We start from the raw sequence: 288,358 nt of genomic DNA, 5'->3' as shown, positions 1-288,358 counted from the left end.
AAGCTTACAACGCTTTAGAGAGATCGCGGCTGCGGTCTCTCTCCCTCAGTGGCGGACGCAGCCTTAACCAGGAGCTGCGGCTGCATTTTTCCTAGCCTGCTCAGCCGCCCTTTTCGTGCCCTGACGATCGGGAGCCTGCTGCTGCGGCTTCCTTTTGTCTTTGGCTTTTTTCAGGGGCGGCGCTTTCAATCTCCCCCGCCAGGAGCCTGCTATTACTGCTCTCTGCCTTCCCCTTTTAGCGGCTTCTGCTGGTTGGGCTGCCTTGCCTTCCCCGACTCGTCTGCGGCGTTTAATACCTTGCCAGGACGGTCTCTGCAGTCCGCGGCTGCGGCTTGCCTGTTTGCCGATCTTTCTCCCTGCTCGGGGAGTTCGCTGGCCGCTCTGCCTCCTTGACGGAGGCTTCCCTGCATACCTTATACAGCCGCGATTGCGTTCTATTGCAGCCTATTTTCGCGGCGTTTTTCCCTCAGAGCCTGCGACTGCGGCTCTCCATACTATCAATGTCCCTTTCTGGTTGGACTGCCTTGCCTCCCCCGGATCGTTTTGCGGCAATTTAAATCTCGCTGCGACGGTTGCTAGCAGGCTGCGGCTGTGGCTTGCTCCCAGTGTCCCTGGCTCTGCCCAATTACTAGGGGATTTTTTGCTCCATCTTGCCTCCATGGCAAACTTTCTTCCTGGCTTTTATAGCCGCGATCGCGCTTCTCAGCCCCGCGGCTCCAGAGCGCCTTTTTTATTTTTGGAAGCCGTTTGTTCAGCTCGCTAGTGCTCCCCGGGGACCGCCATTGCTTCTTCATCTCCACAAACCTTTCTGATTGGCCAATTTTTCCCGCTCTTTTCGCGGGCGCTATTTTGTTTGTCTCTATTCAGTACTGCAAAGGGGGGTCACTTTTACAAGGGCTGTGGATAGCAGAGCCCAGGCTCTCAGTCAGCTCCCACAGTGTGATCTACCTTTGTGTGTGTGTTGCAGATAGGATCCTATACTTCTTCACAGGCTCCTTTATTAAATCTGCTGCTGCTGCTGCTGGCTCTGGCAACTTCTAACCAGTACAGTCTCATCGGTGACTGTTTCATCAAGACTGTGGCTGTACACCAAGCTGTTTGACCTGTACACTCTGTCCCATTCGTGGCCATGTACTAAGACTGTGATACTGTACAAAACCTGTTGGAATGGTACATTCTGCCTCATCCGTCGCCGTGTACCAAGGCTGTTGATACTATACAAAAGCTGTTTGAACTGTACATTCTGCCCCATCCGTGGCCATGTGCCAAGGCTGTCGATGTTATACAAAAGCTGTTGGAACTGTACATTCTGCCCCATCCGTGGCCGTGTACCAAGGCTGTTGATACTATACAAAAGCTATTTGAACTGTACATTCTGCCCCAGCCGTGGCCATGTACCAAGACTCCCATCTGTGGCCGTGTACCAAGGCTGTTGATACTATATAAAAGCTATTTGACCTGTACATTCTGCCCCATCCGTGGCCGTGTACCAAGGCTGTTGATACTATATAAAAGCTATTTGACCTGTACATTCTGCCCCATCCGTGGCCGTGTAACAAGGCTGTTGATGCTGTACAAATGCTGCGTGAATTGTACATTCTGCCCATCCATGGCCGTGTACCTCGACTGTTGATACTATACAAAGGCCGTTTGAACTGTACATTCTACCCCATCCGTGGCCGTGTACCAAGGCTGTTGATACTATACAAAAGCTGTTTGAACTGTACATTCTGCCCCATCCGTGGCCGTGTACCAAGGCTGTTGATACTATTCAAAACGGTTTGAGTGTACCAAGACTGTTACTACTGTACTGGCTGTGTATCAACGCTACTAACATTGTACATTCTGCCCCATCGTGGCAGTGTACTTAGCCATCTGCCAGTGCATTCTGCCCCATTCGTGTGCCGTGTACTGAGCCTGTACGGGTCTGTACATTCTGCCCCATCATGGCAGTGTACTGATACCCATAGAAAATATAAGATGGCGGAACAGCCAGCGACGACTCAGACAGCCAAGCTGTAGCAATCTAAAGCGGCCAAGCATAAGCACACTAAAGCTGTTGCCAAAACTAAACATCTTTCCAGCCACAGCACAACTAAGCGCCCACGTTATGTCTCCGTTCCGGCTTCCGATGGCACAGCCCAGGAACAGTTAACGAATCTAACTCACTCTCCATTGCTTCCTCTGAGGAGGAGGACTTTGCTGGATTTCCTGAACAGCCAACTACCAACCTGCCCCCTCACATATTACCGCCCAGGGCTTATCCATCATCACAGCCCACTGAGCCGCCTCTACAAGTGCAACCATCTGTTTCACCGGGACTACAGCTGTCTCATGAGTCTTCTATCCCAACTACATGGCATGCTGTCGTTTTTCACTTAATCACATTCACCGCCACAAGTCTCCGCCATACCTCAACACAGTATGCACCACTATGTATGTCATGAGGCTATTTCATCTTACTCCCCACGTCCCTTTGACATTGCCAGAGGCAGATGCATTGATGACGTTTCATATGGGGAGGAGGCACCCTTTGCTGTACAAACCTATGGAGATGCATGGAGTGCTCATTCGGAACACAAGGAGAATTCTTTTTATCCCCTGTTCGATGCCTCAGATTATCTGCCTCTTGCTCGCAGAGTATTGAACACCCTTGGTCTCCAAGCTACACAACCAGCAGCTACCGCTTCCGCTATTAAAGGGGGCAGGGTCTTGAAATCCCCCGTGCCAGCAGAGCACTACCTTCCTCTTCCTAACAGTCTTTATTCTCTGGCTCCTGACTTCACCAGCAGACTGGCTCTTCCTGGCATAGTCGAGCCGATATCCAATCTAGTATATAGATTCCTTTTTGCCGAGGGAAGGAGATTCCCATCTACAAGGCGCCTCTGAGCGCAGGCTGGGCTTTGTTTTACGCAAGAATCATGAGGCCACCGCCTTCTCCATGTGAGCCGCTGCATCAACTAATATCCTTCCTAAGACATTGCTGATGTGGTTGGATGACCTTTAGAGGATCCTAATCCTGATCCTGTATCTTTGAGGAGGTCACTGATAAAATTGCGCAAGACAGCGGCTTTTGTAGCTGATGCCACTTTGGGTGCAATTCAACTGGGAGCACGAGGTATGGCAGCACAGGTAGTCGCTCAGCGGACCCTCTGGCTTCGTCACTGGCAAGCTGACTCCACAGCCAGAGTTATTATATCAAGGGCACCTTATTCCGGATCAGTACTCTTCGGTGAGGAGGTCCTAAAGGCAGTGCTTGTTGACCCCAAGGACGCTCAAAGGCCCATCTTGGCCACTGTCCGGAATGCAGATCGCAGGCTTTTCAGACGTTTCTCCTCATATCGCACGACCCAGCCCTTTCGAGGAACGCGACCCAGGTGACAAGACCACGATTTCCGAAACTATGATTTCCGGCCCTCCAGGGGATCCTGGAACAGAAGTTTCCCTGGCAGAGACAGCCTTCAAGAAGGAGACTTCCTGGTTTCTATCGACCTGAAGGAAGCGTATCTCCATGTGACTATTTGCAGAGCCCACAGAAAATTCCTTCAGTTTTCTTTCGGCCCCCAGCCTTTTCAATACCGAGCGATGCCGTTCGGCCTCTCATCTGCCCGAGAGTTTTTACCAAGGCCTATGACCGGCCACTCAATTTCGACAAGCCATCTCCAACCAACCCAACGCATACAACATCTAGGACCGATATTGCACACCCGACAGGTGACTTTGTTCCTGACTCCAGACCGTATAAATGCTATCACAGACGTCGCACGGTTTCTGATGTCCCACGTAACCGCAGACGTTATGCTTCTGTCCAGGGCTCTCAGGAGGTTAGTGTCCACCATCCATATTGTGCCATGGGCTCGAGCTCATACGCGCCTGCTCCAGTGGGCTTTGCTACCGTTTCAGCAGGATATTGCTATGTCAAATCATCGAGCAATTCCCTTGAGCCACACACTGCGTCTTTCATTCCACTGGTGGATGGGGGTCCGACATCTCACCCAGGGCACTCCGTTCAGAGAATCCCACAGAACTGTTATCACTACAGATGCAGTCCCCTTGGCTGGGGAGCCCACTGCAACTCTCAGTTCGTTCAGGGGGTTTGGAACACAGCAGAGCAGACTCAGAGTAGTATTGGCTAGAACTGAAGGCTGTCCACTTAACTCTGCCCCGTTTTCAGTCTCTGTTCCACTTGGACCATGCTCTCATTCGAACGGACAACACGTGTGCCAAATCTCATTTAAACAGACAAAAGGGGACCAGGTCCCGTCCTCTACACATCTGCGATCCCTACAGGCAGAAGATCTCAGAGGAATTTGGAATGTGACAGCAGACTGGCTCAACAGACAACTGGTTTGTCCGGGAGAATGGAAACTCCATCCGACCATTTTCCATCTACTCCAATGTCGGTTTGGTGTCTTCTCAGTTGATCTATTTGCCTCCAGCTGCAAGTGCCAGTAACCCAGGTACTTCGCTCGATACCTGGACATGATAGCAAAAGCGGTGGATGCCCTGTTGTACATCTTCCTTCCAATACCACTCTTAGCCAGAACCTTGAGAAAGGCGCGACGCGAGAGGGCCAAACTGGTTCTGATAGTCCCATACTGGCCCTGTCGACCGTGGTTCTCGGATCTCCTTGCCATGTCAGTGACGGATACTTGGACGCTCCGGGTCAGGCCAGATCTCTTATTCCAGGGTCCAATGTTGCATCAGGATCCCACTTGGCTCAAGCTAACAGCATGGCTTTTGAACAGGACATTTAAAGATCTTCTGGTCTGTCTGATGCTGTTCTTGACATTATCTTGGCCTCGAGACGACCATCCACCCCCCGTATAGATCAACATACTTGAGTGGCAGTCTCCAAGGGTGTCAGTCTCAGCACTTCGATCCTTTCCAGACCACAACACTACAGATACTGCAGTTCCTTCATAGGGGCCTCCTGATGGGACTTACACTTAACACTTTACGTAGACATGCGTCCACTCCGTCTTCCATTCTCTCAGTGTCCTACACTGGTGCTCCTATTGCCTCGCACCCGTTCATCACACGTTTTATGAGGGAAACCGCGTTACGCTCACCGGCTGTATTCCACCGTTTTCCCTCGTGGACTTTGTTGAAGGTCCTACAAGCTTTACAACGCCCTCCGTTTGAGCCCCTCAGGACTGTGCCTTTACGTCTGTTGTTGTTCAAGGTCTTGTTCCTAATCACGATCAACTCGGCGAGACGAGTTTCGGAACTGGGCGTATTGTCTTTTGCACGCCATCTCTGCGTTTCCACAAGGACTCTGTTGTACTGAAGACTGATCCATCCTTCCTCTCAAGGTTGATTCAGTTTTCCATTGCAACCAGGACATTGTTTTGCCCTCCTTTTGTCCGAATCCTACTCATCCTCTCGAGAAGGCTTGGCATTCATTGAAGGTCCGCAGGGCTCTCAAGACCTACCTGTCTAGGACTCAGGATATACGACTGACCGAGGCTTTGTTTGTATCCTTTCATCCAAGGTCTATGGGGCATAAAGTAGCCAATTCCACCTTATCCCGTTGGTTGCGGGCATGCATTACCTTAGCCTATGAGTCCAATTCTACCTAGCGTTACCGCTCATTCCACCAGGTCAGCGGCCACTACGGCTGCTTTTGCTACCAATGCTCCTGTTGCCGATATTTGCAGACCTGTTGTTTGGTCTTCCCCACATTCGTTTATAAGGCATTATAAAATAGACCGTTATGCCTCTGCTGATACCTCTTTTGGCAGACGAGTGTTGCAACAGGTTCTTAATGAGGATTAGGTTGTGGGTGGTCCCTCCCTGTTACGGGCTGCTTTGGTACATCCCGCTTGATGGCATACCTCCTATGGAAAATGGACCATTGGTCTCACCTGAAGGGTGATTTTCATAGGAGGTATGCCCCATCACTACCCTCCCAGTCGGAGGATACCTAGATATTTTTTAGGAATTTTATATATACCTGTTACGTTATTTTATTACATTTATTAGTGAAGTCAAGACTGCTATTACTGTTATCTCGCTATGTTAGAGTCATATTATTATGAATGTTGTTATTATGTTATGTTCTTGCTGGTAGGCCCGTTGGCCTTTTCTCCTGCATTTTTAGATGTCTCTCTTTGGACTCGCTGCAAATGAACTGGAGAGTGGGAGGGGCCTGACGCCCCTAGTCTTGACTTCAGAAACATTCTTGCCTTCGGACGATAGGTGGAGCTATTACCCGCTTGATGGCATACCTCCTATGAAAATCACCCTTCAGGTGAGACCAATGGTCCATTCTGTTTTAAAAGAACAAGAAATTAAATGCAGTTGTGAATAAAAGCCAATGTGATTTTCTGTCCTACTCATTCTTTTTTAACTAAATAAACCATTAAGCTAGACTGTTTCAAAGGAAGGAAACTCAGATTAGTCTTGTCATCCAAATAACATTTTCATTGTTTGTAAGCATTTGTTATAAAGTGACACACTGCACACCATACATATTGTATTGCTTAGGACAGCTTAGATTGCATCCTTCACTTCTAAGCTTGGATCCTCAGAAAATATTTCCTGTTTAAAGTCAGAATTGGTATATTATTCTAGTTTTAATTTCCTAACAAACCTATTCACTTGTCGTTTTTAGAGTTAAATGTCATAGAACATTGACCAGGGATTGCTGATGTAAGTCTCAACTATTACAGGTGCTAAGTTCAGTTTAGGTACAAATAGAGTAATTTTCTTAATAGTGTCCAAACAGTTATGACAACCTCCCCTCACCTCTTTTAAATTGAAACCTCCCAACACCTCTTTATGAAGCAGCCCTTGATGTCACATTTTTATAGCATTAGTGGCAGTCATTTCAAACACCTACAAACAGATCAGTCAGGAAACTAAGTGCCTTGAGTACTTTATTAGTGGGCAGCTAGATGATTTAGAAATGTTTAAAAATCAACAAAATGCATTATTATTATTACTTTAAAATAGGAGGAATAGTACAGACATCAACAGTGAATTTAAAAAATATATGAATTCCTACTATGAAAGTAATCCTGGGTTTATTTTTGCAAGGAATTTCTGTTGCCTTTTTACTCTGAACAGTTCTCAATTATTGCCCATCATCTTTGAAATCCCTGGGAAAGCACAACCAGCTGGTAGCTTTTCCTGTTTCTCTTGCTCCTTTGCCCCTAAGCATTGGTGCCAAGAAATTTCTCCTGCATCCATACCAAGTCAAGCCAGTTATATCCTGACATCCAAAGCTGCTGTCTTGCCTTGCTCTCTAGCAAGATGGCTTGAGCTTACATGCTGTTTTTCAGTTATAGTATCTACTATAATATCTATTGAGTCCATGCACAGTTGACTAGTATTTCATTGTCTGCCCCACTGAACTGTGGGGAAAGCCTTCCATGTTCTGTCAACTTCCAAGCCTAACTAGATGCTGTACATTTTGCTGACAATTAGGCAGTTTGCTAGAAAACACCAGGTTCGATTTATCTTTTAGACATCTAAGCATTAATTTTATTTAATTAGCAATGATATAATACATACTGCACAACAGCTTTCCATAAATACAAACATTATTAATAGTTGTCACACAGGAAACTATTGAGTCAACAAGTACATGCTTGTTACCAGCACTCTTAGCAGAATTATCAGATCAGTTACAAATCAAGATAGCGTTATGTGGAAAATACAGTTTAAATGTAAACTTTTTTTCTTTTTAAAGCTTCAGCATGATAAAAGTGTTTCTCTGGGACAACTGCTTATTATTATACCATTTGCTTTCTAGCTTATGCATTAATGTATTTAAAAAACCCTTCTCTTATAGATTAAAGCTTTCAGTAATGCTCATTTCCAAGGATCATGTATAGACATTACAACAAAGGTTGATGATTTTGTATCATTCACACCTTGTTCTTTTAAGGTTCTTCGGGGATGGTGAGTGGATCTATTCAGCACAATTTTTATAGCAGCTTGGAAAACCATTTTAATCCATTTTATTTACTGTCTTCACAGTTTAATTGTATTTGTTTTTAAACTGGCTTGAAAATTGTCCCCCCTTTAAGAATTTTGCTGAGTTTCCTGTAAGAATGTCACATAATTGCAAAAGCTTACAGTCACATTTGTGCCATGCATTTGAAATAGTGTCTCATTTATGGCCACTGGTATCAAAGTTAAGCTATATGCATCATATCTTTATTTTCTGTTAATATACCACCAAACTGTTTTGTGTTTTAACTATAAGTAATTAGAATGAAATCAGTGTTTGTTTACACATTTCTCTTCTATAAATATTTTATTTGAAATCTGGCAGCACCTTCATTGTACTCTTTTCAGCACCTGTTGAAAACATTTTTGTTTAGGTAAGCCTATTCAGACACACAGATGCTGATGTATTTTAATCTCTTTTTAGTCTACTGTTTTAATATTTTTAAAATATTTTAATTGTTTTTATTGATAATTTCAAAGTTTTTTGTAAACCGCTTAGAGGTTTCTCATAATTAAGCAGTATACACATTTTGTTAAATAAATTTGGAGAAAACCATAATCACCTATTGCAACAGTTAACCTTTTACTGGATTTATCCTTTTAGTTGGTTACTACATTATCAGGGGAAAACTGATGCTGATCAGTGTGTGCTGGAAGAGGACCTCTATACTGACCTTGCTTCCTGTGGTTGTCCACCAGCTGCAATCAAGTCCCTTAAGCCTCTTGAATATGTAAGAACTGTATTTAAAAGGTCTGTTTCATAGCCAGTTACATTGAGAAGTCTATTAAATCCCCTGAAATTGATACTCAGGGAAAACAGCATCTAGCAGAGAAACTGAAGAGTTGGGCCACGTATGTGCACAGATATTAGAAAGAACATGTCTAATTAAAACAACTTTTTTTATCATTACCTAATAAACAGTTCAATAAAGCATTTGCAAAACCTGGCACAATAAGAGGCCTTATAGAGCAATTTAAGGCCTGACGTGTGGCATTTGTCCTTGCTATGTTTATAAAATGAAGAAATGCCAAGTGGTGGAGGGACATGGGTAGATTCCTGTTCTACACTGAACTGGTATTAGATATGTGAACACTTTGTGAGAATTCCATGAATTTTAAACAGGCAGAAGTTTTAAAAAATCAAGTGTATTAAAAATATTGTGGAGCACAATATGTTCAACAGGAGCAGTTGTTGGCCTAGGCCTTACTCTTCCTGTGGATGGGGCAGGGGAGAGCCTATAGAGCTCTTCTGTAGTGTGGGAACAAAAATCCAACACATAATTATTCCCTCCCCCTCCTGTGGAGCACATCTGGAGTATTTAAAAATGCAATATTGGAACTTTGTATTCAGAGCCAGGTTTTCAGTTTTCAGGGAGTCCTGGGCAAATATCCTTGGTGAGGCCCCCAGATGGCCTTGTCCCTCATGGAGTTTCCTAGAGTTGGGGACATGACAAGCGGTAATGGTGGCACTGAAAGCCCCTGCAGCAACAGTTAGCAGGCATTTTAATCCCCCAAATATAGCTATGCTATATTGGAGAGATTAGGGAGGGATGCACCTCTCAGTGCCTGGCATCAAGGTGGGAAAATACTAAAGCTGCTTATACTGAACTCTGTAGGCCCCTTTATGATTTTCTCCTTTTCTCTTGCCACTGGGAGGAGTTCCAAGCAGCTACAGTGAACCCTGTGTTGGGAACTTTGAAGAGATCAAACTGATGAATGCCTTGCTTCATCTGCCTAGGGCTTCTAAAGGGGTCCACTTGGCCCAGTGCAGATGAGGCAGGCCCTCAAAGAATTTTTCCCCTCCTGCTTCTTGGTACTAAGAGGAAAAGCTGCAGCAAACCAAGGAACCCATTTCAATCTCTCCCTGATAAAGCATCACTCCTGAGTATTGCTATAATATGGACATTGTGGAGGGATTTCAGTGATGTCTCCCATGCTTCAGCTGTTTGGCACTTCTCACAGTGGCAACGGGGGATTTTTTAAAGGGCCCAGTCCAGTGTGTAGGAGAATTCTTTCCCCTTGGGATCTTTTGCTGGGGGTCCTTTAAGTAATCAATGACACAGGCTTAAAGCAAAAAGGTAGGCCTTTATTTCTACAAGCATATGCAGGGTCAGTCCCCCAGAAAGTCTGGAAGGGACTGCAAAGAGATGTAGTGTGCACATATCTTTTATAGAGTACAGTTACAGCATGTGACAATGATTTAACCAATACCCCAAGTTTCTTCCCCTTGTACATAAGTTTCTTCCCTCTTGAAATATTTCCAACCAACCAGATAACTTTACTAAAAAGAATTCACGGATATTCATAATCAAGTAGATACCTCCCATCCCCATTGTGATCATTGATGTCAATCTGTCCCCATGGCTGATATTACCACTATTCTACTGTCATATATTACTGATGATCTTGTACTGTTCTGAAACCAATATGTACCCAACATTCCATTCTTTTCATGGCTCCTGACCAGTCAAGCTGGTCAAGAATATATCTTAGGATGTTACAACATGTTATTTGAGTGATACCATGATTTCAGAGCCATATCTGGCTTTCCTTAGAGTGACTGGCAGTTTCTATGTGAAATTCTGCTTATAACTACTTTGCTATAGAAAAAGATTAATTTTAAATCACCATATTATAACCCAAAGCCACTTAATATAAAGAATATAATATAAAGAATTATTAGGGAACAGAGTAAAAGAAAAGGGGTAACTGGCACCCAGCCAGTCTCCATCAAACACAGAGGGAAGCAGAAAGGTGGCCCAAGCACTTACTACATTTTTGGAATAAAATTATACATATCATGCTATTATGAAAATTGAATATCAAACTAAAATTTTATCTTGTCTTCCACTTTGATTCCATTATGAAGATTTTCCTTAGCTGCTCTATAATATCAGAAACCTGATTTCCAAAATCACAAAGAAGAGGTATATTAATCAAGAGACTGTAGGCATTGGGTTAAACCAGCCTTTCCCAACTAGTGGGCCACCAGATGTTGTTGGACCACAACTCTCATCAGCCTCAGCCAGCATTGTCAATGGTCAGGAAAGATGGGAATTGTGGTCCAACAACATCTGGTGGCCCACTAGTTGGGAAATGCTGGGTTAAACAATACTAAATGGCTTTAGCCATTCTTGGCACAGAAAGATGCTAAGGAATTTGCAGCAAAGTGAGCTTAACCCTTTTTCTGCTTTTCCGTACACGCAGGCCTGCTTTTAATGCCTGCTGTTGTGACTAAGGGAAGGAAATCCATTTCTCCTTTATCAGTTTTCAAGGGCCCAAATTGCCTGGGGCCAGGACCCCTTAAGGGGTTGTCCATCAAGTGCACAGGCAGGCTTCAGTCATGTTAGGTCCTGCAAAGGCTTCTTGCATTTGTCCAGTCATGCCATGTGCCAATATAGATTCTTCCTCAGTTTTGTGCCTCTCTCAGAAGAAAGTGCTAATAGGGGTGATTGACAAGGGTTAACTGATCTCTTTAATTGCATTTATGGCATGCCCATCCCATGTTCAGATGGCTCCATTGTCCTCCTTCATTTTCAAGAGAAGTAGTAGTGCAGGTAGGAAGCAACCATCAAATGAAATATTTATCTGGATTTAAGAACATAAGAAGAGCCTGCTGGATCAGGCCAGTGGCCCATCTGGTCCAGCATCCTGTTCTCACAGTGGCCAACCAGGTGCCTGGGGGAGGACCCGAATGCAAGAACACTCTCCCCTCCTGAGGCTTCCGGCAACTGGTTTTCAGAAGCATGCTGCCTCTGACTAGGGTGGCAGAGCAAAGCCATCACGGCTAGTAGCCATTGATAGCCCTGTCCTCCATGAATTTGTCTAATCTCCTGTTAAAGCCATCCAAGCTGGTGGCCATTACTGCATCTTGTGGGATTTAAACAAATGACCCTCAAAATACAATTTGTGTTAACGCAATTTGTTTAAGACCTCCTTTATGTTGAAAGATTGCCAGTTTTTCTGATTTCTGTCAGAAAAAAATCTACTGGTTACAAAGTAAGAACAACTATAGATTGTGATATAGCAATAGATACAATTGTGTGGCATTGCAATGTCAACTTCTCATGACTTACCTTGTAATCCTAACTATATCTACTCATAAGTAGTGCTAAATTTAATGGGGCTTACTCCCAGGTAAGTGGGCTTAGGGTTGCAGTCTTGTTTCATGGAAAAATGATGTGCTCAGTGGTAGTTAATGCAAAGTGGGCAGCAGAACATATTATAGGCTTACTACTTCCCTGCCATAATAACAGGCAGTGATATGTGATAACTGACTAGAGCAGTTTCAGACCTGCAGGTTAACTGAAGTTTTGATATGTTAAATTGCCTTTAGTATATGCTGCAATTCAAGTATGCTAACTTTAGTACTAGGTGGGTTGCTAATCTTAACAGCTTTTTGTTGCACTAAGAACAAACTGGGAAACTGTTTCCTTGAGTTCAGCATTGTACCAGATTATTACTGTCCCCCGAGTGTTTAAAAATGTTTTGAAATAGTTCTATAGCTTTCACAGATGAATAGACTAATTCTTCTCACTTTATCGCCTGCCTATTCATGGTTGCCCATTCCCTTTGGGAGAACATGAGAGAATAGCAACTTTTAAAGAATCAGTCTCTCCCTTTGTGCATTCCTGCTGTGCTCCTGGAGTGCACATAATCCTTCCTGTTTCCTCTGAAAAGTAATGTTCTGTTTTGCTGTGTCTTTTGGCTCTCATTAAATTCACCCTGCAAGAAAATCTTGCTAATTTGAAATTTATTGAAACATTTAATAATTTTCAGGAAGACTGGCAATGTTAAAACAGTATGTAGTGTCCTCAGGGGACTTTATGGCAGGAAATAATGACCTCTGTACAAGGAGGAACTTGCCCTGATTTCATTTACAAATAATATTCAATTTATCAGTATGGAACAGTATACTTGCTGTTTTAGAAAGCTGTTTTTAGTAACCCTGTAAGATGTTGATCTAAACACTTAAGAATACAGTAATGGAAAACACTTGATTTACTTCTATGCACAATTGTTTTAAGCCTATGTTTATACAAACATTTGTAATGCTTATTTTTGAGGTAATTGTTGACATTGCTTTTTTGCATAGGTGTCTATGCCAATAATACTTAATTTTGAGCAAGAACAAAACTTGTTCTCAAGCAGCTCAGTCCATGATTGTTTAGCTGAAGTATTTGTTAGATACCATCAAATATAAATGGAATGAAAGTGGTTTACATTTTTATAGCATTGTTGGTCTGGAAGACATTTTAAAAGTAATGTTGCTAATCCCATAAATAGAGCCCAGCTGTATCAGTCCAAAGACCTCTCTAGTCCTGCATTCTGTTCTCACAGTGGCCATCCAGATGCCTATGGGAAGCCCACAGCCAGAACATGAGTACAATAGCACTCTTCCGCTCATGATCCCCAGCAACTAGTATTCAGAAGTGTACTTAGTCCATCTTAGACCATCTCTGATGGTTGTCGGTTAATCAATTTATAAGGAAAAGGATTAGTCAGATAAGGGCTGACTAATTATATTTATCAGGTCAATCAACTTTTACTTGATTTATATTGCCAGTGGAATCCAATTTCACTTCTTAAGGGGGGGTAGTTGGATTTTTATAAGGAATACATCTGGTTAGGACTGAAAATAAACACAAAATGATATAACAAATGTTAAATTAAGCATAAATATTCGTAATAATAATAATAATTTATTTATTTAATTTGTATCCCGCCCTTCCTCCCAGCAGGAGCCCAGGGCAGCAATTACTAGAAGCTGCCACAGAATAATTGATATAGCTCTGATGATTTATCAATCCTGACTATAATTATATTAGGAAAGCAGAAAAGGATGGACTGAGGTAAATTACTGTGTAAATAAGAGTTAAAAGAGTGTTATCCGTGGAAATGTCACCTGACTAGAAACAAAATGGCCACAGCTGCTCTTGTGCCTTTAACAGCAGCTTGACTAGCAGGCGATTTTCATGGCCTAGGAACATTTGAACCTGATAGTGTGCGCAAACCAATCAGCTGTTATGTTAAAAAGTGCAGAAACAATCATCATTTTAAAAACTGACAACCCTAGTTGTCTAACAATTCCATTCCACATTATCTTTGTCAACACTAGTAGTTCATATTAATAGTGGGATACATGTACTTACTAAATAACCGATTTCATAAGATGCTGTATGATTATACTCCTCCTAGAAACTTTATGTAAACATGCCCTCTTGCACATCAGGTTTTGCCTTTGATCTCAGAGTCCTCCCAGCAATCTGTATAACTATTGGCATTATAAAAAAAGGTTCTCCCAGGATTTTTTTTTAATGTGAGGAAGATGCCTTGTAATTCTTCAACGCTTCATTATTATTGAGACTGGAAAGATTTTAACACAGGAAGATGATGCGAGTATACAGTAGTTGTGCTCTTCCTAAATATCTTTCTGAAAGGAAACTACCATCAATAAGAGACCATGTAGTTTTTCTTGGTAATTGGTCCCTAAGGAGAATCAACATCTTCTTGTCTGTCTGTTTGCCTGCCTGTCTTCCGGACAGCACAACCCTTTGCATACTTAATCAATAGTAAGTTCTACTATGTTCAGTGGGACTTATTTCCAGGTAAGTGTGCATAGGATTGTATCCACGATTTTCATTGTAGCTCACAAGGGTAATTTTTTAAAAAAAATAATTGATACCAGTTCATGTATACTTAGCCAGAATTATGAAAGCTGTTCTGATCTTTTGAGCTGTGCCATTGTTTGCCTATCTTCATCTTTCAGGTTTTTCAAATCCTATTTCTCTAGCTGTAAAATGATCTAGTGCAGACAACTCTTAACCATGTTTAGCCTGGGCAGAGCAATCCAAACCTCTGATCATGCTGGAGGCAGTTTGGATATGGCCGAGATGTTTCTCTTCTGGGCTCTGCCACCCTGGAGCTCCTGACTGTGCCCACGTAAGCCATGGCTGGGTGGAAGCTACTGCTAGCAGTAGCTAGCAATGCTCCCAATATGAGTAGAGTTGGGCGAGCAAAAGAGGTGCTGGGTCCTAAGCCTGTCCAGCTAATGGCAAGAGGCCAAGTCTGGTTTCTCTACAGCACCAGCCTTGGAGCTAGGATAGCAAAAATGGATTCTCCTACCCACCTTCTGTACTGGGCAGCATGAGCTGTGGGGCTCCAGATGTGGCAGTTGCTTTGCCTCCATTAAGCACAGCTGCTGCCTGCTAGGAGTTTGGAATGTTTCCTATCTTTGGTTTGGTCAGAATCCAGATGTGCAGCGATATCTGTCGCAAGAGGGAGCTGTATAGGGGGCAATAGTGAGGCATAATTGTCACCTTGAAAACAAATGACTTGCTCTATGCAAATGTTACCAGCCTTTCTCATTTTTAGGTTTTTGCTGAGCCCTTCATCAGTCTTTTTGCTTTGGACAATTGTGAAGGGAGAGAGCTGCACTTGCAAGAAGCTGTCAGTTCAGTTCTGAATAAGGACCTTCATTTTCTTATCCAGTCTGTGTGGGTAAGAAGTGGACTGTAAGTATTCTGACTTCTACTTTGTAGAATAAAGTAACATGTCAATATTTCTTTATTATCCTTGGGACAGAGCAAGGTTTAGTTCTTTCTCCTTTGTTCTGCATCCTTTAGCCAGGACAAAGGGTAATTATCTCCCTCAAATAGTCCCAAATGACGGCAGTGGATAGTACTGGATTACGTTTTGAGTCATTCTAGTACTTGCAAATGGGAAATTGGGGAAAATCTTTCTACACTTTGTAAGAGAATTTAAGTCTGGTGTGTCTCATAATGCAACAGAAATTGTATGTGCATGAAGAAGCTAAAACACAGTGGGCAGTCTATACACATGGGATAACTATCTTTACAGTTATAAGAGAAGCTTGTATATGAGCTGTTTCCTATGAGGTGGAGCCTAATGGCCAGTAGTGGCCAGCGGGGAGGGCCCCCACCATGCTCCTGACCTTCCTGGCAACAGCATCACTACAGCTTACCTGGAGGGACAGGTTGAGGGGATATCAGCACTCTGCAGGCACACTGGCAAGAACACTAGATTGGCTCTGTTAGTACAGCTGCACAGCACTATCATCCTCGCCACCTCTCCCTCTTGGTAAGATGTAGCAGCGCTGCTGCCAGGAAAGCAGGTGTGTGGCTTGTGCACAGTATATGGAGGGGGTCATAGTTTACCAATTAGTAGCTGTGCCAAGAGTTACCTCTTTGGCTATTTTTAAGCAGTGACTGGATATAAGCAAGAATCTGCTGGTGTATATTTCTAACAAGAGAACAGATGATAACTAATTCAGAGTAGATCTAGGAAAAGCAAAGCAAAATGCTTCAAAAAAGTCTGAGACACTTTAGAGCAGTAGCTGTCAGTTGTCAGTAATACAAACTGGTAACAAAACTTGTAACATACCAAGTGCTAGAAGGCAAAGGAGATGTTGTTATAGGCTTTGCTTCATTTGCAAAATTCTCAGGCAAAAGGATGCTATTAATCCCTAATTTTAAACCCATTTATTTCACAAAAAGGTGCACCTGAAAGCTAGTTCCACTCTGGGGAGATCCTGGAGTGCAACTTCACATGCCTCAGTAACATATGAACTGGTTCAGAGTATGGTAAATAAGTATGACCATTGTAAATCATTTTGAGTTCAAAAAGCATTTTTGTCAGCTTTTAAGCTTGCTTCAATCTAGCACTTTTTTGTATTCCTTTTGCTGAGGTTTGTCACTCACCTGAGATTGCCCTAGTATGTGTACTCCACAGATTTATTTATTTAAGATTTATATTCCACTTTTCCCTCTACAAAGGAGTTGCTCAAAGTGGTTTACAAATAAAAAGCAAACATTAAGCCAATGATAATCCAACCATTAAAACACAAATCAACAAACAGCAAAAATACAAAAAGGCAGCACCAACCATCAGTACATTGAGCAGCAAGTTTCAAAAACTTCTTTGAAAATGAAAAAATTCTGGATTTGATCTAAATTGTAGTCTTCTACCTTGCTCTGAACAACTTGCAAATCCATATTCTCTTGCAATTACTATGCAAAATATCAATTCTAGATCAAGCTTTTCATTGTGGTGACTTGTTTTCTTCTACTTGGTTTACTCTAAAAGAAAAAAAGTGCCACCAAGCACTATTTAGACTTTAGCTCTGCTAAATGTGCACCAGTCTTGTATTATTTTCTTTTGGGAAAAGCAACACAATTTTAAAAAGTATAAATAACCTGAATTTATATGAGTAATTTTCGTCTCCGTATCAGGTGCCATGCCCATTTTAAAGCCTTCGATTACTATCATTACAGTAAACAATATCAAATATCATGTCAGCAGGTGTAACTGGACTTCTGCCTTGCCCCATCCACCATAGAGAGTCCCCCAATCATTTGGAGCCAATTTTAAGGGTATGGGGGACTGCAGAGGGAAGGAAAGGGAAATCTGGTTGTGCACAAAGAAGACATTGCGCAAAGAGGATGATACTGTTGAATGTTGCCTAATATTTTCATCGAAGGAACTCCATACTGTCATATTAATTGAAATGCTCTTATATCCATTTATTTTGAAATAACACAAGTGAAGATCAGTGGAATTACTTGCTAACATAGTGCAAGCAAGATAGAACAAGCAAAAAATCTAAGAATAAATTGTTGCCTTAGAAAAGCATCTGACTTGCAATACAAAAACTACACAGTCTTCTTTTAAGATAGGTTTAAAAGAAAAAGCCTGAAAAACGTTATTGAAACAACATGAGACAATACTGTGCGTTTAAAGTGCTCTTCGGGCAAAGCAATCCTACTCAGAGGAGGCTGGCAGAAGTGGAGCCGGCAGAAGTGGAGCCGGCAGAAGGGAACACAGCGGAAGGTTCCACCACATCCCATCTCCTATCAGGAGCCACTGGGAGAGGAATACATTGGCTGCACCAGCAGAGCTCACTGGAACAAAAAGAAATGCATCTTCCCTTCCACCACCCTTTCTCCCGACGTATCATCTGCTGGGACTTCGGATGCAGGACTGAGCCGAACATGCTCAGGATGCGGCGTAAGTCCCCCTCCCCTCAGTTCTGCCCCCAACACACACACCCAGAACACCCCTTTTTCAGGCCTTCTGCTGGCTCCACTTGCGCCAGTCTTGGCTTGGCCCTTGCTGGGCCCATGTGGTGGCAGATTTCCCTGGCTGCACCCTTCTGCCAGCTACACTTCTGCCAGCCCAGGTGGGAGACTTCAGTCGGTGCAGCCCAGTGTAAATGCCAGTTAGACTGTTCCCCAAGTTACAGCTAAAGGCTACAGTACAGAAAACCATATGCCCAGCTCCAGGAAGAGCACAAGAGATTTTTAACTGATGGAAAAGGGTGAAGAAAGGAAAGGCTACTATAACTATACAAGGCTGCAATATCTAAAGGAGCGTATCACTTAGAATTTCTGTAGGATTAAATTAGAATGTAGATCATGAAAAACTATGGAATGCTTTAAAAGAAATGGGGGTGCCACAGCATCTGATTGTCTTGATGTGCAACCTATACTCTACACAATACTGTAAGGACAGAATATGGAGAAACCGATTGGTTCCCCATCGGAAAGGGTGTGAGACAGGGGAGCATTTTATCACCCTATTTATTTAATCTATACGCAAAACATATCATACGGAAAGCAGGATTGGACTAAAATGAAGGTGTGAAAATTGGAGGGAGAAATATTAATAATTTAAGATATGCAGATGATACCATACTACTAGCACAAACCAGTAAAGATTTGAAACGAATGCTGATGAAAGTTAAAGAAGAAAGCACAAAAGTTAAAGAGGAAAGCACAAAAGCAGGACTACAGCTGAATGTCAAAAAGACTAAAGTAATGGCAACAGAAGATTTATGTAACTTTAAAGTTGACAATGAGGACATTGAACTTGTCAAGGATTATCCATACCTTGGCACAGTCATTAACGAAAATGGAGACAATAGTCAAGAAATCAGAAGAAGGCTAGGACTGGGGAGGGCAGCTGTGAGAGAACTAGAAAAGGTCCTCAAATGCAAAGATGTATCACTAAAGATGCATCACTAAAGTCAGGATCATTCAGAGCATGGTATTTCCTATCTCTATGTATGGATGTGAACGTTGGACAATGAAAAAGACGGATAAGAGAAAAATGAACTCATTTGAAATGTGGTGTTGGAGGAGAGCTTTGAGCATACCATGGACTGCGAAAAAGACAAATAAGAGGTACATAACAACAAATTAGAATGGAAAGAAATATTTCAAATTAAAGTTATTTGAATTTTTTAGCCGATTCCCTTTTCCCTTCCCCGTGTTAGGGATGTCTGTTGGCAAGACTTGTGGGAAAAGCCCAAATTGCTGCCCAGAGCTATTAAAATAACAAGAATTTTATGTGAATGGGAAGGGGATACCATGAATATCTGACATGGTACATTTTCATCTCTGTTTCATTATAACTGAGGTTGCTATTACTATTATTATTCCCGCCTTTCACCCTAGTGTCCCAAGAAGGGTCATAAAAGCTGCTGCCTTTCCTCACATAGGCTAATCCAATGTTTGGAATCTTATACTTCTGTCTGAGAGCAAGTTTCACTTAGATGTGTGCAGTATTACAGCCTCAGCATCTTACAACTCTAGTATACAGCTTGGGACCAGGATACTTCAAAGATCATTTTACTCCTTAGGTAGCCAGTCATCACTGCGCTGTGCAGGTGAGGGCCTCTTGCAGATACCATCTTATCAGGAGGTCCGTTCCACACAACATAGGAAGCAGACCTTTAGTGTTGTCGGCACCTACCCTTTGGAATTTTGTTTGTTGTTATGTGCCTCCAAGTCGACCACGACTTATGGCGACCCTATGAATCAGTGACCTCCAAGAGCGTCTGTCATGAACCACCCTGTTCAGATCTTGTAAGTTCAGGTCTGTGGCTTCCTTTATGGAATCAATCCATCTCTTCTTTGGCCGTCCTCTTTTTCTACTCCCTTCTGTTTTCCCCAGCATTATCTTTTCTAATGAATCATGTCTTCTCATCATGTGTCCAAAGCATGATACCCTCAGTTTCATCATTTTAGCTTCTAGAGATAGTTCTGGTTAAATTTGTTCTAGCACCCAATTATTTGACTTTTTCGCAGTCCATGTATCCACAAAGGATATTTGGAATTTACTCTCCTTAAATGTCAGACAGGCACCATCTCTGTTGTCTTTTTGGTGCCTACTGAAGACCTTCCTCTTTCAACAACCCTTCTAAGTAAAGCCCTTATCCCAGTCTGCATCAGTCTTGGAATTGTTTTTCAAGTTTAAGACTTTTTAAGATGTTTGGTTTTTAACGTTGTGTTAAGCTGTTTTACAGATTTTTTAGTGTTTTATCACCTGTTTGCCACCCTGGTCCCCTTTTGGAAGGGCGGGATATTTATTTAATAAATAAATAAATAGTATAATGCTATCATGGGAAGCATGACTATTTTCTCAGTTTAAACCATTTTCCTGGCTTTTTGTTTGTTTTTGGTCTTACTGAAATGACAGTATTAACATACTTATTTCATGTTGTTTTGAACCAGGTGGATTGCATACGAAGGATGTAATTTCTTAGGGAACCAACTTCTACTTGAACCCAGCAAGATTTCAAACTGGACTCAATATAGTGGCTGGAAAGTAATTGGCTCCCTTCGCCCTGTAAAGCAGGTACTGTAACTAAGTCTGTTTCTTCTCAGGTGATAAAATTGTTAGAAGGTTGAGTTATTTTCTGTAGTATGGATCCAAGGCCAAGTTCAATTCTAGTATACATTTATCATACCAAACTTCAGTTTTCTATTAGTTGTGGAAATACACTAACATTTTTATGGATGAGGTACACATAGAGTTCTTGTGTATTATATAAAAAAGGGTATTTGTGTGGATTTATAATAGAGATTTGCACTTCTCCATGAAGTATGAGCTGATTATTCTTTTCTGTTTCAGCCAGCAGTATACTTTAGAATAAAAAACAGATACCAAGATAAATACTTGACGGTTGCTGGAAATCTAATGGATGCAAGAGCTACATCAGTATGTCTTTCCCCATTAAATGGCAAGTCTACTCAGATCTGGCGCTACAGGTCTGGACTCATCAAGTCCAAGGTACTTTGCTAGCAGTAGAAACTCCAGTGTCATAATCCTCAACCTTGTCTCTTTAAAGCCGGCTGTGCAAATAGGGACCAGGTGGATGTGATTTGCAATGGATAAACTTCAGGTGGAAGGAAGTCACCTAACCCTTCCCCTGCCTGCTCTTTATCCCCACAAGCCCTCAGCTTGCTTCTCCCACAGCCCAGGTTCCAAACCCATGTTTCCACTGAATTCACAAATTAATATTTCCAACTTATGTAAATACTTTAAAACTGTAAACATTTCAGGGTGAAACTAGATAATTATTTTAAAAGCAAATAAAAGAGCACTTGGGTTGGGTTCTTTTTTATACATGTAACAGCCTTCATGGGAGAACAAATTATTTTCCTCATGTAGTCCGACATCATGTGGGATCTAGTGCCATCTAGCGTCCGAAGGCAAGAATGGATTGAAGTCAAGACCTGGGGCATCAAGCCCCTCCCACTCCAGTTCATCCTTGCCTTCATTCGAAGTGTTTGGACCTATTTTATGGCGTTAGCTAGGTTTGATGATTGAGTGTGTGGGATTGTGATTTTTCCTTCTGTTCCTTCCCTCCTTCACCCCTTTTGCACTCCCGGAACGTTTGTTGGGTGGATTTTCTTTTTGACTCCTTTTTGTTCTTCCCCACATTCAGTCCTTTGTAGGGGGCTCCGGCGGCTGCCGTTCCCCCTCTAGGCTTCAGCCTCTTGCGAGACGAGCCTTTGCTGAGAGCCGCAGCTGCGGCTCTCTCTTCAGCCCTTCCCTTGCCTTACCACCGCCTCCCTCTCAGGCGGCTGTTTTTATTGTTTTTGTCTCTCCGGGAGCCGCGGCTGCGACTCCTTTAACTACTGCTACAGCCAATTTTCGGCGGCGGCTGCTGTATGGCTGAAGCGAAGGCTGCTGTCTCCTTTGGCAAGTGGTGGTTGGAGCTCGCGTCTGCGGCTCCCTTAGCTCATTTTTACCGCCAGCTTCTTGAATTACAGGCTTGGGTGGCGCTTATAGGCATTGCTCACCGGGAGGCTGCGGCTCCCTCCTGCTTGCTTCGGCGGCTCCTTTTATTTTACTCTGTGCTTGGAACTCGCCCTTGTGCCTCCCCCCTACTGTTTGCTGGGCACTTTTCACGGCCATTACTGGCTTTTTTGGAGCTCACGGAACCCTCTGCCTGTCTGCCATTGCTCCTTCTTCTTCACGGCTACCATTTTGATTTCAATTTTCCCACCCTTTTTGCCGGCGCCATTTTAATTTGCCCCTTTCCCCCCACCTTTTCTATTCACCTTGTTTGACTGTACAGTTACTTAGGCTCTCCAAGCTTTAAACACAAGTCTACCAAGAAAAAGCCTGCAAGGCTAATTTCTACAATAGTGTCTCTATACTAAGCGGCATTTGGTGCTGTTCACCACCCCACCTGTGGGCGTGTACTAAGCTCTTTGCCCACACGACGTATTTACATTGGGACTTTGTGCAGCAGCTGCATATTGAAACTGTATATTGGGATTTATCTGCACAGCAGCTGCATATTGGAACTGTACACGCCTTTGGGCGTGTACTAAAATATCCTGCCACACTGCACCTCTCACCTCTGTGCGTGTGTTGGTGTTAGTCCCTCGCCAGACCGCACCCACCACCTCTGTGCGTGTGTTGGTGATTATATACCGTGTGTTGGCAGCAGTCCCTCGCCATACCGCACCCCCCCACCTCTGTGCATGTGTTGGTGATATAGATATATATACCGCATCTCTGGGCGCGTAGTATGGCGGATCAACACCCAGAGGCGCATGCGACTGGGGCGAAACAACCCTGCAAGACCTCGCATCACAAGTCTGCCAAGCAAAACTGCCCAGGCTTCACTCCAAGGCCATGGCTAAAACTAAACACCTGTCTAGCCACAGTGCCACCAAGTGAACATGTTACATCTCTGTTCCGCATTCTGAGGCTGCTAGCCAAGAACAATTGACAGCCCTCTTTCACTCTCCAGCAGAGTCGTCTGAGGATGACTTCGAGGGTTTTCCTGACCAACCCGTGGTCTGCCCCTCTCAACCCAGTTTGCCGCACCAGACCAGTGAGCCCCCTGCTGCTGTACCTCAACAAGGGCAACCGCCTGCTGTGCCGCTACCAGGGCAACCGCCTGCCTCTGTACTAGGACTGCAGTTATCTCCGGAATTCCTTTTGCAGCTAAAGGATATGCTGAGCTTCTTATCACAGGAGCAGTCGAGAGCCCAAACAGCTCCATTGCTCCAGCACAGGGAGCAGAGCCTTTCCTGTGTTCCAGCTCCGTGTGGCTATTCTGATGCGGTACCTCCTCCCTCACCCAACCCATTTGATGTTGTCAGCGGCAGGATTGGAGATGAGATTCCTGGTTTGGAGGACCCAGAGTATTCTCATCAGGCCGAGGGAGATGAGTGGAGTGACGAGGCTGAATTGGAGGAGGACACCTCATATCGCCTATTTGATGCGGCCGACTTTCTTCCCCTCGCTCGTAGAGCTCTGGGCATATTAGGTCTTCAGCCTATACAGCCTAAATCTACCACTCCTCCTATGAAAGGGGCTAAAGTCCTCAAGTCTCCAAAATCAATGGATCACTACCTTCCTGTGTCAGACCCCATCAGCAAACTGGCCAGGGAAGAGTTGGATCACCCGCTGCAGACACGCCGCTTTTCTATTATGGCTGAAAGACTCTATGCACTGGACCCGTGTTCCAGGCATTGACAAGCCGGTCTCCAGTTTGGTTTCGCGATCTCTCCTACCAAAACAGGGGGACTCACAACTAAAGGACCCCTTTGAACATCGCATGGACTACGCTCTGCGTAAAAATCACGATGCTACCGCCTTCACTATTCAGGCGTCTGCTGCAGCTTCCATCTTTTCAAGAGCATCTATGATGTGGCTGGACGAGCTCCTGGATGACCCCGAACCAGACCCTGTCAAGCTCCAAAAGGGCCTGGTAAAATTACATTAGACTGCAGCTTTTGTGGCTAATGACACATTAGATGCCACCCGGCTGGGAGTGTGAGCCCTGGCCTCACAGGTGGTAGCTCGGCGTATCCTTTGGCTCAGGCACTGGGACGCAGACTCCACGGCCAAGGGCAACTTGCCAAGGGCACCTTTCTCTGGGTCCTTACTCTTCAGAGACGAAGCCCTCAAGGCAGTCTTGGTAGACCCTAAAGACAGCCGAAGACCAGTATTGGCCACTTCTAAGAGAGAGGATCGTAGAACGTTTCAACGTTTCACCCCATATTGCTCCTTTCAGCCCTTTCAAGGAGCGCGGCCTGCGGGACGGAGCCGCGACTTTCGATCTTCTGATTTCTGTTCCTCCAAGGGAGCCTGGAACAGACAACGCTTCCAGGGCAGAGTCCAGAACCGGGAAAGTCAAGGGGCCTCAACTTCAGCATATGGCAGGGGAGCTCGTCAGTGCAAACAATACTGATGCTTTCCCTGTAGGGGACAGACTAACATTTGCAAGTCACTGGTTGCGTCTGACACGGGTCGCCTGGGTCAGAGATTTCTTCCTTCATGGTTACAAACTGGAATTTTGGATGAACTCTCCAGACAGGTTCATTCCCTCCCTACTACCCAGAGTTCGACACAGGCGCCGGATCATCCGGGAAGCTATAACTCATCTTCTCGACATAGCTGTAATAGAAACTGTACCACTGGAGGAGAGAGCGCAAGGGGTTTACTCCCTCCTATTTGCAGTTCCCAAGCGAGATCTGTCATGGAGGGCAGTGTTAGACCTCAAATATGTCACCTTTTTTGTGAAATACCAATGGTTCAAGATGGAGTCCCTGGCGTCAATTATAGAGGCTCTACATGAAGGGGACTGTTTGGCTTCCATAGACCTGACAGAAGCATACCGTCATGCGCCCATCTGTCCAACCCACAGATGTTTCCTGCGATTTGCCTTCGGCCCCCATCACTTCCAATATTGGGCAATGCCTTTCAGACTCTCGTTGGCCCCGAGAGGCTTCACCAAAGTACTGCTACCTCCGCCTCCAGGGTGTTCACATTTACCCTTATTTGGATGATCTGTTGATTCGGGCGGGTTCCAGGGATCTGGCCCTCTCTCACGTTCGCTCTGCCCTCTCAGTTCTGCGCACCCATGGTTGGCTTGTCAACCACAACAAAAGTCAACTTCAACCAACTCAGAGATTGCAACATCTGGGCACAATTCTGGACACCACACAGGCCATGGTCTTTTTATCACCAGACCGGATTACGGCCATCAGAGAGATGGCTTTACACCTTGCATGTCGATCAAGGGCGGACATAATGCTTCTGGCAAGGGCTCTGGCGATGTTTGTCTCGACCATCCACATCGTGCCCTGGGCTCAGCACCACACTCGACCCTTACAGTGGGCCTTACTACCCTTCCAACAGGTCAATGCCACGTCCAACCACCGAACAGTCCACCTGCATCCATTCCTGCGGGCCTCCTTCCATTGGTTGCCGACAGTCAAAAATCTCAGACAGGGAACCCCATTCTGAGAACCAGACAGAACTGTAATAACGACAGTGCCAGTCTGTCCGGATGGGGCCCCCACTGCAATTCCCAGTATGTTCAGGGTGTTTGGTCCAGAGCAGAAGCAAGTCACAATATCAACTGGCTGGAACTGAGAGCAGTCCATCTGGCTCTTCGGCATTTTCAACCTCTGTTCCTTCTGGGCCACGTACTGATTCGCACGGACAATACCTGTGTGAAATCACATCTGAACAGACAAGGGGGCACCAGGCCACAGTGCCTACAGACGGAGGCTTCTCAACTCTTCGACTGGGCCGAAATACATCCGATTTCACTGAGAGCAGAACATCTCAGTGGTGTTTTAAACGTTACAGCCGACTGGCTCAGCAGACAACAGGTGATCCCAGGATAATGGAAGCTTCACCCCACGGTGTTCAGCCTTCTCCAACGATGGTTCGGCATCCTCTTGGTGGACCTGTGTGCCTCCAGTCACAACTACCAGCTACCTCGCTACTTCTCCAGGTATCTGGACACCAATGTGGAATCGGTAGATGCACTGTTGACTCAGTGGCCAGCAAGCCTCCTATATGCCTTTCCCCGAATACCGCTACTGAGCAGGACCCTGAGCAAGCTGCGACGCGAACGGGCCCATCTGGTCCTGATAGCCCCGTACTGGCCTCGTCGGCCGTGGTTCTCCGATCTGCTCTCCCTTTCAGTGACGGATTCTTGGAGGTTGCCGCTCAGACCAGATCTCCTCTCTCAGGGTCCGATTTGGTATCCAGATCCCGAATGGCTCAATCTGACAGCGTGGCATTTGAACGCGGACATTTGATTCGTTCAGGATTTTCTCAGGAAGTTATGGACACAATTCTCGCGTCTCGAAAACAGTCAACCTCTCGTATCTGCCAGAGCACTTGGTTTGCCTTCTCTAGCTGGTGTGACTCTCAAAACGTACAACTGTCTCAGGCTAATGTTCCACAGTTACTGCAATTTCTACATAGAGGCCTGAAAATGGGACTTAAACCTAACACCTTGTGTCGCCACGCTGCCACCATATCATCTATTATCTCTGTCACATCTCCTAGTATTCCTATGGGCTCACACCCTCTCTTCAAACATTTTTTGAAGGGCACCGCCCTACTGTCGCCAGCAGTTTGTCACTGCTTTCCTTCGTGGTGTTTATCGAAGGTCCTGCAAGCCCTACAGCGGCCTCCTTTTGAACCCCTTCAATCTGTGCCATTATGACTTTTGTCCTACAAAGTCCTGTTCCTCGTGGCAATCACCTCGGCGAGAAGGGTCTCAGAGTTGGGGGCACTGTGCTCGGCCCACCATCTCTGTATTTTGCATAAGGACTCAGTGGTGCTGTGTTTAGATCCTTCCGTCCCAAGATCGTTTCGGCATTCCACTGTAGCCAGGACGTTGTTCTGCCTTTGTTCTGTCTGGATCCTGTCCATCCACTGAAGGCCTGGCACTCGCTAGATGTCCGGAGGGCTACCTGTCTCAAACCCAGGACATACGATCAATGGATTCGCTGTTTGTATCCTTTCACCCTCGTACTCTGGGGAAAAAGGTGTCTAGTTCAACTTTATCTTGTTGGTTGTGTGCCTGTATTGCATTGGCCTATGAGTCCCTTCAGCTGCCAGTGACTCGTAACATTACGGCACATTCAACTAGGTCAGCAGCCACTACGGCTGCTTTCGCAACCAACGCCCCTTTGGCAGAGATTTGCAGAGCGGCTGTATGGTCTACCCCAAATTCTTTCATAAGACATTATAAGATAGACAGTTACGCTTCTGCTGATGCCTTCTTCAGGAGGCGCGTTTTGCAACAGGTTATTTATGACAAGTAGCCAGGGGGTGGTTCCTCCCTATTAGGGGCTGCTTTGGTACATCCCACATGATGTTGGACTACATGAGGAAAATGTACCATTGGTATCACCTGAAGGGTGATTTCTCATGTAGTCCGACATCATGGCCCACCCTGTTGGAGGCTGTTTGGGCTTTTGTTACGTTGCAAATTATCACTCCTCAGAGTTATACTGTTTAAACTATTTAGCCAAGTCAAGACCCTTTTGGAACTGTTAAAATGCTTGTTATCTTCAGGTTATTATTTGGGACGTTTCCTTGCTGGTAGGCCTGTCGTCCCTTTCTGTCTTTTCAGATATATCTCACTTCGGTCTCGTCACGAATGAACTGGAGTGGGAGGGGCTTGATGCCCCAGGTCTTGACTTCGATCCATTCTTGCCTTCAGACACTAGATGGCACTAGATCCCACGTGATGTCGGACTACCTAAGAAAATCACCCTTCAGGTGATACCAATGGTACATTTTGACTTCTGTGTTAAGTTCAAATGCATTAGCTCTGCATGTGATACATTCACTTACACGAAAGTCTGGTTGGGAGAAGAACCTCTCTAAAAAGTTGCTTCACTTTGTTTTGTATCACTAGAGTGTGCTAATTTGTAAGAGACTTCTTAGGCAATCTTTATTTTGCATCTGCAGAAAACAAAATAAAGCCCTGAGAACCCTGGGAATGTTTATGCTTCTGGAAGGCATCAACTGGGTTGGTTCTTAGATGGATGTGTGTATAGAGGACCTGTGCAAGAAGTAATAAGATGTTTCATAGTAAATGTGCCTTTAACTTTCCTACACTTGGGCAATACCAAAAATAGGTCCTTCTGTATGCGTTAGTTGAGAGGGCGGCACTTTCATTGGTATCCAAGGTGAGTTCAGTCCATTGTGTAATAAGCCCTTTTGCACACTGAAGTCAAGAATGCATTTAGTCTATGTAAACAGGAATATCAGATATTTTTGTCACTGATGTGGAAAGTCCAAAGGCCCCATTGTCACAATAACATTGGTTACCGGAATCAGGAAAACCATGCCTTCTAGAAAGTACCACAACTAGAAAGCAGCTGCTTCATTTTGCTTTATAGTTGGGCCAAACCTATTTAAATCTCTTCCTTTTAAAAAACGTTCCTTCTTGGCAGTTGTCCAGTTACATATATGCTGTAATTGATAGCACTGAGGTCACTGTTCCAATTGATTCCAACACTTACAACACGCACTAGGTCCTGGACACTACTTAAGATTAAGTCCAGCAGCCTTAATACAGCAGTCACACATAGGCCTGTGGCTGTAGAGCAGGGCTGGGGAACCTGCAGCCCTCCAGATATTGTTGGACTTCAACTCCTAACCAGCCCTAGCCAACGGTCAATGATCTGAGATGATCGGAGTTATGAGACCACCAACAATGGAGAGCTGCAGATTCCCCACCGTTATACCCAAGGCTAACCATGAATCTTGGACCTGTGATACACCAATGCTTATTTTCACTCTTCATTTAAAATGGTTTTTCAAACTGTGTAGTAATGACAGTGATAGCCTGTACTCAGTGAGTCAATTATTTATCACGGTAGCATAATGGATCCAGTCTTCTAATTGTTGGAAGCTACATTCTATTATTCTTTTCTGTAGACCTATCTCTGCTAGAAATATATGTTAAAACCCATCAAGGTAGTGAACATATTCTATCTTTTCCCCAATACATCTAGGTGAATGATGCTTGTCTTGATGTCATTGGAGGCAGAGATGTTCCTGGAGCTAAAGTAGCATTGTGGGTAGAGCATGGGAAGGCAAGACAGAAGTGGATGCTCAGCAAGGACGGGACCATCAACTCATACCTCAATGACCAACTTGTTCTTGATATCAAAGGTACTACTATTCAGGCCTCTAATTGATTTACAGTAGTTGATTTATATACCCTTTTAACTGGGTACAAAAAAACAAGTCTTCATATAGTCGTCTTTCTTCCCTTTTTAAGGCTCTTAAACTAGTTTTAGGTCATGTCAAACTTACTTTGAATAATTTTCATGCTTACCTGGAATAATTTAGAACATGCACATACATGTATAGTGAGACCTTTTGCATAATGAGGCTCAGAGTGCATTTAGTCTATCTAAACAGCAATATCCTTACATTTTTTAACTGATGTAACAATGGAGCATTTTGACTTTTTACCACACTGGAAACTGGAATCATGAAAATCATGCCTTTTAGGTAATAACTACCAGAAGCAATGGCTTCATTTTACTTTGTTTAGTAATTCTGAAAGCTTCTATGTCCACTTTCTGAATAGCCACTGTAATGTTGACTCCTATTAGTATGTTTGAGCATCCAAATGTTTATGATCCTTCAGAAAAAGGAAGAAAATGAGGAAAACAAGAAGCAATGTTTGGATGTTTTATATTGTACGTCGCCCAGAGTGGCTGGATAACCAGCCAGATGGGCGACCAATAAATTAAATAAATAAATAAAAACACAATACAGGAATACCCCGCATTAACGTACGCAGTGGGTCCACAGCAAGCACGTAAACTGAAAATGTACTTAAAGAGAAGCACTACCTTTTTTCACTTGCACCGCCACTGTGCCACCTCTCCTTCACACGGAGCCTCAAAGCCCCACGCTAAAGCCTCTGCTGCTGCGCTGCGCCGCCTCTGCTGCTGCGCCTCTCAGCTGATTCGTGTCTCTTTCCACCCCCCCACGCACCGAAAGAACAGGCCACAACCAAAGGTTAAGTGTCCGTTCTTGCGAAGCAAGCATACGTAAACAGGGGAATGGTGCTACTGTATGTATGTCCGTACTCATGAGTGTCCTTAAAGTGAATGTCCGTATAGCGGGGTATTCCTGTATTTGCCAAAAAAAAGTGAAAAAAGACAATAGGGTAAGCAAAAAAAAAAAGAATTTGAGGAGCACAGTGATAAAAACATTAAGCCTAACAATAAAAATGTATTTAAATACATTAAAAGCAAGAAACTTGGCTAAGGAGGTGGTGGGACCTTTGAATAAGAAGGGAGTCCAATTTGTGCTAAAAGAGATCACAAAGAAGCTCAATCAGCTCTTTGTATCTGCCTTCACAGCACTCTCCCCTCCTGTTGCTTCCAACAACTGGTACTGAGAAGCATATTACCTCTGCCCATGGAGGAAGAACATAGCCATTGTGGCTAGTAGCCATTGATAGCCTTATGCTCCTCTATGAATTTATCTTTTAAAGTCATCCAAGTTGGTGGCCATCACAGCCTCCTGCGGGAGTGAATCCTATAGTTTACCTGTATCCTGTGTGAAGTAGTACTTTCTTTTGTTTGACCTGAATCTTCCAACACTCAGCTTCATTGAACATCCACAAGTTCTAGTGTCATGAGAGGGGAAAAACTTTTCTCTGTCCATTTTCTCCATGCCATATATAATTTTATCATCTCTCCCCTTCATCACTTGTTTTCTAACTGAGAATGTAACCTTTTCTCATAGGGGAGTTTCTCCAGACGCTTGATCATTTTGGTTGCCCTTTTCTGAGCATTTTCCAACTCTGCAATATGTTAAGATGAGATGACCAGAACAGTATTCCAACTGCAGTTGTACCATAGATTTGTATAACAGCATTATGATATCAGTGGTTTTATTTTCAATTCCTTTCCTAATGATCTCTAGCATGGAATTTGCCTTTTTCCCAGCTGCTGCACAATGCATCAACATCTACATCAAGTTTGACAAACTGAGGCAATAGTGGTGACTGTAGTTGAAGTTATAAGTCTTATTGACAAATTAAAAATGAACAAATCTCCAGGTCCAGAAAGCATCTACCCAAGAGTTAACTACTTCAAAGAGCTAACTGACCTGCAATCTCCCAGGTCTCCCCCTCCCCCCATCACTTTTTGAAACTGGTGTTACATCAGCCACTTTTTAGGTATGGCAGCTGATCTTGGGGAAAATTTTGTTAGAAGAGCAGCAATTTTAAATTGTTCATAAATGATCTGGAGTTTCAGGTGAGCAGTAAGTTGGCCAAGTTTGCTGATGACCCCGAATTGTTCAAGATGTTAAGAACAAAAAGGTATTGCAGGAGCTCCAAAAGGATCTCTCCAAATTGGGTGGATGGACATTAAGGTATCAAAAGTAATTCAATGTAAGCAAGTGTAAAGGTATGCACATTAGAGCAAAACACCTTAATTTCACATCTGTGCTTATGAATCTGAACTGGTGGCGACTGCTGAAGAAAGAGATCATGTGGTTATGGTAAGTAGCTTGATGAAAATGTCCCAGTGTGCAGCAGCTGTGAAAAAGGCCAATTCCATATTTCCTATTCCCAATTCCAATAGGAAAGGGATTGAAAACAAAACTGCTAATATCATAATGCTATCATATAAATCTATGATGCAACTACCCTTGGAATCCTGGTTCAATTCTGGTTACCGCACCTCAGAAAAGGACATTGTACAGCTAGAAAAGGTCCTGAAAAGGGTAACCAAAATAATCAAGAGGCTGGAACCTCTCTATGAGGAAAAATTATAACATCTGGGGCTTCTTAGTTTATGAAAAAGGAGCTAGGGAGGACAGATGTGTATAAAATTGTGCATAATGTGGAGAAAGTGAATAGGGAGAAGTTTTTCTCCCTCTCTCATAATACCAGATCCAGGTTGATCCAATGAAGTGGAACGTTGGAAGATTCATGACAGGTAAGAGAAAGTACTTCATCAAAGAGTGCATCACTACTAGCCATGATAGCCGAGTACTGCTTCCAGTACTTCAGGAAGTATGTCTCTGAATAACAGTTGCTAGGGAGCACAAGTGGGAGCGAGAGTTGTTATGCTCATGTCCTACTCAAAGGCGAGCCATAGGTTAGTCACTATACGAGTAAGATGCTGGACCAGATGGGCCTTTGTTCTGATCCGGCAGCACTCTTATGTTCTTTTTTTTTGCCAATAGCATGGGAAGCTAAAATAATATTACTTTGTCATGCAAATAGCAGATGCAATTACCATATAGACATGCAGTGAAACTGAATGGAAGATTCATGTGTTTATACACAGTGATAATACACTCTTAATTTCAGCTGTTCCTGAAGCTTTAAGACAACCATTCATTCCCTAAACTATTAAAAAACCTGTATAGATCGCTCTTTGCATACTGGGAAGTTCTACTGTACAACCTAGAAAAGTGAGGAAAAAATGCAAGGCAAAGACAAAAAGGGACATTGAACCCATACATTTCTGCCCTGGACAACTGACCCCTTTTCTTACTACCGTCTTACTCCTGAAATACATTGTACAGGACTAATTAGTCTGGATCTCATGTATGTTTTGTCACTGTCTTGCTTTCAGTTTGATACTACAGTGTTTTTTTAAAAAAATCATTTTACAAGCACAACACATGTAGTGCATTTAACAAAAAAGACGCTTATAATAAGAAATCAACATTAACTATTGGTCTTTCTTCTCAAATATCTCTTATTTCAGGAGGGTATTATTATGACAGGAACTACATTGTTGTAAACCGGCTTGACACCAGTGAATGCACACAGAGATGGGACTATGAAATATTGTGAGTGTGTCTCACTCCACTATATTTAAAAATATGGACCAACGTGGGCTGAAAACACTATTGAACAAACTACTGAAGTCATACAGCACTGGGACATAGTATAGAATGTGTCAGACTTTGGTAGGCAGGGAATCTAAACTTGTCAAATGTTTTAAGTAGGCAATGGAAAGCTAATCTTATATTTTCTAGTTTACACCTATGGACAGATACGCTACACAGGAGCAATGGCATATTCAGCAGTGTCCTATTAAGGCTTAACAACCAATACTATAGGCTACAGTGGTGATTATACAAATGTTCTCTACTTAATCATTTTTTGTTTCTGTAAAAAAATCTAGTTTTTCAACCTCTTTTCCTCATGTAAGAGCTAAAAGACAACAAGTTAACATTTGAACTGAAATGCATCTCTTACAGTTTTAATTTGCAGGTGGAAGTTTTTTAATTATTGCAGTATTTTCCCCACTGGTGTATAGAACTGCATCCTAGGCCACAGCAAACAGAAAAAAGGGGGCGAGAGAAATTTAGATCAGGAAAACAGCATGCAGGGTGAGAAGGATTAAAGCACTGTTACTCCCATCCAGTTCAGGGGCCCCATGCCATTGCTTTTAAATAAAAAAATATATATATGGTGTAAGAGCAGTTCATCTATTGTCCATGTAAGGTGTATTTTGACCCGGAGTGATTCTTGTAGTGTTTTCCACCTGATAATTGTAGCTGAATGTATAAAACTGCTGTCATTAATGTTATCACAAGTAACAACAGGGAGGTAAAAGCTCTACCCAAAATAAGTCACAATCCAGCCATAGTTAAGCACTTTAATCTCACTAATTTTTAATTAGGGAGATTTAAGCATATGCTTAGTTATGTTAGTCATTAATTTTGGCTGGATTGTGCCCTGTTTTTTCTTCCATCTGTGATTATTCCTCAATAAATTAAATAATTAAAACTAGAACACCAAAAGCAGTCACATAAACTTATTTCCATTCTGTAGCAAAGTTCATCCACCAGATGATAGTGCTGAATGAATCATGTTCACATATCTGTATAGTTTTACTTATGCAAGTTCTAAAAAAAACTTTCAAGAAAAATCCAAAATTTGTTCATAGCTCCTAGTGTAAAGGGATATGAGAATTCCAGAAGATAAATTCAGACTTTGCATCCTGAGAGGTCATTTCTACCTTTCATTACTGCACCCGTGATAGGCATTGTTTTACACAACTCAAGATTTAAATTGTGGTTTAAAACTAGTTCACAATCTTAACACTGCAAGTGTTACTTGCAGTTGTCCACCCCAGTTCTAAGTAACACATGTGGAACAGTCAGGTCTGTATGCCTGAAGCCCTTTTATTCAAAATCTTTCTGAGTGGCTGCTTTGCCAGGGAAGGGGAAGGATTGGGGACTGAATTTAGCACAATTTTAACCATTTTAAAGGACTTTAGATATGCCACATCACCTGTTGTTGGAAAGGGAAACCACATACAGTATTCAGGGTCTGTTTGCACATATGGTTTTCCAGGCACCTGTGTTACGCACTTGGAAACTGAATCGGGGCACTTGTGGTCAGTACTGTTAAAAAAAAAGTGATTTCTTAAATATATTTTTGGAAACAAATGAAAATCAACATTGCTTAGCTAAAACCAAAAGGTGCAAAGATTTCCCTTCTTTTTACAGTTGCATAATTATGGTGTGAAGTCAAAGAAAAGAAAAAACGCAAGGCTGCAAATTTATCTCTAGAAAAAAATAAAATCTTAGAAAATCTCTATTTTTATATGAAGATATGGCATTCTTAATTTATTAAAATCTACCTAAGGACTTGATCCACAACTCAGCTGCATTGTGCCACTAACCACGACACACATGCAGTCTGGAGATACAGAGCCCCACAGGCCCTGCAGCATCTGTCATTGGTTTCAACAGCTGATATATTACAGGGCACCCTGGGCTTCTGGGCACAAACTGTTGCAGTAGAGCACATCAATAACAACAATCTCATTAGCTGTTGTAATCTTTGGATCCTAAAGGAAACCTAGTTTTGCTAGAGCTAAGGAAGCTATGCAAGCTGAAATGCTGAATGTGTGTTTGGATTGCATCCTAATAGCACTTTAGTTTGTAAAATAAATCATGTATTTACTTTTTGCCTCTTATATATATATATATAATTAGGATCTTTAGGTGTATTTTCATCTGAAGCACTTATTTAATAGACAGAATTTCTATGTTATACTATATAACAAACAATTCTTGGCTACATTAATATTATACCTTTTTTTAAAAAATGTGCTTTCAAGCCTATGTAAAATCCAGTCATACTCAATACGATCGTCTCATCTGGTATATCAGTGTTATGCAACTATGGCTACCATCGAAAACCCACTTATTAGAAAGTAAACCTAATTGGCCAGAGTAACCATGAATAGAACACAATTAAATGCAGCAGATTTTTAGAAAATGATCTACTCCTGCCACAGGCACAGCTCCCACAAGTAAAGGATTTCTAGATGATTCTCTGAAACACCAGTAATTTCGTTGGTCAAGGTGGTATTGGGGACCAACACAGAGCTCTGTTCAGCCTGTGGGAGTATTTCCATACAAAAGGCTTGTACCCACAAAAAGACTGAAACTTGGCCATAGAGTTTAGTGGAACATTGTGACTGGAATCTATGTACAAATATTTGTATTGTATAATATAGTGCTGAATGGAAGAGGGAAGGATTGCCTTTAGCCTGTTCATGGTGTATTTATCTCAAACTGCAATAAACTTTTTTAAAAATATGCAAGGGCAATTTTCTCCTAAAACTTAGAATGCCAGTTATCACATTTTGTCCAAAAGTGGCCTTCAATGTAGTGTATATAGATATTTCTCTGTGCTATTGGATTAAAACAATTTAAAATACTATCAATGTTTTTCTTTTCTTTATACAAGATGTTTTGTTTAACAAATATCAATTCAAACCTTTCATTTCAAAGGTATTTTAGGCTGCTGTGTAGCACAAAATCACAATGTTTAATACAAACACTGTCACCATAAATCATAAGAGACAGCAGTAGAAATAAACAATAGACTAGGCTTATTGTTTTATAATGGTGATCACACATTTGGAGGGGGACAGGAAAGTGGTGTGGCACAGGCATCCTGGGCGTTTTGTTCAAAACACTGGTACAGAATTGTAAGGATGGGAAGCATTCCATTTTAAATCACCTTTTTAAATGAAGAAGTAGTAAGAAAAAATATACTCACACCCACCCCGCATTCTGATCTATGGGAGGTGCTTCTGTCAAGCTAATACTTAATCAATGAAGCAACCTAATCGTGTGGTGGCTTCCCATTCAGTTGTTGCCTGGCTAGAAAGAAAGAAAGGCAACAATAGACTGTGAGAGAACCAGTTGTTTCATTCTCTTCCAGTTCCCATGGTGTAAATTCACGATAGGCAAAATGCTCCAATGCTGCTACTAGTGCCATTCGCTCAAGGCAGGGACATGAGTTTTTTTTGGTCCCCATTCTTATGGTAGCTCCTCCTCCGGTTTTGGCACTGTCTTTGCCAAGAGCATGTTGGCTCCTCTCCTTACCAATTTCTGCTTCAGCTCAGGTTTACTTCTAAAATTTGCTCTTACAACTCATTTAAAATCTTTAAAGAGGTTCATACATTTTTCCCCTTCTTCCATTTTCATCAGCAAACACATTTGTTCTCTCTCTCTCTCCCCCCCCCCCACTTTCTATATGGGGGGGGGACTGGGAATTATTTGTGTATAAAAACAGAAGGTGGTTAGTAAAATGTTAACCAAAAAGAAACAACCTTCCACTTTGTCCTCTTACTCCACCTTCCTTTGGACCAATGGATTCATTTACTGGGATGGCAACATTAAGGAAACGGATGCACACAAAACCTGTAGAGAAACTGAGGCATTAATTAGTAGTACTTCCACCCACTGTCAGCTTTGGCATTAAGTCAGAAAAAGCCTGTATGCTCCAGACAACCCATTGAAAACCCCACTAATCACAGCTGTAGTTAGGATTGGAGTGGAAAGGGAGCACTAAAGAACTCATTACATCAGATGAACAAGGGTACTCTCTCCCATGGAAAGTTTGCATGGAAGTTTGGTTCCCTCTAGTGCTCAAAGGCAGACAACACTGAACTTCTGGAGGGGCGTGGCCAGCAGAGCTGCGAAATGGCTGCATAACTTCGCTGCTCTGTTCCCTCCAGATGGAAAAGCCTCCCTAATATTAAATTGGGACATAGTCTTATTCATAAATAAAAGCTATTTCGAGGGGGGGAATGCTCCCCAGCATATTTAAAGGAAAAGAAGGCATTTTGGAGGACTATTTTAAATCACAAGACACAGAAGGCCCAAGCGCAGCAAAGAGACAACTACTAAACAAGATGGCTCCCGGATCTCAGAAAAGCTCTAAAACAGCACTTGCAGATGTGAATTTCACGGCTGCTTCATTGAAGGAAGAGGTAGCTAAGCAATTTCAGTCTTTTAAACTGGACATAGCAAGTACCTGGGATGCCTCTTTTCCGCACTTGGAGTTTAAACTGATGGACCTCACTGCACATTTGGATGATGTAGCGCGATCATCATCAGAAGCACTGAATCTGAGCCTAACCAATTCAAAGTAACTATTGTTACTCCAACATGAGAATAAAATTATAAAAAATAAGCTGGAAGACATCAAGAATCGGGTATGTAGATAGCATATTCGTTTTCATGAAGAACACTCTGCGTCAATGGCTGCCTTTTTGGCAGCATGGTTAAATTCTGTACTCCCAGGCATAGAAATATCAGTAAATGATTTTGAGCGAGCTCACTGGGCACTAGCTGCAAAACCCAATGATAAAGCACCCCCAGGGGATATTATTGCTTGCTTTACAAGGTTCACAAAGAAAGAAGATTTAATGCGAGCCCTGAGAAAGATTACAGATTTGCAGTTTGTTGGCAAGCCTGTTATGGCATTACAAGATTTATGCCCTGATACGCTGCAAAAGCGAAGAAATTTTAAACTGGTCACCACCCTCTTGCAGAAGGCGGGAATCAGGTACCACTGGGGATTCCCATTTCGACTGATTGTCCCTAAGAATGGAGGGCTGCTGACAGCGAGCACCAAGAAGGAGGCTCTATCCCTCCTGACAGCATGCAACATAGAACACGCTGAAGGGATCCAAAAAGAAGACCTAGAAGCTGACGAAAATGACACATGACAGCTATAACGAGTACTGGGAAAGCAGCAAGAAAAATCTTCACCCTCGCAAACACACCCCTACAGAATCAACAGCTAATATCCATGCAGAAGCTCAATCTCTCACACCAAGTCCTTCTAATGCAAAATGAAGAGACTGTGCATCAATACATACTACATACAAATTCTCCAGCATTTAAATCTCCAAAATGATGTTGAGAAATAGCATGCAAGTCCCCTCCTTCCTCATTCCTTCCCATGTGTCCCCAATACTTTTTTCTTCTTTTTAACTCATGTTCTTTCTGGGGGAGGGGGCAAAACAAAGGAGATGGCAGCTCTTTGCAGCGGTCTTCTCCTTTCCATATTCTTTTTTACCTTTTGGCTTTTTCTGCCAGAAAAGTTGTGTTTATCACAAGGGCCTAAGCCCTGGATCTATGCACTTTTGCATAGGCGTGGACTCTGTGTTTTCAACTGAGTCTGCAAAGTCAGGCCTCTAATGGCACCGCTCAGGGACTTTAAGTTTTTCCCTGTAAGGAAGGTGCTGGTATGTTGTCCAAGTTTAACATTTGTTTCATCAGTTAGACCCCGTTGGGTAAGGTTTGGGGTGGGAAGGGGCTCGTGGGGAAGGAAAGGTGGCTTATTTTGGTTGCTATTATTAAACCTTCGATTGATGTATTCCAAGTTAAAATTGGTGGTTGTACATGGTGGATGTTAAGGGAGCAGAGTGGGGAGGGGAGAAAGAAGGGGGGAAGAGGTCAGGGGAAAAACCCAAAGACATTATGACTAATGTAAAAGTTCAAACCCTCAATGTGAAGGGGCTAGGTGACAACATAAAGAGGCACAGAATAACCCATTATATAAAAGGTATGGCCCCTGATATTACCTTCTTACAAGAAATTCACTCACCCCGTACCTCTGAAACGCTCTTGAAGCATAGCTATTTTGACAAGCAATATTTAGCAGTTGGCTCTGCCAAGGCCCGTGGTACAGCAATTGTATTCAAGAGAAATTTCCCTTTTGAAGTACGAATTAAGACCCAGAAGGGCGCTTTATTTTTTTAGTGGGCCTATTAGAGAGTTCCCATCCAATAACAATAGGCACATTATATGCTCCAAATTCAGGGCAATTAAACTTCTTAACTACAGCATTTCAAAGACTAAAGAAAATTGGGAAAGGGGACTTTATTATTGGGGGAGACCTAAACCTAAATCTAAATCTAAAAGGGCTAGATCCAGAATTGCTTGTTAAATCCAAACTGCAAAAATCAATTATTAAAGGCAAACATAAAATATTAAAGAAAAAACTACAAATGCTGCATAAATTTGGGCTAAAAGAAGTTTGGGTGGAACTGTACCCAGGGGACCATAGTTTCACTTTTTCTTCGAAGACCCATCAAACTCAGACACGCCTGGATAGCATCCTAGTATCAGAGACATTACTGACACAGGTGGCAAGTGCCACCGTAGGGACTATTAGAATCACTGATCATGCCCCTGTCATAGCATCCTTTTCAAACGTGAGCACTCAACAAAACTCCCCAGTTTGGAGGTTTAACCCAATCTTTCTTACCACCCCAGGCAGCACAAATACTATAAAAGACACTTTAAAAAACTATTTCACAGAAAATGAAACTCCAGACCTCTATCACTACCCAATGGGAGGCAATAAAGGCGGTGGTGCGTGGCATCTGTATAAAAGAATTAATGAATATTAAAAAAATAAGCAGGTTACAGACAGATGCTATAATAAGAGAGCTGGAAATATTGACAGCGGAATATGGGAGAACAGGATCTAGAAAAATACTACGCTCCATGGAAATAAAAAGACAGGAATTGGATTTACTAGAGGTAAACAAAACAATGGTCAGTCTGCTATATGCAAAGCAACATTTTTATGAATATGGAAATAAAGGCTCAAGATTGGCGAATTGGATCAAGAAAAAACAAAACAAAAGGGTGGTACACAAACTACAAAAAAAGGATGGGGGCTAATATGGGAAACTAAGGCAATTAATAGAGAATTTACTCATTTTTATAGCGAACTACATAAGGATAGCGGTAGCTCAATGAGCGCAATCCAGGACTATTTATCGAATGTGCAATTGGCAGCTGACAGGGGAGGAGAGAGTGACACTGATAGCCCCTATTCAGTCTGAAGAAACTGATGAAATCATAAGCAACTTAAAGACCAATAAATCTCCAGGACCAGATGGGTACACTAATGAGTTTTATAAACACTGTAAGGAGCTTCTCACTCCAAGGTTGGTGCGTTTATTTAATGGAATATTAGCTGGTGATGCCTTTCCGGAAACCTGGAGATATTCCAAGATAGTGGTTTTACCAAAACCTTTTAAAAATCCTCTATACATGGAGTCATACATACCGATTTCAATATTGAACTCTGATTATAAAAATTTTACAGCTATTTTAACCAAACATATGAATTTATCACAAAATTAATCCATCCCGACCAATCAGGCTTCATTCCAATGAAACAAATTGCTGACCCTATTAGATACATTTTAAATTTGATCAAACATTGTAAAGATAATAAATTGCCCCTTGCTTTTTTATCTCTTGACATTTTTAAAGCTTTTGATTGCATAAACTGGACTTTTTAAAAGGAAACTGCAAGTAGAATGAATTTTGATCCTACAATGTTATCAATCATAGACAAAATATATAATACTTCCTTTGCATCTGTCAGAGTGAATGGATTGATTCAAATTTAATTTCTATTCGTAGGGGTACAAAACAAGGGCGTCCCCACTCTCCTCTTCTGTTTTTAATAGCCATAGAACCCCTGGCACAATGTCTCAGGAGCAACAATGCCATCTCTGGGATCTCCATAAGAGGTGACACTCATTTATTAAGTCTTTTACACTGATGACATGGCATTGCTGATTACCAATCTGGTAAAAGCGGCCATTCACATTAAAAAAGAATTTGATCAATTTGCTCAGGTATTGGGATTGACAGTTAATTTCCAAAAATCAGAGGCATTATGTTTTCATTTACCCCCTAGAGATCAAAATATGTTTGGAGAAATTTTAGGTATAAAACTCTGTCCAAAACAATTACATTATCTGGGAGTACAAATACATAAGAACTTTAACAAACTATTTCAAGCAAATTTCAGACCTACATGGATGTCGATTATGCCGAACATGAAAAGATGGAGCAAACTTAATCTCTCTTTAACAGCAAGAATAGCAGCGCTTAAAATGAATGCACTTCCCTGACTCACCTTCCTCTTTCACACACTTCCTATATGGATTTCAGACAAACAGTTTAAAATACGGCAAAAAGAGTGAGAATTCTTCGTATTTAAATCCAAGAGGCCCAGAATCAGGAAAAAATTAATATACCGAAAGGTAAAGGCAGAAGGATGGGGGACGCCCAACCTAAAGTTATATTATGAAAGGTTCCTTCTGACTGGTGCCTATGGGAGGCTACCTAAGCAGGGTTCCATTGCTTGCAACTGATGCTATTCTCTCTGAGGGAAGATGAACTTCATCCAACTACCTCCTATGAAAGTAGACAGGAAGAGGAACATTGCGCTGCCAAGGAGGGAGAGCCCCTTGTCATCTGCTGCTGCTGTGCTGCTTCCCCTGGCTGTTACCATCACCACCCTTCCTGCTGGACTGCTGCTATTAACAGCTGCCATGCCCTGCAGGACCAGGTCCCAGGTACTCAGCCAGCTGTGGCTAACCTTTTCCACCTGTCCCTCCTTGGAGGAATATATAGGCTGGCTGGCTGAGAGGCCTGGGAGACCTTCTGCCTGCAGGAAGAGGAACATTGCGCTGCCAAGGAGGGAGAGCCCCTTGTCATCTGCTGCTACTGTGCTGCTTCCCCTGGCTGTCACCATCACCACCCTTCCTGCTGGACTGCTGCTATTAACAGCTGCCATGCCCTGCAGGACCAGGTCCCAGGTACTCAGCCAGCTGTGGCTAACCTTTTCCACCTGTCCCTCCTTGGAGGGATATATAGGCTGGCTGGCTGGCTGAGAGGCCTGGGAGACCTTCTGCCTGCAGGAAGAGGAACATTGCGCTGCCAGGGAGGGAGAGCCCCTTGTCATCTGCTGCTGCTGTGCTGCTTCCCCTGGCGGTCACCACCACCACCCTTCCTGCTGGACTGCTGCTATTATATTTTATTGTATTTTAATGCTATTTAATTACTTGTTCTGTTGAGTTTGCTATTTATTTCTATGTTTTTGTATTTTATGCTGTTTTACTCTTATGTACACCGCCCAGAGAGCCTTTTGGCTTTGGGCGGTATAGAAATTAAATTAAATAAATAAATAAATAATAAAATAAATAAATTATGAAGCCAATCAACTCCACCATCTTATTTTCCTGATCCTGGACAGCACTAGAAAGCGTTGGGTCCAAATTGAGAATATTGGTGGATGGCCTATCTTTGAACACATTTTTCAGAAAAATTACTAAAACAACATTGCAACGCATAATGGGAAATTCTTTCACAGCCACATTGATTAAATGCTGGAAGAAGTGTGAAAAAACTCTGGTTGGTTTAAATTCTCCTTTGACTCCTCTCTTCTTCCATCCCGATTTTTATAATAAAAATAGATATATAGCCTGGCAGGAATGGAAGTTGAGGGGACTCTTCAGTATTCGAGACTTTTTCACTAACAACCAACTAATAACAGAGCAATCTTTTAGAGATACATTGGGTGACATGAATTTTTCTTGGATCCAATGGCGTCAGACACATGATTTTTTATCAAGGACACGAATCAAAGAACAGGCTTGTTGCCAATTAAACCCTTTTGAACAACTGATTGTAGCTGCACATAATGGTGAGAGAGGCATTGTTTCTCAAATATATTCAATGTTACTATCACTTGAGGGCTCTGACTTATCCAGTCTCAAGATGCAATGGGAGAATGACTGTAATATTTTCATAGATGAAGGGGTGTGGCATACTTATTGGCAAAAACCTATAATAAAATTAGCCTCCAGCCAACTACACGAACATATGCTAAAATTGGTGCATAGATGGTAGCAATGTCTGGACTTTGTTGGAGGGGCTGTGGGGAGCGGGGCATGTATATGCACATGTGGTGGTCTTGCCCTCAGGCCCAGTCATTTTGGAATCTGGTATTTGAAGAAATCCAATTGATTGTGCCTGGGCCCGTGGCCAGGACTCCGCAGGTGGCACTCCTTAATCTCCTCACTGATGTAAATGTGGATGAGATGGACAAACAATTAATTGGACATCTACTTATGGCGGTCCATCTAACAAGAGCAAAACATTGGAAAGACCCAAAAGGTGCAACGGTAAAATATTGGTATCACAAGATCTGGTTCATTGCCTTTATGGAAAAACTAACATACAAACTAAGGGCTGCCCGTGGTATTTCTAAAACTAACAAATTTACCTCAATATGGTTTTCTTTTATCCAATATGTTAACAATAAAGAGCACAATCAAAATCCACCATCTTATTATGCTAAAATTTGGAACGACTAACGTTAAACAAATTTAGGGGGGGGGAATTTCCTTACCTGCTTCACCCACCATTGTTTCATCCACATCCCGTTATTCCTTAAGTAATGACACCTGGTTGGGGGGAGGGGGGTTGTTTGAGGGGCTTGTAATTGGTTGTATTGAAATTGACATTTGTGGAAAAGATGTATGTTCTCAATTAACTACAATGTGTGTATTACTCTCTTAGAAGAAACAACAAAAACGTGTTACATCATATTGTAAATTCTATTTGGAAAATCAATAGAACATTATATATATATATATATAAAAACCACTGAACTTCTGAGAGAGCAGCTTACTCTTTCTCCTCCAGAGGCTTCAGTTCATTTCCTGGCTTTGCTCCATGCAATATTTTGGAGCTCTCCATAATTGTCTTCTCCTCAGGCCTGTGTTTTTTGTTCTACCTTTCATGTGGTGCCGCTGTTTTGTCTTGACTTCTTTGCTGGATTACCTTGCTTGTGGGTGTCTGAACATTTTTACCTTACTCGTCTATCTTTCCCCATATTTTACCACATAACTAATCTGTTTTGTTTGTTCTTTCATTCCTTCACACCTGTGTTGGTATGTATTTTATTTTAATTTTTAAGGGGGGGGGGAGTCTGTTAAAATAATCTAGTCTTCTCTGTATTATGTAGCCTCTCCTCCCTTACCTGCTTCAGCAGCTCCAAGCAATGTTTTTCTGGGGATTGAAACAGTTTCTTCCTGGATGATAGTCCATCAAGTGGGAAAATGCTGCAACCTAGCATCCGAAGACAGGAAATACATCAATTTCAAGTATTTTGTTCTGCTTGCTCTCTCCAAATCCATTTCCTGCCATTCAGTCCAGGCAGTTTTTCTTTGTGACTCTGCTTATTCCTCACTGTTCTAAACTACCTCTGTGATTTCTGTGCATGTTTTTTCTACCTCGTTCATCCTTTCCTTTCTTCCTAATTCCCATTTGGGGTTTTTTTTGGTGAGTTTAATTTTTCTGTTCCATTTATGCTTACTTTTTTGCCCTCTCCTCATTCGAGCCTATTCTTGTGAGCAAGTCTTTAATTTTCCTCCCCCCCTTCCATGTGCCCAATATAGTAAAAATAAAACAAAAAGCTCTCATGTGTCCATTCTACCCTTCATAACTTGTTCTCCCTTTTCATCCTTTCCTTTCTTGCAAACTACAGGCATTAGTAGAAATATCAGTTGTTAGTTGTTTTATTAATTATTAGTGCTTGCTTGTGGGACTTGAGGGGAACAAAGTATTTCAAAGTCCACCACACTCAACTGAGAGCTGCATGTATTGGCAGTGTGGTGGCAGCTGTCTTCCTAAGTAGCTTCTGACCACCCTGGCTCATGGGCAGAGCAACTTTCAGCTCAGTGCCACACCCTGGTTCAGGTCTTGTTTACAAGCCAGTGCTATTTTTCTGCAAAATTTACTGTGGGTGCCAATCCGGTCACCTCCCTGCTGTCATAGTTTCTCCGGTGAGGGAAGAGGCTTCAGCAATTATTTTTATAATTATTTCCAGCATGACAAGCCATCACCACTGATAGGTGGGTGCTGAACTCCATCCAGCATGGCTACAAGATAGAAGCAAGCAAGATGGCAAGGGCTACTTCAGCTCTATCAGCCTTCTCCAACTCAACAGCAAAGAGGTCATCATCGTGCATGTAATATGGCGCCTGTTGGATATTGCAGCCATCAAACTGATCCTTACAGGAGAGGCCTTCTCCGGAATCTACTCCATCTTTGATGTGCTGAAGAAAAATGGATCCTGGGCAGTTTTGGTCTCTAAAGTTCCTCAACAGGTTCATGGTCTACAGTGGGGGTTGCCAACCCGGCACCGTGGAGACCTCCATTGTGCCCCAGGCAGATGGCCCAGACTCTGAGCTTTCATTCTAAAAAGTCTGTAGCCCTCCTAGAAAGAAAGTTATTAAGTGGAGTGTGAAAACATCCTTCTAAGTGCGCTGTGTGATATGAGCCAGCCTGGCTACTCCTGCCTGTCACTGTTCTTACTCAATGAATGAAGTCAGTCTCAACTGATATGTTTGAACATCAACAGGAACCCCTAGGGTCCTAAAGAGCTTGTTTCCCCCTCCCCTTTAGGGCACTTTACCTGCTTCTGTCTTATTTTCTAGTATGGAATTTCTGTGTTTTGCCCTTCCTTTTTTCCTAGCAAGCAGAATACATCTTTCCTCTGGCGGGTTTAAGCTGAGGTTAGGTACTTTTCTGCAAATAGTACTACAAAGTAAGTGCAGGTGGATGTTAAAGAATCCCTTTCCTGAATGGCAAATGCAAAATGTGAAAACTTTGCAAAGAAGTTTAGGGATGTCTCCAGTTGTGTAGGAGGTGATATCTAGGCACTCATTAAGAATTCACTATATAATTTACAGTACATGGCCACTTCATAAGTCTCTTTGTGTTTATAAGTGGGTACAGGATGGGAGCCTAGGCTTTGGTTTAGGATTGGCATTGGGGAAAATAGGATTCTTGTGCTTTTAACAGCTATATCTCCATATCAGGACCAAGCAGACCATAGCTGACTTCTTATGGTAAGCATGAGGCTATCCTGGGGTTAGTGTGGAAAATCAGGAATGACTGTACTCTCTCCAGTTGTGTGTTATGCCATGCCCTCCATGACAACCATTTTGTAACTGGCACCCTTGGCACTCTCTCAAAATTGGAAATGTGCCCCCTGATCCAAAGGTTTGCTGACCCCCTGGTCTATAGAAAGTTCTGGATGGAAGCATTGGCATTTCCAGAGAGGCTCTGCATGTCTTGGGCTTCCTAGCATCTATAGACCTGAAAGAAGCATATCTCCATGTGCCCATCTATCCAGCACATTTAAGATTTTCTAAGATTCACATACAAACAAATATCACTTCCAGTACTAAGCTATGCTCTTCAGGCCAGCATCAGTACCACATGTCTACATACAGGTAATGGTTACCCACTTTTGCCTCCAGGGTATTCATATATATTTGTATTTGGATAACCTTCTGATCCTTCTGAGTTTCAATCTCAATAGGACATGCAGATGATGCTGGCATGCTTGAGGGACCATGGCTTCCTGGTAAGCAACAACAGTCATCTTTGGCCAACACAGTCCCTATAGCATATGGGGGCTCTGCTGTACATGAATGCATGTCAAATTTCTTCTCACTGGAGAGAATTTAAAAGATCAGTGTGGCAACTCTCTCATCTGCAATATCGGCAGATATGATGCAGTTCGCAAAAGTTCTGGGTAACAGTCCAACTCACCCCGTGGGTGTCCTCTGCAATGGGCCCTGCTGCCTCATCAGTTTTCCATCACCAACTGTCACTATATGCAGGTACTCTCAGCAGCCGCACTGCAATTCTCCCTGTGCTGTTGGTGTTGAGAGTTGAATCTGAAGAAGGCAATGCCGTTCACAGATCCTTGGAGAATAACAGATGTCACCTTCTTGGTTTCTACAGTCAGTTTGCTCAGGATCATCAGTCAATTAACAAAACAAAGCACAACATCAACTGGCTCAAGCAGAGGGCAGCACTTCTGGCAATGCAGATCTTTCCTCTGCATCATGTTCTTCTCTGCATAGAGAATACAACTACAAAGGCTCATGAGCTTTATAGATTACAGCAACGCCTTCGAGTGTGTAGATCATGAAAAACTATGGAATGCTTTAAAAGAAATGGGGGTGCCACAGCATCTGACTAAGGAAAGGGGATGAGACGGGGGTGTATTCTATCACCCTATTTGTTTAATCTACAGGCAGAACATATCATACAGAAAGCAAGTTTGGACCAAGATGAAGGAGGTATTTATTTATTTTATTTAATTTATATACCGCCCTAAGCCCAGAGGCTCTCTGGGCGGTGTACAAAAAGATAAAAACCAGCACAATATATAAATACATTAAATACAATAAATCAAGAAACAAAACAAACAGACAACAAAAGAACCAAACAACGTCCAAAATACAGAAATGCTGTTAAAATACACTTTAAAATGCCTGGGAGTATAAAAAGGTTTTCACCTGGTGCCGAAAAGATAGTAGCATCGGCGCCAGGCGCACCTCATCAGAAAGACTGTTCCACAGTTCGGGGGCCACCACTGAAAAGGCCCTAGCTCTAGTCACCACCCTCCGAGCTTCTTGATGGGATGGTACTCGGAGGAGGGCCTTAGGTGTTGAGCGCAGTGTACAGGTAGGTTCATATTGGGAGAGGCGTTCCACCAGGTATTGCGGTCCCATGCCGTGTAGGGCTTTATAGGTCAAAACCAGCACTTTGAATCTAGCCCGGAAACAAATAGGAAGCCAGTGCAGACGGGCCAGAACAGGTGTTATATGAGCGGACCTTCTGGTCCGTGTCAACAATCTGGCCGCTGCATTCTGGACTAGCTGTGGTTTCCGAACATTCTTCAAGGGCAGCCCAACGTAGAGCGTGTTGCAGTAGTCCAATCTAGAAGTTACCAGAGCATGAACAACTGAGGCGAGGTCGTCACTGTCCAGATAGGGACGTAGCTGGGCTACCAATCGAAGATGGTAAAAAGCATTCCGTGCCACCGAGGCCACCTGGGCCTCAAGAGACAAGGAAGTATCGGAAAGAACTCCCAAGCTACGAACCTGTTCCTTCAAGGGGAGTGTAACCCCATCAAGAACAGGATGAACATCCACCATCTGAGCAGAGAAGGCACTCACCAACAGCGTCTCAGTCTTGTCTGGATTGAGCTTCAGTCTGTTAGCTCCCATCCAGTCCATTATCGCAGCCAGGCAACAGTTTAGCACGTTAATAGCCTCACCTGAAGAGGATGAAAAGGAGAAATAGAGCTGCGTGTCATCAGCGTACTGATGACAACGCACCCCAAAACTCCTGATGACCGCACCCAGCGGCTTCATGTAGATGTTAAAAAGCATGGGGGACAGTACCAATCCCTGCGGGACTCCACAATGGAGAGTCCAGGGTATCGAGCAATGTTCCCCAAGCACTACCTTCTGGTGACGACCCACCAAGTAGGAGCGGAGCCACTGCCAAGCAGTACCCCCAACTCCCAACTCTGTGAGTCTTCCCAGAAGGATACCATGGTCGATGGTATCAAAAGCAGCTGAGAGATCAAGGAGAATCAACAGAGTCACACTCCCCCTGTCCCTCTCCTGACAGAGGTCATCATACAGGGCGACCAAGGCTGTTTCAGTGCCAAAACCGGGCCTGAAACCGGATTGAAATGGATCAAGATAATCAGTGTCATCCAAGAGCCCCTGGAGCTGGCCGGCAACCACCCGTTCCAGTACCTTGCCCAAGAACGGAACATTCGCCACAGGTCTATAGTTGTTCAGGTTATCTGGGTCCAAGGAGGGTTTCTTCAGGAGCGGTCTCACTACCGCCTCTTTTAGGCAGTCAGGGACCACTCCCTCTCTCAAAGAGGCGTTTATTATCTCCTTGGCCCAGCTGGCGGTTCCGGTCCTGCCATCTTTCACCAGCCAAGAGGGGCAAGGGTCCAGAACAGATGTGGTCGCCCGCACCAGTCCAAGGATCTTGTCAACATCCTCAAGCTGTACAGACTGAAACTCATCCAATAAATAAGGACAAGACCGTGTTCTGGATGCTTCATTAGATCTCACTGCCATAACATTGGAGTCTAAGTCCCGGCGAATGCATGTGATCTTATCCTGGAAGTGCCTCGCGAACTCATCACAGCAGGCTACAGATGAATCCATAATATCCCGAGGGCCAGAATGTAAAAGCCGTCGTACAATTTTAAAGAGCTCCGCCGGGCGGGAGAGAGATGCCTTAATTGTGGCAGCAAAATATCTCTTTTTTGCTGCCCTCACCGCTACTATATACCGCTTAGGAGGGGGCGCATGGGAGCGATCGTATGAAACTTGGAGGGAGAAATATCAATAATTTAAGATATGCAGGCGATACCATATTACTGTCAGCTCTGCACTGAGACAGCAGAGCCAGTGGGGGCTGGAAATTCCTGGGTAGTTATCAGGGCGGGAAAGTCCTTAGCTGGCAGTCTGGTCGTAAATCTGCCAGGCTAACGAAGATGAAGCATGATAAGGGCAAGGCCCTTCCTAAGCTTACGTGCCAAGCCAGAAGGCCAGAAGCGAGGTCAGTAGAGGTCCGGGTTCAATTGCCAAGGGGTCAGTCCAAGATAAGATTCAGGGACACTAGAAACACACGAAGCCACGCCTGACGTTGTAGTCAGCAACAAGCTGAAGCCAAGGTTTGACTTTTAAGGAGCATGTTTGACAGCAGGTGTGAGCCCTCAGCGTTTTGGCCTTAAGTGGACAGTCCTGCCCCTCTTCTGCCTGACCTTCTGCTGTCTACGTTCTGCAGGTGAGGGGGGAGTATCCTGTTCACTGTCTGCGTCTGGCTGAAGGGCTTCAGCTGTGTCTGGGGTGGTCTGCAGCTGAGGGGGAGAGGGAGCTGGGTTCTCAGGAGTTTCCTCCGTTTCTCCTTCTGGGTCTGCTGCTTCTGGGTCTGCTGCTGTTACTCCCGAGTCATCCTCGTCTGATGAGTCCTCTGACGGGGCCATGACAATTACTAGCAGAAACCAGTAAAGATTTGAAATGAATGCTGTTGAAAGTTGAAGAGGAAAGCATAAAGGCAGGACTACAGCTGAACGTCAAGAAGACTAAACTAATAACAGAAATGACAACAGTTTTATGTAACTTTAAAGTTGACAACGATGACATTGAACTTGTCAAAGATTATAAATACCTTGGCACGGTCATTAACCAAAATGGAGACAATAGTTAGGAAATCAGAAGGCTAGGACTGGGGAGGGCAGCTATGAGAGAATTAGAAAGGTCCTCAAATGCAAAGATGTATCACTGAACACTAAAGTTAGGATCATTCAAACCATGATATTCCCGATCTCTATGGATATGAAAGCTGGACAGTGAAAAAAAGCATAAGAGAAAAATCAACTCATTTGAAAACTGGTGTTGGAGGAGATCTTTGCAGATACCATGGACCGTGAAAAAGATAAAACAACTGGGTGTAGAACAAATTAAACCAGAACTATCACTAGAAGATAAAATGATAAAACTGAGATTATCATACTTCAGATACATAATGAGAAGACATGATTCACTAACAGAAGGGAGTAGAAAAGAGGAAGACCAAACAAGAGATGGATTGATTCCATAAAGGAAGCCACAGACCTGTACTTACAAGATCTAAACAGGATGGTTTATAACAGGTGCTATTGGAGGTCACTGATTCATAGGGTTGCCATAAGTCAAAATCGACTTGAAGGCACATAACAACAAACAAAAGCACAGTGGGACTAGGTCCATGAGTTTACAGAAAGCGACTCTTCTCTTGAACAGTGCAGAAAGTCATCTGATCTCTGTGATAGTGGAACACATAAAAGGAGACTTAAAACATTCAGGCAGATTTGCAGATCCAGCCAGGCTGGCATGGATATTGGTGGTGGTAGTGTTCCTGCAACTTCAGTCCTGCTTGAAACAGTCTTAGTGTAACTTTTTGCATTGCCAAGGAACCATCAGATTCCTTGCTTTTCCTTGCATTGGCATATCTCTCAAAAGCTTACCTGCATATTCCCAGCTTACAGTACACTGCATGTATCTACAGATTGCATACAAACACCAGCACTCATACCTCCAATATAAAGCCCTACCATTCAGTCTGGCATCAGTGCTGTGCATCTTCACCAAGTTGATATGTATGCTCAATCAATCATTTATTATTACGGTCAAAGGCCAGCACTATAAAATATTAAAACAATAAAATGATAAAACATATCAATATTATACAGAGAAGGAAGCAAACAGCAGCCACTTGAGGTAATATGGCACTAATAGTGTTGAATAAATACATCAATGTATGCTCATAGCTCACTTTGGGTTTCAGGGCACACATGTCTACTCTTCTCCAGACAACATCCTGCTAAGGTTGCCTTCATGACACAGTGCACCATAGACCTACAGTCCATCCTGACTTGTTTAGAACACCACAGCTTTCTAGTCAATAGTTTCAAGAGCTAGTTGCAGCCATCATATCAGATTCATCTTATAATTGAAACAGCCCGAGGACTCCTAGCTCTTTCCCCAGAGACAGAATTCAAAAACTACAGGTAATCATTTCACCTCTACTCTGAGCCGAACAGTGAATCTCATGCTTCTAGTCCAGATCCTAGGAATGACAATCACCTGAATAGACATCCTGCCCTGGGTCCATTTCCACTCAAGGGCATTCCAATGGCTAGTCCTACCCCATCAGGAGGCAATAGTTCAGATTCTCCTCCCATCCAGCCTCAAACAGTTCTACTGCTATTGGACAAAAACATGCATCATATCCAAGGGTGTGCCACTCATAGATCTGATCCTGCATCACTGTGATGACAGACACCTGTCTCTAAAGATGAAGTGGACTCTCGAGTCAAGACGTGTGGTCCAGGCTCAAAACAATGAATGGCACGGCACTACCTGACTGGAGCTCAGGTTGGTCAACACAGCGTTCCATCACTTCACACCTCTCCTGTGGAGTTCACATTTATTGATGCAGACTGAATCTGCAACCATAAGAGTCATATAAACTGTCACACAGGCACCAGATCCAAATCCCTGCACCAGGAAGCAACCATCCTGACAATATGGGCCAAGGCCAACCTGCTATCACGGGAAAGCTGAAACCCAATGGCAGACTGATTTAGGCAGCAAGCTTTCTAACTAGAGGAATGGAGCCTGGACAGAGTAACTTGGTTTGTAGCCATCCAGAAACTGTTCAGACATCCAACTGTGGACCCATTTGCCCCAACAACAACTGGAAGACTAGACAGTTCTATTCCACTTAGGGAACAGAGGCAAATCGCTGCCTTCATGCAAGCTTGGATACTAGGCCTCCTTTACACGGACTGATAGCATGGGTGCTACACAACATCCAAATGGAAGGGTCCAAAGTAATCTTGGTGGCTCCACCACCCATGAATTTCAGGACTTCTATATCTGTCATCATCCCCTCCCTAGTTTCTGCCAATCAAACCTGACCTATCACAGGGTCCAATTAGGCACCCAGATTCAGCTTGGCTCCACTTAGTTGTTTGGAAGCTGACAGGAAAATAGATTGGCCAGAAGAGGTCAGCAGTAGCATCCTGTCATTCAGGAAACGCTCCACAGAGTATACAAGACTCCTTGGACAGCATTCTTAAGATTGTGCAAAAGGAAAAAGGGGAACCATATCAAGCAGGAAGAAAAAGAATTGCTGGTCCTATAAGCAGGCTTCAAGGTACTGTTTTAATATTTTCAAACAATAAGCTTCAGACCACTTGCTGGCCCTGCCCAAAACAAGTTCTAACTTCAAGTCTCCTGTCACTCCACCTCCCATTCTTAAAAGTGGCACTCATTAACATCACTGAGCTAAAAAACACCTCCAAACTTAGCACTCTGCTGTTAAGTAAAAACCTCTGTATGTTCAAGAACAGAGTAGTGCACATAACTGATCCCACCTTCATGCCCAGAGTCAATCCAGTTTCTCTCAGAGCCCAGGAACTTCCTTTTGACCCCATCCTACCCACCCATGGGAACATACTTGGCACAAATTGGGCTCCTGCTGGGGAGGAAGGGCGGGATATAAATCAAATAATAATAAATAAAAATAAATTAGATGTGCAGTCAATATAAATTCAGAGGATGGAGCTGTCAGACAAAGCCACATTCTATTTAAGGCATTATATACTGTGTAATCATTTGCATTTCTAAGCAATGTACATAAAAACAAGTCATACATAAAATGAAACAGTAAAACAACAAAATCATTATAAAATCAAGTATTACCTTAAAATGCCTGCTGGAACAACAAAGTCTTAGTCACATGCCTGAGGCTCAACAGGGAAGATGAGAGTCTAATCTCAGTTGGGAGGGAGTTCCACAAGGATGAGCCCACTACAGCTTATTTGTATGTGGATTAAAGTCTGTGTAGCCCTGACCTTGTTCCAACACGTGCCTACTCCACTGCATATTACAGCATACTTAACCAGGGCAGTAGTCACATCTGTGCCTCTATCTACCAACACTTAATTGGCAACTTCCCAGTCAGATTAATGTAATGTACTATTGGAGGGGGGCTGCACTTGAAGATTATTCAGAAGAGGTCAGCATTCTGCAACTTCTGCAGAATGCAACTCCCAAGATGTTAACTAGTACAGCCAGCTCAATCAATATAACATTGGTGCCTAATCATTTTCAAGTACAATCAAGGTGCTAATATTTACATATAAAGCTCTAAAAATGACTTGGGGTGCCTCTCCCTTTATTAACCAGCTCATGTATTAAGATCAACAGGGGAGGCCCTTTTCATGGTTCTCTACCACTAGCTGAAGCACATGCTGTGATGGTGCCAGGATAGGGCCAAACAGCCACATGGTCATCCACCAATATATTTACAAAACAATACAGACTGGACATTCACACAGAGGCTGCATTTGGCTACTCCAACATATCCTACCTCTTGAATATGAAGTCTCTTAGACCACCTAGGATTATACTCAGTTTTTAACACATAGTGGATACCTTTCATGCCAAACAAGGAGAATGGAACATTGGTTGTTTACCATGAAGATTCTTACTTATTTGTCTTGTAAAGGCATCTACTACCACACCCTAGGTAACATAAGTAGTTCCTCACACTGACATCACATACAGGATCAAGTCACACATATATACTCACTCTTGAGTCAGATCCCTCCTCCTTTTCTGCTGTACCTAACTAAGAGTAGCTACAAGAGTAGAGGATGGGGGAAACACGTTGGAAAGGTGTAACCCACAGTGGATGCCTCTGCATAACACACAAGAAGGAATCTTCACAGTAAGTAACCAGTGTTCCATTCTCATTTATTGTGATGCAAGACCTTTACCATATATTTGTGTGAGCCTGGTTTGTCTTATATATGCACACCTTGAATATTAACCCCTAGGTAATTCTGCATCATTTGGCATAAATAAATTATAGATATAAATATACTCTCCTCCCTCATCCATTAAATGTTGAATATCTGCTGCTAGTAACATCATGATAACATCTTATGAACTCTGTTAATATTTACTTTGGGGGAGTTACTGAGGTGGCAGAAGGAAAAAAAATATTTACACACAGGTTTTATATAACGTATTTTCTAACTTAATTTCCCAGGTAATTAAAAGAAACATTTGCATAAAATATATAGAAATATGCTCTGTGCTTCTATTTTTGCTTTCTCACACTACTAGAGAATACATCCCATTTACATCCTTTATGAGATACCAATGCTGAAGTGTAGTGGGTTGGCTTTTTCTATACCATGAAATAGCACTTATTTGAAATCAATTCAACTAAAAAGTGCTGACACTTTTGACTTCATAGGCCCATAGCACTATCCACAATTTGGGTCGTCACTTTTAGGAAGCAAATAGCTTTAGTATGGCAAAGCAGTTCCTTACTTAGGTATACTGAACTTGTCACCACTGATACCTGGAAAAGTACAAAGCACATCACATTCATCTGCAGATGCTTTATATCAGGGGTGGAAACCCTGTGGCCCTCCAGATGTTGCTAGACTAAAACTCCCATAATTCACCAGTTATTAGCCATGCTGGGTGGGAGTCCAACAAGTTCTGGAGGTCTACAGGTTCCCCATTCCTGCTCTACCCTCCGATGTGCTCTTTTTATATCCAATAAATCTACTACCTCCCACCTCACTACATGTACAAAAGCTATAAAAGAGCCTTTATATACAAGGGGTCACATTTTTCTCTTTCTGTGCAATGGGCAGATTTAAGCCCATTTAACTTTGGCTGGATCATGCCTTAGGTCCCTTCTATTTCAACGAGCTATTTGAGACCACACTTGATTCTCCCACTGAAGTCAAGCACTCTTAAGTCTCCTTAATTTTAGCTAGATCACACTTTTAGACTACTTCAACAAGCCATTCACTCCACAATGATAACACCAAGTTCTCTTTTTCGGCATCTGAAGTAAGATTCAGTTCTTTAACACAAACAGCATTAGAGCTCCATATTTGCTTTAGTGCATCCATATGTGAGAGGGGAAATCGTAACCCATAAGTCTATAAAGAAAGAGAAAGTATGTTACTGAGACAATATGAAACTAAACATTAGGAACTTTTCATGAAGTACTTTATGCATGCCAATAATCATAACATACCCTGGCCCACTAACAATTCCTGACATGCAGATGAATACAATCATTGTAAAGATCTTAGTGCATGTTTCTGTACTTTATTAGCTAGGCTAGCCAAATGGAACCTCCAGGTTCAGAGGCAGTACACTAAATATTAGTTGCTAGAGGGGAACAAGGCAATATTGTTGCTTTCATACCCCACTTGTGAGTTTTCTGGGAGCATCTAGCTGGTCACAGTTGGACAAAGGATACTGGAGTAAATGGATTCTTGGTCAGACCCAGCAGGGCTCTCACTGTCCAGCATATGTACACAGCTTTTCAAATGGATGAAGCAAAATGGCAGCATTGCACAAGCTAACATCCTGCTGCACCAGCACTGGGTGAGTAGCAGGGGGAGAAAAGACAGTGCAGTGTGTGCAGAGGTAATTACCATCTGAAAATAAGGAACTTCAACACTATTCCAGTAACCAATGTAATTAGCAGAATGAAAAACAAACCTCTGCTCTTCTTTCCTCATTCATATCCTCATCCCCCATCATATGGTCTTGCCTCTTGTTCTTTAAGGAGTGATAGACAAAAATCATTTCTTTGTGCATATCATCCTAGAAAATGAGAAAAACAAAATATGCCATTGTAATTTATCAATCGATATCAAAACATTTACAAAAATCCTCCTTCATTGTAAGGTAACTTTGGAAGTTTCACCATTCATCTTGTTTTTGAACAGTAATTATTAAATGCCTTACCTAAAGGCCAATATCTGGATATGGATCTATAGGCTATCTTTTAAATTCTTACAAAATGCTAACACTTTCCCTTTACAGAACTGAATTACTATTATAACAAACAGGGCTAGCTCTAGGCATGCGGGGCCCTTGGGCACCAGCCTGCCCCGGGGCCCTCCGCTCCCCTTCTGCGATCTGCAGCAGGAACGCTGATTGCAGGACAGGAGCTTCCGAGCCGCCTGCCATCCCCCCACTATCTCCCCGCTTCACCTACCTTTCTCTGCTCTTTTTTGCGGCTGCGCGCACAGGGTTGCCATCAATCAAGATGGCGGCCGAGGTTTCTGTAAGGGGCTGAAGCCTCTGCCGCCATCTTGGTTGATGGCACGCGCACGCATTGCTGCCATCAACCAAGATGGCGGCAAAGGCTTCAGCCCCTTACAGAAACCTCGGCCACCATCTTGATTGATGGCAACCCTGCGCGCACTGCAAAAAACAGCAGAGAGAAAGGTAGGTGAAACGGGGGGATGGCGGGCGGCTCAGAAGCTCCTCCTGTCCTGCGATCCGCAGCTCCTGCGGGAAGGGGAGCGGAGGGGCCCCTCAGGGGCCTCTGTAGCTCCAGGGGCCCTCAGGCCATTCCCCACCTGGTCGCCCTTTAGAACCAGCCCTGATAATAAATTCCACTCACTAGTGGTGAGATACAACTAAGCAATCTAAAAACAGCATCAGCCAACTCGTCACTGAAAAGCAAGTCTCTGCAAGCACTTCCTCTGTACTCACCAAAAGATCTGGTTCCACTGTGATTACTGTGTAGTCTTTAAACCGTAGCCTGATTATGCTGTCTATTACTGGTAGTACTCCACCTAAACAAGGAAGAATAGCAATATTAGTATGGAGAGAAAAGCAGTGAGCTAGCCTTTGCTGCTTATATCGCTCTTGACTAAGAGCTAGTGCAGATGTTACCACAGCTGGCTAATTCCTGTAAATTCCTGCTTAGACAAATGGTCTGCTTGTATGAGCAATAAAACATCTGAAGTGGAGACTCATGGAAGATCACAGGAACTATTTCCCTAATTAGAAAAACTGCAAAATGCAATCTATCACTGAAGTAGCTGCTGCAATACTCTGTGGGTCCCCTTTAAGATGTTAACTGAAATATGAAAAGAAAGAAACTAAGGGAATCTTCAGAAATGTAACATCTATATAGGCTGTTTAAACCAGTCTACACATTAAATTCATCTATGACAAACAGCTTCCATTTGAATGATAAATAAATGGTTCTACTGCTACATCTATGGTACCAAAGATGAATGATAAATAAATGGTTCTACTGCTACATCTATAGTACCAAAGCTCTTTACGAAAAGTGGCCATTGTACACTTAAGACGTCACCTGGAGCCAGAGAGTCAAAGCTAGTCCCCAAGAAAGGAGGTAGTCTGTTCATAATAAAATCCTTTTTCATGTCAGATGATCTCAGGTCTCTGCCATCCTCCAGACGGTCTGCAAGGCATCTCAGAAAGCCACTTAATTGCCTGGATGAATCAGACAAATCCACCTTCTGAACAAGAAGACCAAGAAGAATTTATGCTAGCAATTAGAAACAAGATCTTAGTTTACTAGAGAATGCAGTATAAAGTCCTCCAGGCATTACAGATGCTAGGATGGAATTGCATAGGCAAGTTTTCTGGAACAAGCAAGAGTTCCATTTAACTCATTTTCCTGCTGTCACAGTTTTGGGAAGACAATGGTGATTAAGTTACATGGATTCAAGTACTACATTATGAAGTCATAAAATCTGGTGTTAGTTTGGGTTTTGTTTTCACATACTTCTTTATAAGTTACAAAGATATCTGTAACTTTGTCAAGTTACAGATAAATATTCATCTACAACTTGCAGGCTAGAAATTAGTTCTCTTTATCACAAGACCTCTAACAAAACTCTGCAAGGACACTGCAAGTTTTATTTTGCCTACGCTTGACTCAAAGCATTCAAATTTGTATCATTTCCCATCATTATTGTAAAGCAAAAAAGGGTATATACGTTCTCTTACTTTAGTTTGTTTTTAGAATAGTCCTTGCTGTTTTATGCTACAAAACTGGTACTATTACAGGTGCCACAATACTTGCTCTGCAGTTGTAAGAAATCATTCTTTCAGTGTAGCAGCACCTACACTTCGGAACTCCCTGACTATTGACATCAGGCAGGCGGCTTCGTTGTATTCTTTTCAGTGCCTGCTTAAAACATTCTATTAAGGTAAACCATGTGTTTTAAACTCTTTTTAGCTTACTGATTATTTTAATTGTCTTTTAAATGTTTTTAATTGCTTGTTTTTAATTGTTTTTATTCATAATTTTATGATTCTAGTAAGTTTTGTTACTATCAAGCAGTATACAAATTTTGTTAAATAAACAAATTAGTAAGTTCCCATTATGAAGAGGTCAAGCAAGAAAGCCATGTTGCCACACAAGAGAAATGTGGGAGAACATCAATACTTGGCAGTATACCAGTTTCCTTCACACAGCCGTAAAAAAGAACCGTAGGTTGCGTTTGGATGTAATACTAAGTCAGAAATTGCGGTTTATAAAACCATACTGTGCACATAGCCCGAGCTCTCCCACTTCACAAACATGAAGCAAACCATGAAGTAGCTCTCTTAAGCTTTGTACCCAAATCAAGGATCATGTCTTCTGTCACCCAAACCATCCATGATCGCTAGCCAATTTGAAGCCATGGCTTGTTGCTGGCTTAACAATTATGGATGATTTGAGTGAAATAAACTACAGTCCTGTGTTCTGATGCCAATATTAAGTCGACTGCTTCATGATTTGTTTCATTGCTCACAGAAGGGAACAGAACGGTTAGGTTATTACATACACTAGGATGCAGCTTGTGCACTGTATGGTTTAATAAACATCCTTTCTGGCTGAATGTTACATGCAAACGCGACCACACAGTATAGATCTGATGCTAACAGATAAGGCTGACCTTCCAACATTTTAGAACTGCTAGTGGAGATTAAGAGAGTTATACTATGTTTAGAGTTATGACTATAAATTTTCCCATTAAGAGCAGGCATACACTGTTGTTGCTTTTCTTTAACCGTGCATCTTTACCATCAGTAATTGCCTTGGAATGCTCTTCCGAAATTCAACATCTTCTTTTGCCGTATCCAACACAAGTCCAGGAACCACGTCCAGCAAAAAATCTCTCCAAGAGCTGCAACACAGGCGGAAAAAATAAAAAGCATCAATGCTAAGCAAGTCAATTCAGAACAATGCTTCTTGCTGAGGATAAAGAGAAATAAAAACTGGCTTTGAAAATCACGTCAAGTCCTCCTCTAGCACAACATCCTCTTTACAACTTTATCAATCCACATGGATTGAAACTGAGAAAGCTTAAGAACAATACAAGCCCACCACATGTGCACTCATGTCCTAAGTGATCAATCCAAATAGACTATTGTTGACAGGCTGCAAGCTACAAGATCCTGGGAGATGTTCCACCCCAGTACTGCTTATGTTCTAGTTCTAGTTCAGTTTATTGCATTTCGGCCATAAGCCATTGCAAAGCATACAAAAACATACAAACACGCATAAAGTAGTTAAAATACGTAAAATAGCTCAGTACAATAAAAAAATTTCCTGACTTATCCCTTAAGGGCCTTGAGATATGTAGCTCTCAATTTCCTCGCAGCCAAAGCGAAGTTGGCTGCTGCCTGCGTGGTAGATCTATCTAAATCCGCCAGGAGGAGAAGCATTTGCTCCTCTGGAAACAAGTCCCTATAGGAGTTTGTGATTGGGGCTAAAAATTTCCTCCTTGGGTCATCATATAAAGGGCAAGTTAACAAATAATGGGTTACATCTTCGACCACCCTGCAACCTCGAATGCAGTGTCTCTGGGAATAAGGGGTCTGGGAATATCTCCCCTCCAAGAAAGCAGTTGGCATTGTTTGAAAACGGAGTTCTGTAAAGGCTTTCCGGAGGGGAGCACGTGCGTTTCGAAATATTGAGAAGTGGCGTGGTTGGGTTTAAGTTTCGAGAACCATGGGGAAAAGGGAGAGGCAACTATTGCGGCCCTGTCTTGGTTCGCATCAAAGTCAAAGACTCTATTTCGGAGCGCATTGGGATGGAGGGATAGTAGATTCTTCCAGTTAAGCTCATATGAAGACAGTAGGGCTTGGCACCATTGCGCTCAGCTCTCTAATCGAATCTGTTCCTGCCAACATAGTCGGACCAAAGAGGATTCCTCCATTTGGAGGATTCTCTTCCAGAATCTCATTTGTGCCAGGTCAACTCTGGCTGCCAGAGAGGGCTGTCCTAATTCAGCTCTCAAATGGGCTGAGGGCACGCCGGGGGAAAGCCCGGTGATCTGTCTCATTAAGGAGTTTTGAAGCACCTCTAACCTTAGCTTAACTGTCGGGGCCCATAGCTCTGCGCCATACAGGATCATCGGTAAGGCCTTAGCCTGGTAAATTTTCAGCATGGGGTTTACCAGTTGACCCCCGCGTGAATAAAAGAAGCGGCAAAATTGGCCAGAGATTCTGGCGTTTATCAGCTTAGTTTCCTCAAAATGCTGCTTCCAGGTGGCATTATAGCTGAGATGTAGGCCTAGGTATTTAAAGGAGTGTACTTTTTCTAAAGGCTGCCCATTTATGGCCCATCTGTGGGTAGATCTCCCATTTTTCCCACAAACCATAATTTTGGTTTTAAGGTGGTTTATTGTCAAGGAGTGTTCCTTGCAGTACTCAGACAGCCTTGCCAACATTCTTTTCAGGCCGATTTCAGTTATTGATAGTAACGCAAGGTCATCTGCATAAAGCAAGATGGAAATCTTCCTTGCTCCAACGGCTGGGGGGAAGAAAACTGGGGAGGAACGGGCTGGAACTAACCCGTTCTGATAGAAATTAAATAAAAAAGGGGCCAGCACACAGCCCTGTTTTACTCCCCTACCTACAGGGATTGGATGTGACAGGGCGCCATTTAGACCTAGGTGTACCTGGAGGAAATTATCCTGATGGAGTGACTTAATTAGCCAAAGCAGCCTTTTGTCCAAGTTTGATTGGTCCAGCTTGGACCATAGGAGATTTCTATCTATTGAATCAAACGCCAATGAGAGGTCCACAAACGCCACATAGAGTGAATTTGATGGAACGATGGTTGTCTTACTAATTAAATGGTGTAAGATATACTCCTGGTCTATGGTGCTTCTTCCTTTCCGGAAGCCTGCTTGCTCTTGGTGGATTACCTTATTGTGGTCATCCCATTGCAAAAGTTTGTTCAATAGGTAGCGGGCATACAGTTTAGAGGCTACATTAAGGAGGCTGATCGGCCTGTAGTTTCGGGGGTCGGTGGGATCCTCCTTTTTATGTATCGGAACTATGATGCTGGTACGCCATCCCCTTGGGATGTTGGCGGTAGAATTTATCGCTGAGAAAAGAGTTGCTAGAATAGGAGTCCACCAAGAGGCTTCCACCAGATAGATCTCCGGTGGGAGCATATCCTCCCCGGGAGCCTTACCCAGCCTAAGAGTTGCTATTAGCTCCTCAATCTCAAGACAAGAGACGGGGGCCCAGATTGGTAAGGGAACGGGGGACAGGCCTTCCTGGGAACTAGGGGGGGAGGGGTAAGGGACTCAAAGATGGCGCGAAAATGTGCCACCCAAGTATCCGGTAGGATGGGAGGGATGTTAACATAAGGGTTCTGGGAGAGCCCCTGGTGTTCTCCAAAATTCTGCGTCCTTATTGTGGGATAAGGCAAGGCCGAGTGTGCGCCAATTTTCGGCAACGAAGGCCTGCTTCTTATCCCTTAACAGGGCCTTGTATTGCTTTTTTATTTGGATCAGAGGCTCGATCGTTTCAGATGATGGATCACATCGTACCAACATCATGTGGGCCTGTATTTCTTTTTTCTTAACTCTACACTCTGCATCGTACCATGACCTTGGGTTTGCTAGGTGTTCTTTATGTCCATGGGTAGTTACCAGGGATTTCAACCCTTCCACAATCTGTCTGTAAGAGTTATGGTTGACAGGCTAGCCGCAGCTGATTGGCGAACATCTAACATGGGCTGAGTCCGAAGGTACTGGGAAACATTAAAACCTATAGAGATCGACCATTTGAGTCGGGTGATGCCGAAGAGGCAGCCTGCAAAGGGATTTGGGGGCGGGTGTGATATCTGGTAAGTTGTATTTAGCGATAGCCTGAGTGGGAGATGGTCACTGTCGGCTCGAGAGTCAACAGAGACTTCCTTGACCAAGGGGCCCAAGGTTAGAGAGCCCAGAAAATAATCCACAACACTCGCCCCTTTGTCTGTGATGTAAGTGAAGAAGCCCCCAGAGGAGTCGAGCGCTGAGCCATTTAGGCACAAGAGCTGGAAGTTGGCTAGCCATTGTACCAGGCCTTGCCCATTTCTATTTACTGTTTTGTCCCATGATTGTCTCTCGAACTGAGTTGCAGATACTGTGGCGGGCCAGGGATCGATGCCGAGAGTCTTAGTGGAGCCTATTCGGGCATTGAAATCACCGCAGATAAGTAGCTGGTGAGAAGGATATTGGCTTAACAAGCCTTCAATGTAAGCCTCCATTTCCCGCCACACGGACAAAGATCGGCCATGTGACAAAGGGGGGAAGTATACATTGAGGCAGATGATAGGAGGTAAGCCCAGAATGGAAAGGGTTAATGTTAGGCATATATCTGGGGAAGTGCCCGATGGCATGGCTGCATAAATGTTTGTAGCTGTAGTGACCAAAGTTGCTAGGCCCCCACTCCCCCGGCCCTTGGCAAAAGTCTTTTTTGCGGGTTTCTCCCACACTTTATATCCCTGTAAAGAGGGGGCAGCGGGGTCTAAGAGCCAGGTTTCTTGTAGGCAGATAATTTGGAAAAGTTGGAGGTAGTCAAGAAACTCTTGATCATTTAACTTATTCCTCCATCCGGCTATGTTCCATGACAAAAAGCTCACAAAGGGGGATGAGAAATGGGCTGCATCCTTCAGGGGACAAGTTAAGAAGGACGCAGGGGCGGGGTCTAGTTTTAAATGCTCAGGGGCCACATTTGGTCACATAGCGGTACCAGTCTCAGAGGAAGTCTGCATCAGGGGTGTAGTTTAGTATGGGTTCAGTTTGGTCTCCTGTACAGGAAAAGCAAGGAGACTTGAAGCATCAAGGAAAAGGTATCTAAAGGATTAAATTGTTCATCTCAACAAAGGGAATGTTGTAAGCCATGTATACCTTAGGTGAGGAAATGTGATCCAATCAAGCCAACATTGCAATAGGTTGTCTCTCCCTGGAATGGGGCCATTAATAAAGAGTCTAAACTCTAGCCACATAGGCCAAAGTTGCCAGTGCCACTGGCCTCAGCAAAAGAAATGAAGAGTATTGTGATAGGGAAGGGACCCACCCTGCCAAGGCACGTCATGGCTATTCTATAGGAATTGCATGGTTGCACAGTACTAAAATATGCTTTGATGCCTTTGTTTTAAAACATATACATATCTTATACAGTAGGGCCCCGCTTATATGGCGGGTTCTGTTCTGGACCCCTGCTGTAAAGCGGAAATCGCTGTAAGGCGGAACCCCATTGACTTTAATGGGGCGCATCGCGCAAAAATGACGTGAAAATGCTGCAAAAACGGCTTTTAAAGAGGGGAGGAAAGCCGCCACATTAGCGGAACGCCAGTAAGCGGGGCCCTACTGTATAAAAAAATATAAAACCAACTAAGACTTACTCATAGTAAAAAATGTAAATGCACTGCCTTCAAGTTGATTCCGACTTATGGTGACCCTATGAATAGGGTTTTCATGAGGCTGAGAGGCAGTGACTGGCCCAAGGTCACCCAGTGAGTTTCATGGTTGTGTGGGGATTCGAACCGTGGTCTCCCAGGTCGTAGTCCAACACCTTAACCACTACGCCACACTGGCTCTCTACTCATAGCAGCCCCACTGAAATTAATGAACATAAGTTATTTGTGTTTATTAACTTCAGCAGATCTAATCTGAGTAGGACTAGCATTGAATACCACCCCTCTTGTTCTGTGGCTCTGGTCTCAACATGACTATAGTTCTATTTGTTGCTGAATCACTGACTTTGCTGCCTGAACACAGAGCAGCAGCATAGAAATCAGGGTCTGACTCTTATTATTCCCCCACTTCTCCTTCAATGCCTCTAGATCCCCACTTGCTGAAGTATTATCCTTGCTCCAATAAGTATTTTGCATATTATAAAGTCATGAGATGGTGGGAGTTGTAGCCCAGCAAAAGGCCAAAGGTTTCCCACCTTGATCTATTTTACAAAAGAACAAAACAATGCATGTAATGAATATTTTATATTGTTTTAGGTAAACGGCTCAGAGGTTTTTGTTAATTTAGTAGTATATAAATCTTTACTAAAAAAAACTCCCAACATGTTAGCTTACAAATTCATTTAGTTCAAAGTCACTGGCAAGAAAACTGTACTAGAAACATAAAGCAGAGGGCTTACTTGTTCTGACAGGTGCTGATGGTCACATGGGTAGAATGAGATACCCCAGGAGGTGTGTCAGCTTGATGTATGGTTCCTCTTGGAAAATATAACAAGTCTCCTGGCTGGAGGAAAATGCAGGCAAGACAATTACAAATAAATTATTTTGACTGTTTATTAAGGCTACACTGCTGTGCTTGAAAAATAAAGAAAAATTACTCTCTCAATAACAAAAACACAAACTGCTGAATGTACAATTCTGTCATGTCACAGAATTCCCTCATTTTCAGGCAGAGCTATACCACAGAATTCCAAAATCCTACACCTAAACTACATAGACTATAGGAAACCTAAACAAACTTGTTAGTTAACATTATTCCAGGTAGCTTACAAAGTCATTAATATCAAAAAACAGTATCAATGTGAAACCAAAGGAGCAGATAAAACACAGACCTGCACAGCATTAAATAACATATGCAGAAAGTTCTAGCAGCTAACAAAGTACAACTAGTTCAGACTAAACAATAAAACCATAATAGAACTATAAAACAGCAACAAAGCAAAAAGAAAGAAAATAATTGTGTCATCAAAAGCTATTAATCCTGGAAACATGTAAATTTACAGGATATTCACTGCAATTTATTACAGATACTGGTTGTCAGAAACTCACAATACTATCCAAGAAGAACATCAGGACACATCCACTCCCCTTAACTGAGGAAACGCTTGTAAGAATTAAAGTTGGTCAATGTGACTAAAAGCAGAGGCATTGTGGAATAAGCCACATCAAACAAGGTGATCAATCCTCTCTTTAAGATCTTGGCATTTGGTATGAGTACCTTTAACAAGAAGTCATGTGTCGGTGTCCCAATCTTCTCCTCAGGTTCAACATTGTATCCTTGAGCTAAGCATACAGTAGGCTGGTAGAGCCGCCAGTGCTTCTCTCCTTCCAGCTGTAAGATAAACACCTGCAAGGACCACAAGTCAATAAGCATCAAAAGGTCTCACAGTTCCTCAGACTTTAACCTAACCTCACTAAGGAATAAACATTTGTTGGAAGTTAGTTCTTTATTTAAACAAACACTTGTTAAATATTGAAAGTAGTTGATACTAGTCCCCCCTCCAATCAGAATCCACCTCTATATACGCACACATCACCCACATATGTGGACTCATGTAAAGACTTCCACAAAGTTACTTTATTCTGCTTCTGAAATCTTCTGCAAACGAGAAACTAACAGGCAATTGTGGGTCTTCTTACCTCAACATCATCATAGTGTGGTGGCAGACCTTGGGATCCTGGAGGAGTAATGTAAATATTAGATCCAACCAATGAGCCAAAGTAGCACTCCAACTTCTCCTGGATCCTCCACAGCTCATCCTTTAAAAGGGGGGGGGAGGCAGGAAGAGGCAGAAACAGTCATGGCAGTTGACTTGGCATTGCTTTCTCTTCCTATCCCCTTCACCCACTGTGTTTGCATTCTACTGTTGCAAAATCTTATACCATTCTACATATGACGTCTAGATGACCCATTTGAGAAAAAGTACAAAACAAAAACAAAAAAGTAGAACATTCCCCCAGGGAAAGGGTGCCTGCTGCCATACTAATTCATACAGCTGCTGCATTATCTGAAAACATGTCAGCAAGCTAGACAGGAAGCAGGCAGAAAACCTAAGTTCAACTGATGCCAAATTCTGCCAATGCAAACCTCTACTTAGCCACTTATACAAGCAACAATATGCAACCATACCCTGTATAGTACACTGCTACTGGGCCATTCCATCCAGCCAAACATTGACCCTTTTTGTTTTCCCTTGAAATCAAGTTATTCTTATTGAAATGTATTTATTTATTATTATATTTACATTCCATCTTTCCTCCAAGAAGCTCAAGGTGGCGTACAAACATGGTTCTTCCCTCCCAATTTTATCCTCACAACAACCCTGTAAAATAGGTTAGGCTGAAAGACAGCGTCTTGTCCAAGGTCACCCAGTGTGCTTCATGGTCTAGTGAGATTTGAACCTTGGTGTCCCAGGTCCCACTGTAACAACTACACTGGGGATTGCCAACCCATTGCCCACAGGTGTCATGGTGCCCACAAAGGCCTTCAGTCACTCCCCCAGCAGGTAGACCAGAATCTGAGCTTCCATTTTTAAAAAAGCAAGTCTCTAACCTCCTAGAAGGAGTTATGGAGCACAATGGGAAGGTATCCTAAGCAATTTATGTGAAATGAGCCAACCTGGCTGCTCCTGCCAGTCAGTGTTATTATCCAATGAGAGAAGTCAGAGCTGTGACTGATAAGTGAGTTGTTTGGACAGCAAGCAATAGGCATCTCTGGGGTTCTAAAAGTTTGCTGTTTTGCCCTTCCTTTTAGTGCACGTTTCCTGCTTCTATCTTTTTTTCTAGTCCTTGGAATCTCCATAGTTTGCTGTTCCTTTTTCCCTAGCTTCATTAGTATATTTTAAAAAAACAGGCTACTGGCATCTGAATACGCAAAATAAAGTTTACAGAAAGAATAAGCACCATTTCATTAAGGCATAATATACAATTGTAAACACACACATTGTGCAAGACTTGCATTAAAATAACATGTATCATCAATATTCCAATATTCACACATTTGATTAGCATAATATACAAAATATAGTTTTTGTATACGTGTCATGTTCTCTCTCATCACATTTTCTCTTTACCCAATAGCAAGTCAACGATTCAAAAATGGCTGAATGGATTATCTTATATATTCTAATAGCAAAACTCAGATATTAAGAAATGAGAGGAAAATATTAGCATGTTCAGGGGAACCACCAAGTTTGCTGGAGCAAAAAGATAGAGAGAAAAACCCAAGTAGTACAATGAGTATAGATCATGCTCCACAAAATGCTAAGGAAGAGGAGGGAGAGAGAGAGACAGACAGACAGAAATAGCACAGAATGCCCTGAAAGGCATGACTACCCAAAACACTCCACAGAACAACATTTTAAGGTCCCACTTGTAAAGAACTCCCGCATGGGGGGGGGTGTCCACTCCCAAACCCAGGGCAAGTGATCCTGGCGAGGCACAATCCATGTCTCCCTTATTAGGACTGAGTTAAACCAACGCCAATCCTATAAGCTAGGTAGGCTGCCACCACCCCTTAAACTGACAGTCTCGTGCCCTTCTAGAAGCCCTAATTCAGGCAACATGTTTCCTCCACAATTCCCTGCCACAGAACCATCTCTATTAGCAAACCAGGCATTCTTGACATCACTTATTCATTTATGATGAATCATCAATATAGGAACTCTCCTGGAACCAATTTGTGGTTCACACCCAAAAGGAGCAGTACTAATTTCCAACAAACAGTCAGCTCCTCCAAGTATGACCATTTCCTCCAAAAGACTGAAAGGGCATCCTGAGCCATTCTTCACTAGAAATACTGGTTTCATATCATCATTGTAGCCCTAAAAGAGTTCATGTTTTCCGCAAGACTGACACTCCATGGTACCTCCTTGCAGGACAGAGAAGTAAATCAACTAAGTTTGGCTTAAATTGTATTTTTTTCAAAATTTCTAAATCCAAGCCAATATGTGAAATACCAACATTAACAATATCCAAGTGAGCATACAAGAGGATGTTCGACTGCCATAATTACCAAAATACAAAAAAATTAATACATTAATAGTGATTAACCTATTGTGTCAATATTTTTATAGCCAACATTTTTAAAGCAATCCTAATTCCCAATGAAATCTGCACCTCAAATGTGTATTTTGAAGTATTTCCCCCCCCAAATTCTTTACAGAAATATTGCATCATAGTTCTGTGGCCACTGATCCTTGGTACTTCAATGAATTAGTCAGTCTCTAACTCCTGTGATATCAACAGAGATATCAGTAACTGTGTACCAAAGCAGGACTACTATACAACAAAATTTAAAAATTGAGCAATCTATGGCTTCTCAGTCTAGAAATGTCACTGGACTCTTTTCAATCCAGGTTGGCAAGAGTTGCGTGCAACACTAAACCAAGGTGGAGGATGAGCTCACCCAGTTCTGCAGCCTGCCCCCTAAATTTTGGTAATGCAAGATTACAACTCAAAGAGCAACCACAGACAGACAACTGCAGGATTTTACCTTAAATCTCTGGGGCTGGTGAAATTGTATTGTAGCCTTTCTCTGATCAAAGTCTTTCTTCAGTTGTTCATAGCTAACTCTGCCAACTTTGTTAAAAATCTTTTTTTTTCCATTCATACTTCTGCAGATATTAATGTCCCTTCCATAGTACAAACCCTGTTTAACTATGTCTTTCAGGTCAGTTAACTGAAACAGAGACTGGTAGTACAATGCCAGAGAAGGCTCATCTCTCTGAAGCAGCAGTGGCTTCTGTTCCCAGTATTCTCTGAAAAATTCATCTTGTTTGATAGGAGAGATCAAACACTCAAATACATTCTCTGGATGGTCATATTTTGTAGGTAATGGGCAGGATGCTCCCACTTTTGCTTTTTTGCCTGGCAAACGTTCCGTCTCCATTCCAGCTCGTCTCACTCCTTTTTTGGGCATGGTCCTGCATAAAATAACGAAGAAATTAAAGGTGCCTCCAGACTGCCATTACTTTGTGGAAAGGATTCAAGCGCATACTGGAACTTTAGATTCAAAGAACTGAGGGGGATTAAAGCACTGTCACCCTAGCACAAGAAATCCACTTTAAAATAAAAAACAGTTGTAGTTAGGAAAGCAAAGGCGAATGCACTAAAAAAGGTTGGATGAATGAATAATTAACAAGAAGCATAAACAACTCAGAAGTGAATCAAGATGAATGCTCATTGTCTGCTTATTGTATTGTTATTGCCCCGTAAACACATCAGAAGAGATGAACAAATCAGAACAGTCAATAAAGACCAGATACAATCTAACCACTGTGTAAGTTTTGTGCAAGCAAATCAGAATGAATGCTGAATAAACAAATCATCTGGAGGAGCCCTAAGTCTGATCCTATGCATGTCTATTCATAAGTAAGACCCACCAAGTTCAAACAGACTTACTTCTGACTGCAACAGAACTGCAGTCTATTTTAAGATTAGCCCACTGAACTATGTAAACCTGCTGAGGATCAGACCATCAAAAGGAATAAATTATGGCTACTTTCCTAGGCACAGTTAAGTTCCGCTGAACTCAGTTGGACTTACTTCCAAGGAAATATGGATTGGATCAGACCACACAGCTGCAATCCTGCCAGAACTAGGATAGCCGGTCAGTACTGTATGTCACCAGAATTAATGGGACATCAAATATGTATGTTTAAGACTGAAGGGCAAGTCACCATAATTTATTATAAGGAAAGTCAAAATCATCTCATACCAAATATACGAAGGACAAAAACTATTCCTTCTCCACAGAGGCAAAAGACATACAGAATGAGAAGACACTAATGTACATGTATGTCTACATTAGTCTTAACTGATCTACTGCGGCATGAGTTACTGTTTTTAATATTTTTTCCTGGTATAGACTCACAGCTCCTCTTATAGGTTTTAGAGAGGCTCACATCTCAGCTAGGTCACCTTAACTCTTCAAGCCTCCATTATCAGATTGCATGCATGTTAGTTTTAAGATAAAGCTTTTAAAAAATGCTGCTCTGTTTGAGTCCCAGAGATTCCATGACATTTTCTGTGACAATGGCAATTGCCTGATGTCCTCAATCCACCTTCCCATTCTCTCTGTTGGAAGAACATTGCTTGCCTGTTAGCAGCTGGTTTCAGCCAGAGAATAGCATTAACAGAGCCACAGAAACACATCATGTAAAACATTTTTAGATTTTGGAGCTCGAAGGTATATGTCCATCACCATCATGCCATTTAACAACCTGTGCACTCTCTTGGGCAGCAAATAATTCATTAAACATTAGTTTGCTTTCTTTTTTCCTACAACTTAAACTATATGTTTTAATGGGTACACTTTATGCCGTCCTACACTTAAATCTACTTAAGAGCTGCAGGAAAACAGTGTTAACAGGAACAGGCAGATGCAAATATAGAAGGGGGGGGAGAGCAAAAATGTTTCCTCACATACATTTTAGGATGACAGATCATAACACTGAAAAGCTAAAAATGAGCTTCACATGTCATTCTTACCATTTTGCATGGCACTTTTGAGTGTTCAAATAACTTTTATTTATTTAGTACATTCAAATGTCACCTTTCTTCCATCATTGAACTGAGTGGGGATCTCTAGGCAGTCTCCCATGCAAGCATTTATTAGACTCGGGCCTACTTAGCTACAGCAAGCTGCTTAACTCTTAAAATATGCACTATGTATACATGATCTCAGAAAACCTTACAATTAAAATATTATCCAATATTGTAGATGGGAAAACACTTGCAGAAGACCACATAGCAGGCTCACAGTTAAGCTCAGCTGGGAACAGGGAATCAGGATATGTAACACCTATACCCCTATTTTCCATAGGATAATCACAAGTATCCAAGCAGCAGTAGACATCTCCAAGGAGAGCGCAATCACCATCAAGTAAATAGACCAGTCATTTATTTAAGGGGAACTGGGGAACTTGTAGCCTTCCAGATGTTGTAGGAAAATTCCCACCATCCCCGATCACTGATGAGGCTCACTGGGGCTGAGGGGAATTAAGAACATATGAAGAGCTTGCTGGATCAGCCAAAGGCTCATCCAGTCCAGTATTCTGCACAGCAGCCAATCAGATGCCTATGGAAAGTCTCCAAGGAGGACCTGAATGCCTAAATGCCACTCTACCCACTTCTGATTTCCAGCAACTGGTACTGAGCGGCCTTATCCTCCATGTCTAATCCTCTTTCAAAACCATTCAAGATTGTAGCCATCATGACCTCTTATGGGCACAAATTCCATTGTTTTAAGTACTTTCATGGTATGAAGTACTTTCTTTTGTTCTGAATCTTTCAACATTAAGCTTCAATATATCCCAGAGTTCTGTTATTATGAGAGGGAGAAAAACATCTCTCTAGTCTAGCCCCTTCTCCACACCAGGCTTAATTTTATATACCCTTATCATGTCCACTCTTACTGTTTTCTTCTAAACTAAAAAGCCCCAAATGTTCAGGCCAGCAATATCTGGAGGGCCACAGGTTCCCCACCCCTGAATAAAGGGGGAAAGGGGCTGTCGTGTGGAACACTTGGTGGGAAGCACGCAAGTTTTAAAAACAGCTGCATTAGTTGGCAGTTTGTTTTGGGGGCCCAAATTTATGGCACTCACGCTAGTATTTAAAGCCCCAAACGACTTAGGCCCCAAATATCTGAGCGACTGTCTCCTTTCCTACAGACCCTCTCTGGTGTTAAGATCAGCAGAGGGGGCCTTCTTGGTAATTCAGCCACCTTCTGAAGTCTGGTGGATGGTGGCCTGAGAGAGTGGAATTCCCTCCTCACTGTATAGTTTTCGGCAAATGCTAAAGACACACCTCTGTAGCTTTTAACTCCAGATATAATATGTTTTCAGTACTTACCTATTCCTATTCTTGTACTTCGTTTTAATTGTTTTTAATATTGAATGTTAAGCTGCTGGAACCTGCTGGTGAAGAGTGTGTAATAAATGTAATAATAAACATCCCTCCCGTACTGCAGACCCTCTTCCCCCACCATGGCCTGCATAAAGAGGAATGTCCCCCTAAAAAAATAAAACAAAATCAGAGCCTTTCCCGACTGCTTCTCTTTATCTCCCGTACACAAGCGAAGACGGATCCCACTAGAGGGGCAACACGTATTTTCCGGCCTACAGCACATTCGAGACGCTTATCCGCGGGTGCCAGCAACATTCTTCGGACAAGGTTCTCCGCAGCAAAGGCCCAAGCCCCCCCCCCCGGTAAATTCTGGGCACTCCAACCACATCCATTTCAACAACCCTACTTGTAAGTATTTTTCCCCACAACGGTACAAAAAACGAGTCTTTAGAGATGGCGGGGAGACGGGCTTGCGGTCAATAGAGCCAGATCAAGATGAGACGACCGAGAACCAGACGGCGCGGAAACTGGTTTTTTCATAATAGGGGAGAGGTTCGGAGGGAATGCCATAGATTTGCAGCACGTCGGGAATTGACCGGCCTCAGATAAGTGCCCTGCCCAGAAAGAGCATGGCCGACACCACTTCACGCTCTCTGTGAAAAGGGAGAGGAGACCGTTTCTATGGGTGTCGGGGTGGAAGGACCGCGGGTACGCTGAGGTAAGCCACACGCTGCCGCTTTTGCTCGATTCCGACGCACTTTATACCGACCTGCCGAGCGCCCAGGCACGTGTGCTACAGCGTGAACTTAAGCTACCCCTCCGCGCGGTTTCTGCAAAGGCGGGAGAGAAGGAAGAACTGTCGTCTTCCTTTTTCCTTCCGCTACTCCCGTTCTCTCTTATTGAACGAGACTTGTTGCTTTTCCGCCCCCCGTCGACTGCGTCGGGTAGTAGCTTTAGCTGCCGTCTGGCAGGAGTAGGTTTTGGTGGGCTTCTTAGTTCTAGACGTGTATAAATTCGATCGGTGAATTTCATGTCCCTGAATCCCCTTCAGGCTCAAGTGTGTGTGAGCGTGTGCGTGCGCTGCACCGGTGGTATTTCTCCCTAGCACGCCACTATTTAAAATAATCAGACATCTATGCAAAGGAGAGAGCCTGAGGAAAAGGAACTGGGAACGTTTTCATCCAACTCTCTATAGCACAATATCACTGCCTATGTTATATTGCAGAGAAATTTAGGTTGGGAGGAGCTAACAATAGAAAGGCATTATAAATTCATGCAAAGTAGAAATCAACATGAGCAGTCTTATCAGTATATTATACAGCTTGTATACTATAGGCAACATGGATTATGCATTCCATTATGTTAAATTGAAAATACCTACCATGCCATTCTGCCTGTAAACAAATTTAAAAACAAAACCTTACAAAACTTATATCCTGAACTCAGAGACGCTTGCTTAACAACCCTCTAAGTTTTCATGGCGGCCCACAAAACAATCAGAATCAAGAGTTCAAAGTGTAAAACAAAAGTGAAAAAATCCTGTTGGACTTTTTTCTGTCAGAGTTCTCATAATCTGTTGAAATTAATTAAAAATCAGCCATGTTCACATAGTACCTGTAATCCTATTACTGACCTTTCCCCATATTCTGACCATCTTCTGCACAAAGTTAAAAAATACATGGCTAATCTTTAATTAATGTAAGAAATTTAACCTTAAAGTCTATTACAGTGTTGAGCATGTTCAGTAAGAACTGTCAGTGTTTGAAAAGTCTGACTCACAGTTCTTTGACTTGGCTAATCAGGTGGCCACACCCATGTCAGAACTTTATTTCACTTTAGACAGTCGTTGCTTCTCCCCCAAAATCCTCTGAAGTGTAGTTTGTGAAGGGTGCTGAGAGGAGACTCCTATTCCCCTGACAGAGCTCCAGTGGCCAGAGTGGTTGAACAGTCAGTCCCTCTTCTGGGGATTGTAACTCTGTGAGGGGAATAGGCCTCTCCTAGCAACTCTCAGCACCCTTCACAAACTACACTTCCCAGGATTCTTTGGGTGCAGCCATGACTGTCTAAAGTGAAATTAAGGTTTGGTGTGGATGGGACCAGCGGAAGCTTTGGTTTAAATTTGGGTGGGAGACTATATCTGCTGTAGAATAAAGAGATGGGGGAAACCCTGAAAAACAATGATACTGTTCACAATGTTTTCCTTTGGAAAGGAAAGGGGCTTTCCCTCTGCCCAGTGCCCACCCAACCAATCTCCTCACCTCTCCCTCCCTTCCTACCCTTACACTTCCTCCCCTTCTCTCCCCCTTCCCTCTCCTCCTTACCCCTTCTCTAGGTCAGTTTCACCTTTCCTAAACATGATTGTGCAGGAGTAAATCCCACTGAACTCATTAAGCATGCAAATAATCAAACCTGCCGTCCCTCCCTCCTCCCTCCTATCCCCTCCCTTTTGCCCCTTCCCTCCCTCTTCCTTTGCCTCTCCCTCCACCTCCACCTCCCCTTCCAATTCCCTCCCCACTCCTTCTCCTCCCTCAGTGGCGTCACTAGGGTTGGTGTCACCCAGTGCGATAACTCATGGTGTCACTCAGGGCCGGCTCCAGGCATGCGGGGGCCTTTGGCCATCAGCTTGCCCTGGCCCCCCGGTGGGTGGGTGTGCGTACGTGCGTGTATGTGCACGCGCACGCCCCCGCGCAGCCCCCTACCTCTCTACAGTAGTCTTTACCATTGTCCTTAATTAAGATGGCGGCCACAGTTTCCCTAAGGGGAATGAAGCCTCCGCCGCCATCTTTGTTGATGGCACACGTGCGTGCTACACACGCACATCTTTGCCATCAACTAAGATGACGGCAGTGGCTTCAGTACCTTAGGGAAACTGCGGCCGCCATCTTAATTAAGGGCAATGGTAAAGACTACTGTAGACAGGTGGGGGGCCGTGTGGGGGTGCGGGTGGGTGCACGGATCTCGGAAGGGGAGTGGAGGGCCCCTGAGGGGCTCCTGTAGCTCCGGGGCCCTCGGGCCAGTGCCCAACCTGGCTGTCCTTTAAAACCAGCCTTGGTGGTGGGCACCGCCAGCAAAAGAAGAGCTAGGGGCGGCTCTGTGTGTCACCCCCCTCTCGGTGTCACCCGGGTGTGGTCCGCACCCCCCGCACCTGCGTAGTGATGCCCCTGCCCTCCTTTCCACCTTCCCTCTCCTGTCCCATCCCCCCCTCCTCCTCCATGGTCAGTTTTACCTATTCTAAGCATGATTGTATGGGAGTTAATCCCATTGAACAAAATAAGCATGCAAATGATCAAACCTGCTCTCCTCCTCCCTTCCCCCTCCTGCCTGCTCCCTTCCCACTCTTCCCCTCCCTCCTCTTCCCCTCCTTCCTCCTCCCCTACCCCTATCCATCCTCCTCCCCTACTCCTGCCCATCCTCCTCCCCCCCTATCCATCCCCCATCCCATGGTCAGTTTCACCTATCCTAAGCATGATTGCAAGGAGGTAAATCCCATTCAACTCAATAAACATGCAAATGATCAATCCATTCTCAGCAAATTTGCACAGGATCCCATTTCTTACCTCCTGGATTTTCATGCTTTTTCAGTTCAGTGGGATTTACTCCTGCACAGTCATGCTTAGGAAAAGTGAAACTGACCTGGGGGAGGGGCAGGGAGGATAGGGAAGGAGGAGAGAAGGAGAGGAAGGGTAAGGGTAGGAAGTGAGAGGTGAGGAGATTGGGTGGGCGGGCACTGGACAGAGGAAAAGCCCCTTTCCTTTCCAAAAGGAAAACATATCTGTTATCTCTGTTATCTTTTCGGTACCTATTGAAGACCTTCCTCTTTCAACAAGCCTTTTAAGTTGAGACCTTATCCCAGTCTGCGTCTATGTTGGAATTGCTTTTTAATATGTTTTTAAACCTTTTAAACAAAAACAATGTTTTAACCTTTTTTAAAAAAATGATGTCTTGAAAGCTTTTCTAAAAATAATGTTTTTAAAGATGTTTTGATTTAATGTATTTTAAAGTCTGTTTTTATGATGTTTTAAAGTGTTTTTAGTGCTTTTGTTTGCCACCTTGGGCTCCTGCTGGGAGGAAGGGTGGGCTATAAATCAAATAATAAATGAAATAAACAAAACATTGTGAACAGTATCATGTTTTTCAGGGTTTCCCCCAACTTTTTATTCTACAGCAGGCATATGTAGTCTGCCACCCAAATTTAAACCAAAGCTGTCCCTGCCCACATCCACACCAGACCTTAATTTCACTTTAGACAGTCATGGCTTCCCCCAATGAATCCTGGGAAGCGTAGTTTCTGAAGAGTGCTAAGAGTTGCTAGGAGAGGCCTATTCCCGTCACAGAGCTACAATCCCCAGAAGAGGGGCTGACTGTTCAACCACTCTGTCAGGGGAATAGGAGTCTCCTCTCAGCACCCTTCATAAACTACATTTCCCAGAATTCTTTGGGGGAAGCCATGACTGTCTAAAGCAGCCTTTCCCAACCAGTGTGCCTCCAGATGTTGCTGGACTACAATTCCCATCTTTCCTGACCATTGGCAATGCTGGCTGAGGCTGATGGGAGTTGTGTTCCAACAACATCTGGAGGCACACTGGTTGGGAAAGGCTGGTCTAAAGTGAAATAAAAGTCTGGCATGGGTGTGGCCACCTGATTAGTCAAGCCAAACATCTGTGAGTCCGGCTTTTAGTACACTGACAGTTGGTTCTTACTGAGCATGCCCAATGTTATAATAGACTTCAGTGTTAAATTTCTTAAATTAATTAAAGATCAGCCATGCTTTTTTTTAACTTTGAACTGTAGAAGATGAAGGTCAGAGTATGGGGCAAGGTCAGTATTAGGATTACACAGAGCTTGAAAAAGTTACTTTTTTGAACTACAGCTCCCATCAGCCCCAGCCAGCACCATGCTGGCTGGGGCTGATGGGAGTTGTAGTTCAAAAAGTAACTTTTCCAAGCTCTGGGATTACAGGTACTCTGTGAACATGACTGATTTTTTAATTAATTTCTACAAGTTAAGAGACCACTGACAGAAAAAAGTCCAACAGGGATCTGCATTTTTTTCTCTTGTTTTACACTTTGAACTCTCGATTCTCTATGAGTGTTGTGTGTATCACCATGAAAACTTAGAGGGTTGTTAAGCAAGCATTTCTGAGTTCAGAACTATAGGTTTTTTAAGGTTTCATTTTGAAAAGCAGCAGAATGGCATGGGGGTATTTTCAATTTAACATTGTGGAATGCGAAAAATCCATGCTGGCTATAGTGTACAGACATTCTCGTGGCTATATAATGAGGGAACCTCAGTAAGTATTCCTCTGAGCTCTGTTCCATCAGCCAACAAAACTGTGTCTGATTCTAAGAACGTTGTGAGCGACAATTTGAAAGTATTGTCCTCGGAGGCCAATTTTCATATTTTATTTATTTATTATTTGATTTATATCCCGCCTTTCCCCCCAGCAGGATCCCAGGGTGGCAAACAAAAGTACCAAAACACTCTAAAACACCATAAAAACAGACTCTAAAATACATTAAAACAAAACATCTTTAAAAAAAATTTTTTTTGAAAGCTTTTCACATTATTCTGATAATAATTTTTATATAGTGTTTGGTTCCTAATCAGAAAGGGTGTGAGACAGGGGTGTATTTTATCATCCTATTTGTTTAATCTATATGCAGAACATATCATATGGAAAGCAGGATTGGACCAAGATGAAAGAGGTGTGAAAATTAGAGGGAGAAATATCAATAATTTAAGATATGTAGACGATATCATACTACTAGCAGAAACCAGTAATGATTTGAAACAAATGCTGATGAAAGTTAAAGAGGAAAGCACAAAAGCAGAACTACAGCTGAACATCAAGAAGACTAAAGTAATGATAACAGAAGATTTATGTAACTTTAAAGTTGACAATGAGGACATTGAACTTGTCAAGGATTATCAATACCTTGGCACAGTTTTAACCAAAATGGAGACAATAGTCAGGAAATCAGAAGAAGGCTAGGACTGGGGAGGGCAGCTATGAGAGAACTAGAAAAGGTCCTCAAATGCAAAGATGTATCACTGAAAACTAACACTCAGGATCATCCAGACCATGTATGGATGTGAAAGTTGGACAGTGAAAAAAGTGGATAAGAGAAAAATCATTTGAAATGTGGTGTTGGAGGAGAGCTTTGCGCATACCATAGACTGCAAAAAAGATAAACAATTGCGTGTTAGAACCAATTAAACCAGAACTATCATTCATTCATTGGCAATCACTCGTGGCCGACTAAGATTGTCTTCCAAGATAAGGTCTTTAACAGTGGGTCCGTAAGTGACTGTGGAGGCCAATTCTGGGTCCGCACAGCCTCCCACAGTGAGGACATAGGTTTAGAAATGGAAGATGGTCACGATGAGGATTTGTTTGACGTGCCTTCTGCTTAGCTCGTTTGTCCCTTTCGCCCTGTACTCGTGCTTCTTCAAAGTCCATAGCACCTTTGATAATGCCCGACCTCCAATTGGGACGCTCAGGGGCCAAGGCTTCCCAGTTCTCGATGCTTACGTTACATTTTTTTAGATTAGCTTTGAGAACATCTTTAAACCTCTTTTCCTGTCCAACAATATTCCGTTTTTCATCCTTAAGTTGGGAGTAAAGTAGCTGCTTCGGAAGACAGTGATCAGGCATTCGAACAACATGGCTGGTCCAGCCAAGTTGATGTTGGAGGATCATTGTTTCAACACTGGTGGTCTTTGCTTCTTCCAGTACGCTAACATTAGTCCACCTATCTTCCCAAGTAATTTGCAGAATTTTCCGGAGGCAGCATTGGTGGAATCTTTCAAGAAGTTGGCAGTGGCGTTTATAGATGGACCATGTTTCACAGGCGTACAATAAGGTCGGTAGTACAATGGCTTTGTAAATAAGCATTTTGGTCTCCCTGCGAATGTCCCAATCCTCGAACACTCTACGCTTCATTCGGGAGAATGCGGCACGCTCAGAGCTCAGACGATGCTGAATTTCAGCATCGATGTCAGCTTTTACAGAGAGATGGCTGCCAAGATAAGAAAAGTGATTGACATTCTCCAGCGTCGCACCATTAAGCTGGATTGATGGTGCTACAGAGGGATTGGTTCGCACTTGCTGATGAAGCACTTTGGTTTTTTGATGTTAAGCGAGAGGCCAAGCTTTTCATATGCTTCTGCAAAGACATTTAGGATAGTTTGAAGATCTTCCTCTGAATTTGCAGAGGCTACATTATCATCAGCATATTGAAGTTCTATGACAGAGGTTGTAATTACCTTACTTTTTGCTTTCAGCCTATTGAGATTAAAAAGCTTTCCATCTGTTCGATATGTGATTTCCATGCCAGTGGGAAGTTTCCCCTCAACAAGGTGTAGAATCATGGAGATGAAAGTAGCAAATAAGGTCGGAGCAATGACACATCCCTGTTTGACGCCTGATCCCACTTTGAATGGATCACTTTGAGAGCCATTGTTATCCAAAATTGTTGCCGTCATGTTGTCATGGAGGAGTCGCAAAATATTCACAAATTTATCAGGGCATCCAATTTTCAGAAGGATTGTCCAGAGAGCAGTTCGATTTACAGTATCAAAGGTCTTAGTCAGATCAATAAACAGCATATACAGAGGTCGGTTTTGCTCCCTGCATTTTTCTTGAAGCTGTCATGCAGTGAAGATCATGTCCACTGTCCCCCTGGAAGGGCGGAAACCATTTTGGGATTCAGGCAGGATGTCTTCTGAGATAGGTAGGAGGCGATTTGTGAGGATCCTTGCAAGGATTTTACCTGCGGTAGCTAGAAAGATGCCTCAGTAGTGCCCACAATCTGTTCTATCACCCTTCTTGAAAAGAGTGATAATTATGGCATCCCTAAAGTCTTCCGGGATCTCCTCCCTCATCCAGATTTTTTCGATGAGCTTATGACGTTGTTGTGTAAGTTCAGGCCCACCTTCTTTAAAGACTTCAGCAGGAATCCCATCAGGTCCACTAGCTTTGTTATTCTTCATTTGATTAATGGCTTTACTGACTACATCCAAATTATGGCATACTGCAAGCTCATCTCTAATTTGTTGTTGCGGGATTTGCGAGAAGACCTCATCAGCCACAACAGAGTTACAATTAAGGAGGTCATGGTAATGCTCTTTCCAGCGCAGTGCAATAGACTCTTTGTCCTTTAGAAGTTTGGTACCATCTATTGAACATAAGGGATTTGTACCATAATTTGTTGGTCCATAGATGGCCTTTGTGGCATTAAAAAAGCCCCGTGTATCATGAGCATCTGCAAAAAGCTGGATTTCTTGAGCTTTCTTTATCCACCAGGCATTCTTAAGTTCTCTAGTTCTTCTTTGGACCTCAGCCTTTGCATAGATTTTTTTCTTAGCAGCACAGTTAATGTCTTTTTGCCATATCTGGAAGGCTTTCCTTTTCTTGTCAATGATATGTTCAATCTCACTATCATTCTCATCAAACCAATCCTGATGTTTCTTAGTTTGGTATCCAATAGTTTGTTCACATGCTGCAATAATAGAAGTCTTCAGTTTAATTCAGTGTTCCTCAACGTTTTCAGGGAGTTCCGTAGGTAGATGTTTCTTGAGAGCTGTTTGAAAGCAAGCTCGCTTAATAGGAACTTGAAGGGCGTGGATGTTCATTTTACGCCTTGGTTTTCTTCCTTGGAGCCTACGTTGAGGAACAATATTAATGGCCATAGTGGATTGAATTAATCGATGATCTGTCCAGCAGTCATCTGCACTCGTCATGGCCCTGGTGAGGAGTACATCATGACGATCTCTGGCATGGATAATTATGTAATCCAGGAGATGCCAGTGCTTCGACCGAGGGTGCTTCCATGATGTTTTAAATTTATCTTTCTGGCGAAAGAGTGTGTTTGTAATAACAAGATTATGCTCTGCACATTTAGTCAGAAGTAGAATTCCATTCAGGTTGCTATTGCCAACTCCTTCTTTCCCAATGGTTTCTGGCCATAAATCAAAATCGCCCAACTGTTGCACTGAAATCGCCCAGGAGGAATTATCCTCCTTAGGTACCTCTGATAAGATGGTGTCCAGCTGGGTATAAAAAATTTCCTTGATGTCTTCATCAGCATCTAATGTTGGTGCATAAGCACTTACAATAATTGCCTGCTGGTTTTGGGCAAGTTTTAACCGGAGAGTTGAGAGTCGTTCATTAATGCCAGTAGGAACTTCTGACACGAGCTTCACAAGATCATTTTTAATAGCAAAGCCTACTCCATGTATTCATCATTCTTGTTCAGGCAGTCTTTTCCAGAAGAAGGTGTCCCTCTCCTGCTCTTCGAGTTTGTTGGAGTGCTGCTATGTCAATATTAAAATATCTCAACTCCCTCACAATAATGACAGTCCTGCGTTCAGGACGTTCACTATCTGTATTGTCCAGCAATGTCCGTATATTCCATGTTCCAAAGTTCATTTGTCTTTTGCGACTGCTAAGTGGTGACCCCACTGGATGCGGTGATCCAGTCAGGGAGAGAGATGAGGCAGACTATGTTTAGGGCACCTTTTCTAGCCCCCTCCCCATACAGGGTGAGCAGAGTGGATCCTGAATAGGACTGCTCAGTCGTGGATACAGCTGCCGAAGTACTCAACTGCCTCGGTCCTTGAGCCAGGACGACTGAGTCTGTATCCACCGCCCATGTGCCAGTCCATGACTAGGGGCTTCCGGATTTCACAGTCCTGCCCCCGTTGCCATTCACCGATCTCCATGGGACTTTTGGTTTGGTTTGGTTGGAAGACGCCTGTGAGTGAATTTGTTTTATGTGGGGAGATTGGTGCACGACGATCAACACACAATCTTGACAGAAAAAGGCTTTGATTTAATGGCATGGATACCATGATGATTGGAAGTCTTTTATCTGCTGCAGCCTTCATCCGCCTTCACAGCCGTTGTAACATACACATTGTTATCCTCCACCTGTTCTGCCATTGAGGACTTTCTTGGATCGTTCTTTGTCTGGTTCCTCTCCCTTGACCTTACCACCAAGGGTGACCCTGCTGGGAGTACATGACTCCCAACGGCATCACTCACAGGGTTCATTGGAATACGCAAGCCCATTCACCACTGCAAGGTGACGATCCAGCGAGGGGACCAGAATGGTCACTAGAAGCTTAAATGATGAAACTGAGGTTATCATACTTGGACACATAATGAGAAGACATGATTCACTAGAAAATACAATAATGCTGGGAAAAACAGAAGGGAGGAGAAAAAGAGAAAGAGCAAACAAGAGGTGGATTGATTCCATAAAGGAAGCCACAGACCTGAACTTACAAGATCTGAACAGAGTGGTTTATAACAGATGCTATTGGAGGTTGCTGATTCATAGGGTTGCCATAAGTCGAAATTGACTTGAAGGCATATAACAATAACAACAAAGCAAGTTACACTAATAGTAAATTCAGTTCTGCAAATACTACTACTTAGGTAGCCAGAACAGCAGCATCCTTAAATAATATGCAGATATCATCAGGCTTGGGGGAACCTCCAAGGTTTGCAGAAAAAAAATCTATAGAAAAAACACCTAAGGGAGGTAACTCCACCTTAGCCCAATGAAAATTGTGAATGTTCCATGGGCATATATGCTGACTGACAGCTGTGGAGAATGGAATGTACTACTCTGGACAAGTGTGTTGGCTAGGACTCTGAAAAGCAGCACTCCATGCTACAACATTTTCTTGTAGGTCCCATAATATTACACCAACTCTGTAAGGTAGGCTAATCTTATTATCATCCTCATATAGCAGATGGAGACAGCCCTGTAGCTAGTCTTCCTTGTTAGGTGGGTCAGCCACATTTCTATGTGGGGCATGGGGGGGGGGAAGACACAAAGCACCAGTCAGTCCCCACACACACACTGGTGGAAAGGATATGAGGCCTAAATTAAGAGAAAGGAAAGGCAGTGACCTTCCCCCTCACTCCTCCTCCATACAGAGTGTGTTAACTTGCATAATGGGCTGTGTAAAGATATGTGTTAATATGGACCATAGATGTGTGGCATGTTTGTGAAACCCTCTTGATTTTTCAGGTACTTTCTACCAGTCTTTGAAATCTCTTAAAGACATCTTGTTTTGACATATTTGGTTGGAAATTTCAACAACCATAACAGAAAGCTGCATCAGTTGACGGAGAATACTCTAACCATTCATATTTCTGGAACCATTCTTGGAAATTTCAGCCCTTACTATTCTTTGGGTATGGATGATGTTTAATCTGTTAAATTGTCTCACCCTAGAAATCCCCAGGAATAGCAGAAGCTTAACTTTGCATATAGCTACAGTCCTCTTTCATCTGTGGTTTGTCCCTGTGCTCTGATTCTTTATGATGGTGAACTACTTTGGTAATGACAGTGAGCTCCTAAGCTGCATTAGGTAGCTCAGTTTTAAATTCCACCCAAAACCCACACTTGTTCATACTACAAGTTTAGAGAAGTACAAAGAGAAAATACTTTAGGTGTGTTGTTAACTCTTCCTTGCGGGTCCCTCCTTCTAGTCTTATTCCTAACCTTTAGATTTTCCTTCCTGTTGCACAATCAAGAGAAACCCATTTAACAGGTTGCTATACAAAGAACTAGCTAAGCAATAGGAAAATAATTGTGGAAAGCAATTGGAATTTTTTTTACTGGTTGCTGAGTTGATTTTTCTGCCCAGAAATCCTGAAAAGACCTCATGCTGAGCTGCACACATTGGGAATTCAGAAATTAGGCCTGAATTACAGCCTAGTTGGTCACCCAACCAGCTAACTAGTGTGCCCAGCAGCATTTCTATTCTTCTAGGGCTGTTTTCATCCTTTGCCATCATGTACTCAAGAAAAAGAAGAAGAAATAGCTACTATGATGGTGAGTATAGTACTTTAAAAGAGTAAATGGTAACTTAGGATGTATATTTTTTCACATCACTTTAAAATAAGAGATAAAGCAATAAGCACCCAACCTTGCTCTACTTATCGAAGCAGAATAAACAAACTCTTACTTCTTACTGCAGGCAAACAAACATTCTTCTTTATTGCTGGCTGGGTAGAGAACACAACTGAAACTTAAAAGCAGAGCATAGTAAAGTCCAAGAGGTGGAGTCTATCTCTAGTGCATAACACAAAGTTCTGATATTTAACTCTTCAAGAGTCACATTACTATACAGGCTGTTTTTTTCTCAGGATCACTTAAGTAATTATAGGGTGATTCTGATTATGAAAAATGCACCCTCCCTCAAGGAAAGTCTTGAGTGAGCAGACTTTGGGGGGCTCTTTCAGATGAGGCTTTTGTTGTGCATTCACCCTGCCTTATTCACTGAATTTTTATGAGAGTCCTATTCTTAAATTTATCTTCAAAACAATCTATTGTTCTTTAAACAGAGACTGTCATTGTCTGACATGTCACAAATTAAAAAGACAATTAAACAAAATCGGGGGGGGACCACAGCTCGGGGGGGCATGCATCCATTTGCTGTACCCTGGCAAATGCAATGGCAAATGCAATTCAATATAAACAAGTGTAAAATTATGCATATTGGAGCAAAAAATCTTAATTTCACGTATACGCTCATGGGGTCTGAACTGGCGGTGACCGACCAGGAGAGAGACCTCGGGGTTGTAGTGGACAGCACAATGAAAATGTCGACCCAGTGTGCGGCAGCTGTGAAAAAGGCAAATTCCATGCTAGCGATAATTAGGAAAGGTATTGAAAATAAAACAGCCGATATCATAATGCCGTTGTATAAATCTATGGTGCGGCCGCATTTGGAATACTGTGTACAGTTCTGGTCGCCTCATCTCAAAAAGGATATTATAGAGTTGGAAAAGGTTCAGAAGAGGGCAACCAGAATGATCAAGGGGATGGAGCGACTCCCTTACGAGGAAGGGTTGCAGCATTTGGGGCTTTTTAGTTTAGAGGAAAGGTGGGTCAGAGGAGACATGATAGAAGTGTATAAAATTATGCATGGCATTGAGAAAGTGGATAGAGAAAAGTTCTTCTCCCTCTCTCATAATACTAGAACTCGTGGACATTCAAAGAAGCTGAATGTTGGAAGATTCAGGACAGACAAAAGGAGTACTTCTTTACTCAGCGCATAGTTAAACTATGGAATTTGCTCCCACAAGATGCAGCAATGGCCACCAGCTTGGACGGCTTTAAAAGAAGATTAGACAAATTCATGGAGGACAGGGCTATCAATGGCTACTAGCCGTGATGGCTGTGCTGTGCCACCCTAGGCAGAGGCAGCATGCTTCTGAAAACCAGTTGCCGGAAGCCTCAGGAGGGGAGAGTGTTCTTGCACTCGGGTCCTGCTTGCGGGCTTCCCCCAGGCACCTGGTTGGCCACTGTGAGAACAGGATGCTGGACTAGAGGGGCCACTGGCCTGATCCAGCAGGCTCTTCTTATGTTCTTATGTTCTTAAGCTAAGGCCGAGAGACAGTGGCTTGCCTAAGCCTGTCTACTGACTTCATGTTAGATACCATTAGTGGGTTCCCCACATTTAATAACCTTGAGTTACTGAGTCCAGTGAATTTGTCTGTCCTAGAAGGTTTTAAAGTGGGAAATAGACAAGTCACAACACTGGTATAAAATGATAAAAATCAAGCATAGTTTGGCCCTAAGCTAGTGGCCATCACCATATTCTGGGGTAGTGAATTCAGGAATTCCTCAACTTACAGCATGTTGTTCAAGAAGTACTTCCTTCAGTATATCTTGCATCTACTTCTATCAGTGAGTAGGATTATGCATTACTGTGGACTGTTACCAAAAATGGGCAATTCTTTCCATTTGGGGTGTTTAAAATATAAGATGCAGAAATGCTATATGTTAACATTTAAAAAATGTTAAATATGCACATTTCCCTCTGGGGAACAGGAAAAAGTATGGGCACATGCAAAACAAGAAAAAGAGAAAAGTAGAAACAAGTTCTGTTGTGGAAGACTGCTGAATATTCAGATGTACACATAATAAGATGTAACGGTAGCTGTGTTAGCCTCTAAGAAAAAAAATCCACAAACTTAATAGGACAATGTGTTTATTAAGGCATTCAAAAATAGTGTGCAACCTTCTGAGTTCTCCAGAACTCTTCACTTCAGGCTAGATGGTAAATGAAGCATAGGTTCAGCTAAGGGCCCCTCCAGACTTGTTATTTTATTTTGTTTTTGCAGGTGTATTCTGAAACATGTTCTTGAGACAACAATACTGGATTAATGGTGTTTTACTCTGCTTTATTAGTTTTCTGTGATGCTTCCCCAGTGCTACCACATTATTGCTGTCTGGAGGGGCTATAGTGCAATAAAAGTGGGACAAAAAATCCAGAACATTTCTGGCATGAGAAGTTACGGAATTTCAACAGCAAGTTATAGGGCCCAATTGGAAACTATTGCAAACTTTTGCAGGCGGAAATAGTATTGAAACCAGAATCACGTATGACCACTCTGACAGCATTATGAACACAAATAGTCATGAACACACAATAATAAGGACATCTGGAGGGATCCTAAATTGGGTATTTTCCATGTCACACAAAAAATAAAGGAAATATATTGCCCTTTACAAAAAAAATCCATAATCCATATTAGAGCAATATTTTTATTAGCCAACCAATACATCACAAAATAGTGAGTAAACAATTGAATACCTTTACTTTTTGGAAAATGTCCAATTCAAGGGCCACGTGCTTACAATTTGCATTGAAGAAAAGTTCCCATTTACTGCAATGGAAGTTGTTGTTTTTTCAAATGCAAATTACAGGCACAGTGATCCTGATTTGGATCATGACTACAGAGAATGACTTGGAAATAATATTTTCAAATAGTTACAAACAAACATGGGACTTGTTACCCTGTTTTCTATGTTTATAATATTTTAAGAGAATGCAGTTTGTTTACTTGAGTGTCTGGAAGGGTAATAGCTGCATATGGGTGTTACATAACTTTTTAAGGCAGGTCTTTACAGATGGTAACTTTTTTAATCTTGTCCATTTGGGGTCTGTTTAAAGTTGGAAAACAATTATTGATTCTCATAATTTCATAAGTAATTGAGGAAAACTCTCACTCACACACACACGTTGCTATTGCTTCTCACATTCCTTCGATTTTTATCTGAATTATTCAGCTCTGGCTCTGGCACACTTATGTATATGTCTGTTTTTCTGTTAGATCTTCTACATCATATTCTGCCTTGATATTTTGAAACTAGAATATAAGGATCTGTACATCTGTTTCAACAGATGGTCTGATGTATCAATGGTCGTATCTTGTACACTGGAATTATTAATACTGATTCAAAATAACCGTGTGGTTCTCTCCACCGAAAGGACTATGCCATCCCAAAAATAGGGCATAGCAACAGATGTGTAAATGCTCCCCCGTATCAAAATTTCCCTACATCTAAAAACCTAGCACATCAGGAGAAGGATTCTAGACCAGGCTAATCCAAGCCTGTAATGTGTGCAAAGTGATCCACTAGTGCAGTAGACCCAGATGCCCTTGCAATGTTCTGCTCACTCTTACCACTATTTGGTTCAACACAAAAAGGAAGAGTTTAAAAGATCTGAATGCACACACACATAAACAAGTGAAGAAGAGCTGCTTGGCTACTCCTTCCATCAACGCAAAGAGCAGCCATGCCCCACACTATGTATGCATTTGGCCAGCATGCAAGGATGGTCCATGCACACGTTGTCCTTCACCACAAATACATTGGTACACACATAGGGCCACTTCACATACCAATCAAATATGCATGGTCACTGCATGAGGCAGGAGTGAAACTAGGCTGTGAGACCCCACAACCCCCTCACACATTCTTTCAAAATGCAGGGTAATAATCTGAAACCTTATAGGGAAACACTTGGAGTCAGTGCGCTGTTCTGTGTCTTGGGTCAACCGAGAGTCCATGGGTCCAATTAAAGTATAAACTGAAATGAATCAAAGCAATACCTAGAGGCACATGTTACCAAATTCTTCCTAGCTACACAGGAAGTGGATTGGACTGTGGAAGACCAACCCAAATGGTGTTTGCATTTTGACCAATTTGTAGGGCAGTACACTATAGCTGCCCAATTTCCCTGCTTTTTAAAGTTTGATAGAATAGCTGTGGGCTATAGGTATGTTCTTAAACCGCAAGGTTTTTTGCCTATTAGTGAATTGTATGCTAAGCAGTATAATACAGTACATTAAAGAAAGACGTGTTATTATTTTCTCATATTCATTTTTTAACATATGTCAGTTCTTCACTTCCTCTGCAACAAAGCAGATGAAATCTCAGATTATTGCACCTGTTCTCGGGTGTTCCCTATAATTCACTTCCACACTGTAATTCACTTCCACACTAAAAAGCTTGCCTTATTTCAAAACATTCTAGGTCTGTGAAATAAAGATCACCAACTCCACAAAATCACATGAAACAAATACTAACTCCATTATATTTCCAGATCTCCCAGTGACTTCCATCTTGCCTTTCGTTCATTCTTCATTGTTCATAAAAGGTATGGTATCTCTCATCTGTGTTTCAAGTTGTTTTGTGAAGGGAACTCCTGTATTTCATTTTAGACAAACAGGTATGGTGATGACCATAGTAAGATGACCAAAGACAGGTGCAGATATGAGATCCCACACAAAACAATTATAGTGGGAAAGTCATCCCTAAATAAAGTTACATAGGGTTTATCCAGCTGTGTCCAGTAATAATCAGTCCCGTCCCCCCGCTGAGGCTATTACATTTCTTTAAAAATGTACACATTAAATGCAAAGATGCATTTGTCATGTCTAGTTTGGTCCAAAACTTGGGGGCAAGGGAATGTATTTTCTGTTCTGTAATACATTTGTATAGGCTGAATTTGACACTAAAGCCACAGTTTTTTGTAAGCTTACTTGGGAGTCAACTCCAGGGAACTCACATGGACTGCCTTCTGAGTAAACATGCAGTGGAGCAAGCCCTAAGGCTTCAGTTCTAAGCATATTTAATGGAGAAAGACAATAATGCTGGGAAAACAGAAGGGAGTAGAAAAAGAGGAAGACCAAAAAAGAGATGGATTGATTCCATAAAGGAAGCCACAGACCTGAACTTACAAGATCTGAACAGGATCGTTTATAATAGATGCTATTGGAGCTCGCTGATTCATAGGGTCACCATAAGTCAAAATCGACTTGAAGGCACATATCAACATCAAATTCCTATTGAAATCAAAGAGGATTTTTCCACAAGTAAATATAGTTTGTATAGGACTGCAAGATGTTGGAGTATGTGTAATCCCTTGCAGGTTCTTACGGGCCAAAAATGAAATACATTTGCAAAGATTCCATGAATAACTTGTGAACTTTTTTTTCCAGAAAGAAAACATAACATTAAATATGACACAGTTTTATATGAATCTCAGCTTCCAAATATGTAAAAGATCCTTGTCCATGTGTCCTCTCTCTCTCTCTCTCTTTTGGCAAAATATCTTTGCAATCAACTGAAAAGTTCTTTTCTTAATCTTCAGGAGATGAATCTCTGTGTCTTGCTGCTCTGAATCACTGCAGCTTCAGCTAGGCCTGGAAATTCCACAGATTCAACAAGGCCCTTAATCAAGGGTTAAAGACCAACTAAGGCTGCTTTCACACATGGGGCTGATTGCGTTAGTTTAACAGATTAAAAAGGTAGCGCTTCTGTCCCGCTTTCTAAAATCCCTCTCACACTGAGTACTCCTTGCGTTAAGGAACAGCAGTTTTTTCAGCCAATATATCGGCATTTTGCACAACTGTCTTTCACATGGCTTGTTTTTGTCCCTCACCCATGCACACTGTTCCTCACTGTCTAAGCCCTCTCCCTTTAGGATCTGACTTTTTACATTGTTTTAGTTGTAAAGACAGGGGTATGTATGGGAAATGCTGCTGCTATCTCTACCAATGCTGGAATACCGGTACAACGTTCATCAGGCAACAACAAAAACGCATGATTAAAGGGCAGGAACGCACTGCATGTTGGGATGCCTGTCACATGAGCGGTTGCAGCTAGCAATAAACTCCTGCAATCTTCCGGGTTCCCAGCTTTGCTAACTGATTATTTCTGGTATCATTTATCATGGAAATTAGCACTAAACTTCCACTACATTCCACTAGAATTCTGGAACTAGCTTGTGCATCGTGTGAAAGATCAAATAAAATGCACAAATTACCAGGTACAAAATTGTCAGAATAACGGAATAAAGTGCAGTGTGAAAGCAGCCAGTATAATAGCTTCCCTAGCAGCCACACCCAGGACCAACTTTTCTGCTCTACACTTGCTTTCTTCTTCAAACGGGGTTTTTCTGCTATGAAACCCCACCCACCAGACTGAACCACCTAAAACAAGATTGTGGGGGTTACATTCTCCCCTGCTTGAATACTGTCATCCTGACAGTACTTTTATATATAGATGTTTGGACCCCATCGTTCCCTCACCGGAACTCTAAGACTTGATATTACTGAAAATCAAAAACATTATCATTAAACCTAACTGCCCTTACTTTAACACGGCTGGACCTTCGAGGCATATCAGTGTTTTCCCTTGATTCAGATAATGGCACTACTGAGTTGGAGGGTATCACTTCCTGTGAACAATACTGCTGCTCATTCCCTACAACCTGATCACCACTCTTCTCCCACCTTGAAGATGAAGTGAATTCCTCTGCTAGAGGGTTAAGCTCAGAACACAATGTAAATTCAGTTACTGATTCTTCTTCCTCTTGAATCACTATATCTGTACATTTCTGTCTGGTCCTGTTATTAATAGGATCATCTTGAATACACGTGTCATTCACTGCTTCAGATGGTGAAATGAATCCACAGGTTCTCAACATATCTCTGTGTAAAGTTCTAATGGGACCTTCTCCATCTTCCTGTTGTACCCGATACACTGGAAGTTTTTCATCAAAACTATATTTACCGCTGGTTCCCAACTGTCAGCAAGTTTCTGTGTTCCTCGAGGACTTAAGTTACGTTCTAAAATGCGATCCGCAGGTTCAATTGTTGATGTGACCACTTTAGCATCCCATCGCCTTTTATTAGCTTGCTGGTGCCTTTCACTTTCTTTAGTGGCTAACTCACAGGCATAACGCAATCTGCACTTTAAGTCCTTCACATATTCCTGATGACTCACTTCATTTTGTCCTCTGGGTTTTATCCCAAAGCATAAATCAATGGGAAGCAATGGTTGCCTTCCAAACATTAGAAAATAAGGGGATACAACCTTTGGTGTCATTCCTTGTACAATTATATGCATGCACCAGTGGTTTTATGTATCTTTTCCATGTGGTCTTCTCCATTTCCAGAATGCCTAGCATATCTAATAAGGTCCTATTGGACCTTTCAACTGGGTTCCCTCGAGGATGGTAAGGTGTGGTGCGAGATTTACTCCCAGCAATCCTGCTCAGTTCAGTAACTAGCTCTGACTCAAAACTTTCACCTTGGTCACTGTGAAATCTTCTGGGGAAACCATAATAACTTATAAAATTCTCCCACAGTGTTGAAGCCACAGTTCTTGCTGTCTGATCTGTGTGGGATAGGCTTGTGAATACGTAGTGAAATGATCAGTAACCACCAAAATGTTTTTAGTGCCTGTGGAATCAGATTCAAGAGCCAAAAAGTCTATGCATATTAGTTCCAGAGGAGCATAAGCTTTTATGTTTACTAATTCAGCCGCTCTCTCCACTTTAGCTTTCCTTCTCACACAGCGTTCACAACTTCTACATTTCTGTTCTACAGCATGTGTCATTTTAGGCCAAAAGAACCTGTCCCTAGCCAGGTCTAGTGTCCTTTCTATTCCAAAATGACCCATTTCATCATGGATTCCTTCCAAAGCCTTCTTCCTATGAGTGTAAGGTACCACGAGCTGGTCTACTTCCTCTCCTCTCCGCTGCACTCTCCAATATAAAACACCATCTGATAGGAAAAGCTTAGGTCACTCTCTCAAATACAATTGGGTATCATATGCTTCTGCTTTTTCCTCCTCCAAAGTGGGTTTATGACCTCTCTCCAAATACTGTATTATGCAAGCTATAGACTTGTTCCTCCTCTGCAACCTTTTCCAGTCTGGAGAACTCGCATCTGGGTCACAGAAAGTTTCACTCCCAGTGTTGGGATTTTCAAACTCAGATGGGATACTCTGCTCAGAAGATGGTAGTGTCTCTATTAGGCCACTACCTTGATCTAAAAATCCCTCTAATGAAGAACCATTTGGCAACAAAGTCTGGACATGGATAGCTGCTTTGCAGATTTCATTATTCCATCTGTTCCATGCTATAGAGTCCTGCTGAATTTTGGAGAGCATTTTAGCAATTTTCTCTACCTGTGTTACTGCTTCCTCATCGTCTGCTAGAGTACTGTCCTGCTGCCTTGATAATGCATCTGCATCTGTATTTGCTCTGCCTGACCGGTATATGATCTCGAAGCTGTACAAAGACAACGTGGCTGCCCATCAATGTCCAGCTGCATTAATCTTGTTAACTAAAGGAAAAAACAGCTTTGGGAGAAGGAACAGGGATATGGTATTAAACTGGTACAAGGTGTAGGTTAGCAGTAAAATTTCCATGCGGTGCTCTTTTTGAAAAGGATATACAGCATATAACTATCTGGTCCCAGAGCGTCTAACGATCCTGGTGTCAGGACTCCCAATTCAATTAAAAAGAAAACTAAAGAAAAGTCAGATCTTTGAAACTGCCCTGTTTAGTGTGTCCACTAATAAGAATCATAGGTAACTTAAACATATTGGGTGCTCTTAATCATAACTGCTTACTAGTGGTTAGTCTACACAATAGAATAATGCACTGGTATTGGGATGCACTTAGCAAACAATCTGACACTAAAGGCTAAATCCATCCTATATATTACACTTTTATAGGATCGGGTTTTGGTCTAAAGCTTCTTCTAATGTAGGCCACACTCCATTTATCTGCCCAGTTTATCTCACAACAGAAATAATATAAAATTGTTGATTAAAGTTAGCTAGAGGTATTTAATGATACAAATGGCTAATTGGTTGCTAAACCCTTGCCCCATTTTTAATCCATGCAAATAAGAGTTTCAGGCCTAAGCAGTAAAGAGGTCAGTTTGTACTCACCATTTAGCACACTGCTAACAAGTTATTAGGCTCTCTTAAAAATTGGGAAGAGTGAGAACTGCACTTTGAGTAAGGAATTTGGGCTCTTTTTTCCAGAGCTTGGAAAAATTACTTTTTTGAACTACAACTCCTATTAGCCCACTCCAGTGGCCATGCTGGCTGAGGCTGATGGGAGTTGTAATTTTAAAAAGTAACCTTTCCAAGCTCTGCTTTTGTCTTTCTTTCTTTTACTAAGGTTATTTCCTAATGGAAAGTTTTGCAAATATTCAGTGCACTTGGATCAGCACACTACAGGGATTGTGCTCCCTGTTGCTAACTTCTATTTCTTATGGACTAGCAGGATAATGACAGAAGGCATAACCACTGTGATAAAACTAGCAGTGGTAGCACACCCCAGACCCCTGTGATAATAAGGTACTCTTTCTCTGAAGGTGCTTCATGTACTGGTGTTGTCATCAACGCAGAAATTGCCATCTCTGATTAATTGTATTGATTATTATTTACTACACATTCAGCTCAAGGCTCTATATTGTTGTGAGTTTGGGGGTTGGAATGGATGATCCCTGTGAGTCCCCTTCCAGCCTCTGATTTGGAATCCTGTGCCTTGGGGTAAGGGGCTGGCTCTGCTGGAGTTTCTTTTGTTAAGCTAATAGAGTGGCCAGTTTACAAATGGGTCTTTCAAGTGCCCAACAACTGGTGAATGGGCCAGAAAGATCCTTTTGTTATTTAAACACTGCAGGAGAGCCCCCCCCCTTCCTGGTGGCTAGCAGAAGTTTGTGCTTTGAGTGTGTTTAGTGTGTCTGGAGAAAGGCGGGGAACTGGAGGCAGGCAGAGAGGCTATTCCTCTGCACCATGGCTTTAGGATGCCTCCTGCAACTCTGATGGAAAAGCTGGATATTGGACTGCTGATACCTTGAACCATTGATAGCCCTGTCCTCCATGAATTTGTCTAATCTTCTTTTAAAGCCATCCAAGCTGGTGGCCATTACTGCATCTTGTGGGAGCAAATTCCATAGTTTAACTATGCGCTGAGTGAAGAAGTACTTCCTTTTGTCTGTCCTGAATCTTCCAACATTCAGCTTCTTTGAATGTCCACGAGTTCTAGTATTATGAGAGAGGGAGAAGAACTTTTCTCTATCCACTTTCTCAATGCCATGCATAATTTTATACACTTCTATCATGTCTCCTCTGACCTGCCTTTTCTCTAAACTAAAAAGCCCCAAATGCTGCAACCTTTCCTCGTAAGGGAGTCGCTCCATCCCCTTGATCATTCTGGTTGCCCTCTTCTGAACCTTTTCCAACTCTGTAATATCCTTTTTGAGATGAGGCGACCAGAACTGTACACAGTATTCCAAATGCGGCTGCACCATAGATTTATACAACGGCATTATGATATCGGCTGTTATATTTTAAATACCTTTCCTAATTATCGCTAGCATGGAATTTGCCTTTTTCACAGCTGCCGCACACTGGGTCGACATTTTCATTGTGCTGTCCACTACAACCCCGAGGTCTCTCTCCTGGTCGGTCACCGCCAGTTCAGACCCCATGAGCGTATATGTGAAATTTTTTGCTCCAATATGCATAATTTTACACTTGTTTATATTGAATTGCATTTGCCATTTTTCTGCCCATTCACTCAGTTTGGAGAGGTCTTTTTGGAGCTCTTCGCAATCCCTTTTTGTTTTAACAACCCTGAACAATTTAGTGTCATCAGCAAACTTGGCCACTTCACTGCTCACTCCTAATTCTAGGTCATTAATGAACAAGTTGAAAAGTACAGGTCCCAATACCGATCCTTGAGGGACTCCACTTTCTACAGCCCTCCATTGGGAGAACTGTCCGTTTATTCCTACTCTCTGCTTTCTGCTTCTTAACCAATTCCTTATCCACAAGAGGACCTCTCCTCTTATTCCATGACTGCTAAGCTTCCTCAGAAGCCTTTGGTGAGGTACCTTGTCAAACGCTTTTTGAAAGTCTAAGTACACTATGTCCACTGGATCACCTCTATCTATATGCTTGTTGACACTCTCAAAGAATTCTAATAGGTTACTGAGACAGGACTTCCCCTTGCAGAAGCCATGCTGGCTCTGCTTCAGCAAGGCTTGTTCTTCTATGTGCTTAGTTAATCTAGCTTTAATCATACTTTCTACCAGTTTTCCAGGGACAGAAGTTAAGCTAACTGGCCTGTAATTTCCGGGATCCCCTCTGGATCCCTTTTTGAAGATTGGCGTTACATTTGCCACTTTCCAGTCCTCAGGCACAGAGGAGGACCCAAGGGACAAGTTACATATTTTAGTTAGCAGATCAGCAATTTCACATTTGAGTTCTTTGAGAACTCTCGGGTGGATGCCATCCGGGCCCGGTGATTTGTCAGTTTTTATATTGTCCATTAAGCTTAGAACTTCCTCTCTCGTTACCACTATTTGTCTCAGTTCCTCAGAATCCCTTCCTGCAAATGTTAGTTCAGGTTCAGGGATCTGCCCTATATCTTCCACTGTGAAGACAGATGCAAAGAATTCATTTAGCTTCTCTGCAATCTCCTTATCGTTCTTTAGTACACCTTTGACTCCCTTATCATCCAAGGGTCCAATCGTCTCCCTAGATGGTCTCCTGCTTTGAATGTATTTATAGATTTTTTTGTTGTTGGTTTTTATGTTCTTAGCAATGTGCTCCTCAAATTCTTTTTTAGCATCCCTTATTGTCTTCTTGCATTTATTTTGCCAGAGTTTGTGTTCTTTTTTATTTTCTTCATTCGGACAAGACTTCCATTTTTTGAAGGAAGACTTTTTGCCTCTAAGAGCTTCCTTGACTTTGCTCGTTAACCATGCTGGCATCTTCTTGGCCCTGGCGGTACCTTTTCTGATCTGCGGTATGCACTCCAGTTGAGCTTCTAATATAGTGTTTTTAAACAACTTCCAAGCATTTTCGAGTGATGTGACCCTCTGGACTTTGTTTTTCAGCTTTCTTTTTACCAATCCCCTCATTTTTGTGAAGTTTCCTCTTTTGAAGTCAAATGTGACCGTGTTGGATTTTCTTGGCAATTGGCCAGTTACATGTATGTTTAATTTAATAGCACTGTGGTCACTGCTCCCAATCGGTTCAACAACACTTACATCTCGCACCAGGTCCCAGTCCCCACTGAGGATTAAGTCCAGGGTTGCCGTCCCTCTGGTCGGTTCCATGACCAACTGGTCTAGGGAATAGTCATTTAGAATATCTAGAAACTTTGCTTCTTTGTCATGACTGGAACACATATGCAGCCAGTCTATGTCCGGGTAGTTGAAGTCACCCATTACTACCACATTTCCTAGTTTGGATGCTTCCTCAATTTCATACCTCATCTCAAGGTCTCCCTGAGCATTTTGATCAGGGGGACGATAGATCATTCCCAGTATTAAGTCCCTCCTGGGGCATGGTATCACCACCCACAACGATTCTGTGGAGGAGTCTGCCTCTTTTGGGGTTTCGAGCTTGCTGGATTCAATGCCTTCTTTCACGTATAGAGCGACTCCGCCACCAATACGTCCTTCCCTGTCCTTCCGATATAGTTTATATCCAGGGATAACCGTATCCCACTGGTTTTGGATGGCTTTAAAAGAAGATTAGACAAATTCATGGAGGACAGGGCTATCAATGGCTACTAGCTATGATGGCTGTGCTCTGCCACCCTAGTCAGAGGCAGCATGCTTCTGAAAACCAGTTGCTGGAAGCCTCAGGAGGGGAGAGTGTTCTTGCACTCGGGTCCTGCTTGCGGGCTTCCCCCAGGCATCTGGTTGGCCACTGTGAGAACAGGATGCTGGACTAGATGGGCCACTGGCCTGATCCAGCAGGCTCTTCTTATGTTCTTATGTTCTTTGAACCCCTATATCCTAAGCTCAGGTTGGAATATGTGTAAATAAACAAACCATATTTCATAAAGACATCACAGTCTCCACTGGCCTTCTTCCCAAAGGAAACCAAACCCTGGATGAGCGCAGGGACCCCTGAAATCTCACTGCTCGGAGATTGGGGAGGCACGCAACAATATGATTACTAGAAATAACCTGCACTAAATTAAATGGAGCTTACTCCCAAGTAAGAGTATATAGAATTCTAACCTGGAATACGAATCTCTATTTAAAACAAAAAGTGCCATGTTACTGCAAAATAGGATGGCAGTGAACTCTCTTTTCAGCCTCCCAAACATACCACTACTGTAGACTGCCTTTTAACGTCATAGTGTCTTCTTTACTGGTAATAAATCCAGGATACCAAATTCATTTCAAAAATTCAATAACCTTTGGTTCTAGAATTAAACTCAGAACCTCAGGACTTTGAGTCATGGCAAGCCCCTCAATCTCCACAAGCATCTCTGTTACTCTGTAATCTTTTACTGAATTTTTTAAACACCATCCTTGCAATTCAGACAACAGCAAGTGTGTCAAAGTATACATGCCTAGTGTCACATGCATAAAACCTCCTTCTGACGACCAGATGAAGAGGCCAGTCTTTCATTCCCCCCTCCTAAGTGATCAGTATTTAGCATCTGTTCTCCCACTTGCAGCTGCCTTTGGAAAAGAAGTCTGGAGAATGGGAAAGGAAAATAGAAACAAGCTGCACACCACAACCTACTTCTGAAAGCGGACAACTCATTGGATTGTGTTTATGAGCACCATCTATTAGGAATATGTGCTTGAAAAGCTCCGGATTTTGTATCTGTATCCATACCACATGTTGGTAGAATTGAATAAAAGAAACATCCAGGGATTGTCCTAAAACGTCAATGTACAGCGTAAGTCTACATTCATAAACTCAACTAGAAAGTGAATACAATATATTAATGAGCTTTAAGACTGGGATTTAGAAATACTGAAAAAATAATTCCACATATCAAAGCACATTTTACATTCCAAAAGCAAACCTCCTGTAACACGATTAGAATCAGATTTGAGACTGATCAAACAACCTAATGATACTCTTTTTAGAAAACAAGCAGCTACTATTCACTAATAGGCAAAAAACCTTGCGGTTTAAGAATGTACCTATAGCCCACAGATATTTCTATCCAACTTTAAAAAGCAGGGACATTGGGCAACTATAATGAATGCACCAGGGGAGCAGGAGACCTGACCTCCTCTCTGAGATATTGTACTGCGCTACAAATTTGTCAAAATGCAAACAAAATTTGGGTTGGTCTTTCACAGTCCAATCCACTTGCTGTGTAGCTTGGAAGAATTTGGTCAATGGTAACAAAAGCCGCTGAGAGATCAAGTAAGAATAACAGGGTCGCACTCCCCCTGTCCTCCTCCCGATAAAGGTCATCCATCAGGGCAACCAAGGCTGATTCAGTCGGTAGTTGTCATAAACCAATGGGTCCAGGGTGGGCTTTTTCAGGAGTGGTCAGATCACTGCTTTCTTCAAGGTGCCCAGAACCACTCACTCCCACAATGATGCGTTGACCACACTCTGGATCCACTCGGTCAAACCCCCTTGGCAAGCTTTAATAAGCCAAGAAGGGCAAGGGTCGAGAGAACACGTTGCTGGCCACATCATCGCAAGCACCTTGTCCATGCCATCAGGCCGCATCAACTGAAACCGTTCCCAAGACGTTGCAGCAGACTTTGCACTGGACACCTCGTTGGGGACTACAGTAGATGTGGATGGGGCATCAAGACTGCTACGGAGGCGAGCAACCTTACCCTCAAAGTGCCTTGCAAACAATTCACAGTGGGCCTCCGAAGGGTCTAAAACTCCATTTCCTGGAGCTGATGTCAACAGACTCCTGACAATATGGAAAAGCTCCACCGGACGACTACTTGAGGATGCGATGGAGGCAGAGAAGTGGGCCTTCTTCACCGCCCTCACTACCACACAGTAGGCACGGTTATGATGTTTTACTCATGCCCGATCAGCCTCACAGCACGTCTTTCGCCATGACTGTCTCACATGAAATCAAAGTCTGGTGTGGGTGGGGCCCTCTGATTAGCCAAGCCCAGCAGCTGTAAGGCTTTTAGAACACTGACAGTTGGTTCTTACTGAGCATGCCCCGTGTTATCATAGGGTGCCAGCCAAAATTTCTTAAATTAAAAACCAGCCAGGCATTTTTTAAAACTTTTAAACTTCTGAATATGAAGGTCAGAGTATGGGGCAAGGTCAGTATTAGGATTACAGGTACTTTGTGAACAAGGCTGATTTTTAATGAATTTCAACAGATTGTGAGAACTCTGAGAGAAAAAAGTCCAAAAGGGCTCTGGAGTTTTCTCTCTCTCTTTTTAGACTTTGAACTCTCTATTCTCTCTGACTGTTCTGTGTATCACCATGAAAATTGAGAGAGTTGTTAAGCAAGTGTTTCTGAGTTCAGGACTATAAGTTTTGTAAGGTTTTGTTTTGAAATGAGCTTATGGGAAGCATCAGAATGGCATGGGGGGTATTTTCAATTTAACAATGCGGAATGTGAAAAATCCACGCTGGCTATAGTATACAGCCATTGTCGTGGCTGTATAATTATTAACATTTAGGGAAACAAATATAATGCAAAAATTACAGAATTTATTTAGAAATAAATTTACAGAAAAAATAAGCTTTAAAACAATCACCTTTTACAACATTACTTTCCATTGTTGTATAGAAAAGGAAATTTCTAAAATTGCTTTTACTGATTTCTGGTGTTGTGAGAGCATTTGGATACCTTCCTCTCCAACTGCACTGTTGCCTGCATTGTTTTATTTCTGTGACTGGGTGGATGCACACAAAAATAGCCCTTCAGATCAAACCAGCAGCAAGACATACTTGGGATGGCAGCATACATACATAGTGTCCATAAACAGAACAGCAGCCAAGATGCCGAGTGACCATCGTGCTCACCTGTTATATCTTTTCATGAATGACCTTTGAAGCTGATGATGATGGTAATGATGGTGATGATCACTGTGACTGATTGAAAGAGAAGCTGGCCACATACAGATGAGGAGCAACAGTTTTATTGCAAGGACCATGTCTTCCAATAACGGGAATAAAATGGATTCAATTGACCCACATTAGAAAGCTTTCATTCTGGTGCTCCGGTTATTAAGAAACATCATATGATAAAGAGGATGCAAATAATACAAGGCAGTGAAATATACAAGAGGCAAGAACATCTCAGTTTTCATTCTTCTTTCATGTCTCCACTTATTCCTGATTTTTTATAATTTCTTAAGATCCACATCATACTGCATCATATGGTATTGCTGTCCAGATGCTGCAGTTTTACCTTCAGAAATCTGTCAAGCAAAGTATGTATTTGGCTTATTCCCATTTTCATCCATTCTTTTGTTGACTCTGGGTGTATCCCTACCCCAAAGTTTTAACACCCACTCCCTTTGGTGGAGCTCTTGCACAGACAAAAGAGTGACATCAAACATTTAATCCTCTTAATCCCACACACCTTGAGGGGAGAGAAACAGCTTTCATTACCCTATGAAGATCTGTGATTAGTGAGAAAAGGTCAGGAAATTAATCTTACCTACTGCATATGTAGAAAATTTTGAGAACATCAGTAAAAAATGCTTAAACTGTAAGTAGCACTTTTGCTTCACATATTGTAAAAATTATCTCTGACTATATTATGGGACAACTAGCATCTGTCTTGACTGGGAGAACTAGATTATGCAAAAGCATTTGGCAGTTTATCTGAAACTTGGAAATATCAAGGTTTCCTCTTTTGAAAGTATGTAAGGCAGAGCGTTGAATTTAAATATATATATATGAATATATATAAATGCTAGGGGCTTTGCATGACAACCCTTCCCCCCCTCCACACAGGGACTCCCAAACACACACATACACACACAGGAACTCTCACACAACCAATCTGGGTGGCTTTAAAAGAAATGATGTACTCTGCCATCATAGTCAGATGCACTATGCTTGTGAATACCAGTTGCTGGTAGCCACAGGAAGGTAGAGTGCTCTTGCACTCAGGTCCTGCTTGTGGGCTTCCCGCGGGAACAGGATGCTGTACTAGATGGGCCACTGGCCTGATCCAGCAGGGTATTTTCCTTATGTTCTTATCCCAACCTCCCCGAGACTCCCAACCACATACATACACTCACAAGGACTCCCAAACCCCAGCCCCAGGCACTCCCAAACACAAACACACACCAGGCACTCCCAAACACACACCTCCTAAAATGTCCCCCAACCCATCTATAGGCAACTCCCCAAAGGCCCCTCAGGCACTTGCTGCCACCCCACTTAGGCTGCTTACCAGCCTCACACCTGGCCAGGCTGCTGCTGCCCTGCTTGAACTGCTTATCTGCCTCACACATTGTTATCGCTGCCACCCACTTACTTGCCTGCCTGCCCCCAACTCACCTGTGATGCTCACTCACACACACATATGCTTGCTCACTTACCCACCTGCCATCCTTGCTTTCCTAATTCCCTCACCTCTGTGCCTGTCATCCTGCCCCCATGCCCTGTCCTGCCTCCATTTGTGAGGGTTAAGAAAAATATTATATAGTTAGATTAGATCTCTCTCTCCCCCTCTCAGACACACACACACGTATGTGGTGGTGAAATATATGTGTACATATATGCACACCCGTGTGTGGGTGTGTAGTATATATGTGTGTATATATGGTGGTGAAAATGGTAATTATGGTCTGCATCTGAGAAAAATTACAGCTTTCCTGTAATATGAGAGATTTATTTTGAGAGATTATTAGAGTATTTATGAGAGATTTTAGGGAGAAAACTGCTGTCTTTAGTTATGATGTACTTCATCCAAAGCATTTTTACAAGTTTTCATTTAATCAGTGCTTCCCAATTCCAACATTTGCAGTGATTCACATCCCCTATATTATACAACAAAGCAGAATGTGGAAGGAACTAGAGATAGAGCGCAGAGTGCATGCAGAAGGTCCTCAGTTAAGTTCGTGGCATCTTTAGCATAGGCAGTAGGGCTGGGAAAGGCCCTCTGCATTAGGTTTTGGAGAGCTGCTACAGGTCAGAAAAGATAGTGCTGGGCTAGATAGAGCAATGCCAGCTTCACTGTAATTACAGCTTCATTGTTCAAATGCATCTGCTGACAGTACACTTCCGTGTTCATTGAGTGATATTTGTTTCCAAATATAGGCAAAGTTGCTCATTTCTTACTAGTAAATTAAATTTAACACATAAAAAAACCCAGCTAGATCAGACAAAGCCCATATAGTCCAGCATCCTATTGGACTAGTTTATATTAGCCACTTTATTACATGTTACATTTCATCAACTGAGATGACCATCAAAAGCTACAGAACCTTTCAGACTACCTAAATAAATAAATAAATAAATAAATCCTGCACCTGTTTCACAGTTGCTTTGGGTTATTGAAATGAGTTTAGTGTACCCAGTGCCAGAAAATAATGTATCCCTCAGCTAGGATGGCCATATATCCTGCTTTACAGAGGACTGCCCTCAGTTTGAAAGGCTATTTAAAGATAATAAACCATAAGAATGGACCCTGAAGTTGCCCATCAACATCTAGCATCTGGCCAAGCACACAGGTCATCTGATTACAGTCTTCCCCACTAGGGTGAGATGTTTTATATTTCTATTTAAACTATAGTAATTGTTTCTAGATTTGGATTTATACATAGAAATTAGCCCATGAAACCTGCAAGCGGAGTTGTTCTTTTATCTGGAGAAAAAATGTTACTAGAGTGTTATGCAGAGCAGGGCATAATAATTCCTAAGAGAAGTTTTCTATGCCAACAAATAAAAGCAAGTTAATGGACAGTGCTTATTATGGATTAGTCATTGATCTTTTCCCCCCTACCCAAATACAAAAACTTAAAGTTGAACATCTGGCTATGTGTTGCCATTAAAATGTTTTCTTAACTTTATCCCTTCAATTTTTACCCATACAAAGCTCATCATGCTTAGCTTTTAAGGATATAATATATCGTGTGGCAGTCTAACAAATGGAAATGTGTATGTGTTATGTGCCTTCAAGTCAATTACAACTTATGGCGACCCTATGAATTAGTGACCTCCAACGGCATTTTTATAAACCACTCTGTTCAGATCTTGCAAGTTCAGGTCTGTGGATTCCTTTATGGAATCAATCCATCTCTTGTTTGCTCTTTCCTTTTTCTACTTCCTTCTGTTTTTCCCAGCATTATTGTATTTTCTAGTGAATCAGGTCTTCTCATTATGTGTCCAAAGTATGATAACCTCAGTTTCATCATTTTAGCTTCTAGTGACAGTTCTGGTTTAGTTTGTTCTAACACCCAATTATTTGTCTTTTTTGTGGTTCATAGTATCCGCAAAGCTCTCCTCCAACACCACATTTCAAATGAGTTGATTTTTCTCTTATCCACTTTTTTCACTGCCCAACTTTGACATTCATACACAGAGATTGGGAATACCATGGTCTGAATGATCCTGACTTTGGTGTTCATTGATACATCTTTGCATTTGAGAACCTTTTCTAGTTCTCTCATAGCTGCTCTCCCCAGTCCTAGCCTTCTTCTGAACAGACTATTGTCTCCATTTTGGTTAAAGACTGTACCAAGGTATTGTTAATCCTTGACAAGTTCAATGTTCTCATTATTAACTTTAAAGTTACATACATCCTCTGTTGTCATTACTTTATTCTTCTTGACGTTCAGCTGTAGTCCTGCTTTTGTGCTTTCCTCTAACTTTCATCAGCATTCGTTTCAAATCATTACCTATTTCTGCTAGCAGTATGGTATTGTCTGCATACCTTAAATTATTGATATTTCTCCCTCCAATTTTCACACCTCCTTCATCTTGGTCCAATCCTGCTTTCCATATGATGTATTCTGCATATAAACGAATAGAGTGATAAAATAAACCTGTCTCACAGCCTTTCTGATGGGGGGTTCCCAATATCCCAGTTTCTCAATATTCTGTCGTTTCAGTAGCCTGTTGTCCAGAATATAGGTTGCACATCAGGACAATCAGATGCTGTGGCAACCCCATTTCTTTTAAAGCATTCCATAGTTTTTTGTGATCTACACAATCAAAGGCTTTGCTGTAATCTATAAAGCACAGGGTGATTTTCTTCTGAAATGCCTTGGTCCATTCCATTATCCAACATATGCTTGCGATATGATCTCTGGTGCCTCTTGCCTTTCTAAATCCAGCTTGGACATCTGGCATTTCTTGCTCCATATATGGTAAGAGCCTTTGTTGTAGAATCTTGAGCATTACTTTACTTATATGGGATATTAAGGCAATAGTTCGATAATTACTGCATTCCCTGGGATCCCCTTTCTTTGGAATTGGGATGTATATTGAATGGTTCCTGTCTGTGGGCTATTGTCTTATTTTCCATATTTGTTGACAATTTTTTGTCAAAATGTGGACAGTTTCAGTCTTGGTAACTTGTAGCAACTCTGTTGGTGTGCCATCTGTTCCTGGTGATCCTGATAAATGGAAATAATAGACCAAAACGTCCGCATGCCTGCATGGGGGTGGGAACTGAAAGAATGTAACTCATTCCATAAATACTTTAGTTTGTATCTTTTCCTATACCTAGGATGTGGGACAGGTAAACAATTTAAAAGCATGCACCTATGTAAAATAACAATTCAAACCAGACTGAAAGGTAGAGATGCATTATAATTGCAGTCTCGGTGTCTTTCCAGCTTGATCAGGGCTTGGAAGTAATTTGTTACAAATAACAAATTACTTGCAATTTATTACTTTTTTTGAGTAATGAGTGGGTAACTTCATTATGCTTTGCCTGTAATAGAACGAGTAGTAATTTCATTACTTTTGAGCTGTAATTTTAACATTTCCAGTGTTACTTTGGGGCGTTACTTGGGGGTGGAGCAGGGGAAGTCTTCTGCTCCTCTGATTCGTGGACGAAAGTCATGTGCCTCACAATGGGCTTCTGCACAGGGTAGGTCTTCCCTTGTGCTCTGTGGGTGTTAGGAGGCGACGAGGGAGGAGGTGGAGAGTGAGATGGTGGTGGAGCGGAGAGAAAGAATTGTTTCAAAAATGGACGAGGGTGGAGAAGAAAGGAGTGGAGGGAGAAAGCTGGAGGACAAGGACGTGGATGAAGGAGGAGGCAGCAGCAGAATGGAGTTTAAGAACTGTGGGTGTGAGTGACAATGATGTGTGTGTGTGTGAATACTTTCTTGTCCACTGCCCTTTGTGGCTACTTTGCTCCATCTGAAATGCTTAAATGTTTTTTGCATGCAGAGTGCTTGGACACATATGAGGCACGATGTTTGCTAGCTGATAGCATGTGTATCTTATTTCTGTGCTTGCACTGAGAGTGCGAAGCTGCTTCTGCTGCCCTTCATGGCTACTTTGCTCCATCTGAAATGCTTAAAACTTTTTTCCATGCAGGGTGCTTGAGTGTATGTGAGCCACAATGTTTCCTAGCTGAGAGTGTATGAGTGTGTTAATTCTGTGCTTGCACTGAGCATGTGAAGCCGCTTCCTCTGCCCTTCATGGCTACTTTGCTCCATCTGAAATGCTTAAAACCTTTTTCCATGCAGGGTACTTGGGTGTGTGAGCCATGGTGTTTGCTAGCTGAGAGCATGCGTGTGTGTTAATTCTGTGCTTGCATTGAGTGGGGGAAGCAGCTGAGTGGTGACCTCTGTCTCCCTCCTCTCCCCTCCCTTTCCCCCTTGGGCAGGCAAGCCCCGCAAGTGCCATAGTTGCTGGCAGGAGAAGTTTGTCCCATATAGTCCCTTCCTTCCAAAGTTCCAAAGCAAAGCCATTTCAAACCATCCATGCCCCCCCCCCACTATAGGGAATTTTGTAATAGTGCATAGAGGCTTGTGCAGAATTAATTAATTATCATTATTATAAATAATATTTTAAAAATGTTTAAGGAAAACAAAATTACAAAGTAGTACTAAAATAATAATAAAAAATAAAAGGAAAGAGAAAAAATGCTTTACATACATCATTCAGCTTTATTACTAATTATATATAATATATAAATATTTTTATATTCTTAAAGTACCATTCTATTTTCCCTTTGTGCCTTTTAATCTTATTCTTAAGGAACTCTTTCTCTGATTTGGCTTCAGGGTTGAGTGTGTGTTTGTGGCAAGCCCGAGGGACTAAGTTCCTCCATCGCACCTAAGTTAATTAGCTTCACAATACCTGTGTATGCCTAAGGGGACATATTAGAAAGGTAAGCTACTTTGGTCCCATGGTGATGGGAACGTTCTGTCTAGATGCTTCTTTACCCAGACAGATAACCAGCTTGTCGCTCTGACTTTCCATCCTGGTCAAAGAGGAGGGTGGTGATGACACACATAGAAAAGCTGCTTCCACAGCAGGCTTCCCTCCACATTTTGTTCCTCAAGGATGATCTTTTAACTTTGAGTGCCGGATAGACCATTAAGCATAAGAAAAAATATTTATATAAAAATGTTTGTTGAATGTATATTTTATCTCACTGCCAATCTATAGTTAAAATGTATTTAAAAGCTAAATTCTAGCCATGGGTGCCTGCTAGTAGTGCCAAATGATGCTCAGCCACTGGGGCATTGTGGGAAGATACTAAGACATCGTTCCAATTGAGAAGTTACCTCCTCTTTTGCCTAAGAAACAGCCTGCTTGCCTTGGTTGGATTTAGCTTCTCAGATAAAAGAATTGTCCTTATCTGTCACTTACTTTGATTTCAACTTCATCCTATAATCATTACCATGGGCTCCTGCTGGAAGGAAGGGTGGGATATAAATCAAATAATAAATGAAATAAATAAATACCATGGTGCTCATAATATATATGATAGCAGCCAGAAAGTTCCTTTTAAATATTCTCTTTGTTTATATAGGGCCTTACATGTACATAGAGCCAGATTTGACTGGTCCCTATTACCAAGGAACTTAGTTTTTAAAAAATGGTAGAAAAAAACATTGTTAGGACAGATACATGAATTTTGGTACTGTGGATATTCTAATAATGAACTTGTTCTACAAGTTTTAATCCTATTTAACCAAAACAGCACCATCCATACCATACACACAAAAGGGAGTTATTCAGCAGACTTTGGGAAACCTCAGGTTTACAGAAGAACCCAAACATCTTTAGGGGGAATAAAGCCCTAATTTGGGGAGGGAGGATACCCCAAAACAGCCCAATGAAGACTGAGCAAGCTCAGTGGTCATGGAATGCTGGCTGACTGTTGGAGGGGTAGAACGGTGTGTTCTGGAAGAGAGTATGGCTGGTTGGCTGGAACCCTAACGGGGCACTCCTGCTGCCACTTTTTGTTGCAAGTCCCGCTACTGGCCTTGTAGCACACAATTAAAGTCACAGGTTTTTCAGATGAAAAGAGGTATTTCTAATTCAGTTGGTGATGTTGCTATACCTGTGAGACTGTGTCTTGACTTGCTCTGAGTTTGCCCTTTTCAAAGAAATCGTAACAGCTGCACATTTTCATATAATCAGAAATTGGTGATGAAGTGGAGGGGGAATCATTTGGGTTGAGCAAGTATTTTGTGAAACTATTTTGCCTCTAAATCCAAGATGCTTCATCATTCTCCTTTAGCAAGTCCATTTGCTGAATTAATTTCATTCCTAAATCCCCTCATTTACTTTCTATACTAGGCAGCACAGCAAGTGAAAAATAGATTCTGACATCTACCGCTTTAAAGCAAAGTTCATATTTGGAAAGACAGAAATCTGACAGTGGCATGTGAAACTCTACAGAAGTTTACACTCCTTCCAGATTTAAATCCACAAGGCACATTTTATTACTCTTAAATAAAAGACTGAATGGATTAAGATGAATGGTGATTGTGAAGAGTTTGTGCCAGATGCCGCCGAAGGCGACAACATAATCTTAAGTGTGTTACTAGGGAAACACAAAGATGTATTCTAAATATCCTGCCCACTCCATCTCACCCCCACCCCCATTAGACAGTGAATTGAGCTTCAGATATTTGTGAGCACACACAAAGACCCCCTCTCTTTTAATCTGAATTCATTAATCTAGTTTAATCTGAATTCATTAATCTAGAAAGTAACTATCATCCACTGATTCAGTCACTTGGACAGCAGCATCAACACAAACACACACTGAAATATATGCATTATATCCCATATATGCATCATTTTGAATTATAGGCAGTTTAACTTTGAAGTACCAAATTTCTTTCAGCGCCTCATGTATGTCTGCTCCATCATAGTTTGGTTTAAAGGAGTAATGTATTTTGAAGGGTTAAAAATGAGCTTGGGAAATAAAAGCCATTTGTTTCATATAAACAACTTGCAATAGAAGCTAGGAGGCAAAGCAACAAGAGGCAGCAATACAGAGCAAACCAAAATGCTTTTTAGACTAAGGGGAGACATGTTGTTTTCTTATACACAATATATTGTCACAGCTATTCTTAAGCAGGTTAAAATCTCTCAGAGCTGCCAGACAATGTTCAGAACCTTGGAGGCAGGCCACGGAACTAACAGAAATTAGAACAGGAATCAAAGGATATTTAAAGCTTATCTACACAGAACGTTCTCCAAGCCAAATTTGTTCTGATGGCAAATCACCTTGCTATCAGAACAGTAACCTGAGTACAATGTAGCTGGTTCCCTCTGTCCATCTTGATTTTAGCTGAATAAATGAAACTTTGACTGGGCACATAGACAGTGCTACAGTATGATAACACCATGTGGACGCTAGATGCTAGCACTGAAAAACGTAATGAAAGCTTTCCAAAAAAACCCCACAAGTTAACAGCTGATTCCCGATTTCCTATAAAGGGAAACAAACCTCACACCAGGAAACATACTACAATAGATTACAAATTACATATGCTATTATTCAGTAATCATCTTCTGTGTAGACTAGGAATGATGTATACAAGGGACAAGTGTTCAGCGCATGCAACAAGAAGACCCTAACTGCAAGATACTGATAAGCACAAAACACAAGGGCTGGTCCACAGTACCATCTTACAGATCTGGAAACCTACATAGATTGTTCTCCCAGTGTGTAATACAGGAATCACATGCAGATTAGCAAAATGAACCTGCAGATTCGTTTCTGAATGCATGAGGAATCCTTAGTGGTCATGGAATAAGAGGATAGGTCTTCCTAAAGATTTTTAACTGGTTAAAGAACAAGAGGTAGGTACAAATAAACAAATTAACAAGCCTTTTAAATCAAAACCTTTATCCCAGTCTGTGTTGCTTTTTAATGTTTTTAAACCTTTTCTTTTTTTAAAAAAAGTTTTTAAAGCTTTAAAAATGTTTTTAAAGATGTTTTGTTATAATATATTTTAAAGTCTGTTTTTATGATTTTTAAAGTGTTTTTGGTGCTTTTGTTTGCTGCCCTGGGCTCCTACTGGAAGGGTGGGATATAAATCAAATAATAAATAAATAAATAAATAAATAAATAAATAAATAAAAATAAACTTCATTCAACCAACCCAAAATTCAGAATCATGCCACTTTAAGCTGTTTTGCTGTTTTCCAGTCACCAACCCTACCTCACAGGGTTCTTGGAAAGACTCCACACACACATATATACACACACACACACTTGCAGGTGTAAAAATATTACCCATATAATAGTTTATTGTCAAACCAGTTGGTCATTGCAGAACATTTTAAAAAATCAGTATTAGTTTCCTATATAATAAAAACTGTGATACCTAGGTAAACCATGCCTAATTGCTTTAAAAATAGGATTGGAAGGGGAGAGAAGTATTTACAACACAAATACAATTCTTTGCTATGTTTACTCAAAAGTCTCATTAATTTACAGAGCAATCCTAACCATGTCTACTCAAAAGTAAGTCCAAATGAATTCAATGGGGTTTACTCCAGGTACATGGGATTAGCATTGCTTTACTCTCAGAAAAGCAAGTATTGGATTAAATACTTTCATATTGCGAAGGTTTTCAAAGGACTGCCCTCTTCAACAGCCCAGGGTCTGACCCTTGCACGAGAGAAAAAAACTTTAAGCCATATTCTTACTCAAACAAACTGAAAATCTCAAAACCACCATTTTCTGACGTTGCAATGAGGTCTAGGCACTGCCTGGGTCAACAGATCACAACCCTGGCTTCACTCTTGGCTACAATCTTGAAAGGGCGGAGTTAGAGGTAGGAGCTGCTATAACAGATCTATTAAAGAGATTTAACAGTCGTTGGGGGGTGACATTTTGGTGTATATCTTGGGAACCACACCACCTAGAAACTTAACCTTTTTTTTTTAATTGAAGCTGAGAGTCCGGAGATTAAGGTGAGTTATCCAGAGACCCAGTTTTTAATGGTTTTATGTTTGTTTATACAGTGTTGTACACTGCCCTGATATTTTATGAGATAGTGGTATACAAATACTTATAAAGCAGCCATCCAGTGGAGACTCTGAAGCTGCCAAAGTTCAGTTTTAGTATACAGTGGCCTGTTGTGTCTGTGTACCTGCTCCCAACATGGGTAGCCCCCAGCACATGGATTGTCTTCATGCCTCCACCAAACACTCCTGGGAGCAGCAAGTAGTAGCCCATAAACAAGCCTGCTTGTGGCAGACATTGTTCATTGCAGCAAGCCAGTACACACAATGCAGCAACTATACAGAGACAGTTTCAAGTGGTTCCCACTTGGCAAGTGTATCGTGTATCGTGTGAGGTGGCCCTCTGAAGAAGAGGCAGTTTTGAGCTTACCAAAATCCATACTCAGGGTTTTGTTAAGTGTTACAAGCACAGGCTGATAGTTTGTCTAATGCAACCATGATGGTCATCTCAGTCCCATACATTTCAGTAAAACTTCATTCAAGTATGCTTAGAATCACAACTGTAGTTTCTGATTTTGAAATATGTTTAGCTCTTTTCAAGATGCCTTTGCATCCCAGATTCAACAATGACCTGGTTTGCATGTAACACTAAACCAAACCAGGGCTTCGTGTGAACAAGCAAAGATATAGGGTCCCTGTGGAAAGATAATGGCTGCAGCACCCTTGCCCAGTCTTCTTGTTGTTACGCTACCCAGAGCTAAGCCATGGTTTAGCTTAGGTTCAAACCTGGGCTCATGGTTTGTCTTGCTCCAAACAAACCACAAGCTGTAACCAAGGTTTGTTCTTGGTTTACTGCTTGTGGTTTGTTCAGAGTGAGACAAACTACAATTGTGTGTAGGTGTAATACTGAGCAAAACTATGGCTTACACCTGGGTAGCACAGTGGCAGCAGAGCCAGAGGAGTGCTACAATGGCAATCTTTCCATAGATTTGCTTGTTTGCACCAAGCCATGGTTTGGCTCAGTATTATGTGTTAAATAGTCAAAATGTGGTATTTATTTGGTTTTAAATAGGGCTGCAATGTTTAATTAGTAAATTAGTAAATTCTGCCTTAGCACTACGTAGTTTTCATGAGAGATTAGCTAGGAGGAATCATTATTATTAACTGTCTTATTCTTATTATAATTATTAACTCTCTTAATCTTAACCTAATTAATTGCATTATTAGTATTGTTATCATCATAATCTTCAAGTATAATCAATACAGCCCATTTTTTTCAACAGACTTTGACCCAGAAGGCTACATGGCTGGATCTGTGCACATAGTGGAGCTTATGAATATCCCAACAGCAATTCTCTGGGCTGTATGACAAGTTTTAATGTAATTAAATTTGACACAAAATGAAAAAATAGAAGGCTTAATGTTGCTAGGCAACTTATATGTTATGGTACGTCCTCAAACCCCATAGGATTTCAGTGGTGAGGGACAGGAATTGCAATTTCTGCAGTCATAGTGACAGTAAAAAGACAGACACAAATGTAAAACAACCACATCTTTTAATAGAAAGCAACAAACATGCAAATAGCAGGTATATAAATTTATCTGAACCAATGTTTTTACTATAAGGTAAGTTATTTTAAAACATTGATCCAAGCTCCCATGTTTGCATGTTAAGAGAAAATATTGCACTTTGCATTTTCTAGCACCCCTCATACACTGCAAAACATTCTAAAAACATTTTGCTTATTTTACTTGCACACTCTTCCAAGTCATGCACACATTCATTCATAATCAAAATGTTAGGTTACCCAAAAGCAAAACCTTAAAATTGCACTAAAGCTTTGTAAGGAAAAATATATTTCATGACTTATACAAATTTCATGACGTCTAGGTGCTTTCAGAGAAAAGCCAATTACTCTTCATCTTCATTTTCATTCTCTTGGCCCGACCCTTCAGACCTGTCACCTTCCAGCCGGTCTGTAAAATACAGGAGTAATTTTTAAAGGACTGAAATAATTTAAAAGCCTTTTTTCTCAATTCAGAAATCAAAATTCCATGTCATGTTGTTCAACCACTGTGCAGTGCCTAGTGATAAACCAAGCAGAAGGGGCCGTTGGCCTTACCTGAACATAATTTCTCCTGGAGAATAGACCATCAGATGGAAAACACCACTGTCTAGCATCGGCAGGCAGGAATAATATGTTTTTTGAGGAAGTAGCAACCCTCGCAAGATCCCATACCATTCACTGACAATCGGCCGGAAGGATACTCCAATGGTGGGAATGTAATACACACTTAGAAAAGAAAGAAAATCAGACAAAAACAAAGCAGTAAACCTATACATTAAGGAATACTACTTCCTCTAGAAAAAACAACTAAAAAAAGAATAATTCATTTATTCCATAAAAACTTCACATTGATAACAGAGAAAAACTTCTTTATCAGCGTATAGAATATTAACATGAGCAAGAGCAGTAGGCTAATAGCAACTGTAGGCTAATATCAACATTTAACCAGAGCAATAGGCTAACAACAACCTCAGACAGCCACCTTGTGATTACATACTTCCACCAACTGGGTGGGTCCTGATGGTCTGTTCTCCAGGAGAAATTATGTTCAGATAAGGACAATGGCCCATTTTCGCTGATGAACAGCCCATCAGATGGGATGAACCAAAGCATCTGAGGCTTAGGATGAGAAACTGTCCAAGACTGAACAGGGAAAACGGAGAAAAAAAGTAAGCAAATATGTTTCAGGGGTGAATGGTAATATGCTGCAGCATGCATCTGCCGAAGGCGGCTTCCACACAGGCATACTTATCTATCTTATAATGGAAGATAAAAGTATTTGGGAACAACCAGGCAGCTGTCCTGCAAATCTGCAACAAGGGAGCGTTGATGGCGAAAGCAGCAGAGGCCACCGCCGCCCTAGTGGAGTGGGCTATAACATGTGAAGAAACAGGAAGGTGCAAAGACTTATAAGCCAAATTAATGCAAGCCTTAAGCCAGCCAGCAAGGGTGGCAGATGGCACATGTTTACCCATAGTCTTGGGTGGAAGGACACAAAGAGCGATTCAGTCTGTCGAAATTATTTTATTCATTGAACATAAACCATCAATACCAGATGTCCAACGAATACCATGCCTCTTCTTGTGGATGGATTAGAGCGGGGCAGAAGGTAGGTAGAATCAGCTCTTTTTGGCAATGATACACTGAGTCCACCTTAGAAATAAAGGCTGGGTCTGTACGAAGAATCACTCTGTCAACGTGGAAAACTCAAGATGCTTGGCCACAGAAAGGGCATTTAATTCAGAAATTCTCCATGCCAAAGTGATTGCCACCAGGAAGAGAACCTTCAACAATAGCATAGATACGGATACTGAGCTTACAGGCTCGAATGGCAGACACTAGAGTGCCTGCAGGACTCTGAGGAGGTTCCACGTGGGAAAACGATGGACAACCGGTGGACATGAAGCAGCTGCCCCACAAAGAAAACCTTTGACAAGTGGATGAGAGCCCACTGTTCTTGAAGAACGAAGGGACAAGACTGAAGAAATGGCTGGGATATGTCAGCGTAAGGTATTCACTTTAAGACCCAGATGGAGGCCATTCTGCAAAAAAACCCAAACATGAGGAATCTTTGCCCAGGAGGGGTGTAAGTCCTTTCATGAACACCACAGTGCGAAGGCTTTCCAGGTTGACTGCTACAACCAAGGTCCCTGTGTTGCAAGAAACGTGTCAATTACATCTGATGAGAGCCCAGAATGACTTAAGAAGCGCCACTCAAGCACCATAGCATCAGTTTCAGCCATGCAGAGTCTGGATGAAAAATTGGTCCCTGCAAAAGAAGATCCCCATTGTGGGGGCAGCCTCCATAGAGCAGCCATCGAGAGATGGAAGAACTCTGAAAACCATGGGCAGCATGGCCAAAATAGCGTTATGAAGATCAACTCGGCCCTTTCCGCCTGTAGCTTTGGAAGGGAACATGCAATGAGGGGTACTGGGTAAAAGGCTTAAAGTAGCCCCTCAGGCCAGTGCATTGACAAAGCATCTGTCCCTTCTGCCTGGTCCGTGAGATACCTTGTGTGGAAGTGAGGGATTTGATGATTGTTGCTGGAAGCAGAGATCGAGGGCTACGTCCCTGAAACAATGTTGGATCCTTGCAAAGACGGATGGGTGCAGTTTCCACTCTCCTGGTGTTATTTGTTGTCGGCTGAGCCAATCTGCTGACAAATTTAAGTCGCCACCGAGAAGTTCCGCCTGTACAGACAGAAGATGAAGTCGACCCAGTTGAAGAAAGAGGCCGCCTCGAGTTGCAGACTCTGAGATCGCGTGCCCCCTGCCTGTTGAAGTATGCCTTCACAGTAGTATTGTTGGTACACAACAGGACATGAAGGAGATTGAATTTGTTGATGAAATGTTTTATGGCAAGGCTGGCCACGCAAAGTTCAGTTGATACTGTGCTGAGATTCTAGGTCTGACCACTGCCCTTGAATATAGTCCCCCTGACAATGGCCACCTCAGCCACACAGGCTGGCACCCCATTCTCTAGATTCTCATACACCATCCACCACCAAAGACACAATCAGAGGGAGTTGGAGAGATGAACAGGGCGGTGGATGCTGGCTGCAATCTTGTATTGAAAAAGCAGTAGGGTCCACTGCAGGGCCCTGGGGTAATACTGAGCCCAATGAGTGATCTGTGTAGTGGAAATCAGTAGACCCAGAGCTCTAGCCAAGTCCATTAAATTTGCTGAAGGAGAAGAGCGAAGAACAGTTACTGCAGAGATAACATTGTGGATCCTCTCCAGGGACAAGGAGATCGTTGACTGGCATGTGTTGATAAGTGCACCCAGATGCATATGTTGGGTGGGAGACAAATGGCTCTTCTTGGCGTTGATGAGGAACCCATGAGACTGCAATACAGCCAGAGTTAGCTGGATATCCATTTTTGCCTTCTGTGCTGTCTCCAACTGCACCAAGAGATCACCAGGTAGGGGTAGACATGGACCCTCTGGAGGCAGAGGTGTACCACCAGGGTGACCATGATTTTTGTGAAGATCCTTGGTACAGATGAGAGACCGAATGGTAGGGCCTGGTACTGAAAGTGGAGATTGCCATTGGTGAAATGTAGGTATCTCCTATGGCCTGGATGGATTGAGACAGGGAGATACACCTCTTTTAGATCTATAGAGGCAAGAAAATCCTGAGGCTGCAGAGATTCTCTGCTGCCTTTTAGGCGCCTTTTGAAGACTTTCCTCTTTCAACAAGCCTTTAAAGTTGAGACGTATCCCAGTCTGTGTCTGTGATAGAATCGCTTTTAATATGTTTTCTTTAATATGTTTTTAACTTCTTTTTTAAAAAAAGGTTTTAAAGCTTTCTTTAAAATGTTTTTAACGTTGTTTTGTTTTAATGTATTTCAAGGTTTTTTTAATGTTTTAAAGTGTTTTTAGCGTTTCTGTTTGCTGCCCTGGGCTCCTGCTGGGAGGAAGGGCGGGATATAAATCAAATAAAAAATAATTCTTTGATGGAAGATACGGATTCCATCTGGAATTTCCGATACTTGACATATTGATTCAGGAATATGAGATCCAAGATGGCTCTCCACGACGTGTCTCGTTTGGATACCACAAAGAAAAAGGAGTACACCCCTGAGAAGTGGTCTTTGTGGGGTACTTCCTCGATGGCCTGAATGTGGAGAAGATTGCTCTATGGCTTCTTGCACGATCTGTTTCTTGTCAATTGAACTGGAGGCTGGGGAAAGAACAAATCTGGTGGGAGGAAGAGACAACAACTCGATTTGGTATCCTCACTCTATTGAGTCCTACACCCACTAGTCTGCGACATGTTGCCTCCACATCTCAGAGCACTGTTGAAGGTGGCCCCCAACTGGTGGGAGTGGAGCATCGCTGATGCTGCTGTCTACCTCCCCTGGATGGAGTAGAGGGATTGGCAAATCTTCCACCTGAGTGAGCTCGTTGTCTGCCTTAAAACTGTGGCTTGTTCCAATAGTGGCAGTTGGAGCAAAAGTTGCAGTCCCTCCCTTGTCTCCTGTCCCCATGAAAGGAGCGAAAGGATGATTGATAAGGAAAGGTGGGCACTGAACAAGGGACGTATCTCTTGAAGGGTTGTCTATCTTCCCAATGAGTAGTTAGCAAGACAGGTTTCCTTTTCTCTTTGGGATCGACCAGGACCTCCTTCAAGGCATCGTCCCCAAAGAGCTTCTGACCCACACAGGGTGCAGTAGAAAGATTCACTCTTGCCACTGTATCTGCATCCCAATGACAGAGCCAGAGGGTTCTGCGCACCCACTCCTGTAGCCAAAGAGCTTGCAGCAAACTGAATTGCATCCAGCATGGCATAGGATACAAAAGCTGCACACCGATGGAGTTTCAGCAGAATCTTACGGATGTGCTCTGGATCCTGATGTGGTTCGTCCAGGAGCTCATCAAGCCAAACCATCAGCTCTCTAGAAAAGACTGAAGCTGCGCAAGCCGCCCTGAGGGCAGTTTGCTCTGTGCAAATCTCATGAAACAAGTCCAGGTGATGTTCAGAGGCGGCTTTGAACTGCACATCCCCTTTTTTCAAGGTTGTAAAACTTATTAGCCATAGCGGGAATGCACTTGGAACATAGAGGAGCATCCCATTCCATGCTGGTCAGCTTCTTGAAAGGTCCAGCAACTGGTATATAATGAGCTGAAGATTTGGGTTCCTTTAAAACAGACGTTTTTAGAAGGTTTAGGTGCTGCCGTTGGATCCCCAGAAACATCATTCAAGTTCAAGACCTCTAGAGTTTTGCAAAGTAGAGGTACATAATATGCTGGTTGAAAAGGCCATCTCGAAAGGACCTTTAGACTGATTGGCAAGTTGCCTCCGAGATGTAGTGATGAAAGGGTCGGGATCTGCCTGCTCTTCCTCTTCCAAGGAATGGCATCTGGTCATGTGTGTGTGCTGAACCAATCACTGAACCGCAGGACAATGTTGTTACTGGACATGTAGCCTCGCAAATGATGGAAGAGGGCCCTGGGCAGGGTCAGGAGTAAAAACCTGTGTCTGCATTGGAAGCGATCCTTGAGGTGGTTGCTGAAATAATTCAGCCGCAAGGGCCCACAAAAGGGCATCTTTGAGCTGGACTAGGACCTCAGGAATCAAATGCAAAATCTGAGGACCGGGTCAAGATGGGGACAGGTGAGAATCTCCAGCAGATGACCAAGGTGCAAACGGGATGTTCAGCACGTTTCATCAGCAGCTGTATGGCCACAACTTGCAGACAGGCCCTTGATTGAGTACACAGGCATGCCAATGTACAGAGCTCTCCTAGTGGCTTTGGTAACAACAGATTGTGTTTGTGCCTCATGAGATTTGTCATTTCCCTTATGCTGTGCACTCTCAGTAGCGTGCTGTGCACTCTCAGTAGCGTGAGGCAGCTTTCTAATGCTTTTTCTTTTTAAGTGCCTTTTTATGCTGTAGCGTAGATGTTGAGGCAGACACCTTAGGGGTGTGTGCCAGTGGTGGCAGATGACATTGAATCAAGAAGTGTTGTGACATTGGCATCATTTGTTAAGGTTGTGCCACTCTTCTGTCCTGGCATCAGCAGCAAGGAATGCAGCCGCCATGACAGCACTGCTCAACTCATGCGTGTAAGCGGGGCACGCAAAGGAAGTATATTTCAAATCTCAATTGCAAGGTAACTACTGAGTCTTTTTATGTTGGCTGTGCAAGCTAAAAAAGGGACACTAATTCAGCTGCACAGTGGACTTTTCCTGTAGCAGATCCAGGAAGAAGATTGAAAAAAGAGAAAAGCGGGGGGGGGTGTTAAAGAAAAGGAACACATGAGGAACATGAGGCAATCAGATAATAGAAAAGAAAAAGCAAGATTAAAAGAGGGGTGTGCACTTTAAAAAACACACAAACCGTGAGATGCAGCTAACAAAAAATAGCACCACCGCACTGCTGTTCAAAAGAACAAATGCAGCAAACAAAATGGCACCAGTATGCCACTACTCTATAGAGCAAGGCAGGCAACTTTAGGAGAATGGAGGAGAGAGGAGAATGCAGACAAAGGCACAAAACAGATGAATGAAAAGCCGTTTTATTTATAGACACACCAATACACCAAGGGGAAGGTGGCTCCCCTGAGGGAAGATGAAAAGGGCGGGAAAGAAGGGAACACCAAAAGGAAAAAAACCCACTGATAGAAGAATAGAAAGTCACTGACAAGGTAGAAAAAAGACACAGGAGCAGAAAAAATATATGGTTTAGAAGACTAAGAAATGAAGCTACTTAGGAGCTAGTGAAGGAACGATCTGGGTTCTCGCGAGGGTTGCTACTTCTTCAAAAAACATACGATTCCTGCCTGCTGATGCTAGGTGGCGGTGTTTTCCACCTGATGGGCTGCTCTCCAGGTAGAAATGCTTAAAATATATAGAACATATATACTCCCTTCTACAAATATTACAATGGAAACAGAAAAGGAAACTATGCATAGCAACTACAAATTCAGAGTCAGAGAATTTTACACAGAGGTGGAGGATAATCAGCAAGGCAGTTTACTTTTTCTGATGAAGGAAAAGTTTATGAAGGCTTTTCCCTACCCCATAGCACATTCTTCACACCTATGTTTGTTTAAAGAGAGTAAAAGAATTTTTTAAATTGTTAGAAAAAAGTGTATGTAAAAAGGAAACATCTCAAACAAGAAATCTAGTCAAAATTGTCTGTAGAATCTTCCTACCTGCTCTTATATGATTCAAAGATGCTAACATCCTTAACATAAAAGAAGCTGGAACAGTTATTGTGTTTCTGGTTTCTTCCAGCATTAATTCATTTCGAGTTATAACCTAGAAAGGGGGGGGGGAAGAAGTGAAATAGTTACTGAGCAAGAATTTAACAGAGCAGATGTTTTTTCTATATACCCATCTGTATATTTATACACCACTTTTATATGAGTGCCTGACAAAGATGTTGTATCAGTACCTGCCAAAGACTTCTCTTTACTCAACACACGTTTCACTGGTACACACAACTCGTTTGAGGTTATGACATTTAAACACTGGTTTACATGAAACACAGTTCACATCTAAAGCATCAATTAATAAGTGTTTCCATCCATGTTGCATATACCTTAGAACCCAAATCCATTGTTCAATAACGATGACATGTCTCATGCTACAAACTTTATATGTTAATACATTCATGAGATTCATTAAGTTACATGTGGGTATTGGTGGTGCAGAAAAAGTATTAACTTCCTCAAATGCAAGCAACTTAATTATTATTAGGAAAGAAACTTCTAGAAATAGTATTATTACTGCAAAAGATCATGTTACCTCGTCAGCAAGTTTCCGATTAAAAATCTTGGACTCTTCTAGTGGTGACCAGATTTTTATGTCATAATCAATACCTGATGAGGCTAGAACTAAAACAATTTAATAATATATTATTAAAACGTTATAACACTTGCAAATACAAACATTTGACTTGTATAATTCACTATCATGTTCCATTTAGGACTTCTATCTCATAATTTACAATCAAATGAATCAAATAAGTTAGGGAGTCAGCTTCTAATTTCAGTTATAAATGGACTGTAAATTAAAAGTGTCTCAGAACAATAAATGCGTATTAGAAAAACAGGACGTTTTTATTGAAATCAGTTATTTTTTGATGGTGTACTAAAAGTTTGTCTTAGTGGAGAAAGTCTAGAATCAACATGTCTAGATGCAGAGACAATTGAATGGTGAGTATATTTATTCCTAAACTATGCTTTCCTTTTGCTTGGCTCAGTTATTTTTATTTTTTCCCTAAGTGTGTTGCTTCAGCTCTATATATGATCTACTCACAATGCAACTGGGTTTTTTTTTGCAACAATTACCCATGGAAAACAAATATAGCCAAGTATACTAGTTAGAAATCAATCAAGTGTTTTCTTGTTTAAGCCATCACCTCCCTATCCTGCTCCACAGACATACTGGGTGGGCTGGATGTCACACAACTGTCTTCAAATGATATAATGCAGGAATATAGTACAAGACAGGGCATGCATTCAATGTGTTTCGCTATGGTCTGAAGGCACATGAGGCCACCACCTTGCTGAAGCTAAGCAGGTCTGGGTTTGGTCAGTGCCTGGATGGGAGACCACCTGGGAACCACATGCATGCCGCCTTGGGTTCCATGATGAAAGAGAGGTGGGGTATAAATGTAACAAATAAATAAATAAAGGTGTTTTCTTCCAATACTCATGGAGTGAAGTGAAAAGACAAACATTTTTGGGTTGTATAACCACTTAGTGTGGGCTAAGTTTTGGTCAAGTATGTTGAATACATGGATCTCCCTCAAGCAGGCTGACAACATAAGGATTGTTCCAGCTTTGGGATGAAGGGAATGAAGCATATATAAAGAGAACTTTTTCCTTTCCATCTCATTCTTTTCTTAACAAGAACCTTTTTGATCAGACAAGTTGATGATCAAATTTAAGACAAGATCTCTCAATAGTATCCACTTTGCAAATTAGCAAAGGCTGTTCAGATTGCAAGCAATTAAAAATAGCCTATCGTTTTGATGGAATATGTATAAAAGCAGAAAGTTTTCAAGCTATACATGAGCATGTTATGCATGAGCATGTAAATTACACACAGAAACAATCTTACTTGGGTCAAACGGATGTGGCTGCAAACAGTTCACCACGTGGTTATCTGCTTCCAGCAGCATTAAGTGCTCAGCAGTGTGCCGATCCCAGATGAAGATATGTCCACAATCTGAACCACTCATAACAAAGTTAGAACCCCAGAAATTGGCTTCTTTTATCTATAGGGAAATTGTTTTTAAAACCACTTTTTTACTATCGTTAGTATACATAATTGAGAGACATGAAAGAAGAGACATGTCTGAACCTGGGCAAACTGTGGTTAGTCTTAACTACTGTCTGCTGAAACAAGCAAAGCACAAACTGTAGTTTAATTTCCACAACATTAGCAAGGGCACAGGTGTGCCCACTATTTTCAAATAAAAAGGTTTTTTAAAAAAGGATTGTTTTCAAATTATATTAACCATTTAAAATGTAGCCCTTGGTCTCACATAATATGGATAGCTAACTATACAATGTTTAAACCATTCATCATCTATATAAAAGTGACACGAAGCAAGTACTACACAGAAGGGACCACTGGTCATCTTTGAAAGTTATTTCTATGTGGTGTTATAATGGAGTCAAGTATGTTTGACTTCCCCTCCCTCTCAAAGACAGGAACACAGCTGCCTCAAAGGAAGTCTTTTGGTTCAGTTCTTCTGAAGCAACCAGTTATATTCTTAATAAGCTAAAGAGCACACAGACACAGAAACAAAGAACAAAGCAAATGCCAATGTAACAACAACCCTGACACTCCTGAACGTAGCAGGGCATCAACCTGACCTACATGCACGAGATTACCAAGCCCACAAAAAATACATCAAGGCCTTGAGCCCATTATAATTATAACACCACTTAAAAGTATATTTCAGGTAAGATCAACTGTTGCTTCTCCTGTGGTGTTATCATGGGCTGAAGTGGGATATTCAAAAGCTGCCCCCCAAGTAGGTATGAAAGCTAAGTGTCTGGAAGAACATTTTGTACAACTTGTCTCCCAAAGACTGCTTCAGCTGAGGCATACAGATCTATCTTATAGTGTCATGTGAGGAGGATTCTGATCAATTCTGACTGCCATTCCCTATAAGCAGGGGGGTCACATAGACAATAGTGAATAGCACTGCTGTAATAGAGTGAATATGTGCCAAGGATACTGATATCACAGGAATGCATAGAAGAGGATGGTTGGTACAGGGGGCAGAACATCACTGTAGCACTTTAGCATAGAACAATTGGATGAAACTGTTGCCATGGTCATGACGAATGTGGGAGTATATATATATGTCTGTATCTGACCACCATTTCAGCTGAGTCCTGCACTTTGCTCCAGCTAAGTGCTTGGCTGAATAAATAACCTTAAGTCAGGTTTTGGCTTCATTATTAAGTCTCCTCCAAAATGAACCCAGTCGTAAATTCCACGACACATGTAAAAGTGTTTGCATTAGCCTATGTAGATGCCCTATGCACCTCTTGAAGAAAAGCATTAGTAGAAAGGAAAGTAGCAGCTCTAGTGGAGTGTACTGTGATTTTAGAAGGAAGTGGCAAGTGCAGAGAATTGTAAATCATAACTATACAGGCCTTGATTCACCTAGCAGGATGGAAGTGGAGACCTTATTACCCAAGTCCAGCGTAGAAAAGAGATGAACAAAGAATCTGTCAGCCCAAAAGGACAAGTTCTAGTGATGTAAACTTTTAATGCCCTGCGTACATTCCAGGAGTGCCAAGCTTTTTCGGACAGATAAGGGGAAGGACAGAAGGTTGGAAGAATAAGCTCCTGCCACTGAAGGAATGCAGAATTAATTTTTGGAATGAAAGCAGGATCCATCCTCAATCTTCCTTTGTCCAAATAGAATGTGAGGTGGTATGGAAGACTGATCCCTCTGATGTGGGAGGGGGAAAGAGGCTCAAACCCTAGAAACTCATATCATGCATTTGAATCAGAGTTAACAATGTTAAGATTCCGCAGGCACTGGATATTTTCATCCTCTAACAGATCCTCCTCAGCTCTCCTAATCCGGGAAAAAAAGATGGGAAGGGTTTTTGGATGCCCTGTGATGGCCCACCCCGCTAATAATGTCTCCTTTATACCTTAGAATCGGCTGCCATCAATGTAAAGCTTTGAGAGATATTCTGCACCAGGCCACTGCTACCCAAAGTCAATGAACCATCACTCACCCCTCCTTTAGCCACTGTGGCTTTAATGTTGTACGTGCAGGCAAGAGTAGAAAGTAGACTCTAAATAGCCGGTCTTTGCCCAGTCACAGCTGAAGATGAGACTTGGGAGTGGTGTGGGTCTGCAAGAAGCGCATACATCTTGTTTGTGGATGCAGTGGACCTTTCTTTCACTATCTTCCTAGTGCTGCAGCAGAGTGGCCCAGAGCAGATCGGAGGGGCACACCAAATAGTGTGGGAAGGGGCACAAACTTGTGTTTATTCCAGAACAAAGGAGGATAAACAAGTACAGACAAACACTGACTAATAAATTAAATACTACGAGAAATCACTCACTCACAAAGCACTTTAGGGAAGAATCACCAGAGGAATTAATTTTAAAAATTGTAGGGGGAAATCACTGTGAGAATTACTTATAGTGAAAATCACTGAACAAATTAATTGAAGGGAAAATCACCATGGAATGAACTGCAGGGAAACACCCCTGAGGAACACAAAAAATGGGGAAATAAAATTTCACACACTCAAATAGCCCAGATACCAAGGCAGCAAACAAATAGAATTCTGGACACCACAAACACACAGATTCAAAATACAGTTCTGAGACACGGAGAAGAAAGACAGACACAGAATATGTCTTAAGTAACTACCCTGAGCAAAAGAAGGAACGTTAACAGGTTGCTCAGTAGACTAGAACCAAAAGACTTTCTCTGAAGCGACTGTTCCTGCCTTGGAGCAGTAGGGGGGCCAAAAACCACTTGAGTCCATTATATCGCCACAAGAAAATGTAATTTAAAAGGAAAATTATAAAGTTATTTATACTGTAGACCAGGTATACTGTGCTTTGGACTAAAACTGCAAAGATAAATGTATAATCATAACTGTATTATGTATTATGATGCTGTGCATACACCTTATATTTTCTTATAATCTCTCTTCTGACACACGTTAGCATAACACATATTTAATGCAAACCAAATTATGACCTTAGCAACAAACAACGTACCATTGTCCGTGAGTTCCGATGACCTTTATAAACCATTTTTATTAAAGGGCGTCTAATATTCAGGGTTTCCAATTCTTCCATCTCTTTCCTCTCTTTCCTTCTTCTGAAGAGTTCCTGAATACGAGCAACAGCGGATCGTCTATGGATTATGAACCGAAAGGACATCATTGTAAGAAAGCTACATAATAATCTGGTTAGCAATCTTGTACAATTAAGCTGTTCAGAACCCAATAATTTCAATGCGATTTAAACAGGCAAACTGGGTCTAAAGTAGAGTTCCCAAATTGTGGTCCATGGACCATCAATGGTCAGCAAGCTTCATTCAGGTGGTCCACAGCATATCTATAAAAATACAGTTAAAAAACATACAGCATCTAGCACAGACATAACAGCTAGCACAGTGCATTACAAATGCTACAACAGACAGAAAAATCATTAAGGGGTCCGCCAAGACCCTCAGCAATTTTCAAATGGTTGGGAACCACTGTTCTAGAGGCTCAGAGCCCCAGCCCATATTAAACAACCTTTGCCTTTGGTACATTATGTAAACATAGCATGTTTTCTTCTAACATTAATCTGCTATATTTTAGACCCTCAGTCAAGTATATTGTGCTTATTCAATAAATCAGCTGTAAGGCCAATTTGCTACACACACATACATTCCTCACTAACTAGGGTTAGGACTAAGCCTTTATGTACTATTGCTGAAAATACATATGTAGTCTCATTCTGGACTTTAAAATTACGAGGGAGGTAAAACGGAAATTGCCGAAAAATATGGAAGATTGGGACATTATCTATTCTCCAGAAAAATGGTATAAGAACTGGTGTGGTGTGGTGCATTTATTTATTTTTCTATATTTGATTTATATCCTGCCCTTCCTCCCAGTAGGAGCCCAGGGCGGCAATGTGTAGCAGCAGGGATGTCGGACTAAGACTGGGGAGACCAAGGTTCAAGTCCCCATTCATCCATGAAGCTTACTAGGTGACCTTAGGCCAATTACACAAATTCAGTCCACCCTCACAGGGCCATTGTGAGAATAAAATGGTGGAGACACTGCCTCGAGCTCCTTGGAGGAAAGACAGGATATAAATACAATAACCAAACTTGATCATTTATCACAAAAATCCTGTTTCAATTTGCTTTAATTTATTTTTAATTTATCTAGCCAGGGAGTATTTATTTATTGTAGATAAATGTTTTAGTTATTATAGATGTATGACTCCTGGAAGCTCAGAAAAATTACAATGTAAGTATCAAAAATAGCAAGAAATATAAAACAAAAAAAACCAGTTTGTATAAAACCATGAAAAAAGAACCCCAAATCAATTGTTGTGAGAGGTTACAGCAATTTTCTACCTGCCACTAAAAACAAGCATAACCAGAAAAAGGTTTACAAGTTTTCTGCAAGACAATCAGGCTCCGTTAAGCACAAGAGCAGAGAATTCTATGTTTATGAAAAAGTCATAAAGAAAACCTCTATAAATATGCATGTCATGCAGAGATGGCATACAAATAATACACATGGGAGTTTTCACTCTTGCAGTGCAATCCCATAAATGTCCACTCAGAAGTAAGTCCTACTGAGTTCACCAACACTTACTCCCAAGTAAGCATGTATAGGATTGCAGAGTCCAAGTCACACAATGTGCCAAAATGTGTAGAAAATCATGCAGATCTATAAAATATAAAAATAATGTCTTCAAGCAAAGACAATACATTGAGGTAGAATGCCAATACCCAACCACATCTGTAGAGGAAACAGAAGCCTGTAGTGAAACAAAGGAATGATCCTTCATGCCTATCATAAATATATGTTGCCAGGACAACACTTAAGGGGTCTGAATGACCCTGCTGCATGGTTTTCAGTTTTCTCCTCAAACAGAATTGGCTGGCAGAGGCAAGACACTACAATACTAACCTATTACCTACTCCTCCACGATACCGTGCTCCAGGTATCAGAACAGGGTCATCATCACTATCATCAGTTTCCGGGAAAGCAGAACTTCTTATAGATGTTTCTTCATGAGAAGCAAGCCCTGAGGAATCTGGCTGGGACTGAGGTTCAGGATTTGTATTATTTGGGTTGGCAGCGGACTCTGAAGTTTGTTGACTCAAACTTTCTTGCTCTTCCATGTCTTTGCTTGATAAGCCTTCCCCTGGAATCTGGCAGGTTATGTCAAGATGCGGATCGCTTCCTGGTTTCATACTGCATTCAAGTTGGTCAGATATGTCATTATCTGATAGAACAAACAATGAAATTTAATCAGTTATCATACTTAACAACATTTTGAATTATGCCTGATAATGTTATTTGTAATTTGTTCCTGGAGATGTAGTCATAAGTATTTCTAGAAAAAAAATAGCTTCCATTTGTTTTAGCAAATTACAGTTCCTCCAATCCTATGGGTTATGTATGCATATATTATTATTTTACATACCTGAATGTGGTGTTCCAGTGCTTTCATTCGCAGATGCCGGCTCCTCAACATTTGTACTTTCCTCATGTGATTCTTCAGGGATTCCTGAAATTCAGTATCTACATTATATAAATACTGTAGATAGGGCACTTGCCATGTCTAAAGTTTGCTACTTTACACTGCAATTACTTTCATAAGCCTTCTAAGTAACCTAAATCTTGTATAGTTTACATGGTGTGTAATGGACATTGTCAAAAAAGATGCATTGAAAATTTCTAACATATATCAGTCAGGAACAGTTTAAATGTGTACTACTGAGGAAAGGAAAAGATTTTTGATTTCATCTATTTCTGTAGTTGTAGATTCCAGATACTTATTCTGATCATAACAACACAGCATGTTTTGTGAATGAGTATTATTTATGTTCAACCGGAACAATAAAAGTAAAGCTAAAAACACTTACTATACTCTAACATTAACTCTAACATTCAAAAACCCGTTACATTTTACTATCATATGACTCATATGATTCCATAAACTTTAGCAGCGCATTTTACATGGCTTGTGCACAATTATATTTTTGAGTCTTTAACCTTATTAGTATTTAATAGCTATGAACTTTGAGAATTTAAAAATTCCCATGAAATTGATTAATAAAAGGTTATTTGTACAGTTTAAGTGATACTGTTTTATGTATGACTCTGGATTTACAACTGGATGCTATAGTCAACATACAAAGAACTGTGAAACTAGTTTCATGAGCCTAGGAGTGTGCTTCATTTGTTTTTCTCAAACAGCAACCCCCTCACACCACATGGTAGACAGCTTTTGAAACTAAGCATAATTTAAAAATCAGTTTGTGATATAAAACCTGAATGTTTACACTTAGTATTATTATTATTTATTACATTTATATACTGCCCCATAGGCGAAGCTCTCTGGGAGGTTTACAGCAATTTAAAACATTAAAAACAAATATACAAATTTTAAAACACAAAAAACAATTTAAAAACACAATTTAAAAACAATTTAAAAACACACGCTAAAATGCCTGGGAGAAGAGGAAAGTCTTGACCTGGCGTCAAAAAGATAACAACTTATCTGCTGTACCCCAATCCCCCCCTACTGTTTTATCAAGCTAAGCATTTTATTTTGCACATGGTAAAAGAACAAATCTTTAGTTTGCTTTATTAAATTTGTCCATTATTTCCCATGTAAAAGGGAAATAATTTCCTTTGTACAAGGATAAACATAAAAAATACAAGTAAAAATAATATAGCCATTAAAACAGGAAGAAAAAACTAAACATGAAAATGCTTTGGAGTCCAATGAAAACAGACATGCAACGATGCAAAGGTAGGCTATAACTTCATGTCTTACTCGATTCTTCACTCTCTGGTGCTGGTGCCTCTGAACTCTGAGTTCTTAGGGATTCTTCCTGACCTTCTGGTTTACTGTAATTTCCACTCCCTCTGGAACTTGAAGCTGTACTGCTCCTAGCAATAGGAACATGCAACAGACACATGTATTTATTTTAGGTGTTTATATCCTGCCTTTTTAAAATGATCCTAGAATAAAAAAAAATACTACCCAAACTCTATAAACTATTACTGAAGTATGAAACAGAATTGAAGCAAGTTATAGAATATATTATAAAGTGGGCACAGAACATAGGAAAAATATCTCTATGGAGTCATGGGAAAGACCCTGGAATAAACACAATACATTTTCACTAAACACAGCAATCAGAGAGAACTGCTGTATGGTCATCAGAAAATGGAGTGTTACCCCTATTATAATAAATAAATGATGTCAAAAGCAAGCCAAATGTTTTGGAGGGAATCTCCCAAAGAAAAAATTTATTGGAGAATGATTAAGAGGATTATAGGAAGGATACTGGGGTATACAATCCCTCTAGATTACAATGTCTCTAGGAGAGAATACAATCTCTCTAGGAGGGGAGAGTGCTCTTGTAGTTAGGTCCTGCTTGCAGGCTTCCCATAGGCATCTAGTTGGCCTCTGTGAGAACAGGATGCTGGACTAGATGGGCCATTGGTCTGATCCAGCAGGTTGCTGTGTTCTTAGATCCTCTTTTTTCCCTTTCAAATTATATGGATGGGTTTGTTGGTCAAGGACATAAAAAACTAGCATCTTGCATAGCTAGGGCTGCAAGATTATTACATGCAAAAAGACCTGGACATTGCATACAATAACATTAATGAAGGACAGAAGATAAAATGTGGGAATGTGCTCTTAAGGCAAAACTAACACATACCAGAATGAATATCAGATGAGACAAATTTGGTTAAAATTGCTTACGTTTTATATTGAGTAGAAGCAGTGCAATATCCAAATATACAATATTGATTTTTATCAATTTAGTTTGATATTTTATAGATAGAGGAAATCTAAACATATGTTACCTAAGTCACTATAAGTTGCCCCCTCCCCTTTCGTCTCCTTAGGAAAAGCTGCTTGTAATTTTTTACTATAGTTCTGGAATATCTGAGTTTGTATATACGTGCCAATACTGAAATTATAATAAATATTTATAAACCCAAAAAAGTTGTATGTTTTGGTTGTGAAACAAAATATTGTATTGATCCCTGCTATTGCTGCCCTGGGCTCCTACTGGGAGGAAGGGCGGGATATACATTTAATAAATAAATAAATAAATAAAGTTGGAAAATAATCACTACAGCACAATCTGGTGTATAATGCGTGTTTTTTTCATCGGAAACAAAAAACATGTACTGCGATATAAAAACTGGATTTCCAGTTGGATAATTGTAATGTCCTCTAATTGAGGCTACACCTTCAAGATGACCTGGAAGCTCAAGCTAGTACAGAATGTGGCTTGCTAGGCTGCTGCGTGAAGCTACTCACTGGACCTCCACAATACCAGCTGCCAATAGGTTTCTGATCTGAATTCAAGGTGTTGGTGGTGACTTATAAAGCCTAAGATATTTGATGGAGCACATCTCGCAGTATCATCCTGCACAAGTATTAAGATCTTCCAGTGAGTTCCTGCTTAGTATCTCATCTTTGAGAGCCATACATTATGCAGTGACACAGGAGAAAAACTTATCTGTAGTGGTGCTCAAACTATGGAAAACCCTTCCTCCCAAGGTTCATCTGGTGCCAACTTTAGCTGAGTTTCAGTGCCAGGGACCTGACTGTTTTCTCAGTTAATTGTTAACTCTGTTGTGGCAAGTAACAGTAATAGGGCTATTGGTGGCTGGGAGGTGAATACCATCTTTAGTCTTCCCTGGACGGCAGCAGCCCATTGAAGAGCCCTGCTTGCAGAGAGCAAGGTAAGAACTTTTCCGCCACTGTAGCCGTTTCCAAGGGGAAGCCTATTTACTTGGGGGCTGCGATGGGCTTAGAGTTGGCACACAGCATTGCTGGCTAGGCAGTGAATACCAACTTTAGCTTCTCCAGCCCTTCTCTACTGCACCTGCTCCTGCACCTGGAGAACTCCAGCCTGTTGAGGAGCCAGGCTGAGCCAGATAGCCCCACCCTGGAGAACTCTGTCATAGCTGCAACTGCTTCTAGAGAGAAGCTTTTTTGGGGGGAAATTGTTTGCAAATGGCAGCTGTGTTTATGAGAGCATAAATGCAACTCATGAATATATAAAGTATGATTTATGGTGTGCCTGTTTTTTTGTTATTTTATATTGTTATTGATTTATTTTATTGAATTTACTATAAAAGAAAATACAATAAAATTACAGCAATCTGTTTATCACCGTTGGGGGTCTTGAACAAAAAGTGGTATAGAAATAATCCAATGATGATGATCATGATAAGAGAACCAGCTGCTCTGTGTTTTGAGATTGTTATTTATTATTTTATCTGCTATTGTTTTATTAATGGAACGATTGTACCTTGCCCTGAGATCAATTGGATATAGGCAAACTATAAATATTTTAATAAAACACACAAGTTTATAAATTAATACAACAAAACAAAAATAAAGCAGCATAAAGGCCAATGATCAGGAATAAAAAAACACACCATTAAAATACCTCAAAAAACAACAAGGTCTTCACACTGCTAAAAGCAGGAGGCAAGCAAGCCTCACCAGAGAGACCATTCTACAGACAGTGGTCAACCAGATGCCTATGGGAAGCCTGCAAACAAGACTTGAGTGCAATAGCACTCCTTACATTTGTGATTTCCAGTAACTAGTATTCAGAGACATACTATCCCCAAGGAAGGATGCCACCACCAAGAAGGCTCTTCCCTCAGTCACTACTCACCATATCTTCAGTGGTGAGGGCAGTTTAAGGGCACGCTCATGTAGAAACAGGCAATTCTTATGGTAGCCTGATTCCCAGCCATAAAAAGTGCAAGCACTTTGAATTGAGCCAAGACTAGGAGCCATATATATGTTGGCAGCGGTGTATCGACTGCGTGTGCCCAGCAGGATAGAATCAAGTTGAAAGGATACCCACACACAGGCCGTTAATTGTTAAGAGTCTTTTACTGACAGGATTTCGTACAGGAACGGTTACAATACAGATACGAATACTTTCCTTTACTCTCCTAACACCCCCACACATTGTAGTCTCTTTTTCAAGGCTTTATAGACTGGGTTTGCTCTGTGCCAGCTGCAGCCTCTGCTGTGAGCTGTCCATGAGCTGCTGCACACCTTAACCCTTTACTTGTCTTTCATTTCTGGCTTTCTGGAAAACTAGACAGATAGACTCCTCAGCAGCCTACAATATATCGGGATTAAACCGAAGTGGGTCTTACTTTTGAGTAAACATGAATAAGATTACACTGTGAGTCGCATATTTATCAACCGAAATATATGTTTACATTTAGTCAGTACTGATAGCCTTCATTGCACAATACTGTTTACACATTTTTGTTACATTTCAACTCATATAAAAGGACAGAGAAGTGTTTTACTTGTAAGCCCCAGGAAAAATCTAGGATTTCAGACTCTGCCTGTGTGTTTCATCAGTGTGATTTACTTTCCCAGTAAATGCAATACAATAATAATTAAAGGACTTTTCATAATTACTTTAAAATACTAAAAGCATCCTATAAAGATCTTATGTATGGAATAGATATATTTTCCATGAGATTTCTAAAACCTGAACGTAGTCTAGCATAGCATTCCTATAGAGCAGTGGTTCCCAGCCTGGGGGCCGTGACCCTCAGGGGGGCCACGAAGTAATCAGAGGGGGCCACGAATAGTAAAGAAATGGATTTTATTTTTTTTAGTCTTCATTCCCTGGACACTTTCTGCTTCCCACTGTGGCTGCAGATGACACCTCCCCCTTGCCCCAAACAAGAGGGGAGAATTTTTGCTGAAGTGCCAGAGCATCTTTCAGGAACACCAAGGGGAAGCATCTGCCTATAGACCACATGGCAGATGCCAAAGGAGGCTGAGGGTGGAGCTACCAGGAAGAAGAGGGGAATACTATCAATGACTCCCATCTCCTTGCACTGCCGCTGCTGACAACACCCTTGCTCAGAATGAGAGGAGAGAGCTTTTTTTGTAAAGCAAAAAGAAGCAAGGCTGCAAGGAAAGGCTGCTTTCCCCCTTCCTTCCTGGCAGCCAGCCTGCCTCCCTGGGGAGAGGGGGTCACAAAAGGTTTGAAGCTTATAAAGGGGGCCCCATACTCATAAAGGTTGGGAACCACTGCTATAGAGTCTAATCTAATATAGTATTCTTTCCGAATGACATTATTTCTCTGGTGCAGTATAAGATAAAATAAAAAGCTCAAGTGAGATAACCAGCATTAATCATACTCAGAGTTAACCCCCTTGAAATCAAATCAATAAACAAATTAAGTCTATTGGGCAGAATCAAGCATTGGGCAAACAGGATTTCATTTGTTAAAGCAGACTTCATTTCACTTCCCACTCCTCCCCCCTGCAACCTCTTACCCTTCCCCCAAAACTCTTCTGTAGAAGGCTCTCCAACCCTCCAGAACAGATGTTGAGGGTGTGCAGTGAGAAGACGAGGAAAATGAAACCCCACTGCATGAGTGGGAGTCTGTACTGTTTGCATGTGGATAGCATTGGCTGCAACTCAGTAATTTCAACGGACTGCTCTGAGTATGACTTACTTGGATATCACCCAAAATTGCTACAACTGAAGACATAGCTTACATTAGAAAAAGCAGTGAGCTCTTACCATTCATCAGTGAAGTCTAATTTTATTGTGCTTGTAGTTGTTCCTTCTGTACTGTAATGTAAACTTAAAACAGGTTCACTTGTTCCAGGCCGTGGACTTGCCTTTTCATCATCTGAAAACAAAGTATTAGTAAGCGTGAAAATATCACATTATGTAATAGTGGGATCATACTTCTGAAGGCAATTCTGTTTATTTTAGTAATAGCTCATTAAAAAGTACACCTCTGGAGCCTGTGCAAAGTTAAACTCTTATGTATTAGGTGTGATCACTTTGTAACTCTTGGGGGAAGATCCACACACCACACGGGGAAGATTGGAAAACAAAGCTTTAAAAATGCATATTATATTTCTGCAGAATCAAATGTGCGCCATCTATGCAGAGTCTTAATCTTTTTAAAGCCACTAGAATCTACAGCCAAAATATTACAACTTAGTAATGTTGCCAATGAATGTATTTAACTATTTTAAACTGAGTGGTGAATGAATTCTAAAGACTAAAGATCACAAATGGTGCTCTGAGGAACTCTAGCTAAATAGAAAAATGTAACAATTTCTTCCATTACACACATATGAGCCACACAATTGAGCACAATGTATAAAATTTGGATGCTTTTGCATTAGGCTGCATGTAGGACATCACCTGGTGCACACAGTTCTGGCTCTTTAATCTGTGTCACACAATGGCTCAATTCAAATCATGCTAAATATGTTCTGTACTAACCATAATTTAGAAGTTAATCCATGTTTGTGTTCCAAGCATAAATTCATGCCATGGTTTATATTGTTCTCCCCCCACCTCCACCTTTGCTAAGGGACTCTGGATGCTATCCCAAACTGCTCTGCCTTGCCCTGCTGCTGACAAAGTGATATCACATGTGCTGCCCTGTTAGTTCTGGATGGCTATCCTGAGGAGATTGTATAATTAAAGACTTTCCTACTTAGAATCTGCAGGCTGCTCTTGCCTGTGATGACTGGCTAGTACATTTATTCTCATCATATCTTTTCTTCAGCAGCATTCCTTTCCCTCTTCCGCATATATTTTGCTGTCTTTATTACTGCGGTCCAGAATATGAGCATTATTTTATTACCAATGTCCCCATACCCACATGCACAAACACTTTCCCATTGTGCCATCTCTCAGTCACACTGTTCAAAACCACTGAAAGTTGCAGATACAACAGGTGTGGGTACTCTTGGGTTGCCTGGCAGAAATGCCATATGGACTGCGCACCAATATATGTTACATATAATTTACATGGCACAGAATTGTTGGTGAGAAAGATTTATTTCTGTGAGGTTGGTGGAACAGCTACATGCATTTTGGGAGATAGAAGATCATGGGTGGGGTGGAACCAATCATTAATAGTAACTTGGAGTAACATTTCCTATTGAAACTTTCCCTTTCACCCAGTTTGTTCAATAACTGTAAAGAACACACAGAGAGACCAAAGACTCATCTAGTTCAGCATTCTGTTCTCACAGTGGCCAACCAGATGCCTCTGGCCAGTTTTCGAGCAGGACCTAACGGCAACAGCACTCTCTCCACTTGTGATTCCCAGTAACTGATATGTGGAAATATACCATAACCATAATGAAAAGTAGCTTGTCGAAAAGGGAGTAAAACCAGCTCACCTCACCTTGCTGTACTATGGTGATTTAACCAATTATCTCTCAGTCTTGCTCCAATACCAGAAGTGAGAGGGAGTGAGAGAAAATTGTTCAACGTAATGGAGAGCCACAAGGTTAGGTAGAGGAGGAAGCACAGTCTATGCTTCTTCTCATGTAAACAGCATATCCATTGCATTTTGTGTGTGAACAGTACATGTGGATAAAATACACATGACTGCACTTCACATCTAGTTTGTCCCCGAGTGTTTTGGAAACCTTGCCTTCTATTGCTCATAAATGAGAAATTGCTGCTGCTGCACATGTCAGGCTCTACTCTGTACACCTACACCTTGCTGCCTGCCTGGACAACCTGCTTGTGCCTTTGTCTCTCTATGAAGTCTCTCATAATGCACTGAGGATTTATCTATAATATAGGTTATTCAGCTTTGTATATGCTATCAGGTTTAATTCTGAATAACCCCATAAGGACTTTTAAAAAAGTATTGTTACAACACTGTTCCAGACACAACTACTCAGAAGTTCAATTAAACATATTCTCAGGTAAGTGTGCAAACAAAAAACATTTTTAATAACCTTTACATGGATTATAATGGAAAGGTAGGCATTGTTTTCATTTTCTTATTAGTAGATTGACAGTAATAGTGTATTTCTTTCAGTCTACCCTGAGAAAAAACAGATCTTCAAAGCAAACCAGCAATTTGGAGGAAATTTAAAACTTTTTTCAATAGTTTTCTTGTATTATGCAAAATAAACAAAAATGATAAAAAGGCCAAAAAAAATTGTAAGAGCAAAATCATGCAAGATAAAGGAAGATGGTTGATAAAAATGCCTGTGTTTAAATAGCAATACCACAAACAAAATACCAGAAACAATCACAACCAACTTCTGATATATATACAAAGTAGCTGAAGGTTTTATTGATGCACACGCCCACTGTAACTACTGTAGGACTATGCAAGCAGTTAGCTTTGCAAAGAAAAGAAGCATCTTCTGTCTTAGCACAACAACTTGTTGCCCACAAAACTCCATGAACACTTAGGACTGATACACAGAACCCAAGGTTTGTTGGTGTGGCTGCTCCAAGGTAATTTTCTAAGCTAAGCTATATCTTGCGCATCGAGGCCTTGTTTTTAACACAGCTGCAAGTAGTTCTGCAAAGGTAGCTTTCTTCCACTGGTTGTGAATTGCACCAGAGGGTCTTGTTCAAGAGCTTTGTTTCTCTTTTCACAAAACAAGATCTAAAGTACTGAGTACTTGTAAGTGATGGTGGGTAGTATATACCATTCACAGGGTTGCATTGCAGTGGTACATACAGTGCCTTGCAGAAGTACTCAGACCCCTGACCAATGCTCTCATGTTACTGAATTACAAGTGGTACATTGTAATTTCGTTCTGTATGATATTTTATTTTGAAACACTGAAACTCAACATCAATTATTGTAAGGTGACATTGGTTTTATGTTGGGAAATGTTTGTAAGACACAAAAAACTGAAACATGTTACTTGCATAAGTATTCAACCCCTGCACTGTGGAAGCTTCCAGTTTACACAGATGAAAGAAACTGACATAATTACCTTACCATTGCCTCCACCTGTGAACCATTAAAGCTGCTGTCACATTGTCAGGATAAAAACTCCACTGCTGAAGGATCACTGGTCAGACTGTGGATCTGAAGGAAAATGAAGACGAAAGAGCATTCTACAGAAGTGAGAGATACTGTAATACAAATGCATAGATTAGGAAAAGAGTACAAAATAATATCCAAGTGTTTGGATATCCCAGTGAGCACAGTTGGATCAAATCAGGAAGTGGAAGCTGCATCAGACCACCCAGGCACTGCCAAGAAAGTGCCATCCATCAACACACAGTGCTCAACAAGAAGGAGACTTGTGAGAGAAGCCACAGACAGGCCAACAATCACTTTGAAGGAGCTACAGAGTTCAGTGGCTGCAAGTGGAGTAATGGTTCACCAGTCAACCATATCATTGCCACCCTGGGCTCCTGCTGGGAGGAAGGATGGAATATAATAAATAAATAAATAAACCAATCAATCAATCAATCAATCAAGAGCTCTGCATAATACTGGCCTATATGGGAGGATGGCAAGACGTTACTCAAAGAACACCATCTGAAAGCACGTCTGGAGTTTGCCAAAAGGCATGAGAGTGATCCAGCTGCAATGTGGGAAAAGGTTTTGTGGTGAGATGAGACCAAGATAAAGCTTTTTGCCCCAAACTCAAAGCGCTGTCTGTGCAGCAAACCTAACACTGCCCATGTCTCAAGACGCACAATCCCTACAGTGAAGTATGGTGGTGGCAGCATCATGCTGCAGGGATGCAAGTAAGCTCAAGATACTACAACAGAGGCTTTTACCATACATGGAGTGAGAAATGCCAGATGTCCAAGCTGGATTTAGAAAGGGAAGAGGCACCAGAGATCATATTGCAAACATACGTTGGTTAATGGAATGGACCAAGGAATTTCAGAGTTCCATATACATCCCAATTCCAAAGAAATAGGATACCAGGGAATGCAATAATTATCGAACTATTGCCTTAATATCCCATGCAAGTAAAGTAATGCTCAAGTTTCTACAACAAAAGCTCTTATCATACATGGAGCAAGAAATGCCAGATGTCCAAGATGGATTTAGAAAGGGAAGAGGCATCAGAGATCATATCGCAAATATACGCTGGATAATGGAACAGAGCAAGGAATTTCAGAAGACAATCATCCTGTGCTTTATAGATTACAGCAAAGCCTTTGACTGTGTAGATCATGAAAAACTACGGAATGCTCTGAAAGAAATGGGGGTGCCACAGCATCTGAGTGTCCTGATGCGTAACCTATATTCTGGACAAGAGGCTACTGTAAGGACCGAACATGGAGAAACGGACTGGTCCCCAATCACAAAGGGTTTGAGACGGGGTGTATTTATCATTCCATTTGTTTAATCTATACACAGAACATATCAGACAGAATATTAATGTGTGGGGGTTGAATACAAGATGTTTCAGGTTATGTTTCTTACAAACCATTGTTACCTTATAATAATTGATGTTGAGTTTCAGTGTTTCAAAATAAAATATACAGAATGAAATTACAATGTACCATTTGTAATCCAGTAATATGAGAGCATTGGTCAGGGGTCAGTACTTTTGCAAGGCACTGTGAGTTGTTTTGCTATCTTACCAACTTGCAAGTCATCAAACCTGCCCAACTGCAACCTGGACTCATTTCCCATCATTTATAGAGAAACTGATGATTGTGCTTCCATATCCAAAATCACACGATCCAAGTATAAATTACTCCCATCAAGTGCATCCAAATGTATCTTTTTATTCTAGGATAGGACATTGCACAAGTAGTCCAGCCTCAAGCAGACCAGCAATTCTAGAGCAAGTGCACCTGATTTACAATCAATTTTAGCCAAATCCTTCAGGCAATATATTAAATGGACTTCAGGTATAAATCTGTATGAGCAAGGACATGGTGAAGCTAAGATCACATTCACACACAACTGTGAACAAATTATTCACAATAATTCCAATATAAGGCAATAAGGCTGCAATTCAAAACATACTTGCTTGGAAGCAAGTCCCACAGAGTTCAATGGGGCTTACTTTTGAGTTCATACACTTAGGATCACACTGCATGATTATTTGCATATGTTCCTAATGTGTAGGTTTTAGGCTCAGTGGGGTGCGCAGCAAACCTTAACCTCACAAACACTTCCCCATTAAGCCTAAATGCATAAAAATCTTGTGAGTCTACATGCATAAAAATCTACAGAGGAAGACAATCAATCTGTCCATACACTTTCATAACACACAATTGTGTGCACAGGATCTTCTTATATTAAGAGTTCAAATATTTAGTGTTTTAAACTTCAGGTGCTGCATATGATGCAAGACAGTGAGAGGCAAACGTGGAAAGGCTTGCTTCTATTCTGCATACTCGCTGCATATAAAATCTACATGCAGGGGCAGAGTATGAACCAGATCACTAAGAAAGTTATGTGAAAATATATTTTGACTGGGAGAAGAATGAGTTTGTTAAGAATTTTGGTTGATGCCCCTCAAAATTTATTTATTAATTATATATTATTAAATAAATATTGATAAAAATGGAAGTCATTATATTCCACAATAATGCTATCTAGCTTAAACTAGGTTATGTGTCATACATAGCAAAGTGTAAAAAGAAGCTAAGATGCATCAGCCCCCACAAACAAGTACGGCAAAATTATTTTCAGCTATTATTCAGCATCCAAACAAAATTCAAGGAGGTCCAACCAAGGATTTATAAAAATCATGCATTACTCCATCTGAAGAAAGGCCTCTATATTCTAGTTGATGTGAAAGAGCTGCTTAAAGTAAGACTTCGTTTCAGGTAAAATTGTTTACCTTTTCCAAGAAAGCTGCTAATATGGTTTGCAACGAGGGCAAAGCATGGGATTTCCATTATAGGAAGTGGCTTAAACCAAGTTAGATATTGGTGAGTGGCAGAGTCAGTTAATTGTCTTTCAGTGCATCATCCTGGAATAAAAGGCCATTAATTCTACAAATGTGTGTAGTGAAGCAGTCCATCTTATTGATCAGATTTTATCCCTACAGGAACTATACTTAACAAAATTGTTAAGGAAGTAAGGAAAAATTCAGCCAAATATTAGTTACTTTATAACACTGTGATGATTAAACACCATCAAATGCAAAGAACAGGCAAGAAGCAACTGCATTCACTATTTTGTTCATCAGGGGAAGCATCTGAGCAAACAATAGCAGCACAAACTATGTAACTACACCAGCTGCTTAATAAACCTTGACAAATGACAACCTGTAGGCTGAGGGTCCTGTGAGGAGCCCTTAGGGGAAGACTGATCAGAACTGGAGGACTGTTGTGCTGAACCCTCAGCTAGCTCTCGCTGTCTCTGCTGTTCAGCCTTCTTAAGCCTCAGCCGCTGCAGACCCCTACGGAGTATAGCTAACTCAGGCGCCATTAATTCTGACAGACAGGAAAAAAAGGGTGTAAAAAGAAACAGGCATAGAACATAGGATAAAAAGAACATAAAGACTAAAGAGTGAGGTAATAGATATTGAGCAGAGAAATAAAAGCAGCAAATTTCTTTTTTTTAAAAAAGGCTACTAATATTCAGTAGGAAAACATAATGTGTTTCATTTGGTTACTTCCTTTCTAAATCATAGGCATTATGAAGTTTATTATTCATGCTTCACATCTCTACCTATTGCCCAACTATTTAACCAATTAATTGAAAAATAATGTATCAAAAAGCATGATGATATGAAACATATACACATGAAGCTTTCCTATAGTACTCTTATTCAATAGATGGCACCTTCTCTTAAAGTCTTCGTTTAAATTAACCAACATGATATTAGGGAGGAGACAGAACAGAAGCCTGACCAGCACAGTTCTTAAAAAGTGACTCTTTCCACTGGAGTCAGTTTACAAATCCTAATACAAAGATTGTAATAAAAAATGTGGCCACATGTTCCCTATTATGTGAGTAAAAAAAAAGTGTAGCAAATAGAAAATGAGTATGACAAAACACAGTTGAGACTTGGAAGGAGACTTTTACTCAGAATTTTGGATGAGGGTTGTTTTATTATTCCACCCATACAGAAAGAGGGGACCCTGAAGTATAAAGATCTGTGTATATTGTAATACAGTAGGGCCCCACTCATACAGCAGGCTACGTTCCGGACCCCCGCTGTAAAGTGGAATGCTTTGAAGATAATGGCGCACGACAAGCAAAAACCACCGTAAAAGCGAAACAAGCGCCGTAGGAGCAGGGCCTTTCTGCAATTTACAACCGCTGTATTAGCAGAACGCTGTAAAGCCGGGCATCTTTTTTTCATAGTGCACATACTTAGAATGGACAACTTCTGATTGGATCAGCAGTCCAATCCATGTACCTGCAGCAAAAATAAAATCTACTTCCACCATTCTTCACATTAAAATATATAAACATTTCCTTACATGAAGACTATCTCAGAGTGGGGAGATAATGGGGATAATGTAAAGTGATTCAAAGACAGACAAATACTGTAGAAAATTGTTTGTATCTAACAATGGCTTCACCTTATTGTAAATCACTTCTGCTTGCATAAGTTGCAGCACCTAATTCTGACCAATCACAACCCCAACTGCTACCTCCCTCTAAGCCATACCCCATTCTGTTCAGGAGGATCACTCAGTCTTCAGGAGCAGTTTTATGGGGGGGGTGCAAAAATTGAGTGCCTTAACTTGCACAAGCAAAAGCCCTTTCCACTAAGGCAAATTCACCACGTGACACAACCCAATATTTGTAAGTGATAGGACATTTACTTCTTTAAGATGTAAGAAACAGGTTGTTACCAAAGGCTACTAAAAAGTAGCAGCAGACTTTCAGAAACAAACCGGCATTATGCAAGTCAGAGCTTTACTTGCAGACTCCCGTAGAGTCCTCCCTTTTAAAGTTACTAATTTTAAGAATATTTTCATAAGTGGAGAAGATCAACTGGTGTTTGATTTAATCTAAATATGTGGTGGTGGTGGTTATGTGCCTTCAAGTCAATTACGACTTATGGTGACCCTATGAATCAGTGACCTCCAATAACATCTGTCATGAACCACCCTGTTCAGATCTTGTAAGTTCAGGTCTGTGGCTTCCTTTATGGAATCAATCCATCTCTTGTTTGGCCTTCCTCTTTTTCTCCTCCCTTCTGTTTTTCCCAGCATTATTGTCTTTGCTAGTGAAATGTGAATATATGTACTGTTAATTAGGAAAGCTTACTATACTATAACTAGTTGCTCTAACAACTGTTAGAGTTGTTACATATAATAAGTCTCTAAGTAACAGCCCATTTAAGCTGAAATGGTAGGAATTACATTTAAACTGGTTTAAATATTTAATTGTTCTGTTGTTTGGACTACATTGCCTAAGAAAATGTTTGGCTATAACAGCCACAACACAGTAAAAGACAATATCCATTTACTATTATTGTGGCCTAACTGTTTGGAAGGTATTTGCAAGATGTGCTTTTTCATGAGAGTAAAGTGGCTCAAAAGACACGCTCATACATAGCATGGGAAAAGAAAAACCATAAAAAATTTCCAGTTACAATAATGTGTATCACCTGCAAATGTAGTAAGTCAAGTAGAAATTATATACAATCAGTTGCTTTACATTATTTGGTTCACACAGCAACTCTTGTCAAGAGACAGCAGCCGAATTCACACACAACATGTTCTAGCTCTACATGAATGAGCCTGAGCAAAACATATTTTGTACTCCCACCTTCCCGCTTGTCCAAAAGTAGGACTTTGTCAAAGCTTATTTTTATTTTTAAGGAATTTCTGCTTAAATTATGTTTGAACCAGAGGTCCTGTTTTAAACCAAACTCTGGTCAGCTTCATAATAAGCCAACTTCAAACAATGGGTTATGGAGCTGGCTTATTAAACCAGTTGGATCTCTGGTTTGAACATGATAAGTAGAGATTCTCTAAAAGTAAAACTGAACTCTGGCAAAGATTTCCTCTTGTCCATGCAGAAGAAAGTGGGGGGAGGGAGTGCTAGAACCTTTGCTTGGGTTTAGTGTTACATGCAAATACAATGTACTGCATAAAAGCACTTGAACACAAAAGATCTCATCAGTGTATCTTGGGTGAATAAAGGTGCCTTGAATACACAGTAGCTACTATCAGAGTTATTTAACTCTGTGTACAACTCTCAACATTTACAAATATGATGTCAATCTGGAGTAACTTCATATTATAGCTGAATAAGTATTATTTTAAAGTGATGAAGGACTCTTAGCATGTAAAGCAATTGTAGAAAAAATCTAAAATTAATCCTTTTGAACATCTGAAGGGAAAGCAATTCTATAATTGATTTGCTTAAAATTGATTTGCCACCCTGAGCTCCTGCTGGGAGGAAGGGCGGGATATAAATCAAATAATAAATAAATAAAATAAACATAGTTACAACTTTTTACATTTTGACTGTATAAACATCTTTCCTTTGAAAGATCTTAAGAGACCCAGGATCAGGCTTCAAAGAACCACAAAATTAGTTCCATGAGTCCAGAGGAGTTTCGGACTTGTGTTTTTCCCCAGGAGAAATATTATGGAACATATTGCTTTTGAAACTGAGGAGCACAGTTTCAAAAGCAATCTGTGATACAACATAGGAGTCATTTACTCAAAGAGGCTCCAAATTCCACTAGGGTGGGTAGGGCAAACCTTTTCTATGAGCCCAAGTAGCTCTTTGGACAAGGTGGTTTTCAACCTATCAAAATAATTCAGATTGAATGGGGTGTGCAAGAAGGAACTCCTAGCATTTAAAAAAATGGTTAGATAACAGATACTTGCTTATTAATTAACCATGAGTATATTATAGCTCCAGACCCTGCCAAAATTGCAGCTCCTGACTTGATATTCATCCATCATAAATGAAAAGGCTTTATCAGTGGAATAGTGGCCAGCAACTAGAATGCCTCAAAAATGGACCATTGGTCTCACCTGAAGGGTGATTTTCATATGAGGACGGCCATCACTGCGGGTATTAGCTCCACCTATCGTGCGAAGGCAAGAATGTCTTTGAAGTCAAGACTAGGGGCGTCAAGCCCCTCCCACTCTCCAGTTCATTCGCAGTGAGTCTATAGAGAAATATCTAAAAATACAAGAACAGGGCCAACAGGCCTGCCAGCAGGAAAATAACATGCATAATAACATGACTCTAACATAGCGAAATAACAGAACTAGCAGTCTTGACTTCACTAGTAACTTTAAATGCAATAGCGTAACAATAATATGTAACAGTTTAGTAAAAAATCTATGCATCCTCCAACTGGGATGGTCGTGATGGCCGTCCTCATATGAAAATCACCCTTCAGGTGAGACCAATGGTCCATTTTCCATAGGAGGCCGGCCATCACTGCGGGATGTACCAAAGCAGCCCATAACAGGGAGGGACCACCCACATGCTAATCTTCATTAAGAACCTGTTGCAACACTCGCCTGCCAAAAGAGGCATCGGCAGAGGCATAACGATCTATTTTATAATGCCTTATAAACGAGTGAGGGGTAGACCAAACAGCAGCCCTGCAAATATCAGCAACAGGAGCATTAGTAGCAAAAGCAGCCGAAGTGGCAGCTGACCTAGTAGAATGAGCTGTTATACTAGCTGGAACTGGCAGCTTAAGGGACTCATATGCTAAGGTAATACATGCCCTTAACCAGCGGGATAAGGTAGAATTGGCTACTTTATGCCCCATAGACCTTGGATGAAAGGGTACAAACATAGACTCCATTCGTCAAATCTCCTGGGTCCTAGACAGGTAGGTCTTGAGAGCCCTCCGAACATCCAACGAATGCCAAGCCTTCTCTAGAGGATGAGTGGGGTTCGGGCAAAACGAAGGGAGTACAATGTCCTGATTGCAATGGAAAACTGAGTTGACCTTGGGACGGAAGGAAGGATCAGTTTTCAGCACAACAGAGTCCTTGTGAAAGACACAGAGATGGCGGGCAGAAGACAATGCGCCCAGTTCCGAAACTCGTCTGGCAGAAGTGATGGCGACCAGGAACAAGACCTTGAAGGACAGTAGACGTAAAGCACAGTCCTAAGGGGTTCAAACAGTGGGCGTTGTAAAGCTTGTAGGACCTTGGACAGACTCCATGAGGGAAAACGGTGGATTACAGCCGGTAAACGTAAAGCAGTGCCTCTGAGGAAGCGTTTAATGAACGGATGTGAGGAAATAGGGGCACCAGTGGAGGACACTGAAAGGATGGACGACAGAGTGGACGCATGTCGACGTAGAGTGTTGGGTCTGAGTCCCATCATAAAGCCGCTATGGAGATATTGCAGCACCTGATGCATAGTGGCCTGGGATGGATCGCAGTGGTGAGACTGGCACCACTTGGAGAAAGCCACCCAAGTATGTTGATAAATACGGGTGGTAGATGGTCATCTCGAGGCTAAGATAATATCAATAACAGCGTCAGACAGGCCAGCCGACCTCAAATGTCCCCGTTCAAAAGCCACGCTGTTAGATTGAGCCAAGTGGGGTCCTGATGCCATACTGGACCCTGGGATAGAAGATCTGGCCTGACTGGAAGTGTCCAAGGATCCATCACCGACATTGCAAGAAGATCCGAGAACCACGGTCGGCGCGGCCAATATGGTGCTATCAGAACCAACTGTGCCCTCTCGCTCCGCGCCTTCCGCAAGGTTTTGGCTAACAGCGGTATGGGAGGGAAGGCGTACAAAAGACCGTCTGGCCACGGTATTGACAGAGCATCCACTGCTTCCACTGTTGTGTCCAGGTATCGGGCAAAGTACCTGGGAAGCTGATAATTGCGATGGGAAGCAAACAGGTCGATTGAAAAGACGCCGAACCGACGCTGGAGACGATGGAAAATGGACAGATGAAGTTTCCATTCTCCCAGAAAGACCTGTTGTCTGCTGAGCCAGTCTGCTGTCGCATTCCAAATCCCTCTGAGATTCTCTGCTTTTAGGGACTGTAGATGTTGTTCTGCCCAGACGAAGATGAGGGAAGCTAGGTCCTGCAGAGGACGGGACCTGGTGCCCCCCTGTCTGTTCAAATGTGATTTTACACACGTGTTGTCCGTTCGAATGAGGACATGGTCCAAAGGGAACAGAGACTGAAAATGAAGTAGAGCTAAGTGGACCTCCTTGAGCTCCAGCCAATTGATGCTCTGGGTCTGCTCTGCTGTGGACCAAACCCCCTGAACTTACTGGGAGTTGCAGTGTGCTCCCCAACCGATGAGACTGGCATCCGTAGTAACAACAGTCCTGCGAGGTTCTCTGAACGGAGTGCCCCTGGAAAGATGTTGGACCCTCGTCCACCAGCGGAATGAAAGGCGCAGTGCGGGGCTCAGAGGAACGGTGCGATGATTGGAGTTGGCAATGTCCTGTTGAAAAGGCAACAGAGCCCACTGAAGGTGGCGAGAGTGGGCTCGAGCCCATGGCACAATATGGATGGTAGAGATGAACATTCCGAGCGCCCTGGCTAGAAGCATGACGTCTGCGGTTGTTTGTTGCATCAAGGACCTCGCGATGTTTGTGATGGCCGTGATGCGATCTGGAGACAGAAACAACATCGCCTGCAGGGTGTCCAACATCGCCCCTAGATGTAGTAGGCATTGGGTCGGTTGAAGATGGCTTTTGTCGAAGTTGACAAGCCAACCGTAGGCCTGCAAAACATTGAGGGTGAGCGTTAAATGACGATGAGCTAGCTCCTCAGAGCTTGCCCATATTAAAATATCGTCCAGATATGGGTAGAGATGGACCCCTTGAATCCGGAGGTAAGCCACTAAGGTGAGAAGCACCTTGGTAAATACTCGCGGAGCCGAGGAGAGACCGAACGGCATCGCTCTATATTGAAAATGCTGGGGGCCAAAAGCAAACCGAAGGAACTTTCTGTGGGCTATGCAAATGGGCACATGGAGATACGCTTCCTTTAGGTCGATAGAAACCAGGAAGTCTCCTTCTTGCAGGCTTTCAGTAATGGAGTGGAGGGATTCCATTTTGAATCTGCGGTATGTTACAAAATGGTTGACGAATTTGAGGTCCAATACTGCCCTCCATGACAAATCTCGTTTGGGCACAGTAAATAGGAGGGAGTACACCCCTTCCGACCTCTCTGATGTAGGGACTGGCTCTATCGCCGCTATGTCCAACAGGTGATGTATAGCTGTCTGCATGATGCTGTGCCTGGTCAGCGCCCTGGGGCAAGGGGATAGATGGAATTTGTCTGGTGGGGTCACCCAAAACTCTATTGCATAGCCAGAAGAAAACAGGTCCCTGATCCAGGCGACCTTAGTCAGATGCAGCCACTGGTCTCCAAACATAAGCAGTCTGCCCCCAACCGGTGGTGCATTAGTACTGTTTGCGCTGGCGAGACCCTCCCCTATATGAGGACGATGAGGTACCTCTGCGCCCTTGGTACTGACCTCTGCCCTGGAAACGTCGGTTCCAGGTTCCCCTGAAGGGACTGGAGTCATAGGATCGGAAGTCGCGGCCTCGTCCTCCTGGCCACGTTCCGAAAGGGCTGGTTATTGCGGAAGGAGGGAAATCGCCTGAAAGGCCTACGATCGATGTTCTTGACAGTGGCCAAAACCGGTTTGTGAGCGTCTTTGGGATCAACCAGCACTGCCTTTAGAGCTTCCTCGCCGAAGAGCAATGATCCGGAGTAAGGTGCCCTGGAGAGATTCACTCTGGCCGTAGAGTCAGCTTGCCAGTGGCGAAGCCAGAGGGTCCATCGGGCGACTATCTGAGCCGTCATGGCTCGTGCCCCCAGTTGAGTGGCATCCAAAGTAGCATCAGCTACAAATGCTGCTGTCTTGCACAATTTTATCAGTGACCTTCTGAGAGAAGCAGGATCAGGGTTAGGGTCCTCTAGAAGATCATCCAGCCACATCATTGCTGCCCTGGAGAAGACGGAAGCTGATGCGGAGGCTCGCATGGAGAAAGCAGTGGCCTCATGATTTTTGCGGAGAGCGAAGTCTAATCTTCGCTCAGTAGCATCCTTTAGTTGGGATTCTCCTTCCCTAGGCAAAAGAGATCGTGAAACTAGGCTAGCGATCGGCTCGTCTATGCCGGGAACGGCCAGCTTGGTGGCAAAGTCAGGAGCTAGAGAGTAAAGTTTGTCAGCCAGGTTCTTGAAGTGGCGAGTTTGGAATGGATGAGACCATTCTTCGGTGGCCAGTTTAGCGATGGGATCCGGCACCGGGATGTAATGCTCAGTAGGTGCAGGAGATTTGAGAACCCTGGCTCCTTTAATAGCTGGAGCGGCAGCTGTTGGGGGCGCAGCTTGGAGACCAAGGGTGTTAACCACCCTGCGAGCTAGAGGTTGATAATCTGAGGCATTAAACAAGCGATACGATGTATCCTCCTCATGTTCCGAAGAGTCACTCCATTCGTCTCCTTCAGCATGATCAGCAAAGGGTGACTCCTCCCCATATGAAGTGTCATCAACACATCTGCCTCTCGCTACGTCAAAAGGATTTGGGGAGCAGGAAGGATTTGCCTCATGACCTACATATTGGTCCATAGTGTGTTGAGGTATGGCGGGGACTTGTGGTGGTGACTGCATTTGAGTAAAAAATGACAGCATGCCCTGAAGTTGTGAAAGAAACTCATGAGACAGCTGCAGCCCCGTTGAAGCAGATGGTTGTGCCTGAGTAGGTGGCTCAGTGGGCTGTGACATAGTATAAGCCCTGGGCGGCAATATGGGAGGAGGCTGGTTAAGTGTTGGCTGAGTAGGAAAGCCAGCAAAGTCCTCCTCATCGGAAGAAGCAGCGGGGGAATGAAAGATATCCGTTAGCTGTTCCTGGACTGCTGAGGTGGGGTTCGGAACAGAAGCATAGCGTGGACGCTTCGGTTTGCTGTGGCTGGAAAGATGTTTAGTCTTAGCCAGTGATTTGGCATGCTTAGTCTTAGTTGCCTTAGATGGTTGTGGCTTGGCTGTCTGAGACATGTCTGGCTGTTCCGCCATCTTATATTCACTATGGGTGAAGTACACGGCCACAGCGGGGGCAGAATGTAGAGACCCGAACAGGCACAGTACACGACCACAGAGGGGGTAGAATGCACTGGCAGATGGCTAAGTACACGGCCACAGAGGGGGCAGAATGTACGATGGTAACAGCGTGAATATAATGCAGACTAGACTTCAGACTTGGTACACGGCCACAGAGGGGGCAGAATGTACGATGGTAACAGCGTCAATATAATGCAGACTAGTTCAGGCTTGGTACATGGCCACAGAGGGGGCAGAATGTACGATGGTAACAGCGTCAATATAATGCAGACTAGTTCAGGCTTGGTACACGGCCACGGAGGGGGCAGAATGTACAGTCCAAGAGCTTGTGCACAGAATAAAGAGCCTCAGCACACGGCCACGAATGGGGCAGAATGTACAGTCCAGCAACTGAGATCAGAGCCTCAGCCTTGATGATACAGCCACAGAAGTATAGGTTCAAGTAGTTGTAGAGCAGACAGTTGCAATGAGCAGCAGCAGTAGTCGTGTGGAAAAGAAACCCTAGTATAGTTATAGGGTCCTATCTGCAACACACATACAGGGAGCCCTTGCAAGGCAGATCCCCCTTGGTTAATACAGGAGAGGGTAACAGAAAAGGCGGGGAAAAAAGGGACGAACAAAATGGCGCCCGTAAAAAGAGCGGGAAAATATGATCAAAAAATGGCGGAGATGAAAAAGGAGCAACGGCGGACTTGTACCAGCGAACTGGGGGAGGGGCTGCCCAGCACAGTCTCACAGCAGCAGCCGTGGGGCCGATAAACACACTCGCGGCTCTGAAAAAAACCCAAGCAGGGGACGGCCAGGAGAATGTTGTAACGGGTAAGGCAGCAGAAGAAAAGCAGCCGCAGCTGCCGCCTGCAGAGCTCTTCGCGGCGGGGAGTTTAAAGCCACGGAGCGAGGCTCAGCCCAAGGATAAAGCCGCTATAGGAGAGCTGCAGCCGCAGGCTCCCGAGGAGCGCGGCAAAACCCAGGAAGGTATTGACTCAAGCGGCCAAAAAACGTGGGTCGGGAAGGCTCAAAACAGGTGGTGGGATAACGCAGGGAGCCGCAGCTACAAGCTCCCGCCTGAGAGTAGAGAGAACCGCAGCCGCGGTCTCCCTAAGGACGCCACGGAGCGCGGCTCAAGGCAGCCCAACAGAGAAAAGCCGCTACAGCAGAGTCGCAGCCGCAGGCTCCCGAGGGATGCGGCAGAACCCGGGGAGAAAATAACTCAAACGGCCAAAAACGTGGAGAACCGCAGCAGCGGTCTCTCTAAGAGCCGCCAGGCAAACAACAGGGGAAATAAACGGCCCGGGCAAGGGAGAAACCCCCCCAAGGAAATTCCCCAGGAATCGAGTAAACAGTGTTAAACACAAGACAGAGGGAAGGAAAGCACTTGGGAGACACACAAGTAACAATACCTCCACACCCTATCAAACAAATACACAAACAAACACAAAAGACTTAGCTAAATGCTACGCTATAGAAATCTCAATCTTGTTCATATGAAGGCAAGAATGAACTGGAGAGTGGGAGGGGCTTGACGCCCCTAGTCTTGACTTCAAAGACATTCTTGCCTTCGCACGATAGGTGGAGCTAATACCCGCAGTGATGGCCGGCCTCATATGGAAAATGCTAGTGCTACTAAGTATAGAATATATTTGAGAAATGTGGCAACAATGGAGCATGGCTCTTTAGACCTCCTGTGTTCATTAGTGTTTGTCCAGCTTATTAAATATAAAGTTGCTCTCAGACTGTTCTTAGTTTCATTTCTGGAAAGCGTAGGGCTTCAAGTAGTTGTAGAGCTTTATTACATGAATTCCAGGGCACCTTCATACATGTCATTTTTCCTGCACAGAAATACCCTATGTGGAGCAGCTTCCAAACACATTTGTACAGGTTCCCCTATGCAGTAGTGCTCTGTATGCAGGATTTACTTTAAAAAAAAAAACCTTCACCATCTTTCTGTCCTGAAAGTGGCGCATAACAATTTAACACAATTTACAGTTAAATATATAATCAAACAATGGAATGACAGTATAAAACAGAATGTCATGTGTGAAGCAGCCTAATGAAATGAACTGAGCTCTACTGCCATTCATCCCTTTACTTCTTGTGAGGTGTAAGTTATGTTCTTGAAGTCCATTTCCCTATAGTACTTACTTTAGAAGTTTCACTTCTTTCCCATTCTCTAGAACTGTACATCCCTACATAGTAAAGTTGCAGTTTTATATCTGCTTTCAGCCATCCATGACTGCCAAATCACATATAGCCGGTTCACTGAAAAATGGTGCATGTGTACTCTGATGAAAGCATACAGAGGCTGAGAAAAAAAGCCAAGCCATGTGTTTGAAGGACGGGTTCCCAGTAATCCAAATAGCACAAACAGAGGTTCCATATTCTGTGCATATGCCACTCAATTTCTAAAGGGAAATAGGTCTACTGTGAACTCCTACTTTTGATAATATGTACACCTCCTACTGCTAAAGGATATGGCAATCCTAGCATAGGAAAGTTGGCACACATTTATAAGTAGAAAAGCCCAATTCAATTAAGTAGAAAATGCTGGGTGGGACAGGGAACAGTATTTTCTATTTATATCAGGAGTGGGGACCTTTTCTGGCCAGATTTTTATCACCTCACCTCTTGCAGGACAAAGGTGACAGGCCCATCTGTCAAACAACTGATGTCACTATGACATAACGGGTGCTGTACTTTGAAGCTGTGATTGCTGGGACTTCAAACAGCAACAAGGAGCTCTTTGAAAGTCCTTGGTTTTAACAAGATTCTGATGCAAACTCCCTCCCAAATCAGGTAGGGGCTTACATCAGAATCCCTTGCTAAAATGAAGGAAAAAACTTCCTTTTAGAAGGGACTCCTGTGCAAACCCCTTCCTAAGTCAGGAAGGGTTTGCATGGAATCTTGCTGAACTGAGCAGGATTTAACCCCTTCTCATCAGTTGGGCAGCTGTTAAATCCTGCTGCCTTGGCTGCATGCACCTGTTCTCTGCTGGAACAGTCATGTGCAGCCAAGGCAGAATTTAACCCTCTCCTCCCATCCATCAGGTGACATCATGAGCGATACCAGTTGATCGGTGAGTGGATGTTATTTGGAGAAAATGGACCATTGGTCTCACCTGAAGGGTGATTTTCATAGGAGGAATCCCATCATGCTGGATTATAGCTTGTCCTATCGTCCGAAGGCAAGAATGTTTCTGAAGTCAAGACCAGGGCGTCAGGCCCCTCCCACTCTCCAGTTCATTCACAGCGAGTCCAAAGAGATATATCTAAACATGCAGGAAAAAAGGCCAATGGGCCTACCAGCAAGAACATAACATAATAGTAACATTCATAATATCTGACGCTAACCTAGCGAAAACAGTAATAGAAGTCTTGACTTCACTAGAAAATTAAAATGTAATATAATATAATATAATATAATATAATATAATATAATATAATATAATATAATATAATATAATATAATATAATATAATATAATGACAAAATTGTAATATATAGACCATCCCAAAAATTATGTAGTTATCCTCCAACTGGGAGGGTCATGATGGGATTCCTCCTATGAAAATCACCCTTCAGGTGAGACCAATGGTCCATTTTCCATAGGAGGAATGCCATCATGCTGGATGTACCAAAGCAGCCCATAACAGGGAGGGACCACCCACATGCTAATCTTCATTAAGAACCTGTTGCAAAACTCGTCTGCCAAATGAGGCATCGGCAGAGGCATAACGATCTATTTTATAATGCCTTATAAACGAGTGTGGAGTAGACCAAACAGCAGCTCTACAAATATCGGCAACAGGAGCATTAGTAGCAAAAGCAGCTGAAGTGGCTGCTGATCTAGTGGAATGAGCTGTTATACTAGGCGGAACTGGAATCTTAAGGGACTCATAGGCTAAGGTAATACATGCACGCAACCAGCGGGATAAGGTGGAATTAGCTACTTTATGCCCCATAGACCCTGGATGAAAGGATACAAACAAAGACTCAGTCTGTCGTATATCCTGGGTCCTGGACAGGTAGGTCTTGAGAGCCCTCCGAACATCCAACGAATGCCAAGCCTTCTCGAGAGGATGAGTAGGATTCGGACAAAATGAAGGTAGAACAATGTCCTGGTTGCAGTGGAAAACTGAATTGACCTTGGGACGGAAGGAAGGATCAGTTTTCAGCACAACAGAATCCTGTGAAAGACACAGAGGTGGCGAGCAGAAGACAATGAGCCCAGTTCCGAGACTCTTCTCGCCGATGTAATTGCAATCAGGAACAGGACCTTGAAAGACAACAGACGTAAAGGCACAGTCCTGAGTGGCTCAAACGGAGGATGTTGTAAGGCCTGCAGAACCTTTGACAAACTCCATGATGGAAAACGGTGAGCTACAGCCGGCGAGCGTAGAGCAGTGCCTCTGAGGAAGCGTTTGATAAACGGATGTGAGGCAATAGGGGCATCAGTGGAAGATACTGAAAGAATGGACGACAGAGTGGACGCATGTAGACGCAATGTGTTGGGTCTAAGTCCCAGCATGGGGCCCCTATGAAGATATTGCAGCACTTGTTGTACTATAGCCTTGGAAGGATCGATGTGTTGGGACTGACACCACCTGGAGAACGCTACCCAAGTATGTTGGTATATATGAGTGGTGGATGGTCTTCTCGAGGCCAAAATAATGTCAATAACAGCGTCTGACAGGCCAGCCGATCTCAAATGTCCCCGTTCAAAAGCCACGCTGTTAGGTTGAGCCACTTGGGGTCCTGATGCCATACTGGACCTTGTGATAAGAGATCTGGCCTGACTGGAAGTGGTCAGGGATCCGTCACCGACAGTGCAAGGAGATCCGAGAACCACGGTTGACGGGGCCAAAATGGTGCTATCAGAACCAGCTGTGCCTTCTCGCGACGTGCCTTCCGCAAGGTTTTGGCTAATAGTGGTATTGGAGGGAAGGCGTATAATAGGCCCTCCGGCCACGGCAGTGACAGAGCATCCACCGCTTCCGCTGTCGTGTCCAGGTATTGAGCAAAGTACCTGGGTAGCTGGCAATTGCGACTGGAAGCAAACAGGTCGATTGAGAAGGGGCCGAATCGACGCTGGAGAAGATGGAACACAGTCGGATGAAGTTTCCATTCTCCCGACAAGACTTGTTGTCTGCTGAGCCAGTCTGCTGTGACATTCAAAATTCCTCTGAGATGTTCTGCTTTGAGGGATTGCAGATGTTGTTCTGCCCAGTCGAATATGAGGGAAGCTAGGTTCTGTAGAGGCCTGGACCTGGTGCCTCCCTGTCTGTTTAAATGAGATTTGGCACACGTGTTGTCCGTTCGAATGAGGACATGATCCAAGAGGAAGAGAGACTGAAAATGAAGCAGAGCTAAGTGGACAGCCTTTAGTTCCAGCCAGTTGATGTTTTGAGCTTGCTCTGCTGTGTCCCAAACTCCCTGAATGAACTGGGAGTTGCAGTGGGCTCCCCAACCAAGGAGACTGGCATCGGTGGTAATGACAGTCCGGTGGGGTTCTCTGAACGGAGTGCCTTGGGCGAGATGTTGTACCTTTGTCCACCAGCGGAATGACAAGCGCAGAGTGGGACTCAGGGGGATTGCTCGATGGTTTGAGTTCGCAATGTCATGTTGGAACGGCAACAGGGCCCACTGTAGCTGGTGCGTATGTGCCCGAGCCCATGGCACAATATGGATGGTGGACACCAACATTCCGAGAGCCCTGGCTAGAAGCATGACATCTGCAGATGTTTTGTGCATCAGAGACCTTGCGATGTCTGTGATAGCGGTGATGCGATCTGGGGACAGGAACACAGTCGCTTGCAGTGTGTCTAACATTGCCCCTAGATGCTGCAGGCGTTGGGTTGGTTGTAGATGGCTTTTGTCGAAGTTGACTAGCCAGCCGTGGGCCTGTAAGACATGGAGCGTGAGGGTTAGATGACGATGAGTAAGCTCCCTATACCTCGCGCGTATTAGAAGATCGTCCAGATAAGGGTAGATATGGACCCCTTGAAGCCTGAGGTAAGCCACTAGGGTAAGTAGCACCTTGGTAAATACTCTCGGGGCGGACGAGAGTCCGAACGGCATTGCTCGATATTGGAAGTGCTGGGAGCCAAAGGCAAAACGAAGGAATTTTCTGTGAGCTATGCAAATAGGGACATGGAGATACGCTTCCTTTAGGTCGATAGAGGCAAGGAAGTCACCTTCTTGCAGGCTGTCTATAATGGAGTGGAGGGATTCCATTTTGAACCTGCGATACTTTACGAAACGGTTAATGAACTTGAGGTTCAAAACCGCCCTCCATGAGAGATCGCGTTTGGGCACAGCAAATAGGAGGGAGTACACCCCTTCCGACCTCTCTGCAGTGGGGACTGGCTCTATCGCCTCTATGTCCAAAAGGTGATGTATCGCAGTCTGCATGATGCACCGCCTGTCTAGTGCCCTGGGACAAGGGGAGGGATGAAAATTGTTTGGAGGTATTGCCCAAAACTCAATTGCATATCCATAACAAAAGAGGTCTCTGATCCATGGGACCTGAGTCAGAGGTAGCCAAAGTTCGGCAAATAGAAGCAATCTGCCCCCAACTGGTATTGCCTTAGTATTGTCTGCGTTGGCGAGACCCTCCCCTGTATGAGGACGTTGAGTAGCCTCTGCGGCCCTGGTACTGACCTCTACTGGGGAAACGTCTATTCCAGCCTCCTCTGGTGGAGCGGAAATCAAATGCTGGGAAGTCGCGGCCTCATCCCGCGGGCCGCGTTCCCCGAAAGGGCTGAGACGTGCGGTATGAAGCGAAACGCCTAAAGGGTCTGTGCTCGACATTTTTGACGGTGGCCAAGACAGGCTTTCGAGTGTCCTTAGGGTCGACAAGCACTGCCCTTAATGCCTCTTCCCCGAAAAGTAATGAGCCTGCATAAGGTGCTCGTGAAAGATTAACCCTGGCAGTAGAGTCAGCCTGCCAGTGACGAAGCAGAGGGTCCGTCTGGCAACGACCTGCGCCGCCAAGGCGCGTGCTGCTAGTTGATTCGCGTCCAAGGTGGCATCGGACACGAAAGCAGCTGTTTTACGCAATTTTAGTAGCAATCTGCGCAGGGAGGCAGGATCTGGATTGTGGTCCTCGATGAGGTCGTCTAACCACATCATCGCTGCCCTGGTGAAAATAGAGGCAGATGTGGATGCACGCATAGAAAAGGCGATGGCCTCATGGGTCTTGCATAAAGCAAAATCCAGTCTCCGTTCAGTGGCATCCTTTAGATGAGAGTTCCCCTCCGTCGGCAAGAGGGACCTGGAAACTAAACTGGAAATAGGCTCGTCGATGCCAGGGACAGCCAGTCTGGTAGAAAAGTCCGGGGCCAAAGGATAGAGTCTGTCCGCAATGTTATTAAATCGGCGTGCCTGTAAGGGGTGGGACCATTCGTCCTTGGCCAGTTTAGCGATGGGGTCTGGCACAGGGAGGAAGTTTTCAGCTGGCGTAGGGGATTTCAAGACCCTGGCCCCTTTTAAAGCGGGAGTGGAAGCTGCAGTTGGAGTGGATTGAAGACCAAGAGCGTTCAAGACGCTGCACGCCAGGGGCTGGTAATCCGAAGCGTCGAAGAGACGATAAGAGGTTTCTTGCTCTGGTTCCGAATGGTCACTCCACTCGTCCCCTTGGTCTTGCAGCGTGAATGCAGACTCTTCATCAAAAGAGGCATCATCAACGAACCTGCCCCTGGCAACGTCAAACGGGTCTGGAGAACCTGATGGGTTTCTCTCACTGTGTAGAAGTTGAACCCCGCTGTGTTGAGAGATAGCGGGAGCTTGTGAAGATGATTGACTCTGAGCAAAAAAGGACAGCATGCCCTGAAGTTGTGTAATGAACTCATGGGACAGCTGTAGTCCCGGAGATGTAGATGGTTGCTCTTGCATAGGCGGAGCTGCGGACTGCCCCACAGGTAGTGAAGAAGAACAAGCTCTGGATTGACTGACCGTTGGCTGTACAGGAAATCCAGGAAAGTCCTCCTCATCAGAGGAAGCAGCAGGAGAATGAAAGAGAGTAGTTAACTGTGCATGATTTGACTCCTCTGGCACTGGAGCAGAGACATAGCTGGGCCGCTTGATTGTGCTGTGGCTAAGATGTTTGGTTTTGGCAACCGCTTTTGAGTGCTTATGTTTGACCGCCTTAGGAGGTTTAGGCATAGTCATCTGGTTTGTCACAGGCTGTTGTTTCGGCTTGGTTGCCTGGGTTGTCTCTGGCTGTTCTGCAATCATATGGATATTAAGGGTAGCTGTACACGGCACACGACTGGGGCAGAATGCACAGACCCGAAGATGCTCAGTACACGGCACACGACTGGGGCAGAATGCACTGGCAGATGGCTAAGTACACTGCCACGATGGGGCAGAATGTACACACTGAACAGTTTTAGAGCAGACACAGTACACAGCACATGACTGGGGCAGAATGCACTGTCAGATGTTTAAGTACACTGCCACGATGGGGCAGAATGTACACTATGAATAGTCTAGTACACGGCCACAGATGGGGCAGGATGCACAGTCCAGGTCAGTCCAGACAGGTGGTATGTGGTATCAATCCCGTGCACACTAGGATCAATAGTCTGGTGTACAGTCAGTCCAGTATTAATAGGTTTAAAGAGCCAGCCACCAGCGCACCTTCCTTGCAGGAATAGGAGGCTTTGTACTGTTTAGGTATTGCTACTGTTTAGGTAGCAGCAATAATCAATAGTAGTTGTTTGCGTGAAGAGCTGTAGCAGACTTGAATATGTGCTCTGCAGCTTACTAACAGACACAGCTTACTAACAGACACTGACAGGAAAGGTATACACTGACAGCGGCAGGCCTAAAACAGAGGCGTTTATCAGTAAGGCCAATAGAAAAGGCGGGAAAAAAGTGGGAGGATCAAAATGGCGCCCACAAGGAGCGGGAAAATTGAGCCAATGAGAAAGGTTTGGGGTGAGGAAGGAGCAATGGCGGTCTAAGGAGAGCGCCAACGAGCTCAAGATTCTCAAATTTTTCAAGCTCAAATGTTGTCGATGGCGGCTGGGGGGCGAGCTATGTCTTAATAGCCGCGGAGACGGGCTCACGGAGCACAAAATTTAAACGGAGCCGCAGCCGCAGGCTCCAAAGGTCGTCGCGGCGGGAATTAACTGCCGCGGAAAGAGCCGGAGGGAGGGGGGCAGAGCAAGGGAAAGAGCCGCAGCCGCAGGCTCTGGGGCCGCCGAAATAGGCGGCGATAAAGAGAACGAGGCGGCGCGAGGCGGAAAGCCGCGATCGGAAGCTCCCGATTAGACTTGCGGCCGCCTGCTGAGCGAGGGAGAGTCACACGTGGTCTCCCGGAATCGCCGTTAGGATCGGCAGAGAGCAGCAGCTCCTGCGAGGCTAAACGAGGGCAGAGGAGTGCAGCTGGGTGAGAAGGAAAGCCGCAAGCTCCCGTAACAAAAAGAGACTAAGGCAGCTGCCTTAGAGAGAGAGAGCTGCAGCCGCGGTATCTCTGGGAGCCGTAGGCTAAAGTTCTGGGGGTAAACGATGTCAAAGACAAGACAGAGGGAAGGAAGAAACGTAGGATAGACAGATAACAAAGACCTTCACACTCTGGCAAACAAATCCACAAACAAACACAAGAGACTTAGCTACGCTATCTGGAATAACAAACTTGTTCGATACGAAGGCAAGAATGAACTGGAGAGTGGGAGGGGCCTGACGCCCTGGTCTTGACTTCAGAAACATTCTTGCCTTCGGACGATAGGACGAGCTATAATCCAGCATGATGGCATTCCTCCTATGGAAAATGGCCTCACAGGCCAAACTGACCCAACTGTGGAGCTGCAGTTTTCCCACCCCTGATTTATAAGACAACAAGTACACCGAACTGGTACAAAATGAAGTGCTATTATAACCAAAATCGTTATGGTAATGTATAGTTTAATTTTTGCCTGTGATGTGGTTACTGCAGTAAAACAAAAGAGCAATTAAAGAGATACCAGTTGTTTGGAAAGTTATTTAAAATAACTCTACAAACTGCAATGGCCAAGAATGCAAAGAAAAACATGATTAGTTACATGTGTCAAAGGGGCTTTTATGCTCATGTTTCTTAACAGTAAGCCCCAATGCCATATAATAAGCAACTTTTAGAAGATAAATCTTTTAAAAGTGGTTTGTGATATGGCATATCCATGCCCTTCAGCACATCTTTGGATCCCACCCAGTATTTCCACTTACTTATGGTGCTATAGAGATGATTTATTACTTAAGTTATAAAATGGAGTTACTTCAGATTTAATACATTACTTGTGCAAAAAGTAATTTCTTATTTCTATTCAAAATAACTATGGTCAGAAAAAATTAAAGGTTAAGCCCCAGATAGATGGGGAAATTGTCACCAAATAGGATGCAATTCAGGAATAGTTCTTGTAATATCCAGGATCTATTATAATACTGGGGAAGAGCCTTGGTGATAGATGACAGAGAACTAGACATTTTACTCAATGCTTTTTGGGAGGCAGATCATAGCAGATGACTGTGTTGTAGCAAGTTACAGCCAAACACCAATGTGATAGAACCTTGAGTGAAGGGTTTCTTAAAATAAGAAACAATTAGTCATTCCACTTGACTCTCTCTAGGAACATGTATTACCTGACTGCCATATACACAACTTCGTTGAAAATTAGTATACTACATCCACATTCCATAATTCCACACATTCAACAAATCTACATAGATGAGATACTTAAAATGCTTGAAGGGAGACACTTAAATTACAACGTACCAGACTGATGGAGTATAGGAGGTGCGGGGTTCTCCAAAGAAGGTCTTTGTTCATTATCAGGAGAGGATAGCAAGGAAGTAGAAGTGGGGCTTTCTGTAGAGGAAGATGTTGAGGGACCTTGAGCTGACACTGTGGACGACGATGACTGTAGCTGTTCAGGTCCATCAACTTCCATTGTGGCCTCTGTTTCAGCACTTGCCAAGACACTGCTAGCAGCAGAGGCATCTGATCTACTGGTCCCACCTTTGAAGAAAAGCAAACTTTGTTTTTCAAAAAAGATTCTCAGGATATCATTTATATATATATATAAATGATAAATTGTCAAGCAAATCCAACACAGTCACATCAGGCTTCAAAAGATAAAATTAAAAAAAATAATTTGAGGAGTATATTGTCATATTGATATAAAGACAGACAACAAATAAGTCTTTAAATAAATTAGTATTTAATGTCGGGAGGTGGTTGGACCTTTGGATGACTGGGAGTGAAAGGTGTGCTAATGGAGGATAAGAAGATTGCAGAGAAGCTGAATGCTTTGCATCTGTTTTCACAATGGAAGATACAGGGCAGATCCATTTGCCTGAATTAACTCACAGAAAGGGAGTCTGAGGAACTGAGGCGAACAGTGGTGATGAGAGAGACAGTTCTAGGCCTTATAGACAAAATAAAAGCTGACAAATTGCTGGGTCTGGATGGCATCACCCTTCTTAAGGAAAAGTGAAATTGTTATCTTAACAAAAATGTGCACTGGTCCCTAAGGTCAGCCTCCATATCTTAGGACTGGAAAATGGCCAACACCAATCTTTTAAAAAGGATCCAAGAGGTAACCTGGAAGTTACAAGCTGGTTGGCTTAACACCTTTCCAGAAAAACTGTCTGCATGTATCATTAAAGATAAAATTACCAAGCATATAGAAGAATAAATCTCACTGAAGCAAAAGCAGGTAACCTCACTAACCTATTAGGATTCTTTGAGAGTGTCAACAAGCATATAGACAGAAGTGATCCAGCTGACATTATGTATTGACTTTCAAAAGTAGCTCACCTAAGACCCCTGAGCAAGTTTAGCAGTCATGGAGAAGAGGTCCTCTTGTGGAAGAGGAACTAGTTACATAACAGGAAGCAAACAGTAGGAATAAATGGACATTTCTTCATGTGGATGGAAGTAGAAAATGTAATCCCCCAAGGATCAGTATTGAGACCTGTGCTTTTTAACTTGTTCATAATCAATATTATACAAATCTACGGAGGAACCACACTTAGAACACCACCTACAGTTCTTGTCAGCTCACCTCAAAAAGGATACTGTAGAGCTGGAAAAGGTTCAGAAAAGGCAACTAAAATGATCAAAGGGATGGAGCAACTCCCCTCTGATGAAAAGTTATAACATTTGGAGCTTTTTAGTTTGGAGAAATGGCAAATAAGAGGAAACTTGATCGAGATGTACAAAATTACACATGGTGTAGAGAACGTGGACAGAGAATTTTTTTTTCTCCCTCTCTCATATTAGAACTCAGGGATATCTGAAGATGCAGGGAAAGCTGAAAGTTAGAAGATCCAGGGAAATCAAAAGAAATACTTCTTCATGCAGTGCATGGTTAAACTATGAAACTTGCTCCTATAAGAGGTAGTGACGGCCACCAACTTGGCAGGATTTAAAAAGGTATTGGACAAATTCACAGACGACTGGACTATCAATGATAGTGATGCTCTGCCTGCACTGTCAGAGACAGTATGTCTGTGAACACCAGTTGCTGGGGAGAACAGGATGCTGGGATAAATACCATTGGCCTGGTCCAGCAGGCTTTTCTTATGTTCTTAGGCTGAGTTTGCCACTTTAAAAAGTCTATTAAATACTACCTTTTATTTTAAAAAATCCACTTGTCATTGCATGTTGAAGGCTGTTAAAAGTATTCACCTCTAGACCGAGATCGTCCTCTTCCTCTGTTGCTCTGTGCAACTTCACTTGCTTCTTCAAACCATCTTGACAACATATCAGACATCCTTTGCATTAATGAAACATTAGGGCTCTGTTCACCTGCATATAAATAGAGATGTCAGTCCTTTTACTACAAAGTAGCACATAACATTTTCCTTATGCTACCTGAAATCTTGCATATTTACATCTCTGAAGAGTGAAACACTTATTCTTCACGTTTTAGTAATTTTTATGTTTTGTAAATGAAATTACACATTATGTATAGCTCATATTGCAAACATTGCAAATGCACCATGTTTATACTATCCAAGCCCCTCTGCTTCCAATGGCACAAGTTGTTTGGAGCAGAGGGTGAAGGGAGAAGAGAGAGGGGGTGGGGAAGAGAAGTAGTATGGAGAGAAAAAGGGTAGTAAATACAAACTCCACCATGCTTTCCAAGCAAAAGCTCTAAAAGCTGCCATATTACTACAAAATACATCAGGTTGTTTCCAGTATTTTCCCTTCACTGATGGAAGGCTCTTTGATCCATTGAAGACTTCCCTCAGTACAGTGAGAAAGTGATTTTCACCAATTCCCCCTTCCCCCTACAGTCCTCGTGCCACCTCTCACACATTTCAAAAGGTTGCCCAACTGTTTAGAGCAGAACTGGGGAAACTGGGGGGGGGGCTGCAAGGGGAGGGGGAAATTGGAAAAAGTTGCATCATTCCCCATTCCACTGACAGAAACGTCCCTTAGGTCAAAATGCCTTCTACCACAAAGCAATTCAATTGGACACATTTTGACTTTTATTACATTTTTCATAGCAGTCTGGTAGCTATGTTTCAAACCTTGGCAGGACAAACAGTCCCAAAGCTTTTAACATGATCTGATTGATAACGGCTGTGGCAAACCAGTCCTTATATTTACTTGGGTTCCAAACAGCTGGAAGCTAGCCCAATATAAGATGCATGGCTGTGAAGCACATTGAAAGTTATTTTGCAATTTCTATTAACAATTACTATCCAATTCTGTTTGCTTCTTCACTCCTGAATTTGTAGAACATAGTGATTTTACAGTTTTTAGCAGAAGCACAGCCTCAGTAAATTAGTGTTTTAAAAGTTTCATTTTTTTCTGCTGTTTGACCACATCTAATTACTACATTATTATAAAGAGAAAAGAGGTGAGAAAAAAATCCTTTGGTACTGTAACTGTTTCAGCCCAGAGGGACTCCCAAAAGTTGGAATATTTGGCTCATCATCTGTAGGGGAAAGTGATCCCAGCTGAGTTACCTCACAGCCATATGAGGTTTCCAGAAGCATTTAACTAGCAACTCCTCTATCTTCCTGTTGTTGACATGAGAATACCTAACTCTTTTTCATCAGTGAGGGAACTAGGACAAGGAAAATCCCACTTGTTGAGATCTAGCAACTTGAGATTTCAATTCATCCAGAATTCATCCAAGCATGAACATTCTGTTTTATCATATATTCATACAATACATACCATGAAAGGCCAGTGCCCTTGCTGACTTGAACAACCTAAGGCTGGCAAAGGCAGGAACAGCTGGCCAGAAAAGGCTCTGCTACTGGAAAAACATGGAAGCTGGAATTTGCTTCAAGTAAACAAGGTTCTACAATCTGCCTAACCAATGAACACTGTTAGCTGTGAATACCATTTAAAAAAATATAAATGCCAGACGGTTATAAATAATAGGGAACAACAGATTATTCTACCTGTTCTTGCAAAAGCTATTTTGCTTAGGTAATACATGTTGACCAAAGGTAGAATCTCTAAAGCTTTACAGTTAGTTCAAAACTGCATTTTAATTTTGTGAGGGCCAATAAATTGGATCCAGAGCATAAACTTGCATGCAGAAGATCTCAAATATAATTTCTGGCATTTCCAGGTAAAGTGATTTTAAGCAGGAGAGTGGGAAACATCTCTCCTCTCCTCAAGAAACAGAAGAGCTACTGCCAATCAGTGTACAATACTGGTACAGACCACTCAGTTATCTGACTCAGTATAATTAGCTTTGTGTGTTCAAATGTACCAAGAAGTGTGTTTCTTTTTTGTGTTTAGTACTTTTCTCTCCAATTTAGTTATTTATCAATTTATTTCTGTTAACTAAGCTGACCCACATGTTGCATGTATGATATGAATATGCAACCTCTGAAGGCTTGTCTACACAACTTTAATATAAAAGATTGTCCGGAGAACTCAGTCTTCACATTTATATATCACCTTCCAAGAAAGGATCATGCTCTGGGCAACACAAATTTTTAAATTGCTTGGAAATTATTATTTTAGGTATAAACTCTTTTGGCCTCATTAATATCCATTTCATTATTATCCACTCTGATGAAAAAGCATGGCATTGAAAGTAGTTTCACTTAAACCTATGCAGTTTGGAATCATTCTTCAACCTTCAGCTAATAAACTAATCAACTAAAGCAGAACAATCAGTGTACACACATTTTGATTTTGAGGGAAATGCCTCAGCACAGTGGTGCAACACTTATTTTTCCATGCAGAAAGTCCCAGGTTAAATCCCTGGCATCTCCAGTTAAAAAAGTCAGATAGCAGGTGATGGAACAGATCTGTGCCCAACATCCTCTGCCAATCATGGCAGACAATACAGGACTACATGGAAAAATACTCTGACTTAGTGGGTTGTATTCAACTTACTCAGAGTAAGCCCACTGAAATTAATGAACCTAAGTTAGTCATGTCTATTAACTTCAGTGGATCAACTCTTGAGTAGTACTAACACTGAACACCACCCAGTATAAAGAAACTTCCAATGGATTGGATCCAAAGAAAGTTTGTCGTGCTTCTGTCTGCACCAATTTCAAAAGGGACTAAAAATTGACTAAATATATTTTGCTTCTGGTGTATTACTTTAAAAGCAAATTTAAAAATAAAATATTAAGGATATCCTTTACTCTCAAGAAAAAATGGTAGATTAGTGTTTCTTAAATGTTAAGCTACTCTCCATGTTAGTATGCTGAGGGAGGAGCAAGCTATCCCTACTTGTTTTGCTCTTTCCTCACTTCTGCGAGTTGGTGAAGATCTAAAACTGGAGTGGGTAATCTGTGGCCTTCCATGATGGTGGACTACATATCCCATTGGCTATGTTGGCTGCAGATGATGGGAGTCTTGCAACATCTGGAGGGCCACAGGTTAGCCACTGCTGGTCCAAAGGGAGAGTCTATGCTCATTCTGCTGAAAGCATCTAAGCTCTTCCATGTGACTGGGAGTCCCACAGTAGTACAGTGCTCTGGAAACAGCAACATCTTCCTGATGTCTGTGTTTAAGTGGATCCAACCAAGATCATGGTTTCATTATATTAAATAATTCACTGACATTTTAGGAAAATATTTGCCTGGAAAACCAAGGCTGAAATGCATACATACTTGGAAATAAACTCTACTGAACTGAGTGAACTTCTAAGTAAATAGGCATAATACTGTGATGTTACTGTCCAAGTAAACATAATAAGGGAGATGTTGCTAACCAAAGATTGTTTTAACAACACTACTTCTTAGCTTAACTAATATGCTGAAGAAACTGTCCTCAGATCTTATGGTAGCATCTTATGGGGCCAAGAGGCAGGTTATACATATTTTAAAGATACACACATATAAATATATAGAAGAGCCAAAATATGCTTTGTCTATCAGTTCATACATTATTCCCTACCAGTCTTAGCAGTTATAAAATATTCCTTATAACAAAGTAGTAAGATCCTACCTGCATTAAATGCAGTCCTACAAATTCTGTATTAATTTGCCAGCTTATAGTCAGCATTTCAACAATTGTTATGAAAGTAATATAAAAGAATCACAACACAATGACAAAAAGAAAACATTATTAACTGAGACATATTAAAAAGAGTCGGCAAAAATAAACAAAAACAACAACCTTGCAGGACAATCCAAACCCAGTTGGGCAGTAGCAGAACATAACACTGATCAGGGAGGAGGGCAGGCAAACAGCTGTGCCAGCCTGGAGGTAGCACTGGGATTCATCAAGTGGCAGTGGGGCCAGCTGAAAATCCAGACTGACTTAGCCCATCCCTGCAACACCTTGTTTTGTGGCTTTCTGTGGGGTACTACCATCAGGCAGAACAGGGAAATCTGCACCAACAAAGTCTGACAGGGCTGGGCAGAAGGACACCTCTGTCCAATCCAACCCCACCCCCAGCCTAGTCCAAAGGGAGTTTTGATTTTAGCCTTAATCACAGAAGAGAAAGGTCTTCACAGCTCATTCTAAAAAGTCATTCTCCTGGATTGCACAGACCTTGGTAACTTAGTAACTGATTCTACAGCTTGCAGACTACTAAATCAGCTTGGAGCTGATCTTAGCATGGTTTTTTTTGTTAAATTGATACCTTGTCCTTCCAGAAGGAGCCCAGGGCAGCAAACAAAAAAACTAAAAGCACTTTAAAACATAATAAAAACAAAATAACTTAAAACAAATTAAAACAAAACATATTTAAAAGCATATGAAAACAAAACATTTTTTTAAAAAACTTAAAAAGCAATTCCAGCACAGACTGGAATAAGGCTCTACTTAAAAGGCTTGTTAAAAGAAGGTCTTCAATAGGCACCAAAAAGATAACAGAGATGGTGCCAGTCAAATATTTAAGGGGAGGGAATTCCAAAGGGTAGATGTCACAACACTAAAGGTCCACTTCCTATGTTGTGCAGAAAAGACCTCTGGATAAGAGGGTCTCTGCACGAGGCCCTCACCTGCAGACTGCAGTGATCAATTGGGTATATAAGGGATAAGACAATCCTTCAAGTATCCTGGCCCCAGACTTTGTACACCAAAACTAAAACCTTGAACTTGGCCCAGTAGGTAATGAGTAGCCAGCATAATTTTTTCTGCAGCAAAGTAACAAGTTGGCGAAACCCTGCCCCAGTGAGCACTTGCGCAGCTGCATTTTGCACCAGCTGCAGCTTCCAGACCAACCTCAAGGGCAGCCCCACATAGAGCGCATTAAAGTAATCCAGCTGGGAAGTTACCAGTGCATGGACATCAGTGGTCCAGCTATCCCAGTCCAGAAACAGCCACAGCTATCTTACCAGTCGAAGCTGGTAAAAGGCACCACTACTCAATGAGGTCACCTGGGCCTCTAGCAACAAAGATGGATCCAGGAGCACCACCAGACTACGAACCTGTGACCCCATCCAAAGCAGGCAACTGACCAATTAACCAAACTCAGGAACCACCAACCCATAGCTCTTCTGTCTTGCTAGGATTCAGGATCAGTTTATTGGCCCTCATCTAGTCCAGCACAGATCGAGGACTTGCACGGCCTCTCCCGATTCAGATGTTATGGACAAATAGAACTAGGTATCATCACGGTACTGCTGACTCTTTGCCCCAAATCTCCTGATGACTGCTCCCAAGGGCTTCATATAGATGTCAAGCAGCACTGGGAACAACATGGTACCCTGTGGCACACCACAGCACAACTGCCAGGGAGCCAAAAGACAATCACCCAATGCTATTCTCTGAAAATGACCCTGGAGAATAGGATCAGAACCACTGTAAAACAGTGTTGCCAATACCCATCTCACCAAGTCGGCTCAGGAGGATACCATGGTAAATGGCATCAAAAGCTGGCAAGAAATAAAGTAAGAACAGGGTTGCATTCCCCCTGTCCTTCTCTCGATAAAGGTCATCCATCAGGGAGACCAAGGCCGATTCAGTCCCATAATCAGGCCTGAACCCGGACTGGAATGGGTCAAGACAATCTGTTTCATCCAAGAGCACTTGCAATTGCTGCACCACAACCCTCTCAATCAACTTTCCAAAAAAGGGAGCATTTGCAACTGGGCGGTAGTTGTCACAAACTAATGGCTCCAGGGTAGCCCTTTTTCAGGAGCAGTCAGATCATAGAATAATAGAGTTGGAAGGGGCCTATAAGGCCATCAAGTCCCACCCCCTGCTCAATGCAGGAATCCAAATCAAAGCATTCCCGACAGATGGCTGTCCAGCTGCCTCTTGAATGCCTCCAGTGTCGGAGAGCCCACTACCTCTTTAGGTAATTGATTCCATTGTCGTATGGCTCTAACAGTTAGGAAGTTTTTCCTGAGGTCCAGTCGAAATCTGGCTTCCTGCAACTTGAGCCCATTATTCCGTGCCCTGCACTCCGGGACAATCGAGAAGAGATCCCGGCCCTCCTCTATGTGACAACCTTTCATGTACTTGAAGAGTGCTATCATATCTCCCCTCAGTCTTCTCTTCTCCAGGCTAAACATGCCCAGTTCTTTCAGTCTCTCCTCATAGGGCTTTGTTTCCAGTCCTCTGATCATCCTTGTTGCCCTCCTCTGAACCTGTTCCAGTTTGTCTGCATCCTTCTTGACGTGTGGAGACCAGAACTGGATGCAGTATTCAAGATAAGGCCCAACCAGTGCTGAATAGAGGGGAACTAATACTTCACATGATTTGGAAACTATACTTCTGTTTGCCTTTTCTGCAGCCACATCACACTGTTGGCTCATATTCAGCTTGTGTTCAACAACAATCCCAAGATCCTTCTCAATTGTCGTATTGCTAAGCCAAGTATCCCCCGTCTTATAACTGTGCATTTGGTTTCTTTTTCCTAAGTGTAGAGCTTTGCATTTATCCCTGTTGAATTTCATTCTGTTGTTTTCAGCCCAATGCTCCAGCCTATCAAGGTCCATTTGAATTTTGTTTCTATCTTCCACGGTATTAGCTATGCCCCCCAATTTTGTATCATCTGCAAATCTGATAAGCATGCTCTGTACCTCCTCATCCAAGTCGTTAATAAAAATGTTGAAGAGCACTGGGCCCAGGACCGAGCCCTGTGGTACCCCACTTGTTACTTCTGCCCAGTTTGAGAAGGAACCATTGATAAGCACTCTTCAAGTATGATTCTGGAGCCAACTGTGGATCCACCTGATAGTTGTTCCATCCAGCCCACATTTAGATAGCTCGCTAATCAGAATATCACGGGGCACTTTGTCAAAAGCTTTGCTGAAGTCGAGGTATATTATGTCCACAGGATTCCCACAGATCACTGTCTCTGTCAGGACAGCTGGGACCACTCCCTCTTGCAAAGATGCACAGACCACATCCTGGATCCACTTGGTCATAAGAAAGGCAAAGTCAAGAAGATCTGGTGCTGGCTGCATCATCACAAGCAACTTCTCCACATACCAGGTCACATCAACTGAAACTGATCCCTAGAAGTTGTGGCAGACATTGCACTGGACACCTCACTGGGGACTACAGTAGATGTAGATAGGGCATCAAGATTGCTATGGAAGTGAGCAACCTTACCCTCAAAATGCCCTGCAAACAATTCAGTAGGCCTCCAAAGGGTTGAAAACTCCATTTCCTGGAGTTGATGTTGACAGACCCCTGACAATACGAGAAAGCTCTACTGGATGGCTACTTGAGGATGCGATGGAGAGAGATAAATGGGCCTTCTTCACCATCTTCACTGCCACTCAGGAGGCATGGTTATGATGTTTTACTCATACCCGATCAGCCTCACAGCACCTCTTTGCCACTTGCGCTCTAGCTGTCTTCCAGCTTGTTTCATTGGCCTTAGTTCACTGGTGTACCAAGGTGCAAACTGGGCTCCACAATGCCGGAGAGCGCGGTCAGGGGCAACCATGTAAAAAGCCTGACGCGTCTCATTCTTCCACAGCATAACAAGCGCTTCAATAGGGTTACCTTTTCTATCTACTGGAAACTCTCCCAGTGCATTTAGGAATCCAGTGGATTCCATTAGTCTCCGGATGTGGACAATCTTAATCTGTCCACCACCCCTGCAGGGGAGGATTGGAGCAGTAAGTCTAAGCTTCACCAGGAAGTGGTCTGACCACAAAAATGGGGTGACATCCACCCCCATCTCCAGTCTACCCTTTCCTCTGTCGGCAGCAAAAACCAAATCAAGTGTGTGCCCCACCCTATGTGTCAGCTGGAGATAACTTGAGACAGCCCCATGGTCATCATGGAGGCCATGAAGTCCCAGGCTGGAACACAAGAGGGAGCCTCAGCATGGACATTAAAATCACCCAGGACTGTTGTTCTGGGTTAGTTCAATACCACAGCTGAGACGGCCTCCACCAGTTCAGTCACCAAGAGCACCCCAGTTTACTGTCTCCTTGGCCCAACCCCAGGTTCAGGCCCTCACTGCCAGGTCCAAGACAGGGTGGTTTCCTGGTGACAGAGATGGAAGTTCTGTAGACCACAGCAACCTCTCCCCTCCATCCCTTCAGCTTATGCTGGTGTTGTACCGAGTATTCAGCTGGACAAAATTAGATTGGCTCAACTCCTCCAACCTCACCTACCCTGGTCTTGGTAATGCACACGAAATTGGCACTCTCATCCATGATCAAATCATGGATGACCGTGGTCTTATTGTGTACCAATATGGTGTTACACAACAACACACACAGATCAGTGGGCACAGCAGATGAGCAACCAGAAACCCGTCCATGGGAGGAGTGGAAGTAAGGGACAAGGTGTAGATAGCCTTGCTCTCATCTTGCATGGTAGCCCATCACCTCCTCATGGCTATACCTCCCTATACTCATGATCACTGAAATTAGGGTGACATCATCCATGTCTGTCCTTCCCAAGATTCATCCTAAACACAACAGCCTACCAACGAAATCTATCAGAACAGTAATTCCAGTATGCCTCAGAGAATTAGGAACAGTATAACTAGGACTACACCACCCAATATCTTTTACACAAGGCACATCTATTCCCCCAACCCCATCTCACACCCAGGAAGCCTTCTACCAATTGCAGATGCTCACTCTGAAGGCATCTGACGACTTTCTCCTATCACACAGTTCGCTGCAAAGGCTCTCATCCTGTGAAGGAACCACACCTGCATCTTACACCCTTCCCACTACTAATCTTCTCTAGATTGTTTTTTTTTTAAATCAGAAGGGGGAAGCACCCTCGCCTTTGGGACTCCCTAAAGGATTCTCCAAGGGATGGTCCCCTTTGATGTCAACCCTCCAGAGGCAACCCCACCAGTGGCAGACCCTTCGCCCAAGGGCTGCTGGACTTTTATGCTCCCTGCCCCAACCAGGAGCTGATACAAGAGGCTACAAGACTGAATGCAGTCTCTCTCTGGATTCAGAGTCAGGCAGAGGGTCCCAGTCCTTACAGCGCTTACCAGGGACCTCAACAGTCTCAAGAGACAGCAAGCAAGCATCCAGATGCTCAAGTACTCATTTCCAGGGCAGATCTTCTCCAGTCCTCCAGTGCTGCAGCTGTTCCCTTCTTTGCAAAATGAAATTAAGCCAGAGTCCCCCATTTCAGAAATAAAGGGCACTCTAGCTTAATACAAACTGGAATTTCTGCACCAAAACTGATGTGTGACAGGAAAGGGAGCAAGGGAGAAGCAGTCATCCATGACTTCTTAGGCCATGACTTTGCTCATGGCTCCACGAAATGGAAATGGACTGCCTTCAAGTCGATCCTGACTTATGGCGACCCTATGGGTTTCTATGGTAAATGGTATTATGAATAGGGTTTCCATGGTAAGTGGTATTCAGAGGGGGTTTTACCATTGCCTCCCTCTGAGGCTAGTACTCCCCAGCTGGCTAGGGCCTGCTCAGCTTGCCACAGATGCACAAGCCAGCCCCTTCCTTGTCCTCAACTGCCAGCTGGGGGCAACTGGGCTCCTTGGGACTATGCAGCTTGCCCACGGCAGCACAGGTGGCAGGGCACGTGACCCCTGAGCCATTCACTGTGGGGGTGATCTTTAGCTGGCCCTTGACACCCAGGAGACACGAGCGGGGATTTGAACTCACAGACTCTACAGTCCCAGCCAGGTTGTCCTCCCCACTGTGCTACACCAGCTCCATGGCTCCATAAACCATGATATATGAAAGAGCAGACAATAATCCACATACGACCAGTGCTTAAAATTCACAACATAAGATAGCAAATGCTTCTGTAATGTTAATAAAATTGATCAAATTGGCATGATTGGAATTTGGACTGAAATCAGGAAACAAAACAAACAGCATTACCATCTCTCTCTCTCTCACTTTCAGGCCTTGCTCTTGGTCCAGTATCTGACCAATCTCCTCTTAGTCGCAGTCGTTTGACAGGAGGCTGCCGTAACTAAGGACAAGCAGGAGTATTTAAGATGTAAACTTTTTCTAACAAAATTAAACTGAAAAGACAGAAGCATTAAACAAAAGCTCATTCTGATTTCCTCCCTCCCCCAGAAGTCCAAAACGTTTAGCTTGAAAAACCTTATCAAATCAGATGACCTGGCAACCCTGGTTCAATTACTAATAGTGCAGTAGTAATGAGTCTGAACTGATCTATATCCAAGGAATACTGTAAGGTTCTCAGTGGGATTTTTGCCCCTTTTTTGAATGAGAGATCTTCTATAAGCTGTAACAAACTTTGTGATTACAGTAGGGCCCCGCTTACCAGTGCTTCGCTTCCCGGCGTTCCACTAATGCGGCAGCTTTCATTCCCCGTTTTAAAGCCAATTTTGCGGCGCTTTTGCGGCATTTTCGCACAACACGCCCCATTATACTCAATAGGGTCAGCTTTACGGCGGGAGTCCAGAACGGAACCTGCCATATAAGCGGGGCCTGCCTGTACTGAGTTTATACTGTAGGCAGTTTTATTTATATTATGAGCAGTGTTGAATGTCTTCAGCCAAAAAGTGAGGATAAAAACAATTTAAATAAAATAAAATATACAATAAAACATTTAATGAACCTAATATTATATATCCACCAGAGCAAAAATACTGTCAGCAGATAAATCATGGTTCAACATGGGTCACTGTTCAGATTTTGCCACTGAAAAACTCTTCAGTCTGCTAAGTCAGATGAGGCAATGTAATCTATGGAAACACAGTTCATAGTACATCCTTTTAGGTTTTTTTGTTTTGTACACCGCTCAGTTTTATTTGTGAGATAATGTTATGTTTTGTTTTTCTCTTGTGTTTTGGAATTTTTATTGAGCATTGTTGCATTTTTATTGTTTTTATGTAAACCACTTTGAGGGTTTTTTTATGCTAAGGGCTATCAAAAATTATTATATAAATAAATAAAATGTCTACCAAGAAGTGTAATTGAAGCTTGAGAATGGAGCTTACTACCGAGTACAGGGTTGCAAAACTTAATTCATTAAAACTTAACAGTATTTGTCAGCAATGTTTGGTGCTCTCAGTCCTGTCAAGAATGAAGGTTAAGTTGGTTGGGTTTTTTCCTTTGTTTTGCAACTCCAGGCAGACCCTTCAGTTACAGAGGATAATCACTAAGATGATGAACGTAGGGCAGTATGACAATGGTGAACATGTATTTTTATATCCTAAATTGTCCAAATCTTTTTACTGTAATAGTGTATGTCCAGAGAAGTTATAAAACTGAATTGATCATATAAAGCCCCACTTCCCACACTTTCAAAAGGAATTTGCCATGAAGTATTTGGGTGAGTGTGTGGCTAGTTTTGAATAAATGTAAGCCCTAGGGCAGCCTTTCCCAACTAGTGGGCCACCAGATGTTGTTGGACCACAACTCCCATCAGCCTCAGCCAGCATTGCCAATGGTCAGGAAAGATGGGAATTGTGGTCCAACAACATCTGGTGGCCCACTAGTTGGGAAAGGCTGCCCTAGGGCATGTGAAACTAGCTGTGTGATTCTCTGAATTCCAGCTATCCATTTTTTTAATGTTTTGAGATAACTCTATCAAAAATGTAACATAGGAGGGAAACATTTAATAACTTAATTTTATATATATATCAACATTTCTATCTGAAAAAAAATCAGAGTTTACATAGAGTTTAGCAGCAAAACTGTTGTTTGTCATATGCAGGGCAGGACACGTTGTGGGGGGGAAATAGTATTGAGGGATTCTTACAAATAGCGTCAGATGAACTCTTCATGTTGCTATTTTTGTCTTCAAGGAAAAATTCTGCTATCAACACAGGGGTGCTTCTATATCTAGAGTAGAATTTCATATTGGTAAACTGGTCCAGAAGGTTTCTGCAGCCACAGCTTGGAATAGACTGGTAGGTCTGGAGAGCTAGTTTACATCTGAAGATATTTAGAATACCAATACATCATGGCAAATGAGAAACCTCTCAAGTTTACTTGTAATTTACTCATGTTATAATACTAAACAAAAGATTTTCTTCATCTAATATAGGTAGTCATCTAGGAACAATAGTGAATTTTTATGGCACTTCAAGACACGGAAGGAAGGTCAGTTATATTGATGACACACACCAAATTTGTGCATAGCAAGCAACATGTGTACAAGCAACCATTTTCATTTACATGAAAATATATCCACTGTAACTAAAAGGGTATACTTCAAACAATTATTAAAATATTTGTTATAGTTTGGATAATTATATTATGTCTGTTGTTTAGAGAATTTATGTACTGCATTGTAACCTGAAGGTGCTACATTTCTGTAGATGAAAAACCTGCACATTACAGCACATTCACACATCATCCTCTTCTACAATACTTCTATTTACCTCATCTCTCCTTTTCTTTTATATTTGTTCTTTTAGACTAAGTATATAGGCCAGAACTATTGTCTGTTTTGTACAATGCCCCAGATCATATTATTACATATGTCTAATATACTACCCTGTTTAACAAAAGGTTTCCTGTTGTATTAGCCATGGTTTTGCATTAGGTCTAAACCAGATCTGAATTTATAAGCAAAATCCTCTCCATCCCACCCCATAACATCAAAATTATACTTACGTTTTCTTTCAAACAATCTTATGTAAAGGAGTATTTAAAACACTAAAATGCAGTATCTACTGTTTTAAAAACGAACATCTTCCATTATAACTAACAACCAGGTTCACATATAATGATAAGCCAAACCATGGCTTAGTGTGAGCTCCCAGAGAGGAGATAGCAGCAGCTTTGCTCCTCCTCCAGTCCTGCTGCTGCTCCTGCTGTAAGCAAGGCCATGGTTTGGCTTAGCGTGTTGTCCAAACCCAGTTAGTGGTTTGTCTGGAGTGAGACTAACCATGAACCCAGGTTCAGACAACCCACTAAGCCAAACCATGGATTAAGTCACAGCATTGCAACAGCAGGAGGACCAAGCAGTAGAATAGCCATGATCTCCTCTCCTGAAACCTATGTCTTCACACCAAATCATGGTTGGGCTTAGCGTTACGCGTGAACTAAACTGTTCTGTTGTCATCAAAAACATTTTAACACTAGTAACCCTGGAATGCTTACTTCTTCTCTTCTCTCTTCTGAAGATGGAACTTTAAGTTCTCTAGATGTGTCATCCTTGGGATCAAACAAGTATATATAGTCTGAAGAATAGCTCACGAGAATTTCTTGGCCATCTTCACTGTAGCACAGAGATGTTACCCTACAGGATTTGTTGTTAAGATGGGGAGGAACAAAACGTGCCACCAATCCTATAGTACCTCGACCTGCATAATTACCTACATAGACAAAATTGAATTAATTTTACATTACACATACTTAAATCAATGTAATTAGATCTATAATATTCCCTTCCAGTGTTAAGCTTGAAACACGGTTGGGCCTTTTTACAAACAAGCTGCAAAAAGCAAAAGTGTGGCTCTGCTGGAGCTGCATCCTGTTTCCCACATTGCCCCACCAGATACCTCAAGGAAGCCCACAAGCAGGACATGAGGGGAATAGCTCTCTTCAGCTTTTGATCCCTAGGAGCTGGTATTCAGAGGACTACCCTTGTCTGGTTCTGGAGGTTGCATACAGTCATTGTGATTAGTAGCAAGTGAGCCTTATTCTACATGATATTTCTAATCTCCTTTTAAAACCTCTAAATTGATGGCCATCATATCTTGTGGCAGAGAATTCCACAAGTAAGTACTATGTAAAGAAATGCTTCCTTTGTGTGTACTGAAATCCTGTAACGCAATGTTATTGGTTGACCCTGGGTTTTAATGTTGAATGAGAAAAACGTTTCTATCTACTTTTTTTTTTAACATGGTGCACAATTTTATAAACCATGATCATGACCCCCTTACTTGCCTTTTTGCTAAAATAAAGAACCACTAATGTTGCACATCCTCTTTTGCCTACAGTGAAAGTATTCACTTGTTCAGAGTAAAAGTTGTCTGGTCTTGTTCTGAATTGGCATTGTGACATTGTCATATATCCAAATCTGATAGTTTATGCAACACTGTTGTACATAATCACACTGGCCACACAATTCCCAATTGGGATCATGTATCCAGGAAGGAGACTCTTTTTTTAAAAAGTCAATCAAGCAGCTGCCCTTCAGGCAGTAAACAGAACAGTGCAAAAGATCAAGTCAGGAGAGGGGAGTTTCAAAATCATCTGTTTTGTGATGAAAATGTTCAGTTGCAAACATTCAGTGCAGCACTACATATTTTTTCTCCACTTACCATTTAATTTCTTTCTTATAAACAGAAACTGTAGTTGTAAGAATATTTTAACAAAACAGCAATTTAGATTCAGACTATTAATATTACAATGACTATATAAAACAATTCCACGGTGATTATATTAACCTCATCTCCCTATGGAAACTTTCTATCCTATCCCTCTGCTTTTTCCACATCTCATTATTTCTAACAAAGAGTAGAACAACCGTAAATCACATTCTGCAGCCTTCTCTGGGCATTTTTACACTCACAACCAAGTCCTCATTCCATACTGAAATGAAGCCAAAATGCATTTAACTGAACTGAATCCACATTCTTCCATTTACTCTCGCCTCCATATTCTCCTCCCATGTCAAAATTTAGGCTGCTAGTTCTTCAGGGCAGAAACTTGCCTTTTTGTTGTTACTCTCTGAAAAGCACCATGAACATTGAGATCATCATTATTTCTTAATATTCAAACGTACTAAATGGAAAGAACAGCAGCCTTTAAAGGCTTCCTTTAACTTCTACATTTATTTAACATGGCTGCAAATTAAAGGAGTTCACCACTGATGCAAGGAAAACTGTCTTCCCTGGAGACCTGCAATTTTTTCCTTAAGTTGCACTTTCCAGCAGCTTTTGCAGCAAACCTGAAACTGTTCTAATAAGTTCAAGGGAATTTTAAAAAACAGTTTGGTGAGAAGTGTGACTCTGTAGGGACACAAAATAATGCCAGCGTGCATAAATGTCTCTGAATCACAGGACATCAATACTTATCAGTTCGCATTGCAGAAACACATTTAGTCCAACCCTAGCAGAGTTTTACCAGGAGGGACCTTCCAAAGTCTAATACAAATCATTATGAGTATGAAATTTAAAAAATAATCACAAGCTCTGCAAGCCACTGTCTATAGAAAATATATTTTTCATTAAAAGGCCTCATCAATAAGTTCACATATTATAAACTTCAACTGTGGTACTCAAACGTCAGCTATTTTACAATATCATGCAAATACTCTCCTACCTGTTGCTCTTGTGCCAAGCATTCGCCGATCATAAATTCTTACTGAACTATCAGAGCAACCAACTGCAAGATAATATGGTATTGGAGGGCAGATAGCTACAGAGGTGGCAGCCCTCCTACAGTTTATTAAAATATCCTAGAACAAAAGGAAAATACTACACTTGTTTAAAAAGTACAAGAATATGTGGCATTATATCCCACCAACTAATAAAATAGAATCAAGATGGTTGTGTATTAGAAAAAGCTAAACCTGGCCTTTGTTAAAACAGATTGTTAGAAAGAACTAAATCTGGCCCTTGTTAAAATAGATTTTAAGCATGGTATTGGAAGGCTACTACAGGAGGACTAGGAAAACAAAAGCATGGTACACGAACATCAATTTCCAACTACAAACACCATCTTTTATCTGCCCATTTTTAGATTTTCTTGTAGAAAAAGAGGCCAGAAAGTGAAGCACAAGAGGAAAGTATTGCCTAAACTAGTTTAAAAGGATTGGGCTTGATTAGATTTATGGACAGATAACTGGATGTAAAGAGCAACACAATGAGATTAAGAACCACAAATAGCTTCAACATGAAAAGGAGCAATAATGATTATAGTCTATAAAGGTAGGTACAAGCACAGTTAAGTGGAATGCATATTTGGAAGCAACTTTTAATCTGCATCAGTATGTTTGAAAAACAAGTATTATGGACTATCATTAGTCAAAAAGAACTTGGTAGATTATTTTCATGGCTATATTGATTGTTATGTTCTCCTATTAGCACTGAGGTTAAGAATGCTCTGTAACACACTGCTATAACATAATAAATAATGTAAGTCTAAATCCAAACCTTAATATGCTTATGCAACCTGAAGAAAACTGCTCAATAATATTTTAAATTATGATATGCCAGATAAATAATTGTCAGGCCCAGGATGTGACTCAGGAACCAGACCAACGGCTGTAGTTAATTCGTGTTTTATTAGGGTAATGTCCAAACAAAGACTGCGTTTTCTCATGAAGCAATACAGGGATACAGGTCCTGCGGCATTGGGAGAAAGTTGACAGAGCAAGGGACTTCTTCCCGCCTGTTCTTTAAGAAGGGGCCAAACGGGCGCGCAATCTTTCGCTCCTCCTTAACTGCCCCTCAGGTACTGCCCGCCTTCCCCCCCTTCTCTCCTGTCTTTTCAGCTGTCTGCGTGTGCGCGGTGAAGGGGGAAGCATCACCCCCTCCTCTTCTGAAGTTTCCGATTCCAGGATGGGGGATAGGGGAGGGGCTGATGGTAAACTGCCTCCCCGCTTTTCGGCTGTGAGCAGCCCTCCCTCTTTCCCCTCTTGCTCTGAGCCTGAAAGAGGGGGAGGCGTGAGAATGTCCAGGGAGGGCTCAGGCTCCCCGTCGCTAAGCGACCTTATCACTGGCAGTTCCTCTGTTTCGTCTTCGCTCCGAAGGGGGGAAGTTCCTTCCCCTTCCCTCTGCCATCCATCCGAATACTCTTCTCCCAACTCTCCGGGATCCAGCTCCCCGGGATTGGGACCCCAGCTCTGCCTTCCGACAATAATACATCTTATTTCAAAAATAACAAATTATCTTTTTCATTTATCTAGCTTTGTGGTCACTTCACTAGATTCCACAGCAGCAGGACCCAAAAAAGCCAGGGTTGTTCGATCAACTTCTGAACAAAACATGGCTCTTTATTTACACCCTCTTATAAAAGTATAACTTACATCTTTGCAATCTTCTTTTGTGCAACTTGTCTTGATTCTTGTATCAAACCATCTTACAGTGCCATCTTCTCCACAAGACAGAAAAGTATAGGGATCATTGGGAACAGTCATGATCTGTAACATAAATGATTTGTACAATTTAATATAGGCAATGGCTATTTATTTATTAAAGTTATAACCCACTCTTCCTCCCAAAGGAAGGAAGGGTAGCTATATTTGCTTTAAAATAAAAGCCAGGATGCAAAGTACTGGGCCCTGGGCTCCTACTGGGAGGAAGGGTGGGATATAAATATAATATAATATAAATTGTACAACAACTTATGTATCCAAGAAGGCTTGAGGTTAGTATTTTCTTGAAAAACAGCCCCCCTGCCTTCATGCCTCATGAAAAGCTGATTATGGAATTGAGTCGTGTTTAAGAATCTGTTGTAACAAAAAAGCAACAAAAAGATCAACTGGCAAAGCCAGAAGATGCTATTTGGATCTTAGCACAAATGTTCAAAATCAAGAACTACCCATTTCCATGCACTTGGGAAAGTACTGCTTTACGGCAGAAGTGAAGAACCTGTGGCTTTCCAGATATATCTCCATCATCTCCAAACAGCATGGGCCATAGTCAGGGATGATGGGAGATATAGTTTAGCAACCTCTGGAGGGCCACAGATTCCTCAATCCTGCTTTATAATAACTATGAATCAATTCCAAGAGGACAGGGGAAGAGAATATTTAATAGTATGGAATGAAGCATCATTTCAGATATAAATAAATAAATTTATAAGCAATACAGAATTTATAAGCAATACAGATTTAAAACATGGAAAGGTTTTAAAAAACAAGAACAATATACTAATCTAAATGACAACATAAGACTACATTACATCATAATTATCAGTTTTTTTGGAGGAGGGATTTTCTAGAAGACTGAAAGGGTATAAATAGATAATAAAGAAGACTACAGGATAGTGCCTATGTAATCTTCTTACATAATAAGGAGGAACATAAGCAAAATATTTTTATTTGGACTAGACTTCAGGTAATGTAATTGCAGAGAGTGAAAAATAATAGCTAGGCAATAGTCAGTACTCATGTCTTTAATAGTTATAAGATACAAGAGAGATATTATTTTGCAGTACCTCGTAAGTAGTTCCATAATGGCATGTAAATTGGCACTGTCTGTTGGTTTCAGCATCTTGCTCAACATTAGTAAAAAAAATGACTCCATCTCCAGAACAGGACACAATCTGCTTATCACTGGTGCACGGTAAGAATTTTGCACTAAAAATATTTGCTCTGTGCCCTGAGCGAATGGTTGTTAAAACCTAGAAAACAAGATTAACATTTTAATTAAGCAATTTTAATTAAGAAATAGAGAGCCACTGTGGCATAGTGGTTAGAGAGTTGGGCTACCACCTGGAAGACCAGGGTTCAAATCCCCACACAGCCATGAAGGTCACTGGGTGACCTTGAGCCAGTCACTGCCTCTCAGCCTCAGAAGAAAGCAATGGTAAACCCCCTCTGAATACCGCTTACCGTGAAAACCCTATTCATAGGGTTGCCATAAGTCACATCAACTTGAAGGCAGTCCATTTCCATTTCAATTAAGAAATATTGAGCATATATATCTTCCTTAGCTTGTTATTTATAAAAATATTTGTATATGACAATGTCATAAAAATATCTAACAATTATAATACAATAAAAGCCACACTAAAATTAAAAGAGATCACCAGCTGATTATTACAGAAAATGTTTTTCAATTGTCTGCATACACCTGGCAGCAAAGAAAAGTTTTCAGCAAACATTTGAAAGTTAATACAGAAAAAATGTGGGAGAAACCAAAAAAGTGGGTTGGTGCCCTCATCCTTGTTCCAGTCCCAAATTATGACCCCAAGGGATAATCCCCTTTGGAGTTCCCACCTGAGGTCAGCCTGCCAGGCAGCGGCCTGCCAAACTGTGGTTGACCAGATTGGATAAGCCTCTGCTTTATAGCTCTGCTACCAGGAGTTGGAAAGTGGCAGCAGCTGCAAGTCCTTAAACACCACTACTCTCAGTTTCTGTACTGGGTTGCCTAATGGTAAGTGGCAACTGGAGGCAGGTGCAAGGCTAGTAGGAGGAATGGAGATGTAGGTGTTTAGAGGATCAGGGTAGGCTACCATACCATTTTAACTACACAATCTACTCTGAGATAGGGCTTCTTTAAAACCAGGGATGAGGAACCTCTGGCCCACATGCCAAATTTGCCACCCTATACTTGGAAAGAACCGAGCACAAAGCTGGCAAAGCTCCTTACACTGCAATTCCCAAGTGTCCAACAACCAGCTGGCTGTTATGTGCTTGGGAAGCACTGCGCGCACGATTTTAACAGGTTGGTTGTCCTTCTCACCTGTCAAAGTTGGCCTGTGCAGGTGGCCAACCAGGTTCTGGACCACCAGGCCAAAAACACCACCCCTGTTCTAGACCATCCAGATAGCTTCATAACTGAAAATGTTTTTGAACCTTGCACTGTTCTAGTATTTACAGTACAGCACAATACTGTACTAGTGTGCCATAGCGCAAATACTAAATCAGTGCAACAGGGTCGACAGAAAGGGCAATAGAGAAAAAATCGTGATATGGTATCAAAAGAACACTGAGAAACTTTTGCATTGGACTAGTGGACTTAATATGCTTCATGGCAACTCTCTTATGTAGGACAGATGCAGTTTCTTGAAAGCTTAACTATGGAATCCATAGACATATGCGAAATCACAAAAAACAGACAATTCAATTGCAATCATGTATTTAACAGCAACATTCTGACTATCCAGAAGAATAGATAAGGGACAGCAGACCATCTTACCTTTCTACTATATGGATTCGTAATTACAAGATTAGTATCATCAGATCCAGATAAAATATATTCTCCTGTATCATTCCAGCAAATTGTATTCACCTGTGGGCACAGATTTAACACAAAAAAATAATATTTAAAGAGTTGGGGGAAACAATGTTAAGAGACTACAATGCAAACTATCTAATCCGATGTGTTAAAAACATTTAAGTTTACTGGATAATAACATGAAATTCTTGCAAAAGGAACAGAGTTCAAAATTCCTTATGTACCTGCAAAAAGACATGAATGGAAAAAATCCTACTCTCAGCCATAATTCAGAGAACTGCTTCCACTAATGAAAAAAAATTTCCTCATGCAAAAATTTAGCATAAAAAAATTAAACTGCACCCAGAGAACCTGCTCTGCATGTAGAAATATTGTTTTAGCAAAGCTAATTACACTTATACTTTGTATAAGGACTTGCACATTTGTATTTTCAACTGCACAAGCAGTACATCTTTCACTTGCAGCCTCTTTAGCTCAAACCACTGCAGAACATCACTTATGACAGTGTGGAGAACCTTTTTCATTGCAAGGGCCTCATTCCCTTTATGGCAACCTTCCAAGGACCATATGCCAATGGTAGGCGAAGTGGGCAAAGCCACCTTGGCGGAAAAAACCCTCTTTGTATCATAGGCTACCTTCTGCACACACTCACACATACGCTTTTTCCTCAGTTCAGGCAAGTAAGAAGCATTATTGAGAATTCAAGGACACATTCCAGTCAGGCAAAAACACTAAAGGAGGGTACAAAGCAGGACTGGTACGGACATGGCTGCAGAGGGGGTATGGCCTGGGGAGAGTCCAAAGGGCCAGAGAGTCTTGAGGCAGCTGCATCTGGCCCTTGGGCCTGAGGCTCCCCATCCCTGACTTATTAGAAGATCTAAGGCAGAACAAGCAATTACTCTCTGTATTAGTAAAATGAGTTCCAACTCTGAACACTTTGGGAATGTAAATGCAGGAATAAAAGAATCCCTATCCTTGTGTCAGGATAACCCCAACCTCCCACCAAAATCCTGAGACCACATCAGGAGGAAAATATAAATTACATGAAAACAAAATTAAGGCAGGTATCATGGGAAATAAATTATCTCCATGGAGATTTTTAACTAATAATTGCCATCTTTAATTTTTCAACTTTTCTGATCCTAAACCCATGACCGTTCTGTGTCACAAATCCAGTTCTTAACAATAATCACATAGCAATTTAAAACAAAGTTAGTGGATGGAATCCAATTGGGCCCTTCCATTTACAGAAGGGCTTTTAATCCAGCACATGCCTCACCTATTGAAAGGGAGGAGGCCTTCCTCCTGAAGCCCCCTTCATTCCAGTAGACATCTTCTCCAGAGGATTGGGGGATCCTCCATAACAGTGGGGAGGTAGCACAGAGGGAAAACGCAGTGAAAATTGTCTTCCCCATTTTTCTGTTAGCAGAAACCTCTACCAGATCTGACTCTTCTGTTCACGGAAGGGCACAAGTGGGCACACCCCAGTTTATTTATTTATATCCTGCTGTTCTTCTATCATAGAACTCTGGGCAGTTTGTGTAGGATTCTCAGGTGGTCTCCCAGCCAGCTCTGACCAGATCCAGATTAGCTTCTGTGTTAACATGACTCCTGGATCAGTGTACCTCTTCACACCATGCCCTAGCAGTACAGTGCAATTCCATACATGCTTATTTGGAAGTAAGACCTACTTTGTTCAAAGGATTTAACTCGGAGGTAAGGATTGTATCCAACAGTGTCCACGTCTGAGCAGAACAGACTTCCACTCAAAACAATGTTGGAATCCATCCTGTATGCATAGAATTGCAGCCTAAATTAACTAGTTTTTGCTGGGGCATTGACTTCTGGATGAATTATTCTCTAAACACAAATACTGAACATCTACTCTCCTAGGTTGAAGTGCATGAAGAAATACCATACATAAAATCTCATTTTAGAGATAAAAGAAAATATCATAATTATTATTTGTATTATTTGATTTTTTAAAAAACATGTGTGTTAAAATTAAAATAATTTTATTTTCAAAACAGACCTTTCTTCCACAAGATCAAATTCCCTGCAAGAACAATCTTGCAGAGATGGTAACATCCTACGAATGCATTTAACCAAATGTGTTAAAACAATGAATTTTCAGTTTATGTGTAAACAAAAAATATATCAAAGCAGATAGATACTTTGAAGAATACTAAAAGCACATCTTCATTTTATTACTGAAAGACAGTTATCATTACTTAAATTCTTGTTCAAGCATCATATTAAAAACAAATCCTATTTATTTTTAAACAAGAAATCACTTACACAGCCATCGTGCACATTCAGTGTTGCTTCAAGTTTTAATCTTTGGATAAATTCTCTCCTTCCTGGGGGAGGGGGGATGGAAAATTAGCAAACAGGTTTAGATACTTACAGAAATTTTTAATATTTTTATAAAATATGTATATGCTTTATAAAATATATTATAAATACATTATATGTATTGGTGTCAGCTCTATTTGTATGGAAGGTATTGCATCGCCTCTATAACTAAGATTCTTAAACGATAACATGAACCTTCCTAAAGGTAATGGGATTTGCTGGGCAATGGATGAACTTCTTCCCAGTTCCATCCAGCCATGTGTGCACTGAGCCACCCAAACAAAGCTCCAGATGGAGGAACCATTGTGCACCATCACCCAACCAGTACAATGTCAGAGGCAATACGTACCCGCCCCAAAACTTGAGCAGATTTCCCCACTGGCCTCAGCACTTAAAATGTCCTGGCTTCCCCTGGTGTCCCTTCCTTGAGGTATAGCATATCCCACATGCCCCTGATCCCTCCTGTTGTTTCATCTGCAAGGACAAGAGTGAATGCTTCTAAATGAGCAAGTTGTCTTTGCTTTAATAAAAACATTGTATGATGGAGATTCATTACAATACAGTGAGACCCCCTACACTTTAAGGTACAGTATTAGCTACTTTGTATCCAGCTGTTGGGAAATTAAGGTATTTCAAGATATTTCTTTTACAGTCACAGATCAGCTCCTTCATATGCCTGCTCAGCTGCTGAGTGATTTTTTAAAAGAACAATCATACATCCTAACCTAGAAATATGGGCACTTAAATATATGAATCAACATCTTGTGCAAATAAATTCATGAAGAAAAACGTATATACACACAGATAAATGAATACATTTAAATTAAGAGGGTTTGAAAGAGGGTTTTTCCACTCATGCAAATCAGTATGAGATTCTATCATATAAACACAGAATAGAGGAACTAATATTGTTAGTAAAAGTTTTCTTTATAGCCCCATGTAAACACGTATCAAGTCTGCCAACCACAAGCATTACAGGTGATTAAGATTGTATTCTACACTGTGCGCATGCAGAACGGACTTCCATTTGTGCAATAAGACTTCACATTCCTCTCTTTTCCCTTGCAGCCCCTCATGTCCTCCAAGTCTGCTCTGGAAGGTTATGGGACTCTCTGGAGCAGATTTTGGGGTAACATGGGGGCTGCAGGATCGACTCGTGTGTAGAAATCTGCTTGCACAATGTTGAATTCTGCTCTTAAGATTTTCTAGTCAAAATATATTAAAACCTTATTTTACGCAATAAATAATTTAGATGAAATGGTCACTGTAAAGACAGGAATTGCCCATATCCAAGGTGCCCTCACCTATTCCTCTAGGAATGAAAGTCAAAGCCACATTTTATCTTGAACATATTGTTGCTATCATTGATCAAAATGTTTTGGTATTGGATTGGCCCAAAACATTTTAGATCTGCCAAGGGGAGATGTTTGATCTCTGGGGATCCATCTGCTAAGGCAGGGAAATCTACTTGCTGTCTTGAAAGTAGGCCATATGGCTGGCCCATATATGCTTCTACAGGTACTGTAGTACAGATAACCTATATAAAGATGTTCTACAAAATAATCACAGTAGATGTATAAGTTGAGTTATAAAGATAATTTGGTAAGTTTTCATTGCTCATCGTGATGCAATGACAATCTATTAAAGCTGACCCATACCATATTTTTTCTGCTACTGCCCTTGCAATCAAATGCATTTGTTGTAGCCAAGATAAGTGTAGCCTTTAGCTTTTTCAGTTTTTTCACCACTGCTTTTAACAGGACCTTCCAGGCAGTACTCATTATTTTATTTTCAAGATATTCATTTCCAGTATGAGTTTGTGTGATCTTTTTAGCCAGCTGTTACATTTTCCTTTCCACTACCACAGCACCATTAGCAAAAATTATTTGAGTAGCAAAAATTTGGTCATTAGCAAAAAAATATAACGTGTTAGCTGTTCTCTGAAGTTAACTGTTTACTCTGTTTTACTAAGCAGCAATTCCAGAACTGCAGCAGACAGCTTCAGAGAAATTGTGGATCACTGAATAACATGATTCCTATAGCACAGCTTGTTAATTTCTTTGCAGATCAATATACAACTTGTCAATTTCAATGTTGTTCAGAGCACTGAGGACAGCTGTCCTCAACATAAAAAAAGCCAAAGAAAATTCAGATCACAGTATTCTGGTGTTGGAAAGTGACAATTCTGAAACTCTTGAGTATTCTGAGTGTCATTATCTCCTTTTCTAAAACAATCTTAAATAAGTAAATCTTAGTCTAAATGCTCATTTTAAGTTCAAAAGTTGAGATGCATTTTCTTGTTGTGTAAGCAGAAAGAAATTTGTTTGTAGCAATCCTGATGTCTTTATTATACTTTCAGACATACCACAGATCTTAAATGAGTGCATGGCTAAATATAACTTTTCCTGTTTAGTCACTGATAATATTACAAGCACTTGATCTTTCAACTGAGGTAAACAGTGTTATAGCAACAGATTAAATCAAACATTTAAAATATTCAGAAAGCGATTTTATTTCTGCTACAAAGGAAATTTAATGTACCATATGCTTTTATAGTGAGTGGCCTTGAAAAAGTATTGTGTATTGTACAGGTTTCATATTGTGTTCAACATATTAGCAGAAGCACTCAAACTCTCTACTGCAAGCCAAGGGCTTAGGCCTAGTTCTCACTGTTTCTGGATTGTAGCACTGCAAATGGGAGGGGGCTCACATGACTGAATGCTTCTCCATATTACAAAAGGTTCCTTTATATGAAAAATTAAATGTCATGGAGAAGGTTTCTGTCCAAGCCTTCTCCCCAACATATAACTTTCTGTGTTGTGGTAGGAATTTGTTCGTATGAAGGGTTAAGTATGAGCTCCCACCACCTCCATTGGTTCTGCCCAGACACAAATTCTTAAAGAGAATTAGCCTGAGCATATAATGCTCAGGTTTCTTTCTTCTTTCCCATGCTCCAACATCAAACACCATATGCATCTCTCAGCCCAAAGCCTTCTTTTATCCTTCACCCCACACTCTCCTTCCACTGCTCCTATGTATCAAAGTTCAATTTACACTACAATTGAAAGACTACCTTTCTACACTACCAACACACTCATCTTGGTTGCATTATTACCCTGTCAGAGTATTCAGATATGAACGTCAAACACATTTTTTCTATTCAGATATGTATGGCACAGCCAAGATTGCAGATTTAGTATAACATTGGCCTGCAGGCAGCAAAGCAACACACAAAAGCTGTATATATCAGGTACATGTCAAGAGATATGACATAGTATTCTTCTCAACATCAATCAATCATGAATGCAAGCTGGCATATCATCTGCATCATCCCACAAAATCATTGACTGCATTTTAGTGCATGAGTTTAAAAGTTATTTTAAAATTACTGTGTGTCAAAATTATATTTGCTAAAATCAACATACTGAACGTTTTTGAAAAAACTGATATTTCAGCATTTTCAAGACTGTGCAAACTATTATATACTTAAACTGTATGGAATATTTTCCCTGCTCTCACTAAACTCAGGTAATATTATGTTTTAAAAGAGATACATTTCAATTGTATTTTGAAACAAAATATTTTAAATATAATTCTTGACTTTATTTACTTGTTAAGTTATATATTTTTAACACCACAGAGGATATGGATAGTAGTGTAAAATTGTTCACCATCTCATGCAGTTTCTCAGCAGCTAGATGGGATGCTGATCCTGCTGACCAGTCCCAAATGGCTCAGCTGAGCTTTTAACAAAGTGTAAAGCTACACTAACTGCTACAGTGATTGCTGTGTCCAAACCAGATGGAGAGAACCCTCGCATTTGTCATGAAAATGAACAACACATTTTTTATTACCCCCTAATGTGCTGAACATCACAATCATACTTCACATCTGCTACTATGCTCTACACCAATTTTGGTGAACAAGTCAATGTAGAAGCCAGATTAAGTAATTATAACTGAATCACTGATTTATTTATTTTAAATGTGCATTCTCCATGCAAGGTTTGCAGTTGGATATTATGTGGGTGGGTGCCTTTAATTCCACAGTGTAGACCTGGGCTGGTCAGATCATTAAATATCTATGCAAACAGTAATACAACCAAAAAATAAATCCTTCACTTTGAAGCTACCTTTGGTACCAATGTTGATCAACTTATACTAGATAAATATGGGTGGAATCAAACCAAAACATTATATATATTAATTTATAAACCTGCGTAACTTAAATGTTAACTTAAATGTGCAGAATCAACTCAATGAAGTCAAGATTTTTGTTTTATATTTACAAGTAAAAAAATGGAAATAGACCGCCTTCAAGTTGAACTCGACTTATGGCGACCCTATGAATAGGGTTTTCATGGTAAGCGGTATTCAGAGGGGGTTTACCATTGCCTCCCTCTGAGGCTGAGAGGGCGTGACTGGCCCAAGGTCACCCAGTGAGCTTCATGGCTGTATGGGGATTCGAACTCTGGTCTCCCAGATTGTTGTCCAGCACCTTAACCACTATACCACACTGTAAAACGTGGAGATATATCTTTATATTGATAGCACTTCAGTTTCACTTTTTTGTTTTTCTTTACTACTATTAAGCAATATAGCAATGTTTTCGGTAGTTTCATTTCACTCATTATTTCAAAATAACATTGAATACAGCCTGCAGTAATCAACTCTCAAGCAATTACAATTTATAGATATTGCTACAGATTTGCTGTTCAGTGCAAAAGCAGTTATATGAAGAAACTTGGTACAACCATCTTCATGATGGTATGTGCATACATATTAGCCCACCAGGACAGTTAAAGGGACAGTTTGGCCAAAGCATGAGAATGCTATTTTAAATTTGTAGAGCAGACTGACAGGAGCAGTTTTGGTACAAGAGGTACAAAATTTAAAAGAATTATACCCCACTTTGCACCTGCACATCTCAAAGCGGCTTACAAAAAATAAAAACAAACAACGTACAAAATTTAAAACATAAATTAAAACATCAGAGTGTAAAACATTAGAACAGCAAAAATAAAACTGATTTAACCTGGCATATGAAATTTAAAAGAGACAGTGCCTGCCTAATTTCTAAGGGGGGGGAGGGAGTCCCATAGAGTTGGGCCCACTATTATTATGTTGCTTTAGGACTGCTGCCTGTTTGTGCAACTATTTTCTTGCTATTTTTTTTGCCTATATATTTGTAAACAAACAGCTAGTCATTTTTATGCTGCCCTTCATTATAAACATTCTCAGGGTTGCTCACACAATAAAACCAGTACAAAACATAAAAAAGCATAAATGCTTAAAACAGCTATAAGATAAAACAGTAACAACAGAAATCATAGCTTAAGAATTAAAAACCAGAAGTTATATAATTAACAAACCAGAAAAATAAAAAGTATTTGTCCACCACTAAAAAGGTATCAAAGACAACACCAAGCAAACCTTCCTAAGACGAGAACTCCATAGGCAGGGCACCACAACTTAAAAAGGACCCCTCTTCCCAGTTGCCACTGCCTCACCTCAGAAGGTGGGGGCACAGAGAGGAACATATCTCACGATGGTCTTAAAGGACAAGCAGGCTGGCATTGGGGCAGGTGCATCTCCAGGTGTCCTGGTCACAAACTATGCAACCAATAACCAGTGAAAATATTTAAAAACTGGTGAGATATGCTCTGAATGGCTGGTCCCAGAAATAAAACTGCAGCTGTATTTTGAACTGGCTGGTTTCTTAACAATCTTCAAAGACAGTCCTACATATAAAACATTGCAGCAGTCTAAACTGCAAGTTACGTGGACATGGATAATAGTCCATGGTACTTCTATCCAAAAGAGCTCTCAGCTGGTTGAAAGCTCTCTGAACACTACCTGGACATCAGTGACAAAACTGGATCCCCAAGTACTCCCACGTTGCCTTAAAACTTCAGTGTTCTCTCTTCCCATGCAAACTGAGTTTATAAATTGCTTCATAATTCCTCATCGCTCAGACAAAGACTGGAAAATGAAATAATGTTATAAATATACTCTCTGCAAAGGTAGGTTTGTTAGGAAATAAGGAAAATAATACAATAGATAATTAAGGCTATATTATTGGTTGCTGATTTAATTCAAGCTAGAGGTTGCTATTTAATTCATAATTAGTTATTATGAACACAATATAGATAAAAATATATTCCAAATACATTGCATCACATACCCAATCTTTACCTACAATTAATTTGTTAATTTCAAAAATAATAATAACCTACGAATACAAAGACTTCCTTTTACAATACTGTGACAAACACATATTTTTCAAAACTGTGTTTTCTTCAGTTAAGTCATCCAATAGTAAATTATGTTTCCTTCATTTGCATTTGTTGGGGACACCATACATTTCTTACCCCATTCTCCACTTTAACGAGCAAGGCTTTAAAAAGAAAGGAAGGGAGAAAAAGGCTTATTGACGTAGCTACTTTCTTTACTGATACTTAAACATTTTAGCTGAACACATCAGCAAAGAATGGCCTATGAAACTTATCTAATCCTGCCAATACTTGTCTCTAGGTGAATTTCTTCAAAATGTAATCAAGTCAATACAGGGTACATTTTAACAGATATCTCAGCCAAGATTATTGAATTTCAAAAGCTATTACATATTAACATCAAGTTAATTCAGTGCTTCTGTTTACTACACTGAAACCTTATGCCAGACACACCTAAAAGTTATATTGGATCAAAGTGCAAAAAAGAGTTCTCTCATCTTAAGCACAGATACTGAATTCAACTAAACTTTCAAACAAGAAACATGGCAGCATGCCATGACCCCATCCAAATTATTACTTTTTAAAAAGAAACATTGTCCTGTTCTCCTGTGCCCTTGCTCCCTGTAATAAAGAAAAGAGGAAAAAGCAAGAGAAGAGGTAGAAAAATATTCTTCAAGTGAGCTTGTGTACCAGAGTAAGAACCACAAAGACCCCTTGACCTCAAGGAAAACCATCATCATAATGCAATGGCAATATTTATGTAAAGAAAATACTTCTTTGGGCAACAGTGTGATGCCTCCCCTCCCTTTTCCTTTTTTTCTGATGCTGTCCTTCCTTTTCTCATCCCTGTAATTAAAAGAGTTTTCAAAGCCACCTTTAGAAATGCTGAAGTACTGTATAGTCTAAGATAACTCTAGCCAATTTGATCTGCAATCCTGACAATGATGTCAATGAGCTTAGGTGTTCCTATTTCTGCATAGGATCAAAATGGATAATAGATGAGGAACAGAGGAGAAAAAGGACTTTATAAAATTATCTTAAATTTCACACAGAAGCAAAGTCCCAGGGTGTTGAGATAGATAAAAAAAGATTGTGGCTCAAGTCCAGGTCTAGTCGTGCTGTGGTGCATATGACTGATGAATCTCTCATTTTCATCTATACCAAACACATTCAACAAGTTCAGCAGGAAGTATGTCAGTGCAAGTAATAGAAATAAATATTTCTTGCTAGATTGGCGCATTTGTTTTTAACTATGGAAAAATAAGTGTTTCCACATACATTTTCATTTACTTATTAAACATAAGTATTTCAGCAAAATGTTAAAGAACTATTTGAAGCCTCACATATTTCCCATATTTCCTTGGGTGGGTAAAAAAACCCTAAGATGAACATTTAGGTTTGTATATTAAAAAACTAATTAAACCAAGACAATCCTCCAACAGAAAAGTTGTAAATATACTGTAACCCTTTCAGAAAACACAGTGAAACGAGTATTTTTTCTAACAGATTAAACCCACAACTAGTTTATTTGTTATCACTGCCCAAGACAAGCTACACTCAGAAGCCACATGAGATACTTATGTTCATGGATTTGCTAACAAGTAGAAATAATCATCCAAACTTTCTATGAATCATTATGCTAGAAACAATTCGTAGTACAGTCCTCATTCGAGGGAGTTGGAAAAAATCCTCAAGTTTATGAGAGTCACAGTTCCATGACGCGTAAAAATGCCTTCAAGAGTTAAGTACATCCTCAGCCTGTTTAGCTCATGGCAATGGCAGGCAGAGACGCTAAGCCCCGTTCTGATTTCCCTTTCCAATTCCGTCTACAGGCCTCCGGAGGGGGGTGGGAGAGACAGAGAGAATCATATAGCGTGAGTACTATTTGGCTCAAATGGAATCAGCACCCAAAGCTAAAATGGGGGGGGGGCGTGCTGAATGAGGGAGGAGAGAGACAGGCCTCTCCCTAATTCTTTTAGGCAAATCTCTGAGTGTAGCAAAGCAGGACAAGAATTTGCACGTGAAGAGACAAGCATATGACAAATTTTTCTGAACGTTTCGTGTGATTGCCGTTTTTTTAAAAAAACGAAGGCTCCAACATTCATTCCCTCCCACGAAATCGTCGTGGAAACTTGATAGGAGAAGTATGGAAACGGGTCGAGGTTTGTCGACAGGTTTTATTTTCACCCGACCACCATAGTGGAAGTGCCGCCTCCCCCCGGCTTCTATGCGCTCACCACCTGCCCTGAGGAGGGGACTGGCGGTCAGAAAACAAACCCCACCACAGCGCTCAGCCCCTCCCTTCCCTTTGACCGCTGTCAGGAGGTCTGCTCCGAGCTTCCGAGGGCTGAGGAGAAGGGGGGAGGGGAGTACCCGCGACCACCTCTGGGGTTCCCCCCCCCCAGCGCCTCAGACCCCGCCCTCTCTCCCTTTCTCACCTAGGTATCGCCTCCTCAGCAGGCCGGGCTCCTCCAGCCCCAAACTCCGCTTCCTCACATCCCACAGGAGGTGGGTACAGCAGCCCCGGGACATGGCACCGCGCGCTGACCAAGAGAACCAGACTCGCCACCACCAGCGACATCAGCCGCTGCCACTTGCTAAGGCCGCCCCCTCCCCCACCTTCACCATGGAGACCCGCGTGCGCGCTTTACGCGCGCGTAACCACTACCACACCGCTACTCAACAACAAAATCACCCCTATCTGGCACCAGCCACAGTAGCATAAGCTCCTCCTTCGCTCCTCCCACTTCCAGGGAGCTGCTCACAAGTGATATCGCGAGAATTCACCCGGCCAGTGTCTACTACCCGCACTCACGGTCACAAAAATGGCCGTAGAGACGTTGTCGAAATTTAGCGGTCATCCCATACTATGGTTTTCCGGACGTAGGCAAAGCCACGTATCGGCCATCTATGTAGTGAGCAGCCTCTGTCTTTTATTATGCCTTCATTACACTGACTATTCAAAGATGTTAAACCGACGACCTATAACTGTCTTTTTAAAATAAGTTGTACAGCTTCTATTCTGGGTGAGGGGTAAAGAAGCCTTAAAGGCGGGCATGTTTTTGGGGGGAGCCAGTTCTCCGTAAACAAAAAAATTACTTAAATCGTCATCGATTGTCGTCCAACCCTAAAATCGTCATAAAAAGAGGACGTCAAATCGACCGTAAGAATGTCATCTACGCCGGATGGTAAACCGGTATCAGAGTAAGAGCCAATCGCGCGAAGGGCAGCTGTTAAGCCACGCCTCTTGCTCCACCAGTGAACAAATCAAAAGGAAGCAAAGAGGGCTCGCCCTACCACCTGCTTTTTTGCGTGCGGAGTTATCGTGGTTTTGGGGGTTTGTTTGTTTTTTTCTCCTGAGAGGCAGAAGGACGGTAGGTCGAGTGGGGGACTTCGTCGTATCAGTCGCTGTCACCGCACGCAGAATGGCGGCCGTCGCGGGTTTCCGTGCCTCCTACCACCGTTTTTTAGACCGAATCGAGATGATGTTGCCGCCTCGGCTGCGTCCTTTGTACAACCACCCGGCAGGTATTTGCCGGAAGGAAGAGATGAAAAATGTCGTTTCTTTGCTAATGAGCTGGGGATAATTCGTGGAATTGGGTGAGACAGAGACAGTATACATAGGCGTGAAACAAAGTTCTCAATTATAAAGGTGGAGAGCCCACAGTAGTAGTGAGGAAAGCAGCACTTTTGTTGTATTTGGTCCTTGTTTTCCCTCCCGTCAGATTTTTTTTGTAAAATGTCAACGAGATGTAGTGGTTAGAGAGTGACTAGGATATGAGAGACTGGAGGGCCAGTCACCATCTCTTAATTTGGCCTACCTCGCAGGATTATTGAGAGAATGAAATTGAGAGTGGGTGTAGAGTTCCTTGGAGAAAAGGGTGAGACATAAATAAACCTCTAGGTCAGCGTCAATTAGTGCTACAGAGATGGCACAATGGATGCCTCAGCGGCTGTCCTTGAAAACTCCTGCAAGGTGTTAAATCTTTTTCTCTTGTATTGGGGAGGGGGCAGGCTTTGTGAAGGTATGAGTGAGGAGAGAGTTGTAACTTTTTTGGTTTGCTTTACACAGGCCAAGGGACAGGAGGCATTGTTTGTGTGACCCAGAAGATGTCGCCAATTTTTTTGTACTTCTGCTTCCTGCTTTTTCTGCGCTGTGCTGCTGACTTATTATTGTAACATGGAGCTAACAAAGGCTGTATAAAAGTCAAAGTTCAGTTTGCCTTCTTTGATACACATGCCTCTGGGAAAATAGAATCTCTGTCCATCACTAGCAGTGGGAGAGAGACTATGAGGCTGACCAGATGCAAATAGAAATTTGCATGTAGAGATAAGAGAAGCTGCACCTGCTACAGTTACTTTCTCTGTGCTGCTTTCTAAAATATAGGATGCTTATTTTTCATTGCACCTGGTTAGCTTAGATAGGGTTTTCCTAAGTAGCGTGGGTCAAACTTGCAACTGTTTGCTCTACTTTAAAAATATTTTCTTGTGAAGTTGCAACAGCACTTCAGAAGATTGCTTGACCAGAAATGGTCCCCTGGAAGCTTGTTGTCCAGGGCCCACTAAAACGGAGAGATCACCCTGATGCTTGCCCTACAGCAGCATATCTACAGTTGAGGCCCTAGAAGACAGACAACTGCTTCTACTCTCTCCCATGTTGAAAGAAAAGTTGTCAGTTGCTAGAAATAATTCCTCTTCCACACTATCCATAGTCTAGCAATTTGTTAGGAGCATCTTATGCACATATAGTTCATTCTAGGGGCTTTTGCATACGTTTTCACCAGAATGTGCTATTAAGTTTTCTTTCTTAGCACTTCCTTTCATTTCTTTGCTAATTAGCTAGGGATAATTCATGGAAGAGGGTGAGCCAGTGATAGTGATGCTTGCTGGTGTCCTGTTGATAACACCCATCAGCATAATTCTGTTACAAAATCTTGATGTTGGAGAACTGGTAGACTAACGCTAATTACTGCTGTCTTGCTGACATATTCACGGGACTGAATTTTAACCATAATCCCTTTATCTTTACCTTAATCCATTTTAAAACATGTTGCTGTTTGTCTTTCCTTTTTTATCTGAAACTGGCTTCTTTGGCTTCACTCTCTCTCCAGAATGCAACTTTTGAGGTCATTCAAAGCTGGGCTATATATATTTTAAAAAATCAGTAACAAAATTACTTCTGCCTTTGCCAGCCTTTGGGGTGCAAGCTAGTAAACAGAGTTTGAATGGAGAAGTTGCTTGTCAGAATATTTTCTGGTATCTTTTGCAAAAGCTAATCTTATCTATTTTATGACTTGCATTACTTCATTGTGGTTGTTCATTCTCTGTGCAGAACATGATAACTTGCTCCTTTTTTATGCTATTTTATACATTCAACTTTTATTGGGAAACTTACTAAATTTGACAAAGTGTTATACATGTTGCACAGATAACAAACACCAAGGAACATAAAAGATGATCCAACTGAAAAGACCTGGTGGCAGAAACGCGTGCACGCGTGCGTGTGTGTCTATATATCTATATATATAAAAGGTGGGAAGTGTAAATACAAATATTGAATTATTCAGCATGTAATACAGATAATATCTTCACTGTCTGGAAGAATCAATTCATGTAATAATAGTTTACTGTCCATATATATGAGAAGGTCTATTCTAAAAAGCAATGCTTCAAGAGCTCTTTGCAAATGGCTCATCTGTAAAGAAAAGACTTTAATAAAGATGTGTGTTAGTTTCATGTCTGTTGAAGTGAGTATCCAAGTTTGAACTGTAGTTGAGGTTCAGCCATATACTGTATTTTCAAAATCCATGCCATGTGAAATACACAAGGTCTGCCCTTGGTACAGGTCAGTTTGATGGCCTAATTTAATAAGTGACATTTCCCGTAGAACACAATCTGCTATAGCTGAAGCAAATCCTTTCATATCTGTTTAAGCACTCTAATTACAAACTTATTCCAGTAGTTTTTCAGTCTTTCACAGTAGTTTGTCAGTAGTTTTTCAGAAAAGTTCTGAAAAGTGACCAGCCCTGCTATTTGTGACTGTTGCCATGCAGTAAAAAGTTGAGGTTGGCAGCCGAAAGACAAGGCTTGATTCTTTCCGTTTGTTCTTTGTGTATCTACTCTGAATAGAAAGCTCTTTAGAATTCCTCAAAGGCATCAAGAATAATTGAATTGCTGTCTTGCAAGAAATGTGCAACTTACAGCAAATTCTAAGTATATTTAGAAAGAAATAGATTTTTTAAAAAATACTGCTGCTACAGAAATCCTTAGTTGTGAAAGTAGCAACTTTACCTACCAAAGCTTCTGGATTCAAAATGTTTCTCCAACTTCCATAACTTAATTCTAGAGCAATTTCTATGTAGCAATTAAAATTGTTCTTAAATTTTATCAAATTAATGGAAGACAGTGCTCTGTCATACATCCTAATGACACTTCACACCAAATCTCCAGATGACAGCTTCCAGCAGCTTCATATAGATGCTAAATACCATGGGGGACAAGACTGAACCCTGCAGAACACCATTAAAATAAAAAAATTAAAAGATGTAAGGCTATTAGTGTTGAATATTGCTAAGATTTCATTTTGATGTATTTGATATGCATTTTAACTGATTAAAACACTTTTCTTTAAAAATGTTCTAAAATTTTCCTTACTGCATCTCCATAATACTGCATAATAATGTTTGTGAATTAAAATTTAAAAAAAACACAGCCCAGTGCTGCTTTTCTCATTTTCCAATTAGCAGTTAATCTCAATTTTTGCAGGACCATTCTGCCCTTCCCACAGTGCAATATCTCCGTAGAGGGGATGGATGATGGCTCCAGTTGATAGTTGCAGCTGTAAAAGTTGTTTTGCAATTTATTTAGGAATTGGTAATTTAGGTTCCTGTTTTGCAGGTATATTTGCCACATGTAAAACACACCCAACCTGTCTTTGTTGGGATATTCTTTACTTGAAAAGGCACGTATGTTATGTCAGTGATGCTGTTAGGCAATTTTAGTCTTCAGAGCACACCTAAAAGATATATTCCCTTCCAAACCCCTTTAGATGCTAATGCAGCCTTTCCCAACCAGTGTGCCTCCAGATGTTGTTGGACCACAACTCCCATCAGCCTCAGCCAGCATTGCCAATGGTCAGGAAAGATGGAAATTGTGGTCCAACAACATCTGGAGGCACACTGGTTGGGAAAGGCTGTGCTAATGTGTATTACTTTATTACGTTCGAAATGTGCTGCATTTGGGGGCCCTTCTGTTCATGCTGGTTAATGGGACCCTGGACCACTGCCCCCAAATCCTGTCCTGACAGTGCTACTGTTATCTATTTTGGGCTTCGTATGACCTTATCTATGAAATTTACTGTTAGGTGGCATCAAACCTTTTGGATCCTGACCACTTGTAAATAAGTCCCTTTGTATTACAAAGTATTCTTGAAGCCTCTGGATTAGCTTCTGAAGAAGACCTGCTGTGTTGCAGGAGGAAAGCAACTGTATGAATCTGTTGTCAATTATGTAGTGTTAACAAGTACTAGAGACTGAAACATTTGTTCCTGCCCCACCTATGATGGGGGCCCAAGACAGTCATGTCAGAAAGTGGTGCCTGGTACCATTTCTTCTCCCACACTAGCTCAGGACTCAGCAGTGTCAGGGCAGGGGATAATACTTCTTCATGTATGTGGGTATCATCTGCATTTTCTCCCCCGACTTCAGGAAAATTATTCTGTGCATCACAAACCTGATTTCCTGTTTTCAGAGATCTGAACACACCTCAGTAATAGCAAGGTTCTTTACGACCTCTGACCTGTGCTGTAGTGCAAAACATAACCATTCCCTTGGTGCAAGTGCATCAAGGCTACTCGCTGTTTCAATAACTTACACAGTACATCAATGGCTTTGTGCAAATTGTTATACAGCAAAGTCATGGAGCTAATGAAAATGTTCTCTTGCAGGTCCCAAAACAGTGTTTTTCTGGGCACCTATTATGAAATGGGTAAGTGGAAAGAGGTTTGTGTTTTTGGGAACTGTTTGTTGTGACCGGCCATTGTTGTTAATTGTCACTGTCTGTACTTTTCTGCATTTCCTTTCCTTCTGCCCTCACTGCCTTACAGTTTTGCCTCCGCACTCCCCTCTCAACCATGTGTATTTTACCTGCAGCTCAGGATAACACTTCATACATCTGATGAAGTACACTGTAGTCCATGAAAACTTATATCGTAATGAATTTGTATTTAAGGTGCCACAAGACTCTGTTGTTTTGCAAGATATATATGACATTAGTGTCCTGGACTCCTTTGGGAGGAAGGACAGGATATAAATTTAATGAATGAAATAAATTGTGGTGCATGAGTTTTATCTGACATTTATGTGATGCTGTTTCTGTATAGGGGTATACATCTCTTACTTCTTGCCTGAATTCTACTTAGTACTGTTGTGTTGAAATGTCATCTGACAGTTTGGCAGAAACTATGTGTGTATGATATCTCTTCCAATCCACATGCTAACCCTGCATGTCTTCTCTTTTAGCTATCATGGGATCATTTTGTTGCATCTCTGCTTAAAGCCATGGTATTAGCCACTTTATATAGAGTCACTAGCTGGATGGCATTACTATCAGCGGGACATACATTTCGTATAAATATTGCAAGGCTGCTTACTGTTACTAGGGAACACACCTTGCCAGTTCTTAAACATTGCATTTTGTGTTTGAGCATAATCAAAGTGCTGGTTTTGACCTACAAAGTCCTTAAAATAACTAGATCTTAGTATTTCAATGACTGTTTACTTCCACATGAACTTTCCTGAGTAGTATGATCTTTGGAGGGTCCTGCTCAGTGGCCTCACCTTCTGAGGTATGGGTGACAATGAGGTGCAAGGGTTTTTTCAGTTGTATCATTCCACACTGCAATACCCTCCCTTTATTCATTCCCCAAATACTCACTGATGGTTTTGAGGTGGCAGGTAAAGATTTCTGTATTGTCTTACCTAGTAAGTCCTAAATATTTTAGAAAATATTTTCAGCCCGATATTTAAGTGTCTTAAACAACTGTCAGCTGGGTATCAGGTTCCTCTGGGGTCAGTCTTATATAATTGTTATATTTTCCTGTATAAATTAATCTTTTTGCACCTTGTCAGTTAATGCAAGCAAAGTTGTCTTGTTTCATCAGTATGTACAAGTCTGTAACTATGGGCAGCTCTGCATTATCTGTCCATTTTAAAGTATTGGAAGCCTAGTAATATCAGAGCTCCACCAATACATTCAGCAATGACAATCATATCAACTGATCTAACAAGTGTAGCACAGGAGAAAGACAAAATCATATCCCTGAAGTCACACTGAGGCTTTCTGAAAGCAGCAAGACTTCTTGCTCTTTCAGTTGCAGTGATGCAAGCCACTACTTGCACCATAGGTTCTTAGGCTAATCGACAGGATTAGTGTGACAGGATTCAACTGGCTATCATAAACACCTACAATTTATTATTAGTCTCTGCCAACCTTTCATTTCAAAATGTAATATGGTCATAAGCGTTTTTGTAATTCTAGTTATATAGATTCTATTTATGGGGTTAAATGGTGCAGTACAGGGACCATGGCACCTAGGTTTGACTAGAACACGCTGCTATAATACTGCACTAAAGCTGGCTATTACTTCCTTTTACAGGGCTTGGTATGTGCTGGAATGGCTGATATGACGAGGCCAGCAGAAAAACTCAGTACATCACAATCTGCTGTGCTAATGGCTACAGGTATGGTATATGCTCATTTTGCTGTTAACTAGCTTTTGAAGGGAAAAACCCCTTGAACTTAAAGACAAAACAAAACCCACCCAGGGTATAAATTAATTGGTTAATGTAGTGTGTCACTTTCTAAAAGATTTCAAGACATCTGCTTGGTGTTACAACTTTTCAAAAGTGTTAAATTTACAATAACTTTGCATGCCTCTAACAAGAACTTCAAATGCATTTGCTTGATCCAGTGAGAACTAGTTTAGCAACATTCCACAGCATTTATAAAAGTCACAATAAGAGTGAAGTACAGTATAAAATTTGTTGCTAAACAGCAGTTTGAAATTTAATTTTATTGCAATATGTGTTTTACTGTACAGAGGCAGCATACTTAGGTTTGCATACATAGGTCTTAGTTTATTGCTTTACTGTTAGTGACTTTCTTGGGCCAAGGGTTTCCACTCGGCTCAGCTCTTTTGCTGGGTAATTATTACACTATTCTGACATATGGCCTAAATAAAATCTGATCGCTTCTGTTAGACCTTGAGCTCATTCAATGTCAATCAAAACCCTGTGCATAGGTGGTATGTGCATGGCTGGGTGGCAGAGCTCTTCTAGAATATGGCACTCTTTTTCCTGCCTATTCAGACAATAAGGAAACCTTGCTTGTATTTATTAATTGCATTTATATCCCATCTTTTCTCCAAGGAGTTTAGGGTGGTATTTAATCCCATATAATCCCCACAACAACCCCGTGAAGTAGGTAGGCTATCTACCCACGGTCACCCAGCGAGCTTCATGGTTGAGTGGGGATTCGAACCCTGGTCTCCCAGGTCATAGTCCAACACTCTAATCACTCCGCTACACTGGCCACTTCACCACATTGGCTACATATTCAGTCTGCTGATAATAGAAGTTGTGGAGGCAAGAACGATTGATTTGCTTCCATGTAGTGCATTTTGGATTGGGATGCCAGTTCTAAGTATTGCCATCTTCCATGTTATAAACAATGCATAGGAAAAATCATGAGATTCTTATAATTGCATCATAAACAGCTGAGAATATACACTCAAATGGAATGGCATACACCATGTGTAGATACAACTTTTCTTCTAATTTGAACATCTGTCATTTTTTACCTTTAAGTACTAATAAAACTACTTGATATTGAATATTTCCTTTCTTTATGATCTAACAGGTCTTATCTGGTCAAGATACTCTCTTGTTATTATTCCTAAAAACTGGGGTCTCTTTACGGTTAATTTCTTCGTTGGCTGTGCTGGTGGCTCACAGTTGTACCGTATATGGAGGTAGGTTTTGCAAATAGGTAAGAAGGATTTCAATTATGGCTTATTCTAGGATCTGTTCTTCAGACTGGCTGAGGCTTTCTGTGTTCAGGTTTGGCAGTCTTCTTCCTGGCATGACTAATTTACTTCAGCAGTGCATGAAACATATTCAGAAGATGCTTTTTTCTGTTATGTAGAAAAGATGCTGAATCTTCTCATCGCATTACTTAAGGCACGGTAACTGAAAGGGGGTTGTTCCACACCTTTCCCTGTGAGCCTGCTAGTCCAAGCTATCATATTTATTTACCAGTATTCCAGCTTATTTGGTTTGTACAGTGGGAGACATATGCTCTAGAAATCCCAGTAGCTATCTCTGCCAGACTCTTAAACCCTTCTGTGCTGCTTATCTCATCCTACCTGCTTCCTTCCCCATCTGCAGTAACTGACCTATATGAATTAGGGAGCACACAACCCTCTCCTCCCTTTAGCAATTCTTGTGGGATAACCCACACCATAAAATCCTTGAGCCTTGAACTAAGATATAAACTGGTAGTCCTCTGACTGCCCTTCCAAGCCTCTGCAGATTGAGGAACACTGTCTTGAGAGCATGCAGATGCACAGCACAAGTGCTGCCCTGCCTGTCCTGCCAAAACATAAATTACAGAGTGGTTGAACAAGGTGTTTTGCCCTTCTGGGTTGGGTTAGAAAGACTGAAGCGCTATTCCTCACTGATCTGAACCACCAACAGTTATATTTAAATCCTAGTAAAATAGATCACTATTGGGTGTACACAGTGATCATCGCTCCAGCTTCTAGGCGACATTAAGATTATCAGCAGGAGTATTTCATCCATCTTTACTATAGCAGAGGCAGAGTTAATAGGAAGAGGAGATTTGGTCCATACCAAGTCAACACCTTGAATTGCACTGCAGGCAAATTCAAACAAATACAGGTCAGCTGTAATATCCTTTAAGATCACCCACTCACATTCTCCAAACTTTTATATTAATGTATCTTCACAGAAGAGGATTTGCCCTCCTCCTTGCTGTTGTCAACAGTGATTCAGACTGTCTTGACCTTGGCAATGAGCTGAGCACATACCCCCAAATTATATCTGGGAGCATAGCAGGTAATTCTTTCCAGTGCAGGCATAAAGTCCTGAACACTGGAGAAGCTAAAACATGTACCTTAAACCTCTAATGCAGGGGTGAAGAACCTCCAGCTTCCAGGCCAATCATGGCCCCACAAGAGGTCCAACTTGGCACCTGAGGCCATTTTTCCCAATCCACACCCACCCAGCAGTTGATGTTGCTAGTGAGGGCTGACATTTGAAGTTCCACTCGCAGCTGCCCTTCAGCTGATGGGCTGATCAGAACATGCCCTCCACCCTTCAAACCACAGAGGTCTGCAGTAGAAGCATAGAGGGGGTCATTTGAAGGCACACACCCATCCTGGGCAGATCAAAGTGTGCCTTCAGGTTCACTTTGAAGTCCTAGGGCTTCAGAGGGAAGCATCACCTGATGTTACTGTGTCTTCTGGTGATTAACAAGTGGGAGGACCTGCCCACCTGTCAAGTTCCCCACCTGCTCTAATGGGACATGGCAATAGCTTTCTGAATTGTAACAGTGATTTATCTTTTCTGACAGGTACAATCAAACGCTCAAAGCCAAGGAATTGGAGAAGTAGCAGTAGAAATTGAATCTCAACTTTTCAGCAGTAAAACAATTTCCCAAGGGACATCGTTTTGGACTTCCTCAGTTGCCCAGTGTGAATTTTTACTAAAGCTGGTAGAACATGCTTTTTTTCTATAAGTTTAGAAAGCAATCTCTTCACATTGAAATAAAACCTTCAATTACACAAGTACAGTATATTTTTCATGATGCACCACAGCCAGCATAAATGCAGCATTCTTAATATAGCAAGTGTCAACAGCCCGATTCAATTGGTCCTATTCAGTTCTGTCAACTCAGTCACCAATCCCAGTCAAAGCTTGGCATTCTAACAGTTTACTAAAAGTAACTATCTACAATAGAGGTCGGAACGTTTTTGGCTTGCTGTGCCAGATCATCACCTATCCATCAGTCATTGGATGCCATGATGTCAGGTGACTGACAGGTAGGTTGTCCTGCCCACCTGTCAAAGTTGACCTGTAGTGGAGAATGGCATGTTTTGCCAGTGCACTCCCCAGAGGGAACAGGCTGGTGAAGCAGCACCTAGCAGGATTATCCACGCACACACTAATGCCACCCAATGATGATAGCTGATGGGCAGGAAGGCATGCTTGGGGGGGGAAATGGCATTTTTGGCCAAGATAAGCCTGTAGGCAGAAGTTCCCCAACCCTCTTTAAGACTTAACCCAGTAATGTTGCAAAACTAAATTTTAAGAATCTAGCCTAAATAGAAGCTATTTATGTTATAATTTAGAGTGGCAGATACTGAGAACTAAAAAACCCAATATGGGTTAAATCCTATGCTGCTGACAGTGCTCACTGTAGTGCTCGGGCAAAGGTTATCATATGAAGCCCAAACTAGACACCAGCTTGGCTCCTAAGATTTGTGAGCAGTGGTTCTGGTTGCAGAATATCCCTTCCTTCAAAGCTGCTTTTGAGGGGTCAGGAAGCCACCCCTTTCTATTTATTATTTGATTTATATCCCGCCCTTCCTCCCAGCAGGTAGCATGGATGGGGATGCAGCTGTTGGGCAAGAGGATTTGTGATAAGACATACACACAACTCTTTGGCAAGTGGAACTGTCTTCTATTGGACCACAGATTCACTTTTTTTCATGCGAAGTCATGACTAAGAAAATGGTATAAGTGTTGAAGATGGGAAGTACTTAAATTTTTAATATGTATTGTACCTGGTGTGATTTCTCCACTTGCAGTACAGAAGATAAACTGATTATATCAAAACTGGTATCTACAGATGTCAGAGCAGTCGAAGGAACATTGGTCACGTTTCTAGAGTATATAATCTGTGGATTACAACAACCTTAAAATACAACCAGAATTAAAAAATAGAATGGGTCCTAAAAATATATGTCTCGGGTGTCAAAGGCCAGGGTAAAGAGGTGTATCTTCAGCAGTTGCCTAAAGCGGTACAGCGAGGTTGCCAGACGCACCTTGGTGGGGAGGGAGTTCCACAGAATGCCCTCTCCCAGGCTACCACCCCCTGAGCTTCTGAGGGTGGTGGAACTACTGAAAGGGCTCCCTCTGCTGATCTAAACAAGAAGGTCTGTCAGGAAGGAGGTGGCCTTTCAAATATTTGGGATCCAAGTTGCCCTGGACTCCTGCCGAGAGGAAGGGCAGGATATATATCAAATAATAAATAAATAGGTCTGGGGCTTTAAACACCAGCGTGAGTACCTTAAATTGGCCCCACAAGCGAACTGGCAACCAGTGCAGTTGTTTGCATTGTATGATATCTAAAAGCAACCCCAGCCAGTAATCTGGCTGCTACATTTTGGACCAGTTGAAGTTTCTGAGTCATCTTCAAGGGCAGCCCCAAGCAGAGCGCATTACAATAATCTAGTCTGGAAATTACCAGAGCATGGAGTACAGTGGCCAAGTCATCTCTATCCAAAAGGGGCTGGAGCTGCAAAAGGCATTCCTCGCCTCCTGTGCTTCCAGTGACAATGTTAGATCCAGGAGTACCCTCAAGCTGTGGATCTGCTCCTTCCAGAGGAGTGCAACCCCATCCAGAACATGCCATCTTTCCACAACTAGGACATGAGAACTCTGGACACATAACACCCGTCTTTTCAGAATTAAAAAATAGAGTGGGTCCTAAAAATGTATGTCTCACGTGTCAAAGACTAGGATAAAGAGGTGCATCTTCAGCAGTCACCTAAAGATGCACAGCAAGGTTGCCAACCTCAATTTATTGGCCCACATCCAGCCCATCACTGCTTCAAAGCACTGGTCCAGCACTTCCAACTGCTTCTCTTGATTTAGATGGAACAGAGATAGAGTTGAATGATAGAGTGGGTCCTAAAAATGTATGTCTCACGTGTCAAAGACTAGGATAAAGAGGTGCATCTTCAGCAGTCACCTAAAGATGCACAGCAAGGTTGCCAACCTCAATTTATTGGCCCACATCCAGCCCATCACTGCTTCAAAGCACTGGTCCAGCACTTCCAACTGCTTCTCTTGATTTAGATGGAACAGAGATAGAGTTGAATGGAGGACAAGATGGAACCTTGTGCAACACCACAGGACAGCTCCCATAGTGCCAAACAGTAGCCTCCTAATGGTATTTTTTGGAAGTAGCCCTGGAGGTATGAGTGGAACCACTGAAGCAGTGACCTCAATCCCCACCTCCCTGAAACACTCCAAAAGGACACTGTGATCAACAGTATAAAAAACTGCTGAGAGGTCAAGGAGAATGAGCAGGGTCACAATTCCCCCCTCTCCCAACAGGTGTCATCAATCAGGGCAACCAAGGCAGTTTCAGTGCCATGGCCAGGCCTGAAGCAAGACTAGAATTAATCTAAGTAGTCAGTTCCCTCCAAGCATGCTTGAAGCTGAACCACCATATTCTCAAGCACCTTGCCCAAAAAGGGGATATTTGCCACTGTGTGATAGCTGTTTAACACTTCTGGGCCCAAGGAGGTCTCCTTATGGAGGGGATGCACTACCACCTCCTTCCAGACAGATTTATCATTATCATTATTATTATTATTATTACACTATTTGATTTATATTCCACCCTTCCTCCCAGTAGGAGCCTAGGGTGGCAAATAAAAGCACTAAAAACTCTCTTAAAACATCATAAAAACAAACTTTAAAATATATTAAAACAATTTTTTTAAAGCTTTAAAAGCATATTAAAGAGCAGATTGTACCTCCTCCTCCAGTGACGCATGAATCACTCCCTGGACCCACCAGTCAACCCTCTACGGCTAGCTCTGTGAAGCCAAGAAGGGCAAGAGACAAGGGGGCAGGTGGTCAGCCACAGTTCTTCAAGCAGCTTATCCATAAGCCACAATAATTGAAACTGATCCAGTATAGATGGAACAGACAGTGTTCTGGACACCACAGGACTTGCTCTAACTGCGGCATCCAACTGTCTGAATCTGCAAAATTTTGTCCCTGAAGTGCCTTGCAAAGTTGTTATAGCAGGACTCCAAGGGTGTCAGAGCAATGCTGTCTTGGCCAGATAACAAAAGCCCATTCACCACTCAAAAAAGCTCTGCTAGGGCTACTTGTGGACCCAACAATGGCAAAGAAGTATGCTTTCTTCAGCACCATCACCACTGCCATGTGTAACCTTACCCCTGTTTGGTCAGGTTCGGACCAACATCTATGCCACCTGTGCTCCAGCTGCCAACCTTCCTGTTTCATTGCATGCAGATCACTGCTCCACAACGATGGCACTCGGAAGCAATCGTGTCAATAACTCTATTTATCTCACCATTGCACAGTGAGAAAAGAGCCTCAACAGGCACACCAGCCATACCAGCCAGAAAATCCCCCAGAGCATTCAGGAATCCATCAGATTCCATAAGTCTCTGAAGGTGGACCATCTCAATGAGTCCCCCACCTTTGCAGAGTCGAGTAGCTACATTCAGCCCAACCTTTACCAGAGAATGGTCCGTCCATGACAAAAAACTCATAATAAGTCCCCCTATCAATGGAGTACTACCAATCCGCTCTTAGGCAAAGACCAGGTCAAGTATATGCCCTGCTACAGGTGTTGGGCCACTGATGTATTAAGACAGCCCCATGGTTGTCATAGATACCCATGAAATCCCAAGCTGGCCCATTTGAGGCAGCCCAACCTCTTCTGTACATTCCTATTATACTAGGTGATTGGCTGTTTTTGAGCCTTGCGGAGGTTTTGTTGTACTAACTGCATCATGCCTTCTGGTTTGGCCCTGAACACAAAAACAATCTACCACTGATGTTTTCTGTTCAGCCAAACCCCCCAAGACTCTCTTAATAATTGCAGAGGAACCACTAGCTGTTTCACTGGCTCACTGTTATGGTATCTCTCCTTGGGCATCTATAGTCTATACAATCCCTTCTTTCACAATTTGCTCCTTTATAAGCTCAGAAAAAGTTTTTTCCTCACTTAAGACCTGCTCCCTGATTGTTTTTAAGCTGGTATCATTATCTAAATGTAAATGTGCTGTCTTCAAGTCGATTCTGACTTATGGCGACCCTATGAATAGGGTTTTCATGAGGCTAAGAGGCAGTGACTGGCCCAAGGTCACCCAGTGAGCTTCATGGCTATGTGGGGATTCGAACCCTGGTCTCCAACACCTTAACCACTATACCACACTGGCTCTACCTCCTGCTTAAAAACTTGGATTTCACAGAAGCCTTGTACTGGGAGTTCTGTCATAATGGATTCTGCTTGTCCCTCTACAGAGGACCCAACAGTAACCATTTGGTCATTCAGACCAGCAGGTTCCGTCTCAGGCAAATAGGATACAATGTCACCCAGGCTCTGTGCTTCTGACTCTGAGCAGCCTTGGTCTTTTGCCCCCTGGTGATCATGTATATCTTTTCTCCTGCTCCCATAATATCTCTAAGATCACAGGCTCATCCTATTCTGAATTAATTCCATCCTGAAAAACACACTGCTTGCCCCTCCAAAAAACTTTCACTCTAGCCAATGGGATGTCATTTGAAGCCCCCCCCCAACTCCTTTAATTTTTATGGTCTCATTGGGAACCAGATTTGAGGTGGCAATAAGGTCTTCTCTAACCAGATTAAGTTCTGCTCCAGTGTCTAGGACAGCCCAGTACTTAGTACCATTTACTAGAACTTTCTCCCTCAGGCCAGTATCAAATTCATTGGCTTTCTCAAGTCTCACTTCACAGTAGCAAACTGCCTGTGAGGACTCTGAAGTGGATTCTATAGTTTTACACAATTTTACTAAAACTTGGGGTGCTAGGTGTCTTTGTTGTCTCTGGACATGCATACTGTAGGTGACCAGGCTTTTTACATTTATAGCAAACTCTGGTCATCCCTATTAAACGCAGGCTTGAACTGACACTGTTCGAGCCTCATTCACCACATTCACACTGGTTTTAGTTTGCAAACTGTTTTCCTTAGGCTTTGACTGTTCCCTTTTCAGGCCCATATTGTGCTCTCTGTGTTCAGCTAGTTTATAACAGTTCTCCCTGAATAGTTTGCCTGACCCTTCCCCTCTGCTCAAGGCTAACCCGTCTGACAACTCAGCAGCCTCCTGACCATTCCGGGGTTCTCTATCCCTCACAATTAAGCAAATTTCTGAGGGAAGTTGGTAAAGAAATTGATCCAGTATCATCAAATCCCTTATACCTTCCTTGGTGTTTGCATTAGCACTGCCCCCATTTGTCATATCCAAGATTACCTCCGCCAGCTCAGCTAGGAAGGTTGTATCACAGCGGGGTGGATGGTACATTAACATCATCCCCATTCTGGCTGGCTGGCTCAACACCACAAACAATCCCTCAAACCCAGCCACAAGTGCAGACTGGTCTCTTGGTGAGAGGGATGGTAAGTTTATGGATGATTGCAACTTCGTCTCCCTGTCCCTTTGACCTGGAATAGTACTGCACCAAATACCCAGGCAGACACAGCCGGATTAGTATTGTGCCACAGAGCTCATCCATCCAGGTCTCAGTTATACATGCCAAGTCTGCATCCTCACCCACAATCAAATTGTAGATGACAGATGTTTTATTTTGGACAGACCTGGTATTTAACACCACCAACACAAGGCCAGGCGGTTGGCTAAGCAGCATCCCCAAATATACTAAATTCTGTATTAAAAAAGCTTCCAGACATCAAATGCCCACTATGTGCTCATGGTAATCTAAGGTCACAATAGCATCACACCTACCCTAGTATATAGTAAAAAGTTGTGTATCCCTTAGTGCAGCCTTTTCCAACCAGTGTGCCTCCAGATGTTGTTGGACCACAACTCCCATCAGTCTCAGCCAGCATTGCCAATGGTCAGGAAAGATGGGAGTTGTGGTCCAACATCTGGAGGCACACTGGTTGGGAAAGGCTGCCTTAGTGTATGTTTGGCCCTAAAAAGGTTGAAAACAACTGGTACTCTTCCCTTTTGAAAATGTATTTTACAACTGACCAGACCTATTCAGCTAAATTGGGGGTAACACAATGTTCTCTAGTTGATGTTGGACTGCAGGATTCATAAGCCCGTCAGCATGGTCAATGGTTTAGAGGTGATGAGATTTGCAGTCCTGCAACATCTGGAGGGCACCAGATTATTTAGCACAGGGAAATCAGTCACAGCTTTTGTAGTAAATAGAGAATTGTAAAAATGTGGCCCTAGCCCACTTCATTCCCTTTAGTGTGGTCTAGGTCAGCCTTTCCTAAGCTGGTGCCTGCTAGGTGTTATAGACCAACAATGAGCTCACCTTAGGCTTTTATAATCAACTTTTTTTTTTAGTACAACCCTGAGATTCACTATCTGCAGTTAGGTGTTGTATTCAATGTAACACTAAGGTTCCATCAGCCCAAGGATTTCTCCATATACAATGGAACAATCTCCCCCTCTTCTTTCCCCAAATCTGGTCTTGGGGCTCTTCCAAGCCTCCAGAGCAGATTTGGGGATGTTGTGGGGTGTATGCAGGAGTTTCCTTATCCTAGCGCAAGTGGAAAAAGTTAATTGAATACCACCCTAGGTGTAGTAAGCCATATAAAAAATTAAACAATTCTAAACATAGAACTAGAGCTCATAGTTCTTCCACACATATCCACTTCTGATGTGCCTTACTCAGCTTTATTTCATCAGCATAATTTAAAGAGTTATTTGTTCTTGCTGTTAATTAACTAGGAGTCAGAAATCCTTGCTAATCTATTTCAAGTCACCCAGAAATCTAGCTTCTGATTACAATCCCATATTGTCCTTTACTGTTGTCCATGATGGTTGAAGCTGAGAGGAGTTAAGAGTCTACCTTTTAAAGGGCACCGGACTGGGGGCTGGTCTAGATAAGTATTTTGAATAGTGAAAAGGTGCCATATACTTTTAAAGACCTCTGGCATAGCAAAAGCAAAACTAGTTAAATTTATACTTAATTATAACCAGCTAGTGCTGTTTGAGAGACAAAGGTTATTAGTACTTGTGTTGTAAACTTGGGTCTGTAAGATGCCTTTTCATAGTGATTAAGATCAAGCTGTAACAGTTCAAGTTGAAACCCTATCACCTGCTTTTTACATTTACAGTAGGGCCCCGCTTTACGGAGCTTCACTTTAAGGCGCTTTGCTAATGCGGCGGTCTCAATTAGATGCAATTAGACTAAAGCCCCACTCATACGGCGCTTGTTCCACTTTTACGGCGGTTTTCGAGCATCGTGCGCCATTCTATTCAATGAGTTCCTCTTTACAGCGGTTTTTGCTTTACAGCGGAGGCCCGGAATGTAACCTGCCATATGAGTGGGGCCCTACTGTATTATAAAAAGCATCTCCTTAATTCTAAAATAAGATATTTAACATGGCTTTTATCCTGTGATAAAATAACACATCCCAGATTAGACTGTTGATAGTTGATGCCCTTCCCCCCCCCCCCGGTGATCAGGGCAATATGTCAGTGCCCAAGGTAGTTCTTTGTTACTCAGCAGGAAAAGTATAATGGTATAAAACAAGTATATACACATGTGAAATTTTAGAACAGGGATAGGGAATTGGTGGCCCCCAGTTGTTGTACTACAATTCCCATCAGCCCCCACCATGCTGCCTAGGGCTGATGGGAGTTAGAATCCAACATCTGGGAGGGCCACAGGTTTCCATTTCTTTTTTTAAAGGTTACAGACTTCAGGCTTTGCTTGCTTTTCTAAAGACACTTCCCTGCTTATGTTAGTGTGTCTTACCACAGATAGTTAAGGAACAGATTCACAAAACCCCTAACACTTAAGGTATTTTCCTTACACAAACTGAGGCTAAGGAAGAGCTTGTCCTACACACTGAGAATATCTTTTTGTGGTGTAGTAGGAACAATCCTGCAATGCTGCAGAAATCGCTCTATCCCAACATAAATTTTATAGTGTGTCTGCATTAGCATGAGAAAAATTCATACAACTGAGGGGGTTTGATCCAAATCTAAGTAGATTTTAATAGAACAGTTTGGTACTCTTTCAAGCTGTTCAGTAACTGCTTAGGCAATCACATTGTTTCTAAATATTTCAGTTTTAAGAGCTACTTGTTCTTTTAATACTAGAAGAGACAGAAGCAGCCTTGCTTTTATAACTAAGGGAGATTAGGACAGTAATAATGATATTTGTTTTATGATTGGTGATGTCACTGAAACTTGAATTTAGTTCATAAGTCAAATCTAGTACATTTGTTGGATCAAAGTCAGGACTCATATGTTCCAGAATTACAAACTTTAATATTTTCATAATTCAAGCACATCAGTTACCAGTTAATTTATATTTCTTGTGCCTGCATGGTCTTCTTAGGGATGGGAGTTCTCAGTAAATGTATAGTATACGAGGTAGTCTGATGGCTCTAACAATTTTAGTGCAGAAAACTAGCACCTTTAATTTCCTTTATTAAAAGGTAAAAAAAGTTTTTATAATCCTCAGACTACTTTATCTTGCTGTAAATTGAGATCTGAAAACACTTTGAAATCTGGTAACAGACATTTTTACTTCATTTATAATACTGGATTTGTAACTGAGCGAGCAAATTGTTAGTTTGGATGGGGTCAATTTGCTCACTGTTCTTCAACCTTGGGTCCCCAGATGCATCATCCTTGGCCATTGGCTAAGCTGGGTATAGTCGATGGGAGCTGTAGTCCAACAACATCTGGGGATCCAAGGTTGAAGAACAGTGTACAAGGTACAGAAGGAGGTATAACCACAGGTCAATGGAAAAGCATGTGAGCAGTCAAGGGCTACTCCTGAAGTTACACAGACAGTACTACATTGAACACTTGCAGTCCAAGTTGAATTCTGTCTTTGTAGCATAAGTGTGTAAAAGGCAATGGTATTTCAATATCTTGACACTTGACAAATTATGAAACGCACAACAGACCACTAATGGAAAAAGTGTATTAAAATATTCACAAGAGTACAATAGAAACATGTAAATATCCAATGTGATGTGTGTCAATTAAAAGCACGTCAAAACAAGTTGTATACTACCACTAGTTCTTGCTTTAACTTTACAAAGACCATGTAGAATATAATCCCTTCCCCAAAATTATACACCTATTTTATAGGTGTTTGCCGTGTTCGCCCCTCCCCTCCAATCTAGCAGCATCATAGCATGGTGTCCTCATAGTGGTGCTTTTCAGAAGGTAGCCAATTGACCGAGTCCTTTCTGCTCTATGCAGCAGCTGCTTTTGAGAAAGTAGGGAAGGGAGGAAAGGAGACTGTACAATTTAATACAAAATGCAATTCCAGTTTTTAAAAAGTGCAGAAACAAAGTAGAAAACGGCTCAGTAGCTGCATTGTGAGGAGTTGTATAGAACCAAAGGGAGGTCTTGAGAAGGAGGTTCACGGGTTGGGGAATTAAGGTTTACAAGTGGGAGTCCTTTGTTGGATGTTGATTGCCTTTCACAGAAAAGGGCAACTAAATTCAGCACCATAGGAAAAACTGCCCTTTCACATGCTGAGGTGTCTCCTAGATTTTAACTAGGAAACAGTTTTAATAAAGGGGGGGGGGCAAATGCAACTTCTACCCATCATACACAAATAGAAAAAATATGGTTTTAAAAGGCTTGACAGATACAAGAATGCTAAACTCTGAACAAGACTTAACAGACTTCAAGGCTCATCTGTTGATGATTGAACACCTGCTCACTTCACCAGAACAACTGACTGTACACAGAATGGAAAGCCTTTGGAGTTTTATGAATACAGAGCAAGTTACAAGACAGATGGTCACCTCAACTACTTCAAAAAATTAAGACAAAACAGTTTTAGTTTCTCTATCCACACAATGAAATGTTGATATTGCAGACCCACAAAGCACTCTAGCAAGAGACAAAGCTTCATGAACAAATAAGATATAACTGCTATAATCTGAAAGATCTTGAACTCCTTCCCCAAACCCTATTGAATAAAAACATTCTATTTACTCAGACATGGTTATTTGCCATGCAGAACCTCTAATAAGCAATGTTCCAAGAGCTATTTAGATGAGAAGGATGCACCTGTTATCAAGTCAAAACTTAGTAGCAACAATAGCCTCTACTTGCCTTCCCTAAAAAAGGGGCAATCCACTTCCATTAAAATTGATGGCAAACTGATTTTAATAGGGTTAGACCACACTTTTAAGTTAGAAAATACACTATTTACAAATGAGATTATAGCATATGGATTATTCTTCAGACAGATGTTAAGGGATGCCAATCCACAGGATGCCACCATTTCTCCCAGCATTGAGGTCTTATCTTGAACAGCTACTTGGTCACACTTATTCCAGTTTTGCAGGGTCAAGCAGTGTCCAGGTCACAAAGCCTCTGCTGGGAAAAATGTAGCCCCTTTATGGTTCCTGTGTTTGCTAAGCAGTCTACTCTGAATATGGTAATAAGGAGCAGCACATTAATGGGGATGAGAGGACAATGAACCAAAATTCTCTCCTACATTCTAAACCATATTCAAGCTCTTCTAAAATGTTGAGAAACTGGAGACAAAGGATCAGTTCTGAGTTTACATAGAGCAATCCCTATGGGTCATCAGGCTACCAGCACCAGTTGCTGATTACACAAGGTGTCAAGAGAATTACTATGAGGTAAAGATGAAGGAACAAAGAAAAAATACTGACTTGCTTTCCTAGTTATAAGGTGCTGGAATTAAAAGATTCTCTCAAGTTCTAGAAGATTCTACAAAGCCTTGAATAATAAACTGTTTGCTTCCCTATGACTGCAACTGACTCCTACATAGCTCATTTAGCTACAAGCATTCACAAGTAGCTGTGATTAGCATCAAATCATAGTATGGAGAACAGTTGCTCATTAAAATTTGAAGAATGCCTTTCTATTAAATAATTTTCTGACACTCCTCTAGTTTGCATATATCACGCAGAAAAATAGTTACAGAGCAATTGTGAGCCATGGCAAACACTTGTACTGCAGTAGGCAAGAAATCCACCCTTGTGCTTTTATTGCTCCTCCTAATGACAATCTATGCACTCTTCCCATTAAGCTATATACATAACAAAGCTTCCTCCATGCAGCACAACATACATTACAAGAGGTAGTTCCAAAGCAGGGGTGGCCCAACTTCTACCCTGTGTAGTCTATATTTGTTTTTACTAGAATCCTTACAATCCACTGATGTGGTTTACATGTATAAAGCAAGAATGCATATTCAGGATCTCGTAACAGTTAAGGCATAACTTATCTGTATTATGTGATCCTTTTGCTTAAGAGCACAAGGTGTGCTATATCAGACCACACTCCAACTAGTCCAAAGTTCCTTGCAAAAATCTCAGCAACCCACCAGAGCAGTACTGGAGAAACTTTAAAAAGCATCTGAAGTTTTTTGTGTTTTTCCCACTGAAGAACAGAATGTCAAAAGGAATTAAACAGGCTTCTTTCAACACAGAAACACTCCATGAGCATTAAAAGAGCAGCATCATAAAACTAAGCCTTCTAAAAAAAGTATGTGGATGTATTCAGATTAGCATTGTCACATTTGATTTACTTTTGTCCCTTACTGTCCATGACAAATCTTCACAAATTTCTCATTCATTTGCACTTCTGTATCCTGCAATGTTAACGTTTGTGGGGAGTTTCTAAGATGATGAATTTGTGCAAATGGACTTTTGTTACCTCCCTACTAGCCCTAATAAATTACATGCTGCATGCAAAACCAGTTGATGGAGGTGGGGAAACAGAGGATTTGAAACTAATAATGACTCAGTCAATTTCATTTGGCTTTGCAGGGTTCTGACTGGCCAGCCTTGGGAATGATCATAAGGCCACCTTTCACATTTTTTTATACTTAAAAAAAATATCACTGGGCAATTGTATGAGCAGATAAACATGCAAGGGCCTTGGAAGGAAAAGAAAATAAGCAGACAGCCCGTCCGAAACATTAGTTTGGGGCAAGGATGGAGGGAGAGAACAGCAGGTGATTCAGAGTTTGTGTGTCATTTGTGTGTTAACCCAATAGCAAAGAAAATCCACAGCCATTCCTGTATGAAGGTAAATCTATCTGTGATCTGAGAATTAGTGAAACAGGAAGTTTGCCATTGTCCTGTTCCATCATACTTCATGGCTTCCATGAAGCACATTTCTCCATGGCAATAGAATTAGACAAAACAATAAGAGATAGCTAACTTCTGTTACTTTTTGCAACTGCTGCATCTCTATCAGCCTTGTTTTATTTACTAAAAGTAGACCAATGTGAGAGTTTTACAGGAAGCTATACCAGGATCAAATAGAACAGTGGTTCCCAACCTTTACGAGCACGGGACCCCCTTTATAAGCTGAATTTTTTTTGTGACCCCCTCCCCCCAGGGAGACAGGCTGGCTGCCAGGAAGGAAGGGGGAAACCAGCCTTTCTTTGCAGGCTGGCTTCTTTTTGCTTCACAAAAAGCCCTCTCCTCTCATTCTAAGTAAGGGCGTTGCCAGTAGCGGCAGTGCAAGGAGACAGCAATCAGGGATAGTAATCCCCTCTTCCTCCTGGTAGCTCCACCCTCAGCCTCCTTTGGCATCTGCCATGTATTTTATAGGCAGATGCCTGCCCTTAGTGCGTCTGAAAGATGCTCTGGCGCCTCAGCAAAAGGCCTCCCCTCTTGTTTGGAGCAAGGGAGAGGTGTCATCTGCAGCGGCAGTGAAAAGCAGACAGTGTAGAAGGAGTGAAGACTTTTTAAAAAATTAATAAATAATTCATTTCTTTACTGTTCACGGCCCCCTCTGGATTACTTCGCGGGCCCCCCTGGGGGTCCCGGCCCCCAGGTTGAGAACCACTGAAATAGAACAAAACAGGGTAGTTATCAGTGAACTTGTTAAAAAAATAATTAATGTCACCTTTATTGCAGGAAAATCACTAGACCCATAAAAGTTATTTTTAAATACAGAAGGAAATAAAACTAAAAGGGACTTCTTAATGCTATATTATAAAGATTGCCGACTGAAAATGCCTAAAAACTATTTTGTTTATGGGGGACTGCACTGAAAAGAAACTAATATTAGTTAATGTCCTGAAGACAGAATTTTGCCTTCAGTCAATAGATAAGGCTGGGAACGAAAGCCAAGAGTGGGCTGTTTTTCTCCTCTATGGAAAGAGGTAACTGGGCATCGGGAGTGACGTAAGAAAAAGTGTGGAAAGCACCTGATCAGGAAAAAGGAATCATGATGCAGAAACAGTTCTCCTCAAGTCCATTTCATCAAAAGAAATAAATCCTGTAAAAAAACAAGTATCAAAGCCATTAAAATATCCAGGAATTTTCCAGTTTTTCCGTAGAACAATTAAGACAAATTTCTTAAAGGTGTTATATGAATATTTGCTTTCTTCCTCTTATCCTAGATACAAAAAAAATATTGGCAATTTATAAGCAGAATTCTTATACTTCAACATGCAACATTGGTCTCATTTCTGTACGATTAAATAGACTATTTACACACAATACATATATAATCTCTTTCTCTCTGTATGCACATGCATTGGTCCTAGCCTAGGCATCAAAGGCCACATGTGAGTTCTCTGGGTCAATTTTCTTCAAGCGATTCCAGTTTGAATTTTTGTTTAGCTTTGGGTTGGTTGGGATTTCCTCAGTTCTTCCGAATGTCAGCATAGACCACAGACTCTGACTTGTTGATCTTGTCGCTGTAATGCCCTCCAGAGTGATCTAACTGTGCATAAATTACTGGGCCCTAAAAAAACAGAAAAAAATAGTGTAAGCAAACTGAGGAAAGAGCATGTTTTTTTCATCACATTGCTGGCAGACAGCATCTACTAAAACAGTGTAAAACCGAAAATAATTTATAAGTTAGAAAGCTAAAGCAACCTCAGAGCATGTTATAAGGATCAGCAGATTAGTGTTTTGACACGCATTTTTTCCTCTTTAATCTGTTGGGTCTACTTAAAGGCTATGCAAGTTAGTTTGATTTTTCTTGAAATTAATCTGCTGAAATAAGGTCCTGCAAAAACATCAGCAAATATTTTCTTATAGAAACCAGGCATTTCATTCTTCAGGAAGATGGAATTGCTTCTAGAAGGCAGAACCATGCAGTCAACAACAGTGCAGAGAACGGATTGAATTTTTTTCCAAGAGAGCACATCAAGCATTCACAGTCCTGCTAAAATCAACTCATTCAATATGCTCCATTTGTGCTGAATCAGATATCAGAGAGGGATGTATCACATCCAGCTGTATTTCTCTTGGGAACTGCTGTTATAAATAAAGATGACATGCCTGAATTTAAAATTCAGTTGGTCGCCTCGAGCAAATATGAGGTCAGAATAATACTCAAACTGCAGTTCAGCCTGAGTGATAAAGTTTAGATAATCACAACTCAGCTCAATAGCCAAGATACAAATTTGCTTTTTGGGCACACACACAGACCCTTTGCTCTTCTTTTAGCATAAGCTGGCAAACAAATCAGGAAGACTTCCATTAACTTCAGCCTCCTACAAAGTGGCCCTGCTTCAGGCAGCTGCCCCATAGGAGGTGGCTGCAGAGGAAGGCTCTGAAAGGGAGTCTCACCACCAGCCTCTGGTTGAAATGGACGAGGAAGAGTGCTGCCTTTGAGGGTGGAGGGAAGAGAGCTACCCAATTTTGCTGCTAGACTGTCCTTGATGTTCTTGAATGGACAACAACAACAACAACAACAACAACAACAACAACAACAACAACAACAACAACAACAACAACAACAACAACAACAACAACAACAACAACAACAACAACAACAACAACAACAACAACAACAACAACAACAACAACAACAACAACAACAACAACAACAACAACAACAACAACAACAACAACAACAACAACAACAACAACAACAACAACAACAACAACAACAACAACAACAACAACAACAACAACAACAACAACAACAACAACAACAACAACAACAACAACAGCTACTGCTACTGCTACTGCTACTGCTACTGCTACTGCTACTGCTACTGCTACTGCTACTGCTACTGCTACTGCTACTGCTACTTCAGTTAACCATATTTTCCTAGTTTAGATGGGGGGGAAAACAGCCACAGAACAAGCCAGGATACTAAGCCAACTTGAAATCATGGCTTACTATTCTGACTTATTTTTAACTATGGATTCCTGGTTCAGACAAAATGGGAAACTATAGTTAATGGAAGACTTCCTAGTTTCCAGCTTGCACTAAACGATGTGTGCGCACCCAAAAGACTAGTTTATATCTTGGCTTATTATGATAATCCAAACATGCTCTTTCTGAAATACTATCAAGTTTTAGGGATTTAGTACAGTAGGGCCCTGCTTTACAGCGCTTCGCTTTACAGCGTTGCGCTAATACAGCAGTTGTGAATTGTAGAAAGGCCCCGCTTTACAGCACTTGTTCCGCTTTTACGACGCTTTTTTGCCGCCGGGCGCCATTTTGGGTCAATGTAAGTCAATGGGATCCGCTTTACAGTGGTTTTCGCTTTACAGCGGGGATCTGGAACATAACCCGCTGTATGAGCGGGGCCCTACTGTATTTCTCTGTCTGCAAAGTCCACAAGGACATTGCAATTCAAGAAGTTCTTTAGAAAAAAACAAAACAAAAAAAGATTGTCTGGCAACTTTTACTCCTCTAGATGGTAGCAATATTCATGACATATCAAAAAAAAGACAAAAGCAACAAGGAGTTGAAAAATAATCTATAAGCATTTAAGTTTAATAAAATCATGTAGTCCACAAGGAATCAAGCTTTTAAGGAGGCATGTTCTTGGCAACACTCAAACCTAGAATTACATTCACCAATGTTTAGTTGGCCCTCCATTCTTTTCTCATGTCAGCCAGAACAACTCTCTTTGGAAATTTGCAATTTTAAAATGTCAGTACAGTTTAATTAAAAGGGAGAGAAAAGGAGTTGAGCCTGAAAACTCTGTCTAAGGAAAATACTTAAGTAAAATTGTGATTAGAGGATCAATAGTACAGCAAGAAAGCACTTTAGAGGAAAAAGATAGGTGTGAATGGATGGATAAGAAAAGTGGCCACATAATCTTCAACTGAAGACAGAGTTAAAATATGTCCAAAATATTTTTTTTTAAAAAATTGTAATATATCTTCCATTAGCTGCATAGTTCATCAGTGGTTTTCAATACCACAAACAGACCCAAGGCAACTTCTTGCAGAAGCTGCATGAATGAGTCATGCTCTGCACTTCCTGTTTACTTTACCAATGAATTTGTTGTCCTTTCAATGTAAGACTACAACTCTCTCACATCAACAGATGCTACTCTAAAGTCTCATGTCATGAGTTCCAGGAACTCAACCAGAAGAAAAGACAATAATTTTTTGTTCTATATCAAAGTACTGGCCTTTTTTTTTTAATCCTTTGAGTAATACAGGGTTCCTTGTTTAGAGGTGCCCTGCTAGCTCCTACAAAACAACAGACTGAAGGAAGAGAGGATTCAGATAACAAACATATGTTTGCCTGGAACATATGATGGTCCATCAAGAGATCACTAGTTTTATGCAGGAATTCAGAACATTTGTGAATTCATTATAAAAAATAATAATATTAGTGTGGTGTAGCGATTAAGGTTTTGGACTACGACATGGGAGATCAGGGTTCGTATCCCCACACAGCCATGAAGCTCACTGGGTGACCTTGGGCCAGTCACTGCCCCTCAGTCTCAGAGGAAGGCAATGGTAAACCCTCTCTGAATACCGCTTACCATGAAAACCCTATTCATAGGGTCACCATAAGTCGGAATCAACTTGAAGGCAGTCCAAATAAATAAAATAGTAGCTAGTTTAACTTGATGGAAAACATCATCTGGAGGTATTCCTCTGAAGAGTTCCTCACTGGGATGGACACCTTGTCTTGTTTTAAGATGTTCTGATAGCTTTCCAATGTTGGGGAAATATGCAGATTTTACCAAATGTATGTGTCCCATACAACAAAAGCATTGAGTGGTATACAGAACTACCTGCATATCAGAAAAAAGGAAGTATATGTGGGGCTTGGATGTTACAAGCAGAATGTTTAACATCTGAAATGGTATCTGTCTATTAGGGAAGCCCTCAGTTCAGATACAGAAGCACTCTTTGGAGCAGGACACAAGAGGGATACAGTCTTCTAATTTATCCATTATGTATTTAGGAATCTAGACAACCAGCCATATATGTATTAGATCTAGAAATAAGAAAACATTGATAATTACCACATTCAAAACGAACAAAACAAACAATATAGAGGAATAAGAACCACCAGCACATTTGGTTCCAGACAGACATGCACAGTTGTGAGTATTAGATGACATCTCAAATGAATTTACTGGTAAACACGAGAGTGAAAGCAAACCTGATGAGTAATCAGCCAGCATCAAGATGCAATAAGCCAAAACAAGACAACTTTCGTGCATGCTGTTTCAAGCACAACTTCAGGCAACAAGCTTCGTGCTTTCAAAAGCACCGACATTAGCTTCAGGACATAAATATATAGGAAGGTAATAGTAGACTAGTAGACTAGGCAGATGGTGCACAAGATACTATCCAGTCTATTTAAAAAGTAAGCATTACAATGAAAAGTTGTTAAATCCTCTCTGCTTTCTTCCACTTCCTTCCTTGTTTTTGAAACATCTCAACAATGTAAATATCCCATTCCTATTTTAAAAAAACCCTGCAAACCAAGATTACTACCTGGAAACAGAAGGTGGCTGGAAGAGCAGTGCCCTAATTCTGCTACCTATACATTAAAAATATTCCATAATACCACCACTGTGCTTTCAGTAAGAACAGAAGCAGATGTCTGGATATAGAAGTCAACCCACTCTAGTATATTTTAAAATAATGCCACAACAAAAGCACTTGCAGCTCAATGTTCCCAAGACAGATGTACTCTAACCAGACATATTAATAATAAAGCATTTGAACCTCTGTTTATGCTTAAAAAAATTAAGTGTTTCCACTTGCCAGACTGTTTATTGTGGCTCCTTCCATATCCCTATTAAACATTAATATGTTTAACATTAGGAATGGCCTATAAGATGCATGGTTATGTGCAAGTATCATCTCCACACAACCTCAGAGAAGCATTTAAATGCATGTCTTCACTGGGAAATAGGCATAGAGCTATTGACTGGGTAAGGGTCTGCACACTAGCAACTTTTTTGTTGTTTTAAAAGATTATAAGCAGCAACCCTAAAATGTTAAAAATCGTATGCTTCCCCTATTGTAGAAAGCTGTCAAAAACAGTCTCTGAACTTGAAACAACTTCACCCATCAGCCAAATCTTTCTTGTCCAGGAAACAAGAAGGAAAAACCTGTTGCTTCTATCAATGTTGTTCCTTTCGAGGAACATCTAATAAACCGGCTTCAACTAATTGAAGAGAATCACCAGAACTGAACAGAATGAATTGTATCATCAAACCTAAGGAAGACAATTCTTAAAAGCTTCCCTTTATTACAGGGGTGGAAAAAATGTGGCCCTCCAGATGTTGTTGGACAACTCACAACAACATGGCTAATTCAGGGATTATGAGAGTTGCAGTCCAACAACATCCAGAGGCCCACATGTTCCCTATCCCTGCTTTATTAAGTTTATATGTTAATTTGCACATTGATGTCTTAAATTACCATAAAGAATGGCCTACATTATCATCTAGCTGCTTCCTCATTTTCAAGGTCAATTTTATGACTGTTTTATGAAAGCCTACCTTGCCAAGATTTTTAAAATAAAATCCTTCCAAGCTTAAGTATCTCAACAAACTCACCACAGAGGCTCTATTATGATACATGTAGCTTTGAACAGATCTTGACCGACTAAAGTGTTCAAGTTGATACGATTGAGAGAGCAAGTTGTTTCCATTATCTTGTTCCAATTTTTCTCCCAACACTTCACATCAAGTACCTCAATACAGAAGAAAGGAAACCTTGCTATTTCCTTCCCCATCTTCGTCAACTTTCAAAACCTCATTGGCAAGCCACTGCTTTCAAAAAGCTTCTCCCGTTTCTATGTAAGCTGCTATACTTTATTTTTGAAAAAACGTTTTTGCAGATTTTGTGTGTGTTTTATTGATATATTATGTATATAGTTTAGAGACCTTTCTGATTAAGCAGTCTCTACATTTTTCAAATACAAAAAAAAAATGAAAACAGTATTCATTTCCTGTTGGGCAATACTCTGGAACTAGTATTTCCAAACAGTGGTTTAGTAACAGTCTTTTGTATATGTTTACCCAACACTTTTGGGGGGCAGGGCCAGATGGAGAACAATGAAGCATAAGGGACTAAAATAGCTCTGATAAATGGTAATTGGAAGAGTCCAGGAACAGTAAATACTCAGCACCTTCAAGATCACAGAAATACAGCTGGAAGGAACTTCTTAGGGAAAACCTATGTCACAAAGAAGGGCAATCCACTGACCCAACACAGAAAAATCCATGTAAGTCAGATAACTCCCTAGGGCCTAAGAACTACATAAAGATAGGGTATTATGGCACACTAATCACTTTCAATGCAACTGCTCTTCATTTACCAAGACTAACTAGTGGCCCTACTGAATCTTTTCAATATCCTGAAAGTACTGAAGCCAGCAAGTACATTTCAAAAAGACCAAAGAGAGCTATATCCTTTACATTCACTTCCTCGGGAGCACAGCTTTTCCTTACGGATGCACCTCTGTATTTGTATCACTTTTAACTATGCAATATTTATTCCCCCTACCCCAACCAGAATACCACCTTTCCAATCACCGAAGGTCTCCAGGTTAGTGTTCTCAAAGCTGCATGATGCCATTTACCTGGTGCAATCGGTTGGGCACGCTGTTTACCAGACCCTCTGTGTCGGAGGGGGACTTCCGTGGAGCCTGCTTAACTGGAGACACCAAGCTCTCAGAGGTACTGCAGCTGACGAGGTGGCAGAGCAGAGTTTGCAGGACAATGTTCAAGAGGCAAACATAAAACAAAACAAAACAAAAACAAAGGCAAGTGATGGTAGGATGACGTGGCAACATACGCCAAAGTAAAGGGTGAACTCAGTGAGTGACAGAGCATACATCCTCTCCCTACCTCCTGACTCAAAACAATCACTCCTACATCTCCTCTTCTCTCCAATATACATCCAGTCTAGCCCTGGAATGGAAGAAAGCATCCCTAATAGAGGCTAGAAGCTTTCACAAGAACCAACTTCTTGATAACAGGGTCACATAAGCCACCCTGCCTCAGGATTTAGGAAAGTATTTCCTTGCCATATCTGTCTGAGGCATCAGAATTCATTTACACATAAGTGTACCGGTGAAGATTAATTCCTTTCTAATTAGGCAGAAGATTACTTTTCTATTGACTGCAACCTATCCTGCAAGAACCACAAAAGAACAGGCCCTCAGCAAAGACATGCCCTCAAATGGTTATGGCACTCCCTCCCCAAGGAGGCTTGCCTGGTGACCACTGTATTATCTTTTAAGAGTCGGGTTAAGACATTTATATTATCTCAGGCACTTTTAATAATTTGAATTTTAAATATCGAAGGGATGTTGTATTTTAAACCACTGGAAATGAAATGTTCCCTGCTCCTTTAATTTATGTTTCTCCTGTTTATTGATTTTGTTTTATTGTATAGTTTATTATTATTGTCTTTTAATGTTCATTGTAAACCACTCTGGAATAAACGTTATGAAGGGTAGTATATAAATGCCTTAAATAATATATTCACAGTAGCTGAAGTCAGTTAATGTATCTTGACCTCTGACGTTTTCAAACTAATCCTTTTAACAAATCGAATGGCAGTCAGTACATAGGCATTCATCCACTAGAAACCTCTTTGCTAATATATTGATAGTACGAGTTACAAATCTTTGGAAACTTGGGGAAAGAGTTGTTCATAAAGGGTTTTTGATATGTTAACTATGACCTCGAACAGGTATTTTCTCACTGCTGCTTAAAAAAACAGCAGCAATCTTCCCAGAGAATGCCTGTTGATTTTAAAAACAGGCCTTTCAAATTAAACTGAACACTGACTTAACAGGCATATCCACATACACTTGGGGACCAAACAATAAGAAGAGGATTCAGAGTAATGTTTTGTGTCTGCATGTAAATTGGTACAAAGTCATTTCTAGAAGGGCAACTGATACCAGAGAAGTGGCAGCACAATATGTGTGCTTAATCACTTCCCCACCCAACTTGTATTTGGAACTCTATAGGAGAGAAACCTAACAGGCAGGGAATGTTTTGGAGAGGGGGAAATCAAGGGGCACAAAAGGGGTTAAGCTCTCCTCCCAACTTTATCCATCCTAATTGTTCTTCTGGAAATGGCTTTTTCTGTTTAAAAAGCAGCCATTAAAGCAATGTGACACACATCTGTGTATAACACCTGGCTTGGCCCTAAGCAGAATACAAACAAGCTCAGTTAACACCCTTTCTCTAGATCTTTTTTCCTTTCCACAACACATACAAAGTATATACAGGCAGACATGGATCATGACAGTGTGACAATGACATTAAGCAGAATGCAGTTCCCTGCAAACCATTTTTTCTCTTATCCAGTAGGAATATTTAAACATTTAAAAAGCAGACATAAGAAATGCAGCAGTACATCGGGAAATATAGTACTGGGGGGAAAGGTATTTCAGTACCAGTCAATGGGCTTTCATTTTTACTGGGATTGTATCACAGCAGCTGGCCAAGGGACAAATAAGATGTCTAGAGTTCATTCCAAGAATTCATGCAGTCTGGATCTAAAAATAACACTGAATTAAAGATTTTTGAATAGAAAAATGAGATTTACTGAAAGTTTTTCTCAGTGTACAGAGTCCAAATCCTCCACACTCATTCATGCACATGAGCTTGCTGGCAAGAGATGGAGTACTGATTCAGAAGATAAGGAGCATTGCCGTCACAACTGAAGAAATGAGACAACAAAACTCAAGCAGTAAATGAGATGTGCTGCCCCTTCAACCAACAGTCTACCAAACAGAATTCCAGCACAAGTGATGGAGTTATGTTAGCCGGGTAGTCAGCAAGGGAGGCAGAAATGTGTACACGAACACACACAGTACCAAGAGCAACCACTAACATGATTAGTTACCATGGTATATAGCGGGACTGGAAGATGAGACCCAGCCCTGTTACATTCCCAATCTTGCGTCTATATCGGGATCTCTGTAAGGAGAGGAAGATAACAGCAGGATCCAATCCCAGCACACCAAAGCAGAAAGGAAAAAACCAAAATGTCAGAATAAGAACAGAAATTGTGATACTGCCATGCAAGGGTTTCCACCACCACCCAAATCAACCCATTATACTTCTAGTGTTAGTTTCATTGAGAAATCAGACAAAAAAAATTGGCCCTCATCACTAATTACACACTGCACCACTTAGTAATGTAGTAATTTCTACATTGCTGGGTGACTTTTATTTGTAGAATTTAATGCAAGGTATTATTGTTTCAAGTCCAGCACCCCAAAGTACCTTTCAGCAATAACACACTGGACAGAGAGTAAAATATGGTTGTTAGGCTTTGGGATCCTTGGGTGCAGATCAGTGTAAGCTGCCTTCAAGTGGTTATTGAAAGAGCACATGCAGAAAGAAAACTGCGCTTTCCACACTGAACTCTGAGCTTACACAGCATACTTCACTGCACTCACTCAATCTTACCACTGACTGCTACTGCAACCTCTCTAAAATCTCCAGCTGAAAAGAAGATACAGTAGAAGTTGCCGATCAAACGCACCCATCAAAATTAGATTTTTAAAGACTTTATTGGTATCATTCACTAGATCAACAAAAAGCAAGAAAGAGTTGGGCAGTGGAATGACAATCCCCATAGAACACGTGCTCAGTTTTTTGTGTGTACAAGGACTGCAAAATGAGATAAAGTCCCACCACCACTTCACAAAGGAACCCATCAGCACAACATTTCATTCTAAAAGCTCTGGATCAAAGCTCTAGATTCTACCTTGGAAATATTTTCCAGTAGAAATTCAATGCAAAATTGAAAAGATATCTCATGTGCAAAAGGCGGGGGGGGGGGAGGAAGTCATGCAGATGGTGAAGACAGTAGGGGGACTGTTTCCCAAAGCTGGGTTGGAAACCTCTGGCAAGCAGACTGTTGTAAGAGAGTTGGCAGCCACACTCCATAGATGTAGAAAGTGTCCAGCCTTTACCTTACACTTCATCCTGAGAGCTGCAAGAGCTCCTTTGTTTTATTTATTTATTTGATTTATATCCCGAGTTTTCTCCCAGTAGGAGCCCAGGAAGGCAGAGTGTATTTAGGAACAAGAGTATTTAGGAAGGCAGAGAGTAGGACTGCCTCTCTGGACAGCTTTGTGCTGCACTCTTCCCATCCAACATGAACAAGGATATATAGTAGAACCTATACACCCATGAAAGGGGCAAAGTATATGCTCAATGAAATCAACAATTAACAGTTCTATAAGGGAGTAGAAGTTAGCATGTTCCAGTTGCCATAGTCAATTTAGTACTATAAACCAAAAACATATGATTGATTCCTGTTGCATACTCTGGCCTTTAAAAAAACTAAATAAACATCAGGAGAATCTTACCCAGAGTAATGCTTTTTAGAATTCTTCTTTCTGCACACAACACACACAATAAGAACGATGAGCAAAACTAAACCCAGAACTCCACCAATGGATGCTCCTGCTACAAGATCAATGGAAAACACAGGCAAGTTACCTGAAGAGAGAAGAAAAGATTCAGTCCAGTTTGTTTACCTTTTAAATCTATCAAAATATTACCTTTGGACTTTATATGCATAAAGTAAGGATGAACCTGTCTCAGCCATGGTATGTTTGTTGCTCTTCTTGTATACTAAACCTCAAGTGAAATGACCTATGGAGTTCATTCTTTTTTATCATTAAATTTCAATAGTATTTTTCAGCACATGAAGTACTTTACAATTAGTCTCTCATTTAGACCGACAGCACCGCCATGGGAAAGTTGGGACTAAAAAATAAGTGGACTTCCCTACATGGCACCCTCACTTGGCACATCTAAGAAATACACACTCTAATACTATGGGAACATCCCACTCCTCTATCTTTTAGAACTGCTGAGAATGCCCTCTTATTTTCCAAAGGTGAGCATCATTTGTATAGAAGAAGTTTAGTGGCCTATGGAATTTTCTGCTCCAAAATGACTTGCTAAAGCACTTTGAATGTTGGGTTTGGTAGCCAGAGTTAAGATTTTAACTGAGAATGAGATTTTAAATTTTATTTTATGGTTCTCTATTTTCACAGAACATTTGTCTTTATTTTTGGAATAAAACAATTTGAATAAAATATAAGTTATGCAAGAACAGCCAAATAACACTATTTTCAATTAAGTGTTTGTTAAGCACAGTAATTTAATCAAATATTTTTCAAAAGCATTCCATCAACCATCATTACTAGCACACCCTTATTCAGAGACTACTATACCTTTCTCCACAACTCTGACTTTGATTGCTCCTGGTGTGACAACTATATCTGGCGGGTTCTTGACATCACAGATGAAAGTGCCATTGTCCCGGAACTGCATGTTTGCTATATTGATAGATGCATCTTTCTTGTTAAGGTCTCCAGCCCAGCTACTTCTGTCCTTAAATTGTGTATCCTTCCCAGGATATGATTTCCCACGGGCATAATAGAAGAACTGTAGTTAGGAATACAAAACATGATGCAGTGTTAAACACCCGTTTTTCCTCATTATATTACCACACTTGCAGAATTTCCCCAATACCCAAGGACATTGGTTTACTATAAAGATGTAACTCCACAGCATGTTAAATTTGAATTCCAGTGTTCTATCACAGCATCCACAAGAATAAACTTAATCCAGATGAGATTGAGGCACTGTAAGTGGATGGTTCCCTAGACCAGATGGGGCATGGCCACTCTGGATGGGGTCATAGTCCCTCTGAAGCAGCAGGTACATAGTTTGGAGGTACTCCTGGATCTATTACTGTCACTTGAGGCTTATGTGACTTTGGTAGCACAAAGTCTCTTCTGTCAGTTTTGACTGGTGGCCCAGCTGTGCCCCTATCTGGACAGGGATAGCCTAACTTCTGTTGTCTATGCTCTGGTAACCTCTAGGTTACAGTATTGCAATGTATTACATGTGGGGCTGCCTTAAAGACAGTTCAGAAACTACAGCTGGTACAGAATTCAGCAACCATATTGTTGACTGGGGTAAGTCAGCATGCACATATAATACCAATTCTGGCATTACTGCACTGGCTACCAATTAGTTTCCAGGCTCAGTTCAAAGTGCTGGGTCTGATCTATAAAGCTTTATGAAGCTCAGGACCCCAATCCCTCAAGGACCACCTCTCCCCTGTGAATGAACCCAGATTCTCTATGATTGTCATCAAAGGCAATTCTTCATGTGCTTCCTCCATAGGAGGTTTGGAGGGTGACAACTCAATAACAGGCCTTTTCAGTGGTGGCCTCCTAGCTGTATAATGCTCTCCCCAAGAAGGCACACTTGGCACCATCTTTATCTATTTTTAGGCACCAGGCAAAGACTTTGCTCTTCATGCAAGCTTCTGGCCCTTAATTCATGGTGTCACAGCTGTTCCTGACCTCTGTTACTAGGCAGCTCTAGTAGTCCTGTCCTTCAGAACTTTTATTTGTGTGTGATATGTTTTTAGGTTTTTATTGACTATTGTGCTTGGGTATTTTTTTTGACTGGTGCATTTTTAGGATTTATTGATTGTGTGTGCTCTTATCTGTTTTTTAATGTAAGCTTCTTTGGGTCACTTTGGTGAGAGAATCGTCTAATAAATATAATTAATAAAATATATAATAAATAGCTAGGCTAGCACAAATGGCAGTGGGTCATAACAATCCCTCACCTAAGTAAGACTTTTCCCACTGAAGCATTTCAGAGCATAAAGAAGAGGACTGTTCGTGATGCCAAACAGAATATGATCAACACTGTGTGCTCTCATTCCAAGACATTCAAAATACACCAGCAGTGAAAGTAAGCAGGAACAGACAGGTATGAAATACCAAGAAAAATGTAATCTGCTCTTATTCACAGGCTCTTATTCAACTCTCATCTTATTTCAATCATCACCTCTTACCGACACAGAACTAGTAGAACCCTCTGCTTGAAAGCTCCAGGTAACAGAAGCATCACTGCTGATCACCTCTGAGGATGAAAAGCTGCATGGAAGCTTTGTTTGTGTCCCATTCTCCACAGAAAGTTCTGCTGGTGTGTATACTTCCACAGCTGAAACCTGGACTGTCCAAAACACCACAAGAATCAGAATGCAGGACCCTTTGTAAGTAATGCACAATCAAGTCATAGCATTACATAAGAGAGCTAGGTGAAGATAAACATAAAAAGTTTAAAGCCCAAAAGAAACATCCTGTCAAGTATCTGTGCAGTCAAAGAAACAGGGACAAAAAAAGACACACTTAGTCCACTTACTCTGGAGATATCCATTTTTGTGTGAGGTAGGTCACTGTTTAAACGTCATCCTCAACATCCTAAACATTGTGCATATTTTAAGAATTTGATCATTGAATATTTTATCTGATAGGTGAGTGTTGGTCAAAAGGAACTAAGAATGGTTCCTCTACGTAGCAGAAAAGTTAAAATGTCCTCCAATGACTTGGGCATGGATAGAGAGAGCTAACTAGACAACTAAGAAACACACTGTTAGTAGAAAGGCAGCAACAGGGACTGGGAAGCAATCTGATGATCCTTGGATTAGTACTTCAGAAAAGGTTGTAAGAAAGGATTGAAGAAAGGGGTTACCCCCAATCAGTGGACCACTGGGCATGTAGAGCAGGGTTGGCTAGCCTGTGGCCTTCCAAATGTAGCTAAACTACAACTCCCATCATCTCTGACAATTGGCCATGCTGCTGGGGCTGCTGGGAGTTGTAATCCAGCTACATTTGGTAGGCCACAGGCTAGCCAACCCTGCTCTACATGCCCATGTCCCAGTGCACATCATTAATTTGTTGCCAATGCTGCTCTCAAATGTTTTGTTTCTCACCTCACTGAGAAGTTGACAGTTTCCCTAAGTTTTTCTATAGCTCATAAAAGTGGATTGGCTTTTAATTAACTCTGGCAGGAACACATTGACAACAGCTGTTTCATGGCCAGTCAAGACCATTTAATATGCTATCCAGCATACAGATCTGGACTGCTAAAAATTCCAGATTCCTGACAGTCTAACTTTTGTTTTAACACAAAATCATAAGAATAGAAAATATAAAACATGCAAATGTGTCTACTGAAGGCACAAAAAACAAGAAGAATCCTTGGGAAGGCTGCTATGCCCTATACAGTTTATCAATGCTCTCTATGGATTGAAATTAGAGTTGAAAAAACACCTCAAGACTCACAACTTGTGAAAAGCCATTCAACCCTTGGGAGCAAGAATTAAAAGTGGGAGCTTTTCCAAGCTCATCCCCATCATAGACAGCTAGCAAGCAGACCAGTAGGGTTTGACAGAACATATTACTATCAAAACAGGAAATATAACTTTCACAGTGGAAGAATGCCTTGGCACTTACACATTTACTGCTCTCCCTTCACAGTTAGCATAGAGCAAGACACCATTCCCATTGTGTGAACAATGTCTCCTACCTCAATGCTATTGTGGCAGATATTCCTGCCATCCAAACACTCATTTTTTAAACATTTACATAAGAAAAACCACACACGCATTTCCATGATGCAACATAATCAAGATTTATAGAAGCCTGCATGATTTAGTTACAGATATAAAAACACTGATCTGCTAAGGTATTATAGCTTTTCACCTACGAAGCCTTACAGGTCCCAAATACCTCAATGACCATCTCTCCCACATGAACCAACCTGCATTCATCATCAGAGGCCCTTCTCCATGTGCCCCCTCCATGGACTTCTCAATGGTGACTCCCCATTTGTGAAATGCTCTCTCAAGGGATGCATGCCTGGCACCATCAATATCTGTTTTTAGGTGTCAGGCAAAAACATTTTTATTTACCCAGGCTTTTGGCCCTTAATCTGGAGGGTACTTCGCTGAGTTTTTTGGAGGCAACTGGGCCTTTGGACAACAAGGAAGTCAAGTGTATGCTAAAGGAGGAGGAGGAGACTTCAGAAGCTAAGTGAACTGTTCACATCTGTCTTCACTGCAGAAGATTAGTGCAGATCCCTGTACCTGAACAAGCTCTCTTAGGAAGGGAGTCTGAGGAACTGATGCAAATAGTGGTGAATGACAATGTTCAAGGCTTTATTGACAAACGGAAAACAAATTACCATGTCAGATGGCACCCATCAAAGAGTTCTTGAAGAACTAAGATGTGAAATTGCCAATCTAGCAAAAACATGTAACTTATCCCCAAGATCAGTCTTCCTACCTGAGCAATGGGAAGTGGCCAATGTAATGTGCATTTTTCAAAAGAGATCCAAGGGGATCCAGGAAATTACAAGCCAATTAGATTAATGCCTGTTCTGAGAAAATTGGTGGAAAACTTTATTAAAACTAAAATTACAACACATATGGAAGAGCAAGTCTTGCTGAAGAAGAACAAGAATGGCTTCTGCAAAGGTAAGTCCCATCTCACTACCTTTTTAGAGGTTTGTTTAGTGTAAATAAGCATATGGAGAGGGGTGATACAGTACATGTTGTGTCTTCAGGCGTCGAAAAAGCTATTAATACAGTCCCTCATCAAGTACTCCAGAGCAAGCTTTGCAATCATAGAGTAAGAATACAAGTCCTCTAAGGGATCAGTAACTAGTTAAGGAACAGGAAGCAGACAGCTGGAATAAATGGACAGTTTTCACAGTACAGAGATGTAAGAAGTAGGTTCCCCCAAGAATCAGTACTGGGACTGGTGCTTGTTAACTTGTTCACAATGACCTGGAGTTATGAATGAGCAGTGAAGTGGCCACATTTGCTGATGATACCAAATTGTTCAAAGGGATTAAAACAAAAAGGGATTTTGAGGAACTCTAAAAGGGTTTCTCCATAAAATGGCAAATGTACCTCACTGTAAGCAAGTGCAAAGTGATGCACATTGGGACAAAATAATCTTAATTTCACACATATGCTGATAGAGTTTTAACTGGCCAGGGAAAAAGATGGGTTGTGGCAGGTGGATAACTTGAAGAAAATGTCAACCCATTGTAAGGCAGCTGTCGAGAAAAAGGCAAATTCCATGTTAAGCATCATTAGGAAAGGGTTTGAAAATAAAATTGCCAAAAACATGATGCCACTTAAAGACCTATGGTGTGACTACACCTGAATACTGTATACAATTCTGGTCACATCTCAAAAAGGAGAGAGTAGGAAAAGATTCAGAAAAGGAAACCAAAATGTTCATGTGGCTGGAAGAACTCCTTTATGAGGAATGGTTACCAAAAATAGGAGAGTAAGAGGGGACATGATATAGGTATATAAAATTACACAGTGTGTGGAAAAAGTAGATAGACACTTTTCTGTGTCTATTTAAAACACAAGAACTGAGGTCATCCAATGAAGCAGAGATGTGGAAAGGTTCTGAACAGAGAAAAGGAAGTACTTTTTCGCACTATGGAATTCACTACTACAGGATGTAGTAATGGCCACCCACTTGGAGGACTTTAAAAGGGGATTAGATAAATCCACAGAGGATACTACCTTCCATATCAGAAGAGATATGCCTCTGAGTAACAGGTACTGGGAATCCTAAGTGGGGAGAGTGCTGTTGCACTCAGAACAAGATGCTGGACTTGATGGGCCTTTGGTCTGATCCAACAAGGTTTTTCTTATGTAAGGCTAAACCACTGTCTAGAGTTACATTGATGAGGAGTAGGGATGGGATTCATCCCACCACCACCTATCCTAGGGTTGCCATATTCCAGTTACACAAATCCGGGCAGGTTAATTTGCATATTATGTAAAGTATTTGCATATTATGCATATTATTTGTGTATTATTTGCATATTATGCAAATATTTGCATGTTAATATTTGAATTGTCCAGTTGTTTTGTTTTTGTGCCTAGGAATTACCACCAAAAGCTGAGGAAAGATGTGAGAAATTTTTTTTTTAAAAGCAACATTTTCAGCCTTAAATGCCTAGACCCTAGTTTCCAATACTATGGAGTATTTATTGATTGATTAAGAGAATTTATATGCTGGCCTTTTGATGTTAAAAACAGAGCTCAGCACGGCTTACAAATATAATAAAAAGAATAAAAATACACAATCAATATAAAAACATAATAAAAACACAAAATAGCAACAAACAAAGTAAGTCAGGGCAGCAGTACGGTTAACCATATACGATATATTTCAAAGATGTGGTGGGTGGAGAAAAACAAGAAGCCAAAATGTTAGGAAAAGGAGTCTTTCACACCACATGCTCAGTTCTAAATACTGTTGCAGCAAGTTTTACAAGTTCCTCCAGTATTCCACTGGTGCAGGCACTCAGACATTCAAAGTACTGTATGTTTCTTAGGTTTTATAAAAGCAGACCTTTGCTTAACTCAAAATTTCTTCTCCCTTTGAGCAACCACATCTACACAGGTTCCACCTCCATACTCAAAATGAAACTGGGCCTGGAAGTGTGCAACAACCCCACACATACCTTGCTAATTAGATTATCAATGCCAGGATGTCTGTCTTATCGACTACTCTCCTGCTCCCCCCCCCCGGGCATCATGAAAGACCCAGTCCTGCGCTCAGAAACAAAATAAATATCTGGTCCTCTTCAAAGTATTGATAAGCCTCTTGTTTTAATTGAAATAATAATTATAAATTCTTGTTCTTATCACTAATGGGAGTTAATTATCTTGCATATGCTGCTGTTGCTTCTATGGCTATAACGGAGTGAGGTTAAAGATAAGTGAAATGCAAATAGGAAAAAAAAACACAGAAGGCAGTAACACTTTCCTAAATGTAATACCATACCAACCACAACAAGATTCCTATGAGTAAGGCAAAAAACTAAGCATCTCACAACCAGTCAGGATTCCTAACCAAAAACCAAAAATAGGATAAATGAAGAAATATTTATATAAGCATGACTATCAAATATATTTATTATTTACACAAACTGTAAAGATAGTTATAGTATAATCCTAGGTTTATTTATTCAGAAGCAAGTCCCAGTGTATTCAGTGGGGCTTACTCAAACAGGGACAGAAATGCAACCTCAAGTGATAAGCAACTTCATTCACACAACCCAAAATTCCGAATCATGCCACTTTATGCTGTTTTGCAACTGTTTATACTTGTTTTTATGGTTATTGGATTTTAAATGGCTTTATTTCTTGTTGTGAGCTGCCTTGGTTTCCAACCCTACCTCACAGGGGTGTTGGAAAGACTCCATACACACACATGCACACACTGCAGATGTATAAATACATACAGCCCATATAATAGTTTATTGTCAAACCAGTTGGTCATTGCAGAAAAATCAGTATTAGTTTTAAAAAAATCAGTATTACTTTCCTACAGAATAAAAACTGTAATACATAAGTAAGCCCTGCCTACTTGCTTTAAAATAGGACTGGAGAAGGGGGCAGAAAGAGTTAGAACACAAACACAATTCTTTTTTACATTCACTCCAAAGTCCCATTGATTTTGAGCACATTCATAACCATGTCTACTCAAAAGTAAGTCCTATTGAATTCAATGGGATTTACTCTGGGCATATGGGATTAGCATTGCTTTTACAAAAAGCAAGCATTGGGAAGGTTTTCAAAACACTGCCCAAGATCTGACTCCTGCACACAAGAGGGAAAAAAATTGAAATGTATATACTTACCCAATTTATGAGATTTTCAGATAAACTGGGGGTGAAACCACCATTTTGTTTTCTAGACACTGCCTCAGATCAATGAAACTGAAACACAATTCCTGATTGGCTGCAATCCTGAACGGGGGGGGGGGTTAAAGCTAGGAAGTGCTGTAGTACTCTGTTTAAAGAAAGATTTAACAGTCGGGGGGGCAGCTGACATTTTTATGCATATCTCGAGAACCGGACCACCTAGAAACTTAATTTTTTTTTAATTAAAGCTGAGAATCCGGGCCACCTAAGGGGCTAGCCGGGCACCGGGTGGCATGCATAGAATCCGGGTAAAACCCGGCTAACCGGGCAATATGGCAACCCTAATCTATCCACTCTGCTTCACTCACCCCTGGCATCATGGGGAACCCCCAGCATCACTGGGAAGGAGGAGGCATGAGAGAAGGGGCCCTCCCTAGGGGAAAGAACAGAGCAGCAGCTGTAGCAAAAGCCTCCCCAACCAGGATCAGACTGTGGAGGAGGAACAGGAAGAGGAGCCACACCAGGGCAAGCAACAGGCTGCAATGGGTGAATATCTGCTTAATCCTAACCCCCAAAGTCGGAATTAAACAGATTTGTTGCCACCCCTAGCCTGCTGGCCCTGGAAATCCAACAGACCTTTTCAGTATTTATCTTTCTCACGATGGCCACATGAACTGGGTAATCTGAGAAACAGTGACTGGCACGTATATGTCCCATTGAGGTTACTGGCTGAATACCAGCCAATACTATTTGTATTCCATTGTCACATTAAGTTTAATTACCCAATAAAATTATACAAGGAGAAATCATAGCTGCTATTTAATTGACAAGCACTCCAAACTAAAAAGTCAGAGGGTAAAAAGAGGTGCCATACTGTATTAGTCTACCCACATATTTTGTCATCAAAACAGCTCTCTAAAGCTGGAAACCTTGTAACTCTGGTGCACTGATTAACACAAACAGAATGAAAATGTGGCTGTGTTTGATTTATTACCTGTCATTACTATATGGACTAAAGCTGTAAAGGCTCGAAGAAGTTGTGGGATTTCAGAGCAGATACAATGTACTATGAGTACCTAAGGACCGAGTTAATTCCAAGAATAAAAAAGCTCTTTAAAAACATCCACTTAAAGACAGATTTGGCTCCAAACAATGATCTGGTGGGATGTTCAAGACAACCATCCAGAAGAGACCTGTCCAAGTTGGACATCACCCAAAGAAGATTGCAACACAACACAGTTCCTCCAAAAGCACGTGTTTGCAAGCAGACAGTTCTCAGCCATGTAAACTAGTAAAGCCAGAAAGTGCTTCAAATCCTGAGAGATAGGCTGACTTATTACAGTGGTCACTGAAAAGGTAACTAGTTGGTGGCACTGATCCCAATCAAATAATTTAAATTTTAAGTTTAAACATTTTTAAATATGCCAGTTATCCTCAGCATAGTTTATTGAAGTACAGAGAAAGTCAGATCAATGCCTTATTTCTATGCCATGATCTTATTTCTTCATTAAAGACGTTAGGAAGTACTTTAGTTCCTCATTTGTCTGAAATAGAAACTGCTGAGCACATGGACTGCAGGGGACATTTGTCAAGAAAAAAAGTTAAAAGTTTTTCTGTATATGTTACTACAGCTATCAAGAATTTACAGGGAAAGGTGGTATACAGTATGTTTTTCAGTTGGTGAATCATGCGCCACATTAATCCGGTCAACCTGTCCAACCAGCCATTAAGGCACCTTCCTATGTTCCACTGACTTGCCATTCATGTATACCCACTGCTTCTGCAGCAATTCCATTCTTGCCACCATGTTGGCATGGCAGCCAATAGAAGCAAATGAGAGATGCTTCAGCTTTACACAGAGGCAAACCATTGGGTCACTTTACTCAGTCTTGTCTATGCTAACTGGCAGAGGCTCTCAGTGGTTCCAGACCAAGTTTTCTTCTAGTGTCAATAGTGTCAAACATAGTTTTTAAAATAGGTCCAGCTGTACTATCCTTATAGCAGAGGTGGTTAACCAATAAACCTCCAGATTTTGCTGACTTCAACTCCCATCAGTCCCAGACAATAGTGTAGTCAACATCTGGAAACCATAGGTTCCTCACTCCTCTCTTATAGCTTTCTCAAGCACAATCCAAGCACCACCCTGATACGCTGTTTCTTTGGTACCTCTGCAACTACAGATTTGGAGTTTAGGAGCCATCTCTCAGTCATACCACGCACCTAAAAGAAATAACTATAGGAGACTAGATCACAAGATTGTTGGGACAGGAAATGCTTGTCTTATTGCATCAATGGCCTGGTTCACACAAAACTTTAAACTATAGTTGATCATGATTTGATGCACACAAGTGTTTTGCTCCTCCACCACTCCTGACTGTACGATGTGGAGAACAAACAAGACAGATGTGCAGACCTGGGCTAGTGGTTTGTTTCTCTCCAAACAAACCACTTGTGCAAGCCAAGATTAGTTCTTACTCATGAAAGTTTGGAAAGAAGCAAAATGAGTATGGGTCTGGATGTCACAACAAGCCAGTTTCTAGCTTGTTTCCTCCCCTCACATGACAGGATCAGGAGTGGGCAAGGGAAAGAGCAGAACGCTTATGCAAGTTAAACATTTTATTTAGAAGTATGGTTAATTTAAAACTATGGTATAAGATTACTTGGAAACCAGTTTAATATCTCTTTAATATCTAAGATGGCGGAGGTCTCAGCATCTGCAGTGTCTGCTGTCTCTCGCCACCGCTTCTTCTGCCGCAGTTACAAGGGGGAGGTTAGCCCCAAATTGCCGATACTATCTGGTGTTTATCCACTGTAACCTCAGCTTGAAGAAGCTGCCGCCAGAGGGCTTGAAGCCAGTGGCCAACGCTACCATGGCCATCTCCCCCAGCATGGTGGAAGGGAAGGCGGGGAGGGGCACCCGGAGGAGTCCGGCACGATGCCTGGGACGAGGAGCCACCTGCTGTTCGCTGCGCCACACACAAGGTTGCCAGTCCACCCGCATGCCTACAGTCACCATGTCATGGAGCCTGGTGCAGACGGGTGGGGCACCAAGCAACAGAGTGGGGATGCTGGGGGGTGTTGCTGCGCTGTGCATTCTGGGGAGCGTTTGTGCGAGCTCTGGGTGCTCTGTTTCATCGAGGACTCAACCAAGGCACTGCCTTGTCCAGCATCTTGCCTTTCTGCAGTGTCCTCCCACTGTGGGTTCTCTCCAGCCACTGGTGCTGGAATTAATCTGCCTTTGAACATGGAGTCTTCATATAATAACAGCAGCCATCAGCAGAAACTCTAACATCAATGCTAGAGTGACAGGAAACTGTTTTCTTATGCTTTTGTATTGGAATGTTACTAATATTGAAATGTTATGTTATTAATTTGATATGTTTTAATTGATTGATAGCTTGCTTTATGTTTTATGATGACTTTAAATGTGATAATGTTTAGGTAATCAATTGGAGTTATTGTTTGATTGTTATGTTTTGAAATGATTTGAAACCATTGTTTTTTTTAAGTGATTGCTACTGATGTCATCATTTGCATTTTTGTGTTACTGTAAGCCACTCTGAGCATATTTATATGGAAAAGTGGCATATAAATTCAAGTAATAAATAAATAAACTGGTGACCAAATTTTAAAAATAAAAGCCGGAGGACTAGTGAGGTTCCAAGTCATCATTCTAAATTCATGATGGTCGGACTTAGAGGTTAAGTTGCAATGCTGCTGTCCATTGCCAGTAAGGTCACAATTTACTTCACTAACACTTGAACAAGTATACATTCAAATATTTAAACTTTTTTTCATTAGGGAAGTAAAATCTGAAAGTTTTGATCTGACCGTATGAATGTACTGTCTAAATGAAGACAACAAGTGAATATGTTTCCTAGTAAATGGAATTAGCATAATTTTTTAAAAAATTGTGCATACGTTTGTAAACTCCCATCTTATGTCTGCCTCTCAGAATAAGATAGTAGTACCTTTTTTCTATAGAAAAAAATCACAATAGAAAATTATGTGTAAAAACTGGGAAAACCATTCATAATGAAATGAATTGTCATTTAATTACTTAATGGCTTCCAAATTAACACAGTTCCTGTCCAGGAATTGCATTTTTCTGCAAGAGCTAGTATGAATGGAAGCGAGTCATGTCCAGAGTACCCAAAAATATTTACAGCCTTTTGGATCAAAGAAAGATTCTTCTGTATTAGATTACACAAAATTCTTCAGTATTTGATTATGTAACAGCAAATTTACTTCTACTTAAAGGGATTCTAATGAAATCTAACAAGAAAATCCATATGGACATTCCATAGTCACACCTGATACTTGGGTCCAACTATGGAATTAAAGAAGTATTAAGTTTTAATTTATAGAACTGGACTCTTGCTTAATAGTGTTAGGGACAAGAGTATGAACTATTTTAGAGGGAGTGATCTGAAATGCTTGGAAATATTCTGATCTGTGTTGTAAAGCTATAATATTCCAACCAAGGGACAATGAAATATGGGATAATCCAGGGGTCTTGCAAGAAGCTTGTAAAACAAGTGAAATCCTCCCTTCCTCAAATCTGCTTTGCAACATTCACAAGCATTCTTTGCAACAGTAAGAAATGTTCAGAATCAGGACAGAGGACTAAAGAAAGAAGATGTTTCAACACCCAGACTTCTTGCAAGAGCTAATATGACTCAACTTTTCAACAGAGCCTTGGGTTCTGCAAATTGAGAAGAAATATTGGAAGATCTAGTTAACAGAAACTGGAGTACATGTTGAACAAGTGAAACCCACTAAAGCAATGGACAATCTGCAAGATTTCATATACTGTTCATTAAATGTGAACTTTTTGTAATGCAATCCATACTTTCATATAAAACACCAAAGACCACAATAAAATGATCACATGCAAGCCTTGTAAATAAGTGCACAGAAGTTACTAGCATATAATGAGAACATTTGTGTCCTTGAAGAAAATAATTTATTTTTAAAACCTCAGTTTAGAATTTCCATAAACCAGAGTAACACTTAAAGATAATAATTCTCAAGGTGCTATCTAAAATAATAATTCAAAAAGGAATCTGTTTGGAAGAGATTAATCTCTTAATTCACACTAGAATATAAATTCATTTGCACACAGAGAAAAGAGGCTTTGTATTGACTTCCATTGATAATTTGGAAGACAAATTCTTGCTTTCAGATGATGAAATAATCAATTACAAACCATGGAAGATATCCCTGGGTCTGTATCACTGGGTCTTCATTTTGGTCTTCATTTTGGCACTGTTGATGTGAGAGATAACTTGCATATAGCAAAGGAGAAAAGTCATGATATTTACAACTAGTTGACATTACAGCACTGTGTGATTAGTCTAAGGCTGGTTTACATTTTGATCAAGAGATAATTGGCAATTAAGTCGTAGATTATAGATTCTCTTCAGAAAAGCACAGTCCCTTGTGAAATTATTTCTCATAACACCACCAAGAACCAAAGATAATGGGTACAAATGGGATATAAAGTTACTGTTACAATTACTTATTCTAGGACAACCAGGTCAATATTTTCTGTTACAAAACAATAGAACTGTTAAGTGGAGTAAACAAGAATAAAGCACAGTCCAATGTTTGTTTCAGAGTTTGTATTACATAGGCTTTTTTGCTGGAAGCAAAGTTGATAGACATCAAGGATAAGGACACATAGCAAGATTTAAAAAGTATATGGATAGCACTAGGCCATGCTAACACAATAATTTATTTTCTAAATATTGTATGTATATGTAAGTTTCATTTAGCCAAAGGGGAGATGTTACAGATTTTTGTTGTTGTTTACTTCAGCCAACCTAGTCATTAAAGACTAGCCAACTGTGCTGCTTCAATACCAACACAAGGCTCACAATAAAAAAAACCCATTGGTTTAGGCAAAGACCCTTTCCTTCTGGATCTGCTATTGCTAATATGAACACAACAATACAATACAGTCAGCAATATACAAAGAACCCAATGCTATGGCCCTCCAGATGTTGTTGGACTACAACTCCCACCACCCCTGACTATTGGCCATGCTGACTGAGGCTGATGGGAGGTGGATATCAAGAACATCTGGAGGGTCACAAGTCCCCCATCTCTGGTCTGTGTGTTCCTAACATCATCATCAATAAGAAGTGTATTAACAAGTGTTAGAAGATTGATGCTGAAAGCGTGTCATCAGTCAGACAGCTCTTCACACTACTTTTGCTAAATACTACCTAGTTCTTTGTTGAGCTAGTATTGCAAAATTTTGGAAGATGTTTGGATACTGAAATAGTCTAGTCTAGCATGGAAAATTACAAAACAGTGCATGAAGGTCATGGAGGTGATTTGTAACAGCTCCATATAAGCAAAGATCATTGTAATTTGCAACAAGTATTTGTTGACTGCTATGCATGTAGGTAAAGAGTCACCAGTCAGTAGTAGTTTTTTTCCTAATAATTAAGATGAGTGAGGGGACAGAGAACAGCTATTTCAAGCCAGCTAAAAGCCTTACTTGGTCTGGGGAAAGCTTTTCCTGAACTAACATTGCTTCAAAATAGGTGCTAAGTAGAACGATATTAGCAGGTTTCCTAACAACTACCACCTCAGCCACAAACTATAACTACTAACTAGCCATTCAGAAAGGAAACTATCTTCTGTATCCATCAATTCAAATGTTTAATATCTATCTGAAAATTAAGAAATAATGTGAATTATTTTATTTTTTTAGGACTGCCTTCAAGTCAATTCTGACTTATGGGTGACCCTATGAATAGGGTTTTCATGGTAAGCGGTATTCAGATGGGGTTTACTATCACCTTCCTCTGAGGCTGAGAGGCAGTGACTGGCTCAAGATCACCCAGTGAGCTTCATGGCTGTGTGGGGATCTGAACCCTGGTCTTATTAGAAGACTGAAAAAATATGCTTCTCTAGTCCAACCATATACAGTGCCTTGCAAAAAGTAATCAGACCCCTGACCAATGCTCTCATATTACTGAATTACAAATGGTACTTTGTAATTTTGTTCTGTGTGATATTTTATTTTGAAACACTGAAACTCAACATCAATTATTGTAGGGTAACACTGGTTTTATGTTGGCAAATATTTGTAAGAAACATAAAAAACTGAAACATGATGTTTGCATACGTATTCAACCCCTCCCATTAATATTTGGGACAGCCACCTTTCGCTGCAGTAACAGCTTTAAATCTTTTGGGGTAGGTATGTACCAGCTTTGCACACAGTGTCGGAGGGATTTTGGCCCCTTCTTCTTGGCAGATTCGCTCCAGGTAGTTCAGGTTGGTTGGACGTCACTTGTGGACTGTGCTTTTCAAAGAGCACCACAGATTTTCAATGGGATTGAGATCAGGACTTTGGGCCACTGTAGGACATTCACCTTTTTGTTCTTGAGCCACTCCAATGTGGCTTTGGCCTTGTGTTTCGGATCATTGTCCTGCTGAAAAGTGTATTTCCTCCCAAGGTTCAGTTTTTTAGTGGACGGAAGCAGGTTCTCTTGCAGCATTTCCCTGTATTTTGCTCCATCCATTCTTCCTTCAATTTTAACAAGATGCCCAGTCCCTGCTGATGAGACGCATCCCCACAGCATGATGCTACCACCACCATACTTCACTGTAGAGATGGTGTGTCTTGAGGCATGGGCAGTGTTAGGTTTGCGCCACACAGGGCACTTTGAGTTTTAGCCAAAAAGCTTTATCTTGGTCTCATCTGACCACAAAACCTTTTCCCACATCACAGCAGGGGCACTCTCATGCTTTCTGGCAAACTTCAGATGTGCTTTCAGATGGTACTTTTTGAGTAATGGCTTCTTTCTTGCCACCCTCCCATACAGGTCAGCATTATGCAGAGCTCTTGATATGGTTGACTGGTGCACCATTAGGCCACTCGCAGACACTGAACTCTGTAACTCCTTCAAAGTGATTGCTGACCATTCTGTGGCTTCTCTCACAAGCCTCCTTCTTCTTAGAGCACTGAGTTTTGAGGGGCAGCCTTTTCTTGGCAGTGCCTGGGTGGTGCGATACAGCTTCCACTTCCTGATTATTGATCCAACTGTGCTCACTTGGATATCCAAACTTGGATATTATTTTGTACCCTTTTCCTAATCTATGTATTTGTATTATCTCTCATTTCTGTAGAATGTTCTGTGGTCTTCATTTTCCTTCAGATCCACATCCTGACCAATGTTCCTTCAACAGTGGGGGTTTTATCCTGACATTGTGACAGCATTGTCAATTTTGTCCTTGATAGGGCAATTTCTTTCATCTGTGTAAACTGGGAGCTTCCACAGCACAGGGGTTGAATACTTATGCAAGTAACATGTTTCAGTTTTTTGTTTCTTATGGACATTTCCCAACATAAAACCAATGTCACCTTACAATAATTGATGTTGAGTTTCAGTGTTTCAAAATAAAACATCATACAGAATGAAATTACAATGTACCATTTGTAATTCAGTAACACGAGAGCATTGGTCAGGGATCTGATTACTTTTGCAAAGCACTGTACATATGCTAGCAAACAGAGACAGGGCAGACGTGTGCAAGCAGACACCCATCTTAATTGTTGCTTTGTAAATAATTTCTCTCCTCCTGTCTCAACATGTGCAGTAAGTTACCTCTACTACTTATGTTCTGTAAAGTCAGAATGTGTAGCTGAAAAGTTAGATGTGAGGCAAAAGCAAAATACAGATTCATGAACCCAGACAGTTTTCCTACAATTTATTGAACAGCTAGTGGAAAAGAATGTTTGCAAATAGTTTTGAAATAAAGTAACAATCTAGAATCTTTACCCTGAAACTGGGTTAATAATGCTTGGTCTCTGAAGTGGCCATTTATCTGACTAAAGATCTGTGACCATGCCATAATGAATTACTGTTAATAATAGCTAAGATTCCTTTTATTCTCACTATGATGTATTTTAAGGCGCTCCATTTAAAGAAATAGTGTGCCTTTGTTTTAATTTGCCCAATAATTGTAAAGTGTGGGAGGAAAGTATATGACTAAGGCTGCAATCCAATACACACTTATCTAGGAATAAGTCCTAGTGAACCCAATGGAGCTTACTTCTGAGTAGACATATATTGGATTGCAGCCTAAGTCTGTGGAAGGAATAACCCTTCCATCTTGAAATAAACAAATGGCTTCCAAACTGTGGCCTGGAGGAGCACTTTTTATTAGTTTGTGCACATCGGTTAGCCTCTAGGAGGGTCACAGTGGGTTCTCAAAGTGAAGGTTCCAAACTCATCGAACAGTAGAGTTGGAAGGGGCCTATAAGGCCATCAAGTCCAACCCCCTGCTCAATGCAGGAATCCAAATCAAAGCATTCCCGACAGATGGCTGTCCAGCTGCCTCTTGAATGCCTCCTGTGTCAGAGAGCCCACTACGTCTCTAGGTAACTGGTTCCATTGTCGTATGGCTCTAACAGTTAGGAAGTTTTTCCTGAGGTCCAGTTGAAATCTGGCTTCCTGCAACTTGAGCCCATGATTCCGTGTCCTGGACTCTGGGATGATCGAGAAGAGATCCCGGCCCTCCTCTATGTGACAACCTTTCATGTACTTGAAGAGTGCTATCATATCTCCCCTCAGTCTTCTCTTCTGCAGTCTAAACATGCCCAGTTCTTTCAGTCTCTCCTCATAGCGCTTGGTTTCCAGTCCCCTGATCATCCTTGTTGCCCTTCTCTGAACCTGTTCCAGTTTGTCTGCATCCTTCTTGATGTGTGGAGACCAGAACTGGACGCAGTATTCAAGATGAGGTCTAACCACTGCTGAATAGAGGGGAACTAGTACTTCACACGATTTGGAAACTATATTTCTGTTAATGCAGCCTAAAATAGCATTTGCATTTGCCTTTTTTGCAGCCACATCACACTGTTAGCTTGTATTCAGCTTGTGATCAACGACAATTCCAAGATCCTTCTCACATGTCGTATTGCTGAGCCAAGTATCCCCCATCTTATAACTGTGCATTTGGTTTCTTTTTCCTAAGTGTAAAACTTTGCATTTATCTCTGTTGAATTTAATTCTCTTGTTTTCAGCCCAATGCTCCAGCCTATCAAGGTCCCTTTGAACTTTGTTTCTGTCTTCCACAGTATTAGCTATGCCCCCTAATTTTGTATCATCTGCAAATTTGATAAGCATACTCTGTACCTCCTCATCCAAGTTGTTAATAAAAATGTTGAAGAGCACTGGGCCCAGGATCGAGCCCTGTGGTACCCCGCCACTTGTTACTTTCACCCAGTTTGAGAAGGAACCATTGATAAGCACTCTTTGAGTATGATTCTGGAGCCAACTGTGGATCCATCTGATAGTTGTTCCATACACCCACATTTAGCTAGCTTGCTAATCAGAATATCACTCCACAAATTCCAAATTCTACACACAAAATGTATTTTAGAAAAAAAAACACCACTGGTTTTCTGTGGTGCCATTTTCCATCCACGGCATGAAAGCAACACAAAAATATAAAAAATAAATGTTATGTTTTCTGAAGCATGTCAATCAGAAATGCACAGAGGGGAAAAATAAGAGTTGCACTTTTAACTCTAGTACTAAAGCTTGCTAACCCTGAAAGTGGTCTCCATGGACTTTCTGGAAGAGACAAGACAAATATGTTTTGACCACACACCATACTTTGGGTTCAAAAAAGGAAACAATTCATCCAACTTCACAACCACCCCTCTAGGCATGAGATTACAGTAAGCCAACATCAAAGTTGTTTTCATTTTCTTTAACTACCAATCCCATTAGTGCTTCTATTGCCACTTTTTTTCTCCTATTATTGAGATGTACCAAAAAAATTAAAATCTAATCAGATAAATGGTATGTCATATTAACAAGCCTTACAATACCCATCTTGACTAGTAGGAACTATGTTTGCAACAAGAAACAATTTTTGTTTCCATTTGAAATAAACCTTTCATTATAAAACAGTACTATTTTTTTTACAAGTATAGGCATTCACGAGACCATGATTTTTCTTTAAAACAAGCTGGATAAATGAATGATACTACTAAAGCTGAAAAATTGGGTATCTTCACATGAATTAGCTAGATTTATGTCCAAGTAATACATTTAAGGCCATGTATTAATTTATGTATTAAGCAAAATATTAAAAAGAATTTATATTGGTTCTATTTAACATGTTACTTCCTGAAGCAATTGAAACACTCAGAGAAGGGCTACTTGGAGATGCTCAGTTAATACTAAACCCTTCTTTCTAAAATAGCTCAGTAGTAAGGAACAAAAGGTAGCTTGAGATTGATAATATTCATTTTGATTACAGTGTACATAGCCCCAAAGCACAGTTACTTCATACAGAAACCCCTTCTCAGCTAATGGATAGATTGATTTCATATTAACCCTGCTACAGAAAAGGACTTTACTTAATGCAGCTAGCTAGAGTAGCCATTTTGCACACTAGTACATTTTATAGACAGAGAACATAACAGACAAGTGGGCAAGGCAATATTGTACATTTGTGGGAAGAAACAGTTTAATAGAGATAAGAAAATATAAGATTGGCAGGCCATGCTTAAAAACTATGTTGGTGGCTCAGAACAGATCAGTAAGTTGATTATTATTGCCCTCAAGTAAACCTAAGTCAGTTTGACCAGGTTGACGAAAACCAGTTTCATTGAAAGACAGCTGGGAAAACTGTGTTTGACTCCTATGGTGGATTTTCATTACCAACTAGCGTAACATGATTCAATCTGAGCTGAGCCAGGCTGACTCTTGAGCATGTGTAGCGAAGCGGTTTAGGTCTTACCATGCACTACAAAGCCTTCAGATATGCAAATTGTGGTGGTTGATAAAAATCTGTACTCACCACACACAAGGCTGAAAGCTGGTTCTGAGAGTACAGGGAAACAAATCCATAACCATGACCAATTTGCATCAACTCAATCCATATATTGTCATACCAGTTTGGAGGATTATTTTCATGACTTGACTACCTCATCGCATCTACTGCTTTAGGCTTAGGATACTGCTAAGAAATCAGCACTACAAATGAAAGCAAGAAACCAAAAGACAAACAAAAAAATGATAACGCCAGTCCCAGCCTTACCAGCTTACAAGGACTTTGCCGCTTATCTGGTACCAACAGAGAGGAAAGAGATTGATTCAAGGAAAGAGACTGATTCAAGGACGCAGCGATTTCCCCTTTCCTGGGTCAGCACTTACCCTCATTACCTATACTGAGTTAAGCATATATGGACTAATCTACCTAAAGCACAAAAAGGTGGAGTACAAAAGAGAGAGAAATCACCTGCTCTTCTGCAGTCTCTGTTTCGCCCGGGGCTCTATGTAAAGCGATCCACACGTACAACAGCCACCATCATGACACGTACGTTAGTTAACCCACACCCATTCTTCCCTTTACCGGAGAGACTAGGGAGGGGCTGCGAGGGGAACTAAGAAAGACCTGGAACCCCCCACAGAACTCACCCCCATAGAAACAACATTTCCTTCCGCCTTCCCCTCCTCAAATCCAACAGCGGTCCCCACAGTCTTGCGTTCAGACACCTCACAACCAGACACAATAAAATGACTCATCTCCAGCGAGCCTTTCGCTTCCTTCCCCGGCCCGGGTCTGACTAGGATGGTGAAGCTCAATGTAGAAGGCCGGCTTTTCTCTCTTTCTCGCCTCCCCTCTCCTCCCGCCCTGTACCTTTCCTCCCTTCTGCACCTTTCCTTCCTTCCTTCCTGCTCTTTTATCCGCGCGGACCCCGACTCGGGAAACACACTCACACAGGCTAAGAGCCACCGCCAGCAACAACGCCGTGTTCCAGGCTGTGAACGCAGATCGCTGCCTCGAACGGCCACCACCGCCTGCCACCGCCGCGGCCGCCGCTGCCATTTTCCTGCCTCCACCTCCTTTTCCTCCCATTGTTCCACCCCCGCCCATGGTTGGAAGAGGGGTGGGAGAACCAAGGGGAACCTCCACGCGAGTATTGAGCCGAAGTACTGTCAATCACGCACACCTCCTGAATCCAACGTCTCCTTTTCGTCAGGCTCTGCCCTTCACTTCTCAGGTTGGAGTACGATTGGAAGTTTGGGTTGTCACTCACTCAAGGGAGGGCCATTGAAAGAGAATCGCCCCGTCCTCTTTTGGGGAGCCACGTGACTGGAAGCTACCTTTGAGGCTTTCTGCGAGGGCTGAAAGCATTACAGAGCGACCCCGTTCCTGTAATCTGTGTTGGACAAAAAGGGTCCAAGGGCTTACTAACTGCTAAAGTGCCACCGTGGATCTTGTCGCTGCTGATGTTTGGAGAGATTTGCTGCAAGCCATTCCTGTTACATCACTGTACCTGCCCGTCGCCTGACATATGGAACCCTGCTTGGTCCTATTCATAGCACACATGGCTGCATTCACAGTTTACTACTAGAGGAAAAAATTATCAGTTTCCCCCATAAAATTCTGTGCAACGTTGCAAGTAGAGTTAACAGGTTGGTTTCACTAATTTTGATGGCTGACAGCAGGTGCAGTCTAGTGGAGAATTTTGGAAACATTTAGCTGCTTAGAAGGTGGGAAAGCCAGCACTATGTCACAACTTCAGCAAACCAATGTCCAAGCTGGATTCAGAAAGGGAAGAGGCACCAGAGATCATATCGCAAACATATGTTGGATAATGGAACAGACCAAGGAATTTCAGAAGGAAATCACCCTGTGCTTTCTGGATTACAGCAAAGCCTTTGACTGTGTAGATCATTAAAAACTATGGAATGCTTTAAAAGAAATGGGGTTGTCACAGTATCTGATTGTCCTGATGCACAACCTATACGACAGAATATGGAGAAACCAATTGGTTCCCAATCACAAAGGGTGTGAGACAGGGATGTGTTTTATCACCCTACTTGTTTAATGTATATGCAGAGCATATCATATGGAAAGTGGGATTGGACCAAGATGAAGGAGGTGTGAAACTTGGAGGGAGAAATATCAATAATTTAAGATATGCAGACAATACCATACTACTAGCAGAAACCAGTAATGATTTGAAACGAAAGCTGATGAAAGTTAAAGAGGAAAGCACAAAAGCAGGACTACAGCTGAACGTCAAGAAGACTAAAGTAATGACAACAGAAGATTTATGTAACTTTAAAGTTGACAACAAGGACATTGAACTTGTCAAGGATTATCAATACCTTGGCATAGTCATTAACCAAAATGGAGACAATAGTCAAGAAATCAGAAGAAGGCTAAGACTGGGGAGGGCAGCTATGACAGAACTAGGAAAGGTCCACAGATGCAAAGATGTATCACTGAACACTAAAGTCAGGATCATTCTCACCATGGTATTCCTGATCTCTATGTATGGATGTGAAAGTTGGACAGTGAAAAAAGCAGATAAGAGAAATATCAACTCATTCAAAATGTGGTGTTGGAGGAGAGCTTTGTGTATACTGTGGACTGCAAAAAAGACAAATAATTGGGTGTTAGAACAAATTAAACCAGAACTATCACTAGAAGCTAAAATGATGAAACTAAGGTTATCAGACTTTGGACACATAATGAGAAGACATGATTCACTAGAAAAGACCATAATGCTGGGAAAAACAGAAGGGAATAGAAAAAGTGGAAGACCAAACAAGAGATGGATTGATTCCATAAAAGAAGCCATAGACCTGAACTTACAAGTTCTGAACAGGGTGGTTCATGACAGATGCTATTGGAGGTCACTGATTCATATGGTCGTCATAAGTCGTGATCGACTTGAAGGCACATAACACAACAACAATCCTGCCTTTTAACCCAACATTTGGGGATTTGTTTTTTTTTAATCAGTGGCAAATTATTCATCACCCTTTCTTCTATATCAGAAAGAATTTTTTAAAATTCCAATAAATTAAGTTCCATAGGGATGCGTGTTACAGTCTGTTTAAGAAAAATGAAAAGAAACAATTAGTACCTTAGAAACTGATACATGCAACAGTGAAATAAAATGTAACCTTGAGCAGATTTTGTCAGATGTGTGCAAAGAGAGAAAGGGGAAAACATTTTTATAAAGCAAGAGGCCAAGCAATGCATGAGATGGGTGGACCATAGTACTAAGCAAACTATGCATGAAAATGAGATCCAGTCAAAAGAGAAAAGATCTAATCAGAGTCCATGTGGTGATTCGCTACTCTGGACATGGGATGAACTGGCAGAGCAAGATGAATAGCATACATATAAGCACCTCCATTGGCCATGCTTGCTGGGATTGATGAGAGTTGTCGTTCAACAACATCTGGAGGACCAAAGGTTCCCCCACTCCTGATCTAAAGAGAGAGGACTACTCCCTGCTCTTATTAAGCCTGAGCCTGATAGCATCACATCTGTATGTGAATCCCATCTCAACTCACACTAGAGTCTCCCACGACAACTTTTTTTTGTTGAAGCATAGCAGGACCTAAGTGCAAGAACACTCTCTCCTCCTGCTGTTTCCAGCAACTGGTATTCAGAAGCATAGTGCCTCTAACTATGGAGGCAATGTAGGAGAATTCTTTCTCCATTGGGATCTTTTGCTGGGGGTCCTTAAAGAAAAGATTTGAGGACACAGGCTTGAAGCAAAAAGGTAGGCCTTTATTCTTTACAAGCATATGCAGGGTCAGCCCCTCAGAAACATCCAGGAGAGACTGCAAAGTGTGGTGTGTACAGATCTTTTATAGAGTGCAGTTGCAACATGTGACAGTGATTTCACCAATCTCATCACAGTTCCTTCCCACTACAATCGTTCCAAACCAATCAGAAAGCATTAGCTAACTCTGGTGGTGATTCCAAGATTCTGTCCATATCATAAATGTTACCATTGTCCTACTGTCTCTTCAAGACTAATGAATTTTGGTTCTAGTTAGAACAGTTTCTACTGTGAATATGTTTCAAGCATATGCCATTGTTGCATTGTTTTCAGATGGGTCAGGCTGACTCAGGCACACCTGGAAATATTTTGGACAAGTTCCCTGAGTTAAGTTTGGGAACTTAACTCAGGGTGTTTGTGAATGTATGAGCCCCCCGTTTCTATTACTTTGCCATAGGGGTTCTTGTCCTTCTATTTTCTCAGAAATTCCTTTTCCTTACTTATAAAATACATAGCTCATGAAGGAGGATTTTATTTAAAACACTTGACCTCATTTTGAAGTCACACAAAAGGAAGCTGGGTGACTCTGGCTAACTAATAATTGTTTTAGCCTCTTTAGATATATAGACAGACAAGCAGGCCACCCCAGATGTACTCTTTTCTTTATGGAAAGACACCTATGAAGTTATAAATTTAATACACTGTTATTTAGATCTTTACTAAAATCTATTTATTAAAACATTTGATTACTTATCCCCTAGATGGCATTCAAGGATCAAACATTGGAAATCCCTACTCATTTCATCAATCACAACTTCTCTCACTCCCAAAGCTTCTTGATTTCAAACAATAAAATCATTAATTTCAGCCTTGCCAAGTACCAGCGATTTGGCAGGAAAACAGGATCGCTGTGACCTGTTGCCATCACAACAGGTTTTTGCTATTAGCCTGAATAAAATGCTAAGATTCTGTTTTCTCTATAAGCATGAACTCAGGGCCTAACTAGGCCTGCAATTCAATACTTAATTCTTTATTATTATAAAACATATACCCCCTTTTAATAGATATAATCATACATGTATGGATATATAAATTTCCCCATTAGCAGAACATAACCCTTGTGGCTAGTAGCCATTGGTAGCCTTATACTCCATTAATTTGCCTAATCCTCTTTTGAAGCCATCCAAGTTGGCAGCAATCACTGCTTCGTGTGACAGCAAATTCCATAGTTTAACTATGTGCTCTTTTGTCTCTTTGTGATCAGCACTTCCTAATAAAGGGCCCTTGCCCTCACATAATGTAGGAGCAGTGATCAGGTGTGGCTCAGAGGTTTTGTGGGTGCCAGGGAAAGTCCTTAAGGATGCCATTGCAGCCATAGATGCCACATCGGCAACCTGAGATGTAGAGGAAACAATAGAAGATGGATCAGTGGGACTGTTATAAAAAGGTGCATTGAAAGGACAGTGGACAGAAACCATTAAAGCTTGGATAACTAGTACTTTATTGTTCTGTATTTGCCTTTCAATCAATCTATGTTCACACCTTAAGAGACCAGCATTGCTTGGAGGAGAATAAGGGGCTCTAAACCATCCCACCCTAGAAGGCAGGCTACAAGGGGGATTAAGAAAAATCTTGAACTAGTATGGGGAGGGGGTGGAATTCACTATAAATTATGGAAAGTCAGACTCCCTGTATGTAAATATAGGGCCAAAGATACAGTCCCAAATTTGTTCTATATCTCAAAATAATAAAATATATTGGAGAGTATATCCTGAAGAAGAATCTTGAATTGCAGCTGTAATGAGGGAAAATAGTTCCTACAGTTTCTACCTAGAGTATTTCTCAATATTTCCTCTGCACACCACAAGTCAGTCAAAATAATTGGTGCATTAACAAAAAAAACATGCAAATCAGAGTGTGTGTTTTGATTCTTGGGAGAAAGCTGGGGTTTTACAGTAGTTTAGGCTTAAAAAGATAAGATCTTGGTAATATAATAATGCTTAATCTTCTGGCATTGCATTGATATTGTTGAAAATGGAAAAATATTTTGAAGTGAATTGGCTTTTTATCTATTTATTACTAAAGAACAACAATACCAATTTTCACATCTTTGTGTTGCCAGAAGCCCAGTTCATCAGCATGAAACTTGTGGAGATGGGGCAGTTTGATATTTAACACAGGATCCTCTGCTTTCTATCATTAACTTTTCCCATTAAATTTTAATCTGAATTCTGAAATTTTGCTGATTTATCACCTGAAAAATGCACTATTCCCCTGGGTTGGAAATTATTTTATGTGATCTGTTCGCTGTGGTTCAGCCATGGTGCAGTGTGGTCTGATTTTTTCTACAACATCAACAACAAAATCCCAGCTCTAATTGAAAGCCAAATCCTTACAAACTATAAATATTTTTCATAGAGTTTATGAGCTATTAACATTGATGGCAAGTGTTATCGGGGAAATTTCTAAATACAGAAATTACTGTAGGAAACAAAATTTGAGAAGGTTACAGTTTCTTAGATGCAAACCAACACCCTGAGTTGATGATCTTGATAAATACATACCTCTGACTTTGGAGACTATAGGCCTTAGGATATGAGCAATTATGCTTGGTTCACAGGATGGCCAGGGAAAACTAGCTTTAGGTACTGAAACTTTCTTACATCAATAACGCCCTTTCATGTTTCTTGTTTGAAGCCACCACAAACAAAACAAAAACCCTACACTTCAAACCCAACCCACCATTTGGTCTAGTAGTTTTTTTAAATGCAGCATTTTGAAAAGACATACCCACAACAAGAAACATGACAGCATAAGAGTGCCAACATCTATGCAGCTGTACCAAGCAAAATCAGTCTAATACATTGTAGGTGGTTTTTTAAAACTGAATGTCATAATCAACATTCTAGTTGGGGATACAGAACCTCTTGGAAGTCAGTAACATTTCCTACATGTGGGTAGCTTCCTGAATTCAGCAAAGCTACAACACTGTTTTGTGTAGGGTTTTGCTGTATTTTGCTAGCCGAACTGATTTGCTAGCAGAGCTTCTTATTGCCTTCTGCCAAATGTAAGAAACTGAAATGAATTTACTTACAGTATACAACAGGGGGGCAACTGGACCTAAAGCCAATAGTCTCAGGCTCACTGGAATCAACAAGATTTGTTTCCAAATAAACATGGTTGAAATCAAGCTGTAATTCTTAAAGAAGTGTGGAGCATGAGCCCTCCTTTTGATTTTGGCAATGTTATTATTGGGAATAGTGATAGCGTCTGGATTATTTTTCTGTCATAGGTGTTAGGACAAAAGTTAAGAGCAAAGCACTTCACTCCAGATAAAATCCTTGGAATACAGGAGGCTTGTTTTCCGAGTCAAACACCTCAATAACTTTTCCCCATTTTTTCAAGATGTGATTTCTTCAAATTAAAGTAGCTGCATTAAAAAAGGTAAATATCAGATTAGAGGCCCTCCCACAGTTTCTTTTTTCTTTTCTTTTTTTGAGGGAGGTTATGGTCATCCTGACAAATGATAAAGTAACTATTTGAAGGAGGAGGGAGGAGACTGCTATGGTCAATTATGGTCAGGAACACCAGGACAAGTTTGAAGCCAGGAGTTGTATGTAAAACAAACAATAATCAGACAGAAGCAGGATGCCACAATGCAGAGCATGTTCCAATATGAGTCTGAACAAACCTAAAACAGACAGAGAAGTAATCAGGGCTGACAAAGGTGATCCCACAAGAAGCTTAACATGCTGATTAAAGTGTATGTTTTTCTTCTGAAGAGCTCATAGCTCATAATACATGAATAGAAGAAAGCTCTACTACAGAAAAACTAGGAAAAATAAAGATGGTCTGTCCCATCCCCTCCAGAAACTCAGCAGGGTGATATACCTGTAGATATTGATAGATGGAATAACTGTAGGAATGATAGCATGGAGTGCCATGGGAATTCTGAGAAAATTAGAAACTGGCAAGTTAGGAAGAGGGGAATTGAGGCAGGTATCTCTTAGACAGTGGTGGCCGGTGCACCTTGGGACTGGAGCCCAGCAGAAAGCAGAGCCAGAGTCAATGATAGGCAGTGGCAACTAATTCTTGTTTTGTCCCCATCCTCCTCCTCCCTGTTGAATTCTACAAGGGCAATACCAAGACTAAGGAAGAGAAGGAAGCTGACAGGCAGGGCAACCCCTGGAAGGTTGTAAGTAAGCAGGCAGGCAGATGGAGGTTGGTTGAGGGCAGTTTCCCACTTGCCCTAACGGACCAGCCTCCACTGCTCCACGAAGACTCCAATTCTCCAAGAAAGCCAGAAACCCACAGGCGAAGCCACCTAGCAGTTCCTGGATGCCCTGCAAGAGACAGCAGTGAATGTTCAAAAGGATTCAGCACCAGGGCTGGCCCTACCATTAGGCAGAGTGAGATATCTGCCTCAGACACAGCCAGGGCATTTTACAGGAATTGTTACTGCATGTCATTTTTTTTATTCAAATGGCTTGCACGTGGAAGTCACCCTATCATGTACAAACCCTGGCACTTGGATTCAGGAAAGTAGTTCAAACTTAGAAAAAGAAAAAGAAAGTGAGTGAGTACAGCCTTACAAATGCATTCACACAAGTTATTAGCCTAGCACAATTCTTACTAGTCTGCCTACCCACCAGTAAATAGATGGTTTAAAAAGCAAAACCATCATAATCTCTAAAACTCTAATTTCAGAATTTAGAACATTGGTTAAAAACACAACTGCTTTACAAAATATGTATTTGGGGATTGTTTTTGTTTTGCAGTAACTTAAAGAAGGCATTTTTAAAAACTGCATAGCATACAGTGGAAGCTAAAACCACTGAATCATCTAATGCCGAACTTTAAGATCACTGAAGAATTGTTCTGGGATTAGACAGGACTGAAAAGAAAATATTTATTATTTCATTTTTATGTTTTATAGTAAAAAAGCAATGCTTTACCTTTCTGCAAATGAGGTTTTCTCCCCCCTCCTTGCCCCCAACATCTATTTAGAAGAGCAAGGCTTCACAGTTGATGCTGGGGACACACACACACACACACAAAGAGAGAGAGAGAGAGAGAGAGAGAGAGAGAGAGAGAGAGAGAGAGAGAGAGAGAGGTATATAATTTCATACCTCTAGTCAGTGTTTCAGTGGTTTCCAATCTGAATTTGAGTTCTTGGTTCATTTATTAAATTTTATGTGTCCATTTGTGTCCACTGGATGCCCAAAAGCTAGGACTAGGTGTCCTGTTGGACACAAACCATCACTTAAAAGATGTCTTGGACACAGCATATGCTGGGAGGCAGGGAGCAGCAAAGAGGTCACAGAGCTATGTGTGTCATGCAGACTGCCCTGCATCTTCTAGGCTAGCCTACTGTCCTCAGGTGTGATGGAAGACACTATCCTGTGTCAGCATCATTTTCTCCTTTGGCTCAGGCAGAAAAATGCCTTAGACCAATCTTGTACAATATTGTGGTTTATTTATTTATCTGTCCTGTTATAAATACCATGAACAAAACAAAGCACAGCAGAGGATTAATTCCTATGACACATAGGATGATCTCTCCTCAAGAAGCAAACTAATTATGATGTGGCAATATTGAGAAATACAACGTGAGGTGTAGGCAAACATTTTTCTCATGATACATAAAAATATAAATATGAAGAAAGGTGAAGGGAATATTTTCATTTTCTTTACACCATTTAAACAAAAAAGTGACTTCTCTAGATACTTTCTTAACAGGCTCACTGGGAACAGCATTAATACAGAATTTTGATAGCGAGAAATGCTGGGCATATGTTTATCTACTTTGTGCTTTGAAACATTGTGTTCTGTGACCTCTATTAATGTCAGAGTGTAACTGAAAAACTTTAAGGTGCTGCTGTTACTATGTTGCAGGGCTGCTTGGTGACAGGTTCTGAAAGGGGAGAGAGATACAATTGCTTTTAGTATTAATAGATAGAGCCTGGATCAAGTAAATTCATTTTGATTAGTCTGGGAAACAACGGACTGTGGCTAGAGATTCTGATCAGTGAAGAATGGACAGTTAATTGTCATTTGAGAGTTAACTGTCAGTAAAGAGAAATAATGGTATTTGGGAAAGTCAGTTGATGAGGTGTGAGGCAAAGACCAGAGAAAGCTGAGGCCTGAATGTTGCCATTCTGCCCTGGTGTGATTATACTTTGCTTGTGAAGATCAGTAGAAGGGAGCTGGTGGCTGTTAGACTAAGAGCCTACCTTGTGTTAAAAGAAGACCTTACTGGGAGAATGTCACACAGGTGGGTTTTTTAAATCAACTAAACTGTCCAAGCAGCCATAAGAGCAAACAGAGGAGCTTTGGCGCCAGAGGGAGTTAGTACCCAGTAGCTGAACTGGATTGTTAATGCATGTGAATGGGCTGGGATTTGGTCTGAGGTTAAAGACTTTTAGAGGCTGGTGTCAGCAACAATGTCTGAAGTCTTTAGACTTAGTGAAGCACAATTAAAAATCCAGTGTAATTGTACACAACTAGGGGCTGTGCCCTTGCTTGCTTCTCTCACCAACCTCACCTACCCTCTCCACTCACCAAACTTCCCTCATCCCTCACAACCCATGCTCCCCCCAAGGCAACCCCTTGGGCCTTGCCCTTTCACCTTCTGCAAGTGCTAAGGTCCCCTAAACCACCCCCTGGGCTCTCTCAAACTGTCCCCCCAGGCACTCTCAAATGCCCCCCCTCCCATGCACTCTCAAAGTGTTCACCTCCCAGGGGCTTGTCTGATCCTCACTCATCCGCCCCACAGCTGCTCACCTCACTCATCTGCCCCACAACCATCTGATTGCCTCACTCCTATGCCAGCCATCTTTGTTTCCCTGACACCTCATTTGCCACCCTGCTACCATGCTCTGCCATGTCCCCATATCACACTATGTCACGTCATTACACTGTGATGGCCTAATGTCTTAATTTTTTATTATACAGCAAGAAATATCCTTTTAATAAACAACCTTAGCTAATAGTGCATTCTGCATGCAGTGTTGGTGTCAATTTCATGCCCAAACCTATACTATACTTAACCTGCCCCAGGGCTAAAATGAGAAAGCAGTAGAATTCCATTGTGTATGTGCAAGATTATTATTATTATTATTATTATTATTATTATTATATCCTACTCTTCCTTCCAGTAGGAACCCAGGGTGGCAAGATGGGACATCTCTTATCTGAGAGCGGGGAAATTAAAAGTTACAAACTCTGGGTACCTGTAAACTGCTGGGTGGACCCTGTGATTGGGGGGCAGGTAAACAGAGATGATATCTACAGGTAGCTAGACTGGAGGGGGCAGTTGAAGAAGGAACTCTAGAGATATCAAAAGCTATTATACACCAGGGAGAGAGGTGGCAAGAAAACTATACAGGGATCATAAGGAGCACAACAAAGGAATGTAAGATTCTAACTTTAGGTAATATACTTAAAGATAGGGATAGAGGATTGTGTTTAAATCTTTGTCTTGTGCTTCATAGGGGATATGCTGGTTTTTCTGTAACCTTTTCATGTAATACCTTTTCCTAAAACTTCTTATTTCATCTTAGTAAACTTTCAATTTTGTTTCATAAACCTCTTGTGGTCAAGTTATTTTGAATCCATAAACTATGCTACCTTGAGAGGGCTCAGGGACACCCAAGGAAGGTTTTGAGGCTGATTAATAAAGGGCAGCCTAGCAGGAAAAAAATCACCAGTTTATCTGATGGCAGCAAGTGGAGTTAGTGGGAAGACAGAGTACCCTCTGTGGTCGGTGAATTTCCCTTCTCCAGTGGCACAGGACCCAGGGTGGCTGGGAGGATGCTGTCACAGGAACAGTTAGCAATCTGGTTCGGGTAATATTGTGGCACATCAGGTTATCTAAAAGTTGAGGAGTGGTCATTGCGTATCTCAGTTTTGACGGATTCTCCAAAGATGGGGAAAGTGAAGAGTATAATCCTATATTCTAATTTCAATTCAGTTTTCTGAGAGCCATGATTATGTACCCAAAATGGCAACAGGTACACACTTAAGAGGAAGGCTTGGAAAAAACCCTAAGGTTTGCAGAACTACAAAAAGAAAAAAGAAATATGCTAAAGAAGGGATCTCCCCTGCCCCCAACAGCATAGTGATGACTGAGTATGCCCAGTACCCATGGAATGCTGACAGTTGAGAAGGGGGGGGAACCCCTGGAAACTGTATGGGAGGGGGGATGGAATAGAACAGAGAATCCTAGAAGAGGACAGGTTTCCAGACAGCTGACCATGAACAGGAGCAGTCAACACTACATTTTTTGTTAAAGGCCCCACTTTTCCGCTTCTGATAAACACAAACAAACATAGGCTAAGATTACATTATAAGCAATGCATAGCCCTAACTACAGCTCAAAGGAATTTTATAGCATATTTGACATACTATCCTTCTCTGAAAATAGAAAGTTTGAAAAGAGTCAGACATTAGTAGCAGCTTGCTGACTAGGGCTGCTTCCACTCTGGACACTTAGGGCTTATCCACCTGGGAAAATTACTTCGTACTAAAGACACTGTTTTTACCTCTGTTTTCCATGTGCACCATCCACAGTAAGGCCTCAGTGCCAGCTGCAAACACGGTGTTTTCTATTCACACTGAGGGGAAGGATCAATCACACAGTTTCCTAATGACCACACCTTCTAATTTAACATTTCCACTTCCTCTGGTTACTTGGCAACCAAGCATGCCCAGTTTGTTCTACCAGTAAGTTTCATTTAAAAAACAACAACCCAGAAGTGTGTTTGTATTTTCACTGGTACAATACAGCTGAAATACATATCTTTGTTTGAGCAGTGTTATGCTTATGTGCACAAGTTAGGGGGAAAAGAAAAATAAGGCACTGTTAGCAGCAACATAAAAAAGGCCAGCAGAAAAGGAAAGAGCAGCCAGAAGTTGCTTTTCAACCTACAGGAAATAAAATGAATTAAAAGAGGAGGAGGGAGTGGTTATGGAGAGGGGAACAATTGACACACCTACCTAAAAGCATTGGAGCAAAGTGTCTGCAAGCACTAGAGATACAGAGTGAAGACATTTTTCCTTCCCTTTCAGTATTATCAGAGGACTGGGTTAGTATAGATTTACAGGGGGGAAACTGTGTGACAGCTTCTGTTTGCCAGTAATGTCATGTGAACCATGTGAATTAAAAGGAGATGTAAGTAGCACCAAACACACACTAAATCACCAAGTAGATGAGCCCTTACTGTGAACAGCCTTATTTTCTTCACTCACTTTTTTCCAGGGCATCTGCACATTGTTATGAGCAAAACATCCCCTTTAAATTCACCTGTGCCAGCTTCTCTCTCTCTTTTTTGGTCAGAACTATTCTTCTTCTCTGACTCAGTGGAATAGCTGCACACAGGACTGGCACCAGGCATGTCAGAGCCCTTGAGCACCAGCCTGCCCCAGGTCCTGACACCCACCCACGTGCCCCACTTACCTTCCCTTGAAGTGAATGCTGGCTGCACTGTGCATGCATGCATGCCATCAACCAAGATGGAAGCGGAGGCATCAGCCCCTTAGGGACACTTTGGCCACTATCTTGGTTGTTGGCAGCCATGCTCCCACAGTGCAGCCAGCATTTACTTCAAGGGAAAGGTAGGTGGGGTGTGCAGGTGGGCATTGTGGGCTTGTGTGGTAGAGGGGTGTGTGTGCCTGGGAGCTCCCTCTCTGCAAACTGTGGCAGGGTCAGGAGCCAACACTGCCATGGATCATGGAAGGGAGCACTACCCACCCACCCTAAGGAGGGGCCCTTCAGGGGGGCCCATCCAGGGCCCAAAATGGTCACCCTCTGGTGCCAGCCCTGGCTGCACAATTTCCCCAGGTGTAGATGCTATTCTGGCCATGTCTAGTTCTCCATTTCCTTGATCACTCTAGAGATGTCCTTCTCTATGGTCCAAATTTCCTCTGTAGAAAACAACTCATAACTTGAATCATCCCCTTTCCAAAACAACCATTTCTTTTCTTTCTGCCCCCTAAATTGCCAGAGGAGGAGGCTTTGTGAACACAAAAGAAGTCCTCAAGAGTACCACTGAGTCCACAGACACCGCACTCGTGACTCCAGTGCTAGGAGGAGTTTGACATGGGCAGTGAGCAGGCAGCATAGTCAAGAACTGCTGTTAGATGCATAGAAATAGACCAAACTCCCACTTCTACCATAGGGCTGCACTGAATGACAGAAAGGCATACACACACCCTGCTACACATGTTCCTAATTAATATTTATAAAAATCATGTTAGTAATGGAACATTCACATTCTCAATATCATAAATAAATGTTTATTTTAAAAGAAGATATGCTCCTGGAAACCTCTGTGTTTAAAACATTAAATGTGCCCAGTTATAAGAATTCTTTTCAAGGTGACATCCCCCCCTTTTTTTTTTAACTTCATGCTCTTCTGGGCATTAACCCCAGTTTTAATTAGATGCTATCTGGTTTGAGTTCACATGGTGGTCCATTCCACCTACAGGAACAAATCTCATCTATGAACACCTTACTGCATACCGTTTCCTTGGCGTTGTTTTTCTGAGATCCCTGGCACCCCAAGACAGCCATGTAGCAAGGGTGGGGCAAATGGGTGCTCCCTCTCAGAGCTATGCTTCCTCCCTGGTTTTTTTTAATTGTCTTTTTAATTTGTGACATGACAATGGCAACCTCCATTTAAAGAATGACAGCTCTTTTAAGAACAGGAGCAATTTAAGAATAGGACCCTCTGAAAAATTCAGTGAATATGGCAGGGGTAATGTACATCAAAAGCCTCATCTGGAAGAGCCCCCAAAAGTCTGCTCACTCAAGACTTTGCCTGACTGAGGGTGGATTTTTCATGCTCACAGTCACCCAATAATTACATAGGTGATCCTGAAAAAAACAGCCAGTATAGCAACATGACCCTTGAAGAGTTAAATATTAGAACTTTGTATTATGAGCTAGAGTTAGATTCCATCCATTGGACTTTACTTTGCTCTGCTTTTCAGTTTCTGTTTCAGTTGTGTTCCCTAGGAACCAGCAATAAAGAAACAGGGTTGTTTGCCTGCAGAAAGAAATAGGTGCTTGGAGGAGAAGTGAGGGCAAAGGTGATTGCCTTTATCTTAACCTGGCCCGGCCCTCACACCTTCTCCACTAGTGATGGGGGGGGGAGATTGGCTGGTGCTATGTACCTTCCCTCACCAAATGCCCCACCTAGAGATGGGCTGCCTCACCTAACAAGGAAGGCTGGTTACAAGGCTGCCCCAAGAATTTGGTCATTTCCTTATTTTATCTGCAATTTTCAAAATCTTTGGAGGGTTCTCTATGGTTCCTTGAACCTTCATTGATACTCCATCTGTGCCTGAAAAAATAATAAAACTGTGATTTTAAAAAATCACAATGCAATGTTGAAAACACCAAACAATATCTTCAGTATCAGTTGAATCATTAAATGGTAGCTCTCCTTTATATCACAGTCTAGCACAACTTTTTGTCTGGTGAAAACATCTAGGGTTCTATCTTTCTTTAGATTTTTTTATGTGTAGTGCCTTTTAGAATGGGAGACGACAATGCTTGTAGTTAGTTATCTGAATCAGTGGGTTGATAGACAGAAAAAGTAATCCTTGTGTTCCTTGTTTGTGTGTTTGTTTGTTTCATGCTTCTCTTTCTCCTTCTCAGACCACACTTTCCTTTGTTCTCTGTTCATGTGTAAGGATGTGCCATCCTGAGCCCCCATTCAGAGATGGCTTTCTGTGCTAGAAGTAAATAAAGCTTTAACTTTCTTTCACACCTTTACCGGTGGTCTTAACAGACTGTTTTGCTGCCACTGCTGTGTAACTTTGCTGGCTTCCAATAGTGCCCTGTCCCACTGCTATTTTCAAAAGCTGTGATACAGTACACACAGGATTATGCATACTATTCACTAAAATAAATACATAGGATTCTGCACCAAAGAAAATAAGAAAAAGCGGAATTTTCCAGTCTGTATAAGTAATATTCCAGTATGCATTTCACCTTTGTATTTTACATATCTTTATTTTGCAATTTTACTATTTTGGATCATTTATTCCAATCTTGTTAGCCATTGGGAGGAGGAAAGAATGTGCAGGTCACTGCAGTCCTGCCTCCAACCACCCGGACAGCTTTTGAAATTTCCACAGGCATGCCCACACATTTTCAAGTACCTGCACAGGCTAGAAAGTTGCTTGTGTGTGTGTGAATTTTAAATGAAAGCCTAGATTATCAGAAAACTGAGTTCTCTTCCCATGACAGCATTCTGTGCTTCTGAAGAAACATACTCACAATCCTGATTCTGCATTTCATGTGTTTTGCTGAACATTCTAGACAGGCAAAGGGCCTTTGCCAACCTTCTTCTTTACAGCATCTTTTAGAACTACTTTTCCCTACAGACATTCCTCTTCCATTGACCCCATCGTATAGTTAACAATTATGCTGGGAACCGTTTCATATCTCAGCAATGTGGTAAAAAAAAGACATATACCACAGCTATCACAATAGGATTCAGAACATATTTTGTTCTAGCCTTGTCTTGCTTTTGATAGCAATTAGGTAACAAGCGGTGACAGTATGACTAACAAAAAAAGGGCAGACTTAAAGACTATCACCAGACTGCTAAAAAAATGAGGGGGAGGGGGAACTAGCTAGCTAAGGGAAATATTTGCTAGCCATTTTATCCACATCTGAGACAGACTGGAACCAAAATACATTTGTGCTCAGCCCCTTTATTATGTGAAACTCGATCTCTAGCTGAGATCTCATTCAGCAGCACATGCAGTTAGCTGGGGAACAGATAGGATACTTTGCATGCTAGGGAGATTTTGCCGGGAAGATCCTTATGACTTGCTATATGTTACTGCTTGTGTATATGTGTTTATTTTATTCCTCCTTGGTGTTACTTGAAAACTGCTTTGATATCCTGAAAGGTGTGATATAAATTATTGTAATTAGGCTCAAGGAATTAGATGATTGTCTAAGCATTTTGGTTTGCATGAGTGTTGTTAGAGTGTTAATATGTTAGTAACCTAGCTACAGAATTGTGTGGAAAATAGAAAAAGTGTGTACCAGTTCAGAAACTAGTATAGTACTCTGAACAGTCCATCTTTAAACTCTGCATCTCAATGACTGAAAGCAAAATTGCAATATGCAAATATCCCCTAAGCATCTGATATGCAGTTGCCATCCTGACTGGACCTTTGGTGCTCAAAAATATCCTTTGTGTTTGGTAATTATGTGGACATGGACTTAGTCCCTTGATCAAATGAAAAATTAGCTACTTCCACCTGCTTTTTACTATAATCGAAATGAGATGCTGCCTCACTTTGTTGGTGTGTTGATTACAGTAAGAGGTTCAGTCCCTTACCCAGAATTCTAAGGAAACTATCCCACCCAGTTGCATGTGCTCCATCTTGCAAAGTCATTACTGCCAGGTTGTGCAGAGTATTATAAAGGCTATCAATGCATATGGCAAAATATACTTCCATTTCTATACGACTGAAGAAAAGAAATCGGCCATGCCCAATCCTTACATCAAGGGTTGAGATGACCAGCCTACAGATAACCCTCTGATTCTCCAGCCTATAGGTCATTATTCTACCTCAACCTACAATATTCTATTTAGGTTCCAAATGTGAATACATACAACGTGGGCTTAAAATCCTGACTCATTGAATGCCTGTTCACAAGCATGAAGTTACTATGGAAACCCCCACATTTTATTTTCACCACTGAAAGAAAGCATAATTTTTAGTGAAATGACAACTCCTAGTGAACCCTAGAATTCTAGGCATTTCTGCCCCTCCTCCCTCCCTTGTCTCTAACTGATACCATGGTTTTCTCCTTCCCATATTCCCATTCCCATTTATGGCTATTTGGGGGTATTGATGGTCCTAGATCAGGTGTGTGGAATCTTTGGTCCTCCAGATGTTGCTGAACTACAACTCTCCCATCAGCTCCAGCAAGCATGGCCAATGGCCAGGAATGATGGGAGTTGCAGTCCAGCAACATCTGGAGGGCCCAAGGTTCTTCACACCTGTGCTAGATGGATCACAACAGGTGGCAGTTCAAGGGAGAATGAAATATACAGAGCTGAGTCTGAAAAAGTATATTAGGATGTTGTCTGTCTGGAAAACTGATGTGGAAGCAGTGGACTTTGATTGTCTCTGGAGTGTTTAAATTGTGTCTCCACCTTTGCTCAACTTGTATATTGGGGGGGGAAATGCAATCACTGCAAAATGTGAATAAACCTTCAGTGACCTCCTTCCAAAGCAAGTAACACCTGGGAACACACCATACCCCTAGAATTTCTCTCTGCTCAAAGAGGTGTGGTGAATGAAATAAAATACCTCTTGGATCTGCTGCAGGCCTTATATGGAGAGCCTCTTTGAGGTGTAATGGATTAGGTTCTACAGGTTGTTTTGTCTCTTTCCCAGTATGGTCCAGAGAATGCCATGCAGATGTTGTGCTGGTAGAAGAGGCTTCTCCTAGTCTTCTGTGCTATTAATAACTGTACAGAGTACTCTCTCCACAAGTCACAATGTATTATGCAAGATTAACACGCACTGCGATGTGATAGGCACAACACTCCTAATTATAATGAGAAATTTGGACAAAAACAATGCAAGAATTGTGTCCTGAATTTTGATGTTGCTGATACCACATAACTGTAGATTTGAGAAGACTTTGTGTTACAAGCTATAATTATCTACAACTTAGGTGACAATCAGGTCTGGGTTTGTGGCCAACTGTGGCCCCCAATAGCAATGTATTCCCTAGATGTATTCCGCAAGGCCCTGAAGACGTGGCTATTCCAGCAAGCCTTTGAGGTCATTGGGTAAATCACCATGATTCTGTCATTTATCGTATGTTGTTATTATAATTGTTTTTATATGTATTGATGACTGTCCAGTATTTTACCTATTGTTATTAATGTGATTACATCTGTTATTGTATTTTATCTCTTTTAATGTACGTCGCCTAGAGTGGCTAATTGCCAGATAGGCGACAAACAAATTAAATATTATTATTATTATTATTATTATTATTATTATTATTATTATTATTATTATGTTTCTCTCTCTTTCTCTCTCTCTCTCTCTCACCCACTCACTCATACTCTCTTTCTCTCACACACACCCCTCTTATGTTGACAAGGAAAAAAATAGGGAAGATTTATTTATTTATTAAACTTATATCCCACCCTCCCAGAAGGAGCCCAGAGTGGAAGTTTTTTTTTTTTTTTTTTAATTTGTTTCATTTTGAAACCGCCCATAGCAAATAGCTCTCTGGGCTGTGTACAAAAAGATTAAAATACAAAATATCATAATAAAAACAACCAAACAATAGTAAACACAAACAAGGAACAACAGAAATATAGAAGTTAACACATTAAAATGCCTGGGAATATAGCCAGGTCTTAACCTGGCGCCGAAAAGATAGAAGCGTAGGCGCCAGGCGTATTTCTTCAGGGAGGCTATTCCACAGTTCAGGGGCCACTACAGAAAAGGCCCTAGATCGAGTAACTGTCCTCTGGGCTTCCTGATGAGTTGGTACCCGGAGGAGGGCCTTAGCTGCTGAGCGAAGTGACCGGGTAGGTTCGTAGTGGGAGAGGCGTTTGTGATGCGTCCTTCCCTGGCTCTCCCTGTCAGGTTCCTACCTGCTCGTGGTTACTGCCTGTCTCTAGGCACCACCAGGGACTCCACCAGTCCGGACCGCTCTCTCTTATGGTTTCTCTCCCCGCTCTAGCACAGATCTCAACAGATCCCCCTGCTAGGCAACCACCAGTAATGTCCCAATACTAGTATTCCCAGAGACTCTGAATACTGGTATTGTTATTCTCTTCACCGCTGCCACCATTTGTTACAGTTCCCCTTCAGCCTTGGTCATTACCTTACCCTCCCTTCTGGTCTGTGAAACCCCAGCCAAGGATCAGGCCTTTGGGAAACCAAATTAAGTATTTATTACAGATAACAAAGCTAACAAGATTAACAAGATTTCTTCTTAAGGCACATAAGCATATGGTTTTACTCAATACTAATCCGAACTCCACCTCCCTCCTTCTTCACGCTCTCCTGGCAAACAACTCTCTCAAATTCACACCACATCCACCTATCAACATCCACCTCTTTCTCTTCTCCCCCCCAGATTCCACTCTCACTCTTCCTTTTATACATTCAGCCATTTTAAACACTCAGCCAATCATCTCGCATTCTACTGCCCATTCACTCCCCCTCTTTCACTCCACTTACCATGTATCTTCTAAAACAACAACACTTACCATATATACATTAATATAGGAACATCACATTTCTCCCCCCTTAAACAACAGCAGAGTATTATTCCTGTTCCAGGATTTATACGTTGCGTTAACAAATAAAAGTCTCTATGGGGAAAATGTCTTTCTTTGTTCCTCTGTCTGGTCACATCACTGCAGTCCCAGCCACTTGCCTGGGAAGTCCATCGGCCAGTACATTGTCCTTGCCTTTTATGAACTGGAAGTCCACTTGATAGTCCTGTAGGGCCCAGGACCACCTCTGCAGCATGGTGTTATGGTTTTTCATAGTCTGCAACCATAACAAGGCCCGATGATCCGTAGTCACTGTGAATCTTCATCCCCACACGTATGGGCGCAACTTGTTCAGTCCCCACACGGCCGCTAGGCACTCCTTCTGGACCGACGAATAGTTTTTCTCCCTCGGCGTCAGCTTGCGACTCAGGTACGCCACTGGATGTCTGGTGCCTTCTCTCTCCTATAGCAAGACGACTCCCAGCGCCAGGTCCGACGCATCTGTAGCCACGATGAATGGTTTCTCATAGTCTGGTGCTATTAATATGGGTCCTTGGCACAAGGCTTGCTTCAGTAGATCAAAAGCCTTCTGACATTCATCCGTCCATACCACACGCTCAGAACACTTCTTCTTTGTTAATTCATGCAAGGGGGTTGCTATTTCCCCAAAATTTCTCACAAACTTCCTATAAAATCCAGCCACACCCAGAAATGCCCTTACTTGTTTTTTGGTTAAGGGGATCGGCCACGCTTGTATTGCCTCCACCTTGCTCCATAAGGGGGTGATTTTCCCACTCCCCACCTTATGTCCTAAATAGATTACTTCCTTTAGTCCAAACTGGCATTTCTTAGCTTTTATTGTGAGGCCTGCTTTTCTTAAGGCCTCCAATACTGTTGTCAGGTGTTGGACATGCTCAGGCACCGACTTGCTAAAAATGGCCACGTCATCGATATAGGCCACTGCAAAATCTGACATGCCTCGCAACACAGTATTGATTAGCCTCTGAAATGAACTTGGTGAGTTCCTTAGTCCCATGGGTAAGGTCACAAACTCATATAACCCATCTGGTGTACTGAAGGCAGTTTTGGCTCTGGATTGCTCGTCTAGTTCCATTTGCCAAAATCCTTTACAGAGATCTAGTGTAGAGATAATGGTCGCTGCCCCCAATAACTCTAACATTGCGTCTACCCTAGGCATAGGATACGCATCTGGGACAGTAATTTTATTGATTAGCCGATAATCAATGCAAAACCTGGTCGTTCCATCTTTTTTCGGAACCAGGACAATACTTGAGGCCCAGGGACTGATGGATTCCCTGATCACTCCTAATTCCAGCATATCTTCCACCTCCTTTTTGATCTCATTCAAAACTTTCCCATTCACACGGTACGGAACAGATCTGATTGGGGCATGATCTCCAGTATCAATGGAATGTATAACTATACTGGTTCGGCCAGGTTTGTTGCTAAAGAGATTCCTATAGGTTTTCAAAACTCTCAGAATCTCCTCTTTTACTTCCTCCTTCACCTCCTCTGACCATTCCACTTGATCTACCCCTCCTTTGTCTTTGCTTTCCTGTACCAAATCTGGAAGTTCAGGTCCACTTCCCTCAGGGAATAAGGTAACTTGCAACACCTGTGCATCCCTGGTATGGTAAGGCTTCAACATATTTACATGAACCACTTTGCTTTTGTTTAATTGGTCTGTGGTAATTACATATGTCACTGTGTCAAGCCTTTCTCTGATGGTATATGGTCCTTCCCAGTTAGCCTGTAATTTGTCATGTTTCCTGGGTATGAACGCCATAACCATATCTCCCACATTATACACACGTTCTCTGGCTGTTCTGTCATACCAGTAACTTTGCTTCTCCTGTGCATGACTCAAATTCTCTTTCACTACTTCCATCATTGATGTTAATTTATTGCGGAATTCCAATACAAAATCTACTACAGAAGTTTTGTACTCTCCCAGAGTTCCTTCCCATGAATTTTTTAGCAGTTCCAAAGGTCCCCTCACTTTTCTAGTAAACATTAGTTCAAAGGGTGAGAAGCCTGTTGACTCCTGAGGGACTTCTCTGTATGCAAATAAGAAGCATCCCAACCGTTCATCCCAGTCTTGTGGGTGATCTTGAACATAGCTTCTTATCATGCCCTTCAAAACTCCATTGAATCTCTCAGTTAGCCCATTAGTGGCGGGATGGTAAGTAGTGGTCTTTAGATGTTTTAGACCACAACATTTCCACATACATTGCATCACTTCTCCCATGAATACACTGCCTTGATCCATCAGTACTTCATGAGGGAAACCCAGCCTCATAAAGATTTTTAATAAAGCCTCTGCCACTACAGGGGCTTCTACAGATCTCAGTGCTTCTGCGTCTGGGTACCTGGTGGCAAAATCCACCACCGCCACTAGATATTTCTTGCCATGCCTTGTGGGTTTGGAAAAAGGGCCCACCAAATCTATTCCCACTCTATAAAAGGGTTGTCCAATTATAGGAAGGGGCTTTAAGGGTGCCTTGGTCTTTACTCCACTCTTTCCCACCTTTTGGCATATTCCACAAGATAGACAATGTTGTTTTACATCCTTGGAGATATTTGGCCAATAATAATGTGCAGCCAATCTCCTCTTGGTCTTTTTTATTCCCAGATGTCCTGCACATGGGACATCGTGGGCTACCTCTAGCAATCTGGTTCTGTATTTGCTAGGTACTATCAATTGCTTCACTGGTTCACATTCATCCTTTCTCTCAGCAGGCATCCACAGTCTATATAAAATCCCATTCTCACACACAACTTGATTCCTCAGTTTGTCAGTGAAAGGAATTTGTTGGGTCAGGGCTTGTTCCTTTATCTGCTTCAAACTTATATCTTTATGCAGCTCTTCCCTGAATTGATCTGCTTCTTTCCCAGAGACCACTTGATACAATTTGTCTCCTTCAGCAGGCCTGCTAGTGGTTGCTATGGTGACCTGAGGCTGGTTAACAGATTCCACCCTGTTTGTTTCAGCCCCCCTTAATATGGCTTCTTTTTCTCTGCCAAGTTGCTGTCTGGTCACTACATAGATCTTTCCTTGGGCGCCCATTACATCCCTTCCCAGTATTACTGGTTCTTGTTGCTGGGCATTAATGCCTACTTTATATCGGCCCTCTCGGCCTCTCCAAGTCATATCCACCAGGGCCACAGGCAAACTTTCTGGTTGACCTCTCACTCCTTGGATAGTCACAGTTCCCTGAGGTAATATTACCTCAGATTTTATTAAATCTGGCCTCAGTAATGTCTGAGCAGCACCAGTATCAAGCAATGCCCAATAATTTGCCCCTTGTACACTCACTTCCTCTCTCAGACTTGAATCAAGGTCTGTTACTTCTGTCCAGTTTATCTGGCAGAACTGAACCTTTTTCGCTGTTTCTAAAGCCTTGGGCTCTGTTTTCACTGCCCTTGTCTGAGCAGGATTACTAATGGGGTTGGCAACCTCACATTGAAAACGTAGGTGCCCCGGTCTACCACATTTGTAGCATAATTTCTCCTCACTTTTAGGGTACACAGATCCACTCTGGGGTGTCCTGGGCCCTTCAGATTTTAATGGAGGACTCACTCGCTGTGGTACCACATCCCTTCTGCCAGCATTATATGATCTGGGTTTAAAATCTCTTGATGTTTTCCCCACCCAGCCAGTTCTGTTGGAGGCGAAGTGATCCGCCATCTCTGCGGCCTTTTCTGCCTGTAATTCCGCATCCACTCTCATTCTCTCAAATTCCAACTCCCTCTGTTTTTCCTTCTCTGCACCTTCCATCCTCAATCTCTCAGCTTCCAACTCCCTCTGCTTGTCTTTCCCATCAGCTTCCATCCTCAATCTCTCAGCTTCCAACTCCCTCTGCTTGTCTTTTTCCTCAGCCTCCCATCTTAACTTCTCTCTCAAGTACTCTATATAAGCGGGATTGCTTAAATATCCTTCTGGGGTCTCTTCCCTGACAGGTTTTTGCTGGACAGTAGCAAATCCTGTAAGTGCTACCCTCAATTCATCTACCCCTTTACCCTCGTGAGGTAAATTGAATGTTATGCACTTCTCCACCAGCTCCTCTCTTTTCATTTTTATGTATTCAGCCATGGTGTTTGAGTTCACTCACTCTTTGCCACACACTCTTTGCCAGTCACTCTCACAAGAAATCTTGTTTTGTTATTTCTGTTTGCCACACCACTGTATCTGGATTCTCTGTTGTTCGTATCTGGATTCTCAGTCGTTCGTATCCCACCGCTACTGACACCACGTGTGATGCGTCCTTCCCTGGCTCTCCCTGTCAGGTTCCTACCTGCTCGTGGTTACTGCCTGTCTCTAGGCACCACCAGGGACTCCACCAGTCCGGACCGCTCTCTCTTATGGTTTCTCTCCCCGCTCTAGCACAGATCTCAACAGATCCCCCTGCTAGGCAACCACCAGTCACGTCCCAATACTAGTATTCCCAGAGACTCTGAATACTGGTATTGTTATTCTCTTCACCGCTGCCACCATTTGTTACAGTTCCCCTTCAGCCTTGGTCATTACCTTACCCTCCCTTCTGGTCTGTGAAACCCCAGCCAAGGATCAGGCCTTTGGGAAACCAAATTAAGTATTTATTACAGATAACAAAGCTAACAAGATTAACAAGATTTCTTCTTAAGGCACATAAGCATATGGTTTTACTCAATACTAATCCGAACTCCACCTCCCTCCTTCTTCACGCTCTCCTGGCAAACAACTCTCTCAAATTCACACCACATCCACCTATCAACATCCACCTCTTTCTCTTCTCCCCCCCAGATTCCACTCTCACTCTTCCTTTTATACATTCAGCCATTTTAAACACTCAGCCAATCATCTCGCATTCTACTGCCCATTCACTCCCCCTCTTTCTCTCCACTTACCATGTATCTTCTAAAACAACAACACTTACCATATATACATTAATATAGGAACATCACAGCGTTCCACAAGATATTGCGGTCCCACGCCGTGTAAGGCTTTATAGGTCATAACCAGCACCTTGAATCTGGCTCAGAAACAGATAGGTAGCCAGTGCAAATGGGCCAGAACAGGTGTTATATGTGCTGACCGGCTGGTCCTCGTCAGCAGACTGGCTGCTGCATTTTGCACTAGCTGAAGTTTCCGAACTGTCTTCAAGGGCAGCCCTACGTAGAGCGCATTACAGTAATCCAGCCTAGAAGTTACCAGAGCATGGACAACTGAGGCGAGGTCATCCCTGTCAAGATAGGGGTGTAGCTGGGCTACCAACCGAAGATGGTAGAACGCATTCCTTGCCACCGAGGCCACTTGCGCCTCAAGAGACAGGGAAGGATCGAAAAGCACCCCCAGACTATGAACCTGTTCCTTCAAGGGAAGTGTAACCCCATCTAGAACAGGGTAAACATCCACCATCTGAACAGGGAAGGCACTCACCAACAATGTCTCAGTCTTGTCTGGATTGAGTCTCAGTTTATTAGCTCTCATCCAGTCCGTTATCGCGGTCAGGCAGTGGTTCAGCACATCCACAGACTCACCTGTAGAGGATGAAAAGGAGAAATAGAGCTGCGTGTCATCAGCGTACTGGTGGCAACGCACTCCAAAACTCCTGATGACGGCACCCAGAGGCTGCATGTAGATGTTAAAAAGCATGGGGGACAAAACCGACCCCTGAGGGACTCCACAATGGAGAGTCCAATGTGTCGAGCAATGTTCCCCAAGTACTACCTTCTGGCGACGATCCGCCAAGTAGGAGCAGAACCACTGCCAAGCAGTGCCTCCAACTCCCAACTCCGCGAGTCTCCCCAGAAGGATACCATGGTCGATGGTATCAAACACCGCTGAGAGATCAAGGAGATCAAGTTGGTGGTCAGAGGTCTGGCACAGGCCACCGATGCAATCATAATGTTAGGGATAAGGCAAGCAGAGAAAGAAATACTGTTCTGAACCTCATGCATTCCAGTATTTTCCTTTACAGGCACCTAACAGGAAGGCAGCTGCCATGAAATAATAGCCTGCCTATTCCCCCACTGTTTTTATATTGTCATTCACACACCATACTCATGAGCAATGAGAGAGGTAGGTATTCTGAAATTTATGGCACAGAAGCATCTAGACAATATGGCAACATAGACTAGTAGTATTACAGAGATCTCTAAAGACTTGTGCTGTCTTTGTAGTTTTATTTACAAGCGTACAACCAAAGAACACTGTAGAGGTAGATACATTCCCACAAATAGATAGCCCAGTTACTACCCTTGCATCAGATTATTAGAGAGTACAATTGCCTTACAGCATCAGCGAGCACACATCTCTCTTTCTTCTCTGTTTGATTCTCTCTAGATTGAACTTGCTGTTTCTAACATACAAATGTACCCTGCAGAGTACAGGTCCCATAGAAGGAAAACAGCATTTTTGGGAGTAAAGCACCAATGCATGCAACAAATAACCTGAAGCAGTAGGGGGCAATAGAAAGGCAACCTACTCTTCCTTTGCTGATTCCCTCTTTAAACTACTTGTTTATTTTTCTCAGCAGTACTTCCTCCCTTTTCTTCCTGTCTAGTCAGTCTGAGGGTAAAGACGCACTTACTGTTCTGCCAGTTCCAGTAGATCTCCACCTCTCTTTTCTGAAAATGGGGGCACACATTGCTAGTCAAATGCAGGTCCTCTTGTGGATAAGGAATTGGTTAAGAAGCAGAAAGCAGAGAGTAGGAATAAACGGACAGTTCTCCCAATGGAGGGCTGTAGAAAGTGGAGTCCCTCAAGGATCGGTATTGGGACCTGTACTTTTCAACTTGTTCATTAATGACCTAGAATTAGGAGTGAGCAGTGAAGTGGCCAAGTTTGCTGACGACACTAAATTGTTCAGGGTTGTTAAAACAAAAAGGGATTGCGAAGAGCTCCAAAAAGACATCTCCAAACTGAGTGAATGGGCGGAAAAATGGCAAATGCAATTCAATATAAACAAGTGTAAAATTATGCATATTGGAGCAAAAAATCTTAATTTCACATATACGCTCATGGGGTCTGAACTGGCGGTGACCGACCAGGAGAGAGACCTCGGGGTTGTAGTGGACAGCATGATGAAAATGTCAACCCAGTGTGCGGCAGCTGTGAAAAAGGCCAATTCCATGCTAGCGATAATTAGGAAAGGTATTGAAAATAAAACAGTCGATATCATAATGCTGTTGTATAAATCTATGGTGCGGCCGCATTTGGAATACTGTGTACAGTTCTGGTCGCCTCATCTCAAAAAGGATATTATAGAGTTGGAAAAGGTTCAGAAGAGGGCAACCAGAATGATCAAGGGGATGGAGCGACTCCCTTACGAGGAAAGGTTGCAGCATTTGGGGCTTTTTAGTTTAGAGAAAAGGCGGGTCAGAGGAGACATGATAGAAGTGTATAAAATTATGCATGGCATTGAGAAAGTGGATAGAGAAAAGTTCTTCTCCCTCTCTCATAATACTAGAAGTCATGGACATTCAAAGAACCTGAATGTTGGAAGATTCAGGACAGACAAAAGGAAGTACTTCTTTACTCAGCGCATAGTTAAACTATGGAATTTGCTCCCACAAGATGCAGTAATGGCCACCAGCTTGGATGGCTTTAAAAGAAGATTAGACAAATTCATGGAGGACAGGGCTATCAATGGCTACTAGCCGTGATGGCTGTGCTGTGCCACCCTAGTCAGAGGCAGCATGCTTCTGAAAACCAGTTGCTGGAAGCCTCAGGAGGGGAGAGTGTTCTTGCACTCGGGTCCTGCTTGCGGGCTTCCCCCAGGCACCTGATTGGCCACTGTGAGAACAGGATGCTGGACTAGATGGGCCACTGGCCTGATCCAGCAGGCTCTTCCTATGTTCTTATGTTCTTATGAGCAGATCAACCAGTTCCCCCTCCAGGTGTGGGCAATGGCAATGCTTTGCAATAGGTGACTAATGTGCTCAAGGCCTGAGATAGTGCCTGTGAGTAGCATTAGCTCCACAATGGCTGCAACCACATGTGTGACTTTTATTTCTTTGTAATAATAAACCTTTTTTTATTCTTTCAGTCTTAACAGACTAGTTAATTCTGCACTCTGCTGCAATCTTATAAATAAAAACGTAAACACCTAATACACAGTGTCACAGACAGGTGCTGCTGTAAATCGCAGTGTGATGATATCGCCTCCCATAGTGGAGTATGGGAAAGCAAGCGGCTAGTGGCCTGAGCAACCCACAGAGCAGCAGGCTGTGGCAGCTCCATGGGCCTCCCTTTCCTCCAGGCCATGTGTTGGTGGCAGGGGGTGGGAGGGCAAGCAAGCGGACAGTGATGGCCTGGGCAAGCCACAGAGCCAACTCTTGGGAGGCCTTGATGTTCCTACCGCAAGGCCTCCCTTTCCTTCAGGCCATGTGGTGGTGGTAGGGGGCAGGCAGGCAGGAGAGTGAGTGAGTGGTAGGTGAGAGAGAGCGCTATTGGGCCATGGCGGCGGCAGCCTAAGTGAGATGTGGAGCTGGCTCCTGGGAAGCCTTGGCATCTCTACTGCAAGACCTTCCTTTCGTCCAGAATGTGTGGTGGTGGGGCACCAATCCAAGGCACCCATGCAGCCCACCTTCCCCGCCACCACCAGGGAAGCTTCCCCAGCTCATTGCATAGCAGAGGAGGAAGAAAGCAGCAGAAACTGGCTGAGGCAAGCTGTGGAAGAATGACAGGCTGATCTAAGAGGGTAGGGAGGGGCTTAGTTAGGTCTAAAGAGGGGAAGGGGGTTAGTCTAAAGGGGGGGAAAGGGAGGGAGCTTAGCCAGGTTTAAAGGGGAGGAGGAGGGCTTAGTCTGGTCTAACACCCCGCCCACTAACTCTTAGACCAGTGGTGGGGGACCATTTTTGCTTCCACCCAGTGGGCTATATTTGACAGTTAGGTGGGGCAACCCTCCTGTCACTCATGTGACATCACAATTATGCCACATGATTGACATGTGGGTTGCCACACCCACTTGTCAAAGTTGGCCCACAGGGTGGGAGCAATGAAGGTTGCTGTGATGTCCTTATATGTTAAAAACTGTAAATATGGTAAGTGCAGGTTTATATAGGGATATATGGTAAGTGAATTGAGTAAGAGGGGGGAGTACATGGGCTGGAATGCTGAAGAATGCTGTATGATGATTGGCTGAGCGTTTGAGTGGTTGAAGGTATAAATGAGAGGATGACAGTTGGTTCAGGGTTCTGTTTTGTGGGGGAGTTGAGAGGAGAGTGATTGGAAAGGAGTTGAAGTGGGAGGCAGTTGGGATTGAATTGACAGAGTTCTGAGGGAGGTTTGGATTCTATTCGGCTGATATTTGGACAGAATATATATAACTGGAAACATAAGAGTGACACTATATGAAACCATACGCTTGTTAAACATTCCTAAAGTAAACGTGTTATTTCCTAGTGTTATCAAATAAATACTTTTATTGGTTTACCAAAAACCTGATCCTTGACTGGAGATATACAGACCAAAAGGGAGGGCAGGGTATTCATCAAGGCTGAAGGGAAACTGTATCTAATGGTGGCAGTGGTGAAGGAAGAAATTGTAACATCGTCAAGTATCCAGAGCAACCCAGGATTGTATGCTTTATAGACAAAGATACAGGGGGCTTGTGGACAGCAAGGGCACCCAGACACAAAGTAATAAGCCATAGGGAGACTAAGGCGAAGTCTCTAGCAGTATTGTTTACAGGGAGTGGCTGGTGGTGCTGCCTAGCAGTGGGATCTTGAGAGATCTGTGCTAGAGCGGAGTGAGAAAAAATAAAAACGACAATCCTGACTGGTGGTGTCCTGAGGTGGTGCCTAGTGAAAGGCGGTAGCCACAAGCAGGTGGGAACCTGACAGGTGGAGCCAAAGGTGGGATCGTCACAGTTGCCCACACCTGCTTTAATGAATCAGTTTCAGAGATGTGGCAAGGTCTAAGGGGAGAGGGATTGGTGAGGGGTAGGGGATTTGGGAAGGTTGATGGCAGGGTTGGCAAGCAACATGAGCAGGAATGGAGCCCCTAGTATATATAAAATATCCAACAATCCTGAATGTTTTTGAGAAACATTGACCCCACTAATTTTGGCAGCAGAGGCAAAAAGGTTTTTTTAAAAATCGATTAGACATGGCATTGGCATGGGCTGTAAGGTTTAAACCTCTTGTCCCAGCCCGGTGGCCTGATGGGGATCCAAATCACCCCCTCCCCAGTTATCAGATCATTTATTTGATGAGATGGGAGGGAGTGATAATCCTGCTTCTCAGCTGATCTGCAAGCTATGCATCCTGTACGTGTACAAGAGAGTGGGGTGGCCACACCCACTTTTGGCATGCAACCACCAGTGGGTTGGCCAAAGTTAACAGCAGCTCTTGGGCTAAAAAGTTAGCCAACCCTGGCTTAAACCATAGTTTCCTTGTTTGTATATCATGGAAATTGGATTTAACAAATTAGAGTGTCTTCTCTCATGAGAGGAGAAGGGAAGGGGCAGAACCCCAAACATTAAATCAGGCACATACATTAACTGGTCCAGCAGTTAACTAGAGAAGGTTGAACTGGGCCAGTGGGTGATATCCAACATTAATCAAACTGAGCGGAGCATGGCCAGATTATAAAGGTGCAATGGGAGCAACCACACCAGGGCCTATGCTTGTTTAAAGTAAGCCTAAAGCCCTTCTGGAAGGAAAGTTACAAAGCAAAATGTTCAGGCAACTTTCTAAGTGATTTCTGTAAGATGAGCTGACCTGGCTGCTCTCACCATAGCCAGTGAGTGAAGTCAGAACTGTAATTGCCAAATGAATTATTTGGACACCAGGCGATAGGAATCCCTCCCCTTTAGTTCACTTTTCTTCCTCTGTCTCATTTTCTAGTCCTCCCATCTCAAAATCAAACGCCTATGATACAAACACTAAGGCTGCAATCCAATACATGTCAACTCAAAAGTAAGGTCCATTGGGTTCAATGGGACTAACTCCCAGGTAAGTGCATATTGGATTGCACCCTTACCCAGCAATCCAACTCATGGGAAGCCTGTGGAAGGAGGGCTGGCAGAAGAGCAGCCAGCTGGAAGGTCTGTGGCATCTAATTGCCCTTTGGGAGCCTCTGAGCCGGCTGAATGCTGGCTCAGCCAGGAGCTGCACACGGGCACCAGAAAGTAAAAGCTGGTTCTCAAGAACACCCATACTGGGGAGTAAGTGATCTCCATAGACTTCCATTATAATTATTTTCTTTCCATTGTCATTTCCCCCCCATCATAACTTTGGGCCAGATGGGGGCCTACAGGAGCACCCAGAACATGAGTTGAATGTTGCCTAAGTCCACCCCCCTTGGCCCCTCCTCCAACATACCCCAGAACACTACTTTTTCTGGCCTTATGCCAGCTTCCACTGGCTCCCCTTCCACTGGGCTGGGCTTCCCTAGTGGATCCCTGGCTGAGCCAGTAGGGTCCTGGCTCCACTTCAGGGGAGCCAGGATAAGGGGCTTCTGCTGGTGGAGCTGGGATCCTGCTGGCTCAGGCGGGGGTCCGCTATATCAACTTCCCCTCAGCCTGGCATAAATAGCAGTTGGATTGCACCTTTAGTCCCCATTTGAGCCATTTCATACCTCCCTCTATATCTTCAAAATAATCAAGTAAAGTAGGTTAGGCTGAGAGTGAGTGACTAGAATTTAGCCTTTCCCAACCTTTGGGTCCCCAGATGTTCCTGAACTACAACTCCTATTAGCTCCATCTAGCATGGCCAATGGTCAGGAATGATGGGAATTATAGGTCAAAAACATCTGAGGGTCCAAAGGTTGGAAAAGGCCAGACTAGATCAAGGAAGGAAGGAAAAGCTCTGAGTTAAGTGAATTTAAAATGTGAAACTGCACATGCTCAGAATATTTTTGTCAAATCTGACAAAATGTTTTTTATTTGTGTTTTGCAGAGTGTGTGAAACTGCAAGTGCTCAGAGTATTTTTTTTGCACTGCAAGAAACCTTATGCTATAATACATTTCTTAAATTTCAAGATACCAAAAAACCTACTTTGTGGTACCTTCTTTTATGCATTTCTTTTTGAGGGAAGGAGAACCCTGTTTTGGGAAATGCACCAGGACCCGAACCACCTTATAATGGCCTTGGAAGTGACCAGAGTATGCTTTGAGCATGACTGTTATTAGTTATCATTCTCAGTGCTTAAGTGAGTGTCCCCCAATCTTTATGAGCCTGGGACACATTTAAAAAATTAAGGAACTGTTGTGGTCACCACGAAATAAGAGTTTCACAGAAGAAAACCTGGTGATCCTCAGAACCACACCCCAAACAAATAAAACACAGTGAAAAAAGCAGGCAAGCCCCACCCACCCCAAAGAAAAGAACCTCCTAATTTAAAAGCAATTAAAATTGGGAGACCAGGAAGACTTTATGTATACCAAGGATGGTGTCTGATAGGGCCATGGCTCCCCTCATTGGGAACTTCAGGAATTAATAATGAGAAAAGTTAACTTCTCCAAGTCTTTCCCAGATACAGCGTTGAAAGGAGAAATGCATTGTATTTATTAAGAGGGATTTTAAAGAAGCGCTTCAGAAAGTTGAATTCATATCACTCTTACACCTAAGACAATATAATATTGCAATCTCTTTGGCATTTTAAAAATGTCCTCTTTTTTCTATCCATCCAACATCCATTCAAGTGGCTGCTCTATAATCAAGAAATACCCTTCCCACGAATAAAGTGCTGCAAAATCTTTTGATGACCAGGATTACGGTTTTCATGGGGGAATGAGCCTATACATTTTAATTTACTTACTATTTCAATTGGATAATATAATATGTCTTGTATACTGCAACTCATTTCAAGTCCTTCCCAATCCCATTGTTAAGTGTCCAAATAAATAAGATATTGGAGAACACTCTAATTACATTTAAGAGGTGTACTTTATTTTCAGAGCAAATAGCTTGGAAAAGGTGCTAAAATGCAGCAGCATTGAAGTACAAGCAGCCAAAATGATACTCTTTTAAGTGAAATGTTTCCAGAGGCTGTAGTTGTGAAATTTCCAGGGGTTGTTCTAGGTGTTTCCCCCCTCTTCATAACTTTCACTTGAATTGGCTTTTCTGTAGTGACTATGTCTGGCGGGTTCTTAACATCACAGATGTAAGCACCATTGTCTGCAAGTTGCATGTTTGCTATCTTGATGGATGCATCTTTCTTAGAAATATCTCCAGCCCAGCTGCTCCGGCCACTGAATTGTGTATTCTTTCCAGGATATTCTGTTCTATCTGAATAATAGAAAAACTGTAATCATAAAAACAAACAAATTTAAACATGGTGAACTGGCTGGTCCAGACCAGTGTGGCATCCTTAACAACAGACCACACACATTCCTTGGTGTGAGAGATTTGCAAATCAATTTGAGGAGAATATTACCAAGATCCATGCTGAACTTGATGGCACAATTGGTTCAGGCTTGTTGGAGGTCCCTGGAACACCATTAGATTACAGCTTGTGGGATTTTTTCAGTTGTTGTGGCCTGAGGATGTGGACAGTGTTGGTAGTAAAGCACCAACACATTACAAGTGAGCTGAACCAGTGGAGGGAGATTGCCTTTCTGGGTCTCTGTTCTTCCCTCCAGGACCAGTGCCAGGCATGACTGGGCCCTTGGGCACCTGCTTGCCCCAGGCCAGCGGCACCCTCATGCCCCACCTACTTCTCCTGCTGTGGTGAATGCTGTATGTACTGCGTGCACACATGCCTACTATCAACCAAGGTGGTGGTGGGGGCATCAGCCCCTTAGGGAAGCCTTGGCTGCCATCTTGGTTAATGGCAGGTATGCGTATGCAGCATTCACCACAATGGGAGGCGTAGGTGGGGCATGCAGGCCAGTGTTGCGGGCCTGTGTGGTTGTATGGGGGGGGGGTGCCTGAGAGCTCCCTCTCTGTGATCCATGACAGGGTCAGGACGCAGATTGCGGAACAGGAGCACTACCCTCCCACCCTAAGGAGAGGCCCTTCAGGGGCCCTCAGCCAGGGCCCAACCTGGCCGCCCTCTGGCGCTGATCCTGCTTCCCTCTGCTGACTCCTCCTCTAAAGTGTTTGTTTTTTCACAGGCTTTGCTTCTCCCCTTCATCCCTTCTCTTCATATCTTTCTTCTCAGTTAGTGATGGCTCCAAGTGGAAGTTGCATAGCTGCTTCAGCATGTGTGGCTTTACCTCAACAGGCAGGACACTTGTGGCAGTGAAGATGACTTACATAATCCCTGCCCATCATGTTTGGTAAAATCTAATGGGAGGGGTTGACTGGATGGATCCAGGGAGTGGTCAGTGCCTCACTACAGGAGGGGACTATGCCCAACACCTTGAAAGAGATGGTGGTGTGGTCCCTCTTGAAGAAGTTCTCCCTGGATCCAGAAGTTTTAGAAAACTCCCATCCAGTCTCTCTAATATTCCCTTTCCGGGCAATGTGATAGAGAAGGTGCTGGCCGGCCAGCTACAGATATGCCTTGAAAAAACAGACTATCTAGATCCATTCCAGTCTGGTTTCAGGCCTGGTTTTGGTACTGAAACACCCTTGGTTGCTCTAATTGATTACCTCTGTGGGAGAGAGACGGGGAATGCAACCCTGTTGGTTTTCCTTGCTCTTTCAGTGGCTTTTGACACCATTAACCATGGTGTTCTTCTGGAGTGACTCGAGGTGGGAGCTGGAGATACTGTATTACAGTGGTACCACTCCTTCCTGTAGGGTTGCTACCAGAAAGTAGTATTAGAAGATTGTTGCTCAGCTCCATGGCTTTTGGGCTGTGGGATCCCCAGAAGGGTCCATTCTGTCTCCTATGCAATTTGACATCTATATGAAACCTTTGTCAACTGGGGACATGGGACATGCAGGGTTATAAGTATGCTGATGACAGGGAGCTTTATCCCTCCATTTCATATGAATCAGGAGAGGCTACGAAGATGTTGGACAAGCCTCTAGAGGCAGTGATGGACTTGATGGGGGCTAATAAACTGAGGCTGAATCCTGATAAGATGGATGTGCTATGGGTGGATGGTTCCCATATCTGGGAATTAGGTGTACAACCTGTTCTGGGAGGGGTTGTACTCCCCCTGAAGGAAAACATTCATAGTCTGGGAGTACTCCTGGATTCCAACTTGTCTCTAGAGTCCCAAGTGACTTCTGTTCCTAGGAGAGCTAATGTCCAGCTTAGGCTGATCCACTAGCTACAGCTATTCCTAGACAGAGATAGCCTGGCTTCAGTTGTCCATGCTCTGGTAACCTCCTATCTGGACTACAGTAATTCACTGTATATGGTGATTCAATTAAAGACAGTTCAGAGGCTAGTGCAGAATAGGGCCACTAGGCTGGTAAGTGGGGCAGTCCAATCAGGTCTAGAAAGCACTGCACTGGCTGCCAGTGAGCCACCCAATTCAAGGTGTTAATACAGTAGGGCCCCACTTTACAGCGCTTTGCTTTACAGCGTTCCGCTAATGCAGCGGTTGTCAATTACAGAAAGGCCCCACTCTTACAGCGCTTGTTCCGCTTTTACAGAGCTTTTTTGCCTTCGGGCACCATTTTGGTCAATGTTAGTCAATGGGTTCCGCTTTACAGCAGTTTTCGCTTTACAGCGGGGGTCCGGAACGTAACCCGCTGTATGAGTGGGGCCTTACTGTACTAGAATATAAAGTCCTGAATGGCTTGGGACTAGGGTTGCCAGGTAGAAGCATCCCAAACCCTGAGATTTCAGGGGTGGGCCCAAGTGATGTCATGGGGTGGGACTGAGTGATGTCACAGGGGTGGGCTTTAGTGATGTCATTAAGCATGATTCATTAAGCATCAACCACAGTTGCTTGGAGCACACAATTCAAACAAAAACATTTCTCTGATTGTAAATTAAGATAGAAATCTTAGCTAAAAGATGGAGCCTGGGTAGGGAACATTTAATCGAGTCTACTTGCTTCTGGCAAGAAGGATTTAAGTGCCCTCAGGCCAGGCCAGACACCAGAACACCATTGTAGGAAGAAAGGAGCCTAGTGTTGTGGAGATGTTAGATGGGAGCACTCAGGAATAAAGGTGGATGCCCCTGAAGGCTGCAATTCTAAACACACTTACTGAGGAACTAAGCCCCATAGAAATCAATTGGGTCTTACTTCTGAGTAGATATAGTTTGGATTGTGCTGTTGATAAAGCTTGACTACGGATCCTCTGCAAAGATATCTGTATCCAAACAGGGTTGGTAACCCCCTGCCTGGAATGCATTACCCCTACCTTTTAACATGGCTGCTCCAAATTTCTTTACAGATTTGACCCTTTAATTCAGAAAGAGGTCTGAGAAATGAGTAAGAGTAAGACGTTTATCTACCCTTTTCTGTCTACCCTGTGGGCTGCTATAAACTCACTTTGACAGCCAATCCAATTCCAGTGAGTAATAATTGACACAGAGAAAACACACATGGTTTGGTCTACCTTCACAGGCATCAGCTTAGGAACAACAACAATTGCAGCCATGCTGCCCAGTATGTGAATTCTCTTTTACCACTATAGGGCAAGAAACAAACCATCATGCAAACAACAATGTGCATCATCAGAGTTTAAGAGGGTTGAGCTTAGCAAATGAAACCCCTGTTGTTGCTTCTATGGATGTAAGGGAGTGAGGTTAAAGGTAAATGAAATGCAAACAGAAAAAGAAAAACAAAAGGCAGGGATGATTTCCTCAATGCAATACCATACCAACCACAAGAAGATTGCTATGAGTAAGGCAGAAAACTCAGCATCCCACAACCAGTCAGGATTCCTAACCAAAAACCAAAACTAAAAAAATCCTGGCAGCTATTCAGCCAAGGTCACAGAAATCCGCATGCAGCACAACTTGACCCGGGGGCTGCAATTAGTACAGAATGCTGTGGCACGATTGCTGACATGAGTGAGACCCTATCAGCACATAATACCTCTGCTCTGAAATCTGCACTGGTTGCTGATTTGCTACCAAGCCAAGTTCAAGGTGTGCCACACAGTACGGGTGCCACATAGTACTTGTTCTGCTCTTGTAAGAAATCAGTCCTTTAGTGTGGCAGCACCTATTGTTTGGAACTCCCTGCCTATTGACATTAGGCAGATGCCTTCATTGTACTCTTTCCAGCACCTGCTAAAAATATGTTTAGGCAAGCCTATCCAGGCATGTAGAAGCTATTGTGTTTTTAAATATGTTTTTAACTCATTGTTGATTTTATTATTTTGAATGTTTTTAAATACCTGTCTTTAACTGTTTTTGCCAATAATTTTATTGTTGTAATTCCTTCTGTAAACTGCTTTAAGATTTTTTTTTTTGCAATAAAGCAATATATAAATGTTGTAAATAAAATACCTAAATTATGGAGTCACTGTGGCCCTTGGGTCTCTTCCCACTTTAGGAACAAAGGAATCTACAGTACCTTGCACCGACTCAGGCCATTTGGTACCATCTAGCTCAGTACTGATCACATGGACTAGCATTGGCTCTCCAGGATTCCAGGCAATAGTCTTTTCCATAAATTTAATTTTGGGCCTTTGCATGCAAAGTATATGCCCTACCATTGAGCTACAACCCTTCCCATGTTTAAAAAGTATCTTTTAAAATTGTTCTTTTCAATTCACTAATGAATGCACATCATATCTAGGGCAGATCCATACCATTCATTTAAAGCACGTTCAACACACATTTGACACACATGAATCACACCACAGAATCATGGGAACTGTAGTTTGTTAAGGGTAATGGCAACTATAACTATGAGGGAGAAACTACATTTCCCAGGATTGTTTAGGAGAAGTCATGTGCTTTAAATGCAAGTTGGATGTCCTTTAAACATATTGTGTGAATTGACTTGGTAAACTTTATCTGCATGTATAATCATTTTAATTAATTTTTTAAAATGGAAATGAGCTATAAAGTTTACTGGGTGACCATGAGCTACTCACCATCTCTCAGCTTAATCTTCCCCTCAGGATGAAAACAACAGAGGGGAACCATGAACACCTCAGGGAAGAAGGGCACACTTAAAATGTAGAGGAAATAATAATGTACAACCATAGTGTGAAATTTGATACTTATTGGGACATAGTATGAAGAAATATTTACCGTATATAAATATGACTGTCAAAGATGTTTATTATTTACACAACCTGTAAAGATATATATAGTGCAATCCTATGTTTCTTTACTCAGAAGCAAATCCCAATGTATTCAATGGGGCTTACTCAAACAGGGAAGCATGCACAGAACTGCAACCTCAAGTGATAAGGAACTTCACTCAGGCAACCCAAAATTCAGAATCATGCCACTTTAAGCTGTTTTGCAACTGTTTGTATTTGTTTTTATGGCTATTGGATTTTAAAGGGATTTATTTCTTATTGTGAGCTGCCTTGGTTTCCAGTCGGCAACCCTACCTTACAGAGTTGTTGGAAAGACTCCATACACACACACACACACACACAATAGAGATGTAAAAATACATACACCCCATATAATAATTTATTATCAAAACCAGTTGGTCATTGCAGAACATTAAAAAAAAAATTAAAATAAAATCAGTATTCGTTTCCTACATAATAAAGGCAGTGATACCTAAGTAAGCCCTGCCTAATTGCTTTAAAAATAGGATTGGAGGGGGAGAAAAAAATGTACAACACAAACACAATTCTTTGCTATGTTCACTCAAAAGTCCCTGTATTTTACAGCACAATCCTAACCATGTCTACTCAAAAGTAAGTCCTATTGAATTCAATGGGGTTTACTCCAGATATGTGGGATTAGCATTGCAGCTTTACTCCCAGAAAAGTGAGTATTGGATTAAAGCTTCATATTGGGAAAATTTTCAGAACACTGCCTCTTCAACAGCCCAGGAAAATTTAGACTTGTTTGACTCCTGCACACAAGAGAGAAAAAGACTGAAAGCTATATACTTACTCAGTTGATGAGATTTTCAGAAAAGCAGGAAAAAAGCAAGTTTTCTGGCCTTGCAATGGGGTCTAGGTACTGCCTAGAGGTCAACCAATCACAACCCTGACTTCACTTATTGGCTACAAACATGAAAGGGTGGGGTTAGAGCAGCCAGCTAGGAGCTCCTTTAACAAAAGTTGGGGGGGGGTGGCTCACATTTTGGTGTATATCTCATGAACCAGACTATCTAGAAACTTAATTTTTTTTAAATGAAAGCTGAGAGTCCAGAGATTAAGGTGACTCACCCGGACATCCAGAGAATGTTGGAATATGTGGTTCAACTCCAACTTGTGGGTTGAGGCTGCATGGGGTTAAAAAGGGTAGCTAGAGAGGAGACCGCCTGATTGCTAGGCTAATACCTATCCTTTGATCTTCTGCTGTCTCTCCCTTCCTGCTAGATTGATATGCATAGGAGTTGACCACATCTCCTTCCTCCTTCCTTTTTTTCTTTCTCTTGAGAGGGAGAGCAGACATATTCTCTTTGTCTCTCTCCTCCAAGCATGAGGGCAAACACTAGGCTTAGTGTTTGCATCTCCAACTTAGCTAGTTAGCTAGATGTAGAACTCTTTCCTATCAAGTATGTACTTCCAGAATAAAGTAGTTATTTCTTATTTTAAAGCATAAAGTCTCTGTCTGACTAATTTGCCGGGAAGGTGTAATCTTTAGCAAAGATTCAAACACATAAAGGCTCACTCAGTCTCTCCATTCCCAATTTCACCACTCTGCAACAGAGGACCCTCAAAATCTGGAGTCTGCAGGCAAAAACTGGAGACCTGGCAACCCTACCCGGTACCCAAGTACCTAAAAGAGCTCCTTCCCCAATATCAACTAACTCGGTCCCTATAATTGCCAGGTGAGGCCCTGCTAGTGGTGCTGCCACTAGCGACTGCTAGGGAGACATTGACCCGTGGCAGGGCCTTTTCAGTGATGGTTCCCCTTTTGTGGAATGCCCTCCCTGGTGAGGTATATCTGTCTCCCTCATTACTGACTTTCAGGAGAAAGTTAAAAACATCCCTGTTTACCCAAGCATTTGATTCCTGGGAAATCTGAGCTTACTGGTTGAATGTTTCAACTGTTTTTGGAATGTTTTTAAAATGCTTTTCAAAGAGTTATTTTTTAATTGTAATGTGTTTGCCACCCTGGGCTCCTTCAAGAGGAAGGGTAGGGTAGATATTGAATTAATTAACTTTGCATAAACCTTTAATATTTCTTCCTGCTTTGTAATATTGAGGTGATGTCTCCAGCACCACAGAGACTGACTGCATTGAACTTGGACTTTATGCATGTCATTCAATGTATTCAGAGAAGATACCACACACAGATGCAGCCAGCCAAACCACCAGTCTTTATTATTCTACACTTTAGGAAGGCTGTGTCTGACTTTCTGCCCAATCCTAGGCATGTTCTATCTGAAGTAAGTCCCACTGAATTCAATGGAGCTTATTCTCAAGTATGTATGTATGCCCAGGTTTGTAGCCTGAGACATCAGTCAGTAAATTCCTGAGAAGATATGTTTTCACCTGAGAAATCCTTTAGCTCAGACCCCTGACCCCAAATACATCTGCAAAAGTTTCCATTTCTAAGACCTAAGTCATCAAGGGATTGCCACATGCAATGAAGAATAAATAATTGCTGGAATTGCTTTTTAATATGTTCTTAAACTTTTTTTTTAATGTTTTTAATCTTTTTTTAGAAGATGTTTTGAAAGCTTTTTAAAAAAACATTTTTAAAGATGTTTTGTTTTAATGTATTTTAAAGTCTGTTTCTGTGATGTTTTAAAGTGTTTTTAGTGCTTTTGTTTGGCGCCCTGGGCTCCTGATGGGAGACAGGGTGGGATATAAATAAATAAATAAATAAATAAATGGGCGGGCCACCTTGGGTGCTGTATAGCAGAAAGTGAGATAGAAATATTTCAATAAAACCTGTAAAGACAAAGAGAGAAAAGAGTCAGCAATCACTCCAAAGCTTCGAGCTCTTTCTTCAACAAAGAGGGCATTGTTCAAAGGGAAAGGAGGTGAAGCCCAAACAGAACTGGGGAGATTAATGGGGAAAATTGGAGACTCAGGCTGCAATCCTATGGATGCTTACTTGGAAGAAAGTCCCACTGAGCTTCTGATGGGACCCTTTTGGTGGTCCCCCATGCCCATAAGGTGTGGCTAGCCTTTACCAATGACCAAGCCTTTAGTGTGGCAGATGTACCCTGGGGAACTCCTTGCTAATATACTTGTCATCCCGGCTTTCTTTCAGATGTCTTTTTAAAACTGCACTATTCAGACTGGCCTTTTGAACCTGAGATGCTTTTGTCAACCAGCTTTTATTAATACACTTTTTAATTGTTTTTACTGTAGTAGTGGCGTGCTATTAGTTTTTAAACAGTCTTCCTATATTTTATGTGAAAGTGTAGCCTATCTATATATATGGAAAGGTAAGCCCTCAAGCTGTCACACTGTCATGACATCACACTGTCTGACATTCGGGCGGAGTGCAGCAGCAAAGACCACTGAGCAAGCAGGTGGGCTACATGGCAGTGGCCTTGGTGGCTGAGAGGTTGGGAGGCCGCTGGCAGTGGTGGGAGGATCGCAACCTGGGTCTGGGTGGGTCGGTGGGAGGCAGGCCGCCAGCATCGGCCTCTGCCTGGGTAGGTAGGGGGCTGACAGCGGCAGCAGTGGCACAACAGCTGCAGCAATCAGGTTGGGGTAGGGAGCGGAGGGGCCAGGGGTGATGGCTAGGGGTCAGCGGTGGCAAGGGGGAGTATGTATGTGTTTGTGTGTGTGCGAGACAGAGAGGGAGTCCCTGTGTGTGTGTGTGTTTGTGTGTGTGTGTGTGTGCTTGCATGCATGTTTGGAGGTGATATGTGTGTGTGTGTTTGGGGGTGATGGGTGAGTGTGTGCCTGGTGTTTGGGGGTGCCTGGGCTGTGTATGTGTTTGGGAGTGGGGGGTTGATGGGCGAAGTGAGCAAGGGGGCTCTGCCCCCCAGTAAATATGTAAATAAATAAATAAAAACATACTTTCAAGGGAACATGTGTGAGATTTGGTTTGTTTGTCTTAGTCTGGCTTTTACGGGTCAAGAGCACATCCATTAAGAGGCTACAAAGAGACACAAAGGAGGAATTGTGAGAAAGAAAGGGAAAAGACCAAGAGAAGAAGTATGTGAACAAAACAGCTCAAGTGATGATAAGGATAGGCAGAATATGGTCAATACTGAGTGCTGCCATTCTACAACAGACAATAGTTTCAATAAAACATTAATGCAATTGACAAATGTAAGGTTGCAATTCAAGACACACCTAACCTGGAAGTGTCCCATTGAACCCAGTGGGGCTTACTTCTGAGTAGACATGTATTGGATTGCCCCCTAAGGCAGTACAATCAAAACATGTAATCCA

General features: G+C 41.9%; 6 protein-coding genes across 15 annotated transcripts in view; 2 read left to right on the top strand and 4 right to left on the bottom strand.

The window, feature by feature from the left end:
* Nucleotides 1–35,749, top strand: part of CRYBG3 (crystallin beta-gamma domain containing 3) — a 150,031-nt gene extending 114,282 nt beyond the window's left edge. Inside the window, exons 16-22 of one of the 2 annotated variants that reach the window (XM_061628033.1) lie at nt 7,799–7,908; nt 8,564–8,690; nt 15,334–15,473; nt 20,493–20,616; nt 20,893–21,051; nt 29,064–29,223; nt 32,802–35,749. In XM_061628033.1, the coding sequence (XP_061484017.1) occupies nt 7,799–7,908; nt 8,564–8,690; nt 15,334–15,473; nt 20,493–20,616; nt 20,893–21,051; nt 29,064–29,223; nt 32,802–32,890 (909 nt within the window). In that variant the 3' untranslated portion in view covers nt 32,891–35,749. Of the gene's footprint in view, nt 1–7,798; nt 7,909–8,563; nt 8,711–15,333; nt 15,474–20,492; nt 20,617–20,892; nt 21,052–29,063; nt 29,224–32,801 lie in introns of those variants that run through there. The other variant, XM_061628034.1, reaches the window with a different exon arrangement.
* Nucleotides 35,750–54,366: 18,617 nt separating this feature from the next.
* On the bottom strand, nt 54,367–73,354 carry RIOX2 (ribosomal oxygenase 2). 2 transcript variants are annotated; one of them, XM_061628031.1, is made up of 10 exons: nt 73,082–73,354; nt 68,960–69,389; nt 66,106–66,225; nt 65,684–65,812; nt 64,866–64,969; nt 59,506–59,608; nt 57,784–57,949; nt 57,171–57,253; nt 56,166–56,270; nt 54,367–55,594 (listed from the first exon to the last, which is right to left on the bottom strand). In XM_061628031.1, the coding sequence occupies exons 1-10, from the start codon at nt 73,342–73,344 to the stop codon at nt 55,436–55,438; spliced, it is 1,662 nt and encodes a 553-aa protein (XP_061484015.1). In that variant the 5' UTR covers nt 73,345–73,354; the 3' UTR covers nt 54,367–55,435. The 2 variants fall into 2 exon arrangements, with proteins under 2 accessions (XP_061484015.1, XP_061484016.1); XM_061628032.1 differs by lacking the exon at nt 73,082–73,354 and adding an exon at nt 72,319–73,068.
* Nucleotides 73,355–112,094: 38,740 nt separating this feature from the next.
* Nucleotides 112,095–192,094, bottom strand: DCAF6 (DDB1 and CUL4 associated factor 6). 6 transcript variants are annotated; one of them, XM_061628037.1, is made up of 20 exons: nt 191,808–192,092; nt 183,081–183,142; nt 180,744–180,836; nt 179,038–179,223; nt 177,905–178,018; nt 176,197–176,332; nt 174,028–174,242; nt 170,824–170,917; nt 160,787–160,906; nt 158,870–159,112; nt 139,392–139,559; nt 132,927–133,038; nt 128,154–128,269; nt 126,795–126,878; nt 126,275–126,593; nt 124,353–124,491; nt 121,200–121,356; nt 119,880–119,968; nt 119,285–119,390; nt 112,095–112,532 (listed from the first exon to the last, which is right to left on the bottom strand). In XM_061628037.1, the coding sequence occupies exons 1-20, from the start codon at nt 191,899–191,901 to the stop codon at nt 112,468–112,470; spliced, it is 2,712 nt and encodes a 903-aa protein (XP_061484021.1). In that variant the 5' UTR covers nt 191,902–192,092; the 3' UTR covers nt 112,095–112,467. The 6 variants fall into 6 exon arrangements, with proteins under 6 accessions (XP_061484021.1, XP_061484024.1, XP_061484025.1 ...); XM_061628040.1 differs by lacking the exon at nt 191,808–192,092 and adding an exon at nt 183,487–183,607; XM_061628035.1 differs by lacking the exon at nt 112,095–112,532 and adding an exon at nt 112,699–112,849 and having other exon boundaries at nt 191,808–192,094.
* On the bottom strand, nt 136,156–154,083 carry LOC133385311 (uncharacterized). Its single transcript, XM_061628043.1, has 3 exons — nt 152,104–154,083; nt 151,236–151,385; nt 136,156–136,224 (listed from the first exon to the last, which is right to left on the bottom strand). Exon 1 carries the CDS (start codon nt 153,943–153,945, stop codon nt 152,923–152,925), a length of 1,023 nt encoding a protein of 340 aa, XP_061484027.1. The 5' UTR covers nt 153,946–154,083; the 3' UTR covers nt 136,156–136,224; nt 151,236–151,385; nt 152,104–152,922.
* Nucleotides 192,095–192,304: 210 nt separating the features above from the next.
* Nucleotides 192,305–202,234, top strand: MPC2 (mitochondrial pyruvate carrier 2). The gene is made up of 5 exons (XM_061628044.1): nt 192,305–192,897; nt 197,315–197,355; nt 199,025–199,109; nt 200,287–200,398; nt 202,021–202,234. Exons 1-5 carry the CDS (start codon nt 192,555–192,557, stop codon nt 202,058–202,060), a joined length of 621 nt encoding a protein of 206 aa, XP_061484028.1. The 5' UTR covers nt 192,305–192,554; the 3' UTR covers nt 202,061–202,234.
* A 9,172-nt stretch (nt 202,235–211,406) lies between these two features.
* Nucleotides 211,407–247,123, bottom strand: LOC133385303 (myelin protein zero-like protein 1). 3 transcript variants are annotated; one of them, XM_061628027.1, is made up of 6 exons: nt 246,943–247,118; nt 228,513–228,673; nt 226,867–227,080; nt 225,991–226,123; nt 222,229–222,334; nt 211,407–216,159 (listed from the first exon to the last, which is right to left on the bottom strand). In XM_061628027.1, the coding sequence occupies exons 1-6, from the start codon at nt 247,097–247,099 to the stop codon at nt 216,058–216,060; spliced, it is 873 nt and encodes a 290-aa protein (XP_061484011.1). In that variant the 5' UTR covers nt 247,100–247,118; the 3' UTR covers nt 211,407–216,057. The 3 variants fall into 3 exon arrangements, with proteins under 3 accessions (XP_061484011.1, XP_061484012.1, XP_061484013.1); XM_061628028.1 differs by lacking the exon at nt 246,943–247,118 and adding an exon at nt 246,640–246,770 and having other exon boundaries at nt 228,513–228,668; XM_061628029.1 differs by lacking the exon at nt 211,407–216,159 and adding an exon at nt 224,514–224,587 and having other exon boundaries at nt 222,246–222,334; nt 246,943–247,123.
* Between the last annotated feature and the right edge of the window lie 41,235 nt (nt 247,124–288,358).

The sequence above is a fragment of the Rhineura floridana genome, chromosome 5 (genome assembly GCF_030035675.1).
Source record: "Rhineura floridana isolate rRhiFlo1 chromosome 5, rRhiFlo1.hap2, whole genome shotgun sequence".
NCBI classification, from domain to species: Eukaryota; Metazoa; Chordata; class Lepidosauria; order Squamata; family Rhineuridae; genus Rhineura; species Rhineura floridana.
Note: the sequence above shows the minus strand (reverse complement) of the source record. Positions and strands in the feature narration are given on the sequence as shown.

Bases quoted from the DNA above. Each gene is read 5' to 3' on its own strand.
- RIOX2 (XM_061628031.1), bottom strand. From the start codon at position 73,344: ATGAAATTCACCGATCGAATTTATACACGTCTAGAACTAAGAAGCCCA. The intron at 65,813-66,105 runs GTAAGAAGACCC...TGGTCCTTGCAG, and splicing joins CACACTATGATGATGTTGAG to GTGTTTATCTTACAGCTGGA. The intron at 57,254-57,783 runs GTGACGTCTTAA...TTCCTTGTTTAG, and splicing joins CTTTGACTCTCTGGCTCCAG to GTGGAGTACTACCAGTAATA.
- DCAF6 (XM_061628035.1), bottom strand. From the start codon at position 191,901: ATGTCCCGGGGCTGCTGTACCCACCTCCTGTGGGATGTGAGGAAGCGG. The intron at 183,143-191,807 runs GTGAGAAAGGGA...CCCCTCCCCCAG, and splicing joins GCTGAGGAGGCGATACCTAG to GAAGGAGAGAATTTATCCAA. The intron at 112,850-119,284 runs GTAGGAAGATTC...TTCTTTTCTAAG, and splicing joins TTTGAATCATATAAGAGCAG to TGTGTATTACATTCCCACCA.
- MPC2 (XM_061628044.1), top strand. From the start codon at position 192,555: ATGGTAAACCGGTATCAGAGTAAGAGCCAATCGCGCGAAGGGCAGCTG. The intron at 192,898-197,314 runs GTATTTGCCGGA...GTTCTCTTGCAG, and splicing joins TTTGTACAACCACCCGGCAG to GTCCCAAAACAGTGTTTTTC. The intron at 200,399-202,020 runs GTAGGTTTTGCA...CTTTTCTGACAG, and splicing joins CAGTTGTACCGTATATGGAG to GTACAATCAAACGCTCAAAG.
- LOC133385303 (XM_061628027.1), bottom strand. From the start codon at position 247,099: ATGGGCGGGGGTGGAACAATGGGAGGAAAAGGAGGTGGAGGCAGGAAA. The intron at 222,335-225,990 runs GTAAGATTCTCC...CCACCTCGTCAG, and splicing joins TCTAAAAAGCATTACTCTGG to CTGCAGTACCTCTGAGAGCT. The intron at 216,160-222,228 runs GTAAATGGCATC...CTGTTTTTTTAG, and splicing joins TGCCCAACCGATTGCACCAG to GGCCCAGTAATTTATGCACA.
- LOC133385311 (XM_061628043.1), bottom strand. From the start codon at position 153,945: ATGTTAGACACACTGCAAGCGACTGTGTTCCTGTCCCCAGATCGCATC.